This window comes from Saccopteryx bilineata, chromosome 1 (assembly GCF_036850765.1).
Source record: "Saccopteryx bilineata isolate mSacBil1 chromosome 1, mSacBil1_pri_phased_curated, whole genome shotgun sequence".
Lineage (NCBI taxonomy): Eukaryota > Metazoa > Chordata > Mammalia > Chiroptera > Emballonuridae > Saccopteryx > Saccopteryx bilineata.
In genome coordinates, this window is record NC_089490.1 from 396,303,374 (window position 1) to 396,591,731 (window position 288,358).

At 41.1% G+C, this 288,358-nt stretch overlaps 2 protein-coding genes and 1 pseudogene across 2 annotated transcripts; 2 read left to right on the forward strand and 1 right to left on the reverse strand.

The window, feature by feature from the left end:
* Nucleotides 1-43,171: 43,171 nt before the first annotated feature.
* Nucleotides 43,172-43,311, reverse strand: LOC136321464 (U2 spliceosomal RNA; annotated as a pseudogene).
* A 12,910-nt stretch (nucleotides 43,312-56,221) lies between these two features.
* LOC136320896 (secretoglobin family 1D member 2-like) lies at nucleotides 56,222-237,287 on the forward strand. The gene is made up of 3 exons (XM_066254040.1): nucleotides 56,222-56,315; nucleotides 236,132-236,322; nucleotides 237,258-237,287. The coding sequence occupies exons 1-3, from the start codon at nucleotides 56,261-56,263 to the stop codon at nucleotides 237,285-237,287; spliced, it is 276 nt and encodes a 91-aa protein (XP_066110137.1). The 5' UTR covers nucleotides 56,222-56,260.
* Nucleotides 122,087-123,834, forward strand: LOC136320892 (mammaglobin-A-like). The gene is made up of 3 exons (XM_066254036.1): nucleotides 122,087-122,177; nucleotides 122,536-122,723; nucleotides 123,680-123,834. The coding sequence occupies exons 1-3, from the start codon at nucleotides 122,123-122,125 to the stop codon at nucleotides 123,716-123,718; spliced, it is 282 nt and encodes a 93-aa protein (XP_066110133.1). The 5' UTR covers nucleotides 122,087-122,122; the 3' UTR covers nucleotides 123,719-123,834.
* Nucleotides 237,288-288,358: the final 51,071 nt, after the last annotated feature.

Consider the following 288,358-nt stretch of genomic DNA (forward strand, 5'->3'; position numbering starts at 1 on the left):
GAAATAAAATATTTTTAAAAGTCAAAATTTGGGCCACACCTTAATGTTTAAACTAGACAGGATTCAGCCCTGCTTTGTCTGAGTCACCTCTGTCACTGGCTTTGTCCCCTCCCTGCCCCTTTGGTCAGGAATGGAGAGCACCCGGTGAGCAGGGCACGGCGTGGACCTGGGGACAGCAGTGGATCTGGGAACCTGAGTAGCCACTGTCCTCGGACCTGAGAGCCCACAGAGCAGGTGGCTGTAGCCAGTGTATTAGGTGAAAAAGAAGAAGGCACCAAAAGAAAGAATTGAAACTGTATTCAGAGATGGTTGCAGATAATCTGATAGGTGGACAAAGGGTCCCCAAACTCTAGGTTGCATCCCCAATGGCCCCTGGACTGGATTCCCAGCGTTATGAAGGCAGCATGCACGGGGAGAAATGTTATGGGATATTCAGGAGCAAAGGAAGCATCTCTGACATTTTTCTGCCTTCTCCCTCCCAGGCTGTGTCACAGAAAGGAGAAGTAGCCACCATGGTGCCATCACTGGTGAAGGAGAGGAAAAAGACATTCTCTGCTGCCCCATGGCCTGTCCCTGCCGTGGGCTTCCCTTTGCAGCTCACAGCCCGCAGGAGGAGGTCAGAGCCCCATCAGGGGTCCGGGGGCTGCGGGCAGCTGTCTGTGGGAGCAGGAAGGAGAGGTGCAGCCTCTCACACGTTTCCTTCATCAGCCTCAGGGCACGAACCTCACAGGCTCAACCACGCGCAAGGCAAGGGAAGAAGTGAAAAACGGTGTTGAGAAGTTCATAACACAGAGTACATTGCTGTCATGGTACCGGCAGGGATGCTTACGGCATTTGATAAATCTGACAGGAACATTTTTTGTGTGTGTGTTTTTTATAATTTTAATTCATTGTGCGAACATGGATTCCTGTGTCTCAGTCAATATAGCACCTCCTCTTTAACCACATGGTTCCCATTGCATTCCATTGTCTCCCTTCTCCTAACTCCCTCGCTCCCTTCCCTCTGGGACGTGCTGTCCTGTTATCTGTACCCATGTGTTTTGTATATATAATTTCACTAATGCCTTCACCTTCTCTGATCCCATCCCCTTATTCTCCTTCCCTTTGACAGCTCTCCCTCTGCTCTTCATGACCCCGCCTCTGCCTCTATTCTGTCCCTCAGTTCACCTTGTTCATTAGATTCCACATATAAGCCAGATCATATGATATTTTTCTTTCTCTACCTGGCTTATTTCACTCAGCATAATAATCTCCAGGTCCACCCATGCTATTGCAAATGCTAAGATCTCCTTCTTTTTCTCAGACATGTAGTATTCCATTGTGTATAAATACCACTTTTTTTTTATCCATTTGTCCACTGACGGACACTTGGGCTATTTCCAGATCTTGGCTATTGTAAACAATGCTGCAATAAACATGGGGGCACATGTCTTCTTCTGAATCAGTGTTTTGGAATTCCTAGGATATATCCTAAAAGTGGGATAGCTGGGTCAAAAGGCAGTTCCATTTTTAATTTCTTAAGGAAATGCCATACCATTTTCCATAGTGGATGCACAAGTCTGCATTCCTATCAGCCATGCAGGATGGTTCCCTTTTCTCCACACCCTCGCCAGCACTTACTGTGTGTTGATTTGTTAATGAGCACCATCCCACCAGGTGTGAGGTGGTATCTCATTGTGGTTTTAATTTGAATTTTTTTGGATGATTAGTGATGTACATTTTTTTATACCTGTATTTCTACTGGTCATATGTATGCCAATATATCTCATGGGCAAGTGAAATAAAGGAGAAAATAAATAAATGGGTTTATATAAAACTAAAAAGCTTTTTCACAGCAAAAGACATCCCACACTATGGAAGAACATATTCGCCAGTACGTCTAATAATGAGTTAATAACCAAAATATATAAAGAACTTCTAAAACTCGACACTAGGATGGTAAGCAATTTAATTAAAAAATGTGCAGCCTGACCAGGCGGTGGCACAGTGGATAGAGCGTTGGACTGGGATGCGAAGGACCCAGGTCGAGACCCCGAGGTCACCAGCTTCAGCGTGGGCTCATCTGGCTTGAGCAAAAAGCTCACCAGCTTGGACCCAAGGTCGCTGTCTTGAACAAGGGGTTATTCAGTCTGTTGTAGCCACATGGTCAAGGCACATATGAGAAAGCAATCAATGAACAAATAAGGTAGCACAACTATGAGTTGATGCTTCTCATCTCTCTCCCTTCCGGTCTGTCTGTCCCTGTCTATCTGTGTCTCACTCTCTCTCTCTCACTTTCTAACTAAAATAAATAAATAAATAAATAAATAAATAAATAAATAGGTATACTGAAGTGCAAACCATTATCAGGAGCTCCAAAATGGAACCACATATAAAGGAGACTTAATATATAGCATCAACAATGTTACAACTCAGTCATTAAAGGATTAGTTGTCAGAGAAATATACTGCTCACAAAAATTAGGGTATATTTCAAAATGAACATGAAGTGATAAAGTATCCCCAAGTTTTTGTGAGCAGTACAGTAAAATATGGTCAGACATTGCTAATAACCATCAGGAAGAAAAGAAACAAGGCTTCTAATTCTTATAATATATAAAATTTAAAGTGTCTTTAAGATTACTATGGAAGAAATCAGGACTTTCAGTGTAATAGATGGGGTGGAAGTCAGATTGCATGGGGATGAGAGGTGAAAGGAAGGGGACTCGTGGGACCAGTGACTGGGATGCTGTGAAGTAAACACTCCAGGGGCTTGGGAAGTAGCCTGGCTGAGACCCTGCGGACCCATGTGGCACAGCCTGGTTTCATCCACAGAGGCCTGGATTTCTTTCTCAGCCTCATGGAGGCCATTTTTCTGACATATAGAGAAGTTAGCAGCAAGTAAAAGATAATAGCCTACAACATGACAAAGATGACATAGTTAACGTAATAAACACACCCACCAGTGAACGTATAACTTTAATTGGTCAGTACCTGTGTACCAGGAAGTACTGCGTAAGAAACATTCCTTTAAGACCTTAGCCAACAGGTCGGTTGATTAGAACATTATCCTGAAGGACAGAGATTACTGGTTTGATCCACAGTGAGGGCACATACAGGAACAGATCGATGTCTTCTCTCTGTCCCTCCTTTCTCTCTCTCAAAAATCAATAAAATAAATATTTTTTTTAAAAAAACAAGAGAAATATTACTTTAAGGTTTCCTCTCTTATGTCTTACACTTAAGAAGCAGCGTGTCCACCATGTGAGAGAGTTGAAGAAGATGCTAAGGCTATGTGTATGTACACCTTTCATGGTTAGTGATTAATGAGGATTAATATTAACAAGAAACACAAGACTTTAATTGTCCCTTTTACTACAAAACTCTGTTCAAGACGAAAGGTCTTTCTGGAGCAAGAAATCAAGTTAAGAACAGTAAATAATCTTGAGGATCCTGAAGTGAGAATTAGCTGGTAAGTTTCCTGGGCCATCTCAGAAGTCCTGAGGCCTTTTGGCCTCTTTTCCAGGGTGTTCCTCCAGAATACACAGGCTTCCTTCAGCCTGTCCTGGAAGCCACAGTCTTATACCTTTGTGCCCTAGGGTCAACGCATAGAAAATCTGCTTATTTTCATCATTGTAAATGCCAGCTGTGTGTACACAGGACTCAAACTTCCCTGTTGGGGAGGTCATTTAGTGGCATTGTGACTTGTTGTCCTCAGTTTCTTGCTCACAGGAGGGGCTGATGGACAAGGAGGAGCATGTGCCTCAAGCAGGGACCAGCGTACCTACCGACTGTGGGTGGGTCAGGAGGAGCTGTGAGGACGGGGCCTCACTGTTAGAGGCAGTTCTTCTTTAGGATTCTTTATGGAACTTCCTCCCCGTAGAACACATGCACTGTAACAGAGCCTCCCTGGGCCTGCTGACTTCGATCCTGCTGCAAAGGGTCTTAGGCTGGAAGGAGAGACCCTGAGCTCAGTGTCTACTACTAGGGGAAGGAAGTCACTGGGCACCCCTAGGAAATGTCATGGGCCCAGGACAGTGTCATGTCTGCAGAGCCCCAAGCTCCTCTGAATGCAGCCAGCAAGATCACTGTGACTTTAAGAGGGCCTTAAGCCAATTTTGGGTTGTATTTTTGCAACAAAGTCTTGAATTTGCCATGGGATTTGTGTCTGAACTTTCCAGAGCTCTGGGATGGTGTGAAACCAGTTTACACGGCGACTATTGCAGCCGCCTGTCCCATGTAGGTTCTCATTGGATTCGGACAGTCGGTAAAGAAACAATGGAGCCAAAAACTGGTGGGCCATCATCTTTAATCCTAGATTGCACCTGGTGGGCATGTAGAAACCCACAGTGGGCTCCAAAACCTCCTCATGCAGTGCTCACAAAGCTACTGACTTATCTGAGTTTCCTAGAATCAAAAGTTTCTAGCTCACCAGACTTATTCACCTCTGTTCCCATCTCCTTCCTTCTCCCTGCACAAACTCTGCACAAACTGGCTTCTCACTCAACACTCTGCCATCTTGGTTACTTCTCCTGGTCTCCTCCACGTGACCTTTTCTCTGCTCTCTTCTCTAATGCAAATCGCAGGAACTGAGAGAACAAACTCCCGGTCTGCCCCACTTTATAGTGCAGAAATCAAAACCTTTAATCCAATATACAAAATAGGGAATTCTCTAATACAAAGTCATTTATCTGGGGCATGATGGGATTGTACCACCCCATATGAAAAAGGGTAGGAAAGGCTTAGTCCTAAAACCAAGCCCCAGGCTACAAGGATTCTGCCTACCCACAGCCCGCCTCCAACACACATTAATATCACCTGGGCGATGGGCTTCCATGTGGGCAGTGCCATCTTTAACAAAGTGAGCATAATATATTTTATCTGCCCAACAGATGGGGTGGGATGCAGGGCTGTAATTTGATGAGTAAGACTGCACATATCTGCTTGATGATTTGTCTCACAAGTTCTCAGGTTTTTGTTTGTTTTTTTAAATAGAATACCCCCAAAGAGACCTCACACTGGAGCAAAAGCACAACACGTCAATAGTGGGTGGTCTGGGTAATGTGCACAGGCCTTTTTCTTATAGAGATCATTGTAATATCTCTGTCACTTTGATGTTATTTTCAAGTTTGAAGTTAAAAATTGTGTTCTTAAGGCAAAATGCATTGTGTTGAACATGCTCCTGGCCTTCCTGGGAAGAAGGGTCAACCATGCAGCGAAAGCACATGATACAGTGGGTCACGAAGTGACCCCGATGGGGGACAGTGCAGGAGTCCATGTGAACTTGAAAGAAGGGCCCTCCACCTCCAGGTCGTGTCTGCAGTGGCTCCTGGACTGAATACCAGCATCATGAAATGTTCAGGTTAGGCAGTGCGCACAATGAGAATCTAGGGAGAAATTACTGATTTTTCCTATTAATATTATGACCTTTTACCTATATTGAACACAGAGATCCATTAAGTTGTGTTAAGAGCTGGTGGAGAAGAAGGAGACACTCCCCTACCCCAAGGCCTTTTTCCTCCCGAGCTTCCCTTTGCAGCTCTCAGCCCGCAGGAGGAGGTCAGAGCCCCGTCAGGGGTCCAGGGGAGGCAGGCAGGTGTCCCTGGGAGCGGGAAGGAGTGGTGCAGCGGCTCACACATGTCCCCGAACCCTCAGGGCATAAATTTCATGACTCACCAGTGCACAATGGTGAGGGAAGAGGTACTAACATGGCTCATGGAGTTTGTCAGGTGAGGGACATGGTGACTCGGGTACCATCAGAGATCTCACAGCTCTGGATACATAGCAAATATATGATTTGAAATCAGATACTTCTTTAATGTATACAGTTAGATGTTACTGATAAATACAACTGTTAATGAGCTGAGTGTGGCCTGTTTTTAATTCATCTATCCATGGATATTATTATTTTTTGGTAAAAATGAGGTCATTTTAGTCACAGATTTCATCTTTGGAGGTTTTAATTCTGAAAATACTTGTCACATGTCTGCACATATGAAAAGGATAAGTACATGGTAGTGATGTCAACTGATTAAACATAATCCTTTAAAATATTGACCACAAATGTCATTGTGATCTATCACTCTAAATTATTTTCACACTTGATCTTAAGCCTAAGGCTGAGAAGTGATCAAAATAAATTTTTTTTTTGTATTTTTCTGAAGTGAGAAGCGGGGTGGCAGACAGACAGACTCCCACATGTGCCCAACTGGGATCCACCTGGCATGCCCACCAGGGGGCAATGCTCGGCCTCTATGGGGCATTGCCTCTGTTGAAACTGGAGACATTCTAGCGCCCGATGTGGAGCCCATGGAGCTGTCTTCAGCACAAGGGCCACTTTGCTCCAATGGAACCTTGGCTGCAGGAGAGGAAGAGAGATAGAGAGAAAGAAGAGGAAGGAATGGTGGAGTAGCAGATGGGTGCTTCTCTTATGTGCCCTGGCCAGGAATCAAACCTGGGACTTCTACATACCAGGTTAACCCTCTACCACTGAGCAAACTGGCCAGGGCCTCAAAATAATTTTTAAGGACTAACAGTCATGGCTGAATTAAGTCCTTCCTTATGTTATTCAAAACAAAGACACAGAACCAACTCCCTAGGAAAAATTTGGGTGCTAAAAAATATTGATTAGTTATTTATTTGGAGTGTAGAGTTTTACATGCAGTCAGGGTTACGTAGGATCTGAGAAATGATGAGCAGCTGTCTGTCTTTCTCAAATAAAACAAGGATGTTAATGACAGGGAAGGTGGGACATGAGAACCAGTGTCACCAAATGATACATTCTTGTAAATCTATATGAGGTCATCAAGACCCAGGGGTGAGGTATGAAATGTGTCCATCGCCATGTGCCTGCTGACCAGTTAGAGACTGAGCTAGAGGAGCCCTGGGATATCAACAGCAGCCAGGGGACACGTGCCAGCAGCGCATCCTGCTGAGGACAGGAGTTCAGAGACCCTGTGTCTTGGGATGGAGAACATCTATCCCCACCCACTAACTTCATGGACCCTTAGCAGCAATATCCAGTAGTGAGGATAATAAAGTCCCGAGAACAGTCACATCAATGCAATAAAACAGTAAATTAAGTGATTGGAAAGCAATGATCTTATTTTCCCTAGAGAAGCCCCGATGGAACCAGAGCCAATTCAGAAGCAGGCGGTGTTAGCTCCCAGGTAAACAGTTCCCTCCCTGGCAGAGTCGGTGAGATTCAGTCCCATATTTGCCCATAAGAATAAGGTGATCTATCTGTTTGACTTATTACTTATATTTTTCATGTTATTGCATATTTGTAATAACTGAAATTTACTGCCTGATACTGTGCTGAGCATTTCCCTGAATTAATATACTTAACCTTACACAGACTCCTTGATGTCACCCTTGTTTATAGATGATGAAATTGAGGCAGAGAAGGCCAACACATTGCAGAAGACATTACAGGTAGAAAGTTCTAGATCTCAGATTGAATCCAGGTAGTCTGGTCCTAAAATTGGACTTTTCTTCACAACTCAATAAGGTAATATTTAAAATTTGAAAGAACCAAACAGAAGTTCACAGTTCAATACAAAGTGTAAAACTGCCCCGTTGGGATTCTGAAGGGGGGGGATTATAACTGCAGAATATCTGAGAACACATGACTTCCTCACCTTTTCTACTGTTTCTTCAGGAATGAGGTGTGAGCCTTGGTGTTTCTAGATCCCTGTTCTATCTGTGAGTAACTTTTATGATTCTGTCCTTCAAGATGTGCATGTTTCAGTAAGTGTGTGACCTTCAGTACATTTCTGTTGCTGCTAGAGTTCCGGTTGCCATGGTGTCATGGTTTCTGTCCCCCGTGCGGTGGTGCAGGGTTACAGGCAAGGACGGGTGGGAGTTCCCTTTCAATCCTGTGTTCAGCTACATCGTAAACTTTAATTTGTTCTGACAGCTTTTCTCAGTAGATTTTCTAAGATTTCTCTGACAGTATATGTAATTCATGACCAATTCATTGATTGATTTTATACAGTGTGTCCGTAAAGTCATGGTGCACTTTTGACCTGTCACAGGAAAACAACAAAAGAAGATAGAAATGTGAAATCTACACCAAACAAAAGGAAAACTCTCCCAGTGTCATACCTATTCAGTGCAGTTCAATGTGGGCTCACACACAGATTTTTTAGGGCTCCTTAGGTAGCTATCCCGTATAGCCTCTACAGACTTGTCACTGACCGATGGCCTACCAGAAGGGTGTTTCTCCATCAAACTACTGGTTTCCTTCAACTGCTTATCCCACCGAGTAATGTTATTCCTATGTGTTGGCGCTTTGGTATAAACGCGCCGATATTCACGTTGCACTTTGGTCATGGATTCAAATTTAGCGAGCCACAGAGCACACTGAACTTTCCTATGTACCATCCACATCACGACTGGCATGGCCGTGGGCTGCTTCGCTGTATACATGGTGTTACATCATCATCTGTGCAGGCGCACATGCTGCCACATCAGTCTACAGAAACTGGGAGGGTTTTCCTTTTATTTGGTGCAAATTTCACATTTCTATCATATTTTGTTGCTCTCGTGTGACCGGTCAAAAGTGCACCATGACTTTATGAACACACTGTATCTGATGTTTCCCCTTGTTTGAAAAGAATGTTTTCAACAAAATTGTTTTCCCACTTTTTCTTTACTAATCATTATTTTCAGAGTTTTAAGTTCACAGCAATATCGACCAGAAATTACCCAGAGACACCCTGTTCCCTGAATTCCAGACATGCACAGCCTTCCCTAGCTCAGTGTCACACGCTGGGTGGGACCTTTGTTCTCAGAAAGTGCAGTTCCTGGACTGTGTGGTAAGAGGATGTTTGGTTCACAGGAAACGGTCAAGCCATCCCCCAAAGTGGCTGCACCCTCTGCACTCCACCAGCAGTGAAGAAGAGTCTGTGCTCCCGTCCTGGGCAGCGCTCACTGCTGTCAGTCAGTGATCTAATTGAAAAGGAGAAGAAGATAAAAGAGTTGAACAGACAGATGAAGGAACTAGAATGAGCATCAACTAGAGAGTTCGACTGAGGCAGAACCTGAGCTGCGAGCAGCTGAGCTGGGACTTCACTGTCACCACCTCGTCTTCATGTGACCCGTCCCCACTAGCAGACACCCCGACTGGGTAGCACTGGGTACTTTATCCTGCACATCAGTGCCTGAGCGCGACCTAGCGGCCTCCCCACTCTGCCAGTTTGAGCAAGTCTCCTACTTTCTGAAAGTTAGTTCACTAAACTGTTAAGATGGGAAATGTAATAGCTTATTGATTAGTAGTGATGCTTAAATATAATAAATTATGTTTGCACAATGACTTTAGGTAGAAATAAAAATCATTACTATTCTTTTAATTACCGCTGTTATTATCTACAGAGCTTTGCCTCCCAAAGCACCCGTATGCAGGGTGACGATGGTTGTTTGCAGCTCTTATCAGTTCACAGTTACCTTGATGACTTTATTTTACTGAAAATTGTTCCCTCGTCACCAGGCCCCTTGGAAGCACCCTTCTATGTTCTGTTTCCATGACTCTGACTGCTCTAGAGACCTCACGTGTAGGAATCCCACATTACTGTCTTCTTGTGACTGCTTATGTCACATATTGTACTGTCCCCCACGTTCACCCTGATGCAGCATGTGACGGATTTCCTGCCTTACCGTGGGGATAAGGGCAATATCCCATTATCTGTGTGCTCTGACTCTGTTTACCCACTCATCCGTCCATGGACACCTGGGCTGCTTCCAGCTCTTGGCTATTGTAAATTGTGCTGCGATAAATGGGTGTGCAAGTAAGTGTTTGAGACCCTGCACATGTACTCAGAGCTGAACTTGACCCATCACACTGTAATTCTAGTTGTAATTTTTTAGGGAACTCCAGTCCTTTTTATTACTGGCTGTACCAATTATATCTGCACAAAATTTCATCCTTGGAACACTTGTAAATTTTTCCTATTTGTTTAATCCTTTTTATTATTTTTTGGAAATAAATAATTTAAGAAACCCCTGTGACGTTGACCTGAGATGGGAAACAGAGCAGGAAAGCCCCGGGGCACAGTGTCCAGCTGGGTCTCTCCCACCCACCACTCGCCCCCAGGGTTCCCAGAGAAGAATAGGGACCTTCCTGACTCAGCCCTTCCTGCCTCCCCGTCACAAAGCTCCCCTCCTCCACCAGGCATGCCTGTGTTTCAGGGTAACACGAGCCCTGTCCCTATAAGCCACCTGGCTGATGGTGTCTTATCTTCCTCTAGTCTGTTCCCTCAGGACCCCTCCTCCTACCATTTCCTACTGTCACAATTGTCCCCTTCCTGAGTGACTCCCCAGAATGATCCTCTGTGACCACACTGACTCCTAATGTCTTCCTCAGAACTGGCCATGCCTTCCCTGTGTTTCCAGGGAGCGTCTGGTCATGGCTGGGGACACGCAGAGGACAGGCCCTGTGGGCACTTGTTTGTACTGCTGGGACCCTGAGGACTCAGAAGGGGCGATCTTCCTAACTGACAAGTGAATCCACCAATCAGGACAGTTTAGTGTTGGATGTGATTTGAAATAGCTCCATATTATTTAAACAATAGACAAAGAGTAGTAACGTGCTTTGATTTGATATAAAATGTCACTTAATAGTTTGGATATGTTACATTAAATAGAAAGTTAGGAGCTGGGACATAATTTTCCTCTTGTCACAGGTTTCTCTCGGGAACAGAACACCTCTGATTTCTTCACAATTGTCAGCAGCCCAATGACCTTTCTCCCTCCATTGCCAAAGGAGCCCTGGCACAGCAGGCATCATCTCACACTAAAGATGCTCCCTAACCCACCTGAGTAGTTTGTTAATTCATAGTCCTGCACACCCAGCGGTGGTACTTGCTGACTTTCATCCTGTGCCCGGCACCAGGCTGACAGAGATCAGCAAACCAGACACGGCCTGGCATTAAGGAGCCAAATCCCAGGGGCTTCCTGTCAATCACTGAGTATATATTTTTAACTCCAACCTTAGTGTTGCTGCAAACGATTTGTCAGGGTGCCAGCAATGCTGATCGTTGACCAAGTCACCTGAGTCTGTGATATTCAAGCATGGCATCATTCCTCAGAGGAACGGTGGGCTATAACCAGGTCTGGTGACCTTCCACATTTTTTGTAGGAAGGACTCTCAAAGCTTATAACTCCGGGCTCTGCAGGCTACTGTGTCCAGCTCCTAATTTCTCGGTGTTCCTATAGCTGAACACAAAGCAAAGTCCAGGAGAAAGCCAGTCCTGTGTTTGCTGCTGGTCACTGGCCTTTTGCTGCTATGAGAGTATCATTTGTAATTGGAGTACAATTAGCTTGGGTAAGTAACCTTCTCTAAACTGGGGGATATATTAGGAACTGGGAGTGAGCAGAGTAGAATCCACACCTTTCCTGGCACTTGTGGACTAGCCCCAGCAGTCAGGGTTCATTGTACCAATTCCTAAATATCAGGAACTTTCTGAGACATCACTGCAGACTCGTTTTAAGGGTTCTCCATCGAAGGCGCATCCCTGTCTGTGGTCTACGTGTCAGAGCAGCATGATGTAATGGAACTTGGTTATGAATCATGACTCTGCCACTCAGCAGCGCTGTGACCTTGAACAAATGCTTAATCTCTCCAAGTCTCCTCTTGTCCTTGCTTTTCCCAGCTGCCACCCAGAGTGGCTCTGACAGAGCAGTGAGATGCCGGGTATCAGAGGGCAGCTCCAGGTCCCCTCAGACGTTCTGCTTCTGGTTGAGTCCACGGCCTGTGAACTCCAGGATTCAGACTCACACGATGTGCAGGTGGGAAGGGCTGTAGCGGAGTTCTCAGTTCAGGAAGAGCCAGTGTTGTCTGAATCTCTAAATGATCAATCTTCCCGTGGGCTCTGAGAACCAGCAGCCCTCAGCCAGTCAACACGTACTGCTCTTTCTCTAGGCGTCCGGCCAGGAGTTAGAGACTGAGTGCCACCGTTTGGGTGACAGCTGCTACTTTTCTTGGTTTGTTCTAATCATTTGTTGAAGAATATTTTCGTGTGACTTTACACCCTTGATATGGACCCAAGTCCTTTTGAGTCGTTCTCTTTCATCTGCCTTTCTGATGTGTGGCCTCCAATCTGACCCTCTCACCATCTCGGCATAGATGCTGTCTGATCCGGTCTGATCACAGCCTGGTAGGGCACGTTCTGGGCAGCAAGTGGTGACAAAGGCTTGGGGGAGGGGTGAAGAATCTACACCAGAGAACGTGGCTACTTCAGGTCTCAGCACAATCCCAGTGGGGTCAGTAGTAAGCCCCAGTTCTCACCTCCCACCTTCTCTAAGAATTCCGTATATCAGTGCAGAACACAAGAGCCATCATGACATGTGCATAATTCCAGATGTGTGAAACTCAGAGTTCTTTTCTCAGAACCTTTTTGGGAGTCTTCATTTAATGACATAATTTTATATAGCCTAATGTAGTCTCAAAGGAGCATCTTCTAACATTAATAGGTTTCCTCACAGCTCTCCAGATTTAGTCCTTTTTCTCTGACCTGTAGTAAGTCTGACTCTGTAATTCATTGAAAGACTAATTACTAACATCTGCTTTCCTTCCATATCAGGACTAAAGAAGGTGTCACTGTATTGGCAGGCAAACCTTAATTTTTGAAATCTAGAGTGTGAATTTCAGCAAAGCAGGAGAGTCCTGGAAAGTGGCGGGTGTACTTTACAAAGAATGAACCTGAACTAGATGTTGGTCAACCAGCTTTCCAGACAGAGCTCTGCAGCCAGCTCTGGGATCTTGAGCGAGTCATTACTTCCAGGATTTTGCATTGTTCTGGGCACTATTAAGGAAGGGAACTATGAACTCCCAGAAGTTTCTGTCAGATTCTAAGTCAGGCACCATAGGGGAAATATGACTTTATTTGCATCACTTGTTTTTACCTTTCTTCTGCTCAAGCAAATGCAGGAGAGGTCTGTCCAAATATTGTTACTGAGTTAGCAGAACTGTTTTTGCACCCCACCTTCGTGTACAAAGCCAGTCTTCAGAAATACGATGCCCCTGCAGAAGCTGTTGAGGCCAAGGTGACAGTGAAGCAATACACAGATAACATCTTGTTTTGATAAAGAATGAGGGTCCTCGGTGCCTTGTTAATTTCTTTCTCTGTCGGCATAGAGGCTCAGCTCAGCTGTGCAGCCAGGAGGGAGGTCAGGGTGCTGCTCTGGGGACACAGGGTGTGAAGGAAGCAGCCCCACTGCTCACCTCTGATCGAGTGGCCTGTGCAGACCAGGTCCATGTTAACGTGACACCTGCTGAGCTGGACTAAGGCTGCAGACAGCACTGGGCATGTTCGTCCTTCTCAGGTCACCTCCCTGGGCACCAGGTTCCCCACAGTGTCCTGAGGAGAGGGATAGCCAGGCTCACAGGGTGTGAGTGCGCAGGGCCAGACACTGATCCCCCAGCAGGACGTGTCCCCTCACCCAGTGGCACAGTCTCTGGGACTCTCACGGGAGGACCGGGAGGGAGAAGAGGACACAGAGAGAGGGAGAGAGCCGGCCCTGCCCTCTGTCAGGACGAAGGGTCGGCTGCTGGGGGCTCTGCCAGCTCTCACAGAGCCGGGGCCACCCCTGTACCTCACCGCACATTTCCTGGCCAGGGGCCACAACTCTCCCTGTGTCCTCTGCAGCCCCGTGTGGAGCTGAAACTCTTCAATCATGTCCTCATGGAGAGATCACACAGATGTAAAGGTGTCTCTCAGCATGTCCTCCCTGGAATTAAGTCAGGTTTCACATAAATGTCCTCACTAGCTCCATTCTCAGTGTGGGGAAGTCTGTGTGCTGTGTAGGGAATGTCCACTTCTCGAGGTGGGACATCTGCAAGGAGAATGGCCCATGTCCCATCCTGTCCCAAATTAATACCTCAGCCCTGTGTCCCTGTTTAGTGACAACTGGAGTCCTCATCCTGGGACTCAGAGAAAGAACACCGGGCTGCTCTGCCCAACTCCTGAGCCTCCTCCTCGCTCCACTCGAGACCTGTGCCCTTCTCTGGGGACACGCAGGGTTTATCTGCGGGGTGTGGACATGGTTCTCTCCTGACTCGCACGGTCTGTGCAGACTGGACCAGGACTATTGAATTTCCCACACGCACGGCTACCTGCCTGGTGCCTCCACTTCCCTTTGCTGGTTGCAGTTTCTTTCACATCTGGGTTGTGAACAACAGTCTGTGTTAACCTGGCTTCTGCAGGGGCTTCATGACTGATATTTCTTTTCATTCTTTTTTTATTTCAGAGATATATACTAATGGAATGTAACAGATATATATTAACAATCTTCCATGTGAGTTTTTTGTCGTTCAATGATGACCTGATCTTTCCCGGACAACGTGAAGGTTTCAACGTCTTGCTTCAATAAATTTCTTTCTGGCACTTCGCTGCCTTTCTTGTTTTATCCAACAGTCTCTGGCTTGAGTTGGGTGGTTTGATCATGAAACGGCCTGTGGGTGGTGTCTGGAGTAAAGTAGGAAGACCCAGAGTTCAGAGACCAGGGAAGCTTGAGTGCAGAGGTCCCGGTGGGAATATGCGCTCAGGAGCCATCCTGCATAACCCCACAGACTGCCTGGTCACGTGGCCTCGAGGGCGGGATGGTTGAGGGTAAAAGCAGAAGAACGTCCTGCTCGGGGGCGCGGACTGCGGAGACCACAGCCTGATGGCGGTCACATGGTTCCCACCCAGCAACATCGCTGCTACTCTGCCGTCATCATCAGCACAAACCCTGCTCAGTCCTCACCCCGTCCCTGGGGTCAAAGCCCGGATGACCCCGTGTGACATGGTCTCACTCCACTTTTCCACTTGTAGTGAACCGCAGGGTTCAACCTTCGCTTCCTCCCTGCACTCTGCACATGCGCATTGCTCACCTCCACCCCAGTTACCGCTTCCTCCCACAGGGTCTCCTTAAAGCCCTGGACACAGGGTCCATCCCCATGTGGACAGCTCCATGCACACCATCCACACTTACTGCCGGAGGAACACGTCAGATGAGCACAGTGTCTCCCCACCTACTCCTCTTCCATGAGCCCATCCAGGCTAATGGGCCCCCGTCCAATGAGGCAGCTGACTCAGATGATGGATACATCACAGATCGGGATTGGTTTCCAGTGGCTGCTGTGACACACACATGGTGGCTTCAGTTAAGTTCTTTTTTCCATGTGCGGATGACAATAGTCTAAAATCTGTAACCTCTGCTGAAATCTCAGTGTCAGGAGGCCATGCTGGCTCTGGAACGTCGAGGGGAACATCTATCCCTGGTGCCTCCAGCCCAGGGCTGATGACTGTCCTCTGGTACCGACATTCCTCCTATCTCTGCCCCATGAGGGGACATTGCTGTATTGTTTCTGTGCATGTGATAATCTTGTGGTCTTCTTCATATAAAATATGTGGGATGGCATTTAGAGATCACCAGAAAATTCAGGATCATCTCCTTAATTAAAAATATGTAACTTTATCACATCTACAAAGTCCTTTTTCCCATGACAGGGACTTGACAAGCCTGCGTTTTGTGTGTGGATCTGTTTGGGGGCTCTTATGGGCCTACGTTAGCTTCTCTGCCTGCTGACCCTAAGAGCCCACTAGATCCTGCTCTTCCACGGCCAAGCCTCCCTCAAACACACTTTTGCAACTTTGAAACAGTGGAGGTCATGTGTTTCTAAATGTTTTAAGTAAGAGGACTTATTATTTGATCTGCACCCTTTCTCTAATAATACATTATATATTTATACAAAATATGGTGGAGAAAATGGAAGATAAGCGTTTTCTAGTTATCAGTTGTGTCCAAAGCTTTTACAATCTATGTGATCACAGGGGGGAACATGTCGACTTAAATTAGTCTCTATTTTCTGGAACGCCTTCTGTGTTCATTCACATCCTGTGCTGGGCGGACACACAGGGTCACAGAGCTCTTGCAACAGCCTGAGAAACACAGCCTGGAATCATGTGGGGAGGACAAGGCCCTTCACCAGCAGGGCACACAGGCCTGGCCTGACCCTGTCCCGGGTTCCCCTTTAACCCCATGTCCCTGCTCACCCAGACACTCTGCTCAGTCATCCTGCCTACATGTCATTCTCTCATCATGACGGTGGATCACAGCACTGCACGTGGGCTCGTCATGGTCCCTTTTCCTCTATGTTGTTCCTGCACAGGACAGCTGACAGCCTTGTGTGCAAGGTCTGTGTCCCGTCCCCAGATCAGTGAAGCCATCTCTCCCTCTCAGACTCTGAAATATTCCTTTGTATACAGTCACACTGTGTGCATGAAACAACACATACTCACATACACGTTTTAACACACAGCCAGAACCATGCACACCCATACATGCGCAGACACACCCAGAGACACATGCGCACACACACACACACATGTTGACAGACACACTCACCCCTCTGTGGTCACTTTATTGTTCTATGATATAAGAGTCCTATCAAGAGCTGTTTTGGGAACATTTGGAATAAATTATCAATATCAAAACAATCACTATCAATTATTATTAATATTTTTAGAATGCTTAAGAGTTTACAAACATGGAGACCCCTATGGGCAGCCATTGTCCTGGAAGGTTTGTAGGTTCTGTCTCATTTCATCCTGATGGGTCTTCAGGAGGGAATAGACTGTTACTGTCATTGGATGTGTGACAAAGGACCTCCCTCCACTGGCCTCCAGCCTGGCTCTGTGTCTTCTCAGCATCAACGGGGAAGATTTCAAAAGCAAGTGATGCACAGGCCCCAGTCCAGGACCAACGTGAGTACCTCTGCGGGTGGAACCGTGTGGTCCCCATCCCCACCTCCCTTGCTGCGGGTGCAGCACCACGTGACTGTAGAGGCCATGACAGTCCCTGAACTGGGGAGGACAGCAAGACTGTGCATGAGCCAGAGACTCCCAGCATCCCCAGGGAGTCACCTGGAGACCTTTCCTTGGCCACTTCTCTACCTCTGCAAGGTGGGCACGGCAGGGCATTTATCGGTATTACTGTGATAACAGTGACAGATAGGGTCTTGGGCAGGATGTGTCCTTCCTGAACTGGTGACGGTGCAGGAGATGAGGTGATGCACAACCATAAAGGCTGGGCCGGGAGGGGCAGGGCTGGGGAGCGAGGTTAATGGCTAGGGCCTCTGATCGGGATGATTGTGGACATGGATGGTGGAAAAATGGAGACCATGATGTACCCAATGCCAGTGAATTCTGCCCTTAATAAAATCAAAATGGTAAATTTTATTTTCGTATATTTTATGAAAACATAGAAAAATTATCTCAGAATGGAGCTCTCTGAGAGGCAGCCGAAAGAGACCTGCCCATGGGAACAGGGTCTGTATTTCAATCCCCTGGACACTCTGCCTGCGTTGCTGACACCTCCTGTCAGATCACGTCTGCTTTCAACTCTCTGTTTGATTTGCCTCCTGAGATTTTTTTTTTTTTTTTTTTTTGCGTAAGACACCACATATGTTGACAAACTGATTCAAACTCACAAACTGAGTCTAGCTGCTACAAAGGATTGATTTGCAGAGCCTCTTGACTTTATCTTTGAAACCTTGAATTCCTTTTGGGACAAATGTCATCACTCTCTTCCAAGACTCTGTTCCTCAATTGTCTTCTCTCTGCACCATCCTATTCTCTGTGACAAGTTCAATATTCCAAGCCCAAAGCTGTGGTTTCTTGTATGTTTACTTAGAGCAACCTTTCAATGGCTCTCCACTCCTATAATATGACAGTCAGTCTCCATTCAGAAATGAGTGCATTCTTACCTGTAGGGTAACAAAATCTTTACCTTATGTAAATATTAATACTGTTCTTTCTTCCCGTTCTTTAAATTCTACTATGTGTCTCCCAGATGCTAATTTAATTTCAGGCAGACTGAGGGCATTAAAATGGAGAGTGACAGAGAGCAAATAAGTTCTTAAAAGACAGTTATATGAGACAGATCGAAGTTCTCTGGGCCAGTCAAAACTCTCTGTCGTGGGACATGTCACGGTTCTTTAGAAAGTTCAGATTACTACAATCTGTTCTTTGTTATGAGTATTAAGCATTCAAAGTAAAACAAAGAACTTTGGAAATATGATGAATATGACAAGTAGATTAAAGCATAAATAATTTAGAAGACATAATGTGACAAAGTGTGTGTGTGTGTGTGCATGCGTATGAAGATAAAGAACAGAAATAAGAGAGGAAAAATAAGCATGTTCAGACAAGGATTTAATAGGTCCACTTATAAAAAAGTTTTTAAAGAAGGAAGAATGTGCTGAAAGAAAATAACCAAGAAATACATCAAGAAAATGCCCCCACAGCGAAGACTATGAACTGGACCAGCTCACTCATTCCCCACATCAGAACACATTTTGTGACGTTTGAAAACATCACCTTAAAGGAATAAGGTTCTTTCAAAAAGAAACACTAGGTCACCTGCCAGGATGGGGAATAAAAGTAGAATCAGCCCCGACCGGAGGGCACAGAGGAACACTGAAAGTTCAGAGGTCTGGCCTGTACCTGTGCACAGACAGAATTCTGAGGCAGTCAGCTAGCATTTCAGCAGGAACATAAACACATCTCAGAAGAGCAGCCGATCTGCTGAAGTTTTATCTCCCATGAGGTTTTTCTCAGAAGGTAGGGGAGAATTTGCTCTACAGAAAGGACTCAATGAAGAAAGACAAGGCAGGCAGCCCAGTGCACACAGGATATTACACAGGTGTTCGTAGATGAGCCGCAGAGAAGGTGCAAACAGAGAGGTGCCCACGTCCCCAGCAGGAGACGCGGTGAAGGCAGCTGTGGGGAGGAGGCGACAGCGTGGTGTGGATGAGGTCGCAGAGGCTTCTCGGGCTTCTCACTGGAAGTGGTTTTCAGTCTTTCCTTTTTTGAGCAATGTTTCTACATCACTATTTTAATATAAAAAATTTGAAAATTACAGGAAATTGTCAGAGAGGAATGACAAGAAAGACAGCACTGAAATTCGCCAAACTATGGTCGTAATTAGTTAATAAGTGGCAAATCATCTAAGGACCAGGAGGAATCTCAGCTGCACCAAACTTAGGGACACTTGATGTATTTTGTTGAAGGAAGAAATGAATTTTCTTAGGAATTGATTATTGTATTAAATGAAAAGAGATAAGGCCGGGAAGTGAAGAACAGTATGTTATATCATAGAATGAAATTCTACCTTAGAAATTAAATCCTCTTCAACAGTGAACAAAGCCCTTGTGAGCTTGCATTCTCCTAGATGAAGACAGTGATCAGGTGAGAACTGAATGGGTCCTGAAGGACAAAGTCAATGAGGGTGACAGAGAGGAGAAGGTGGGGACCTCCAGGAGGGAGGACAAGCCTGGCAAAGTCCCAACCTTGGAGATGAGCTGCACTCTTTAGACGTCACAGGTGAGCTTTCTAATGCCGCCCTTGGTCTGCACCATGGCTCCTTACTGTTCTCTGGGTGTGAGGCCACCAGTCTGTCCTCATCCTTTGCCACAAGGACGAATGCTGTCAGGCGTGTCTCTATGACTGGGTGTCTCGGCCATGGCTTTAGTGTCATTGGAGGTTGAGGAGTTCATTTTTGAGTTGGTGCCTAGAACAGCAAAGGTTGTTTAACGGCAAACTTGGAGCACACATTTGATGCCAATGGCCACCACCCACCCCAGGGAACACCAAAGTACTTCTGGACATGACAAAGTCTACAACAGTGTGTGGAAGGAGGAAGAGAAATAGCCCAAGCAGAGAATCGCGGTTCAGCACTGGGAATACGTATTAAATCTGCCTTATTTCTTATTTCCTTTTGTCACACTCCTAAGACCACAGATTCACACTCTGGAGGGCAATGGTTAGCAAGAAAACAGATGCGTTAGCTGCAGGGAAACTAGTAACTGAATAGAAAGATTTGCTGTATTAATCTGAGGAAGCACATGGACTGAAATATTTAACCACACATTTTGTAGACATATCAAGTTGTGTAAGTTGAAGGTTTTGGTGAATGAGCCAAAAATAATTGACTGGAGGTGCCACCTGATCCCAACTCAGCTTCCAAATCTGTCTCTCGGTACCCAGTCAGTAGACGGATCAGGGTTAGATGAAATCAAAGTAATGTTTACTTCTAGGGAACAGAAGGACTGCAGTGTCCCCGTCCCTGGCTGTCAAGACTCAACTTCTTTCTCTCCCCACCTAGCTGTGCCAAGTGTGGTTCCACAGCTGTCTCCAAGGACAGAGAAAACATGGTGTTATCACCACGATGTCTGGCTGTGCCTGGGTTTAGGCCTGAGGTGAGCCTTGTCTTTTTACAGTTTTTATTTTAAATGAGTCCCCCTTTTGAAAGAAACCCACCAATGAAACATGTTTTATAATCAGAGAATTCTTTGTAGAATCTCAAAGATTCTACAAAGAGTAGACACCCCAGTCAAACTGTTCCCCAAAAGAGTTATAAAGCAAGTAGACATCCAGTGTGTCACGACTGTCACATGCAGATCAGATAACGCAGGTCATGCTCTCTAGGAGCTGAACAGGGAGGAACGAGTTATGAGATCAAGTCCTCATCACCAGGAGAAAGGTGCACACAAGAGTCACAGGGTCCTGAGTAGGTGACCCCAGAGATTTAAGGCCACAATCCGACAGTGACACTGGGCTGTCATTGGTGTGAATAGGGAATAAATAGTTTCAACCTAAAGGCACCCAGGCAGGGACATTGGAGAAGAAGACTTCATGTGGAGCAAAGGCCATTGAGCAGAACACTGTGGGGCCAGCACAGAAATCTTCCTGGAAGCCACAGATAGGGCAGCTGTGTAGGTCAGCAATCCATTTGACTCATAGAGTGGAGGTCCATAGGGTCAAGCTAAGTTGATGAGCAGTGTTGAGAGCTCTCTGATCCTAGACACCTGCCTCCTTACCTGGCTCTGCCTCCCACTGACTGTGGGCCGTGGTCAACTTACTGAGGTCTCTTTTTCCATTAAGCTGGACAGACGTCCCATACCTCCCTCGTGGGAAGAACATCACACATCAGGTTGCTCAGGGGAATCCTGGTTTGTGCTGCTGTCCTTGTGTTCTGTCCATTTAGTGACCTCTTCTACCTTCTCAAGTGTCCTACGTAGGACAGTAAGTTTCATCATCACTCTACTCATGGTTGTTGTGAAGATTAAGAGAGGTGGTCACAGTGTCCGTATGGAGTCAGTGCTATGGAACTGATTGCCATTCATGTGTTACTGAATCTGGAAGTAAGGAACACTGGTCGGGTTAGACATGGAGAGCTCGATGGGCCAGTGGCAGGTAGAATGTGTTCAGAAGCCAAGTTTTCTCTGTACAACTATATTTAAGAATGAGTCAGAAAGATATCAAGTAACAACAGATTGAAATATAGTGCTTTATGTTAAACTGTGGGCCTCTCTTCTCTCTGAGTATGATTGTCTCTGGATGTCTTAGAGGATGTAGATTAGCAGCATATTTTGAAGGTCTGTTGTGGTCCCAGTTGTCCTCTGAGGTTTATGGAACAACTGTCTCACTGTTACAAATCAATGGCTGCCGGCTGACATGCAGAGAGCTCCTACTCTGTGCCCAGCCCTGTCTGAGGACTTACACGCTGTAGCTCATTCAGCCATGAGAAGCTGAGGACTGTTCCCATTACACACAGAGACCCGGCTATGAAAGCTCCCAGCAGTTCTGGTCCAAGACATGGAAGGTGCCTGGTCTGGGAATGGCCTGAAATCCATAATGAACTAACATCTTTCTGTCACCAAGATGATGCCAAGATCAGGGCCTTTTCCAAAGTTTCTGGTCTGGAAAAGGAGCACTGTTCTGAACTGTTCGATATTGGTGTGACCTTAAAGAAGAAGAAGTTTACCTCCAAAGAACATGCCTGAGGTGATCACACGGCCTGGGAATGAGGGGCAGACTTGATTTACAGACCGAGTGAATGAAGTGCAGGGTTTCTGGTGCCCAGATACTGTGGGGCCGATTTCTATGACTAACTTACAATTAACAAAGGCGTAATAACCATCTAAATGTCAGCACTCACTTTTAAAGGCTTTCTTTTAATACAAGAATCACTAAGAATAAAAATAGCTCTCACTGAATGTTATTACTCTGTTCAGCATGGCAGTCCTCAAATAACCAACATATCAGCGTGAGTTATCTCAGGACTTGTGAGAGCCCGAGGACAGGCCAGCTAGAACTCTCTCTCACCCTCGTGTCTCCCTCAGTGAGGACACAGGAGGTCAGGGAGGAACCTGAGTCATTCTCCTCCACAGTAGGTTGGCCTTAGAAAGGGCACACACACTGAGACCAAAGGCCACTTCCCTCCACTGGTACCGAGCTGAGGATGTGAATATGAGTCAAAGTCCCGTTGGGAGGAGAAAACATCAGGCCAGTAACACAGGCATTCAAACCTCTTGGTTTCTTCAATTTCAGCTTGGGAATGCTTGCTTTTAAATGAATCCTTTGTGAGCGGAAGTGCAGTTCTCTGATGCCTGAGAAAGGTCACCACGGGCTGCGCAGAAAACACGGGGGTTAAGAAACACACACTTGTTGCACGTGATGTTGGAGCATTTTACTGAGGAAGAACCTGTGAAGGGTCCCGTGTCCCGGCAGACAGCAGGGCAGGCAGGGCCATACTCTGGGCTCCAGGCAGGTCCTCACTGAGTCCCGTTCAACGAGACAGTCTTGCCTTCCGTTATGGTGGTCTCGCACTCACCTTAGGATTGAAGACTGCCAACAGTGGTCACCTGGGAGAGGGCACACACATGAGATCACAGCCTTTTCTGCATTTCTAGTCTTTTCCCAAATCAATATTGTTCTCAATATTGCAAATTGGATCCAGCACCCAGCCCACGTGTCTGGTGGATCAGGGGAACAGATATAGGATTTGAGCATTTTGTTCCTTGAAGAAGAAGCAGAGATAAAAAGAGGAGAAGCAGGTTTTGGCGAAGAGGGGGAGGTCAGGGCTGGGGAGGGAGGGAGAGTTGATGAAGATAAAGGAGGAGGTGGATGACAAGCATGACAATAATAACAGAGCAGAATGACACATAGGTCACAATGTGTTCATTTCTTTATTGTTTAGCAAGCATTCCTACATCCATTTCATCTACTGACATGGCCATTGTTACACTTTTATAATTTTCAGGGTTCTTATATCTCTGTCTCCTTTGTTTCTACACACAGAGCACAGGCTGGTGGGTTCTAGTGGATTTCCACGGTCCTTTCCTGGGCTAGTGTCAGGTGTGTCCGGTGACTCGTTCCTTCATTCATTGGAGGAGTCAAGGTGGCTTCCTGGAGAATAAAAGGAGGAGTTTGGGCACTCACCTCCAAAGTGAGATCCTTCTTTCCTGCCACAGCGCAGTGACCAGCCAAAGCCACTGCCGGGACCATGAAGCTGCTCCCAGTCCTCGTGCTCGCTGCCCTCCCCTTTTACTGCTACGCAGGTGAGTCCGCACAGGGTGGGGCTCGGGGGCTTGTTGTCAGGGCCGCTGTGGGAGATCTCTGCTCCCCTCACCCCAGGACAGGGCACCTCCCTTCTCTAGTTTGTAGTTGTGTGTGTGTGTGTGTGTGTGTGTGTGTGAAACAAGGAAGCAGTGTGTGAGGACTTAAAGAATACCCAGATCCTGAGTTACTGTCCGAGAACTCAGACCATTCCCCGTCATCTTTCTGAATGGACGTGCAGCTGGGATGTGGGAGAAGGACAAGCAGCACGGCTGCTCAACAAGGAGTTCACGCCTCTGTGACTGAGCAGCTTTTGCACGCTTTCATCCTAGGTGTTGGCTGTTCAGTTATGGAAGATGCGCTCAGAGATTTAGGTGATATTCAAGTGAGCACGGATGAATACCTAGAAAAATATCAACAATTCCTACGAAATGAACAAAGTTTAAAGATGATGAATAAAGTAAAGAGTTGCTTTGTGGATCTTGGTGAAGAAACTCTGGACAATATCAATGCGATGTTGGTAAGTTTGGTTTCTTTTTATCTGCTTTTAAAGAACTGAACAGGGACAAATGGGAAGTTAGTTATTATTTTTTTCAAAGGGAATGTTTCTTACATTTTATTTTATTTCAGTGAATTTTATTGTTGGTGAGTGGGAGTACTCTGACGCCAGGAAAGCCATCCAAGCTGGTGTTGGGGAGCCTGTGCACTTTGTGGAGTCTCTAGTGAGTGATTACTGGAAAGGCGAGAGGGAAAAGGGTGTTTGGGCGAAGGCTTACCTTCCCCTCTGCTGAAGAGACCCCGAGTCTCAAGAGGACCGTCACTCGTAAGAGTGATCAGCAGAAAAAATCTCTTTTGTTTATCAAAAGAAATAGAATATTTTAAAGAATTTTCAAAAGATTTTAAAAATTTACATTTGAGGATGGTTCCTTACATATATTAATGCTATTCAATGTAGGTGTAAGTGATGAATTTCTTGACTAGTAATTACAGTCCATGAGTGAGAAGTGGAAACCATGGCTGTGACTCCACCACGGGTGATGTCATTGATGAAAACCAAAGCAGTATTTAATCTTGATATTCCTGCTGTTTATAACAGAGACTGTTTAGTTATTTCCAGCAGGCATTCCCTACCCTAATGTTCCATTCACAATGTCCCCGGATAACTATTTGGCAATATTGCCACAGCACAAAGATAACTGTCAATCAAGAAGGGATTTCTGACAACATGGATGAACCTTGGGAAATTTTGATGAAAAAATAAATTAGTCCCAAAGAGAGATATTGCATTTTGCAGAGTATAAAATCTCTAAGAAAACACTGTAAAAATATGTTTTGCAGTGGAGAGTGGTGGGGAAATGGGAGACGGTAATGGTCAAGAGTTGCATGTTAGCGAATGAAAAAGTCCAGGAGATTGTTTGCTCTGCAGAGGGAATGTTTTTAAAACAACAAAACCGCACATTCAAATGCAGACAAGAATAATATATCTTATGTATACTTATCATGATCATATTTTTTAAAAAATAATAACTTCTCAATTAAAGTTGAAGGGAACTTTAAATAAAAACCCTGAATCAGACAAATATGTCAGAGCCCCTATATCCAAAGTTTTGTAGCCTAAAAACTATATGGTACAGGCAACCGTGCATCCGTTTGCTCCAGTTCTAACATGGAACTCAAATTGCATGCCGCTCTGTATTTGGGCTGAGATATTGAACACTGACAAAACAGTGTATTTTTGAATAACTTTTCGAAGAAGAGGAAACATGCAGGGAAAATCAGCAAAGGGATCCCCGCTGGGGAAGTGCTGGAAGCACTGGCCCCTCTGGCATCAGCAGAGGTCTCCTGAGCGGGAGGACACAGAGCAGAATTTTGATGTTACTTCCAGCACCAGCTCTCTGCTGCTGGGTGTGGACCAATCCAGAGAAACAATAGAGGTAATGTTTGTTTTCATGATTGACTTTTGTAAGAAGAAGAAAATGTAAGTGATGACTCTGTTCTTGTTTTCTAGGATTCAATATCCAACAGTGAATGGTGTAGTTCATATTAACTTTCCACCAGACCTTTGGCTCAGACTACAGGGAGTGATCAGAAACAGACTGACGATGAGTAGAAACCACGACTTAGCACCCTCTTCTGTCTTTTGATCTACAGACTGCAAGACAATTGTTGAAACCTCACATACATTTTCCCTTCAATAAAGTATCTGCAAACCAAACGTTCTTCCTCGGTGATTGGGTAAAACTGGGTTTATGGAAAGACGCAATGATACACGCGTGGCTCTCGTGCATGCGTGCGCGTGCACACACACACACACACACGCTGCTTTAGCATCCTTGCCCGCACCCTGGTAGGCCTGGCCCGCTGGCAGTCACTGGTGTTGTCGGCACAATACACATCATTCATACCAGCTCTTCTCAGGAATGCAGACAAATGTCCTCTGACTGACACCTCTAACTGTGTCATCAGATGAGACGTGCACCCGGGACACTCAGGATCACCTAAACGGTGCCCTCCCTCCCCCGAGGCAGCTCAGGGCTGTGCTGACCACTGGGGCCAACGTGGGCAAAGTGCAGTGTCCAAGGAGGCCAGGGAATCCCGGCCGCACAATCAGGCTTCACCTGTGACTCTGCCTCTTGCTCCCGTCCCTCCTCAGAGCTGCCATTGCTCAGAATCCTTAGGCCAGGGGTCGGGAACTTTTTTGGCTGAGAGAGCAATGAACGCCACATATTTTAAAATGTAATTCTGTTAGAGTCATAGAACGACCTGTGTACCTTAGGCATTATCCAATAAAAATTTGGTGTTGTCCCGGAGGACAGTTGTGATTGTCTCCAGCCTCCCGAACCATGAATGTGAGAGGTAGGAAAAGAATGGATTGTAATACATTAGAATGTTTTATATTTTTATCGTTATTTTTTTTTTATTAAAGTTTTGTCTGCGAGCAAGATGCAGCCATCAAAAGAGCCACATCTGGCTCGCGAGCCATAGGTTTCTGACCCCTGCCTTAGGTTTTTCCTCCCTTGCAAGCTGGTGGCCAGACTGACTGGGCAATGGGGATCCAGTGACTACAGCCCTATCTCCCCTTGGGACTCCCCAACAGGGCCTTCTCCTGCTCTGTGGACACGCCCACTGCAGCCTGAGGGGACAGGCTCCTCCCAGATGGCCCAGTGCCCATCTGAGCAAATGCAAACTTCTCCACATGCCTCAGAGAACCCAGACTGAGCATGGTCCATGAGTTTTTAATGTGTGTGTGTTTGTGTGTGTGCGTATGTGTGTGTGTGTGTGTAATAAGTGAAATGTTATGGGTGGATCTGGGTAAAGGGTCCTTTTACCTGGATCTAAAGGCCAGAAGTGTTTTGAAGAAATGGGAGGAGTTCCTCATATGCTTTATTGATTCCTAGGTACTTGTGTCCACTTCTCCGTAAAAACATGATATAAAGATGCATGAACCCCACAGAGGTTCATTGGTGTATATTCATTATTACTAAAGTCACTTCTGTTTAATATTTTTAAAGACAGTGCAACTCTTTTGTGGGGCCAAAAAGTATTATCTGCCTCATTCCCTGTTTGGGTTATGGCTGGTGGAAGTCAGCCCTGGCGGGAGCTGAGTTGTCCTGAGAAGGGGTCAGGGCTCAGGCTGGGTGAGAGGGACCCATGCTGGTGTGAGCAGAGGGTGCTCGTCACCCATCCCTGGTGTCAGGATTGTGGGGACGGGTCAGAGTGAGGAGAGCTGAGTCTGAGTTAAAATCACTCACTTTGCTTCTTTCCCAGGGAATTCCCACGTCACTGCGGGTTGGTCACTATGGGAATGAAAGGGTGGACCACACTGCCCCCTGCAGGGCCATGATCAGAGACAGTCACAGAGTTGAAGAAAGGACCAAAAATATCCATAAATAAATTTGTAATAAAATATTTTTAGAATTTAAAACTGAGGCCACACACCAATTTTTGAAACAAGACAGATTCAGCTCTGCTTTGCCTGAGTCACCTCTATCACTGACTCTGTCCCCTCCCTGCACCTTGGGTCAGGGACAGAGAGCGCCCTAGAGGAGCCTGCCCGTGGTGAACAGGGTGCTGTGTAGACACGGGGACAGCTGTGGATACAGGAATCTGAGCAGTCGCTGCCCCAGGACCTGAGAGCCCACAGAGCAGGTGTTGTAGCCAGTTCATTAGGTGAAAAAGAAAAAGATACCAAAAGGAAGAATTGAATCTGAATTCAAAGATGGTTGTAGATAATCTGATGGTGGATGAAGAGTCCCCAAACTCTAGGTTGCATCTGCAATGGCCCCTGGACTGTATTCCCAGCGTTATGAAGGCACCATGCACAGGGATATTCAGGAGCAAAGGAAGCATCTCTGACATTTTTCAGCCTTCTCCCTCCCAGGCTGTGTCACAGAAAGGAGAAGTAGCCACCACAGTGCCATCACTTCATGGCAAGAGCTGGTGAAGGAGAGGAAGGAGACACTCCCCTGCCCCATGGCCTTTCTCGCCGTGGACTTCCCTTTGCAGCTCACAGCCCACAGGCGGAGGTCAGAGCCGTGTCAGGGGTCCGGGGGCTGCGGGCCGGTGTCTGTGGGAGCAGGAAGGAGTGGTGCAGCCTCTCACAGGTTTCCTTCATCAACTTCAGGGCACGAACCTCGCAGGGTCAACCACGTATCAGGCAAGGGAAGAAGTGACAAAACAGTGTTGAGAAGTTCATAACACAGAGTACATTGCTGTCATGGTACCGGTAGGGATGCTTAGGGCTTTGGATAAAGACCTGACACTTATATTTTTGAAACATCTTAAATACATGATATAAAGTATTATTGATAAATGCATCTCTTAATGCGCAGAAGAGGCCCTGCTTTAATTTTATATAATTGTGCATAATGTCATATTTAGACAAAATGTGGTAATTGTGTTTGTGCTTTTCATCTTCATAGATGTGATTCTGAAAATATTTGTCTCAAGTATGTGCAAAGACAAAAATAATGAGTTTGTGCTAGTGATGTCACCTGAGTCTTTGAATTGTTTGGCTCTTGACTACACATTATGTCACTATAATTTGTCCCTCAAAATTATTTTCAATTATTTACTAGCTATGGCTAAATGTGGTTTTCCTTTTCATTAAAGCACTTCCTATAGTACACAGGGACATTTTATGTCCACAAAATGCTTCAAAACATTTTTTTGAAGCGTTGTATTTCTTACGGGAGAGTCAGTGCTGAGTATGAGGTTCGGATGGGGACAGTCAGTCTGTGTTGTGGGAACGCTGAAGCAGGACCGATTGGGACACTGGAGGCAGAGATAGAGTGGGCACGGCCACACGCGTGTACATGGTAAAGTAGAGTGGATGCCACGATCTAGAAGTGATTCCTTAAATGTTTCCATCCCCCTGGTGTGTGTTTACAGTCCGAAGACCAAAGCCTTAGGAAATTCCTGGGATTTCCTGAGTCAGTAGGGATGCTGTGTGCCCAGCGCATCTCCCTGAAAAGGTGTCCAGAGACCCCGTGTGTCTGCGGTAGGTAATACCTATCCCCACCCGCCATCTGCCTCTACCCTTAGTTTCAATATTCGGTATTCAGAATTGTAAAATCGCAGTAACAGTGACTTAGATGTGATCGTAAAATGGTAAAACGGGTGATTGAAACATAATGACTTTACTTTCACTGATAGAAATCCCAATGGAACCAAAGCCAAATTCAGAAGCACACTGAGTTCACACCCAGGATTGCAAACATTCTTTGCTGGGAGAGTCTATCACCTAACTATGATATTTGACTTTTTGAATCAGGTGATTTATTGTTTGACTTAGTATTTATATTTGTTTCTTTTTATTTATTTTTTAAACAGTATTTACCACCAGCCTCTGTGTTGAGCATTTTCATGGCAGTATGATACCCCCTTATTGTATAGATGAGGAAACTGAGACTGAGAAGTCAGCACTGTGCTGATGACCCCAGTAATAGAAAGCTTTAGAGCTGACCTGAGATCCATTAGTCTGGGCCCAAAGTCAGGCTCCTCCACACTAATCAAGAACTATAAATGGGCTAATTCTGAGGAATCCTGACTTTGTTTTGAAATTCAAAACAGAGTACAAGCTATGCTGTCAGAAGTCAGCGTGGAGTACACAGAACTTGTAGAATTATGTGAGAAGAGTCAACATCTTTAAATTTATAGGAATTTCCTTCAAGTACAAGGTGTGTGTGTCTGTTTTAGATTGCTTTTCCCATCTGTGCGTCGTTTCATGATTTTCCCTGAAAAGAGTGCACATTTTTGAAGATGTAGTGGTATAGTTCAGATTGATTCTGCTCATACTGTGCCTGCTGCCAAATGGCCTCATAGTCTGCATGATGTCATGTGATAGCACAGCTGGTTTATAGAAAAGGTATCGATGTTAGTACGTGGAGCATGTGGCATGTGTTTGGCTAATGCTGTGAATTCTATCAGTTTCAGTATATTATCTTACAGTTTTAATTCATTTAATATATTTTTCCTTGTTTGAAGAGAATATTTTTTACATTATCCTTCTTTCATTAGTAGACTTATTATTTTCTTTTTTATCTTATTTTTATTAATTTTAATGCAGTGACATTGATAAATCAAGGTACATATATTCCGAGAAAACCTCTCCAGATTATATTGACATTTGATTATGCTGCATATCCCTCACCCAAAGTCAAATTGTCTTCTGTCACCTTCTATCTGGTTTTCTTTGTGCCCCTCCCCTCCCCCTTCCCCTCCCTCTACTTCCTCGCCCCCTCCCCACCTCTGTTACCATCACATTCTTGTCCATGTCTCTGAGTCTTATTTTTATGTCCCATCTATGTATGGGTTCATATAGTTCTTAGTTTTTTCTGATTTACTTATTTCACTCCGTATATTGTTATCAAGGTCCATCCATGTTATTGTAAATGATCCAATGTCATCATTTCTTATGGCTGAGTAGTATTCCATAGTATATACGTACCAAAGCTTTTTAATCCACTCATCCTCTGACGGACACTTGGGCTGTTTCCAGATCTTTGCTATTGTGAACAATGCTGCTATAAACATGGAGGTGCATTTCTCCTTCTGGAACCATTCTATGGTGTCCTTGGAGTATATTCCTAAAAGTGGGATAGCTGAGTCAAAAGGCAGTTTGATTTTTAATTTTTTGTGGAATCCTCATATTGTTTTCCACAGAGACTGCACCAGTCTGCATTCCCACCAGCAGTGCAGGAGGGTTCCCTTTTCTCCACATCCTCGCCAGCACTTATTCTGTGTTGTTTTGTTGATGAGTGCCATTCTGACTGGTGTGAGATAATATCTCATTGTGGTTTTAATTTTCATTTCTCTAATGATTAGTGATGTTGAGCATTTTTTATATGCCTATTGGCCATTTGTATGTCCTCTTTGGAGAAGTGTCTATTCATTTCTTTTGCCCATTTTTTGACTGGACTGTTTGTCTTTCTGGTGTTGAGATTTACAAGTTCTTTATAAATTTTGGTTATTAACCCCTCATCAGACACACTGTGAAATATGTTCTCCCATTGTGTGGTTTGTTTTTTTTTCTGTTCTTATTGTGTTTGGCTGTGCAAAAAGCCTTTTAATTTGATATAGTCCTATTTGTTTATCCTGTTTTTTATTTCCCTTGCCCGTGGAGATAAATTAGCAAATATATCGCTGCTAGGGATGTCGGAGAGCTTACTGCCTATGTTTTCTTTTAAGATGCTTATGGTTTCACACCTTACATTTAAGTTTTTTATCCATTTTGAGTTTATTTTTGTGAATGGTGTAAGTTGGTATTCTAGTTTTATTTTTTTGCAGGTAGCTGTCCAATTTTCCCAACACCATTTGTTGAAGAGGCTGTCTTTACTCCAATGTATGCTCTTACCTCCTTTGTCAAATATCAGTTGTCCATAGAGCTGTGGGTTTATTTCGGGGTTTTCTGTTCTGTTCCATTGATCTATGTGCCTGTTCTTATGCCAGTACCAGGCTGTTTTGAGTACAATGGCCTTGTAGTATAGCTTGATATCAGGAAGTGTGATACTTCCCACTTTATTCTTCTTTTTTAAAATTGCTGAGGATATTTGTGTTCTCTTTTGGTTCCATATAAATTTTTGGAATATTTGATATATATCTTTAAAGTATGTCATTGGTATTGTAATTGGTATTGCATTGAATTTATAAATTGCTTTGGGTAATATAGACATTTTAATGATTTTTCCTAACCATGAACATGGTATATGCTTCCACTTGTTTGTATCCTCCTTGATTTCTTTTATCAATATTTTATAATTTTCCAAGTCTTTAGTCTGCTTGGTTAAATTTATTCCTAGGTACTTTATTTTTTGGTTGTAATAGTGAAGGGGATTGTTTCCTTAATTTCTCTTTCTGACTGTTCATTGCTGGTGTATAAAAATGCCTCTGATTTCTGAGTATTAATTTTATATCCTGCCACTTTGATGAATTCATTTATCAGGTCCAATAGTTTTTTGACTGAGACTTTAGGGTTTTCTATATACAATATTATATCATCTGCAAATAATGATAGTTTTACTTCTTCTTTTCCTATTTGAATGTCTTTTATTTCTTCTCCTTGTCTGATTGCTGTGGCTAGGACTTCCAGGACTATGTTGAATAAGAGTGGTGAAAGGGGGCACCCCTGCCTTCTTCCTGATCTTAAGGGGATTGCTTTTAATTTTTACCCATTGAGTATGATATTGGCTATGTGTTTGTCACAGATGGCCTTTATCATGTTAATGTATGTTCCCTGTATTCCCACTTTGTTGAGAGTTTTGATCATGAATGGGTGCTGGATTTTATCAAATGCTTTTTCTTCATCTATTGAAATTATCATGTGGTTTTCCTCCTTCCTTTTTTTTATGTGATGAATCACATTGATTGATTTGCAACTATTGTACAAGCCTTGCCTCCCTAGAATATATCCAACTTGATCATGGTGTATGATTTTTTCCATATATCACTGGATCCAATTTGCTAATATTTTGTTGTGGATTTTAGCATTTATATTCATCAGCGATATAGGCCTATAATTTTCTTTCTTTGTTTTGTCTTTGCCTGGTTTTGGAATCAGAATTTTCCTCAACTCATAAAAGGAGCTTGGAAGTCTTCTTTTTTCTTGAACTTTTTTAAATAGCTTGAGGAGGATAGGAGTTATTTTTGTTCAGTGAATATTTGCTAGAATTCACCTGTGAAGCCATCAGACCCTGGACTTTTCTTTGTTGGGAGTTTTTTGATAACTGTTCTCATTTGGTGTAATCGGTCTGTTTAGGTTTTCTGATTCTTCCAGATTGATTTTTGGAAGATTGTATGTTTCAAGGAATTTGTCCATTTCATCTAGGTTGTCTAGTTTTTTGGCATACAGTTGTTCATAGTATTTTCTTACAATATTTTGTATTTCTGTTGTGTCTGTTGTTATTTCTCCCCTCTCATTTCTAATTTTATTTATTTGAGTTTTCTCTATCTTTTTCTTGGTGAGTCTAGTTAAAGGTTCATCAATCTTGTTTACCTTTTCAAAGAACCAACTCCTAGTTTCATTGATCCTCTGTATTGTTTCTTTAGTCTCTATGTCATTTATTTCTGCTTTGATCTTTATTATTTCCTTCCTTCTACTACATTTGGGTTTTACTTGCTGTTCTTTTTCTAGTTCTTTTAGAGGCAAGGTTAAGTTGTTTATTTGAGTTTTTTCTAGCTTCTTAAAGTGTGCCTGTAGTACTATGTACTGCTTTCACTGTGTCCCATAAATTTTGAGTTGTTGTATGCTCATTATCATTCATTTCTAGGAATTTTTTTATTTCTTCTTTGATCTCATTCTTAATTCATTTGTTATTTAACAACCTGCTATTTAGTTTCCATGTGTTTGAGAATTTTAGAGGTTTTCTCTTGTGGTTGATTTCTAGTTTCATGCCATTGTGTCAGAGAAAATACTTGATATGATTTCAATCTTCTTATATTGGTTGAGAGCACTTTTGTGCCCTAACATGTGGTCTATCCTAGAGAATGTACCATGAACACTTGAAAAGAACGTATATTCTGTTGCTTTAGGGTGAAAGGTTCTGAAGATATCTTAAATCAAATTGATCTAGTGTGTTTTATAAGTCTGCTGTTTCTTTGTTAATTTTCTTTCTTGAAGATCTATCTAGTGATGTTAGTGGGGTATTAAAATCTCCTACTATTATAGTATTGCTGTTGATCTCGCTCTTTATATCCATCAAAGTCAGTTTTATATATTTAGGTGCTCTTATATTAGGTGTGTAGATATTTATAATAGTTATATCTTCCTGTTGGATTGCTTTCTTTATCATTATGTAGTGGCCTTCTTTATCTCTTACTATATTCTTTGTTTTAAAGTCCATTTTGTCTGATATAAGTACTGCTACCCCAGCTTGTTTTTCATTTTCATTTGCATGAAATGGTTTTTCCATCCTTTTACCTTCAGTCTATGTGCATCTTTTGTTTTAAGGTGTGCCTCTTGTAGATAGCATATGTACTGGTCCTGTTTTCTTATCCATGCAGCTACCCTATGTCTTTTGATTGGATCATTTAATCCATTTACATTTAAGGTTATTATTGATATGTAGTCATTTATTGCCATTTTATTCTTTAAAGTTGTATTCCTCTTTTGCTATATTCTTTTTCTACTTTGATCTGTTTATACCATGCCACTTAACATTTTCTGTAGCATTGGTTTGGTTGTATTGAATTCCTTGAGGTTTTTTTGTTTGTTTGTTTGGAAAACTTTTTATTTCTCCTTCAATTTTAAATGATAGCCTTGCTGGGTAAAGTAGTCTTGTTTGTAGGCTCTTGTTCTGCATTACTTTGAATATTTCTTGCCATTCCCTTCTGGCCTCGAGTGTTTCTGTTGAGAAGTCTGATGTCATCCTTATGGGGGGCCCCTTTGTAGGTGATAGCCTTTTTTTTCTCTCGCAGCTTTTAATATTTTCTCTTTATCACTTAGCTTTGATATTTTAATTTTGATGTGTCTTGGTGTAGGTTTCTTTGGGTTTCTCTTTAATGGAGTTCTCTGTGCTTCTTGAACTTGTGAGAGTTTCTTTTGCATTAATTTAGGGAAGTTTTCAGCTATGATATGATTGAACAAAGTCTCTATCCCTTGTTCTTTCTCTTCTTCTTCAGGAACCCCTGAAATGTGGATGTTATTTCTCTTCATGTTGTTACAGAGCTCTGTAAGAGTTTCCTCAGACTTTTTGAGTCTCTTTTTTTTTTCTTCTCTGCTTTCATGCCTTCATTCCAGTTGTCTTCCAACTCGCTGATTCGATCCTCAGCTCTATCCATCCTGTTTTTAATTCCTTCCATTGTGGTCTTCATTTCTGATATTGTATTTGTCATCCCCGACTTATTCTTTTTTAATATTTCAATATCCTTTTTTATACTTGCTATTTATTTAGGTGTTCATAATGACCATCCATTGTTGTTCTAAGATCCCTAAGAATCCTTACAGTCATTATTTTGAACTCCGCATTCAGAAGTTTGGTTATTTCCATATCATTCAGTCATCTTTTAAAGATTTCTCTTGTGGTTTCATTTGAATTGCACTCCTTTGTCTTCTCATTATCTGTGTTTGGGCATTTTGTTTGTAGAGCTGGTTGAGCTAGGCTTAGTGTTGTCTGCCTCCAGTTTTCAATTGTGTTATTTCTAGGTCTTCTTGGTTTGGCATCAGCTATTATTTGTAATCCATTTTCGTATTTGGGCCACTTTGAAGTCTTGGTTTGTTTGTTTTCTTAACAGGTGATTGTCTTGTTTGCTGATCTCAGCAGGGGCCTTATTTGAAACTGTATCCAGGAATGCAGTGGGTGTGACCTGAGGCTCTGAAGTTCTCTTCTGTCAGTTAATCTCTCTGGGGGTGGGTTGCTTTCTCAGCTTCAGTAGGGGGAGGTGTATCTCAGATCTCAATGGAGAACTGAGTTACTGCCCCTCCTCCCCACTTCTTGTTTTCAGTTGTTACTTTTTGCGCTGATTAGAGCTGGAGAGATGTCTGTATCTCTGTGACCTGGAAGTACTTTTATATTTTGCTTTGTGGAAGGATCAGCCCCTACCCCAGTTATGTCTGCCTCCAGCACTGAATCAATCACCTTTTTAAATTGTCTCCCTGCATTCCTCTTCCCCTAACCATCTGTCTCTCTCTCTCTCTTCTTTCTTTTTGGAAGACAAGTGGGCCCATTCAACATACTTCGTTCCTTGGTCACCAGTCAATTGGCTATCAGCAGAATTAATGCTCTGTTCCTTGGAGTGAGAGCCCAGCCTCACTCTCCCCCCATTCCTGTAAGCAGGGGAGATTCAGGTGCTCCCTACCAGGTTTGTTGTGGCTTCTTCTATGCTCCTTGGTTTTTGAGAGCTGTTCTTGTAGTCCAGATTTAGTTTTTCACGCTGATTGTTCATAAATTAGTTTATAATCCAGTTCTGTGGTGTGAGTTGGGAGTCTGAGCGTCTGCCTACTCTGCTGCCATCTTCAGGTCTCGACTTATTGTTTTCTTTAAAGTGGTTTATGACCTGCTGTGGTGCAGTGTATAAAGCGTCGACCTGGAAATGCTGAGGTTGCTGGTTCGAAACCCTGGGCTTGCCTGGTCAAGGCACATATGGGAGTTGATGCTTCCAGCTCCTCTCCCCTGTCTCTCTCTCCTCTCTCTGTATTTCTCTGTCTCCCTCTTTCTCTCCTCTCTAAAATGAGTAAATAAAATAAAAAAAAAATTAAAAGGAAAAAAAATGCTTCCTTTAAAGGCCTGACCTGTGGTGGCACAGTGGATAAAGCATTGACCTGGAAATGCTGAGGTCGCCAGTTCAAAACCCTGGGCTTGCCTGGTCAAGGCACATATGGGAGTTGGTGCTTCCAGCTCCTCCCCCCTGTCTCTCTCTCCTCTCTCTCTCTTTCTCTCTCTCTCTCTCTCCTCTCTAAAATGAATAAATAAAAATTTTAAAAAGTAACATTTTAAAAAAAAATAATAAAGCGGTTTAGATTCACAGAGAAATTGAACAGAAAGTGCAGTTTCCACATACGTCCTACTTACAAACCATCTACACCCCCACCAGCCTGGAACATGTGTTACAGTCGAGGAACCTATCCTGTACTGACACATTATTATCACCTAAGGCCCATAATTTTCATTAGGGTTCACACTTGTGTTGTAGAATTGTGTCTGTGCAACTCACATAATTTTTTAACCAGCATCACCCCAGAAAATTCAATAAAATGGGGTTTTTTTTATTGCATTTTTAAAACATGTAGGCATGTGCAGTGTGCAGCAATTCTTCAATCCTGGTTTATTCTCACTTCAATTTCTGTTACTTCTTTGGTCTTTACTCAAATGTCTGTTCTTAGTGGGTGGAGTATCAGTGTTTGGGTCTTCCCATGTCTCTTAATGTCTGGCTCAGTAGAAGACAGATGCAACACATATTTGCTTCCATCTTAACTCCTTTGCAACATCACATGCCATGTAGTCTTCAGAAAATTCCACTGTCTTGTGAGAGCATGAGAGTGACCTGGGAAAATCAACCTCCACATTATGATTAATGTAGTTTTGTCCTAGACTCCCTGAATCATAGCATCCCATCACCAGTCCCCAAAACTGCTGTGGAATGTCTTTGTTTGTGTGTACTAAAATTTCTCCTCTGTGTACCAATTAGATGAAGGCCATGAGGAGACTTGCCTTCATAACCTAAATAGGAGAATTCAGAAGCAAAGGTCTACTTCATTTACAAACAACTATATCAACATTGTTATCTCAACAGATGTATGTAGTACAATCTGATAAACTTTGTTAGTAAAACTTCTAAGTAAGAGCCTGGGCTGGTTGGCTCAGTGGTAGAGCATCAGCCTGTCATGTGGAAATCCCAGGTTTGATTTCCAGCCAGGGCACACAGGAGAAACTTCCATCTGCTTCTCTACCCCTCCATCTTTCCCTTCTCTTTCTCTTTCTTACACTCCTGAAGTCATGGCTCGAATGCTTAGAGAAAATTGACTCTGGTAGTTGAGGATGGCTCCATGGCCTGCCTCAGGCACTAACATTGCTTGGTTGTAGAGCAGTGGAGCAGCAGCCCCAAATGGACAGAGCATTGCCTGGTAGGAGGTTTGCCAGTTGGATCCCGGTTTGGGTGCATGTAGGAGCCTGTCTGTCCGCCTCCCCACCTCCCACTTAATATAAACAATTCTAAGTAAAGATAGAAGAAAACTATTTAGAACCAAGAAAATCAATTTTCAAAGTCAACTGCAAACATCACTCTAAAAGAGTGAGTGCTAAAGCTAATTATATTAATATATAGGGAAAATGCCTGTTATATCCATTATTTATTATTTGTTAGTATGAATTTGTGAGTTGTAAGTATTACACTAAAATAACAAATTGAAAGAATCTTAACTATTTCCAAAGATATGATGAAAAATCTTTCATTGGCAGACAATATGAATCTTTCATCTGGAGACATGAGATGTACTCACAGAGCACCACTCAGAGAAATAAAATAATAGGATGAGATGCATGTAAGTGGCTGGATATATGCTAAATATATGTGTATATATATATATACTAAATGTATGTGTGTATATATATATATATACACACACACATACACAACGGCTTGTGCATGCTACAAACAACAGTGAGAATTAGAAATGGAATAAAGATGTCTCATTCATAAGTGTGACAAATTATAAAACACATAAAAAGCAATGTAATGAGTGAGGTAGTATATACTATGTTTTTGAAAGACAAATTACAAAAATATCAATATTTCCAAAATTTATACACAAAATCATTATAGTACTTTCATCCTGAATTCCATTGGAGCTTCATCAGAGTCTGGTTAAAATTATTTTAAAATTTCTAGGGAACAATCTGTGTTTGAAAATGGCCAACATATTAGGAAGAACATTGAGTAGATACTTGGCATATCAGATATTAAAAATTACTAAAAAAATAATTCTTCTTGATCCAGATAAGTTGGAGTAGAAATGGACATCAGCTTGACCAGGCAGTAGCTCAATGGATAGAGCATTGTCCTAAGACTATGAGGACCCAGGTTCAAAACCCCGAGGGTGCATGCTTAAGCATGGGCTCATAAACATGACCCCATGGTCGCTGGTTTGAGCTTGAAGGTGACTAGATTGAACCCCAAATCTTCTGGCTTGTAACCAATGTCACTGGCTTGAGCAAAGGGGTCACTGAATCAGCTGGAATCCCCAGTCAAACGTATGAGAAAGCAATCAATGAACAACTAAGGTGCTACAACTATGAGTTGATGCTTCTAATCTCTCTCTCTTCCTGACTGTCTGTCTGTCTCTCTTTCTCACTAAAGAAGAAGAAGAAAAAACACAACCATACTAAGGGCCATTAAAGAGCTCTAAAATGGATCTATATATATATAAGGGACTTAAATTATAGCATCAACGTTACAATTCAGCCATTAAAGGATTATTTATGTTTTGGTCAGATATTGCCAATAACCATTAGGAAAATAAAAAAAGACTTCTACTTCTTACAATATACCAAATTTAAATTGGCTTCAAGATTAATATGGAAGAAATCAGAAATTTCAGTTTAATAGTTGGGGTGGAAGCCAGATTGCATGGGGACGAGAGGTGAAAGGAAGGGGACTCGTGGGACCAGTAACTGGGATGCTGTGAAGTAAACACTCCAGGGGCTTGTGAAGCGACCTGGCTGAGACCCTACGGACCCATGTGGCACACTCTGGTTTCATTCACAGAGGCCTGGATTTCTTTCTCTGCCTCATGGCGGCCATTTTCCTGACCAGTAAAAAACCAATATCAGGAAAAAGATAACTTACAGCATAAAAAATGTAAGTTATGACTTAATTATGACTTAATTACTATAATAAATAGAGATCAACCAATGAATATATAACCTTTATTGGTCAGCACCTGTGTATTAGACAGTGCTGGGCAAGAAATAGTCCTGTAAGGCCCTGGCCAGATAGCTCCTTTGTTTAGAGCAGTGGTAGTCAACCTGGTTCCTACCGCCCACTAGTGGGTGTTCCAGCTTTCATGGTGGGTGGTAGTGGAGCAACTAAAGTATAAATAAAAAGATAAATTTAACTATAATAAGTTGTTTTATAAAGTTTAATTCTTCCCAACTTAGTGAAAATCTGACATAAAGTACTTGGTAAGTAATTATTATTATATGCTTTAACTTGCTGTAAATCTGCTTTATAAATTTTATAAAGTAAAGTTACTTACCTACTTTATAAATCACCATTACTATGAAACCGGTGGGATGTTTTAAAATTTTTCTAGTAACAGAGATACGAAAGTGGGTGGTAGGTATAAAAATGTTTACTACCCTTGGTTTAGAGCATTGACCTGAATCAAAAAGTTGACAAGTTTATCCCCACTCAGCACACATACAGGAACAGATAGATGTCCTGTCTCTCCTGCTCCTGTCCTCCCTCTCTAAAATAAAAAAAAAAAATTAAATACAAGAGAAATATTCCTGTGAGATCTTATGTCGTATGTCTTACATGAAAGAACAGTAGGTCATAAATGATAGAAATTTTGAGAAGATGCTAAGGCTATGTGTCTGTACACCTAGATAGTTAGTGATTACAGAGGACTGATATCAGCATGGAACAAAAGGCTTTGTCACCTTCACTACAAAAGCCTGTTTAAGAAGAAAGGACTTTTCTGATGAACAAGGAATCAAGGTAAGAACAGTAAATAATCTTGAGGATCCTGAAGTGAGAATTAGCTGGTCCGTTTCCTGGGCCATCTCACAAGCCCTGAGGCCTTTTGGCCTCTTTTTCCAGGGTGTTCCTCCAGAATACACAGGCTTCCTTCAGCCTGTCCTGGGAGCCACAGTGTGATGCCTTTGTGCCCTAGGGTCAACACTTAGAAAATCTGCTTATTTTCATCATTGTAAATGACAGCTGTGTGTGCACAGGACTCAGACTTTCCCCTTGGGGAGGTCATTAGTGGCATTGTGACTTTCTGTCCTCAAGTTTTTTGCTCACATGAGGGGCTGACATACAAGGAGGAGCATGTGTCTCAAGCAGGGACCAGCGTACCTATCGACTGTGGGCAGGTCAGGAGGAGCTGTGAGGACGGGGCCTCATTGCTAGAGGCAGTTCTTCCTCGGGATTCTTTATGGAACTTCCTCCCCGTAGAACTCATGCACTGTACAGAGCCTCCCTGGGCCTGCTGACCTCGATCCTGCTGTAAAGGGGCTTAGGCTGGAAGGAGAGACCCCGAGCTCAGTGTCTTCTACTACAGGGGGAATGAAGTCACTGGGTACCCCCTGGAAATGTCATGGGCCCAGGCAGTGTTATGTCTGCAGAGCCCCAAGCTCCTCTGAATGGAGCCTGCAAGACCACTGTGATTTTGAGAGGGTTTTAAGCCACTTTTGTGTTGTATTTTTGTAACTTACTCAGTAGTGAATTTGCCCCTGGACTTGGGTCTGAACTTTCTGGAGATCTGGGATGGGGTGGGATCATGGCTGTAATTTGATGAGTAAGACTTCGTGTATCTCCTGGATGATTTGTCTCACAAGCTGAGGTTCTCAGGTTTTTTTGTTTGTTTGTTTGTTTGTTTTTTTAACTAAAATTCCCCAAAGAGACCTCACACTGGAGCAAAAATACAACACATCAATAGTGGGTGGTCTGGGTAATGTGCACAGGCCTTTTTCTAATAGAGATCATTGCAACATTTCTGTCACTTTTATGTTATTTTCAAGTTTGAAGTTAAAAATTGTTTCTGAAGAAAAATGCATTGTGATGAGCACACTCCTCTCCTTCCTGGGAAGAAGGGTCAGCCCTGCGGGGAGAGCCCGTGATACAGCGGGTCACGGAGTGCCCCCAATGGTGGACGGTGCAGGAGCCCATGTGCACTTGTAGGAAGTGTCTTCCACCTCCAGGTCGTGTCTGCAATGGCTCCTGGACTGAATACCAGCATCATGAAATGTTCAGGTTAGGCAGTGCACACAATGAGAATCTAATAAGAAATTTATGCAAAAACGAAGCATTCCTAATTTTTTTCCATTATGATTATTACTTTTTATCTATATGCTACACAGAGCTCAATTAAGTCATGGCAAGAGCTGGTGTATGAGAGAGAGACACTCTAAGCTGCCCCATGGCCTTTCCGTGCCCCGGGCTTCCCTCTGCAGCTCACAGCCCGCAGGAGAAGCTCAGAGCCCTGTCAGGAGTCCAGGGGCTGCAGGCAGGTGTCTGTGGGAGCAGGAAGGAGCAGTGCACTTGTCACAGGTGGTCCTGATTCCTCAGGGCCAGTGGTGGGATTCAAATAATTTAACAACCGGCTCTCTGTCCTAATGACTATTTTAAGTATAAAAAAGTATATACTGAAAATAGTTTATTATTTCATACATTTAATACTTAATAATAAAACAAGTTCACAAAAGTAGATTATAAGAAAGTATTTTAAAAATTAATAAAAATATTAAATAATATCTGACAAAAACAATAAAACTGTTATTTAAGATATTTTTGTATTGCTTCTTGATTTGCATCAATCAGCACTTGCAATTTTTTAACTTTTAAATGAGCATCATCGGCTGTGTAATTTGTCCTTAACCATATTTTCACTGTACGGGTAGAATCCCATTTCTTTACCTATGGACAGAATGAACATTACTACGGGCACTCAGAATATGCTGTTGTGCAGATGAATGTTAAAAAACAGTAAGGAATGTAAATTTGTGATTTGTACATTGGGCAGCTGCCCAGGTTCCCACCTTAGAGAGAACCCTGATTACAAGTGCCACTTTACCAAGCGGTTCATCAAACTCAACGAAAGATTAGGTATTGGTTCTACTGAACCTGTGAGAGCCAGCTGAATCCCACAACTGCTCAGAGCATAAATTTCATGACTCATCAGTGCACAATGGCGAGGGAAGAGGTACGAACATGGCTTATGGAGTTTGTAAGGTGATGGACATGGTGAGTCGGGCACCAGCTGAAATCTTGCAGCTTTGGGTAAATATCAAATATATTTGGTTCAGTTTATTTATTTTATTTTTTTAATTTTAAATTTTATTTAGAAAATAAACATGGTGACATTGATCAATAAGTACATAGGTTTTACGTAAACATTTGTATAGCATTTGAGCTGTTGATTATGTTGTATCCTCATCTCCCAAAGTGAAATAATTTATTGTCACCTTATATTTGTCTCTCATTATACTCTTTACCCCACTCATCCCTCCTCTAACTCCCTCATATCCCCTTTCTTTTGGTAACCACTTCATTTTTATTTATGTCCATGAGTCTCAGTTTTTGGGTTTTTTTGGGTTTTTTTTTTTTTGTATTTTTTCTTTGTTTTGTTTTTATTTTTTATTCATTTTAGAAAGAAGAGAGAGAGAGAGAAGGGGGGAGGAGCAGGAAGCATCAACTCCCATATGTGCCTTGACCAGGCAAGCCCAGGGTTTCGAACCAGCGACCTCAGAATTTCCAGGTCGACGCTTTATCCACTGCGCCACCACAGGTCAGGCAGTTTTGTTTTGTTTTTATTTTTTATTCATTTTAGAATTTGTATTTTTTCTGAAGCTGGAAATGGGGAAAGACAGTCAGACAGACTCCCACATGCGCCCGACCGAGATCCACCCGGCACGCCCACCAGGGGGTGACGCTCTGCCCACCAGGGGGCGATGCTCTGCCCGTCCAGGGCGTCGCTCTGTTGCAACCAGAGCCACTCTAGCGCCTGGGGCAGAGGCAAAGGAGCCATCCCCAGCGCCCGGGCCATCTTTCCTCCAATGGACCCTCAGCTGCGGGAGGGGAAGAGAGAGACAGAGAGGAAGAAGAGGGGGAGGGGTAGAGAAGCAGATGGGCTCCTCTCCTGTGTGCCCTGGCTGGGAATCGAACCTGGGACTTCTGCATGCCAGGCCGAAGCTCTATCACTGAGCCAACCGGCCAGGGCTTCAGTCTCAGTTTTATTTAACTGATAGGAACAGATACCACACTTGATCTTAGCCAAAAGGCCGAGAAGCGATGATGAGTCTCAGTTTTATATGCCACCTATGTGTGAAATCACACAGTTGTTAGCTTTTTAGATTTACTTATATCACTCAGTATAACATTTTCAAGGTCCATCCATGTTGTCATAAATGTCACTGTCATCGTTTCTTATGGCTGTGTAGTATTCCATTGTATATATGTACCAGTTCTTCTTTCCTGTACCTTCTTTCAATTTTATAATCTTATAGACAATTAATTTTAATGGGGTGACATTGATCAACTAGAGTACATAGATTTAGAGAAAACATCTCCAGATCATGTTGACATTCGATTATGTTGTATACCAATCTCCCAAAATCAAATTGTCCTCTGTCACCTTTTATTAGATGTTTTTTGTGCCCCTCCCCTCCCACATTACATCCCTCTCCTCCCTTCCCCTCCCCGTGTATCCACTGCACTTTTATCTATGTCCATGAGTCTCAATTTTGTGTCCCACCTATGTATGGAATCATACTGTTCTTAGTTTTTTCTGATTTACGTTTTTTACTCAGTATAATGTTATCAAGGTCCATCTGGCCCTATGTCATCATTTCTTATGGCTGAGCAGTATTTCATAGTATATATGTACCACATCTCCCTTTTCCAATATTCTGATGAAGGTCTTCTTGGTTGTTTCTATGTCTTGGCCACTGTGAACAATGCTGCAATGAACATTGGGCTGCATGTATCTTTATGTACCAATGTTTTTGAGTTTTGGTGGTATATACCCAGTAGAGGAATTGCTGGGTCATTTGGTACTTCTATTCTTAATTTTTTGAGGAGCCACCATACTTTCTTCCTTAATGGTTGTACTACTTTACATTCCCAGCAACAGTGAATGAGGATTCCTTTTTCTCCACAGCCTCTCCAGTACTTGTTATTATCTGTCTTGTTGATACAAGTTAATCTAAGAGGTGTGAGGTGATATCTCATTGTAGTCTTGATTTGCATTTCTCTAATAGCTAGTGAAGATGAGCATCTTTTCATATATCTTTTGGCCATTTGTATTTCCTCTTGGGAGAAGTGTTTGTTCATGATCTCTTCCCATTTTTTATTGGATTGTTTGTTTGTTGTAAAGTTTTATGAGTTTATTGTATATTTTGGATATTAGGCCCTTATCTGAGCTGTTGTTTGAAAATATCATCTCACCTTAGTTGACTGTCTGTTTGTTTTGTTGTCAGTTTCTCTTGCTGTGCGAAAGCTTCTTAGTCTGATGTAGTCGCATTTATTTATCTTTGCCTTCACTTCCCTTGTACCTATGTTTTTTTTCTATGTAATTTACTGTTTCAGATCTTACATTGCAGTCTTTGATCCATTTTGAATTAGTTTTGTAAAAGGACACAAACGGTATTCGAATTTCATTCTTTTGCATGTGGCTTTCCAGTTTTTCCAGCACCATTTACTGAAGAGGCTTTCTTTTCTCCATTGTGTGTTTTTGTCTTCTTTTTCAAAGATGATTTGACCATATATATGTGGTTTTATTTCTGGACTCTCTATTCTGTTCCATTGGTCTGAGTGTCTATTTTACTGCCAATACCATGCTGTTTTGATTATCATGGCTCTGCAGTATAATTTGAAGTCAGTTACTGTAATGCCCCCAGCTTCATTTTTTTCTTTTCCCCTTAGGATTACTTTGGCTCCTCAGGGTTTTTTTTTTTTTCCTTCAGGGGTTTTTATGGTTTCATATAAACTTGATGATTTTTTTTTGTTTCATTTCTTTTAAAAATGACATTGGAATTTTGATGGAAATAGCATTAAATTTATATATTGCTTTGGGTAATATGGTCACTTTAACTATTTTTATTCTTCTTATCTAAGAATAGAAAATATTTTTCCATTTTATTGCGTCTTTTTTTTTTTTTTTTTTTTACAGGGACAGAGAGAGAGAGTCAGAGAGAGGGATGGATAGGGACAGACTGAAAGGAACAAAGAGAAATGAGAAACATCAATCACCAGTTCCTTGTTGCAACACCTTAGTTGTTCACCGACTGCCATTTAATATGATGTTAGCTGATGGTTTGTCATAAATGGCCTTTATTATGTTGAGATTTTTTTTTGTATACCTATTTTGTTGAGTATTTTAAAGATAAAATGATGTTGTATTTTATCAAATGCTTTTTCTGCATATATTGACAGGATCCTATGGCTTTTGTTCTTTGTTTTGTATATTGTTAATTGTTTTTTAGGTATGCAGAACCATCCTTGTTATTCTGGGATAAATTTCACTTGATTATGGTGAAATTTTTTTTAATGTTTATTTGACTTGCTAGTATTTTTTTTTAAAGATTTTTGCATCTGTATTTATTAGAGATATTTCTCTGTAGTTTTCTTTTTGTGTGTGTTGTCTTTGCCAGGTTTTGGTATAAGGGTTATGTTGGCCTTATAAAATGTGTTTGGAACTATTGTTTCTTCTCCAATTTTTTGGAAGATTTAAGTAGAATAAGAACTAAATCTTCTTTGAATGTTTGATAGAATTTACTAGTATAGCACTCTAGCCTTGGACTTATTTTTTTGAGGTTTTTGATAGTTATTTTTATTACCTCCTCGCTTATAGGTCTGTTTACTTTAGGCTTTCTACTTCATCATGATTCAGTCTAGGAAAATTGTATTGTTCTAGGAATTTATCCATTTCTTCTATTTGTTAAATTTGGTGGAATATAGTTTTTCATAGTATTCTATGATAATTCTTTGTATATCTATGATATCTGTGGTGATTTCTCCTCTTTCTTTTTGGATTTTGTTTATATGAGTTCTTTCTCTTTTCCTTAGTGAGTCTTGCCAAGGGTTTGTCTATTTTGTTGACTTTTTCAAAGAACCAGCTCCTTTTTTATTGATTTTTTTTATAGTTTTTCTTTTTTCTATTTCATTTATTTCTGCTCTGATTTTTATTATTTCTTTTTTTTCTGTTGGTTTTGGGTTGCCTTTGTTCTTTTTTTTTTTCTAGTTCCTTAAGACATGATGTTAAGTTGTTTACTTGGGCTTTTTTTTGTTTGTACATATAAGCCTATAGTGATACAAACGTACCTCTTATTACTGCTTTTGCTGTATTCCAGAGATTCTGATATATTGTGTTGTCATTTTCATTTGTCTGTATATCTTTTGATCTCTGCTTTTATTTGGCTTTGACCCACTCATTTTTTCAAAGTATAGTATTTAATTTCAATATTTTTGTGGGTTTGTTTACTTCTTTTTTGAAGTTGAGTTCTAGTTTCAAAGTTTAAGGTCAGAGAATTTGCTCCAAAGAATTTCAATTTTTCTGAATTAGTTGATGTTAATTTTGTGGCCCAACACATGGTCAGTTCTTGAGAATGTTCCATGTACACTGAAGAAAAATGTATACTTCAGCGTTTTGGGATGAAATGTCCTGTAGATGTCTGTCATATCCAATTGTTCTAATGTTTTGTTTAAGACCAATATTTCTTTATTGATTTTCTGTTTGTATGAATGATCTAGAGGTGTCAGTGGTGTATTGAGGTTTCCAAGTATGATTGTATTTTTGTCAGTTTTTATTTTTACATCAGTTAGTAGATGTCTTATATACTTTGGTGCTTCTTGGTTTGGTTCATATATGTTAAGAAGTGTTATGTCTTTTTGAATCAATTTCCCCTTTATCATTATGAAATGATCATCTTTGTCTCTGATTACCTTTTTGTCTTATATTCAGCACTGTTAGATATGAATATAGCTACACATGCTTTAGTTTGGATATTGTTTGCTTGGAGAATCGTTTTCCAACCATACAGTTTGAATCATTTTTTATCCTTATAGCTTAGATATGTTTCTTGAAGGCAGCATACAGTTGAATTTTTTTTGATCCACTCTGCTACTCTATCTTTTTATTGGTGAGTTCAATCCATTTACATTTAATGTAATTATTGGCACTTCAGAGTTTCTTATTGTCATATTATATATTGCTTTCTGATAGCTCTGTTTTTCGTTTGATTCTTCTTTTTTGTTCTTCTGTCATTTGCTTTTGTTTGGTTTTTAAACCATGTATTTCAGTAGTGGTATTTTCAGGGGTGGTTACCATTAGGCAATTAAAAGGATATATCTCATATTCATTGTATTCCATTTTCTCATGAGTGCTTCTGGACTCCATCCTCCTTTGCTTCTGCTAATTGTTGCCTTCTCCCCTTTTTTCTTTTTATTGTCACAGATTATTCTTGTTTTTACTGTGATCTCATTGAAGCTTTTACTTGTGACTTTGTTTTGTTTTGTTCTTAGTATCTGGTCAAATAATCCCCTTTAATATTTTCTGAAGTGAGTCTTTCCTGGTGATAAATTCCCTCATTTTCTTTATATCTGTGAATGTTTTTATTTCCCTTTCATATTTAAAAAATAGTTTTGATGAATATAGTATTCTTGGCTGGAAGTTTCTATCTTTCAGTACTTTGAATATTGGGGTCCACTCACTTCTGGCTTTTAGAGTTTCTGCTCAGAAATCTGATGATAGCCTAGTGGGCCATCCTATATATGTTGTACTCTTCTTTTCCTGGCTGCCGTGAGTAATTTTTCTTAGTCATTGATTTGTGAAAATTTCATTACGATGTAGGTTTGTTTGGGTTAAGGTAACTCAGTGTTCTGTTTGATTTTTGAATTCAAGGCTCTAATTTGTTTCACGATCTTGGGAAGTTCTCATCAATTATTTGTTTGAATATGTTCTCCATTCTTTTTCTCTCTCTAGTCTTTCTGATATACCCATTATTCTTATGTTGCTCTTTCTGATAGAGTCAGACAATTCTTGTATGCCTTTCCTTTTTTTTTTAATTTGTGAGTCTCTCTCCTCTTCTCTCTGTAGTATCTGTAGTTTCTGTCTTCTATGTCACTAATACTCTCCTCTATCTGTCCTGTTCTATTAGCTAAGCTTGTTCCCTTGTTCTTAGTTCATGTATTAAGTTTTTCATCTCTGTTTGAGATAGTTTTTAGTTTCAATTTCCTTTGTAATGTATTCTTTTTTTTTTTTTTTAGATTTTATTTATTCATTATAGAGAGGAGAGAGAGAGAGAGAGAGAAGGGGGAGGAGCAGGAAGCATCAACTCCCATATGCGCCTTGACCAGGCAAGCCCAGGGTTTCGAACCGGCAACCTCAGTGTTTCCAGGTTGACGCTTTATCCACTGCGCCACCACAGGTCAGGCTGTAATGTATTCTTTTAGTTCATTACATTGTTTTTTGAGCTCTCTAAATTGCCTTTCAGAGTGTTCTTATATTTTATTGAGTATTTTTAGGACTTCAATTTTAAATTCCCTGTCATTTCACTCCAAGTTTTTCATGTAATTGAAATTTTTTTCTAGACATTTTTTATTATCTATCTGAACTACCTCTCTATCTTTTGTATCCATAATATTTTATTTCTTTTTTCTTAGTGGCATTTGAAAGTGGTATTGTTAATAACACTAGTAGGAGATAATTAAAAAATAAAATAAAAAGGGAAATGATACAGTGATAAAATGAAAATTTTGTAATGATAAGTGGAACAGAAACTATAGAGAACACAGAACAGGAACTGAGGAAAAATGATTAAAAAGTGGAAAAATGAAGTAAAAAAAAGCTGAATGCACACAAAAAATATGAGTACAAAATATAATAATTTGATAGTAAGAAATGATTTGAGGAGAGAAAAAAAAGAGAAAGGAGAATAAGTGAGAAGTGGGAAAAGAGAAAAAATGGAACAACAAAAAAAGAACACCCAAATAATCTCCCAAATAAACAAAAAATATTTCTGAAATGAAACCCTCACAAAAAACAAGAATGGAAAATATAACAACTATGGATAATAAAGTTCAAAATGAAAAAAAAAGGAAAAAGAGAAAAGAAAAAGGAAAGGAGAAGAAAATGACCAAAATGACAAAAAGCCTTATAAAAATGTAATTTTTTCCCGGTTTTGAGAAGTAACTTCTTCATTTTTTTGGGAAGGTGGCACTATACTACAAGTTTTTTTTTTCTGTGGGGTTTTTGGGAAGAAATCTGCTGTTGTTTCTCTGGGGCAAAGATGTAGGCGGGGTCTCAGATTCTTTTGTAGGTAGGGCTTGTTAGGGCTTTGCAATTTTATTACTGTAGCAATGGCAGTCTCAGTTTTCCAGGTGCCGTTCCCCATGTCTCTTACACCAGAGCTAGCAGCCTGGAAACTTAGCTGTGTGGTCTGCCTCAGCCACTGACTGCAGAGCAAGAGTGCCTATGTGCAGCCAGGTCCTTCCTCCAGTACCGCTCAAAGCACAATTCTGGGCATCATTGAGAGCCACTAACAAAAACAAGCAGGGCAGGGTGCAGATCTCTGAGCAAGTGCCTTTCTGCTACCATAGGCAATATTCTATGTGCCGGCAGGCAGGTCCAGCATGCCTCAATGCATCGTGTGTCTAATCTCCACGTTTTTCTTCCTCTTATGCTGTTTGGTAGCTCACAGTCAGCCCTGTGTGTGTCCAGTTCCTACAACTCCAGCAATGCACACGGATGCCTGCATCTGCCCACTCAGGCCCCCAGCGCTTGTAATCTTAGACCCGGGAATGCACAGAGACACTGGTATCAGTCCACAGAGGCACCCAGCATGGGCAGCCTCAGGCTAAAGCTTTTGACCCATGCACATGCCCCATGCTGATGATTGTGGAGCCAGGAATCTTCAAGGATGCTGGCAATGGCCCACAATGGTGCCTAGTGCTGATAATCTCAGACTAAGCACTCTGGCCTGCGTGCCCAGTGACAGTGAAGCTAGGTAGAGCCGCTTGCACAAGGCAGTGATGGTGAATCCAGGAATGCACAAAGATGCATTGGCCCACGTGGGCACCCTCCACTGGTAATTTTAGGTGGAGCCCACTGCCCATGTGTGCCCAGTGTCCATGATTTCAGGCAGAGCTGGTGTGTTCTTTCTTTAGTTTGAGCACCTACCCTAACTCAGCTCCTTCCCCTCTATCTCAGTCTCTCCACTTCCCTCGAATCCAAACAAAAATGCCCCTTCCTCAGGTCAGTGATGAAAGCAAAATGCCCCATTCTCCATCTTATTTCCTTCAGAGTGGATTATATATTCAGCCACATTTTTACCCAATTTTACCTTTGTCTGGTGTGTGTATATTTCAGGTGCTCCAGAGATTTTTTCTCTGTGTTTAGTTGTTGAATGTGTTGACATTTCAAGGGGAGAGATCGGGAGCACCCTTCATGGCACTATTACTCTGACGTCACTCCCAAACACATATTTTGAAATCTCAAGCTTTTTAAATGTATGTAGTAAGATGTTGTGATAAACATATCTCTTAATGAGTTGAATGAGGCCTGATTCTGATTCAATCTATCCATGGATAGTATTTTTTTTTATTAAAATGAGGTTTCATTCTTAGACATTTTAATTCTGAAAACAGTTGTCACATGAATGTGCAGATGCAGAAAAGATAAGTTTGTGATACTGATGTCAATTGATTAAAAGTATTTCTTTAGAGTATTGGCCAAAAATGTCATTGTGATCAATTGTTCCAAATTGTTTTTACACCTAATCTTAACCTAAGGGTGAGAAGTGACCAAAATTATTTTTAGTGACTTATTTGATATGGCTAAATTAGGTCCTTTTTTATGTTGTTTAAGCAAGGACGCCAATAAATAGTATCCATAAAAAAATGTATGTGCCACAAAGTATTGCTTAATTGTGTTTTTTTGAGCCTAGAGTTGTATGTGCAGAGTCAGTGTTATGTAGGATCTGACAGATGATGTGTATAGCATTTCTCTTGATCAATGGAAAAATGATGGTTATGACAGGGAGGTAGGAAATGTAAGGTGTCCAATCATCCTCCTTTAGGGAGGACAGTCCTTCTTTTGTTAGTTGTGTCATCCCTCAAAGAGTGTCCTCCTACATGTTCTCATTTTTTATATTCGAAGACCAATCTGTAAATGTCTGTATTTGATCAATGAATAGTCAATCCTTTGCATGTGATGTGACGTATTTGTATTTGACATGAAAATTCCTGAATGATCAGTTCCGTGCAGCAAGATGAGATTACGAGACACATGTGCTCTGCACAGGAGACCTTGAGAAAGCCTGTGCTATACCAAGGTGCTAGTGGCTTTGAGTACTTCTTATGGAAACACAATACGGCACATACAACATAGTAGACTCACCATTATTTCTTTTTCAGTGAAATATCAATTCTAGGCAAGTAAGCACAAATTATGTTTCATTGATTCATTATTTAATAATTTACAAATACATAAAATTTTATATAAAAGTATTTTCTTGAAATTTGAGTTTTAAAGTGAAAATCTAACACAAATTATACCTATTAATAATGCATTTTGATTAAATAGTTGCATAAAACAAACTTTTTAAGTTAGATAATAATAAATACACATGAATATCACTCCAAATTAGTGGTTTTGTTTGATATTTAGTTTTATTAAATGAGTACTTTTTTCTTACAATTATTAAAAATTAATAAGCATGTAAGCATAATAACAATATAAAATATTAGAAATGTTTTTATTATGCATTTATCATATTATAGTGTATTATTGTTGCAATGAATAAAATGTTTCTTTTATTTATAATATTATTTTCTTCAATTTATTTTTGTTCTCCTTTTCATTGTAAAAAAGTTGGTCACCACAGGGAATGACAACAAGTGTCACCAGAAGACAGAAATTGTGAAAGTATATACGAGGTCATCAACACCCAGAGGTGAGGCCTGAAATGTGTCCATGTAGCAGGAAATGACCTCAAGGGGAGGATAACAGACACCCAGGCACGAATGGGGTTAGTAGCACCAAAGCACAAACTCTTCCAAATTAGTTTTTTCTGAGTCTAATATTCCTTTAAAGCTTTAGTTTTCATGTGACAAGTGCCTGATCTTTGACTTCTTCATCTGCAGACCTACATGACTTTTGTTTCTCCGGGGGTGGGAGGTGAGGAGAGAGGGTAGGAGAGGAGGTTAGCCTGTCGGTCCTTGACTATTCACATATCCCATTCATCTTGCTGGTGCTGCAAGTTTGTTTCAGGGAACTGATAAAAGGGGCTACATTTATGATTTGTCTAAGTCAACACTTCCTTCCTCATTACGAAACCCAGAGGTCAGTGACTTGAGTGTAAGATCGCAGACATTACAGGCCGCCCTCTCCTGCATTCTTCTGGTTTCTCCCCTGTCATCCATCGCCACGTACCTGCTAACCAGTTAGAGACTGAGCTAGAGGAGCCTTGGGATTTCATCAGTAGCCAAAACACATGTGTCAGCAGTGCATCCCGCTGAGGACAGGAGTTCAGAGATCCTGTGTTTTGGGATGGAAGATATCTATCCCCACCCACTAACTTCATGGATTCCGAGTTCCAATATCCAGAGGTTAGCATAATAAAGTCCCAAGAGCAGTCACATCAATGTAATCATAAATCAGTTAATTAAGTGACTGAAAGGCAATGATCTTATTTTACCTAAGAGAAGCTCCAGTGGAACCAGAGCCAATTCAGAAGCAGGCGGTGTTAGCTCCCAGGTAAACTGTTCCCTCCCTGGCAGAATTGGTGAGATTCAGTCTCATATTTGCCCTTAAGGATAAGGTGATTTATCTGTTTGACTTATTACTTATAGTTTCATATTGTTGCATAATTTTAATAGCTGACATTTACTGCCAGATAAGTTGCTGAGCATTTCCCTAAATTAATATATTTATCCTAACACAGAATCCATGATATCACCTTTGTTTACAGATGATGAAATTCAGGCAGAGAGAGTCAGCACGTTTTTGAAGACTCTACAGGTAGAAAGGTCCAGAGCTCAGCTTTAATCCAGGTAGTCTGGTCCTAAAATTGGACTCTTCTTCACAACTCAATAAGGTAATGTTCTAAATTTGAAAGAACCAAACAGCAGTTCACAATTCAATACAAAGTGTAAAACTGACCCATTGGGATTCTGAAGGGGGGGGGATTGAAACTGCAGAATATCTGAGAACACAGGACTCTTCACCTTTTCTACTGTTTCTTCAGGAACAAGGTGTGAGCCTTGGTGTTTCTAGATCCCTTGTTCTATCTGTGAGTAAGTTTTATGGTTCTGTCCTTCAAGGTGTGCATGTTTCAGTAAGTGTGTGACCTTCAGTACATTTCTGTTGCTGCTAGAGTTCCGGTTGCCATGGTGTCATGGTTTCTGTCCGCCACGCAGTGGTGCAGGGTTACAGGCAAGGATGGGTGGGTGTTCCCCGCTGATCCTGTGTTCAGTTATATCGTGAACTTTCATCTGTTGTGACAGTTTTTCTCAGTACATTATCTAAGATTTCTCTGACGGTAGATTGACTATATCTGTATCATGATAAATTCATGGATTGATTTTATATTTGACGTTCCCTCTTGTTTGAAGAGAATGTTTTCAACAAAATGTTTGCCATCTTTTTTTTATTAGTTTTTATTTTCAGAGTAGTTTTAAGTTCACAGCAACATTGAGCAGAAAGTACCCAGACATCCCATGTACCCTTATGTCCAGACACACACAACCTTCCCCAGCTCAGCCTCACATGCCGGGTGGGACCTTTGCTCTCAGAAAATGCAGTTGCTGGGCTGTGTGGTACGAGGACGTTTGTTCTCAGGGAACAGCCAAGCTGTCTCCAAAGTGTCTGCACCCTCTGCACTCCACCAGCAGTGAAGAAGAGTCTGTGCTCCCGTCCTGGGCAGCGCTCACTGCTGTCAGTCAATGATCTAATTGAAAAGGAGAAGAAGATAAATGAGTTAAACAGACAGATGAAGGAACTAGAATGAGCATCGACTAGAGAGTTCGACTGAGGCAGAACCTGAGCTGTGAGCAGCTGAGCTGGGACTTCACTGTCCTCACCTCGTCTGCATGTGACCCGTCCCCACTAGCAGACACCCCGACTGGGTAGCACTGGGTACTTTATCCTGCACATCAGTGCCTGAGCGCGACCTAGCGGCCTCCCCACTCTGCCAGTTTGAGCAAGTCTCCTACTTTCTAAAAGTTAGTACACTCAACAGTTAAGATGGGAAGTGTAATAGCTTATTGATTAGTAGAAATGCTGAAATATGCTAAATTATGTTTGCACATTATCTGACCATACTTAGCATTAAAAGTCATTACTATTCTATTAATTACTGCTGTTATTATCTATAGAGCTTTGCCTCCCAAAGTCCCATATGCAGGGTGATGATGGTTCATTGCAGCTCTAATCAGTTCACAGTTACCTTGATGACTTTATTTTACTGAAAATTGTTTCCTCAGCACCAGGCCCCTTGGAACCACGTTTCTATGTTCTGTTTCTGTGAATCTGACTGCTCTAGGAACCTCATGAGTAGGAATCCCACATTACTGTCTTCTTGTGAGTGGCTTATGTCATGCAGTGTACTGTCCCCCACGTTCACCCCGATGCAGCAAGTGATGGATTTCCTGCCTTACTGTGGGGATAAGGGCAATATCCCATTATCTGTGTGCTCTGACTCTGTTTACCCACTGATCAGTCCATGAACACCTGGGCTGCTTCGAGCTCTTGGCCATTGTGAATTGTGCTGCAATAAATGGGTGTGCAAGTAAGGGTTTGAGACCCGGCACGTGTACTCAGAGCTGAACTTGACTCATCACTTTGTAATTCTATTATTATTTTTTTAGGAACTCCAGGCCCTTTCTTTATTGGTTGTACCAATTACATCTGCACAAAATACATCCTTGCCAACACTTGTAATATTTTCTTATTTAATAATTTTTACTAATTTTTGGAAATAAATAATTTTAAAAGCCCGTGTTACATTGACCTGAGATCTGAAACAGAGAAGGAAAGCCCAAGGGCACAGTGTTTACTGGGGTCTCACTGACCCACCTGCCTGCCCCCAGGGCTCCCAGAGAAGAATGGGGACCTCCTGACTCGGCCTGTCCTGTATCCCCAGTCACAAAGCTCCCTTCCGGCACCAGGCACTCCTGTGTTTCAGGGTGACATGGGCTCCTGTCCCTACAGGCCTCCTGGCTGATGGTGTCTTGTCTTTACCCAGGCTGTACCCTCAGGACCCCTTATCCTAACTTTTCCTACTGTCACAATTGTCCCCTTCCTGAGTGGCTCCCAGAATGCTCCTCTGTGACCCATTACATCTTAACGTCTTCCTCAGAACTGGCCGTGCCTTCCTGGTGTTTGCATGGAGCATTTGGTCATGGCTGGGGACAGACAGAGGACAGGCCCTGTGGGCACTGGTACTGCTGGGATTATTAGGACTCAGAATGTGGAATCTCCCTAACTGACCAGTGGATCCATCAATTAGGACAGTTTAGCATTGGAATTGATTTGAAATCTCTCAATATTTTTTAAACAATAGATAAGAGTAGGAACTTTCTTTGATTTGATATAAAATGTCACTTGATAGTCTCGATACGTTAGATTAAGTAGAAGTTAGGAGTGGGGTCCTAATCTTCCTCTTGTCACAGGTTTCTCTCGGGAACCAAACACCTCTGATTTCTTCACAATTGTCTCCAGCCCACTGACTTTTCTCCCTCCACTGCCAAAGGAGCCCTGGCACAGCAGGCATCATCTCACACTAAAGATGCTCCCTAACCCACCTGAGTAGTTTGTTAATTCATAGTCCTGCACACCCAGGGTTACTTGCTGACCCTTGTCTCTGTGCTCAGAACCGGGCTGACAGAGATCAGCAAACCAGACATGGCCTGGAATTAAGGAGCCAAATCCCAGGTGGCTTCCCATCAATCACTGAGTATACATTTCTATCCCCAACCTTGGTGTTGCTGCAAAGGAGATGTCAGAGTGCTAGCAATGCCGATCGTTGAGCAAGTCCCTTGAGTCTGTAACATTGAAGCATGGCTTCATTCTTCAGAGTGGATGTTAGGGCAGGAAGCTGGCCCGGCCTGGTGACTTGCCATATCCTTTGTGGGCAGGACCAGCGAGGCTCACTGGGTATAAATAACCCCGGGCTCTGCAGGCCGCTGAGTCCAGCTCCTAATTGCTCAGTGTTTTCTGAAGCTGAATGCAAAGCAAAGTCCACCATGAAGCCAGTCCTGTCTGTCCTGCTGGTCACTCTGGCCTTTTGCTGCTATGAGGGTGAGTATCATATGTAATTAAAGTACAAGTAGCTCTGGTAAGTAACCTTCTCTAAAGTAGGTGACTTATTAAGGGCAGTGCATGAGTAGATCAGAATCCACACCTTCCACACCACTGGTGGACTAGTCCCCAGCCGTCAGGGCTCATTGCATCAATTCCTAATGATCTGGAACTTTCTTAGTCATCATGGCAGGCTAGTTTTAAGGGTTCTTCATTGGAAGCCTCATCCCTGTCTGTGTTCTACGTGTCAGAGCAGCATGATGTAATGGAACTTGGTTGTGAGTCATGACTCTGCCACTCAGCAGCGCTGTGACCTTGAACAAATGCTTAATCTCTCCAAGTCCCCTGTTGTCCTTGCTTTTCACAGCTGCCGCCCAGAGTGGCTCTGACAGAGCAGTGAGATGCCGGGTGTCAGAGGGCAGCTCCAGGTCCCGTCTAACGTTCTGCTTCCCTGGGTCTTTTAGGTGCCGGTTGAGTCCACAGCCTGTGAACTCCTGGATTCAAACTCATACGATGTGCAGGCTGGAGGGGCTGTTGCAGAGTTCTCAGTTCAGGAAGAGCCGATGTTCTCTGAGTCTCCGAATGATCAATCTTCCTGTGGGCTCTGAGAACCGGCAGCCCTCAGTCAACCAACACATTGTGCTTCTTCTCTAGGCATCTGGCCAGGATTTGAGACCCCAGTGCCATCCTTAAGGTGGCAACTGCTACATTTCTGGGCTCATTCTGAGCATTTATTCAGCAATATTTTGGTGTGACTTCACTTCCTTGGCACTGGCCCAAGTCCTTTTTGAGTCATTCTCTTTCATCTGCCTTTCTGAACCTCCTGCTGTTTCTCCGTGTGGCCTCCAATCTGACGCTCTCACCATCTCCGTGTAGCTGCTCTCTGGTCCGTTCCGATCACAGCCTGGTAGGGCACGTTCTGTGCAGCAGGTGGTGACAAAGGCTTGGTGGAGGGGTGGAGGACCTAGACCAGAGAACGTGGTCACTTCAGGTCTCAATACAATCCCAGTGGGGTTGGTAGTAAGCTCCAATTCCCATCTCCCACCTTCTCTAAGAATTCCATACATCAGTGCAGAACACAAGAGCCATCATGACATGTGCATAATTTCAGATGTGTGAAACTCAGAGTCTTTTTCTCAGAACCTCTTTGGCAGTCTTCATCCAATGACATAATCCTATAGTCTAATTTAGTCTCAAAAGAGCCTCTTCTAACATTAATAGATTTCCTCACTCCTTTCCAGATTTAGTCTCCTTTCCTTACCTCTGGTAAGTTTTGACTGCCATTCACTTGAAAGACTCATTACTAACACCTCCTTTCTTTTCATATCCGGGCTAAAGAAGGTGTCACTGTATTGGCATGCAAAACTTAATTTTTGAAATCTAGAGAGTTGAATTTTAGTAAAGCAATAGAGTCTTGGGAGTGGCAGGTGTAATTCACAAAGGATAAACCTGAACTAGGGTTCGGTCAACTAGCTTTCCAGACAGAGCTCTGCGGCTTGCTCTGGGATCTTGAGTGAGTCATTACTTCCAGGATTTTGCATTGTTCTGGGCACTATTAAGGGATGTGACCATAGACTCCCAGGTGTTTCTGTCTGGTTCCAAGATCCAGCACCACAGGGAAAATGTAAATTTTTTTACATGACTTGTTATTTTTTTCCATCTGCTCTAGCAAATGCAGGAGACGTCTGCCCAAATGTGGTTACCGAGGTAGGAGGACTGTTTTTTATCCCCACCTCCATCTACAAAAGCAGTCTTCAGAAATACGATGCCCCTGAAGAAGCTGTTGAGGCCAAGTTGACAGTGAAGAAATGCATAGATAACATCTCACTTTGGAACAGACTAAGGGTTCTTGGCGCTTTGGTAATTTCTATCTTCATTGTCATAGAGGCTGCCACTCAGCAGCACAGCCAGGAGGGAGGTTAGGGTGCTGCTCTGGGGACACAGGGTGTGAATTCAGCTACCTCTCTGTTCACCTCAAATCGAGTGGCCCATGCCCATCAGCTCCATGATAAGGTGGCACATGCTGAGCTGGACTAAGGCTGCACACAGCGCTGGGCATGTTCGTCCTTCTCAGGTCACCTCGCTGGGCACCAGGTTCTCCATGGTGTCCTGAAGAGAGGAATAGCGAGGCTCACAGGGTGTGATGGGGCAGGGCCAGAGATTCTAGCCCCCAGCAGGACAGACCCCTCACTCAGTGGCATAGTCCTTGGGACTCTCACGGGAGGACTGGGAGGGAGAAGAGGACACAGCGAGAGGGAGAGAGCCGGCCCCGACCTCTGTCAGGATGGAGGGGCAGCTGCTGGGGGCTCTGCCAGCTCTCACAGAGCTGAGGTCACCCCTATACCTCACCCCACGGTTCCCAGCCCGGGGACCGCATCCCTCCCTGTGTCCTCTGCAGCCCCGTGTGGAGCTGAAACACTTCAATCATGTCCTCATGGAGAGATCACACAGATGTAAAGGTGTCTCTCAGCATGTCTTCCCTAGAATTAAGTCAGGTTTCACATAAATGTCCTCACTAGCTGGATTCTCAGTGTGGGAAGTCCATGTGCCATGTGGGGAATGTCCACCCCTGGAGGTGGGACATCTGTAGGCAGAAAAACCCACATCCCTTCCCACCCCATCCTGGTCCCTCAGTCCCGTATTCCTGTTCAGTGACAAGTGGAGTCCTCGTCTTGTGACTCAGAGAAAGGACACCGGGCTGCTCTGCCCAACTCCTGAGCCTCCTCCTTGCTCCACTAGAGACCTGAGCCCTTCTCTGGGGTCACACAGGGTTTATCTGCAGAGTGTGGACATGGTTCTCTCCTGACTCCCATGGTCTGTGCAGACTGGACCAGGACTATTGAATTCCCCACACGCACGGCTACCTGCCTGGTGCTTCCTTTTCCCTTTGCTGATTGCAGTTCCTTCCACATCTGGGTTGTGAAGTATAGTCTGTGTTAATATGTCATCTCCACGGAAGCATGACTTACATCCCTTTATCTTTTTTCTATTTCAGACTAGAATATTAAAGGAATGTAACAGTTAGATGTAACTATCTTCCATGTGAGGTTCCTGATGTTCAATGATGACCTGATCTTTCCAGGACAATGTGAAGGTTTCAACGTCTTGCTTCAATAAATTTTTTTCTTGCGCTTCGCTGCCTGTCTTGTTTTATCCAACAGTCTCTGGCTTGAGTTGGGTGGTTTCATCATGAAGCGGTCTGTGGGTGGTTTCAGGAGTAAAGTAGGGAGACCAGCGTCCAGGTACCATGGCGACTTGAGTGCAGGGGTCCCGGCAAGAACACGGGCTCAGGTGCCTTCCTGCGTGACCCCACAGACTACCCGGTCACGTGGCCCCGAGGGCGGGGCAGTTGAGGGTAAAGCATGAGAAGGCCTGCTCTGGGGCGCGGACTGCGGAGAGCACAGTCTGACGGCAGTTACATGGTTCCCACCTAGCAGCATCGCTGCTACTGTGCCTCATTGTCAGCACAAGCCTTGCTCCATCCTCACCGCATCCCTGGGGTCAATGTCCTGATGTCCTTGTGTGACATGATCTCTGTCCACTTCTCCACTTGTAGTGAATCCGCAGGGTCAACCTTCGCTTACTTCCTGCTCTCTGCACATGCGCATTACTCACCTCCACCCTGGCTACTGCTTCTACCCTTAGGGTCTCCCTATAGCCCCAGACACGGGGTCCATCCACATGCGGACAGCTCCATGCACACCATCCACACTCACTGCAGGAGGAACATGTTAGATGAGCAGAGTGGCTCCCCACCTACTCCTCTTCCATGAGCCCATGCAGGCTAATGGGCCCCCGTCCAATGAGGCAGCTGACTCAGATGATGGTTACATCACAGATCAGGATTGGTTTCCAGTGGTTGCTGTGACACACAGCCACACACTTGGTGGCTACAAATAAGTTTTTTATTACAGGTGTGGAAAATAAAATATAAATCTGTAACCTCTGCTGAAATCACAGTGTCAGGAGGCCATGCTGGCTCTGGAACGTCGAGGGGAACTTCTATCCCTGGTGCCTCCAGCTGAGGGCTGATGGCTGTCCTTGTCTGATACCCATATCCCTCCTATCTCTGCCCCTTGAGGTGACATTGCTGTATTGCTTCTATGTGTTTGAAAATCTGTTTGTCTCCTTCATATAGAATATATGAGATAGCATTTAAAGGTCACCAGAAAATTCAAGATCATCTTGCTAACTCAAAATCTAAATTCATCACATCTACAAAGTCTTTTCCCTGTGGCAGAGACATGACAAGTTCGCGTTAGGGTCTGGGTCTGATTGGGATCTTTATGAACCTACTTTAGCTCCTCTGCCTGCTGACTCTAAGAGTTCACTGAGTCCTGCCCCTCCACGGCCAAGCTTCCCTCCAACATCCTTTTGCAACATTGAAACAGTAAAGATCATGTGTTTCTAAATGTTTTAAGAAGACTTATTATTAGACCTACACCCTTTCTCTAATAATAAACTATATATTTATAGAAAATATGGTGGAGAAAATAGAAAATAAGTGTTATCTTCTATTAGCTATTGTATTTAAAGCTTTTATAGTAAATGTGATTACAGGGGAACAGTCCTCTTAAATTAGTCTCTATTTTCTGGAATGCCTTCTGTGTTCACCCACATCCTGTGCTCAGTGGACACAGGGTCACATAGCTTTTGCCCAGCCTGAGAAATGCAGCCTGGAATCGTGTGGGAAGGACAAGGTCCCCCACTGACATGGCACACAGGTTTGGACTGACTCTGTCCCCAGCTCCCCTCCATCTCATGTCCCTGCTCACCCAGACGCTGTGCTCAGCCATCCTATTTACATGCTATTCACTCATGCATGACTTTGGGTCACAACACTGCTCGTGGGCTCATCGTGGTCCCTTCCTTCTATGTTATCCATGCACAGGAGAGCTGACAGCCTTGTCTGCAAGGTCTGTGTAATCCCCTGCTCGGTGAAGCAATCTCTGCCTCTCACACCCTAAAATAAACCTTCATACACAGTCACACTGTACACTAAACACACCCTCACAAACATATTTTAACACATACCCAGACCATGAACAATTATACATGCACAGACACACCTAGAGACACAAACAAGGAGAAAACGCACACACGCACACACAATCACAGGCAGGCATACTCATCTCTCTGTTGTCACTGTATTGTTTTGTGATATAAGAGTCTTATGACAAAGCTCTTTTGGGAACATTAGCATAAATTAACAATATCAATAACAAACACTATCAATCATTGTTAATATTTTTTAAATGCTTAAGAGTTTACAATCATGGAGACCCCTATGGGCAGCCATTGTCCTGGAAGCTTACAAGTCATGTCTCACTTTGTCCTGATGGGTCTCCACAAGCCAAAAGACTGTTACTGCCATTGGATGTGTGACCAAGGATGTCCCTCCACTGGCCTTCAGCCTGGCTGTGTGTCTTCTCAGCATCAACTGGGAAGATTTCAAAAACAAGTGATACACAGGCCTTAGTCCAGGACCAATGTGAGTATTTCTGCGAGGAAACCCATGAGGTCCCCATCCCCACCTCCCCTGCTGCGGGTGCAGCACCACGTGACTGTAGAGGCCATGACAGCCATGAACTGGGGAGGACAGCAAGACTGTGCATGAGCCAGAGACTCCCAGCATCCCCAGGGGGTCACCTGGAGACCTTTCCTTGGCCACTTCTCTAGCTCTGCAAGGTGGGCACGGCAGGGCATTTATTGGTATTAATGTGGTAACAGTGACAGATAGAGTCTCAGGCAGGAATGTGTCCTTTCAGAGCTGCTGATGGGGTGGAAGATGAAGTGACACACAACCACAAATGCTTGGTTGGAAAGGATGGGGCAGGGGAGTGAGGTAATGGTTAGGGCCTCTGATCGAGACGATTGTGAACATGGATGGTGGTAAAATAGAGACTGTGCTGTAACCCATGTCAGTGAATGTGCACTTAACAAGATAAAATGGTAAATTTCATTTTGTATATTTTACGAAAAAATAGAAAACTATTCTTAGAAAGCAGCTTTTTGAGAGACGGCCGAAAGAGACCTGCCCATGGGAACAAGTTCTGTATTTCAACCCCCTGAACACTCTCGGTGTGTTGCAGACACCTCCTGTCAGATCACGTCTGGTGTCAACTTTCTGTTTGATTTGCCTCCTGAGATTTTTTTTGCGGAAGACAGCGCCTGTGTTTAGAAACTCTGATTCAAACTCAAAGACTGAGTTTAGCAGCGACAAAGGATGCATCTGCAGAGCCTCCCTCTTTCTCTCTCTTTTTTAAATAGGCCTATATTTATTTTAAAAATTGAATTTTTAATTAATAACCTTTCAAACCTCAAAGCAGCAGTCTCACATAGGTTCAGCGATTCTTCCAAACATTTGAGGAATGAATATCAATTTTCCACAATCTCTATTAGACAATAGAAGAGAAAATACTTTCAAAATCATTCTATGAAGCATAATTACCCTAATACTAAAGCCAGACAATGATTCTAAAAGAAAACTACAAACCAATATTTCTCTTAAACAAAGATACAAAAAAATCCATAACAAAATATTAGCAAATCCAATTTGACAAAGTATGAAAAGAAGTACACATCACAACCAAGTGGGATTTATCCTAGGTGAGCGCACCTTGCTCAGCATTAAAGAATGGACCCATTTCAACAGGTTAACGAAGAAATATCATATGATAAGTCAATAGACGCAGAAAAGCACTTGACAAAATCTAGCCCCATCCATGATAAACACTCTAAACAAACAGGAACAGGAGGAATTTTCCTGAACTTGATAAAGACACTTATAGAACAACCTACAGCTAACACCTAACCATTATTTATTTATTTATTTAAATTAATTTTAATGAGGTAACATTGATAAATCAGGTTACGTATGTTCAGAGAAAACATGTCTAGGTTATTTTGACATTTGATTATGCTGCATTCGCATCACCCAAATTCCAATTGTATTCTGTCACCTTCTAAATGGTTTTCTTTGTGCCCCTTCCCTCCCCCAAGCCCCTCTCTCTTTTCCCCCCACCCATCACCCCCACACTCTTGTCCATGTCTCTGAGTCTCATTTTTATGTCCCACCTCTGTATGGAATCATATAGTTCTTAGTTTTTTCTGATTTTCTTATTTCACTCAGTATAATGTTATCAAGATCCATTCATGTTGTTGTAAATGATCCGATGTCATCATTACTTATGGCTGAGTAGTATTCTATAGTATATATGTACCAAAACTTTTTAATCCTTGTGTCCACTGACGATCACTTGGGCTGTTTCCAGATCTTCGCTATTGAGAACAATGCTGCTATAAACATGGAAGTGCATTTCTTCTTTTAAAACAGTGCTATAATGTTCTTGGGGTATATTCCTAAGTGTGATATAGCTGGTCAAAGAAAGTTCGATTTTTAATTTCTTGAGGAATCTCCATACTGTTTTCCACAGAGGCTGCACCAGTCTGCATTCCCACCAGCAGTGCAGGAGGGTTCCCTTTTCTCCACATCCTCGCCAGCACTTATTCTGTGTTGTTTTGTTGATGAGCGCCATTCTGACCGGTGTGAGGTGATATGTCATTGTGGTTTTAATTTGCATTTCTCTAATGATTAGTGATGTTGAGCATTTTTTCATATGCCTACTGGCCATCTGTATGTCCTTTTTGGAGAAGTGTCCATTCATTTCTTTCTCCCATTTTTTTGATTGGATTGTTTGTCTTCCTGGTATTGAGTTTTACAAGTTCTTTATAAATTTTGGTTATTAACCTCTTTTCAGATGTATTGTCAAATATGTTCTCCCGTTGTGTAGTTTCTCTCTTTATTCTGTTCTTATTGTCTTTAGCTGCGCAAAAGCTTTTTTGTTTGATACAGTCCCATTTGTTAATCCTGTCTTTTATTTCACTTCCCCGTGGAGATAAATCAGCAAATATATTGCTCCTATAGATGTCGGAGAGCTTACTGCCTATGTTTTCTTCTAAGATGCTTATGGTTTCACTGCCTACATTTAAGTCTTTTATCCATTTTGGGTTTATTTTTGTGAGTGGTGTAAGCTGGTGATCTAGTTTCATTTTTTTTGCAGGTAGCTGTCCAATTTTTCCAACACCATTTGTTGAAGAGGCTGTCTTTACTCCATTGTATTTCCTTACCTCCTTTGTCAAATATTAGTTTTCCATAGAGCTGTGGGTTTATTTCTGGGTTCTCTGTTCTGTTCCATTGATCTATATGCCTGTTCTTATGCCAGTGCCAGGCTGTTTTGGGTACAATGGCCTTGTAGTATAACATGATATCAGAAAGTGTGATACCTTTCACTTTATTTTTCTTTTTCAAGATGGCTGAGGCTATTCGTGTTTTTCTTTGGTTCCATATAAATTTTTGGAATATTTGATCTATATCTTTGAAGTATGTCATTGGTATTTTAATTGGTATTGCATTGAATTTCTAGATTGTTTTGGGTAATATAGACATTTTAATAATGTTTATTCTTCCTAACCATGAGCACAGTATATGCTTCCACTTGTTTGTATCTTCCTTGATTTCTTTTATCAATGCTTTATAATTTTCCGAGTACAAGTCTTTAGTCTCCTTGGTTAAGTTTACTCCTAGGTACTTTATTTTTTTGGTTGTAATAGTGAAGAGGATTGTTTCCTTAATATCTCTTTCTGACTGTTCATTGTTGGCGTACAAAAATGCCTCTGATTTCGGAGTATAGATTTTATATCCTGCCACTTTGCTGAATTCATTTATCAGTTCCAGTAGTTTTTTGACTGAGACTTTAGGGTTTTCTGTATACAATATCATATAATCTGCAAATAATGATAGTTTTACTTCTTTTCAACTTGAATGCCTTTTATTTCTTCTTCTTGTCTGATTGCTGTGGCTAGGACTTCCAGGACTATGTTAAATAAGAGTGGTGAAAGGGGACACCCCTACCTTGTTCCTGAACTTAAGCATATTGCTTTTAATTTTTGTCCGTTGAATATGAGGTTGGCTGTGGGTTTCTCATAGGTGGCTTTTATCATGTTGAGGTATGTTTTCTGTATTCCCACTTTGCTGAGAGTTTTGATCATGAATTGGTGCTGGATTTCATCAAATGCTTTTTCTACATCTATTGAAATTATCATATGGTTTTTCTCCTTCTTTTTGTTTATGTGATAAATCACAGTGATTGATTTATGAATATTGTACCAGCCTTGTCTCCCCAGAGTAAATCCCACTTGATTATGGTGTATGATTTTTTTCTATCTATTGTTGGATCCGGTTTGCTAATATTTTGTTGAGGATTTTAGCATCTATATTCATTAGAAATATTGGCCTATAATTTTCTTTGTTTGTGTTTTCTTTGCCTGGTTTTGGAATCAGAATTATGCTTGCCTCATAAAAGGAGCTTGGAAGTCTTCCTTCCTCTTGAATTTTTTGAAATAGTTTGAGAAGGATAGGAGTTAGCTCTTCTTTGAATATTTGCTAGAATTCAGTTGTGAAGCCATCAGGCCCCGGACTTTTCTTTGTTGGTAGTTTTTTTGATAACTGTTTCAATCTCATTAGGTGTAATGGGTCTGTTTAGGTTTTATTTTTCTTCCAGATTTTTTTTTTGGAAGATTGTATGTTTCAAGGAATTTGTCTATTTCATCTAGGTTGTCTAGTTTTTTGGCATACAGTTCTTCATAGTATTTTCTTACAATATTTTGTATTTCTGTTATGTCAGTTGTTATTTCTCAACTCTCATTTTTAATTTTATTTATTTGAGTCCTCTCTCTCTTTTTCTTGGTGAGTTTAGGTTTATTAATCTTGTTTACCTTTTCAAAGAACCAGCTCCAAGTTTCATTGATCCTCTGTATTGTTTCTTTAGCCTCTATATCATTTATTTCTTCTCTGATCTTTATTATTTCCTTCCTTCTACTACATTTGGGTTTTACTTGTTGTTCTTTTTCTAGTTCTTTTAGATGCAGGGTTAAGTTGTTTATTTGAGCTTTTTCTAGCTTCTTAAAGTGTTCCTGTAGTGCTATGTACTTCCCTCTCGGTACTGCTTTTGCTGTGTCCCATAAATTTTAATTTGTTGTATGCTCATTGTCATTCATTTCTAGGAATTTTTTAAATTTCTTCTTTGTTCTCATTCTTAATTCATTCGTTATTTAACAACCTGCTATTTAGTTTCCATGTGTTTGAGAACTTTGAGCTTTTCTATTGTGGTTCATTTCTAGTTTCATGCCATTGTGATCGGAGAAAGTGCTTGATATGATTTCAATCTTCTTAAATATGTTGAGACCACTTTTGTGCCCTAATATGTGGTCTATCCTAGAGAATGTACTATGAGCATTTGAAAAGAATGTATATTCTGCTTCTTTAGGGTGAAATGTTCTGAATATACCCATTGAATTAAGTTGATCTAGTGTGTCCAATAAGTATGCTCTTTCTTTGTTAATTTTTTTTCTTGAGGATCTATCTAGTTATGTTAGTGGGGTATTAAAATCCCCTTCTCTTATAGTATTGCTGTTGATCTCGCCTTTTAAATTCATCAAAGTTTGCTTTATATATATAGGTGCTCCTATATTAGGTGCATAGATATTTATAATAGTTATATCTTCCTGTTGGATTACTCCCTTCATCATTATATAGTGGCCTTCTTTATCTCTTACTGTATCCTTTGTTTGAAAGTCCAATTTTTCTGATATAAGTATTGCTATTCCTGCTTTTTTTTCATTTCTATTTGCATGAAATGTTTTTTTCATCCTTTTACCTTCAATCTATGTGTATCTTTTGTTTTAAGGTGTGTCTCTTGTAGACAGCATATGTACGGGTCCTGTTTTCTTATCCACGCAGCTACCCTATGTCTTTTGATTGGATCATTTAATCCATTTACATTTATGGTTATTATTGATATGTAGTTGTTTATTGACATTCTATTCTTTAAAGCTGTATTCCTCTTTTGCTATATTCTTTTCCCACTTTGATCTGTTTACAACAGGGCCCTTAACATTTCCTGCAGCTTTGGTTTGGTTGTAATGAATTCTTTGAGTTGTTTTTTGTCTGGGAAGTTTTTTATTTCTCCTTCGATTTTAAATGATAACCTTTCTGGATAAAGTAGTCTTGGTTGTAGTTTCTTGTTCTGCATTACTTTGAATATTTTTTGCCATTCCCTTCTGGCCTCAAGTGTTTTTGTTGAGAAGTTGGATGTCATCCTTATGGGGGCTCCTTTTAGGTGATAGCTTTTTTTGCTTACAGCTTTTAATATTTTTTCTTTATTGCTTAGCTTTGGTATTTTAACTATGATGTGTCTTGGTGTAGGTTTCTTTGGGTTTCTCTTTAATGGAGTCCTCTGTGATTCTTGAACTTGTGAGAGTTTCTTCTGCATTAATTTAGGGAAGTTTTCAGCTATGATATGATTGAACAAAGTCTCTATCCCTTGTTCTTTTTCTTCTTCTTCAGGAACTTCTATGATGTGGATGTTATTTCTCTTCATGTTGTCACAGAGCACTGTAAGAGTTTCCTCAGACTTTTTGAGTCTTTTCTTTTTTCTTCTCTGCTTTTATGCCTTCATTCCAGTTGTCCTCCTACTCGCTGATTCAATCCTCAGCTCTATCTATCCTGTTTTTAATTCTTTCTATTGTGGTCTTTATTTCTGATATTGTATTTTATTGTATTTGTCATCTCCGACTGATTCTTTTTTATACTTGCTATTTTTTTATTTAGGTGTTCATAATGACCATACATTGTTGTTCTAAGATCCTTAAGCATCCCTACAATCATTATTTTGAACTCCGCATCTGGAAGTTTGATTATTTCCATATCACTCATTTCATCTCCTGAAGCTTTCTCTTGTGGTTTCATTTGGATTGCACTTTTTTGTCTTCTCATTGTCTGTGTTTGGGTGTTTTGTTTGTAGAGTTGGTTGAGTCTAGGCTTGGTGTTGTCTGCCTCCAGTTTTCAGTTGTGTTATTTCTAAGTCTTCTTGGGTTGGTATCAGCTATTATTTGTAATCCACTTTCAGATTTGGGCAGCTTTGAAATCTTGATTTGTTTGTTTTCTTAACCGGTAATAGTCTTGTTTACTGATCTCAACAGGGGGCTTCCTTGAAACTATATCCAGGAATGCGATGGGTATAACCTGAGACTCTGAAGGCCTCTTCTACCAACTAATCTTTCTGGCGATAGGGTGTTTTCTCAGCTTCAGTAGGGGGAGGTGTATCTCAGATCTCCATGGAGACCTGAGTTACTGCCCCTCCTCCCCACTTCTTGTTTTCAGCTGTGTCTTTTTGTGCTGATTGGACCTGGAAAGATGTCTGGAGATCTCTGATCTGGAAGCAATTCAGTACAGTTTTGTGGAAGAATCAGTCCCTCCCCCAGCTATGGCCACCTCCAGCACAGATGAGTCAGCTTTTTTAGTTCGTCTCCTGCATTTCTTAGCCCCTCACAGTCTGTCCCTGTCTCTCTTCTTTCCATTTGGGAGATAAGCTGGTCTTTTCAACACACCTTGCTTCCTGGTAGCCAGGCAAGTGGCTGTGAGTAGTATTTTCTTCTCTTTTTCCTGGAGTGAGATCCCCTCTGGGCTCTCAGCCTCACCGCCCCCCTCCGTTCCTGTAAGCAGGGGAGATTCAGGTGCTCTCTACCAGGTTTGTTGTGGCTTCTTCTTTGCTCCTTGGTTTTTGAGAGCTGTTCTTGTAGGCCAGAGTTGGTTTTTTATGCTGATTTTTCCTAAATTGATTTGTATTCCAGTTTGGTGGTGAGAGCTGGGCATCTGTGCGTCTGCCTACTTTGCTGCCATCTTCAGGTCTCCTCTTTTCCCCATTTTTTGATTGGATTGTTTATCTTCCTGGTGTAGAGTTTTACAAGTTCTTTATAAATTTTAGTTATTAACCCCTTATCAGATATATTGGTGAATATATTCTCCCATTGTGTGGGTTGTCTTTTTATTTTGTTAATGGTGTCTTTTGCTGTGAAAAGCTTTTTAGTTTGATATAGTCCTATTTGTTCATCCTGTCCTTTATTTCACTTGCCTTTGGAGAAAAATCAGCGAAAATATTGTTACAAGAGATATTGGTGAGTTTACTACCTTTGTTTTCTTCTAAGATATTTATGGTTTTGTGACTTACATTTAAGTCTTTTATCCATTTTGAGTTTACTTTTGTGAATGGTGTAAGTTGGTGATCTAGTTTGATTTTTTTGCAAATACCTTTCCAAGTTTCCCAACATTATTTGTTAAATAGACTGTCTTTATTCCATTGTATACTATTACCTTGTTAATCAAATATCAATTGTCCATATAGGCGTGGGTTTATTTCTGGGTCCTCTGTTCTGTTCCATTGTTCTGTGTGCCTGTTCTTATGCCAGTACCAGGCTGTTTTGAGTACAATGGCTTTGTAGTATAACTTGATATCAAGAAGTGTGATACTACTTTATTCTTTTTCAGGATTACTGAGGCTGTTTGTGTTTTTTTGTTTGTTTGTTTGTTTCATATAAATTTTTGTAATATTTGTTCTATATTTTTGAAGTATACCATTGGTATTTTAATAGAAATTGCATTGAATTTATAGATTGTTTTGGCTAATATAGACATTTTAACGATGTTTATTCTTCCTATCCATGAGCATGGTATATGCTTCTACTTGTTTGTATCTCCTTTGATTTCCTTTAACAATGCGTTGTAATTTTATGGTACAATTCTTTAACTTCTTTGGTTAAATTTACTTCTAGGTACTTTATTTTTATTATTTTTTGCAATAGTGAAGTGGATTGTTTTCTTAACTTTTATTTCAGATAGTTCATTGTTGGTGTATAAAAATGCCACTGATTTCTGAATATTGGTTTTATATTGTGCCAGTTTCATGAATTCATTTATCAGGTCCAGTAGTTTTTTGACTGAGACTTTAGGGTTTTCTATGTACAGTATCATATCATTGGCAAATAATGATAGTTTTACTTCTTCTTTTTCAATTTGGATGCCTTTTATCCCTTCTCTTGTCTGATTGCTGTGGCTAGGACTTCCAGGACTATGTTGAATAAAAGTGGTGAAAGGGGGCACCTCTGACTTGTTCCTGAGCCTAAGGGGTTGGCTTTTAACTTTTGCCCATTGAATATGATGTTGGCTGTGGGTTTGTCATAGATGACCTTTATCGTGTTAAGTTATGATCTTTGTATCCCCACTTTGCTGAGAGTTTTGATCAGAAATGGGTGCTGGATTTTATCAAATGACTTTTCTGCATCTATTGATATTATATAGTGATTTTTTTATTTTTTCTTTTGTTTATGTGTTGATTCAGATTGACTGATTTGCAGATATTGTACCATCCTTGTCTCCTTAGAATAAATCCCACCTTATCATGCTGTATAATTTTTTCATGTATTGCTGGATCCAGTTTGCTAGTATTTTGTTGAGAATTTTAGCATCTAAGTTCATCAGGGATATTGGTCTATAGTTTTCTTTCTTTGTGTTGTCTTTGCTTGGTTTTAAAATCAGTATTATGCTTGCCTCATAAAAGCAGTTTGGAAGTCTTTCCTCCTCTTGATATTTTTGAAATAGCTTGAGAAGGATAGTTCTTTGAATATTTGGTAAAATTCCCCTATGAAGCCATATGGCCCAGGACTTTTGTTTGTTGGGAGTTTTTTGATAACTCTTTCAATCTCATTTGATGAAATCGGTCTGTTCAGGTTTTCTGATTCTTCTATATGGATTTTTGAAAAATTACATGTTTCGAGAAATTTGTCCATTTCACCTAGGTTGTCTAATTTTATGGCATACAGTTCTTCATAGTATTTTCTTACAATCCTTTGTATTTCTGCTGTGTCAGTTGTTACTTCTCCTCTTTCATTTCTAATTTTATTCATGAGTCATCTCTCTCTCTTTTTTTTAGTAAGTCTGGTTAAAGGTTCATCAATTTTGTATACCATTTCAAAGAATCAGCTCTTGGTTTCATTGATCCTCTATATTGTTTTTTTATCTTCTATGTCATTTATTTAAACTCTGATCTTTATTATTTCCTTCCTTCTACTTCCTCTGGGTTTTATTTGCTGTTCTTTTTCTAGCTTTTTTATTTTTTTATATTTTTTAAATTTATTTTTATTACAGAGAGAAAGAGAGAGAGAGAGAGAGAGAGAGAGAGGAAAGAGACAGATTGAACAGGGGGATTAGTAGGAAGAATCAACTCCCATATTTGCCTTGACCAGGCAAGCCTGGGGTTTCAAACCAGCGACCTCAGCATTTCACGTAGATGCTTTATCCACTGCGCCAGACAGGTTAGCCTTTCTAGTTTTTTTAGATGCAGGGTTAAATTGTTTATTTGAGCTTTTTGTAGCTTCTTAGCATATGCCTGTAGTGCTATGATCTTCCCTCTCAGGACTGCTTTTGCAGTGTCCCATAAATTTTAACTTGTTGTTTTTTCATTTTCATTTATTTCAAGGAAATTTTTGATTTCTTTCTTGATCTCATTGTTAACCCATTTATTATTTAGTACCATGTTACTTAGTTTCCAAGTGTTTGAGTGTTTTTCAGTTTTTCTAATGTAGTTGATTTTTAGTTTTATGCCATCATTATCCAAGAAGGTGCTTGATATAATTTCAATCTTCTTAAATGTGTTGAGACTCATTTTGTGTCCCAGCATGTGGTTTAGCCTAGAGAATGTACCAGGAGCACTTGAAAAGAATGTATATTCTGTGCTTTAGAGTGAAAAGTTCGGAAGATATGTATTAAATCCAGTTGATCTAGTGTGTCCTTTAAGTTTTCTGTTTCTTTGTCCATTTTCTTTCTTGAGGATTGATCCAGTGATGTTAATGGGGTATTAAAATCCCCTACTATTACAGTATTGCTGTTGATCTTGTCCTTTATGCCAATCAAAATCTGCTTTATATATTTAGGTGCTCCTATATTAGGTGCATAGATATTTATAATGTTTATATCTCTCATTTGGATTGCTCCCTTTATCATTATGTAGTGCCCTTCTTTATCTCTTACTATAGTCTTTGTTTTAAAGTCTATTTTGTCTGATATAAGTGTTACTTCCTCAGCTTGTTTTTCATTTCGATTTGCATGAAATATTTTTTCCATTGCTTTGCTTTCAGTCTATGTGTATCTTTTGTTTTAAGGGGTGTTTCTTGTAGATGGCATATGTATGGGTCCTGTTTTCTTATCTACGCAGCTACCCTATTTCTTTTGATTGGAGCATTTAATCCATTTACATTTAAGATTATTATTGATATGTAGTTGTTTATTGCCAATTTATTCTTTATATCTACATTCCTTTTTTACTAGATATTTTTGTTCTTTGTTTTGTTTACATCAGACCCCTTAATAGTTTTGTAGTATTGGTTTGGTTGTAATGAATTCCTTGAGGATTTTTTATTTTTTGGGTTTTTTTTTTTGCCTGGGAAGCACTTTATTTCTTCTTCAAGTTTAAATGATAGCCTTGCTGTATAGAGAAGTCCAGATTTTAGGCTCTTGTTTTGCATTACTTTGAATATTTCTTCCATTCCCTTCTGGCCTCTAATGTTTCTGTTGAGAAGGCAGATATCATCCTTATGGGAGTTCCTCTGTTGGTAATAAATTGCTTTTTCCTTACAGCTTTTAGTATTCTTTCTTTATTTCTTAATTTTTGTATTTTAATTATGATGTGCCTTGGTGTTTGTTTTGAGTTCATCCTGAATGGAACCCTCTGTGCTGCTTGAACATGTGTGACTTTTTCTTTCATCAATTTAGGGTAATTTTCAGCTATGATTTCTTCAATCAGATTCTCTATTCCTTGTTCATTCTCTTCTTCAGGAACCTTATGATGCTGATTTTATTTTTCTTCATGTTGTCACAGTTTTAGAAACTCTAAAAACTCTTTTAGAGTTTCCTCAGACTTTTGAGCCTTTTTTTTTTTTTTGCTGCTCTGCTTCTGTGCTTTTTTTTTTTTTATCTTGTCCTCTAACTCACTGACTTAATCCTCAGCTTTATTCATCCTGCTTTTAATTTCTTCCAGTGTGGACTTCATTTCTGATATTTTATTTGTCATTTCTGACTTATTTTTTTTATTATTTCAATGTCCTTTTTAATACTTGCTATCTCTTTATTTAGGTGCTCATTACGTCCATCATTGTTGCTCTAAGATCTTTGAGCATCCTAACAATCATGATTTGAAACTCTGCATCCCATTATTTCTGTCTCATTTAAATCTTTTTCTGGGGATTTCTCTTAATAAATTTGTGTTGCATTTCTCTGCCTTCCCATTTTGTCTGTGTATGAGAAGGATGTGGTCACAGGAGTCCAATGGGTGTGGACTCTGTGTTCCCTAGGTATGGTTTGTCCACAGGCACACCACCCCCTCTGCCACAGCCTCTGGTATTCAGGCACAAGCATTGCTGGTGTAGGCCCACTGCGGCAGTTGCTGCAGTTTTCACCTCACCTCCATGGGTTGGACTGTGTTTGTGTGCCTTGGCTTCAAGCCATAGCTGGCCTCCTGCCTCTGATCTGCTCCCACCAGTGAAATTGAGTTCCTGCATCCAAGCTACAAGCCTTGGCCAGCCCTTGACCTTCACCTTGCCCCCACAGGCAGCACTGTGCTTGTGCCCCGGGGCCACAAGTCTTGTCCCCATGGGCAGGACTCCGTTCCTGTGCCCAGCTGCAAGTTTTAGCTGGTTCCTTGGCTTTCACTTTTCCCATGCAGGCGTGACTGCAAGTGGGACAGCTCTCAGTTGCCCCACCTGCAGCTGTGGGTTGGACCGCTTCTGTGCGCTACTTTTGCCTCTCTGGTCTCCTTCATTCTCCACCCTGCCAGGCAGGACCTTGCTTGTGCCAGGCCTCAGTTGTAGCCAACATTAGCTTCTGCCCCTGTGGGCAGGACAGCACTCACACTCGGGCTGCAGACACAGACAGCACCCAGTTTCTACCCCCGACAATGAGACCGCACTTCTCTGTCCGACTGTCACCTGCCCTTTGGTGAACATTCAGCAGTGTACGGGTGGCGATGCAGCTCAGACCTTCACACTCAATACTGTATCCCTGATGGTTCTCTCCTTCTAAGGGATTCTTTGCTCTGACTACAGAAGAAGAGCTTCTGTTTCGCTGGTGACCTGCTTCCCTTTTCTGGTGTTGCTTGTTCCAGGAAAAATATTCACTTTAGATTTGGGGAGTGCCTCAGCCCAGCGGTTAGGGTGGCTGTCCCTCAAAGTGTTTCTCCCTGTGCCTCCTGGATAACACTCTCTTTTTTCTACTCTGGTCCTCTCAGCTCTCCCCGTCCCCCAGAATCCAGGTGAGTGGTTGTGAAAGACGTTTATCGAGTGGACACTTTAAGATGAATCTTGGGTCTGAGAAATTTGTCTCTTTCTTGCAAACAGTATCCTGGCTTGTTTCACAGATAAATACTGTCTGTACATCTCTTCTAGGATCTGGGGCTGCAGGCTGGGGCATTGTTACTGGACCATCCCCTCTCTGCTAAATTCACATCTCGCCATGCGAGTCTCTCCAGGCTGCAGGTCACTATGGGTAATGGGCAGCCCTCTCTGCATTTCCACTTTTCCTACCAGTCTCAGTGTGGCTTCTTCAGTGATCCTTGATAAAGCGTCCTCTCAGTTTAGTCTAAAGTTGATTTTTTCAGATGATTGTTCTCAAATTAAGTTTTAATCATTTTGGTTCTGGAAAGTGGAAGTTGGTACACCCACCTACTCTATCGTCATCTTGCCCAGAATTGAGAGATACCGCATTTTGAAGAGTAAAAAACCTCTAAGAAACTTAGTAAAAAAAGTGATTTGTAGTGGAGGGTGGTTGGAAATGGGAGATGTTAAGGGTTGAGAGTTGCACATATGTGAATAAAAAAGTCCAGGAGATAGGTTGCTCTGCAGAGTGAATGTTCTTAACATGATTAAATGTACATTCAAATTCAGACAGAAATAATATTTTTATGTATACTTACCATGATCATATTTTTCAAAAATTAATAACTTCTCAATTAAAGATGAAGGAAACTTTAAATAAAACCCCTAGATCAGACAAATATTGTTGGAATGCCCATATCTAAAGTTTTGTAATCTCAAAAAAATACGGTATGAGCATCCATCTATTTGCCCATGTTCTAACATGCAGGCCATGCAGGAACTCAAATTGCATGTTGCCCCATATTTGGTCTGAGGTATTGAAATCTGAAAACACAGTGTATTTTTGGAGTAAGTTTTCAATGAAGAGGAAACATGCAGAGAAAATCAGCAAGGGATCCCTGCTGGGGAAGTGCTAGAAGCACCGGCCCCTCTGGCATCAGCAGAGGTCTCCTGAGCGGTAGGACACAGCACAGAATTCTGATGTTACTTCCACCACCAGCTCTCTGCTGCTGGTGTTGACCATTCTGGGGATAAGATAGAGGAAATGTTTGTTTTCCAAGATTGTCCTCTGTAAGAAGAACAAAATGTAAGTGATGAGTCTGTTTCTGTTTTCCAGGATTCAATATACAACAGTGAATGGTGTAGTTCATATTAACTTTCCACTAGACCTCTGGGTCAGACTATGGAGAATGATCCGAAACCGACTGACCATGAGTGAAAACCACGACTTAGCACCCTTTACTGTCTTTTGATCTGCAAACTGCAAGACACTTGTTGAAACCTCACATACATTTTCCCTTCAATAAAGCATTTGCAAACCTAACGTTTTTTCTTGGTGACTGACTAACATGGGGGTTTTAGAGAGACCAAATCACACACATGTTGCTCTTCCACACACAGGCTGCTGGGGACCTTACCCTGCCCCTTGGCACCAGCTCTCTGGAGCTGGCTCTTTTCTGCCCCCTCTCCCGCATCTCAACCCACACCTTGGTGGGCTTGGGCCTCTGGCAGTCACTGGTGTTGTGGGCACAATCCGCATCATTCTTACCAGATGTTCTTAGCAACACAGACAAATGTCCTCTGACTGACACCTCCAATCGTGTCATCATATGAGAGGTGCACCCGGGACACACAGGAGCACATAAACGGTGCCCTCCCTCTCCTGAGGCAGCTCAGGGCTGGTGCTGAGGCCGCTGGGGCCAAAGTGGTTAAAGTGCAGAGTCCGAGGAGGCGGGGGCATCTGGGCCACCCAATCAGGCTTCACCTGTGATTCTACCTCCTGCTTCTGTCCTTTCTCGGAGCTGCTATTGCTCAGAATCCTGAGGACTTTCCTCCCTTTCAAGCTGGTGGCTGGTTTAACTGGGTAATCGGGATCCAGCGACTACAGCCCTATCTCCCCTTGGGACTCCGCAACAGGGCCTTTTCCTGCTCTGTGGACACGCCCACGGCATTCGGAAGGGACAGGCTCCTCCCAGATGGCCCAGTGCCCACCTGAGTAAATGAAAACTACTTTTTTGTTTGTTTGTTTGTTTTTGTTTTTTTTTTGTTTTTTTTGTTTTTTTTTTTAGAGAGGAGAGGGAGAGAGAGAGAGGAGAGACAGAGAGAGAGAAGGGGGGGAGGAGCTGGAAGCATCAACTCCCATATGTGCCTTGACCAGGCAAGCCCAGGGTTTCGAACCGGCGACCTCAGCATTTCCAGGTCGACGCTTTATTCCACTGCGCCACCACAGGTCAGGCAAATGAAAACTTCTACACTTGTGTCAGATAACCAAAACTGAGCATGGCCCATGAGTTCTTAATAAGTGTGTGTGTGTGTGTGTGTGTGTGCACGCGTGCGCCTGCACATGTGTGCATGCATGCATAATAAGTGAAATGTTATGGGTGGAATTCGAGCAAGGGTCCTTTTCCCTGGACTAATGGCCAGAGGAATTTTGAAGAAATGGAAGGAGTTCCTCATATGACCTATTAAGTTTAGGTACATGAGGCCAGATCTTTCAAAAGCATGATATAAAGATGCATAAACACCACAGAGGTTCAATGGTGCATATTCATTATTACTATAGTCACTTCTGTTTAATATATATATATATATACATATATATATATATATTTTTACATTTTTCTGAAGCTGGAAACAGGGAGAGACAGTCAGACAGACTCCCGCATGCGCCCGACCGGGATCCACCCAGCACACCCACCAGGGGCGACACTCTGCCCACCAGGGGGCGATGCTCTGCCCACCCTGGGCGTCGCCATGTCACGACTAGAGCCACTCTAGCACCTGAGGCAGAGGCCACAGAGCCATCCCCAGCGCCCGGGCCATCCTTGCTCCAATGGAGCCTTGGCTGCGGGAGGGGAAGAGAGAGACAGAGAGGAAGGCGCGGCGGATGGGTGGAGAAGCAAATGGGCACTTCTCCTGTGTGCCCTGGCCGGGAATCGAACCCGGGACTCCTGCACGCCAGGCCGACGCTCTACCGCTGAACCAACCGGCCAGGGCCTGTTTAATATTTTTAAAGACATTGCAACTCTTTTGTGGGACTAAAAGTATTGTCTGCCTCATTTCCTGTCTGGGTTATGGCTAGTGGAAGTCAGCCCTGGCAGGAGCTGAGTTGTCCTGAGAAGGGTATCAGGTTCAGGCTCGGTGAGAGGGACCCATACTGCTGTGAGCAGAGGGAACTCGTCACCCACCCCTGGTGTCAGGATAGTGGGGACGGGTCACAGTGAGGAGAGCTGAGTCCGAGTTAAAATCACTCTCTTTGCTTCTTTCCCAGGGAATACTATTGTCACTGCTGGTTGTCACTGTGGGAATGAAAGGATGGACCACACTGCCACCTGCAGGACCATGACCAGGGAGAGACACAGAGTTGAAGGAAGGACCCAAAATATCCATAATTAAAGTAAATCAATTTGTAATACAGTATTTTTAGAGTTCAATACTGAGGCCAAACACCAGTGTTTGAATCAAGGCAGTATTCAGCCCTGCTTTGCCGGAGTCACCTCTGTCACTGGCTCTGTCCCCTCAGTGTTCCTCTGGTCAGGGACAGAGAGCGCTCAGAGAGTAGCCTGGCCATGGTGAGCAGTGAGCGGCGTGGATACGGGGACAACAGTTGATCCGGGAACCTGAGCAGCTACTTCCTCTTAACCTGAGAGCCCACAGTGCAGGTGGCCATAGCCAGTGCATTATGTGAAAAAGAAAAATGTGCTCAAAAAGAAGAATTAATATTATATTCAGAAATGGTTGTAGATAATCTGATAGGTGGACAAAGGGTCCCCAAACTCTAGGTTGCATCCCCAATAGCCTCTGGACTGTGTCCCCAGTGTTATGAAGGCACCATTCACAGGGATATTCAGGAGCAAAGGAAGCATCTCTTTAATTTTTTTTGCCTTCTCCCTCCCAGGCTGTGTCACAGAAAGGAGAAGTAGCCACCACAGTGCCATCGCTTCATGGCAAGAACTGGTGAACGAGAGGAAAAAGACACTCTCCAATGCCCCATGGCCTTTCCTCACCCAGGGCTTCCCTTTGCAGCTCACAGCCCACAGGAGGAGGTCAGAGCGCTGTCAGGGGTCCGGGGGCTGTGGGCAGGTGTCTGTGGGATCAGGAACCAGGCAAGGGAAGGAGAAAATGGCGTTGAGAAGTTCATAATGCAGATTACATTGATGTCATGGTACCGGTCAGGATGCTTACGGCTTAGATAAAGGCCTGACAGGAACATTTTTGATATATTGTTAAATACATGGTGTGAGATGCTATTGATAAATTCATCCCCTAATGAGCAGAAGGAGGCCATGCTTAATTATATATACTTGTGCATAATATTATTTTTAGACAAAATATGGTAATTTTCTTTATATTTTTCATCTTCATAGATGTGATTCTGAAAAGATTTGTTGCAGGTAAGTGCAGATGCAAAAATAATGAGTTTGTGCTAGTGATGTCACAAGAATCTTTGAATTGTTTTGGCTATTAACTTAAATATTGTGTCACTATAATTTGTCACTGAAAATTATTTTCAGTTATTTATTAATCATGGCTAAACGTGCTTCTTCTTTTTATTAAAGCACTTCCTATAGGAAACACTTTATGTTCACAAAATGCTTCAAAACACTTTTTTGAAGCCTAATGGTTCTTATGGGAGTGTCAGTGCTGAGTATGTGGTTTGGATGAGGGATGGTCAGTCTGTGTTGTGAAAATGCTGAAGCAGGACTGATTGGGACAATGGAGGCAGAGACAGAGTGGGCACGGCCACATGCGTGTACATGGTAAAGTAGACTGAACGCTACATGTAGAAGTGATCCCTTAAATGTTTCCAACATCTGGTGTGTGTTTACTGTCCGAAGACCAAAGCAATAGGAAATTCCTGAGATTTCCCCCTGAGTCATGAGAGACACTGCGTGCCCAGCGCATCTCCCTGAGGAAGGAGTCCAGAGACCCCGTGTGTCTGTGGTAGGTAATGGCTATCCCCACCTGCCACTCACCTCTGTCCTTAGTTTCAATATCTGGTATTCAGGATTGTAAAATCGCAGTAACAGTGATTCAGATGTGATTATAAAATCGTGAATTGAGAGATCGAAAGTAATGAACTTAATTTTCACTGATAGAGATCCCATTGGAACCAGGGCCAAATTCGGAGCACACTGTGTTAGCACCCAGGGTAGTAACATTCCTTGTTGGCAGAGTCTGTTTGTTTAAATCTGATATTTGACTTTGTGAATCAGGTGATTCTTCTGTTTGACTTAGTATTTATATTTGTTTCTTTTCATTTATTTTTTTAATGGTATTTACCACCAGACACTACATTGAGCATTCTTCCTATATTGATCCATTTATCCTCACACAAATCCTTTGAGGACGGCACTATGATACACCCTTACTGTGCAGATGAGACAACTGAGACTGAGAGGTCAGCACTGTGCTGAAGACCCCACAGGTAGAAAGCTTTAGAGCTGACCTGGGACCCATTAGTCTGGGCCCAAAGTCAGGCTCCTCCACACTAATCAAGAAATAAAAATGGGCTAATTCTGAGGCATGTAGAGTTTATTTTTAAATTCAAAACAGAGTATAAGCTATGCTGTCAGAAGTCTTGTCGGGAGTACACGGAATTTATAGATTTATGTGAGAATAGTCGACATCTTTAAATTTATAGGAATTTCCTTAAAGAACAAGATGTGTACCTCTGTTTATTTAGACTGCCCTTCCCATCTGTGAGTAAAGTTTCATGATTTTTCCTGAAAACAGTGCACATTTATGAAAGTATTGTTCAGAATGCTCCTTCTCATACTGTGCCCGTTGCCAAATGACCTCATAGTCCCCACAATGTCATGTGATGGCCGCAGCTGGTTTATATGAAAGGAATCGATGTTTGTACACTGAGACTGTGTTTGGCTGATGCTGTGAATTCTATCAGTTTCAGTAGTGTTTTAGTATATTATATTATAGTTTTAATTTATTTTATATATCTTTTCCTTGTTTGAAGAGAATAGTTTTTACATTATACTTCTTTCATTAATAGACATATTTTTTTTTTAGAGTAGTTTAGGTTCACAGAGAAATTGAGGCGAAAATGCAGACTTTGCACATATGTCCTACTCACAAACCATGTGCTAAGGTGACCAATTGTCCTCTTTTAGGAAAGACAGTCCTTCTTTTGTAAGTTCTGTCCTCCCTTGAAAAGTGTCCTTCTACATGTCCTCCTTTTTGATATTGGAAGACTAATCTGTAAACGTCCGTATTTGATAGATGCAGAGTCGATCCATTACGTGTGATGTGACGTATTTGTATTTGACATGGCGATTTGTCAAGGATCAGTACAGTGTGTTGAGACACGATTATGAGATGGAAGCGAGACATGATTATGAGACGTGTGCGCTCTGCATGGGAGAATTTGAGAGATTGCAATGTACCGAGCGTGCAAGTGGCTTTGTGTACTTCTTACTGAAACACAACATGGCACAAATGACATTGTAGACTCATAATAATTTCTTTCTCAGTGAATATTCAATCATAGACAGGTAAGCACAATTCATGTTTTATTAATTCATTATCTATTTAATAAATTCCAAATACATATAATTTTATAACAAGTAGTTTCCCAAAATTCAAGTTTTAATGTGGAAATCTAACCTCAACCATATCTATTAGTAACACATTTTGATTAAATAGTTGCATAAAACATGTTTTTTAATTAGAAAATGATAAATAAACCCTAATATCACTCCAAATTAGTGGTTTTGTTTGATGTTTAGTTTTACTAAATGAGTACTTTTTTAACAATTTTTATTAAATATTAATAGGCATCTAAGCATAATTATAATATAAAATATTACAAATGTTTTTATTATGTATTTGTCATATTATAATGTATTATTGTTGAAATGAATAAAATGTTTTTTATTTATGATATTATTTTTTTGAATTTATTTTTGTCCTCCTTTTCACTGTAACAAAGTTGGTCACCTTACATCTACAGCCCCCACCAGCCTGGGACATATGTTACAGTCGATGAACCTATACTGACACATCATCATCACCCAAGGCCCATAGTTTATATCAGGCTTCACACTTGTTTTATACAATTGTGTTGTGAAACCTGCATATGTTGTTAACCAGCTTTACTCCAGTAAATTCAATAAAAAGTGGTTTTTTAAATTCTATTTTTAAAACATGTAAACATGTGAAGTGTGCAGCAATTCTTCAAACTTGTTTTACTCTCTCTTCCATTTCTCTTACTTCTTTGGTCTTTACTCCAATGTTATTAGTTTTATTAGTGGGAGGAGTATCAGTGTTAGAGTCTTCCCAAGTCTCTTAATGTCTGGCTCAGTAGAAGTCAGATGAAACACGTATTTGCTTCCATCTTAACTCCTTTGCAACATCACATGCCACGTAGTCTTCAGAAAATTCCACTGTCTTATGAGAGCATGACAGTGACCTGGGAAAATAAACCTCCACATTATGATTAATGTAGTTTTTTCCTAGACTCCCTGAATCATAGCGTCCCATCAGCAGTCCTTGGATCAGCTGTGGAATGTCAGTTGTGTGTGCGTAGTGAGATTTCTTCTCTCTGAACCAATTAGATGAAGGCCATGAGGAGACTTGCCTTTATAACTTAAATAGTGGATTCCAGAAGCAAGTGTCTACTTCAACTACAAAAACTATCTCAACTTTATAATCTTAACAAGTGTATTTAGTACAATCTGATAATATTTCTTACTAAAAATTCTAAGTCAGAGCCTGGGCTGGTTGGTTCAGTTGGTAGACTGTCAGCTTGTCATGTGGAAATCCCATATTTGGTTCTTTGTCAAAGCACACAGGAGAAGTTTCCATCTGCTTCTCTACCGCTCCACTTCTCACTTCTCTCTCTCCCTCTTACACTCCTGAATTCATGGTTCAAATGCTTAGAGCAAGTTGACTCTGGTAGCTGAGGATGGCTCCATGGCCTGCCTCAGGCACTAATATTGCTTGGTTGTAGAGCAGTGGAGCAGCAGCCCCAGATGGACAGAGCACTGCCTGTAGGGGGTTTGCCAGATCGAACCTGGTTTGGGTACATGCAGGAGCCTGTCTGTCCGCATCCCTACCTCCCACTTAATATAAAAAATTTTAAGCAAGGATAGAAGAAAACTGTTTAGAACCAAGAAAATCAATTTTCAAAGTCAACTGCAAACATCACTCTAAAAGAGTGAGTGCTAAAACTAATTATATTAAAATATGGGGGAAATGCCTGATAAGTCCATTGTTTGTCAGCATGGATCTGTGAGTTTTAAGTGTCACACTTAAATAAAATGAAAGAATCTTAACTATTTCCAAAGATTAGGTGAAAAAACTTTTAATTGCAGACAATATGAATCTCTCATCAGGAGATATGAGATGTGCTCACAGAGCACCACCAAGAGAAATAAAGTACTAGGATGAGATGAATGTAAGTGGCTGGATATATGTTAAATACATAAAAATACAAAAGCTTGAGCATGCCACAAATAATAGTGAGAATAAAAAATGGAATAAAGATGTCTCATTTATAAGTGTGACAAATTATAAAACATATAAAAACAAATCTAATGAGTGAGGTAGTATATACCATGTTTTTGAAAGACAACTTACAAAAACATAAATATTTTCAAAATTTATACACAAAATCATTACAGTATTTTCATCCTGAATCCCATTGGAGCTTTATCAGAAATTGGATAAAATTATTTTAAAATTCCTAGGGAACAAACTATGTTTGAAAATGGCCAAGATATTTGAAAGAACACAGAGTAGTTACTTGCTGTAACTGATATTAAAACTTACTAAAAAAAAAAGGTTGTCTTTGATCCAGATGAATAAGAGTAGAAATGGACAACAGCCTGACCAGGCAGCTGTGCAGTGGATAGAGCATTGGACTAAGAAGATGAGGAACCAGGTTCAAAACCCTGAGGGTACCTGCTTGAGCACAGGCTCCTGACATGACCCCATGGTTGCTAGCTTGAGCCCAAGGTCACTGGCTTGAACCAGAGAGTTGCTGGATTAAAGCCAAAGTCACTGGTTTGAGCAAGAGGTTACTGAATCAGCTGGAGCCCCCTGGTCAAAGCACATATGAGAAAGCAATCAATGAACAACTAAGCTGCCACAACTATAAGTTGATGCTTCTCATCTCTCTTCCTTCCTGTCTGTCTGTGTCTCTCCCTAAACAAACAAACAAAAATAGTCAACTGTACTGTGGAACATTAGAAAGCTCTAAAATGAATACATAGGAATCTTAATATATAGCATCAACATTACAATTCAGTCATTAAAGAACTATTTATGTTTTGGTCAGACATGGCTAATAAACATTGGGAAAATAAAAAGTTTTCTACCTCTTACAATATATAAAATTTAAAGTGTCTTCAAGATTAATATGGAAGAAATCAGAAATTTCAGTATAATAGTTGGAGTGGAATCCAGATTGCATAGAAATGAGAGGTGAAAAAAGGGGGACTTGTGGGACCAGTAACTGGGATGCTGTGAAGTAAACACTCCAGGGACTTGTGAAGCACCTGGCTGAGACCCTGCGGACCCATGTGGCACACCCTGGTTTCATCCACAGAGGCCTGGATTTCTTTTTTTTTTTTATTGTATTTATTTTTAATGGGGTGACATCAGTAAATCAAGATACATATATTCAAAGATAACATGTCCAGGTCATCTTAAAGTTCAATTATGTTGCATACCCATCACCCAAAGTCAGATTGTCCTGTCACCCTCTATCTAGTTCTCTTTGTGCCCCTCCCCCTCCCCCTTCCCTCTCCCTCTCCCCCCTCCCCCCATAACCACCACACTCTTATCAATGTCTCTTGGTCTCACTTTTATGTCCCATCTATGTATGGAAAAATGCAGTTCCTGGTTTTTTCTGATTTACTTATTTCACTCCGTATAATGTTGTCAAGATCCCACCATTTTGCTATAAATGATCCGATGTCATCATTTCTTATGGCTGAGTAGTATTCCATAGTGTATATGTGCCACATCTTCTTTATCCAGTCATCTATTGATGGGCTTTTTGGTTGTTTCCATGTCCTGGAGAGGCTTGGATTTCTTTCTCAGCCTCATGGAGGACATTTTCCTGACCTATACAATAGTTAATAACAAGTAAATGATAATAGCCTACAACATTATAAAATGAATTAATTCACATAAATAAACACATGTATCAAGGAATATATAAACTTCATTGGTTAGTGCCTGTGTACTACGCAGTTCTGAGTAAGAAATATTTCTGTAAGGCCCTGACCAGACAGATCAATTGACTAAAGCATTCTCCTGAAGCACAGAGGTTGCTGGTTCTATTCTCGGTCAGGGCACAGAACAGAAACAAGCTGATGTCCTGTCTCTCTCTCTCCCCCCTTTCCTTTCTGTGTAAAATCAATAAAATAAACATTTCTTTAAAAACAAGAGTTATAGTCTTGTAAGATCTTATGTCTTATGTTAAAACCTATGGAACAGTAGGTTCAAAATGATAGAAATTTGGAGACAATGTGTTAAGGTTATGTGTATATACACCTAGATGATTAGTGATTACAGAAGACTTATATCAGCATGGAACAATAGACTTTAATTGTCCCTTTCACTACAAAAGTTCGTTCAAGAAGAAAGGTCTTTCTGATGAGCTAGGAGTCAAGTTAAGAACAGTAAATAATCTTGAGGATCTTAAGTGAGAATTAGCTGGTCAATTTCCTGGGGCATCTCACACGCCCTGAGGCATTTTGGCCTCTTTTTCCAGGGTGTTCCTCCAGAATACACAGGCTTCCTTCAGCCGGTCCTGGGAGCCACAGTGTGTTGCCTTTGTGCCCTAGGGTCAACGCATAGAAAATTCGCTTATTTTTTTTTAATGACAGCTATGTGTGCACAGAACTCAGATTTCCCTTTTGGGGAGGTCATTAGTGGCATTGTGACTTGCTGTCCTCAGTTTCTTGCTCACATGAGGGGCTGACATACAAGGAGGAGCATGAGCCTCAAGCAGGGTCCAGCGCACCTACCACTGTGGGCGGGTCAGGAGGAGCTGTGAGGACAGGGCCTCACTGCTAGAGGCAGTTCTTCCTCGGGATTCTTTATGGAACTTCCTCCCCCGTAGAACACATGCACTGTAACAGAGCCTCCCTGGGCCTGCTGACCTCGATCCCGCTGCAAAGGGGCTTAGGCTGAAGGAGAGACCCTGAGCTAATTGTCTTCTACTGCTAGGGGAAGGAAGTCACTGGGCACAACCTGGAAATCTCATGTGCCCAGGACAGTGTCATGTCTGCAGAGCCCCAAGCTCCTCTGAATGCAGCTTGCACGATCACTGTGACTTTGAGAGGGCGTTAAACCACACTGCTGTTGTATTTTTGTAACTTTGCCCTGAGTTTGCCTCTGGACTTATGTCTGAACTTTCTGGAGCTCTGGGATGGGGTGGTATCATAGTTGTAATTTGATGAATAAGACTTCACATATCTGCTGGATGATTTGTCTCATAAGCTGAGGTTCTCAGTATTTTTTTCTTTTTACTAGAATACCTCAAAGAGACCTCACATTGGAGCAAAGGAGTAACACGTCAATGGTTGGTGGTTGAGGTAATGAGCACAGGTGTTTTTTTAATACAGGCCATTGCAACATTTCTGTCACTTTGATGCTATTTTCAAGTTCAAAGTTAAATGTTGCATTTCTGAAGCAAAATGTATTGTGATGAACAGGCTCCTGACCTTCCTGGGTAGAAAACTTAGCTCTGCCGGGAGAGCATGTGATACAGAGGGTCATGGGAGTGGCCTTTATGGGGGACAGTGCAGGAGTCCATGTGCACTTGAAAGAAGTGTCCTCCCCCTCCAGGTCATGTCTGCAATGGCTCCCGGACTGATATCAGCATGATGAAATGCACAAGTTAGGCAGTGTGCACAATGAGAATCTGGGGAGAAATCTGGGCAAAACTGCAGCATTCTTAACACTGGGGAACAAAATTTTTGTTGCATCCACAAAAACACTTGTTCTTACCTAATTCCAGTGTGCTGATTAAATCTGACATGAGTTTTTCTCTGTAAGCTACAATTTTTTGCAATTTAAGGTTTTAGGTTTTAATCTTATAAAATTTTCAACATTTAGTTTAACATCATGGAGTAGACTATGTTCTTGGGCATCATCTTTGTGAAAATATAATAATTTATATAATGCAGTAAATACACTAAAAGATATGATTACATCAGAATTCATTCTCAATTTCAAAATAGAACCTATTAAAACACTTATTTTAATCATAAAATTTGCGCAAAACTTATTTAAATTCTATTCAGGCAAATATTTGCGTTTGTAACTCTTGGGTTGGTGTACTTGTTGAAGACAATCTCATTTGATGCTCCAGCAGTAGTCTGCTCATCACTAACAGCTGCAAAATTTTAGGGAAACTTATCAATGTGACTGTTCAGGAAGTGATTCTTATTGCTCATGTTACATCAAATGTCACAGAAAGCCAACAGCATCCTTTGTACCAGAAGTTCATAATTTTCTGCTTTTTTGTTGCCAAGAAAGTTCTTTGCAACTACCAGAAAACTCTGCCATGCTGCTTTCTCCTCCTTATTCATCTTCCTGGCAAATTCTTCGTCACATATAAGCGTTCAAATTTTAGGTCCATCGAATACAACTGCTTTCATCTTGTCAAAAGACAAGGCAGGAAAAGGAGAAATAATATGTGGAAAGCTTTCACTTTCTTTCTTCAAAGCCTGAACAAACTGCTTCATTAAGCCAAGTTTTATATGAAGTGGGGGAAAAATGATCATGTCTCAATTAACTACATGTTTATTCACAATATTTTGCATCCCTAATTCCAGAGCTTCATGTTTCAGCCACTCCTTCTGTGTCGAGAGTTTCTCTCGAGATCGGCTGTCCCACAGACACAGAAAGCAAGGATACTTTGTGAAACCTCTCTGTTGTCCTAGCAGGAAATTTACTATTTTAAGATCCACACAAAAGATCCAGTTATGCTCCTCATACTTCATAAGGTCAAGGATAATTTTTATGTCATTATAATCTCCTTGCAGATGTGTTGAATAATTAATTGGAACTGCTGCATAAATATTACTGTTGTGTAAGAGAAACATTTCAGACTCCATTTAGAGCTGTCAAGAAATAGCCGCCATTCTGTTGGACTGTAAGTTGTAACACGTAGCTGGCTGAGAAGACTACTGATATCATGACAGTAAACAAAGTGTTTGTCTTTGGAAAAAAGATCACAAAAATTTGTTCACTCTTCCTGAAATGGGATACTTTAGCTGACTGGTGAAGTACATTCTTTTCTTGAAGGCTGATAGGCCTAAATCTCTTACTAAGTCATTCAATTCGGGTTGGCTAAACTGTTGAGGGGTTAATGACTGCTTGGCATCAGAGGAAGACCCTTCAGAATCTACAACCATTTCCTCATGCATCTTATCAAAATATACTTGATAACCATGTTCACATTCTTTATTCTTAGAAGAAATAAAACCTTTAAAAACTAGAACAGGGGGTGTCTCAGAGTGTGGGATAGGTCATATTACTGAAGGAATATTAGGACATGTGATCATATGCCATTTTTTCTTGCCAATGCCCTTTGAATGCATCAGACATAAATAACAGTTACTGCTGTGGTCCTTAGGATCATGCCAAACCATGGGAATACCAAAAGGCATTCCTTTGCACTTTTCTTTTGTCCAGTCATGAAGCATTTCCTCACAATTATGACACACAATATGAGGAGCCCAATTCTTATCTTGATTGCCAAGAAGAACTTGAAAATAGGCAATATATGCACATGTTACAAATGATGAAATATTGCACCTTTGACATTGAAGTGTGAAACAGCCACATATATAACAGAAGGTGTCAGGACTATTCTTACATTTACGCCTATTCAAGGAATCCATGATTAAATCTTTTTTTAAATTAATTTTACTAGGGTGACATCAATAAATCAGGTTACATATGTTCAAAGAAAACATGTCCAGGTTATCTTGTCAATTAATTATGTTGCATACTCATCACCCAAATTCAGATTGTCCTCTGTCACCTTTTATCTTGTTTTCTTTGTGCCCTTCCTCCTCCCCCTTTTCCTCTCCCTCACCCCCCCCCCGTAACCACCACACTCTTGTCCATGTCTCTTAGTCTCTTTTTTATGTCCCACGTACATATGGAATAATACAGTTCTTGGTTTTTTCTGATTTACTTATTTTACTTCATACAATGTTATCAAGATCCCACCATTTTGTTGTAAATGATCCGTTGTCATCATTCTTATGGCTGACTAGTATTCCATAGTGTATATGTGCCACATCTTCTTTATCCAGTCTTCTATTGAAGGGCTTTTTGGTTGTTTCCATGCCTTGGCCACTGTGAACAATGCTGCAATGAACATGGGGCTGCAAGTGTCTTTCCATATCAATGTTTCTGAGTTTTTGGGGTATATACCCAGTAGAGGGATTGCTGAGTCATAAGGTCGTTCTATTTTCAGTTTTTTGAGGAATCACCATACTTTCTTCCATAATGGTTGTACTACTTTACATTCCCACCAACAGTGAATGAGGGTTCCTTTTTCTCCACAGCCTCTCCAATATTTGCGATTACCTGTTTTGTTAATAATAGCTAATCTAACAGGTGTGAGGTGGTATCTCATTGCAGTTTTGATTTGCATTTCTTTAATAACTAATGAAAATGAACATCTTTTCATATATCTGTTGGCCATTTGTATTTCTTCCTGAGAGAAGTGTCGGTTCCTGTCCTCTTCCCATTTTTTTTATTGGATTGTTTGTATGTTTGTTGTTGAGTTTTATGAGTTCTTTGTAAATTTTGGATATTAGGCCCTTATCTGAGCTGTTATTTGAAAATATCATTTCCCATTTAGTTGGCTGTCTGTTTATTTTGTTGTCAGTTTCTCTTGCTGAGCAAAAACTTCTTAGTCTGATGTAGTCCCATTCATTTATTTTTGCCTTCACTTCCCTTGCCTTTGGAGTCAAATTCATAAAATGCTCTTTAAAACCAAGGTCCATGCGTTTAGAATCTATGTCTTCTTTTATGTACTTTATTGTTTCACGTCTTATATTTAGGTCTTTGATCCGTTTTGAATTAATTTTGGTACAAGGGGACAAACTGTAGTCAAGTTTCATTCTTTTGCATGTGGCTTTCCAGTTTTCCCAGCACCATTCGTTGAAGAGGCTTTCTTTTCTCCATGTGCATTTTTGGCCCCTTTATCAAAAATTATTTGATCATATATATAAGTGGTTTTATTTCTGGACTTTCTATTCTGTTCCATTGGTCTGAGTGTCTATTTTTCTGCCAATACCATGCTGTTTTGATTGTCATGGCTCTATAATATAGTTTGAAGTCAGGTATTGTAATGCCCCCAACTTTATTCTTTTTCTTTAGGATTGCTTTGGCTATTCAGGGATTTTTATAGTTCCATATAAATCTGATGATTTTTTGTTCCATTTCTTTAAAAAATGTCATTGGAATTTTGATAGAAATTGCATTAAATTTTATATTGCTTTGGGTAGTATTGCTATCTTGATTATATTTATTCTTCGTATCCAAGAGCAAGGAATATTCTTCAATCTCATTGTATCTTTTTTGATTTCCCTTAACAATGGTTTGTAGTTTTCATTATATAAGTCCTTTACCTTTTTTGTTATGTTTATTTCTAGGTATTTTATTTTTTTTGTTGCAATCGTAACGGTGATTATTTTTTTGAGTTTGTTCTCAAATGTTTCATTTTTGGCATATAGAAGGGCTATGGACTTTTGTATGTTAATTTTGTATCCTGTGACCTTAGTGTATTGGCTTATTGTTTCTAGTAGTCTTTTTGTAGATTCTTTGGGGTTTTCAATGTATAGGATCATATCATCTGCAAAAAGTGATATCTTTACTTCTTCTTTTCCGATATGGATGCCTTTTATTTCTTTGTCTTGTCTGATTGCTCTGGCTAGAACCTCTAGTACCACATTAAATAGGAGTGGAGAGAGTGGACAACCCTGTCCTGTTTCTGATTTAAGGGGGAAAGCCTTCAGTTTTGTACCATTTATTATTATGTTAGCTGATGGTTTATCATATATAGCCTTTATCATATTCAGATATTTTCCTTCTATACCCATTTTGTTGAGAGTCTTAAACATAAAATTGTGTTGTATTTTATCGAATGCCTTTTTTGCATCTACTGATAAGATCATGTGGTTTTTGTTTTTTGTTTTGTTGATATGGTATATTATGTTAATCGTTTTACATATGTTGAAACATCCTTGAGTTTCTGGGATGAATTATTACTTTTTTAATATGTTGTTGTATTCGATTTGCTAGTATTTTGTCTAGTATTTTAGCATCTGTATTCATTAGAGATATTGGTCTGTAGTTTATTTTCTTTGTGCCATTCTTGCCTGGTTTTGGTATGAGGGTTATGTTGGCCTCATAAAATGTGTTTGGAAGTATTGTTTTTTCTTCAATTTTTTGGAAGACTTTCAGTAGAATAGGAACCAAGTCTTCTTTGAATGCTTGATAAAATTCGCTGGTATAGCCGTCAGGGCCTGGACTTTTATTTTTGGGGAGGTTTTTAATGTTTTTTTCTATTTCTTCTCTACTAATAGGTCTGTTTAGGCTTTCTGCTTCTTCTTGACTCAGTCTAGGAAGGTTGTATTTTTCTAGGAATTTTTTCATTTCTTTTAGGTTGTTGAATTTAGTGGCATAAACTTTTTCATAGTATTCTACAATAATTCTTTGTATATCTATGGTGTCTGTGGTGATTTCTCCTCTTTCATTTTCGATTTTGTTTATATGAGTTCTTTCTCTTTTTCCCTTGGTAAGTCTTGCCAAAGGGTTGTCAATTTTGTTGATCTTTTCAAAGAACCAGCTCCTTGTTCTATTGATTTTTTCTATAGTTTTTCTGTTCTTTATTTCATTTATTTCTGCTCTGATTTTTATTATCTTCTTTCTTCACCTGGTTTTGGGTTGTCTTTGTTCTTCTTTTTCCAGTTCCTTAAGGTATGAAGTTAAGAGGTTCACTTGCTCTCTCTCTTGTTTGTTCATATATTCTTGAAGTGATATGAACTTCCCTCTTATCACTGCTTTTGCTGGATCCCATAGATTCTGATATGATGTATTGTCATTTTCATTTTCTTTATATATCTTTTGATCTCTGTGCTTATTTCTTCTTTGACCCATTCATGTTTTAAAAGTATGTTGTTTAGTTTCCACATTTTTGTGGGGTTTTTTTCTCATTTTTGCAGCTGAATTTTAGTTTCAATGTTTTATATGTGACGTCACGGAAATGGCACCATGAGCAGCGTGTATGACAGATCTCCCCAAAATCTCAACAAATTTATCAACTAGAAACAGAAAAATTTATCCTCGGAGCATTCCAGAGTTCCACACACACTGAAGGTGAAAGGGCTGTTATCACTTGAATCTGAGAGACAGGACGGTGCTGAGGGTATGGAGGAAGCTAACTACTGCACAGACATTCATTCAAGCTGAAGAGGGAGTGCGCCTGTGGTGAGTCAACCCACGCATGCAACTGCCCACCCACACTTGGGGAGCAACAGCCTGCGCTGCGAACAGCCGCCCGCATGCTGTGAGAAACCGCACCAGCATCCTGCGCACTGCAAGCAAGCGTCCCCAGCCACTGGCGTGCCCAGAGCACCCCATTCGCTCGCATGCCCAGAGCGTCCCACTCGCCCACGTGCCCAGAGCACCCCACTCGCCCACACACCCAGAGTGCCCCATTCTCCCACGTGCCCAGGGCACCCCAGCCACCAGCGGCAAGGCAAGCGGGAAGGGTGCCAAAGCCACCTTCCCTAAGTGGGAGCTTCTCTCCGTGGGCAGGGAACCTCACCCAGCCATTCAAACTAACAATCAAGCATTGGGGGAGGGGCGAGCAGGCAGCTTGCAATCCTTTCTAGAGCACATCTGCGGATCCAATCACTGAATTTAGCTTAACCCACAGTCTGCGCACCTCCCAACTGACCCATGGGGCTCTAATTGATAAGATCTCTCTCAGTTCAGTGATCCAAGACAAGAGGCGTGATATTTTTTAGTGCCTGTTGCTAAAGGGGTGGGGGCAACTTCTGATTGACAGAGCCTTCATACTCAGGGATACACTCTAACAAGAGGGACTTGGCAGATGTTAAGATCTATACAGCAAGCAGCGACTAGTGCCTCTTCTTCCCAGTCAAAACAGGCTACAAAATGTGGAAAGCCTGGGTTGCGTGGTCCAACTGAATGCTAGACGCTGAACAGGCCTAGAGGCTTATTGAAAGTCACCTTGAGAACAATTGGCTCCCAGCCCCGCCTGATTATGCTGGAGGTTGTTACTGCCAGAGCCTTACCCAGAGCCTTGCGCTGAGTGGGGATAGAGTGGGAATTTCCCAGCTCTTTGAGCCTCTTAATCCCCAGGTAGAAGCAGTAGCAGCCTCTAGCTGGATTACCAGGCTGCTAATTCAGGAAGGGGAGGCTAGGAGAGAGGCTCTGGGAAAGCAAACACTCTCATTGTTGGACCCTGCAAATGTCAACAAGCCTTGACTACCAACGAGACTAAAGCCAATTATATGACATTGTTATAGAATCCCATCAACTACAAATCCCTACCTAAGCGTGACACAGGGGCAGAGCCTGGGGTACAGAGTCACCGACCAGGAAGAGGGAGAGAAAAGAAAAAGGAAGAAGTTTACCTCTGAAAATCAAGAAAAATCCACAGACTTTATAACTTGTTCTACTATTTTTTTTTGTTGTTTGTTTCTTTTATCTTCTTGCCTTTATTATTATTATTTCTATTTCCTCCACCTCAGTCCTTTTATTCTCTGCCCACCTTATTCTTCCCTTTTCTTGAACTACACTACCCATGAGTGTTACATTTTATTTCTTTTCTTCGTCCTTACTCTCCTTTAGGGTTACACTCCAAAACCCTTAACTCTCACCCTCTTCCCTTTTGTCTTTTTTCTTTTCCTTTTTTTCTTCCTTTGTTTTTCCCTTTTTTCTTATTTCTCCCTTTCTATTCATTTCTTCTTTTCTCCTTTTACTTTTCCTCCCATTCAATCCTCAATCACAAACAAATTATTTAATTTGGAACTCAAGTTTTTTTTGTTTTTTTTGGGGGGGGGTTGTTTGTTTTTGTGGCATTTTTGTGCTTTTTACTTTGCTTTTTAACTCATTAACATTCCTCCCAACCCAAGGTCTCCATTTTATTTAGTCTTTGCTCCATTTTATACAATAGATTTTTACTTCTTTTTTTTAATTTTTATTTTTTTCTCCTTTTTTCTGTTTCCCTCTTATCCTTCTCATTATATCTTTTAGTCAACCATCACTTACAAGCAAATAATTTTATACTTTTCCAAGGTATTCTCCTTTTTTGGCATTTTGTAGGTCCCTACTCCTTTTTTTGCCCCTTGAACTCTTCACCCCAAATAAGGCCCTCTGTTATAGGCAGTTTTTGTTCCATTTAGCATAATATAATTCACAGGTCATCACAATATTTCCCTAAGGAGGAGGAGAGAAGAGGAGAAGAGAAGAAAGGAAAGAGGGGGAAATAATAACTTATTACTGTTTTTATTTTGTGGGCTGTTTTTCTTTTTTCCTTTTCCCCCACAATTTTTTTTACTTTTTATTCTTTATTAATTCTAATTAGTGCTATCAACAAGACCACCCTCAGATGCCAATAAGAAAAAGGAAATCAAATATTATGGATATAAAAGATAATGAGGTAATACAAATAGATGTGGAAAAATATATGGAGAAAAAATTTAACATATTGGAAACCTTGGAGCTAAATGACAGAGAATTTAAAATAGAAATCCTAAAAATACTCATAGATATACAAGAAAACACAGAAAGGCAATTTAAGGAGCTCAGAAAACAACTCAACGATCACAAAGAATATATTACCAAGGCAATTGAAACTATAAAAACAAATCAAACAGAAATGAACAACTCAATTCATGAGCTGAAAAACGAGGTAACAAGCTTAGCTAGTAGAACAGGCCAGATAGAAAGTAGGATTAGTGAAATAGAAGACAAGCAACTTGAGGGACAACAGAGAGAAGAAAGAGACTCAAAAATAATAAAAAACAAGAAAGCCCTAAAGGAATTGTCTGACTTCATCAGAAAGAATAACATAAGAATAATAGGTATATCAGAGGGAGAAGAGAGAGAAAATGGAATGGAGAATATACTCAAACAAATAATAGATGAGAACTTCCCAAGCGTGTGGAAAGAACTAAAGCCTCAAATTCAAAAAGAAAACAGAACACCGAGTTTTCTTAACCCCAACAAACCTACTCCAAGGCACATCATAATGAAGATGGCACAAACCAATGTCAAAGAAAAAATTCTCAAGGCAGCCAGGAAAAAGAAGAGTACAACATATAAAGGAAGGCCTATTAGATTATCATCAGATTTCTCAGCAGAAACTCTACAAGTTAGAAGAGAGTAGACCCCAATATTTAAAGTCCTGAAAGAGAGGAATAGCCAAGAATACTATACCCATCAAAGCTATCCTTGAAGTATGAAAGGAGATATAAAACATTCACAAATACAGAAAAGATGAGGAAATTTATCATCAGAAAGCCCCCACTCCAGGAAATAATAAAGGGGGTTTTCCAACCAGATTCAAAGAACAAAACAAAACAAAACCACAAGTAACAGCTCCACCAAGAACAAAATAAAACCAAATTTATACTGTGACAACAAAAGAAAAAAAAGGGGGGGAGGATGGAGATTAACAGTAGCAAAAGATGATGAAGCACAGAAATACTCATAAGATAGGGTACTACAATGAATATGGTAGGTACCCTTTTCATTACTTAATGGTAAACACCCTTGAAAAAACCACCTCAAAAACACTTGACTTAAAAAAGGAAGCAACAGAGGAAAGAAGTATGGAATACAAACAAACAAAAACAAATGATAGAAAAACAAGAGAGAAGAATCAAACAAGATACAAAACTAACAGAAAGCAAGATATAAAATGGCAGTAGGGAACCCACAAGTGTCAATAATTACACTAAATGTAAATGGATTAAACTTACCAATAAAAAGACACAGAGTAGCAGAATGGATTAAAAAAGAAATTCCAACTGTATGCTGCCTACAAGAAACACATATAAGCAGCAAGGATAAAAACAAATTCAAAGTGAAAAAATAGAAAACAATACTCCAAGCAAACAACACCAAAAAAAAAGCAGGTGTAGCAATATTCATAGCTAATAATGCTGACTACAAGACAGAAAAAGTACTTAGAGACAAAAATGGTCATTTCATAATGATTAAGGGGAAGTTGAATCAAGAAGACATAACAATCCTTAATATATATGCACCAAAGCAAGGAGCACCAAAATATATAAGACAGCTACTTATTGAACTTAAAACAAAAACTGACAAAAATGCGATCATACTCGGAGACCTCAATACACCGCTGATGGCTCTAGATCAGTCATTCAAACAGAGAATCAATAAAGATATATTGGCCTTAAACGAAACACTAGAACACCTGGTTCTAGCGACAGAGTATACATTTTTCTCAGGTGTACATGGAACATTCTCAAGAATTGACCATATGGTGGGCCACAAAGACAATATCAGCAAATTTAGAAAAATTGAAATTGTACCAAACATATTTTCTGATCATAAAGCCTTAAAACTAAAATTCAACTGCAAAAAAGAGGGGGAAAAACCACAAAAATGTGGAAACTAAACAACATACTTCTAAAAAATGAATGGGTCAAAGAAGAAATAAGCGCAGAGATCAAAAGATATATACAGACTAATGAAAATGAAAATACGACATATCAGAATCTCTGGGATGCAGCAAAAGCAGTAATAAGAGGAAAGTTCATATCACTTCAGGCCTATATGAACAAACAAAAGAGAGCCCAAGTAAACCACTTAACTTCACACCTTAAGGAACTAGAAAAAGAAGAACAAAGATAACCCAAAACCAGCCGAAGAAAGGAGATAATAAAAATCAGAGCAGAAATAAATGAAATAGAGAACAGAAAAACTATAGAAAAAAAATCAATAAAACAAGGAGCTGGTTCTTTGAAAAGATCAACAAAATTGACAAACCCTTGGCAAGACTCACCAAGGAAAAAAGACACAGGACTCAAATAAATAAATCCAAAATGAAAGAGGAGAAATCATCACAGATATCATAGATATACAAAGAATCATTGTAGAATACTATGAAAAACTATATGGCTCCAAATTCAACAATCTAGAAGAAATGGATAAATTCCTAGAAAAATACAACCTTCCTAGACTGAATCATGAAGAAACAGAAAGCCTAAACAGACCAATTATCAGGGAGGAAATAGAAAAAACTATTGAAAACCTCCCCAAAAATAAAATTCCAGGCCCAGATGGTTATACTAGTGAATTCTATCAAACATTCAAAGAAGACATGGTTCCTATTCTACTGAAAGTCTTCCAAAAAATTGAAGAAGAAGCAATACTTCCAAACACATTTTATAAGGCCAACATAACCCTCATACCAAAACCAGGCAAGGATGGCACAAAGAAAATAAACTACAGACCAATATCTCTAATGAATACAGATGCTAAAATACTTAACAAAATACTGGCAAATCGAATACAACAACATATTCAAAAAATAATACATCATGATCAAGTGAGATTCATCCCAGAATCTCAAGGATGGTTCAACATATGTAAAACGGTTAATGTAATACACCATATTAACAATACAAAGAACAAAAACCACATGATCTTATCAATAGATGCAAAAAAGGCTTTTGATAAAAACAACAGAATTTTATGTTTAAGACTCTTGACAAAATAGGTATAGAAGGAAAATATCTCAACATGATAAAGGTCATCTATAATAAACCATCAGCCAACATCATATTAAATGGCATAAAACTGAGGACATTCCACCTTAATCAGGAACAAGACAAGGTTGTCCACTCTCTCCACTCTTATTTAATGTGGTTCTAGAAGTTCTGGCCAGAGCCATCAGACAAGACAAAGAAATAAAAGGCATCCATATCAGAAAAGAAGAAGTAAAGGTATCATTTTTTGCTGATGATATGATCCTATACATTGAAAACCCGAAGGACTCCACAAAAAGATTACTAGAAACAATAAACCAATACAGTAAGGTCGCAGGATACAAAATTAACATACAAAAGTCCATAGCCTTTCTATATGCCAACAATGAAATATTAGAAAACGAACTCAAAAAAAATAATCCCCTTCACGATTGCAACAAAAAAAATAAAATACCTAGAAATAAACATAACAAAGAATGTAAAGGACCTATATAACAAAAACTACAAAGAATTGTTAAGAGAAATAGAAAAAGACACAATGAGATGGAAAAATATTCCTTGTTCTTGGATACGAAGAATAAATATAATTAAAATGGCCATATTACCCAAAGCAATATATAAATTTAATGCAATTCCCATCAAAATTTCTATGACATTTTTTTGAAGAAATGGAACAAAAAATGATCAGATTTATATGGAACTATAAAAATCCCTGAATAGCCAAAGCAATCCTAAGGAAAAAGAATGAAGCTGGGGGCATTACAATACCTGTCTTCAAACTATATTATAGGGCCATGATAATCAAAACAGCATGGTACTGGCAGAAAAATAGACACTCAGACCAATGGAACAGAATAGAAAGCCCAGAAATAAAACCACATATATACGGTCAAATAATCTTTGATAAAGGGGCAACAACACACAATGGAGAAAAGAAAGCCTCTTCAACAAATGGTGTTGGGAAAACTGGAAAGCCACATGCAAAAGAATGAAACTCGACTACAGCTTTTCCCCGTGTACTAAAATTAATTCGAAATGGATCAAAGACCTAAATATAAGACCTGAAACAATAAACTATATAGAAGATGACATAGGTACTAAACTCATGGACCTGAGTTTTAAAGAACATTTTATGAACTTGACTTCAATGGCAAGAGAAGTGAAGGCAAAGATAAATGAATGGGACTACATCAGAATAAAAAGTTTTTACTCAGCAAGAGAAACTGACATCAAAATAAACAGACAGCCAACTAAATGGGAAATATTTTTTTCAAACAACAGCTCAGATAAGGGCCTAATATCAAAAATTTACAAAGAACTCATAAAACTCAACAACAAACAATCTAATAAAAAAATGGGAAGAGGACATGAACAGACACTTCTCTCAGGAAGAAATACAAATGGCCAACAGATATATGAAAAGATGCTCATCTTCATTAGTTATTAGAGAAATGCAAATCAAAACTACAATGAAATACCTCCTCACACCTGTTAGATTAGCTATTATCAACAAGACAGGTAATAGCAAATGTTGGAGAGGCTGCAGAGAAAAGGGAACTCTCATCCACTTTTGGCGGGACTGTAAAGTAGTACAACCATTATGGAGGAAAGTATGGTGATTCCTCAAAAAACTGCAAATAGAACGACCTTATGACCCAGCAATCCCTGTACTGGGTATATACCCCAAAACCTCAGAAACATTGATATGTAAAGACACATGTAGCTCCATGTTTATTGCAGCACTGTTCACAGTAGCCAAGACATGGAAACAACCAAAATGCCCTTCAATAGAAGACTGGATAAAGAAGATGTGGCACATATACACTATGGAATACTACTCAGCCATAAGAAATGATGACATCAGATCATTTACAACAAAATGGTGGGATCTTGATAACATTATATGGAGTGAAATAAGTAAATCAGAAAAAAACAAGAACTACATGATTCCATACATTGGTGGAACATAAAAATGAGACTAAGAGACATGGACAAGAATGTTGTGGTTACCAGGGGTGGGGGGAGGGAGGACGCGAGAAGGATGGAGGGAGAGGGTTAGGGGGAGGGGGAGGGGCACAAAGAAATCTAGATAGAGGGTGTCGAAGGATAATCTGACTCTTGGCGATGGGTATGCAACATAATTTAATGACAAGATAACCTAGACATGTTTTTTTTTAATATGTACCCTGATTTATTAATGTCACCCCATTAACATTAATAAAAATTTATTTTAAAAAAAGGCTTTATGATCAGAAAATATGCTTGGTACAACTTCAATTTTTCTGAATTTGCTGATGTTGTTTTTGTGGCCCAACATATGGTCAATTCTTGAGAATGATCCATGTACACTGGAGAAAAATGTATACTCTGTCACTTTGGAATGAAATGTCCTGTAGATGTCTATCATATCCAGGTGCTCTAGTGTTTTGTTTAAGGCCAAGATATCTTTATTGATTCTCTGTTTGGATGACTGATCTAGAGCTGTCAGCAGTGTATTGAGGTCTCCAAGTATGACTGTATTTATGTCAGTTTTTGTTTTAAGTTCAATAAGTAGCTGTCTTATATATTTTGGTGCTCCTTGGTTTGGTGTATACATACTAAGAATTGTTATGTCTTCTTCATTCAGCATCCCCTTAATCATTATGAAATGACCATTTTGTCTCTGAGTACTTTTGCTGTCTTATAGTATTATCAAATATGATTATTGCTATGCCTGCCTTTTTGTGATGTTATTTCCTTGGAATATTGTTTTTATCCTTGTTGCTTAGATGAATTTCTTGCACTCTATCATCCTTTGCTACTGTTAATCTCTGTCCTCTCTCCCCCCCCCTTTTTTTTGTTGTAATAGTTTAAATTTGGTTTTATTGTGTTCTTGGTGGAGCTTTTACTTGTGGTTTTGTTTTGTTTTGTTCTTTGTATCTGGTTGGAAAACCCCCTTTAGTAATTCCTGGAGTGGGAGTTTTCTGATGATAAATTCCCTCATCTTTTCTGTATCTGTGAGTGTTTTTATTTCTTCTTTGTATTTGAAGGATAGCTTTGATGGGTATAGTATTCATGGCTGAAAGTTCCTCTCTTTCAGGACTTAAAATATGGGGGTCCACTTCCTTCTAATTTGTAGAGTTTCTGTTAAGAAATCCGATGATAATCTAATAGGCCTTCTTTTATATGTTGTATTTTTCTTTTTTTTTGGCTGCCTTGAGAATTTTTTCTTTGTTGTTGGTTTGTGCCAATTTCATTATGATGTGCCTTGTAGTAGGTTTGTTTGGGTTAAGAATACTTGAAGTTTGTTTGCTTTTTGTATTTGAGGCTTTAGTTCTTTCCACAGGCTTGGTAAGTTCTCATCTATTATTTGTTTGAATATGTTCTCCATTCCATTTTCCCTCTCTTCTCCCTCTGATATACCTATTATTCTTATGTTATTTTTTTTGATGGAGTCAGAAAATTCATTTAGGGTTTTCTCATTTTTTAAAATTTTTGAGTCTCTTTCTTCTCTTTGTTGTGCCTCAAGTTGCTTGTCTTCTATTTCACTAATCCTACCTTCTATCCGGCCTGTTCTATTAGCTCAGCTTGTTACCTTGTTTTTCAGCTTGTGAATTGAGTTTTTCATCTCTGTTTGATGTGTTTTTATAGTTTCAATTTCCTTGGTAATATATTCTTTGTTTTCATTGAGTTGTTTTTTGAGCTCACTAAATTGCTTTTCTGTGTTTTCTTGTATATCTCTGAGTATTTTTAAAATTTCTATTTTAAATTCTCTGTCATTTAGCTTCAAGATTTCCAATATATTAAATTTTTTCTCCATACATTTTTCCTTATCTATCTGTGCTACCTCTCTGTCTTTTGTATCCATGATATTCCATTTCTTTTTTCTTAATGGCACCTGAGGGTGGTTTTGTTGATAGTATTAATGAGAATTATTAAAGTATAAAATTAATAAAATTAAAAAAAGAATAAATATAAAAAATTATTATCCTCCCCCTTTTTTTCTCTCCTCTCTTCTCCCCTACTTCTTAAGAAAATCTTGTGGTGAACTGTGAATTACATTGTGCTAAATAGAACAAAAACTACCTATAATGGAGGGCCTGAGTTGGGGAGAAGTGATAAAGGGGCAAAAAAGGTGGTATGGACCCACAAAATGCAAGAAAGGAAAAAATTTGAGTCAAGAATAAAATGATTTGCTCTTAGGTGATGGTTGACTAAGAGATAGATTGAGAGGAATAAGAGGAAAACAAAGAAAAGGTGGAAAAATTAAAAAATTACTATTGTATTTAGTGGAGCAAGAACTAGATAAAATGGAGAGCCAGGGTTGGGAGCACTGCTAGTTAGTTAAAACAGAAAAGTAAAAAACCCCAAAATGCCACACAAAATTTTGAATTTCAGATAAAGTAATTTGTTTGTGATGGACGATTGAGTGAGAGGAAAAGTAAAGGAGAAAAGAAGAAAGTATTATAGAGGGAGAAAAAAAAGGAAAGAGGAAAACACAAAAAGAAGAAAAAAGAATAAAAGGAGAGAGAGAGAGAGAGAATTAAGACTTTTGGAGTGCAACCCTCATAGAGAGAAAGGAAGAAGAAAGAAAAGATAATGGGAGATGTAACACTTATGGGTATTGTATTTCAAGGAGAGGAGAGAGTAAGACCAGCAGAGAATTAAACGACCAAATTGGAAGAGGAAGAAAATAATCAAGACAAGAAGATAAGAGAAACTAATGAACAAATATAATAAAATGGGATAGGTTATAAAGTCTGTGGATTATTCTTGATTTTGAGAGATTATCTTCTTGCTTTTTCTTTTCTCTCCCTCTTCGTGGTCGGTGACTCTCTACCCTAGGTTCTGCCCCTGTGGCACGCTTACGTAGAGGTTTGCAGTTGGTAAGTCTCTATGGCGATGTCATATATTGGGCTTCAGTCTCATTGGCAGTCGAGGCTCATTAGCATTTGCAGGCTCCACCAATGAGAGAGTCCATATTCCCAGATCCTCTCTCCTAGTCTTTCCTTCCTGAATTAGTAGCCTGATGATCCAGCTATGGGGCTGCTGCTGCCGCTGCCTGGAGAGTAAGAGGCTCAAAGAGCTGGCAAATCCCCACTCTATTCCCACTTAGTGCAGGGCTCAGGGTAAGGCTCAATCAGTCAGAGCCACTAGTATAATCAGGCGGGGCTTTGGCCCACACAAAGACCTCTGACTCTGAACCTCTGTCCGGGAATCTCTCGCCCACTATGTGCGCTCGCAAACCAGGATATCCAGCGAGCTGCCTCTCACTACTGGTGAGACGCCCCGCCCGCACGGAAAAGTTTGAGCATAGGGAATTTCGCTTCCGCTCACTCCCTGCGTGGTGCTTTTTGGGTTGCAAGGATTACCATAACACTCCGGTTTCGGCCCACAGAAAGGCCTCTGACTCTGCCCCTCTGTCCATGAACATGGTCGCCCACTCCTGGGGGAATCTCTCGCCCACTCTCTGTGCTTGCTGACCAGAATATCAGGCTGACTGCCTCTCACTCCGAGTGAGGCATCCCGCCCGCACAAAAAAGTTTGAGCGAAGGAAATTTTACTCCTGCTTTCTCCCCACGTGCTGCTTTTTGGGGCTCAGGGCTGACCCCGAGATTCCGGTTTTGGCCCACAGAAAGGCCTCTGACTCTGCCCCTCTGTTCGGTAACACGGGCGCCCACCCCCAGGGTTCTAGGAGGAATCTCTTGCCCACTATCTGCACGCACCGACCATGAGATCAGGGGCGGATGGATGTCCCAAGTGCTTTTCTTTTTTTTTGAAACGTTATACTCATTTCACTTTATTTTTTTGTTTTTTTTTAATAAATAAATTTTTATTTTAATGGGGTGACATCAATAAATCAGGGTACATATATTTAAAGAAAACATGTCTAGCTTATCTTCTCATTCCATTTTGTTGCATACCCATCACCCAAAGTCAGATTGTCCTCCATCACCTTCTATCTAGTTTATTTTTTGCCCCTCCTCCACCTCCTCCCTTTCTCCCTCCTTCCCTCCCTCCACCTGCTGTAACCACTACACTCTTGTCCATGTCTCTTAGTCTCGTTTTTATGTCCCACCAATGTATGGAATACTGCAGTTCTTGTTTTTTTCTGATTTACTTATTTCACTCTCCATAATGTTATCAGGATCCCGCCATTTTGTTGTAAGTAATCTTAAATCATCATTTCTTATGGCTGAAGAGTATACCATGGTGTACATGTGCCACATGTTCATTATCCAGTCTTCTATTTATTTTTTACAGTGATTTAGCCTTTAAGCAAACTCTTGGCCAATATAGCAAGAATCCATAAAAGAGTAGTGTCCTTAACATGTTCGCCAAGTCCAAGTTGGCCCCAACACCATGCCAAATCCCTGAAAAATGCAACCAAACCCCAGTCCAGTCTGTTTTGAGCTGTCATGAGGAGCAGGAGTCCAGGAAATGTCCACATCCAGGAAAAGTCCGCATGGCACTGGAATTGTTGTCACAATTCTATACTTTGCAGCTCATGTCCAAGTCCCAATGACCACTGCTTCTAACTGGTAATAATTCAGGTAGCATGTGTGGAGATGGAGCTTCTGTTCTCCTCTGCCTGAAGAGATGAGACCATGTTGCTTTTCCCTGTAGCTCTGTGACTGTGGCTTGGTAAAGAGAACCTTGGGATACACTAAGCTGGGTGGCAAAAGTAGATTCATGATAAAAGTTGGCAAAAGGGAGAAAGAGAGCTCTAAATTAGGAGTAGGTCCCAGCTTGAAATATGAGTGGGGCATTGAGGTAGGAGGAATAAAGGAAACACTATATATTAAACAAAGCAGCAGAAAAAAGGACTATGAACATCCACAACAGAGATCTTTGAGGGAAGAATAAAAAACCTGAGTATTCAGGCAAGACATAGTTAAGTGGCCCTTGTGCAAGTGAGATCAGTTTACCTGCTTCTTGGAAGAAATACCCTAGGCTTGTCCACAGTGTCATAGATGGGGCTGACAGCCCTGGGCACCTTCAGCCTTCAGTGGCAAACCCCAGCTTTCTGGGCAAGGTTAGGTCCTGGTGGCTGGAGCAGGGCTGGAAGAGACTGAACCTTCCCTTAGAGGAGTGAAGAGGAAGCCTATTTTCCAGTGTCCCTGTTTCCTCACAGCAGAGGCATGTAAGTCTGACAGGCTTTAGCTCAATGACCTTCCTTTCTACTATTGAAGCAAGCCCCAGATGGCATCCTATGAAACCCATTTGGGGTGGTGGAGCCTTTAAGGGCATGTCCTAAAAGCTGGTAGTTCCCCTGATCTCTATTGGGCCTATTCTGCCTCTTGGTATCTTAAAGGCCATGCTCAGAAGATCTCGCTGAGGGGTTTGAGGATCCCCATCCACCTATATAAATCTATTCCATAAATCTGGCTTGACCTGTGGTGGATAAAGCGTCAACCTGGAAATGCTGAGGTCGCTGGTTCGAAACCCTGGGCTTGCCTGGTCAAGGCACATATGGGAGTTGATGCTTCCAGCTCCTCCCCCCCTTCTCTGTCTCTGTCTATCCGTCTCTCCTTCTCCTCTCTAAAAAAATGAATACATAAAAAAATTTAAAAAAATCTGGAGCTATTTGGAAAAAGACAAAACAGTGTTATTAGCTGGATCAAATAAAGAAGGTAGTAGTTTGCAGGAGAAAAAGATTTGGCATCTCCTGTTCATCAGCATTCAAAAGAAATTTAAAAACTTTTTAAGTAAAAAGCATGATATGGTAGACCCATAGGAGTTCCAGGATATGACTCCCCCCTTTTAAATTTTTTTAAATTTACCTAAAAATATTTTCTGGGTACACTTTAATAATACCTTGACTTTAAAGATTGTAAGAATGACAAAATACAGTAAATGCTTTTGCTCCATATGCAAGAGCATTGTCAGTTTAACCAGTTTAGGAAATCCAATAATAAAACAGTGCATACAGACAATGAGCTATAACATGCTTAGCAGCCTCTCCTGTTCTGACAGAGGTTACTATAAATCCAGAATATGTATCCACTGTAACGTGGACATAGGACTGTTTGCCAAATGAAGGTATATGAGTAACATCCATTTGCCAAAGTTGTCCTGGTAGGGGTCATTGAGGGTTATCTCCAAATGAAGGGGCAGATTGTAGTATAGGACCCCTTGGACAGAATTTGTTCCCAATCTGCCATGCTGCTTCCTGAGAAATTTGAAACTGTTTACACAGGGCTGCAGCGTTCTGGTGATGAAAAGTATGAGACTCAATTGCTCGATCTGTCATGGTTGCTCCAAATAATTTTTTTTGGGGTAACTTGATCAACAAGGGCATTTTTACACCCTGGCCAGTTTGCTTAGTGGTAGAGCGTCGGCCTGGTGTGCAGGAGTCCCGGGTTCAATTCCCAGGCAGGGCACATAGGAGAAGTGCCCATCTGCTTCTCCAACTCTCTCCCTCTTCCTCCCCTCTGTCTCCTCCCCTCCCACAGCCAAGGCTCCACTGGAGCAAAGTTGGCCTGGGCACTGAGGATGGCTCTGCAGCCTCTGCCTCAGGTGCTAGAATGGCCCTGGCCATAACATCAATATCCCAGATGGGAGAGCATCACCCCCTGGTAAGCGTGCCGGGTGGATCCCAGTCTGGCGCATGCGGGGAGTCTGTCTGACTGCCTCTCTGTTTCCAATTTCAGAAAAATACAAAAAAAAGGGGGGGGGGCATTCCCTTGTGCTAAAGCTCCAGGGAGCATGGAGTGAGCTTGAGTATGTCCTATAAAACCTGGACCTCTATGTTGACATACAAGTCTTTGAAGAAGCAGAAACTGCTGGAATAGTGCATCAGCATTTGTCCCTAAGACAGCAGTCTTTATAGTGGAAACACCATAAGTAAATATTTGCTGTCTGTATATAGATTAAAGGGAGAATATAGCAAATGCTGAAAAGCCATGATCATGGCATATAATTTTAGACTTTGAGCTGATTTTAAGTTGACAGTTTCAGTATAAAGTTGTCCGTTGATTTGAAAGAGCGATTTGCCATTTAGTGGAAGTTTCCCAGAGCCATTGTTGTTGATCCTTTGAAAAAAAGAACAACAATAATTTTGAGGCTCAAAACCTAGAAGCTGTAAGGGTCGCCTATGCCCCTTGATAATCCAGGAGGCAACAAGATCAAAATATGGAAGTGTATTCCATGGGCTATTAGATGGTTCAATGTGCCCGAGCTTTAGCTGCTCTTGTACCCATTGAGCAGCTGCCCTAAGTTTCTCCTGAGAAAGGGGCCATTGGTCTACACATACAGGATTATCTGATTTCCAAGTAATTGGGTCTGAACAATGCATTATTGAGGTAGCAGGAGCTACCAAGGCCCCTATGCTAAATTTTGATATCCTAATCCTCACCGTCTGGTATTGGTTGCCATTTCTATGGGGGCGAGAATTCCTTGCTGTTCTTTCCCTAGTCCCTTGGTGGGCAAAAATCCCCAATCAAGCATCTGAGTACTGAGTAAACCATTAGGGCTGACAAGCAACGCTCCCCTATTTTTCAAAACATCTCCACCCCACAAATTAACTGGCCATCCAGGGAGCACATAAGGCTTAAAACATCCAGAATGGCCTTCTTAGTCTTCCCAATGTAAAAAACTAGAACTTTGTTGAGGGGATTTACTCTTCCCTATACCTTGTAATTCTGTGGCTGCTGCATGAGTAGGCCAGGAAGGAGGTCAATGTAGCTTAGCAATAACAGATACATCAGCTCCAGTATCTAAAAGTTTTTTAAAATTATGCTCATGTATAGTTAATTTTATTTCACGGCTTTCCTGACCTATTTTTTTAAAATCCAATTGGCAAAATCAGAGGAGCAAAATCACCAATTTGCTTGGGTCCCCTTTTGCAGGATGTGGCCTGAGAAGCAGAATTAGCATCCTTATACTATTCTTCCAACTGCGTGAATTAACTGTCAGACCTTGAGACACATTCTTCTTCTTTTTTTTTTTATTAATTTTGATGGGGTGACAATGATAAAATTGTCTTCCATTACATTCTAACTGGTTTTCTTTATGCCCCTCTCTTCCCCCAACCCTCTCCCTCTCTTCCCCCCCCCACCCTGTAACCCCAACACTGTTGTCCATGTCTCTGAGTCTCATTTTTATGTCCCACCTATGTATGGAAACATATAGTTCTTATTTTTTATGATTTACTTATTTTGCTCAGTATAATGTTATCAAGTTCCATCCATGTTGTTGTAAAAGATCCGTTGTCCTCATTTCTTATGGCTGAGTAGTATTCCATAGTATATATATATACCAAAACTTTTTAATCCACTCATCCTCTGATGGACACTTGGGCTGTTTTCAGATCTTTGCTATTGTGAACAATGCTGCCATAAACATGGGGGTGCATTTTATCTTTTCAAACAGTGCTATGGTGTTCTTGGAGTATATTCCTAACAGTGGTATACCTGAGTCAAAAGGCAGTTTGATTATTTAATTTTTTGAGGAATTTCCATACTGTTTTCCACAATGGCTGAACCAGTCTGCATTCCCACCAGCAGTGCAGGAGGGTTCCCTTTTCTCCACATCCTCGCCAGCACTTATTCTGTGTTGTTTTATTGATGAGCGTTATTCTGACTTGTGTGAGGTGATATCTCATTGTGGTTTTAACTTGCATTTCTCTAATAATTAGTGATGTTGAGCATTTTTTTATATGCCTATTAGCCATCTGTGTGTCCTCTTTGGAGAAGTGTCTATTCATTTCTTTTGCCATTTTTGGATTGGATGGTTTGTCTTCCTGGTGTTGAGATTTACAAGTTCTTTATAAATTTTGGTTATTAACCTCTTGTCAGATATATATTGGTGAATATATTATCCCATTGTGTAGTTTGTCTTTTTATTCTGTTCTTGTTGTCTTTAGCTGTGCAGACTCTTTTTAGTTTGATAAAGTCTCATTTGTTTATCCTGTCTTTTATTTAACTTGCTTGTGGAGACAAATCAGCAGATTTATTGCTGCGAGAGGTATCAAAGTGCTTACTGCCTTTGTTTTATTCTAAAATGCTTATGGTTTTATGGCTTACATTTAAGTCTTTTATCCATTTTGAGTTTATTTTTGTGAATGCTGTAAGTTGGGGTCTAGTTTCATTTTTTTGCAGGTAGCTGTCCAATTTTCCCAACACCATTTGTTGAAGAAGCTATCCTTACTCCAATGTATGCTCTTACCTCCTTTGTCAAATATCAGTTGTCCATAAAAGTGTGGGTTTATTTCTGGGTTCTCAGTTCTGTTCCATTGATCTATATGCCTGTTCATATGCCGGTACCAGGCTGAGTACAATGGCCTTATAATATAACTTGATATCAGGAAGTGTGATACCTCCCTCTTTATTCTTCCTTTTCAAGATTGCTGAGGCTGTTCGTGTTCTCTTTTGGTTCCATATAAATTTTTGGAATATGTGTTCTATATCTTTGAAGTAAGTCATTGGTATTTTAATCGGTATTGCATTGAATTTATAAATTGCTTTGGGTAATATAGACATTTTAATGATGTTTATTCTTCCAAACCATCAGCACAGAATATGCCTCCACTTGTTTGTATCTTCCCTGATTTTTTTTTATCAATGTTTTATAATTTTCTGAGTGCAAGTCTTTAATCTCCCTGGTTAAACTTATTCCTAGGTACTTAATTTTTTTAGTTGCAATGGTGAACGGGATTTATTCCTTAATTTCTCTTTCGGACAGTTCATTGTTAGTGTATAAAAATGCCTCTGATTTCTGAGTATTGATTTTATATCCTGCCACCTTGCTGAATTCATTTATCAGGTTTAGTAGTTTTTTGACTGCGACTTTAGAGTTTTCTATATACAATATCATATCATCTGCAAATAATGATAGTTTTACTTATTTCTTTTTCTTGTCTGATTGCTGCGGTTAGGACTTTCAGAACTATGTTGAATAAGAGTGGTGAAAGGGGGCACCCCTGCCTTGTTTCTATCTTAAGGGGATTGCTTTTATTTTTTGCCCATTGTGTATGATATTGGCTGTGGGTTTATCATAGATGGCCTTTATCATGTTGAGGTATGTTCCCTGCATTCCCACTATGCTGAGAGTTTTGATCATGAATGGGTGCTGGATTTCATCAAATGTTTTTCTGCATCTATTGAAATTATCATGTGTTTTTTCACCTTCCTTTTGTTTATTTGATGAATCACATTGATTGATTTGCGAATATTGTACCAGGCTTGCCTCCCAAGAATAAATCGCATTTGATCATGGTGTATGATTTTTTTCATATATTGTTGGATCCGGTTTGCTAATATTTTGTTGAGAATATTTGCATCTAAATTTATCAGGAATATTGGCCTATAATTTTCTTTGTGTTTTCTTTGCATGGTTTTGGAATCAGAATTATGCTCACCTCATAAAAGAAGCTTGGCAGTCTTCCTTTGTCTTGATTTTTTGAAATAGCTTGAGAAGAATAGGAGTTAGTTCTTCTTTGAATATTTGGTAGAATTCACTTGTGAAGCCATTAGGCCCCAGACTTTTGTTTTTTTAGAGTTTTTTATTTACTGTTTCAATCTCAGTTGTTTAATTGGTCTGTTTAGGTTTTCTGATTTTTCCAGGTAATTTTCCGAAGATTATGTTTCAAGGAAATTGTCCATTTCTTCTAGGTTTTCTAGTTTTTTTGGCATACAGTTCTTCATAGTATTTTCTTTTTTTTAAATTTATTTATTAAATTTAATGCAGTGACATTGATAAATCAGGGAACATATGTTGAGATAAAACATCTCTAGATTATTTTGACATTTGATTGTGCTGTATACCCCTCCCCCAAAGTTAAATTGTCTTCTGTCACCTTCTATCTTGTTTTCTTTGTGCCCCTCCCCTTCCCCAACCCCTCTCTCTTTCTTCACACCTCTCCCCTCCCCCACCCCCACCCCCCACCCCTGTTGCCATCATATTCTTGTTCATGACTCTGAGTCTCATTTTTATGTCCCTTCTATGTATGGATTCATGTAGTTCTTAGTTTTTTTTTTCTGATTTACTTATTTCACTCTGTATAATGTTATCAAGGTCCATCCATGTTATTGTAAAGGATCCGATGTTATCATTTCTTATGGCTGAGTAGTACTCCATAGTATATATGTACCAAAGCTTTTTAATCCACTTGTCCTCTGACGGACACTTGGGTTGTTTCCAGATCTTCGCTGTTGTGAACAATGCTGCCTCAAACATGGGGGTGCATTTCTCCTTTTGAAGCCGTTTTATGGTGTCCTTGGGGTATACTCCTAAAAGTGGGATAGCTGGGTCAAATGGCAGTTCCATTTTCAGTTTTTTGAGGAATCTCCATACTGTTTTTCACAGAGTCTGCACCAGTCTGTATTCCCACCAGCAGTGCAGGAGGGTTCCCTTTTCTCCACATCCTCGCCAGCACTTATTCTGTGTTGTTTTGTTGATGAGCGCCATTCTGACTGGTGTAAGGTGATATCTCATTGTGGTTTTAATTTGCATTTCTCTAATGATTAGTGATGTTGAGCATTTTTTCATATGCCTATTGGCCATCTGTATGTCCTCTTTGGAGAAGTATCTCTTCATCTCTTTTGCCCATTTTTGGATTGGATTGTTTTTCTTCCTGGTGTTCAGATTTACGAGTTCTTTATAAATTTTGGTTACTAACCCCTTATCAGACGTATTGTCAAATATGTTCTCCCATTGTGTAGTTTGTCTTTTTATTCTGTTCTTGTTGTCTTTAGCTGTGCAAAAGCTTTTTAGTTTGATATAGTCCAATTTGTTTATCCTGTCTTTTATTTCACTCCCCATGGAGATAAATTATCAAATATATTGCTCCGAGAGATGTCGGAGAGCTTACTGCCTATGTTTTCTTCTAAGATGCTTATGGTTTCACGGCCGACATTTAAGTCTTTTATCCATTTTCAGTTTATTTTTGTGAGTGGTGTAAGCTGGTGATCTAGTTTCATTTTTTTGCAGGTAGCTGTCCAATTTTCTCAACACCATTTGTTAAAGAGGCTGTCTTTACTACATTGTATTTCCTAGCCTCCTTTGTCAAATATCAGTTGTCCATAGAACTGTGGGTTTATTTCTGGGTTCTCTGATCTGTTCCATTGATCTATATGCCTGTTCTTATGCCAGTACCAGGCTGTTTTGAGTACAATGGCCTTGTAGTATAACTTGATATCAGGAAGTGTGATACCTCCCACTTTATTCTTCTTTTTTAAGATTGCTGAGGCTATTTGTGTTCTCTTTTGGTTCCATATAAATTTTTGGAATATGTGGTCTATATCTTTGAAGTATGTCATTGGTATTTTAATTGGTATTGCATTGAATTTCTAGATTGCTTTGGGTAATATAGACATTTTAATGATGTTTATTCTTCCTAACCATGAGCACGGTATATGCTTCCACTTGTTTGTATCTTCCTTGATTTCTTTTATCAATGCTTTGTAATTTTTCGAGTACAAGTCTTTAGTCTCCTTGGTTAAGTTTATTCCTAGGTACTTTATTTTTTTGATTGTAATTGTGAAGGGGATTGTTTCCTTAATTTCTCTTTCTGACTGTTCATTGTTGATGTATAAAAATGCCTCTGATTCCTGAGTATTGATTTTATATCCTGCCACTTTGCTGAATTCATTTATCAGGTCCAGTAGCTCTTTGACTGAGACTTTAGGGTTTTGTATATACAATATCATATCATCTGCAAATAATGATAGTTTTACTTCTTCTTTTCCCACTTGAATTCCTTTTATTCCTTCTTCTTGTCTGATAGCTGTGGCTAGAACTTCCAGGACCATGTTAAATAAGAGTGGTGAAAGGGGGCACCCCTGCCTTGTTCCTGATCTTAAGGGTATTGCTTTTAATTTTAGCCCATTCAGTATGATGTTGGCTGTGGGTTTCTCATAGATGGTTTTTATCATGTTGAGGTATGTTCCCTGTATTCCCACTTTGCTGAGAGTTTTGATCATGAATGGGTGCTGGATTTTATCAAATGCTTTTTCTGCATCTATTGAAATTATCATATGGTTTTTCTCCTTTTTCTTTATGTGATGAATCACATTGATTGATTTACGAATATTGTACCATCCTTGCCTCCCCAGAATAAATCCCACTGGATCATGGTGTATGATTTTTCCATATATTGTTGAATCCGGTTTGCTAATATTTTGTTGAAGATTTTAGCATCTATATTCATTAGAGATATTGGCCTATAATTTTCTTTCTTTGTGTTGTCTTTGCCTTGTTTTGGAATCAGAATTATGCTCACCTCATAAAAGGAGCTTGGAAGACTTCCTTCCTCTTGAATTTTTTGAAATAGTTTGAGAAGGATAGGAGTTAGTTCTTCTTTGAATATTTGGTAGAATTCTGTTGTGAAGCCATCGGGCCCTGGACTATTCTTTGTTGGGAGTTTTTTGATAACTGTTTCGATCTCCTTTGTTGCAATCGGTGTGTTTAGGTTTTCTGATTCTTCCAGATTAATTTTTGGAAGATTGTATGTTTCAAGGAATTTGTCCACTTCATCTAGGTTGTCTAGTTTTTTGGCATACAGTTCTTCATAGTATTTTCTAATAATATTTTGTATTTCTGTTATGTCAGTTGTTATTTCTCCTCTCTCATTTCTAATTTTATTTATTTGAGTCCTCTCTCTCTTTTTCTTGGTGAGTCTAGTTAAAGGTTCATCAATCTTGTTTACCTTTTCAAAGAACCAGCTCCTAGTTTCATTGATCTTCTGTATTGTTTCTTTATCCTCTATGTCATTTATTTCTGCTCTGATCTTTATTATTTCCTTCCTTCTACTACATTTGGGCTTTACTTACTGTTACTTTTTTCTAATTGTTTTAGATGCAGGGTTAAGTTGTTTATTTGAGCTTTTTCTAGCTTCTTAAAGTGTTCTTGTAGTGCTATGAACTTCCCTCTCAGCACTGCTTTCGCTGTGTCCCATAAATTTTGAGTTGTTGCATGCTCATTTTCATTTGTTTCTAGGATTTTTTTAAATTCTTTTTTGATCTCATTCTTAATCCATTCATTATTTAACAACCTGCTACTTAGTTTCCATGTGTTTGAGAATTTTTTAGCTTTTCTGTTGTGATTCATTTCTAGTTTCATGCCATTGTGATTGGAGAAAGTGCTTGATACGATTTTAGTCTTCTAAAATTTGTTGAGAGCACTTTTGTGCCCTAACATGTGGTCTATCCTAGAGAATGTACCATGAGCACTTGAAAAGAATGTATATTCTGCTGCTTTAGGGTGAAAGGTTCTGAAGATATCTATTAAATCGAGTTGATCTAGTGTTTCCAATAAGTCTGCTGTTTCTTTGTTAATTTTCTTTCTTGAGGATCTATCTAATGATGTTAGTGAGGTATTGAAATCCCCTACTATTATAATATTGCTGTTGATCTCACCCTTTAAATCCATCAAAGTCTGCTTTATATATTTGGGTGCTCCTATATTAGGTGCATAGATATTTATAATAGTTATATCTTCCTGTTGGATTACTCCCTTTATCATTATGTAGTGGCCTTCTTTATCTCTTATTATATCCTTTGTTTTAAAGTCCAATTTGTCTGATATAAGTATTGCTACCCCAGCTTTTTTTTCATTTTTGTTTGCATGAAACACTTTTTTCCATCCTTTTACCTTCAATCTATGTGTGTCTTTTGTTCTAAGGTGTATCTCTTGTAGACAACATATGTATGGGTCCTGTTTTCTTATCCATTCAGCTACCCTATGTCTTTTGATTGGATCATTTAATCCATTTACATTTATGGTTATTATTGATATGTAGTTGTCTATTGCCATTTTCTTCTTTAAAGGTGTATTCCTTTTTTTTTTTTTTTTGCTGTATTCTTTTCCCACTTTGATCTGTTTACACCAGGCCCCTTAATATTTCCTGCCGCATTGGTTTGGTTGTAATGAATTCCTTGAGTTGTTTTTTGTCTGGGAAGCTTTTTATTTCTCCTTTGATATTAAACGATAGCTTTGCTGGATAAAGTAGTCTTGGTTGTAGGTTCTTGTTCTGCATTACTTTGAATATTTCTTGCCATTCCCTTCTGGCCTCAAGTGTTTCTGTTGAGAAGTCAGATGTCATCCTTATGGGGGCTCCTTTTTAGGTGATAACTTTTTCTCTTTCAGCTTTTAATATTTTCTCTTTATCACTTAGCTTTTGTATTTTAATTATGATGTGTCTTGGTGTAGGTTTCTTTGGGTTTCTCTTTAATGGAGTCCTCTGTGCTTCTTGGATTTGTGAGAGTTTCTCTCGCATTAATTTAGGGAAGTTTTCAGCTATGATATGATTGAACAAAGTCTCTATCCCTTGTCCTTTTTCTTCTTCTTCAGGAACCCCTATGATGAGGATGCTATTTTTCTTCATGTTGTCACAGAGCTCTCTAAGGGTTTTCTCTGATTTTTGAGTCTTTTTTCTCTTTTCTTCTCTGCTTTCATGCCTTCATTCCAGTTGTCCTCTAACTCGCTGATTCGATCCTCTGCTCTATCTATCCTGTTTTTAATTCCTTCCATTGTGGTCTTTATTTCTGATATTGTATTTGTCGTCTCCAACTGATTCTTTTTTATACTTGCTATTTCTTTATTTAGGTTATCAAACTGCCTCTCCATTGTTGTTCTAAGATCCCTAAACATCCTTACAATCATTATTTTGAACTCTGCATCTGAAAGTTTGATTATTTCCATATCACTCAGTTCATCTCTCGAAGGTGTCTCTTGTGGTTTCATTTGGATTGCACTCCTTTGTCTTCTCATCCTCTTTTTTTTGTTTTGTTTTATTTGTAGAGTTGGTTGAGTCTAGTCTTGGTGTTGTCTGCCTCCAGTTTTCAGTTGTGTTATATCTAGGTCTTCTTGGGTTGGTATCAGCTGTTATCTGTAATCCACTTTCAGTTTTGGTCAGCTTTGAAGTCTTGATTTGTTTGTTTTCTTAACAGGTGATAGTCTTGTTTACTGATCTCAGCAGGGGGCTTCCTTGAAACTGTATCCAGGAATGCGGTGGGTGTAACCTGAGACTCTGAAGGCCTCTTTATCCAGCGAGACTCACTGGGGGCAGGGTGTTTTCTCAGTTTCAGTAGGCGGAGGTCTATCTCAGATCTCCATGGAGACCTGAGTTACTGCCCCTCCTCCCCACTTCTTGTTTTCAGCTGTGTCTTATTGCACTGATTGGAGCTGGAGAGATGTCCGGAGGTCTCTGATCCAGAAGCACTTCAGCTCTGTTTTGTGAAAGGTTCAGTCCCTTCCCCGGCTATGGCCGCCTCCAGCATGATGAGTCAGCCCTTTTAGCTCCTCTCCTGCATTACTTATCCCCTCACAGTCTGTCTTTCTCCCTGTTCTTTCCACCTGGGAGATAAGCTGGTCCTTTCAACGCGCCTCTCTCCCTGGTTGCCAGGCAAGTGTTCATAGTATTTTCTTACAATATTTTGTATTTCTGTTGTGTCAGTTGTTACTTCTCCACTCTCGTTTCTAATTTTATTTATTTGAGTCCTCTCTCTTTGTTTCTTGGTGAGTCCAGTTAAAGGTTCATCAACTTGTTTACCTTTTCAAAGAACCAGCTCCTAGTTTCATTGATCCTCTGTATTGTTTCTTTATCCTCTATGTCATTTATTTCTGCTCTGATCTTTATCATTTCGTTCCTTCTACTGGCTCTGGGCTTTACTTGCTGTTCTTTTTCTTGTTCTTTTAGATGTAGAGTCAAGTTGTTTATTTGAGCTTTTTCTAGTTTCTTGAGGTATGTCTGCAATGCTATGAACTTCCCTCTCAGGACTGCTTTTGCTGTGTCCCATAAATTTTGAGTTGTTATATGCTCATTATCTTTTGTTTCTAAGAATTTTTAAATTTCTTCTTTGATCTCATTGTTTACCCATTTGTTATTTAATAACATGCTATTTAGTTTCCAAGTGTTTGAGTATTTTTCAGTTTTTCTGTTATGTTTAATTTCTTGTTTCATGCCATTGTGATCAGAGAAAGTGCTCGATATGATTTCAATCTTCTTAAATTTGTTAAGGCCACTTTTGTGCCCTAACATGTGGTCTATTCTAGAGAATGTACCATGGGTGCTTGAAAAGAATGTATATTCTGCTGTTTTAGGATGAAAGGTTCTGAAGATATCTATTAAATCGAGTTGATCTAATATGTCCTTTAAGTCTGCTGTTTCTTTGTTAATTTTCTTTCTTGGGGATCTATCTAATGATGTTAATGGGGTATTGAAATCCCCAACTATTATAGTATTGCTGTTTATCTTGCCCTTTAAATCCATCAAAGTCTTCTTTATATATTTAGGTGCTCCTATATTAGTTGTGTAGGTATTTATAACGGTTATATCTTCCTTGTTGGATTCTCCTTTTATCATTATGTAGTGACCTTTTTTATCTCTTACTATAGCCTTTGTTTTAAAGTCCATTTTGTTTGATATACGTATTGCTACCCCAGCTTATTTTTCATTTCCATTTCTGTGAAATATTTCTTTTCATCCTTTTATATTTAGTCTATATGCATCTTTTGTTTTAAAATATGTCTCTTTTAGACAGCATATGTATGGTTCCTGTTTTCTTATCCACGCAGCTACCCTGTGTCTTTTGATCAGATCATTTAATCCATTTACATTTAAGGTTATTATTGATATGTAATTGTTTATTGCCATTTTTTTAAAAAAACTGTATTCCTGTTTTGCTAAATTTTTTTCTTTTTTGATCTGTTTACAACAGGTCCCTTAGTATTTCTTTCAGCCTTGGTATTATATTTTGGTTGTAGTGAATTTCTCGAGTTTATTTTTGTGTAGAAAGCTTTTTATTTCTCCTTCAATTTTAAATGATAGCCTTGCTGGATGAAGTAGTCTTGGTTTTAGGCTCTTGTTTTGCATTACTTTGAATATTTCTTGCCATTCCTTTCTGGTCTCAAGTGTTTTTGTTGAGAAATCAGAAGTCATCCTAATGAGGGCTCCTTCGTAAGTGATAGTTTTTTTTTCTTTAGCAGCTTTTAATATTTTCTCTTTATCACTTAGCTTTTGTATTTTAATTATGATGTGTGTTCGTGTTAATTTCTTTGGATTTCTCCTTAATGGAGTTCTCTGTGCTTCCTGAACATGTGAGATGTTTTCCTGCCTTAATTTTCAGCTATGATATGCTTGAACAAAGTTTCTATCCCTTGTTCTTTCTGTTCTTTCTCAGGAACCCTATAATGTGGTGTTATTTCTGTTCATGTTGTCACAGAGTTCTCTTAGAATTTCAGCAGACTTTTTGAGTTTCTTTTCTTTTTTCTGCTCTGCTTCCATGCCTTTATTTATCATGTCCAGTAACTCGCTGATTTGATTCTCAGCTTCATCCATGCTGCTTTTAATTCCTTCCATTGTGTTCTTCGTTTCTGATACTGTATTTGTCATTTTTTACTGTTTCTTTTTTATTATTTCAATGTCCTTTTTTATATTTGCTATCTCTTTATTTAGGTTTTTGTAATGACCATCTATTGTTGTTCTAATATCTTTGAGCATCCTAACAATCATTATTTTAAACTCTGCATCTGGTAATTTGGTTATAACTGATTGATTTTGGTCTTTTTCTGGGGATTTCTCTTGGTTCATTTCTGTTGCATTTCTCTGCCTTCTCATTTTCTCTGTGTAAGGGAAGCTTTTGGACCCTGGATTCCACTGGGTATGGCCTCTGTTCCCTAGGTATGGTCTGTTTGCAGGCCCGCCATCCCCTCTTCTGGTGCTGCCCAGGGCTTTTGGGTTTGGGTGTTGCTGGTGACTTCCCACTGGGGCTGTTGCTGTGGTTTTCACCTCTCCTTCACGGGAGTGGCTGTGCTCACTTGCTCAGGTCCACAAGCCTTCGTGGCCTTGGCCTTTGCCCCGCCCTCGTGGGTGGCATTATGCTCGGTCCTGAGGGCACTGGCGAGCACCTTTGCTCAGCGGCGGGTCTCCGCCTGTTTCCCGGCTTTCGCCCCACCCTTTCAGGAGGAGTCCGCTCATGGAATGGCTCCTAGCATTGGCTCCACTGGCTGGGCAGAACTGCATGCCCATGCTTAGGTAAGTAGCAGAACTTCGCCTGTTCCAGGATTTGGTTCCACCCTCATGGGAGGAGCCGGCTCCCAAGTCAGGCCACAAGCCTCGGTTCCATGGGTGGGGCAAGGCTGTGCTCCTGTGCCCTTGCTCAAGGGCTGGACTCCACCTCTTCCGGGGTTCCCGCCCTTCTTCCGCAGGTTGGATTACAGGCTGCGGCAGCTGGGCTTGCTTTTGTGCACCTACTCCTCCCCAGCCTGGCAAGATTGAGCTCACACATGAGCCCAGTAGTGGCCAGCAGGCTTCCGCTCCTGCTGACAGAACCGTCCCCCTGTGTCCCACTGCCACCCGCCCTCCAGCGAGCCCTCAGCCGTGTGGGGTGCAGATGCTGCAGCTCAGACCCTAACACGCACTACTGTAGCCACAAAAGCTTCCTCCTTCTAAGCAACTCTGCTCTCAGTGCCATGGGAGAGCTTGTTTGGCTGCTCTCCTGCTTCCCTTTGCTGGTATTTCTGTTTCCGGGGGGGGGATATTCACTTCAGATTTGGAGAGTGACTCGACCCGGGGGTTAGGTTGGCTGTCTCCCAAAATGTTTCTCCCTGTGCCTCCTAGATTACACTCTCTTCCTGCTACTCTGGTATTCTTTTCTCTCCCCATTCTCTGGAGCCCCGAGTGAGTGGTTGTGAGAGAGTTGTTCTGCGCGGTCCCTTTAAGAAGAATCCTGGGTCTGAGAAATCAGACTCTTTCTCACAAACAGTATCCTGTCTTGTTTCCAGCTAAATACTGTCCTTATGTCTCTTCTGGGCTCTGGGGCTGCAGGCTGGGGTTTTGTTCCTGGGGCTCAGGACCCTCCCCTCTCTGCTAAACTCACTTCCCGCCACATGAGTCTCTCCTGGCTGCTGTTCACTTTGGGGAGCCCTCTTTACATTTCTGCCTTTCCTACCAGTCTTGGTGTTGCTTCTTCAACTGTTCCTTGGTTGAAGAGTCCTCTTAGTTTGGTCCAAAGTTGGATTTTCTAGATGATAGTTCTTAAATTGAGTTTGTAATCCACTTTGGTTCTGGGAGGTGGAAGTGGTTTGTCTGCCTACTTCATCGCCATCTTGTCCCTCCTTCAAGGACACTACTCTTCTATGGATTCTTGCTGTATTGGCCAATAGTCTGCTTAAAGGCTTTAATCACTGTAAAAAAATAGAAGACTGGATAAAGACCATGTGGCACATATACACTATGGTAAACTACTCAGTTATAAGAAATGATGACATCGGACCATATACAACAAAATGGTGGGATCTTCATAACATTATATGGAGTGAAATAAGTAAATCAGAAAAAACCAAGAACTGCATGATTTCATACATTGGTGGGATATAAAAATGAGACTAAGATACATGGACAAGAGTGTGGTGGTTACAAGAGGGATGGAAGGAGGGAGAGAGGGAGGGGCAGGGGGATGGGGAGGGGCACAAAGAAATCTATATAGAAGGTGATGGAGGACATTCTGATTTTGGGTGATGGGTATGCAACATAATTGAATGACAGGATAACCTGGACATGTTTTCTTTGAAAATATGTACCCTGATTTATTGATGTTACCCCATTAAAATTAATAAAAACTTATTTATAAAAAAATGAGATTCTAAATTAGAAAATAAAGGCCTATAGATATTCTACAGAGAACAAACCCCCTGTGAGATTGCATTCTTCTTGATGAAGACTGTGAGCAGGGGAGGAGTGAATAGATCCTGAAGGACAAAATCAACGAGGGTGATAGAGAGGAGAAGGTGGGGACCTGCAGGTGGGAGGACAAGCCTGGCAAAGTCATGACCTTGGAGATGAGCTCCATTCACTAGAGGTCACACGTGACTTCTCTACTGCCATCATTAGTCAGCGCGGCGGCTCCTCAGTGTCCTCTTGGTGTGAAAGGACAGGGCAGTCCTTATCTTTTGCTACAAGGACAAATGCAATCATGAATGCCTCTATGATTGGTTGTCTTGGCCGTGGCTTTATTGCCTTTGCAGTTTGAGGAGTCTTTTCTGAGTGGGTGCCCTGAGCAGCCAAGGTTGTTTAGCAGCAAACATGGTTTTATCCATTTGATGCCAATGGCCACCACCCACCCCAGGGACAGAAAAATATCCTGGGAATGGACAAATGCCCACAATGGTGGGTGCAAGGAGGGAGAAAATCAGCCATAGTAGAGAATTGTGTTTCTAGCACTGGAAATATGTATTAGATCTCCCTTATTCCCCTTGTAACACTCCTATGATCACAGATTCAAGCTCTGGAGTCCAATGGTTAATATGAAAACATGGGCATTAGCTGGAGGGAAATTAGTAACTAATAGAGAAGATTTGGTATATTTATCTAAAAAGCCATATGGACTGTCACATGTGTGTGCAGATTAAATACTTAACCACACATTTTGTAGAAATATCAAGCTGTGTAAGTTTTGGTGAATGAGCCAAAGAGAAATACTGGGAGGTGACAAGTGATATTGACTCAGCTTCCAAATCCGGCTCCCTGTCCCAAGTCATTAGATGGATCCGGGTGAGATTGAATTAGCTAATATTTATTTCCAGGGAACAGAGGGCTGAGGTGGCCCCATGCCTGGATGTCAAGGCTCCCACTTCTTGTTTTCCTACCCTGGCTCTACTGGTGGGTGATACCCCAGTTATCTCTAAGAAAACTATGTATATGATATTAGCACCATGATGTCAGCTTGATCTGGGTTTAGAGTTGGGGATGAGCCTTGCCTTTTAGAGTCCCTATTTTAAAATGATTTAACTCCTTTTAAATAAATTTACTAATAAAACATGCTATAGACTCAGAGAATTCTTAGTAGAATTGCAAACTGTCTCCAAAAACAGTAATAAAACACCTAATTAGACACCCACTGTATCACAATTCACACCCACTCTATCACAATTCTCACCCACAGTCCAGAAGAGTGCAGGTCATGCTCTCTAGAAGATGATCAGGGAGGAACGAGCCATGAGGTCAGGTCCTCGTCACCAGGACACAGGTGAACACTGGAGCCATTAGGTCCTGGGAAGGTGAACCCAAAGATTCAAGGCCATGATCTGACACCAGCAGTGGGTTCTCTCTTTGGTGTGTTATTGGGAGTAAATAGTTTCAACTAAAAGGTGCCCAGGCAGGGCAGTGGAGAAGACTTCACATGGAGCAAAGGCCTTGAGTAGAACACTGTGAGGCCTGCACAGAAATCTACCTGGAGGTCACATAGAGCTGCTGTGCAGATCAAGGTTACAGGAATCCACTTGACTCATAAACTGAAGGTCCATAAGTGTTAAACTAAGGAGATCAGTAGAGTTGAGAGCTCTCTGATCCCATAACACCTACCTCAACACCCATCTCTGCTACCCACTAGCTGTGTGGCTATGATCAAGTCACTTGAATTCTTCTGTCGCATTGCCTATAGCTGGACAGAGATGATATGTCTACCTCATGGGAGGGAGACCACACATCAGTTTGCTCAGAGGAATCAGTCTGTGCTGCTGCCTCTGCATTCTGTCCATTTAGTGACGGACCTTCTACATTAATTTCATCTAATGACATCTCCATTGCTACAGATAGAAAAAATTTGAGGGTTTCTACAGCTCTGACTCTTTGGTTTCTACACACAGAGCACAGACTAGCTGGGTTCTGGTGGATTTCCACGGTCCTTTCCTGGGCCAGTGCCAGGTGTGTCTGGTGACTTGTTCCTTCATCCATGGGAGGAGTCAAGGTGGCCTCCTGGAGAATAAAAGGAGGAGGTCTGGGCACTCAACTCCAAAGTGAGATCCTTCTTTCCTGCCACACCACAGTGACCAGCCAGAGCCGCTGCCGGGACCATGAAGCTGCTCCCAGTCCTCGTGCTCGCTGCCCTCCCCTTTTACTGCTACGCAGGTGAGTCCGCATGGGGCAGAGCTCTGGGATTTGTTGTCAGGGTCGCTGTGGGAGATCTCTGCTCCCCACACCCCAGGACAGGGCACTTCACTTCTCTAGTTTATAGTTGTGTGTGTGTGTGCCTGTGTGTGTGTGTGTTTGTGTGTGTGTGTGTGTGTGTATGTGAAACAAGGAAGCAGTGTGTGAGGGCTTAAAGAATACCCAGATCCTGAGTTACTGTCCGAGGACTCAGATCGTTCCCCGTCATCTTTCTGAATGGACGTGCAGCTGGGATGTGGGAGAAGGACAAGCATCACGGCTGCCCAACACGGAGTTCATGCCTCTGTGACTGAGTCGCTTTTGCACACTTTTATCCCAGGTTCTGGCTGCACACTTGTGAGCCAGGTGATCAATCAGGCAATTTCCCCTGATGTGAGCGAGGATCAATACGTAGAAAATTTCAAACAATTTATACCGGATGCAGAAGCAGAAGATGCCATAAGACAAGCGAAGCAGTGCTTTCTCCAGCAGAGTGAAGAAACTTTGACAAATGCCCAAGTGATGGTGGTAAGTTGTTTTCTTCTTAACTGCTTTTAACCACTAGTCAGAAATAGACAATGTCAAAGGTAGATACTAATTTCTTCAAAGCTACAGTTGTTCACAGTTTATATTATTTCAGTGAATATAATTGTTAGCGAGTTTTAGTACTTTGACACCCAGAAAGCCATCCAAGCTGGTGTTGCTGAGCCTGTGCACTTTGTGGAATCTCCAGTGAGTGAATACTGGATATGCGAGAGGGAAAAGGGTGTTTGGATAAAGGCTTCCCTTCCCCTCAGTACAGCGGTGTGCAGGGAGGGCGGTGAGGAAATGGGAGATATTAGGCCTGGAGAGTTGCACATTAGCTGATCACTGGTCTAGGAGATTGGTTGCTCTGCTGGTGAATATTCTTACCAATTAGTCTGTATATTTAGAGTGCAGAGATAGGTGTTACGTGTAGTTATCATGATTAAAACTTAAAAAAATATTAACAACCTCTCCAATCAAAGATGAGGGGAACTATTTAAAAAGAAAACACTAAATCATACAAATCTGTAAGAGTGAACATCTAGAAAGTTTAGTAGCCTAAAAAAGGATAGGGTGCAGGCATCTGTCCGTTTGCCCTAGTTCTTAACATGCAGGCCATGCAGGAACTCAAACTGCTGCCGCGTATTGGGGCTGAGGTACTGAAAACTGACAACACAGTGTATTTATTGGGTATATTCTTGAAGAAGAGGAAACATGCAGGGAAAATCAGCAAAGGGATCCCTGCTGGGGAAGTGCTGGGAGCACCGGCCCCTCTGGCATCAGCAGAGGTCTCCTGAGCGGGAAGACACAGCACAGAATTCTGATGTTACCTCCACCACCAGCTCTCTGCCGCTGGGTGTGGACCAATCTGGGGATAAGATAGAGGAAATGCTTGTTTCTCAGGATTGTCCTTTGTTAGAAGAACTGACATGTAAGCGATGACTGTTTTTGTTTTCCAGGATGCAATATACAATAGTGTTTGGTGTAAGGCATATTAACTTTGCCCCAGACCTTTGGCTCAGACTACAGGGAATGATCAGAAACCGACTGACGATGAGTAGAAACCACGACTTAGCACCCTCTTCTGTCTTTTGATCTACAGACTGCAAGACAATTGTTGAAACCTCACATACATTGTCCCTTCAATAAAGCATCTATAAATCTAACATTCTTCCTTGGTGATTGACTAACACGGGGGTTTTAGAGACACAATCACACACATGTTGCTCATGTGCGCACACGCCTGTACACAATCCTCATCACAGAACTCATGAATGGAGGGTTGAGAATCAGAAAGGCACTCTGCCCCTCAGCATCTCCTGCCTGTCATGGACCCAGTGCATTGAAAAGTGATGCTCTCTCCTCATCATCCCACCTTCCTGGGTCCATCTGAGCACTGTGGGCTCCAAGGTCTTGTTGCTGCATCTGCTCAGCTTCCTGTCCCGGATCCACTGCTGTCCCCGTGTTAACGCTGTGCCCTGCTGACCACTCAGACTCCTCTCTGGGTGCTCTCTGTCCCTGACCAGAGGTGCAGGGAGGGGACAGAGCTAGTGACAGAGGTGACTCAGGCAAAGCAGGGCTGAATCCTGTCTTGATCGGAAAATTAATGTGTGACCTCAATTTTGAATTTTAAAAATATTTCATTACAATTTATTTACCCTATTATGGATATCTTTGGTCCCTCCTTCAACTGTGTGACTGTCCCTGGTCATGGCCTGCAGGGGGCAGTGTGATCCACTCTTTCATCCCACAGTGACCAACCAGCAGTAAGATTGGAATTCCCTGGGAAAGAAGCAAAGTGAGTGATTTTTACTCGGACTCAGCTCTCCTCACTGTGGCCCGTCCTCACTATCCTGACACCAGGGGTGGGGGACGAGCGCCCTCTGCTCACACCAGCACGGGTCCCTCTCACCCAGCCTGAGCCCTGACCCCTTCTCAGGCTGACTTCCACCAGCCATAACCCAAACAGGGAACAAGGCAGACAATACCTTTTGGTCCCAAAAAAGTGTTACAATGTCTTTTAAAATGTTAACCAAAAGCAAATATAGTAATAATCAATATGCACTAATGAACCTCTGAGGGTATATGCATCATTATTTTAATGTCATTATAAGATATGTTATTTAATATGTTTTTACGAAGAAGTGGCCACAAGTACCAAAGACTCAATAAGTCATATGAGGAAATACCTCTCATTTCTTCAAAACACCTCCAGCCTGTGACACCATTAGGTCCTGGCTAAAGGACCCTTTACCTGGACATACCCTTTACATCTTATTTGTTATATACATATGTACATGTGCAAACACACATAAACACACTTATTAAGAATTTATGGGCCATGCTCAGTTCTGGTTCTCTGATGCATTTACAGAGGTTTGCATTTGCTCAGATGAGCCCTGGGCCACCTGGGAGGAGCCTGTCCTTTTCAGGCTGCAGTGGGCGTGTCCACAGAGAAGGAGAAGGTCCTGTTGGGGAGACCCAAGGGGAAATAGGGCTGTAGTTGCTGGATCCCCATTACCCAGTCAGATCGGCCAGGGGCTTGCAAGGGAGGAAAGGCCTAAAGATTCTGAGCAATGGCAGCTCTGAAGAGGGATGGGAGCAGGAGTCAGGGTCACAGGTGAAGAGTGAATGGGCAGCCGGGATGCCCTCGCCTCCTCTGACTTTGCACTTTGCCCACTTTGGCCTCATCCATCCTCAGCACATCCCTGAGCTGCCTCGGGGGAGGCAGGGCTCGTTTACATGCTCCTGTGTGTCCCAGGTGCACTTCTTATCTGATGACACAGTTAGAGGTGTCAGTCAGAGGACGTTAGTCTGTGTTCCTAATAAGAGTTGGTATGAACGATGTGGATTGTGCCAAGAACACCAGTGAGTGCCAGCAGTCCAGGCCCAGTAGAGTGCGGGCTGGGATGCTGGTGATGGAGGGTGGCAGTGCTGGGTCCAGAGAGCCAGTGCCAAGGGGTAGGGTGACATCCCCAGCTGCATGTGTGTGTGTGTGTGTGTGTGTGTGTGTGCGCGCGCGCGCGAGAACCACGCTTGTGTCGTTGTGTCTCTAAAACCCCTGTGTTAGTCAATCACCAAGGAAGAATGTTAGGATTACAGATGGTTTATTGAAGGAACTAAAATATTTTTTGTATCATGGTTGTTTTTATTTTGTTTTCCTCATTCTTAATTGAGAGGCTGTTAATTAAAAGAAAATTTAATCATAGTAAATGCACATAACATAAATGTTACACTTCTCTGCACTTTAAATGTACAGTTTCTTTGAGTTAGGAACATTCACTCTGCAGAGCAACCAATCTGGACCTTCTCGTCACCTAATGTGCAGGTCTGTACCCTTAGCATCTCCCATTTTCTCACCACTCACCACCACAAGCTACATTTCTACCTTCTGTTCTTAGAGATGTTTTACTCTACAAAATGCAACAATTGTCTTTTTTATGACTGGCTTATTTCTTTTATCATACTTCCTCAAGGTTTATCCATGTGGTCAGAAACCCCGGGTCTGAAGAATATAGTGATGGACACTTATCTTTGTGCTGTGGCAATATTGTCAAATCGTTAATCAGGGATGTTGTGAATGGAACATTAGGGTAGGGAATGACTGCTGGAAATAACTACACAGTCTCTGTTATAAACAGCAGGACTAGCTCATTGTTTAACTACTGATGTGGTTTTCATCAATGACATCACCCATGGTGGAGTCACAGCCATGGTTTCCACTTCCCACTCATGGACAGTAATAAATTAATGGTCAAGAAGTTCAGGAACTACAGGTTCTACACATATTAGGAACAACTTATGGTAATAAATTTGAAAATTTAAATGAAATGAGCACAAATTTCTTGGGAGATATAAAATATCTTAGATTTACTTAAGAAGAAGAAGAAAACCTGCAAGCTGTAGATATATAAAAATATGGATTTGTAATTTAAAACCTCACAAAGCATATTGTAGGCTACTTTAAACAATTTTGATAAGAAGTAAATATTGAATACAAAAAACTTTTAGGATATTCAAAAGTTTGATGGCTTGCTCTAATACCTGCTATAAAATGTGTTCTATAATTATTTGGGCCTCTTCGTTCATATTTTTCAAGTTTAGACAGATGTCCCAAAATCCTGGAATCATTTTTCAATAATAAAATATCTGAGATATTAATGTATTTTGTACATAATCAAGCATTTGTTTTTCACAAAATGATTCAAAAGATTGAAGATGAACACATTTCATCTATGGAAATTAGTCTTATTGTGAATGACTCTATCCTCCAATATAAATTTTGTTTATCAAAGAAGTACAGAATTTTTACCAGACATGTTTTCAATATATTGAAGAATGGTCTGAAACAAACATCACAGGAAATAACAGTTTTCAAATGGTGTTTTTTTACTTCATCGCAAGTATATTGGACAGATATTGAATCTTGTCTTGAGTTTTTATCTAAAGAAATGCAAACATCAAAATAGATGACAGTTGTATCTTTGAAGAAATTAGGAGACTGAATGTATATTTAAATTCTGAAAAATTAATACAATGGGAAAATGAACACATCAAAATTGATAAAAGATGGGTGGAAATATCCAGCAATTTCAAAAATGAACATATTTCATGTGTGAATTTACTTATTCTTGTTCAATTTACATTGTGCTGCCCTGGAACTAATGCAGTAATTGAAAGAGTGTTTTCAATTGCTAATGATTTTTGGACAAGTGAGAAATCAAGATTGAATATTGATACTCTAGCTGCAGCACTTGCTGTAAAATTCAGTATGAAGGATATTTCTTGTTCAGATATTTCCAATATATTGTTACAGGATGATACATTGACAAAATATATTCATTCAGTGGAAAAGTACTCATGTAGATAATATTATTTTTTCTTACAATTATTATTAAAACTCAATAGCATAATGACATATAAAATATTATATGTAAGCAATATATTGAAAGCATAATTACAACATAAAGTATTACAAATGTTTTTTATCAATATTATGCATTTTCATATAATAGTGTATTATCATTGCAATTAATAAAATGTTTCCTTTATTTACCATATTGTTTTCTTCAATTTATGTTTGTCCTCCCTTTTATTGTAAAAAGGTTGGTCACCTTACCGAAGGGTAAGGTGGCTCCCAGCCCTGCACTCACTTCTCTGTAGCCGCCCTTCTCCTAGAACTCCGCCCACTCACATCCACCCTGCTTTGGTTGCTCAGCAACACTGGCAGACACCTGGTTTTCATACTTCAGCTTAGATTTTCCACCTGCTCTTGGAGGCAGTGTCGGTCTCATACAAGCTGTGCCGTCATCAGCCATAGGGGACGTTTGCACGGCTTCTTTATCTGGCACTTGATGTTTTTCATAACTTTGGAATTTTCTCATGAATTATTTCTTCAAATATTTATTATCCGCTAAGTTATTTCCTTTAGGCTTTCTAATTATTCATAGGACCTTTGAAACTGATCATGGGGAAGGTGTGGCACAATCAGGTCCACCGTGGGACTGCACACAGGAAGAAACATCCAGGGAGATTTTCTCAGACTGAACACTCTGTAATGTCTGCACCCCCAGGTGGCACCATTTCAGGTAGAATCTGGGGTCGCCCTGAATGAGTGCAATCTACCCTTTGTCGCTAGGGGGCACCTGAAGCTGTGTTTTGCAACAGGTTCACTGGCATTGGTCCTAGTTCAGAAGAACTGACCAGCTCTGCTTTTCTTGACAAAAGAGGGCTCTTCCCAGTCACTCCGGGTGTGTTTAATGGCTGTCTCTTCCGAATTTACTCCCACGGAGCAGCAGAAGAGATTTAGAGCAACATAGGCAGATGAAGCGAAACAGAAACGACTTCGAGCCCACGGAGGGCACAGGTAACAGAGTGGCGGATAGAGGGAGCATTGGTGCTGGGGAAGGACGAGGGAGGAAAATGTGGAGCACGGAGCTGGGAGGAGTGAGGATGACCCCAAAGTGCCTTCTTTGCAGAGGAATGCCGTCCCTGGATTTAGCGTTCCTGTTCCGGAGAGAATCTGATAGGACACCTTGTTCAGTGTCTCAAAGACATGCGAACAGTTAATTCCTGTTATTCTCTTGTAAATAAAGAAGAGTTTCCATTTACTGACACTTAGAAAAACTCAATGACTCTCTTAAGTGGACCTAGTTTATAAACACCCCCCCCCCAGTTGGAAAATTGGACCCACATTCCCAATCCAGATGTTCCTGAACAGTCTGCCTGCCTCTTCCCTGTCTGTCTTGGGAAGGCGTCAGGAAACCAGTCGTGGTGTGCTATCCACAGACCGAGTCCAACCTGGTTTTCTCCCTTAAATGGTATTGAAACCATTTCCCTGCTACAGAGATCTTTATCTCTGTCATTATATCCAATATAGGAAATTCAGGTTTCTCAGTAAAGAAACAAATTTCAAAAGGAGATGTATTAGCTTAAAAAGTAACTCATAAGAATCTTCCATTTGCCACCACAAGGTCATGACCAGCCAAAGCCCCTGACTGCAGTGACAATCAGCACACTGCCGAAGACGGAATTGGCAGAACAGACTGACCATGAGTGTAGTCTCTGCCCATCCTCCTTTGAAGTCCCCACTGCCACAAAAAAAACTCCACAGAACGATGTTCATACAACAAAAGAAAAAAGCTCTAAACTCAGCAGTGTGGGGTGGGGGGAAATAAAGTGATGAGAAGTGTTTTCCCACAGAGAGCGGGCTGATGGGATAAAACCTACTGAGAACTGAATCCAGAGGAAGTGAGGTACAAGTGCGGGCTGGAACAAAGCCCTTCAGAGAGGGCAGATTTCTGGGCAAAGGGGGAATGAAGGTTAGGGGAGGACTTGAATAATTGTTGGAGAAGCGAGTGGCATGGGCTGTGAGTAGAAGTACTCCAGGAGCACCAGGCAGCTACGTCACCCCGATTCTCTCTGTTCCCTTAACAGGGGTCGGCAAACTCACTAGTGAACAGAGCCAAATATCAACAGTACAATGACTGAAACTTCTTTTGAGAGCCAAATTTTTTAAACTTAAACTATTTAGATAGGTATATTCCTTATCGAGGTAGCACCAGCACGTGGTATTTTGTGGAAGAGCCACACTCAAGGGGCCAAAGAGACCTATGTGGCTCCCGAGCTGCGGTTTGCCGACCAGAGCTTTAAGACATGGTGTTTCACCACAGAAGACAGAAGTAAAACGTTGTACAACCTACTTCTTTTAGGTAAAATAAGTTACAGGTCAGCTGGTGACAGCAAAATTATACCACATCTAAAAACATTATTTAATGCCAATTATCAAATGAGCTGCTCTTTGGAAATGTTTCTGAAGTTTGGGTCATAGTGTCGATCACGTGCATTTGAAGATGCCAGTGTATTTGTTCAGAGAATGTAAAACATTGGACCGTGTGTTGATATTAAATTTTTCTCTAACTGACCTTCAGTGTGTCCCATAGTCCTGACCATGATGGGGCCTCTCTATTCCCTTTGTGATTCTGCAGGTTATGCGTTTTCATGCATGCAATCGAGTTAGCTGTACATAGTGTTTTCTAGTGTTTATCAGTTTGTGTCCAGTAAGGAAAGAGAAAACTGCCTAGGTCTGTTGAGCAGGTAGAATTTCATCCAGAAATTGGTGATAAAGGTGTTTGCAGGGCTGGAGAAGCAAGAAAGAGAATCCAAAGGCTGTCCATTGATTGCAGAGGCCGGCAGACTGTTCCTAGAAGTGGAAGAGAAAAACGGCGGCTGGAGTTGCTGAGTGCGCACAACTGCAGGTGAAGCTTAGGCTGCGCTGTTGGGAATGAACTGGTTGAGCAAGAACCAGGAGCCCATACATGGCAGCCACCCCTGTGGACACAGCCTTCCTGGGCTGTGGTGAGTGTCATACACACTGCTCCTGCAACCACTGCAAGAGGTGAGGACAAGGCTGAGAATCATCGCAGCTGTCTCTTCCCACCTTTTATTTCCATCAGGGCCTTCCACTAGAGAAGCTAACACAGAGCAGCTGAAAGGGAGTCTGAATGTGTAACTTGCAGGCCTTCAGCTGTAATGACAGAGAGATGAGTATGACAAACAGCTCTGAGACTCAGACAGTAAAGTCCCAGCCTGGCCCTGTCATTGTGATTCTTTTTTTTTTTTGTACTTTTCTGATGTGAGAAGCAGTAAGGCAGAAAGACAGACTCCCACATGTTCCCGACTGGGATCCACCCAGCATGCCCACTGGGGTGTGATGCTTTGCCCATCTGGGGTGTTGTGCTACAACTGGAGCCATTCTAGTGCCTGAGGCGGAGGCCATGGAGGCATCCTCAGTGCCCGGGCCAAGTTTGCTTCAATGGAGCCTTGGCTGTTGGAAGGGAATAGAGAGATAGAAAGAAAAGAGTGGCGGAAGGGGTGGAGAAGCAGAAGGGTGCTTCTACTGTGTGCTCTGACCGGGAATTGAACCCAGGACTTCCACATGCCGGGCCAATGCTCTACTGCTGAGTCAGCTGGCCAGGGCTTTTTTTTTTTTTTAATTAAATGAGAAGCTGGGAGGCTGAGACAGACTCCCACATGTGCCCTGACTGGGACCCACCTGGCAAGCCTACTAGGGGGCAATGCTCTGTCTACCTGCGCTGCTCCTTCATTGCTAGGCAACCAAACTAGTTCAGTGCCTAAAACAAAGCCATGGAGCCATCCTCAGCACCTGGAGCTAACATTGCTCGAACCACTCAAGCCATGGATGCACGAAGGGATGAGAGAGAGAGATGGAGGGAGAGCAGTGGAAAAGCAGATGGTTGCTTCTCCTGTGTGCCCCGACTGAGAATCAAACGCGGGACTTCCACATGACAGGCTGATGCTGTACCACTGAGCCAACTGGCCAGGACAGGTCATTGTATTTTAGTCTTCTTACTCTCTCTCTTTCTTCCTCTTCTGTCTCCTTTTTCTTTTTCTTCTTAACTTTTATGAGGTTGAGTCAAAATAACAACATATGCCTACAAGCAGGATCTTAAATGCTTCCTATAAAGACTATTCTTGTTCGTGGCCACTTGGAGGCCATTTATCAGATCCTTACAAGAGTTATAGCAGGTAGTTTGTGGCCCACAACCTGATAAACAAGTTACATTAACTTGAAAATAAATATTTTTATTTATTAGCTCACCCCTATCCCTGTCAATCTCAGAAATCCTGAGGTTATTTGACATCTTTTGCCAGGGAGTTCTTCCAAAATTTATAAAACAACTCTCTTCAACCCGGTGTGGATGCCACAGGGCGACTGCCTCCAACCCCAGGCTAACAACCAGAACAATCCTCTTGTTTCTATTTGTCATCAGTGGCACATAAATGCCACTTACCTAGATGTTTGCAGTGGACTCAACTCCCTTGCCTGGGAGGTTCCTTATATGGGTTGTGAGTTGTTGGCCTCAGGTTTCTTGTTCACTTGCCCGGCTGACTTACAATGAGGACCACGTACCTCAAGGATAAACCAGCGCAGCTACTGACTGTGGGGAGGATCAGGAAGGGTTGTTAGTGCCTGGCCGTCACAGCTGTGAGGCAGTTCTCTCTGGGGATTTATGTAATGACAGTTCCTCAGTAAAAACAGATGTGTTGAAAAAGGCCTCACCTTGATCTGGTGCTTGACTCCTGCTGAACAGGAACTTAGGATGCAGAGAATCACTGACCCTCAAGTGTCTTCTTCCTGTGGATGACAATCCCTGGGGTACCACCTGGAAATCTCATGGGCTCATGACACTGTCATCCGTGCTGAGACCCCACAGTTATGCGAATGCAGCCGGCATGTTCACTGGGACAGTGAGAAGGCTTCCGTGAACACTAATTCTGCTCATTGTAGTTTTCTTAGTTTTGTTTTTGTGCTGCATTTATTCATGACTATGCCAGAGCTCTGGACTTGGGAACGGATATAAAGTTGTAATTTGATGACTAAGGCTTGGCATACTAATTGGAAATTTTGTCCCATGGTTGAAAATATTGTCCAGTTATTCTTGAGCAGAATTCCGCAGAAGAGACTGCATAACAAAGTAAATGGAGATTCTGGAAAAGGTTTACAGGTGTTCTTCTAGTGTATACATTATTGCAACATTTCTATAAGTTTGAAGTTTTTCTATGCACAAAGTTAAAAACTGTTCTCAATGCCAAATGTATGGTGATGAACACAGCTCCTGTCTTCCTGGGAGAAGAAGGCTTGTGGACTTCCAGAGGTCATGAGCGTATTCATGGGAGGTGGAATATAAAGTCCATATACAGGTGGACGAAGGGTCATGAAACTCCAGGTTGCATCCCGAATGGCCCCTAGACTGGGTCCCCAGCATTATGAAGGCACCACACATGAGGAGAAATGTTATGGGATATTCAGGAGCAAAGGAAGCATCTCTGACATTATCCTGCCTTCTCCCTCCCAGGCTGTGTCACAGAAAGGAGAAGTAGCCACCACAGTGCCATCGCTTCATGACAAGAGCTGGTGAAGGAGAGGAAGCAGACACTTTGCTGCCTCATGGCCTGTCCCCACCGCAGTCTTCCCTTTGCAGCTCACACCCCGCAGGAGGAGGTCAGAGCCCCGTCAGGGCTGGGGTGGGGCACTGTGGGCAGGTGTCTGGGGGAGCAGGAAAGTGTGGTACAGCCTCTCACACATTTCCTTCATCAGCCTCAGGGCACAAATCATGCAGGCTGAACCATTCACCAGGCAAGGGAAGTAGTAAGAAAACGATGTTGAGAAGTTCATTACAGAGTGCATTACTGTCATGGTACCGGTAGGGATGCTTAGGGATTTGGATAAAGACCTGACACTTATATTTTTGATACATCTTAAATACATGATGTAAAGTGTTATTGATAAAGCATCTCTTAATGAGCAGAAGGAGGCTCTGCTTTAGTTATATATCTGTGCATCATATCATTTTTGGACAGAATGTGGTAACTTTATGTTTTTTATACTTATAGGTATAATTCTGAAAAGATTTGTCACATGAATATGCAGATGCAAAAAAATGAGTTTGTGGTAGGGATGTCACCTTAATCTTTGAATTGTTTGGGCTTTTGACTAAATACTGTGTCACTGTAATGTCTCACTCAAAACTTTTCAATTATTTATCAGCCATGGCTAAAGGAGTGTCTCCTTTGATTTATAAAAGCAAGGGATTAGAAGGACTTCCTATAAAAAACATTTTAGTAACTCACAACGTTTCAATACCTTTTTTTTGAAACCTGGTGTTTCACATGTGAGAGTCAGTGCTGAGTACGTAGTTCGGATGGGGGATGGTCAGTGTGTGTCCTGGGAATGTTGGAGCTAAAGTGATTGGGAAAATGGAGGCAGAGATGGCCGTGGGCATGGCCACACGGGTGTAAATGGTAAAGTAGAGTGGATACTACAATCTAGAAATGATCCCTTAAAAGTTTCCATCCCTCTGGTGTGTTTACCAGTCTGATACCAAAGCCCCAGGGATTCCTGGGATTTCGCTTTGAACCACGAGGGATGCTGCGTGCCCAGCGCTTCTCCCTGCAGAAAAAGTCCAGAGACCCCGTGTGTCTGCGGTGAGTAATACCTATTTCCACCTGCCACTCACCTCTACCCTTAACTTCCATATCTGAAACCCAGGATTTTAAAATCACAATAACAGTGATTCAGATGTGATCATAAAACAGTAAATTGTGTGATTGGGAAGCAATGATCTTATTTTACCTAAGAAGCCCCGATGGAACCAGAGCCAATTCCGAAGCATGCAGTGTTAGCTCCCAGGATAGCAAACATTCCTTGTTGGCAGAGTCTGTCTCTTTAATGTGATGTTTGACTTTGCGAATCAGGTGATTTATTCTTTTTGTCTTAGTATTTATATTTGTCTTTTTAAAAATGACATTTATCACCAGACACTGCGTTGAGCATAATCCATTCTCCTCACACAAACCCTCGAGGATGGCACTATGATATCACCCTTGTTGTACAGATGAGGAAACACAGAATGAGAGGTCAGCACTGTGCTGAAGACCCCATAGGTAGAAAGCTTTAAAGCCGACCTGGGACCCATTTTCTGGGCTCCAAATCAGGCTCTTCTTCAGAAGAACTTGCACAACCAAACTGAATAGAGTAACCCCTTGTTCCTGTGTCTCAGCAGCGTGTTTCCAAAACTATGCAGAGCAACAGCTGAATAGCATATTTTAAGTAGTTATTTTGGAGGGGGGTGGGAAGGAAGGTTTCAGGGGATAAATGGTGATTAATGAAGACTTGACTTGGGGTGGTAAATGAAACAATATGGTGTACTGGATGATATGTTGTAGAATTGTGTCCCTGAAACCTGTATAATTTTGTTAATCAGTGTCAGCCCAATAGATTCAATAAAAAAGTATCATTTTTAATTACATTTTTAAAACACGTAGGAATATGCAGTTGCAATAATTCCTCAATAATGTTTTACTCTTTCTTCCATTTCTCTTACTTCTTTGGTCTTGACTTGAATGTCTGTTCTTAATGGGTAAAATATCAGTGTTTAGATTTTCCCAAGTCTCTTAATGTCTGGCTCAGTAGAACTCGCATAGAACACATATTTGCTTTCATCTTAACTTTTTTCCAACATCACATGTCATGTAATCTTCAGAAAATTTCACTGCACACTTGTGAGAGCATGAGAGTGACCTGGGAAAATAAACCTTCACGTTATTATTAATGTAGTTTTGTCCTAGACTCCCTGAGTCATAGCGTCCATCACCAGTGCCTGGAATAGCTGTAGCAGGTCCATTGTTTGTGTGTGTACTGAAATCTCTCCTCTGTGTACCTATTAGATGAAGGCCAGAGAGGAGACTTGCCTTAAAAACTTAAACAGAAGTAGTGGATTCCAGAAGCAAATTTCCACCTCAAATACAAGACACTATAATCAACATTATTACTTTAACAAATGTATGTAGTACAATCTGATGAACTTTCTTAGTAAAAATTATAAGTAAAGTAAGGATAGAAGAAAACTAATCATAACCAATAAAATCAAATTTTAGAGTCAACAGCTTATATTACTCTCAAACAATGAGTGCTGAAGGGTTTCTATTAAAACAGGTGGAGAGTCCTGATATATCCATTAGTCAGTATGGATCTGTGAGTTCTGTCACACTAAAATAAGAAAATGAAAAAATTGTAATTATTTCCAAAGATGAGATGAAGAATCTTCCATTTGCAGACAGTATGATTCTTTCACCAGGAGACATGAGACATGTCCACATAGCAGCACTAAGAGTATTAAAATAATAAGATGTGGTTCTGATAGGTGGCTCAGCACATAGAGCATCCGCCTGGCTTGTGGACATTCCCAAATTGATTCCATGTCAGAGCACAAAGTGGAAGCAGTCATCTGCCTCTCTCTCCCTCCTTCTCCCCCTTCTCTACCTCTTCCCCTCCGGCAGCCAGTGGCTGCATTGGCTCCTGCATGGCCCTGGGCACTGAAGATAGCTCTGTCAGACTACAGTAGCCTCAGGTGCTAAAGGTTGCTCAGTACTAGCATCAACCCAAGATACGGTTGCTGGGTAGATCCTGTTTGGGGTGCATTCAGGAGTCTGTCTCACTATCTCCTCTCCTCTCAGCTATAAAAGAAAATAAAATAAGATAAAATAAACTAAACTAAAATAAAAAAACATTGTAAGTGACTGGATACATACTAAATATATAAAACAGAACAGCGTGATTATGCGGCAAATTAAAAATGGAAAAAAGATATCTTATTTGCAAATGTGACAAATTATAAAACTCTTGAGAACAAATCTAATGAGTAAAATAGTATACACAATGTCATTGATAGACTAATAAAAAATGTCAATATTTCCAAAATTTATATACTAATTCAGTGTACTTTCAGTTTCAATCCCAGTGGAGTTTTAATAGGAACTAGATTAAAATTATTTCAAATTCATATGGAACAATAATCTATGTCTGAAAATGGCCAAGAACAGTAGGAAGAACACTGAGTGGTTACTGGCCATATCAGATATTGTATCTTACTAACTATATAATTCTCCTTGATCCAGTTTAGAGTTGAATTAAAAGTAGACAACTTTACTAAAGATCAAAAAAGGGAGTTCCAAAATGGATCCATATATAAATATTGGCGATCTAATCTATAGCCTCATTGATGTTACAACTCAGTAGTTAAAGGAATATTTATCATTTGATCAGACATCGCCAATAACAAACAAGAAGGAAAAGAAACAAGACTTTATCTCTTATAATATACAAACTTAAAGTGTCTTCAAGATTCATATGTAAGAAGTCAGGACTTTCAGTATAATAGTTGGGGTGGAAGCCAGATTGCATGGGGACGAGAGGTGAAAGGAAGGGGACTCGTGGGACCAGTGACTGGGATGCTGTGAAGTAAACACTCCAGGGGCTTGGGAAGCGGCCTGGCTGAGACCCTGCGGAACCATGTGGCACACCCTGGTTTCATCCACAGAGGCCTGGATTTCTTTCTCAGCCTTATGGAGGCCATTTTACTCACCTATAGAAAAGTTAATAGCAGGTAAAAGATAATAGCCTACCAAATGACAAAGATGACATAGTTAACATAATAAACACGTCGGCTAATGAACACTTTACCTCCCTTGGTCAATACCTGTGTACTAGGCAGTGCTGGGTAAGAATATTCCTGTAAGATCTTATGTCTTACACCCAAAGAGTAGCAGGACCACAGTGAGAGAGAGCTGGAGAAGATGCCAAAGCTACGTGTATATACACCTTACATGGTTAGCGATTAGTAGAGGCCCATGTCTGCACAGAACAGAAGACTGGAATTGTCCCTTCAATACAATGGTTTGTTCAAGAAGCAAGTTCTTTCCGGTGAGCAAGAAATTAAGTTAAGAACAGTAAATAATCTTGAGGATCCTGAAGTGAGAATTAGCTGGTCAGTTTCCTGGGCCATCTCACAAGCCCTGAGGCCTTTTGGCCTCTGTTTCGAGGGTCTTCCTCCAGAATACACAGGCTTCCTTCAGCCTGTCCTAGGAGCCACAGTGTGATGCCTTTGTGCCCTAGGGTCAAAGCGTAGAAAATCTGCTTATTTTCATCATTGTAAATGCCAGCTCTGTGTGCATAAGACTCAGACTTCCCTGTTGGGGAGGTCTTTAGTGGCATTGTGACGTGCTGTCCTCACTTTCTTGCTCACAGGACAAGCTAACCTACAAGGAGGAACATGTGCTTTAAACAGGGACCAGCACACCTACCAACTGTGGGCGGGTCAGGAGGAGCTGTGAGGACAGGGCCTCACTGTTAGAGGCAGTTCTTCCTCGGGATTCTTCATGGAACTTCCTCCCCGTAGAACACGTGCACTGTAACAGAGCCTCCCTGGGCCTGCTGACCTTGATCCCGCTGCAAAGGGGCTTAGGCTGGAAGGAGAGTCCCTGAGCTCAGTGTCTTCTACTACTGGGGGAAGGAAGTCACTGGGCATCAGTGTCACGTCTGCAGAGACCCAAGCTCCTTCGAATGCAGCCTGCATGATCACTGTGACTTTGAGAGGGCCTTAAGCCACTCTTGGGTTGTATTTTTGTAACTTACTTAGCCTCAAATTTGCCACAGGACTTGTGTTTGAACTTTCCAGAGCTCTGGGATGGGGTGGGATCATGGCTCTAATTTCATGAGTAAGACTTCGCATATCTGCTGGATGATTTTTCTCACAAACTGAGGTTCTCAGGTTTTATGTTTTTTTTTTGTTTGTTTGTGTGTGTTTTTTTTTTTTTACTAGAATACCCCTCGGAGACCTCAGACCAGAACCAAAAATAACATGTGAACAGTTGGTTGTCTGGGTAATGTGTACAGGTATTTTTCTAATACAAATCATTGCAACATTTCTGTCACTTTGATGTTATTTTCAAGTTTGAAGTTAAAAGTGCGTATCTGAGGCAAAATGCATTGTAATGAACATGCTCCTGGGCTTCCTGGGAAGAAGGGTCAGCCATGTGGGGACAGCACGTGATACAGTGCATCACGGAGTGCCCCCGATGGGGGACGGTGCAGGAGTCCATGTGCACTTGAAAGAAGGGTCCTCCACCCTCAGGTCGTGTCTGCAATGGCTCCTGGACTGATTTCAGCATTACGAAATGCACTAGTGAGACAGTGCACACAATGAGAATCTAGTAAGAAATCTGGGCAAAAACCCAGCATTACTAACTTTATCCCATTATTAATTATTATTATAATTATCATTTTACCTATTTACAACACAAAAGAAAGATTAACACATTATAAATAAACAATTAATTATGGCAAGAGTTAGTGCACAAGAGAAGGAGACACTCTCCGCTGCCCCATAGCCTTTCCCCACCCAGGGCTTCCCTTTGCAGCTCGCAGCCCGCAGGGGGAGGTCAGAGCCCCGTCATGGATCCAGGGGAGGCAGGCAGGTGTCCCTGGGAGCAGGAAGGAGCAGTGCAGTAGCTCACACGTGTCCTCGAACCCTCAGGGCATAAATTTCATGACTCACCAGTGCACAATGGTGAGGGAAGAGGTACTAACATGGCTCATGGAGTTTGTAAGGTGAGGAACATGGTGACTCGGGTACCATCAGAGATCTTGCAGCTCTGGATAAAGAGCAAACATATACTTTGAAATCAGATACTTCCTAAATGCATGAAGTAAAATATTATTGATAAATTTTTCTCTTAATGAACTAAATGAGGTTTTTTAAAAATTTAATCCATTCATAGATAATACTATTTTTCTTGTGTGTGTGTGTGTGTAAAAATGAGGATGTCTAGTCACAAATTTTATCCTTCGAGGGCTTAATTCTGAAAACATTTGTCACATGAATGTGCAGATGCAGAAAGTATAAGTTCATGGTAGCGATGTAAATCGATTAAGCATATTTTTTGGACTGTGGTCCAAAAATGTCATTGTGATCTATCACTTCAAATTATTATTATACTTAATATTAGGCCTAAAGTGAAGAAGGGATCAAAATTACATTTAAGGACTTACAGCCATGGCTGAATTAGGTCCTTCTTATTTTATTTAGAGCAAGAACAGAGAAACCGCTCTCTGTAAGGAAAATGGGTGTGCCACGAAATATTGCTTATGTTTTTTATTTTGGACAGTAAAGTTTTCCATGCAGAGTCAATGTTATATAGGGTCTGACAGATGTTGTGTAGCCAACGGTCTTTATCAAATGGAACCAAGATGTTTATGATGAGGAGGTGGGACATGACAACCAGTGTCCCCAGATGATCTATACACTGTAAAACTATATGAGGTTATCACGATCCAGAGGTGAGGTCTGAAATGTGTCCATCCCCCTGCTGGTCAGTTAGAGACTGAACTAGAGGAGCCCTGGGATTTCAACAGCAGCCAAAGGACACGGGTCACCAGCGCATCCTGCTGCGGACAGGAGTTCAGAGACCCTATGTCTTGGGATGGAGAACACCTGTCCCCACCCAACACCCTCCCGTACCCTTAGCTCCAATATCCAGTAGTTAGGATAATAAAGTCCCGAGAACAGTCACATGAATGTAATCATAAAACTACATTAAGTGATTGGAAATCAATTATCTTATTTTACCTAAAAGAAGCCCCGATGTATCCAGAGCCAATTCAGAAGCAGGCGGTGTTAGCTCCCAGGTAAACAGTTCCCTCCCCGGCAGAGTCGGTGAGAGTCAGTCTCATATTTGCCCTTAAGGATAAGGTGACTTATTCTGTTGGACTTCCTACTTATAGTTTCATAGTGTTGCATAACTGTAATAGCTGACATTTACTGCCAGATATGGTCTGAGCATTTCCCTGAATTAATATATTTATCCTAACATGGACTCTATGATATCACCCTTGTTTATAGATGGTGACATTCAGGCAGAGAGGGTCAGCATTTTGCTGATGGCAATACAGGTAGAAAGTTCTAGAGGTCAGCTTTAGTCCAGGTAGTCTGGTCCTAAAAGTGGACTGTTCCTCACAACTCAATAAATGAACACATTCTAAATTTGAAAGAACCAAACAGCACCTCAGATTCAAAACAAAGTGTAAAACTTCCCGGTTGGGATTCTGATGGGGGAGGGACTGAAACTGCAGAGAGTCTGGGAACACAGGACTTTTTTCCCTTTTCTACTGTTTCTTCAGGAACAAGGTTGGGCCATGGTGATTTTAGATCCCTTGTCATATCTGTAATTTTTATGATATTATTCTTCAAGGTGCACACTTTTCAAGTAAGTGTGTGACCTTCAGTATATTTCTGTTGTTGCTAGAGTTCCGGTTGCCATGGTGTCATGGTTTCTGTTTGGTGTCACCCCTTGTTACCACCATTCTATTTTCTGTTTCTATGAATTTGACTGCTCTGATCCCACATTTATAAGAATCACACATTAATGTCTTCTTGTGACTGGCTTATGTCACGTAGTGTACTGTCCCCCACGTTCACCTTGATGTAGCTTGTGATGAATTTTCTACCTTAACGTGGGGATAAGGGCAATATCCCATTATCTGTGAGCTCTGACTGTATACCCACTCTTCCATCCTTGGACATTTGGGCTGGTTCCAGCCCTTGGCCATTGTGAATTGTGCGGCGATAAAATAGGTGTGCAAGTAAGTGTTTGAGACCCTGCACGTGTACGCAGAGCTGAACTTGACCCATCACACTGTAATTCTAGTTTTAATTTTTTTTATAATAATTTTATTTTTTTAATGGGGTGACATCAATAAATCAGGATACATATATTCAAAGATAACAAGTCCAGGTTATTTTGTCGTTCAATTATGTTGCATACCCATCACCCAAAGTCAGATTGTCCTCTGTCACCTTCTATCCAGTTTTCTTTGTGCTCCTCCCCCCCTGCCCCCCTCCCCCCTAACCACCACACTCTTATCAATGTCTCTTAGTTTCACTTTTATGTCCCACCTACGTATGGAATAATGCAGTTCCTGGTTTTTTCTGATTTACTTATTTCGCTTCGTATCATGTTATCAAGATCCCACCATTTTGCTGTAAATGTTCCGATGTCATCATTTCTTATGGCTGAGTAGTATTCCATAGTGTATATGTGCCACATCTTCTTTATCCAGTCATCTATTGACGGGCTTTTTGGTTGTTTCCATGTCCTGGCCACTGTGAGCAATGCTGCAATAAACATGGGGCTGCATGTGTCTTTATGTAACAATGTTTCTGAGTTTTTGGGGTATATACCCAGTAGAGTGATTGCTGGGTCATAAGGTAGTTCTATTTTCAGTTTTTTGAGGAACCACCATACTTTCTTCCATAATGGTTGTACTACTTTACATACCCACCAACAGTGGATGAGGGTTCCTTTTTCTCCACAGCCTCTCCAACATTTGCTATTACCTGTCTTGCTAATAATAGCTAATCGAACAGGTGTGAGGTGGTATCTCATTACAGTTTTGATTTGCATTTCTCTAATAGCTAAAGAAGATGAGCATCTTTTCGTATATCTGTTGGCCATTTGTATTTCTTCCTGGGAGAAGTGTCTGTTCATATCCTCTTCCCATTTTTTTTTATTGGATTGTTTGTTTGTTTTTGAGTTTTATGAGTTCTTTGTATATTTTGGATATTAGGCCCTTATCTTAGCTGTTGTTTGAAAATATCATTTCCCATTTAGTTGGCTTTCTGCTTATTTTGTTATCAGTTTCTCTTGCTGAGCAAAAACTTCTTAGTCTGATGTAGTCCCACTCATTAATTTTTGCCTTCACTTCTCTTGCCTGTGGAGTCAAATTCATAAAATGCTCTTTAAAAGCCAGGTCCATGAGTTGAGAACATATGTCTTCTTCTATGTACTTAATTGTTTCAGGTCTTATGTTTAGATCTTTGATCCATTTTGAGTTAATTTTTGTACAGGGGGACAAACTGTAGTCCAGTTTCATTCTTTTGCATGTGGCTTTCCAGTTTTCCCAGCACGATTTATTGAAGAGGTTTTCTTTTCTCCATTGTGTGTTGTTGGCCCCTTTATCAAAAATTATTTGACTATATATATGTGGTTTTATTTCTGGACTTTCTATTCTGTTCCATTGGTCTGAGTGTCTATTTTTCTGCCAATACCATGCTGTTTTGATTGTCGTGGCCCTATAATAGAGTTTGAAGTCAGGTATTGTAATGCCCCAAGCTTCATTCGTTTTCTTTAGGATTACTTTGGCTATTCGGGGTTTTTTATAGTTCCATATAAATCTGATGATTTTTTTGCTCCATTTCTTTAAAAAATGTCATTGGAATTTTGATGGGAATTGCATTAAATTTGCATATTGCTTTGGGTAATATAGCCATCTTGATTATATTTATTCTTCCTAGCCAAGAACAAGGTATATTCTTCCATCTCATTATATCTTTTTCGATTTCCCTTAACAATGGTTTATAGTTTTTGTTATGTAAGTCCTTTACATTCTTTGTTATGTTTATTCCGAAGTATTTTATTTTATTTTTTGCAATCGTGAAGGGGATTATTCTTTTGAGTTCGTTCTCAATTGTTTCATTGTTGGCATATAGAAAGGCTATTGACTTCTGTATGTTAATTTTGTATCCTGCGACCTTACTGTATTGGCTTATTGTTTCTAGTAGTCTTTTTGTGGGTTCTTTGGGGTTTTCGATGTATAGGATCATGTCATCTGCAAAAAGTGATACCTTTACTTCTTCTTTTCCAATATGGATGCCTTTTATTTCTTTGTCTTGTCTGATTGCTCTGGCTAGAACCTCTAGTACCACATTAAATAAGAGTGGAGAGAGTGGACAACCCTGTCTTGTTCCTGATTTAAGGGGGAAAGCCTTCAGTTTAGTGCCATTTAATATGATGTTAGCTGATGGTTTATCATATATGGCCTTTATCATGTTGAAATATTTTCCTTCTATTCCCATTTTGTTGAGAGTCTTAAACATAAAATTGTGATGTATTTTATCAAAAGCCTTTTCTGCGTCTATTGATAAGATCATGTGGTTTTTGTTCTTTGTTTTGTTGATATGGTGTATTACGTTAACCATTTTACGTATGTTGAACCATCCTTGAGATTCTGGGATGAATCCCACTTGATCATGATGTATTATTTTTTTAATATGTTGTTGTATTCGATCTGCTAGTATTTTGGTTTGTATTTTAGCATCTGTATTCATTAGAGATATTGGTCTGTAGTTTTCTTTTTTTGTGCCATCCTTGCCAGGTTTTGGTATGAGGGTTATGTTGGCCTCATAAAATGTGTTTGGAAGTATTGCTTCTTCTTCAATTTTTTGGAAGACTTTGAGTAGAATAGGAACCAAGTCTTTGAATGTTTGATAAAATTTGCTGGTATAGCCGTCAGGGCTTGGACTTTTATTTTGGGGGAGGTTTTTAATGTTTTTTTCTGTTTCTTCTTTACTAATAGGTCTGTTTAGGCTTTCTGCTTCTTCTTGACTCAGTCTAGGAAGGTTGTATTGTTCTAGGAATTTATCCATTTCTTCTAGGTTGTTGAATTTAGTAGCATAAAGTTTTTCATAGTGTTCTACAATAATTCTTTGTATATCTACGGTGTTCGTGGTGACTTCTCCTCTTTCATTTTGGATTTTGTTTATATGAGTTCTTTCTCGTTTTTCCTTGGTAAGTCTTGCCAAGGGTTTGTCAATTTTGTTGATCTTTTCAAAGAACCAGCTCCTTGTTCTATTAATTTTTTCTATAGTTTTTCTGTTCTCTATTTCGTTTATTTCTGCTCTGATTTTTATTATCTCCTTTCTTCGGCTGGTTTTGGGTTTTCTTTGTTCTTCTTTTTCTAGTTCCTTAATGTGTGAAGTTAAGTGGTTCACTTGGGCTCTCTCTTGTTTGTTCATATATGCCTGAAGTGATATGAACTTCCCTCTTATCACTGCTTTTGCTGCATCCCATAGATTCTGATATGTCGTATTGTCATTTTCATTAGTCTGTATATATCTTTTGATCTCTGCACTTATTTCTTTTTTTTTTTTTTTTTAAATCTTTTTTTATTTTTTTTTATTTTTTATTTTATTTATTCATTTTAGAGAGGAGAGAGAAAGGAAGAGAGAGAGAGGAGAGACAGACAGACAGAGAAGGTGGGGAGGAGCTAGAAGCATCAACTCCCATATGTGCCTTGACCAGGCAAGCCCAGGGTTTCGAACCAGCGACCTCAGCATTTCCAGGTCGACGCTTTATCCACTGCGCCACCACAGGTCAGGCTCTGCACTTATTTCTTCTTTGATCCATTCATGTTTTAAAAGTATGTTGTTTAGTTTCCACATTTTTGTGGGATTTTTTTCCTCTTTTTTGCAGTTGAATTCCAGTTTCAAGGCTTTATGATCAGAAAATATATTTGGTACACCTTTGATTTTTCTGAATTTGATGTTGTTGTTTTTTCTGGCCCAACATATGGTCAATTCTTGAGAATGATCCATGTACACTGGAGAAAAATGTATGCTCAGTCACTTTGGGATGAAATGTCCTGTAGATGTGTATCATATCCAGGTGCTCTAGTGTTTTGTTTAAGGCCACTATGTCTTTGTTGATTCTCTGTTTTGAATGACCGATCTAGAGCTGTCAGCGGTGTATTGGGGTCTCCAAGTATGATTGTATTTTTGTCAGTTTTTGTTTTAAGATCAATAAGTAGCTGTCTTATATATTTTGGTGCTCCTTGGTTTGGTGCATATATATTAAGAATTGTTATGTCTTCTTGATTCAGTGTCCCCTTAGCCATTATGAAATGGCCATTTTTGTCTCTGAGTACTTTTCCTGTCTTGTAGTCAGCATTATCAGATATAAGTATTGCTACACCTGCTTTTTTTTGGATGTTATTTGCTTGGAGTATTGTTTTCCAGCCTTTCACTTTGAATTTGTTTTTATCCTTGTTACTTAGATGAGTTTCCTGTAGGCAGTATACAGTTGGATTTTCTTTTTTAATCCATTCTGCTACTCTGTGCCTTTTTATTGGTGAGTTTAATCCGTTTACATTTAGTGTAATTATTGACACTTGTGAGTTTCCTATTGCCATTTTATAGATTGCCTTCTGTTAGTTTTGTATCTTGTTTGATCCTTCTCTTTCGTTTTTTCTATCTTTTGTTTTTATTTGGTTGTATTCCATACATCTTTCCTCTGTTGCTATCTTTTTTATCTCATGTGCTTCTGTGGTGGTTTTTTCAATTGTGGTTACCTTTGAGTAATGAAAAGGGACCCTACCCTGTTCATTGTAGCGAACTATTTTGTGAGTACTTTTGCACTCCATCATCCTTTACTACTGTTAATCTCCATCTTCTCCCCCCCTTTCTTTTTGTTGTTGTCACAGTTTAATTTGGTTTTATTGTGTTCTTCTTGGAGCTTTTACTTGTGGCTCTGTTTTTTTTTTTTTTGTTCTTTGTATCTGATTGGAGAACCCCCTTTAGTAATTCCTGGAGTGGGGGTTTTCTGATGATAAATTCCCTCATCTTTTCTGTATCTGTGAATGTTTTTATTTCTTCTTCATATTTGAAGGATAGCTTTGATGGGTATAGTATTCATGGCTGAAAGTTCCTCTCTTTCAGGACTTTAAATATTGGGGTCCACTCTCTTCTAGTTTGTAGAGATTCTGCTGAGAAATCTGATGATAATCTAATGAGCCTTCCTTTATATGTTGGATTCTTCTTTTCCCTGGCTGCCTTGAGAATTTTTTCTTTGCTGTTGGTTTGTGTCAATTTCATTATGATATGCCTTGGAGTAGGTTTGTTGGGGTTAAGAAAACTCGGAGTTCTGTTTGCTTCTTGAACTTGAGGCTTTAGTTCTTTCCACAGGCTTGGGAAGTTCTTATCTATTATTTGTTTGAGTATGTTCTCCATTCCATTTTCTCTCTTCTGCCTCTGATATACCCATTATTCTTATGTTATTCTTTTTGATGGAGTCAGATAATTCTTGTAGGGCTATTTCATTTTTTTTTTTTAATTTTTGAGTCTCTTTCTTCTTCTCTCTGTTGTGCCTCAAGTTGCTTGTCTTCTATTTCACTAATCCTCTCTTCTATCTGACCTGTTCTATTAGCTAAGCTTGTTATTTTGTTTTTCAGCTCGTGAATTGAGTTTTTCATCTCTGTTTGATTTGTTTTTATAGTTTCAATTTCCTTGGACATATATTCTTTGTGTTCATTGAGTTGTTTTCTGAGCTCCCTAAATTGCCTTTCTGTGTTTTCTTGTATATCTCGGAGGATTTTTAGGATTTCTATCTTGAATTCTCTGTCATTTAGCTCGAAGGTTTCCAACATATTAAATTTTTTCTCCATAGATTTTTCCTCATCTAGCTGTGTTACCTCTCTTTCTTTTGTATCCATGATATTCAATTTTCTCTTCCTTAATGGTATCTGAGGGTGGTTTTGTTGATAGTATTAATGAGATTTAATAAAGAATAAAAAGTTAAAAAAATAAAAAATCGAAGAGTTGTTTTTTTAAAAAAAATTAATAATGAAATAAAGAAAAATAAAATTAAATTAAAATTAAAAAAAGGAAATTATTTTCCCCCTCCTTTTTTCCTCTCCTCTCCTCTCCCCTCTTTCTTGAGAAAATCTTGTGGTAAACTGTGAATTATAACAAACAATGCCTGTAATGGAGGGCCTGAATTGGGGAAAAGTAATAAAGGGGCAAAAAAAAAAAAAAAGAAAAAAAAGAAAAAAAATAGAAAAAAGAAGGGGTATGAGGGGTATGGACGCACAAAAAGCAAATAAGAAAAAAATTTGGGTCAAGAATAAAATGATTTGCTTTTAGGTGTTGGTTGACTAAGAGTTATGATGAGAGGAATAAGAGGAAAACAGAAAAATGTGGGGACAAATTAAAAAATTACTATTGTATTTAGTGGAACAAGAACTTGATAAAATGGAGATCCAGGGATGGGAGCACTGCTAGTGAGTTAAAAAGGTGAAGTAAAAACCCCCCAAAATGCCTCAAAGATAAGTTTGAGTCCCAGATAAGATAATTTGTTTGTTATTGAGGTTTGAATGAGAGGAGATGTAAAGGAGAAAGGAAGAAACTAATATAGACAGAGAAAAGAAAGAGAGAGAGAGAAATAAAGAGGGAACCACTAAAAGAAGAAAAAAGAGAAAAGAGGAGAGAGAGAGAGAGAGAGAGAGAGAGAGTTAAGGGTTTTTGGAGTGCAACCCTCATAGAGAGAAAGGAAGAGGAGAGAAAAGATAATGGGAGATGTAACACTTATGGGTAGTGTAGTTCAAGGCTAGGAGAGAGTAAGACTGGCAGAGAGTTAATTGGCCAAATTGGAGGAGGAAAAAAAATATCAAGGATGAAGATAAGAGAAACAAATATATTAAAATGGGATAGGTTATAAAGTCTGCAGATTATTCTTGATTTTGAGAGGTTATCTTCTTGCTTTTTCTTTTCTCTCCCTCTTCCTGGTCGGTGACTCTGTACCCCGGGTTCTGCCCCTTTGGCACGCTCAGGTAGAGGTTTGCAGTTGATAAGTCTCTATGGCGATGTCATGTATTGTGCTTTAGTCTCGTTGGCAGTTGAGGTTCATTAGCATTTATAGGCTCCAACAGTGAGAGAGTCTGTGTTCCTGGAGCCTTTCTCCTAGTCTTTCCTTCCTTAATTAGTAGCCTGATAATCCAGCTATGGGGTTGCTGCTGCCTCTGCCTGGAGAGTAAGAGGCTCAAAGAGCTGGCAACTCCCCACTCTATTTCCACTCAGCACAGGGTTCTGGGTAAGGCTCAGTCAGTCAGAACTGCTAGCATAATCAGGTGGGGTTTCCGCCCACTCAAAGACCTCTGGCTCTGCCACTCAGTCCGGTAACACAGGCGGGAGCCCACTTCTGGGGCGCTTGGAGGAAACTCTCACTCACTATCTGCACGCAGACCAGGATATCCGGCCAGCAGTCTCACGCTCTGAGTGAAACCCCCCAACCGCATGGAAAAGTTCCTGCGTTGGAATTGGCTCTCACTCCATCCCCGTGCGCAGCTTTTGCAAGATGCTGGGGCGGCCTGAGATTCCGCTTTGGCCCACACAAAGGCCCGTGACTCTGCCCCTCTGTGCAATAACACGGGCACTCACTGCTGAGGCACTCGGAGGAATCTCTCTCTCACTATCTGTGCACGCAGACCAGGATATGAGGTTGGCCGCGTTTCCCTCTGAGTGAATCCCCTACCAGCACGGAAAAGTTCCACCATTGGAATTAGTTCTCGCTCCCTCCGTGCGTGGCTTTCCCAGGGTACTAGGGCTGCCCAGAGATTCTGCTTTCGGCCCACCCAAAGGCCTCTGACTCTGTCTCTCTGTGGGGTAACACGGGCACCCACTCCCGGGTCTTAGGAAGAAATCTCTCTCCCACTATTTCCACGCGCCGACCAGGAGATCCGGTAAAATGGCTGCCCCTCTTGTCTTTCTTTGTTTGGGTTTGGCGCGAGTGTTAGCTTGTATTGCCCGGGTTGCCACAAGATCAGTTTTTCCTCGGCTTGGATCTCCATGCCACAGCCTGGTTCGGCCATTTGTGCCGCAGCCTGGATCTATTCACCCCCTTTGCCCGCCTCAGTTTCTATATTCATGGATCCCAGAGAAAGCCTCCCTGTTTAGGTTAGTGAGGAAGGCAGAGCATTTCTTACTCCCTATTTCCTTCAGGGTTTGGTTATATATTTAGCCAATTTTTTGCTCGACCATACTTTCGGGTGTATTGCGAAACATCTGGAGGCTCCAAGGATAGGTTTTTCTGTTTCTGGTTGAAGATCTTGTTGAGTTTTGGGGGAGATTTATCGGTATCGCTTCCTACCCCGCCATTACTCTGATGCCATCTGCCTTGAATTTGTTTTTATCCTTGTTACTTAGATGAGTTTCCTGTAGGCAGTATACAGTTGGATTTTCTTTTTTAATCCATTCTGCTACTCTGTGCCTTTTTATTGGTGAGTTTAATCCGTTTACATTTAGTGTAATTATTGACACTTGTGAGTTCCCTATTGCCATTTTATACATTGCTTTCTGTTAGTTTTGCATCTTGTTTGATTCTTCTCTTTTGTTTTTGTATCTTTTTTTTGTTGTTTGGCTGTATTCCATACATCTTTTCTCTGTTGCTATCTTTTTAAAATCATGTGCTTCTGTGGTGGTTTTTTTCAATGGTTGTTACCATTAACTAATGAAAAGGGTTCCTACCCTGTTCATTGTAGTGCACTATTTTGTGAATACTTTTGCACTCCATCATCCTTTGCTACTGTTAATCTCAATCCTCTCCCTCCCTTTTTTTTGTTGTAGTCAAAGTTTAAATTTGGTTTTATTGTGTTTTTTGTGGAGCTTTTACTTGCGGTTTTGTTTTGTTTTTTATATCTGGTTGGAAAACCCCCTTTAGTAATTTCTGGAGTGGGGGTTTTCTGATGATAAATTCTATCATCTTTTCTGTATCTGTGAATGTTTTTATTTCTCCTTCATATTTGAAGGATAGCTTTGATGGGTATAGTATTCATGGCTGAAAGTTTCTCTTTTTCAGGACTTTAGATACGAGGGCCACTCTCTTCTAGCTTGTAGAGTTTCTGTTGAGTAATCTGATGATAATCTAATAGGCCTTCCTTTATATGTTGTATTCTTCTTTTCCCTGGCTGCCTTGAGAATTTTTTCTTTGTTGTTGGTTTGTGCCAATTTTGTTATAATGTGCTTTGGAGTAGGTTTGTTTGGGTTAAGAGAACTCAAAGTTTTGTTTGCTTTTTGAATTAGAGGCTTTAGTTCTTTCCACAAGCTTGGGAAGTTCTCATCTATTATTTGTTTGAATATGTTCTCCATTCCATTTTCTCTCTCTTTTCCCTCTGATATACCTATTATTCTTATGTTATTCTTTTTGATGGAGTCAGACAATTCATGTAGGGTTTTCTCATTTTTTTAAATTTTTGAGTCTCTTTCTTCTCTCTGTTGTGCCTCAAGTTGCTTGTCTTCTATGTCACTAATCCTACCTTCTATCTGGTCTGTTCTATTAGCTAAGCCTGTTACCTCATTTTTCAGCTCGTGAATTGAGTTTTTTATCTTTGTTTGATTTGTTTTTATAGTACAATTTCCTTTGTAATATGTTCTTTGTGTTCATTGAGTTGTTTTCTGAGCTCCCTAAATTGCCTTTCTGTGTTTTCTTGTATATCTCTGAGTATTTTTAAGATTTCTATTTTAAATTCTCTGTCTTTTAGCTCCAAGGTTTCCAATATATTAAATTTTTTCTTCATAGATTTTTTCCTCATCTATCTGTGCTACCTCTCTGTCTTTTGTATCCATTATATTCCATTTCTTTTTCCTTAATGGCATCTGAAGGTGGTTTTGTGGATAGTATTAAGGAGAATTAATAAAGAATAAAAAGTTAAAAAAATAAAAATAAAAAGAATTATTATTCTCCCCCCTCTTTCCCCTCTTCTCTCCTCTCCCCTCCTTCTTGAGAAAATCTTGTGGTAAACTGTGAATTATATTTTGCTAAATAGAACAAAAACTACCTATAATGGAGGGCCTGCATTGGGGAGAAGTGATAAAGGGGCAAAAAAGGGGGTATGGATCCACAAAATGCAAAAAAGGAATAAAAATTTGGTCAAGAATAAAATGATTTGCTTTTAGGGGATGGTTGACTAAGAGATATGATGAGAGAAATAAGAGGGGAACAGGAAAAAGGGGAAAAATTTAAAAATTACTATTGTATTTAGTGGAGCAAGAATTAGATGAAATGGAAAGCCAGGGTTGGGAGCACTGCTAGTGAGTTAAAAAAAGTGAAGTAAAAAACCCTCAAAATGCCACAAAGAAAAATTTGAGTCCCAGATAAAGTAATTTGTTTGTGATTGAGGATTGAGTGAGAGGAAAAGTATAGGAGAAAAGAAGAAACTAATATAGAGGAAGAAAAAAAAAGTAAGAGGAAAACACAAAAAGAAGAAAAAACAATAAAAGGAGAGAGAGAGAGAGAGAGTTAAGTGTTTTAGAGTGCAACCCTCATAGAGAGAAAGGAAGAAGAAAGAAAAGATAATGGGAGATGTAAAACTTATGGGTAGTGCAGTTCAAGGAGAAGAAAGAGTAAGAGTAGCAGAGAATTAAATGACCAAATTGGAAGAGGAAGAAAATAATCAAGACAAGAAAATAAGAGAAACAAATGAACAAATATAATAAAATGGGATTATAAAGTCTGTGGATTATTATTGATTTTGAGAGGTTATCTTCTTGCTTTTTCTTTTCTCTCCCTTTTCTTGGTCGGTGACTCTGTACCCTGGGTTCTGCCCCTGTGGCATGCTAGGTAGAGGTTTGCAGTTGATAAGTTTCTACGGCAATGTCATATTTTGGGCTTCAGTCTCATTGGCAGTTGAGGCTCATTAGCATTTGAAGGCTATGCCAATGAGAGAATCCGTGTTCCTGGAGCCTCTCTCCTAGTCTTTCCTTCCTCAACTAGTAACCTGATAATCCAGCTATGAGGTTGCTGCTGCCTCTGCCTGGAGAGTAAGAGGCTCAAAGAGCTGGCAAATCCTCACTCAGCGCAGAGCTCTGGGTAAGGCTCAATCAGTCAGAGCCGCTAGTATAATCAGGTGGGGCTTCAGCCCACACAAAGACCTCTGACTCTGCCCCCCTGTCTGGAAACACGAGCGCCCACTCCTGGGGCACTCTGAGGAATATTTTGCCCACTATCTGTGTTCTCCTACCGGGATATCTGGCCAGCTGCCTCTCACTCTGAGTGAGGTGCCCTGCCTGCACAGAAAAGTTTGAGCATAGGGAATTTTGCTCCCACTCACTCCCCATGCGCTGCTTTTCAGGGCACAGGGGTGACCCCGAGACTCTGGTTTTGGCCCACAGAAAGGCCTCTGACCCAGCACCTCTGTCCGGGAACACGGGCACCCACTCCCGAGGGAATCTCTTGCCCACTCTCTGTGCTTGCTGACCTGGAGATCAGGCCAGCTGCCTCTCACTCCGGGTGAGGCACCCCGCCTGCATGGAAAAGTTCCAGTGTAGAAAATTTCACACCTGCTCCCTCCCGTGCTCTGCCTTTTGGGGCACAGGGGCAACCCCGAGATTCTGGTTTTGGCCCACACAAAGGCCTCTGACTCTGCCCCTCTGTTTGGTAACATGGGCACTCACTCCCAGGGCTTTAGGAGGAATCTCTCACCCACTATCTGTGCGCGCCAACCAGGAGATCCGGGCGGATGGCTGTCCCAAGTGCCTTTCTTTGTCTGAGTTTGGCTTGAGCATTAGCTTGTGTGGACTGAGTTGCCACAAGCACAGTTTTTCCTTGACTTGAATGTCCATGCCATAGCCTGGTTCAGACGTTTGTTCCACAGTCTGGTTCTATTCACATCCTATGCCTGCCTTAGTTCCTATACTCTCAATTCCCAGTGAAAGCAGCCCTTATTTAGGTTAGTGAGGAAGGCAGAGTGTTTCTTCCTCCATATTTCCTTCAGGGTTGATTATATATTTAGTCAATATTTCACTCAATCATACCTTCGTGTTTAGTGTGGAACTTCTGGAGGCTCCAAGGATAGATTTTTCTGTATCTGGTTGAAGATCTTGTTGAATTTTTGGGGAGATTTATCACTATCACTACTTATAGCGACATTTCTCTGATGTCATCTCATGATTCAATCTTAAAAAAAAATAAGAGGGTGTTTTTATCAGATAATAATTTTGTACTTTTAAAAACAACTACAATTATGTAAAAGTGATGTTTGTAAAACACTAATTGCCTTGTGGTTATATTCAACCCAAGAGTTGTTGCCCTTTAACTCCAATTTAAAAATTAATGCATGCCATTAACTATAACAAAATGAAATTAAAATTCATAAAAACTAGAGCATGCATCAAAAAACGAATTTCAGATTTGGAATCAGCAATGCAGAAGTATATGGAAATAGTTCTAAAACCTCATGCAATATAAAATGAAAAAATATTTGTTCCACAGTGTAATTTTTTTCACTGTTATTAATGTCTTTTATCTATGTACAACTCAGAGCACAATTAAGTCATGGCAAGAGTTAGTGAACAAGAAGAAAAAAATCTTCGCTGGCCCACAGTCCTCTCCCCTCTGCAGGCTTCCCTCTGCAGCTCACAGCCCACAGGAGGAGGTCAGAGCTTCATCAGGGGTCCAAGGGAGGCAGGCAGGTGTCTGTGGGAATAGGAAGGAGGGGTACAGCTGCTCACATGTGTCCCTGATGCATCAGGGCCAGTGGTGGGATGCAAATAATTTAACAACTGGTTCTCAGTCCTAATGACTGTTTTAAGTACAAAAAAGGATATACTGAAAGTAGTTTATTATTTTATGCATTTGATGCTTAAATAAGAATAAAAAAGGACCAAAAAACTAGATTATAAGAAAATGTTTGAAAATATTAATGAGAAAATATTAAATAACATCTAACCAAAAACAATAAAACTGTTATTTAAGATAATATTGTATTGCTTCTTGATTGGCATCCGCACTTGCAATTTTTTAACTTTTAATTGAGCATCATTGGCTGTGTGATTTTTCCTTAACCATCTTCTCACTGTACGGGTAGAATCCCATTTCTTTACTTATGGATGGAATGAACATTACTACGGGCGCTTAGAATATGCTGTTGTGCAGATGAATGTTAAAAAACAGTAAGGAATGTAAATTTGTTATTTGCACATTAGGCAGTTGCCCAGGTTTGCACGTTAGGGAGAAACCTGATTACAAGTGTCATTTTAATAACTGGTTAGCCAAACTCAAGGAAAGATTAGGTATTGGTTCTACTGAACCTGTGAATGCCAGCTGAATCGCACAACTGCTCAGGGCATAAATTTTATGACTCTTCAGTGCACAATAGTGAGGGAAGAGGTACAAACATGGTTCATGGAGTTTGTAAGGTGATGGACATGGTGACTTGGACACCATCTGAGACCTTGCAGCTTTGGATAAATATCAAACATAAAATTTAAAATCTTATGTTTCTTAAATGTATGTAGTAAGATGTGATAAACATATCTCTTAATGAGCTGAATGAGGCCTGATGCTGACTTAATCTATCCATGGATAGTATTATTTTTTGATTAAAATGTGGTATTTTAGTCAGAAGTTTTATCCTTAGATGTCTTAATTCTGAAAACAGTTGTCACATGAATGTGCAGATGCAGAAAGGATAAGGTCGTGGTAGTGACGTCAAGTGATTAAAAGTATTCCTTTGGAGTATTGGCCAAAAATGTAATTGTATTCAATCATTCCAAATTGTTTTTATACTTGATCTTAGCCTATGGGTGAAAAGTGATGAAAACCATCTTTAGTGACTTATTAGACATGGTGAATTAGGTCCTTTCTTATGTTGTTCAAGCAAGGACACCAGGAACCAGTCCCCATAGAAAAAATTTGTGTGCCACAAAATATTGCTTAGTTGTGTTTTTTTTTTTTGGAGGCTAGAGTTGTATGTGCAGAGTCAATGTTAACTAGGAATGGACAGATGACATGTACAGCATCTCTCTTGATCAAAAGGAACAAGGATGTTTATGACAGGGAGGTAGGACATGACAACAAGTGTCACCAGAAGACAGAAATTATAAAAGTATATACAAGGTCATCACGACCCAGAGGTGAGGCCTGAAATGTGTCCATGTAGCAGGAAATGGCTGCAAGTGTAGGATAAAAACCACTCAGATAACTTGATAGAGGAAGAAAAATTTATTAGTAGCTGGCGGAGCACAGGAGGTTAGTAGCACCAAAGCATGAACTCCCCAAAATTAGTTTTTTAGAGTCTAATATCCCTTTACAACTTTAGTTTTCATGTGACAAGTGCCTGATTTCTTTGACTTCTTTGTTTGCAGACCTACATGATTTTTGTGTCTCTGGGAGGGGAGAGGGTAAGCGAGGAGGTTAGCCTGTCTGTCCTTGACTATTCACATATTCCATTGCTCTTGCTGGTGCTCCAAATTCATTTCAGGGAACTGATAAAAAAACAAAAAAGGTTATAGCTATGAGTTGTTACTTTTCAGACTTTCTCAGTCAACCTTTCCTCCCTCAGTCTGAAACCCAGAGGTCACTGACTTGAGCATAAGATCACAGGTATTGCAGGACCCCTCTCCTGCATTCTTCTGGTTTCCCCCCTCTCAACCAATGCTACGTACCTGCTAACCAGTTAGAGACTGAGCTAGAGGAGCCCTGCGATTGCAACAGCAGCCAAAGGACATGTGTCACCAGCACATTCTGCAAAGGACAGGAGTTCAGAGACTCTGTGTTTTGGGATGGAGAATATCTATCCCCACCCACTTACTTCATGGACCCTGAGCTCCGATATCCAGTAGTGAGGATAATAAAGTCCCAAGAACCTTCACATCGATGTGATCATAAAACAGTAAATTAAGTGATTAGAAAGCAATGATCTTATTTTCCCTAGAGAAGCCCCGATGGAACCAGAGCCAACTCAGAAGCAGGCAGTGTTAGCTCCCAGGTAAACAGTTACCTCCCTGGCAGAGTCGGTGAGATTCAGTCTGATATTTGCCCTTAAGGATAAGGTGATCTATCTCTTTGACTTATTACTTATAGTTTCATATTGTTGCATAATTGTAATAGCTGACATTTACTGCCAGATACGGTGCAGAGCATTTCCCTGAATTATTATATTTATCTTAACACAGACTCCTTGTTTATAGATGATGAAATTGAGGCAGAGAGGGTCAGCATCTTGCTGATGACAATACAGGTAGAAAGTTCCAGAGCTCAGCTTGGATCTAGGTAGTCTGGTCCTAAAATTAGAGTCTTCTTCACAACTCAATAAGGTAACACATTCTATATTTAAAAAAGCCAAAGAGTTGTTCACAATTCAAAGCCAGGTGTAAAAGTGCCCGGTTGGGATTCTGATAGGGGAGGGATTGAAACTGTAGAAAGTCTGAGATTACAGGACTTCTTTACATTTTCTACCATTTCTTCAGGAACACTGAGTGAGCCTTGGTGTTTTTAGATCCCTTTTGGTATCTGTAAATTTTATGATTTTATCCTTCAAGTGTGTGGCCTTCAGTACATTTCTGTTGTTGCTAGAGTTCCGGTTGCCATGGTGTCATGGTTTCTGTCCTCCACGCGGTGGTGCAGGTTACAGGCAAGGACGGGTGTTCCCAGCCAATCCTGTGTTCGGCTATATCGTGAACTTTCATTCATTCTGACAGTTTTTTCTGAGGATTATCTAAGATTTCTCTGGTAGTTAATCACCTATCCATGTATCGTGACAATTCATCAATTCATTCTTTATCTTATGTTTCCATTTATTTGATAAGAATGTTTTCAACAAAATGTTTGCCCTCTTTTTTTTGCTAGTCTTTATTTTCAAGTAGTTTTAAGTTCACAGCAAAATCGAGCAGAGAGTACCGAAAAATCCCATTTACCTTTATATCCAGACACGCACAGCCTTCCCCAGCTCAGCGTCACACACCTGGTGGGACCTTTGTTCTCAGAAAGTGCAGTTGCTGGACTGTGTGCTAAGAGGACGTTTAGTTCTCAGGGAAAAAGCACCCCCAAAGTGGCTGCACCCTCTGCGTTCCACCAGCAGTGAAGAAGAGTCTGTGCTCCTGGCCTGGGCAGCGCTCACTGCTGTCAGTCAGTGATCTAATTGAAAAGGAGAAGAAGATAAAAGAGTTGAACAGACAGATGAAGGAATTAGAATGAACATCAACTAGAGGGTTCAACTGAAGCAGAACCTGAGCTGTGAGCAGCTGAGCTGGGACTTCACTGTCACCACCTCATCTGTATGTGACCCGTCCTCACTAGCAGACACCCCGACTGGGTAGCACTGGGTACTTTATCCTGCACATCAGTGCCTGAGCGCGACCTAGCAGTCCCCAAACTCTGCTAGTTTGAGCAAGTTTCCTACTTTCTGAAAGTTACCTGACTCAACTGTTAACATGGGAAATATAATAGCTTATTGATTAGTAGCGATGCTTAAATATGATAAATTATGTTCACACATTGACTTTAGGTAGAAATAAAAAACATTACTATTCTTTTAATTACTGCAGTTATTATCAACAAAGCTTTGTCTCCCAAAGCACCCGTATGCAGGGTGACGATGGTTGTTTGCAGCTCTAATCAGTTCACAGTTACCTTGATGACTTTATTTTACTGAAAATTGTTCCCTCAGCACCAGGCCCCTTGGAACCACCTTCTATGTTCTGTTTCCATGAATCTGACTGTTCTAGAAACCTCATGAGTAGAAATCACACATTACTGTCTTCTTGTGACTGGCTTATGTCACATATTGTACTGTCCCCCACATTCACCCTGGATGCAGCATGTGACGGATTTCCTGCCTTACTGTGGGGATAAGGATAATATCCCATTATCTGTGTGCTCTGACTCTGTTAACCCATTCATCCATCCATGGACACCTGGGCTGCTTCCAGCTCTTGGCCTTTGTGAAATGTGCTGCGATAAATGGGTGTGCAAGTAAGTGTTTGTATTCAGAGCTGAACTTGACCCTTCACACTGTATTTCTAGTTTTAATTTTTTGAGGGAATTTTAGACCATTTCTTTAGTGGGTGTCCCATAATGTATTCATGTCAATATTCATATATTTGTTTGTTTATGCCTTTTATTATTTTTTAGAAATAAATAATTTTACAAATTATAACTGACATTGACCTGAGATCTGAAACAAAGCAGGAAAGCCCGGAGGGGCACAGTGTCAGCTGGGTCTCTCCCACCTACCACCTGCCTCCACGGAGAAAAATGGGGACTCCCCTGACTCAGCCCGTCCTGCATCCCCAGTCACAAAGCCTCCCCTCCTCCACCAGGCCCTCCTGTGTTTCAGGGTGACACGAGCTTCTGGCTAACGGTGTCTTATCTTCCTCCAGGCTGTTCCCTTGGGACCCCTCCTCCTAACATTTCCTACTGTCACAATTGTCCCCTTCCTGAGTGGCTCCCCAGAATGCCTCTCTGTAACCTGCTGCATCCTAATATGTTCTTCAGAATTGGCCATGCCTCCCCCATGTTTCTATGGAGCATCTAGTCATGGCTGGGGACAGGCAGAGGACGGGCGCTGTGGGCACTTGTACTACTGGGATTCTGATGACCCAGAAGGTGCGATCCCCCTAACTGACAAGTGAAACCGTCAATTAGAAGAGTATAGCATGTGAGTTGAATTGGGATCAGTTTTGATATTTTTTGAAACAGTAGATTAGAGTGAGATGCTGTTCTAAATTGGTTTGAAATGTCACGTGATAGTTTCGATATGTTAGATTAAGTAGAAGTTAGGAGTAGTGATGTAATCTTCCTCTTTTCATAGGTTTCTCTCAGGAACCAAACACCTCTGATTTCTTCACAATTGTCTCCATCCCACTGACCTTTCTCCCTCAACTGTCAAAGGAGCCCTGGCAGAGTAGGCACCATCTCACACTAAAGATGCTCCCTAACCCACCTGAGTAGTTTGTTAATTCATAGTCCTGCACACCCAGGGGTACTTCCTGACCCTCATCTTTATGCCTGGCACCAGGCTGAGAGTGATCAGCAAACCGACATGGCCTGGAATTAAGAAACCAAATCTCAGGGACCTCCTGTCAATCACTGAGTATACATGTCTAACCTCACCCTCGCTTGCTGCAAAGATGGCAGGGTACCAGCAATGCTTAACATTTTAAGTCATTTGATTCTGTGACACAGAAGCATGGCATCATTCCTCAGAGAAGAAGTTAGTGCTAGAAGCCAGGCCTTGTGACCTGCCATATCCTTTGTGGAGAGGACTAGGGAGGCTCACTGGGTGCAAAAAACCTCAGGCTCTGCAGGCTGCTGAGTCCAGCTCTAAGTTGCTTGTTCTTGTTAAAGCTGAACTCAAAGCAAAGTCCACCATGAAGCCAGTGTTGTGTGTCCTGCTTGTCACTCTGATGTATTCCTGTTATGAGGGTGAGTATCATGTCTAATGTGAGTACCATCTGCCTGGTTAAGTAACCTTCTTTATACGAGGTGACTTATTATGGGTGGGAGGTGAGCAGATCAGAATCCAAACCCTTTCTGCCTCCTCTTATGGACTAGCTCTCTACAGCCAGGGCTCATTGTTTCAATTCCTAATGATCTGGAACTTTCTCAGACATCATGGCAGGCTCATTTTAAGGGTTCTCCATTGGAATCCTCATCCCTGTCTGTGGTCTACCTGTCAGAGCAGCATGATGTAATGTAACTTGGTTGTGAGTCATGGCTCTGTCACTCAGCAGCGCTGTGACCTTGAATAAATGCATAATCTCTCCAAGTCCCCTCTTGTCCTTGCTTTTCACAGCTGCCGCTCAGAGTGGCTCTGACAGAGCAGTGAGATGCCGTGTGTCAGAGGGCAGCTCCAGGTCCCATCAGGCATTCTGCTTCCCAGGGTCTTTTAGGTGCTAGTTGAGTCCACAGCCTGTGAACTCCTGGATTCAGACTCATATGATGTTCAGGCTGGAAGAGCTTTAGCAGAGCTCCCAGTTCAGGAAGAGCCAGTGTTATCTGAATATTTGAATGATCGATCTTCCCGTGGGCTCTGAGAACTGGCAGCCTTCAGCCTGTTGATATGTGCTTCTCATTCTCTAGGCGTCCGGACAGAATTTGGAGATCTTGTGCCATCGTTAGGGTGGAAACTGCTAATTTTCTGGGCTCATTCTGGCCATTCATCAAAAAAAAAAAAAAAAAAAAAAAAAAAAAGGGCCCGGGCCGGTTGGCTCAGCGGTAGAGCGTCGGCCTGGCATGCGGGGGACCCGGGTTCGATTCCCAGCCAGGGCACATAGGAGAAGCGCCCATTTGCTTCTCCACCCCCCTCCTTCCTCTCTGTCTCTCTCTTCCCCTCCCACAGTCAAGGCTCCATTGGAGCAAAGATAGCCCGGGCGCTGGGGATGGCTCCTTGGCCTCTGCCCCAGGCGCTAGAGTGGCTCTGGTTGTGGCAGAACGACGCCCCGGAGGGGCAGAGCATCACCCCCTGGTGGGCAGAGCGTCGCCCCTGGTGGGCGTGCCGGGTGGATCCCGGTCGGGCGCATGCGGGAGGCTGTCTGACTGTCTCTCCCCGTTTCCAGCTTCAGAAAAATACAAAAAAAACCAAACAAACAAAAAAAAAAACTTTGTGAATGAGTTGGCGATCCTTCATGCCCTCAATACTGACTCAAGCCTTTGTGTCTTTTCTTTTCTTTCTGCATTTTTTTTTTCTTTTCATTTTTCTGAAGCTGGAAACAGGGAGAGACAGTCAGACAGACTCCCGCATGCGCCCGACCGGGATCCACCCGGCACGCCCACCAGGGGCGAAGCTCTGCCCACCAGGGGGCGATGCTCTGCCCATCCTGGGCGTCGCCATGTTGCGACCAGAGCCACTCCAGCGCCTGGGGCAGAGGCCACAGAGCCATCCCCAGCGCCCGGGCCATCTTTGCTCCAATGGAGCCTTGGCTGCGGGAGGGGACGAGAGAGACAGAGAGGAAAGCGCGGCGGAGGGGTGGAGAAGCAAATGGGCGCTTCTCCTGTGTGCCCTGGCCGGGAATCGAACCCGGGTCCTCCGCACGCTAGGCCGACGCTCTACTGCTGAGCCAACCGGCCAGGGCCTTCTTTCTGCATTTTTTTGAAGTGAAAAGTGGGGATGCAGAGAGACAGACTCCCACATGTAGCGGACCTGGATCCACCTGGTATGTCCACCAGGTGGCAATGCTCAGCCCCTGTGGGGCATTGCCCTCTTTGCAACCAGAGCCATTCTAGTGCCTGAGGCAGAGGCCATGGAGCCGTCCTCAGCACCTGGGCAAACTTTGCTCCAATGGAGCCTTGGCTGTGGGAGAAGAAGAAAGAGATAGAGAGAAAGGAAAGAAGAGGGGTGGAGAAGCAGATGGGAACTTCTGATTGCCTGTGCCTGGGCCCGGGATCAAACCTGTGATTTCTGCATGCCCACCAATGCTCTACCACTAAGCCAAATGGCCTCAAGTCCTTTTGAGTCATTGTCTTTCATCTGACTTTCTGAACCCCCTCCTGTTTTTCCATGTGGCCTCTGATCTGACCCTCTCACCATCTCCGCGTAGCTGCTGTCTGATCAGGTCTGATCAGAGCCTGGTAGGGCACATTCTGGGTAGCAGGTGGTTGCAAAGACTTGGGGAACGGTAAATAATCCAGATCAGCAAAAGTGGTTACTTCAGGTCTCAGCACAATCCCAGTGTTGTGGGTAGTAAGCCCCAGTTCCCACCTCCAACCTTCTCTAAGGAATTCTGTACATCAGTGTAGAACACAAGAGTCATCATGACATGTTTATAATTTCAGAAGTGTGAATCGTTTCAGCGGTTTTCATCCAATGACATAAACCTATAGCCTAATTTAGTCTTAAAGGAGCATCTTCTAACATTAGTAGACTTCCTCCCTCCTCTGCAGATTTAGTCTCCTTTCTCTGGCCTCTAGTGAGTTCTTACTGCCATTCAGTTGAAAGACTGACTGATAACTTCTCCTTTCTCCCCATATCAAGACTAAAGAAGGTTTCACCATACGGACAGGCAAACTTTAAGTTTTGAAATCTGGAAAGTGTAAATTTCAACAAAGCAGGAATTCTGGAAAGTCGCAGGTGTGCTTTACAAAGGATAAACCTGAACTAGGGATCTGCCAACCAGCTTTCCAGACTGAGCTCTGTGAAGTGCTCTGTGATCTTGACAAGGTCACAACGTCCAGGATTTTGCATTGTCATTGCCAGTTAGGAGGTGTGCCCATAAACCCTGCGAGGCTCTTGTACACTGTAAGGTACGGAGCCATAGGAAAAAAGTCAGTTTTTTATATCGATTGTTTGTTTTTCTTCTACTCTAGCAAATGTAATAGTCTGCCCAGCAGTTCTTTCCCAAGTGATGAGCTTTTGCATTCTGTCAGCGCTTACCGTGAGGAACTTCAGAGATACGATGCACCTCGAGAAGCTGTTGAGGGCAACGTGGAAGTGAAGAAGTGTTTGGATAAGATTTCTTCTGAAGACACTGTGAAAATTCACAGATATGTGGTAATTTATTCTCCATTACATAGAGGCTAATGCTCAGCAGCACAGGGTCCTGCTCTGGGGTCACGGGGTGTGAAGGCAGCTTACCGTCTGCTCACGTCTGATCGAGTGGCCCGTGTACACAAGCTCCATGATAACGTGACACCTGCTGAGCTAGACAAAGGATGCACATAGCGCAGGGCATGTCCGTCCTTCTCAGATAACCTCTCTGGGCACCAGGTTCCCCACAGTGTCCTGAGTAGAGGGACAGCCAGGCCCACAGGGTGTGATGGGGCAGGGCCAGAGACTGTTCCCCCAGCAGGACGGGCCCCTCAGCCAGTGACACAGTCCCTGGGACTCTCACGGGAGGATTGAGAGGGAAAAGGAGACACAGCGAGAGGGACAGAGCCGGTCCTGCCCTCTGTGAGTACAGAGGGGCGGCTGCTGGGGGCTCTTCCTGCTCTCACAGAGCCTAGGCCACTCGTGTACTTCAACCCACGTCTCACAGCCAGGGGGCCGCGACCCTCCCTGTGTCCTCTGCAGCCCCATGTGGAGCTGAAACACTTCAATCATGTCCTCATGCAGAGATCACACTGATGTAAAGGTGTCTCTCAGCATGTCTGCCCTGGAATTAATTCAGGTTTCACACAAATGTCTTCACTAGCTGGATTAGCAGTGTGGGGAAGTCCGTGTGCCATGTGGGAAATTTCCTCTCCTGGAGGCGGGGCATCTGCAAGGAGAACAGCCCATGTTCCTTTTCATCCTGTCCTGGTCCCTCAGCCCTGTGTTCCCGTTTAGTGACAAGTGGAGTCCTCGTCCTGGGACTCAGAGAAAGGACCCCGGGCTGCTCCACCCAACTAATGAGCCTTCTCCTCGCTCCACTAGAGACCTGCGGGGTGTGGACATGGTTCTCTCCTGACTCGCACGGTCTGTGCAGACTGGACCAGGACTTTTGAATTCCCCACACGCACGGCTACCTGCCTGGTGCCTCCACTTCCCTTTGCTGGTTGCAGTTTCTTCCACATCTGGGTTGTGAACAACAGTCTGTGTTAACCTGGCTTCTGCAGGAGCTTCATGACTGATGTCTCTTTTCTTTCTTTTTCTATTTTAAATCCACCCGGAAGATGCATGTAACAGACAGATATAACAATCTACCATGCCAGTTCTTTGTCCTTCAATGATGACCTGATGGTTCTTGGACAATGTGAAGGTTTCAACGTCTTGCTTCAATAAATTTCTTTCCTGCACTTTGCTGCCTGTCTTGTTTTATCCAACAGTCTCTGACCTTGAGTTGGGGTGGATTTCATCACGCAGGAGCCTGGGGGTGGTGTCACTGGTAATGTAGGGAAACCCTGTGTCCAGGTGTCATGGTGGCCCGAGTACCATGTACAAAAGTGTTAACTCGTAACCTCTGCTGAAATCACAGTGTCAGGAGGCCATGCTGGCTCTGGAACATCGAAGGGAACATCTATCCCTGGTGCCTCCAGCTGAAGGCTGGTGGCTGTCCTCGTCTAGTATCAACATCCCTCCTTTCTCTGCCCCATGAGGGGACATTGCTGTATTTTTTCTCTGTGTATGAAAATCTTCTGATCTCTTTCATGGACAATGTGTGGGATGATATTTAGAGATCACCAGAAAATTCAGTATCATCTCCTTAAGAAAAATCTGTAACTTTATCACATCTACAGAGTCCTTTTTCCCACGGCACAGACATGACAGTCCCAGTCTCAGGTGTGGATCTGTTTGGGGACGGAATGAGCCTACTTGAGCTTCTCTGCCTGCTGACCCTAAGAGTCCACTGAGTGTTCCCCCTCCACAGTCTAGCCTCTCTTCAAACATCCTTTCGTACTCTGAAACACTAGAGCTCATGTGTTTCTAAATGTTTGAAGGAAGAGGATTTGTTATTAGACATACACACATTCTTTAAATATAATTGGTATATTGTACATACTATTCTTTCTTTTGCACCCCTGCCTGGCCCGGCTTCTATAAACATTCCTGAGAAAATAGAAAATAAAATGTAAGTGGTACCTACAATTATCAACTTTGTTCAAAACCTTTTGAATAAATGTGATCACAGGGGGATCATGTCCATGTAAATTAGTCTCTATTTTCTGGAACATCTTCTTGTTCATCCACATTCTGTGCTCTGTGGACACAGGGTCATGGAGCTCTTGCCACAGCCTGAGAAATGCAGCCTGGAATCGTGCAGGGAAACAAGACCCCCCATTGGCGGGTCATACAGGCCTGGCCTGACCCCTTCTTGGGCTCCTTTCTGTCCCCATGTCCCTGCTCACCCATATGCTGTGCTCAGCCATCTTGTCTACGTGCCATTCACTTGTCATGACGTTGGGTCACAGCAATGCCTGTGGGTTTGTCGTGGTCCCTTTCCCTCTAAGTTGTCCCAGCACAGGACAGCGAACAGCCTAGTCTGCAAAGCCTGTGTCCCTTCCCCTGCTCTGTGAAGCCTTTTCGGCCTCTCAGACCCTAAAATAAACCTTCATAAACAATCACAGTATCTGCATTAAACCACATACACTCATATACACATATTTGCGCACATCGGAAACATGCCCAATTAGTGATGCACAGACACACCAGAGACACGCACAAGGAGACATGCACACACACACACAGACACAGACACACAAGCACGAACTATACCTCTGTTGTCACGTTATTCCTTTGTGATATAAGAGTCCTGTCATTGAGTGGTTTGAGTGTACATTTGGGAAAAAGTAACAATACAAAGAACAAATACTATCAATCAATGTTAATGTTGCTAAAATGCTTAAGTGTTTACAAACATGGGGACCCTAATGGGCAGCCATTGTTCTGGAGGTTACAGGTTCTGCCTCACTTTGTGTTGATGTGTCTTCATTAAAGGAATAGATTGTTACCACTGTCAGACGTGGGATGAAGAATATCTCATCACTGGCCTCCAGCCTGGCTCTGTGTCTTTTCAGCAACAACTTGGAAGATTTTAAAAGCAAGTGTTGCGCAGGCCCCAGTCCAGGACCAACGTGAGTACCTCTGTGGGTAGAACCGTGTGGTAGTCCCCATCCCCCACCTCCCCTGCTGCGGGTGAAGCACCATGTGACTGTGGAGGCCATGACAGCCCCTGAAATGTGGAGGACAGCAAAACTGTGCATGAGCCAGAGACTCCCAGCATCCCCACGGGGTTACCTGGAGACCTTTCCTTGGCCATTTCTCTAGCTCTGCAATGTGGGCATGGCAGGGCATCGATCAGTATTACTGTGATAACAGTGACAGACTAGGGTCTTAGGCAGGAATGTGTCTTCCCTGAGCTGCTGAGGGGTGGGAGGTGAGATACTTCATGATCACAAAGGCTGGGCCAGAGAGAAAAAGGGAGTGAGATTGATGGCTATGCCCTCGATCTGGATAACTCTGGACATGGGTGGTGGTAAACGGAGACTGAATATAACACATGCCGGTAAATTCTGCACATAATATGATTAAAAATATAAATTTTATGTTTGTAATTTATTTTCTTCTTTTCCACACAAAAGAAGGGCAGTTAGAAAGACAGACTCCTGCATGTGCCCCATCCAGGATACACAGAGCATCCCAAAAGGGGTTGATGCTCTGTTCATTTTGGCCATGCTCAGAACTGAGCTACTTTTAGTGCCTGAGGTAGAAGCTCTATGGAACCATCCTCCGAACCCAGGGCCAATGCACTCAAACCAATCAAGCCATGGCTGTGAGATAGGAAGAGAGAGAGAGAAAGAAAAAGAGGGGGAGGGGTGGTGAAGCAGATGGTTGCTTCTCCTGTGTGTTCTAAAAATCAAACCCGGGACATCCACAAGCCAAGTGCATGCTCTACCACTGAGCAAACCAGCAAGGGCCTATGTTTGTATATTTCACCAAAACACAGAAGAAGATTCCACAGAATCTCACTCTCTGAGAGGCAGACAAAAGAGACCTGCCCATGGGAACAGGTTCTGTATTTTAACCCTCAGGATACTTTCTGCATTGCACACACCTCCTGTCAGTTCAAGTCTGGTGTCAACTGTCTGTTTGTTGCCTCCCAGGATTTTCTTTCTTGAGGACCCCCCCCCCATGTTTAGAAACTCTGCTTCAAACTCACAAACTGAGTTTACCAGCTACAAAGGATTGATCTGCAGAGTCTCTTGACTTTATCATTGCACCTCGAATCCTCCCCGGGACACATGTTATCACTCTATGCCTAGACTCTGCCCCTCAAATGTCTTTTTTCTGCACCCCCTACTCTCTCTGACAAGCCGAAGTCACTGGTTTTTCATATGTTTACTTAGAGCATACTTTCAGTGGCTCTCCACTCCTATAGTATGGCAGTCAATGTCTCCAATCAGTATAGAGGTTATTCTTGAATGTAGGACAACAAAAACTTCATCTTAAGTCAAAATTAACAGTCTTCATTCCTCCCGTCCTTTTAATTCTACTCTGTGTCTCCCAGGTGCTAACCATTGATTTTGACAGATTGAGGGCATGAAAATGAAGAGAGACAGAGAGATAACAAGTTCTTAAAAGACACATAATCTTATGAAGAGATCAAAGTTCTCTGGGTCAGACAGAACTCTCTCGTGTGGGACATGTCATGGGTCTTTAGAAAGTGCAGATTACTACAATATGTTCTTCCTTGTGGGTAACAGACATTTAAACTAAAACAAGAACTTTGTGGAAATAATAAATATGACAGCTAGACAACACCATAAAGGATTTAGAATACAAACTCTGCATGTGTGTGTGTGTGTGTGTGTGTGAGAGAGAGAGAGAGAGAGAGAGAGAGAGAGATGGAGAGAGAGGGGGGGGAGAGGGAGAGAGAGAGAACAGAAATAAGAGAGAAAAGATGAGCATGTACAAACATCATCCAAAACTTCTAACTAATAAAAAATTTTAAATGAGAGAGACTGTGCTGAAAGAAAACTACCAAGAAATACATCAAGAAAATGCCCCCACAGCAAAGACTATGAACTGAAACAGCTCACTCATTCCCCACATCAGATCACATTTTGTGATGTTTGGAAACATCAGCCTAAAGAAAAAGTTTCCTTCAAAAAGAAACACTAGGCCACCTGCCAGGATGAGGGTTAAAATTACAATCTGCACTGACTGGAGGGCACAGAGGAACACTGAAAGTTCAGAGGTCTGGCCTGTACCTGTGTACAAACAGAATTCTGAGGCAGTCAGCTAGCATTTCAGCATGCACATAAACACATCTTGGAAGAGCAGCAGATCTGCTGAAGTTTTATCTCCCATGAGGTATTTCTCAGAAGATAGGGGAGAATTTGCTCTACAGAAAGGACTGAATGAAAAAGACAAGGGAGGCAGCCCAGTGCACACAGGATATAACACAGGAGTTTATAGATGAGCCTCACAGAGGGTAAAATAATATAATTTCACACATCAACACCATGAGATGCAGTGATCCCATTTGTGGGGAGGTGGAGATAGCATGGTGTATATAAGACTGGTGAGTCATCTACTGCTTCTCATTGGAAGTTGTTTTTCCATTTTTTACCAATTTTCTGACATCACTATTTTAAAATAAAAATTTGAAAATACAGAAACTGTTAGACAGAAATGACAATGAAGAACGACTGAAATTTGCAAGAACAAAATAGTGTAAAAATGAGTTAAGATGTGGCACATCACTGAAGGTCATGTAGAGATCTATGTGGCACCAAACATAGGAGATTCTTGATGTATGTTGTTGAAAGAACTAATGAATTTTCTTAAGGAATTGATTGTCATATTAAATGACAAGAGATAAGGCAGAGAAGTGAAGAATAATATGTTATATCAAGGATGAGATTCTAGGAATACAATATGGCGCTGGAATAGGTGGACGTACCAACACCTACCTCCCAGAACCAAAGTGAATTACAAACTAATTTTAAAAACTCTCATCTTGAAAAACCAACTTTGGACTAAACTAAAAGGACTCCTTAACCAAGGAACACTGAAGAAGCCACATCAAGACTGGTAGAAAAAGCAGAAACGCGGAGAGGGCTGCCCAGCTCCCAGAGCAAACGGCCGGTGGCAGAGACTCGCATGGCTGGAAGTGATTTTAGCAGAGAGGGGAGGGTCCTGAATCCCAGGTACAAAGCCCCATATTGCATCCCCAGAGCCTAGAAGAGTCGTATGGACAGTATTTAGCTGGAAACAAGTCAAGATACTGTTTGTGAGAAAGACACCTCTCTCACAACCACTCACCTGGGACTCCGGGGGATGGGGAGAGAGGAGATGACCAGAGTAGCAGGAAGGGATTGTAATTTAGGAGGCACAGGGAGAAACGTTTTGGGAGACAGCCACCCTAACCCCTGGGACAAGTCTCTCCCCAAATCTGAAGTGAATATTTCCCCTGGAAACAGCAATACCAGCAAAGGGAAGCAGGACACCAGCCAAACAAGCTCTCCCGCAGCACTCAGAGATCCTGCCCTTTTCCCATAGGCTAGATTACAGGCTGTAATCCCCAGAAAAGGACCTGAATGAATCAGATATAACAAAATGACCAGATGCAGAGTTCAAAATAACGATTGTTAGGATGCTCAACGATATCAGAACAACAATAGATGGTCATTATGAACACCTAAATAAAGAGATAGCAAATATAAAAAAGGACATTAAAATAATAAAAAAGAATCAGTCAGAAATGACAAATACAATATCAGAAATGGAGAACTTAATGGAAAGAATTGAAAACAGGATGGACAAAGCTGAGAATCGAATAAGCGATTTAGAGGACAAGATAAATAAAGGCACAGAAGCAGAGCAGAAAAAAAAAGAAACTCAAAAAGTCTGAGGAAACTCTAAGAGAGCTCTATGACAACATGAAGAGAAATAACATCTGCATCATAGGGATTCCTGAAGAAGAAGAGAAAGAACAAGGGATAGAGACTTTGTACAAGCATATCATAGCTGAAAACTTCCCTCAATTAAGGCAGGAAAACATCTCACATTCAAGAAGCATAGAGAACTCCATTAAAGAGGAACCCAAACAAATCCACACCAAGACACATCATAATTAAAATACCAAAGCTAAGTGATAAAGAGAAAATATTAAAAGCTGCTAGAGAATAAAAGACTATCACCAACAAAAAAGCCCCCATAAGGATTACTTCCGACTACTCAACAGAAACACTTGAGGCCAGAAGGGAATGGCAATAAATATTCAAAGTAATGCAGAACAAGAGCCTACAACCAAGACTACTTTATCCAGCAAGGCTATCATTTAAAATTGAAGGAGAAATAAAAAGCTTTCCAGATTAAAAAAAAAATCAAGGAATTCACTACAACCATACCGAGGCTGGAAGAAATGCTAAGGAGCCTGTTGTAAAAAGATCAAAGGAGAAAAAGAATATAGCAAAAGAGAAATACAGTTTTAAGGAATAAAATGGCAATAAATAATTACATATCAATAATAACCTTAAATGTAAATGGGTTAAATGATACGATAAAAAAACATAGGGTAGCTTCATGGATAAGAAAACAGGACCCATATATATGCTGTCTACAAGAGACATTTCTTAAAACAAAAGATGCACATAGACTGAAGATAAAAGGATGAAAAAAATATTTCACGCAAATGGAATGAAAAAAAAAAGCTGGAGTAGCAATACTTATACCAGACAAAATGGACTTTAACACAAAGACTATAGTTAGAGATAAAGAAAGTCAGTACATAATGAAAAAGAGAGCAATCCAACAAGGAAGATATAACAGTTATAAATATCTACGCACCTAATATAGGAGCACCTACATATATAAAGCAGACTTTGATGGATATAAAGAGTGAGATCAACAGCAATACTATAATAGTAGGAGATTTCAATACCCCACTAAAATCACTAGATAGATTCTCAAGAATGAAAATTAACAAAGAAACAGCAGACTTAAAGGACATAGTGGATCAACTAGATTTTATAGATATCTTCAGAATTTTTTCCCCTAAAACAACAGAATATAAATTCTTTTCAATTGCTCATGGTACATTCTCTAGAATAGACTACATGTTAGGGCATAAAAGCGGTCTCAACAAAAACAAATTTAAGAAGATTGAAATCATACCGAGCACATTCTCTGATCACAATGGCATGAAACTAGAAATCAACCACAACAGAAAGACTGAAAAATACTCAAACACTTGGAAACTAAATAGAATATTATTAAATAACAAGTGGATAAACAATGCGATCAAAGAAAAAATTTTAAAAATTCATAGAAAGAAACGATAATGAGAATACATCAACTCAAAATTTATGGGAAACAGCAAAAGCAGTCCTAAGAGGTAAGTTCATAGCATTACAGGTATACCTCAAGAAGCTAGAAAAAAAGCTTAAATAAACAACTTGACCCTACATCTAAAAGAACTAGAAAAAAAAATCAGCAACAAAGCCCAGAGCTTGTAGAAGAAAGGAAATAATAAAGATCAGAGTAGAAATAAATGTCATAGAGGCTAAAGAAACAATACAGAGGATCAATGAAACCAGGAGCTAGTTCTTTGAAAAGGTAAACAAGATCAATGAACCTTTAACCAGACACACCAAAAAAAAAAGAGAGAGGATTCAAATAAATAAAATTAGAAATGAGAGGAGAAATAACAACTGACACAACAGAAATACAAAATATTGTAAGAAAATACTATGAAGAACTGTATGCCAAAAAACTAGACAACCTAGATGAAATAAACAAATTTCTTGAAACATATAATCTTCCAAAAATTAACCTGGAAGATTCAGAAAACATAAAAAGACCAATTACAGCAAATGAGATAGAAATAGTAATCAAAACTCCCAAAAAACAAAAGTCCTGGGCCTGATGGCTTCACAAGTGAATTCTACCAAATATTCAAAGAAGAACTAACTCCTATCCTTCTCAAGCTATTTCAAAAAATTCAAGAGGAAGGAAGACTTCCAAGTTCCTTTTATGAGGAGAGGAAAATTCTGATTCCAAAACCAGACAAAGAAAACACAAAGAAAGGAAATTATAGGCCAGTATCCCTGATGAATTTAGATGCTAAAATCCTCAACAAAATATTAGCAAACCAGATCCAGCAATATATTAAAAAAAGATTGCACACCATGATCAAGTGGGATTTATTCTTGGGAGGCAAGGCTGGTACAATATTTGTAAATCAATCAATGTGATTCATCACATAAACAAAAGAAAGGAGAAAAACCACATGATAATTTTGATAGATTCAGGAAAAATATTTGATAAAATCCAGCACCCATTCATTATCAAAACTCTCAACAAAGTGGGAATACAGGGAACATACCTCAACATGATAAAGGCTATCTATGACAGGCCCACAGCCAACATCATACACAATGGGCAAAAATGAAAAGCAATCCCCTTAAGATCAGGAACAAGGCTAGGGTGCCCCCTCTCACCACTATTATTCAACATAGTTCTGGAAGTCCTAGCCACAGCAATCAGACAAGAAAAAGAAAAAAAGGCATCCACATTGGAAAAGAAGAAGTAAAGTTATCATTATTTGCAGATGATATGACATTGTATATAGAAAACCTGAAAGTCTCAGTCAAAAACTACTAGACCTGATAAATGAATTCAGCAAGCTGGCAGGATATAAAATTTATACTCAGAAATCAGAGGCATTTTTATACACTAACAATGAACTATCAGAGAAATTAAGGAATCAATCCCCTTTAGCATTGCAACCAAAAAAATAAAGTACTTAAGAATAAATTTAACCAGAGAGAGTAAAGACTTGTACTTGGAAAATTATAAAACATTGATAAAAGAAATCAGGGAAGATAAAAACAAATGGAAGAATATACCAGGCTAATGGTTAGGAAGAATAAACATCATTAAAATGTCTGTATTACCCAAAGCAATTTATAAGTTCAATGCTATTCCAATTAAAATAACAATGACTTACTTCAAAGATTTAGAAGACATATTCCAAAAATTTATATGGAACCAAAAGAGAACTTTTATAGCCTCAGCAATCTTGAAAGGGAACAATAAAGTAGGAGGTATCACACTTCTGGATATCAAGTTATAAGGCCATTGTACTCAAAACAGCCTGTTACTGGCATAAGAACAGGCATATAAATCAATGGAACAGAACTGAGAACCCAGAAATAAACCCACACTTTTATGGACAACTGATATTTGACAAAGGAGGTAAGAATATACATTGGAGTAAAGACAACCTTTTCAAGAAATGGTGTTGGAAAAATTGGATAGCTACCTGGAAAAAATGAAACTAGACCAACAAATTACACCATCCACAAAAATAAACTCAAAATGGATAAAAGACTTAAATGTAAGCCATAAAACCATAAGCATCTTAGAAGAAAACATAGGCAGTATGCTCTCTGATATCTGTTGCAGCAATATACTTGCCAATTTGTCTCCACAGGCAAGTGAAATAAAAGACAGGATAAACAAATGGGACTATATCAAACTAAAAAGCTTCTGCACAGCTAAAGACAATAAGAACAGAATAAAAAGACAAACTACACAATGGGAGAATATATTTGACAATGCATCTGATAAGGGCTTAATATCCAAAATTTATAAAGAACTTGTAAAACTCAATACCAGAAAGACAAACAATCCAATCCAAAAATGGCAAAAGAAATGAATAGACACTTCTCCAAAGAAGACATACAGATGGCCAGCAGGCATATGAAAAAATGCTCAACATCACTAATCATTAGAGAAATGCAAATTAAAACCACAATGAGATATCACCTCACACCAGCCAGAATGGCACTCATCAACAAAACATCACAGAATAAGTGCTGACGAGGATGTGGAGAAAAGGGAACCCTCCTGCACTGCTGGTGGGATTGTAGACTGGTGTAGCCACTGTGGAAAACAGTATGGAGATTCCTCAAAAAATTAAAAATTGAACTGACTTTTGACCAAGCAAACCACTTTTAGGAATATACCCCAAGAACACCATAGCACTGTTTGAAAGAAGAAATGCACCCCCATGTTTATGGCAGCATTGTTCTCAATAGCAAGGATCTGGAAACAGCCCAAGTGTCCATCAGTGGATGAATGGATTAAAAAGCTTTGGTACATATATACTATGGAATACTACTCAGCCATAAGAAATGATTACTTTGGATCATTTACAACAACATGGATGGACCTTGATAACATTATACTGAGCAAAATAAGTAAGTCAGAAAAAACTAAGAACTATATGATTCCATACAAATGTGGGACATAAAAATGAGAGTCAGAGACATTGACAAGAGTGTGGGGGTTACAGGGTGGGGGGGAGGAGAGAGAGGTGGTTGGGGGAAGTATTGGGCACTAAGAAAACCATTTAGAATGTGATTGAAAACAGTTGGACTTTGGGTGATGGGAATGCAGAATAATGAAATGTAAAAATAACCTAGAGATGTTTTTTCTGAACATATGTACCCTGATTTATCAATGTCACCCCTTTAAACTTAATAAAAAATAAAGAATTTGCCTCATGGCTAATTCAGACAGTTGGAAGAATAGTATAAGGATGCTAATTCTTCTTCTCAGACCACATCCTGCAAAAAGGGCCCCAAGAATATTGGTTATTTTGCTCCTCTGCTTTTGCCAATTGGATTTAAAAAAATAGGTCAGGAAAGCCCTGAAATGGAACTAACAATACAATGGGCATAAATTTAAAGGACTTTTAGATATTGGAGCTGATGTATCTGTTATTGCTATGCTACATTGGCCTCCTTCCTGGCCCATTCATGCAGCAGCCACAGAATAACAAGGTATAGGGCAGAGTAAATCCCCTCAACAAAGTTCAAGTTTTTTACATTGGGAAGATTAAGAAGGTCATTCTGGATTTTTAAAGCCTTTTGCGCTCCCTGGATGGCCAGTTAATTTGAGGGGTAGAGATGTTTTGAAAAAAATGGGAACGTTGCTTGTCAGTGCTAATGGTGTAGTCAGTACTTAGATACTTAGGGATTTTTGCCCACTTAGGGACTATGGAAAGAACAGTGAGGAATTCTCATCCCCATAGAAGTGGCATCCAATATCAGAAGGTGTGGATTAGGATATCAAAATTTAGCAGAGGGGCCTTGGTAGCTCCTGCTACCCCAATAATGCATTGTGAAGACCCAATTACTTGGAAATCAGATAATCATGTATGGGTAGACCAAGGGCCCCTTTCTCAGGAGAAACTTAGGGCAGCTGCTCAATTAGTACAAGAGCAGCTACAGCTTGGGCACAGTGAGCCATCTAATAGCCCATGGAATACACTTCCATATTTTGATTCTGTCGCCTCCTGGATTATCAAAGGGTGTAGGCGACCCTTAAAGTTTATAGGTTTTGAGCCTCAAAATTATTGTTGTTCCTTTTTTCAAAGGATCAACAACAATGGCTCTGCAAAAGTTCCACTAAATGGCAAATCGCTCTTGCAAATCAATGGACAACTTTATACTGAAACAGTCAACTTAAAATCAGCTCAAAGACTAGAATTATATGCCATTATCATGACTTTTCAGCCTTTGCCATATTCCTCCTTCAATCTATATACTGAGAGCAAATATTTACTTATGGTTGTTTCCACTATAACGACTGCTGTCTTAGGGACAACTGCTGATGAACTCTTTCAGCAGTTCCAAATGCTTTTTCTGCATCTATCGAAATTATCATGTGGTTTTTCTCCTTCCTTTTGTTTATGTGATGAATCACATTGATTGATTTACGAATATTGTACCAGCCTTGCCTCCCAAGAATAAATCCCACTTGATCATGGTGTATGATTGTTTTCATATATTGCTGGATCTGGTTTGCTAATATTTGTTGAGGATTTTAGCATCTAAATTCATCAGGGATACTGGCCTAAAATTTTCTTTGTTCGTGTTGTCTTTGCCTGGTTTTGGAATCAGAATTATGCTTGTCTCAATAAAAGAACTTGGAAGTCCTCCTTCCTCTTGAATTTTTTGAAAAAGCTTGAGAAGGATAGGAGTTAGTTCTTCTTTGAATAATTGGTAGACTTCACTTGTGAAACCATCAGGCCCAGGACTTTTGTTTTTTGGGAGTTTTTAGATAACTGTTTCAATCTCATTTTTTGTAATTGGTCTGTTTAGGTTTTCTGATTCTTCCAGATTAATTTTTGGAAGATTATATGTTTCAAGGAATTTGTTTATTTCATCTAGGTTGTCTAGTTTTTTAGCATACAATTTTTCATAGTATTTTCTTACAATATTTTGTATTTCTGTTGTGTCAGTTGTTATTTCTCCACTCTCATTTCTAATTTTATTTATTTGAGTTCTCTGTCTTTTTTTCTTGGTGAGTCTGGGTTCATCAATCTTGTTTACCTTTTCAAAGAACTAGCTCCTGGTTTCATTGATTCTCTGTATTGTTTCTTTAGCTTTTATGTCATTTATTTCTGCTCTGATCTTTATTATTGCCTTCCTTCTACTAGCTCTGGGCTTTACTTGCTGTTCTTTTTCTAGTTCTTTTAGATACAGGGTCAAGTTGTTTATTTAAGCTTTTTCTAGCTTCTTGAGGTATGCCTGTAATGCTATGTACTTCCCTCTCAGGACTGCTATTGCTGTGTCCCATAAATTTTGAGTTAATGTATGTTCATTGTCATTCGTTTCTAGAAATTTTTTTATTTCTTCTTTGTTTTCATTTTTAATTCATTCATTATTTAACAACCTGCTATTTAGTTTCCCTGTGATTGAGTATTTTTCAGTTTCTCTGTTGTGGTTGATTTCTAGTTTCATGCCATTGTGATCAGAGAAAGTGCTTGATATGATTTCAATCTTCTTAAATTTGTTGAGACCACTTTTGTGCCCTAACATGTGATCTGTCCTAGATAATGTAACATGAGCCCTTGAAAAGAATATGTACTCTGCTGCTTTAGGGTAAAAGGTTCTGTATATATATATTAAATCGAGTTGATCTAGTGTGTTATATAAGTCTTCTGTTTCTTTGTTAATTTTTTTCTTGACGATCTATCTAGTGATGTTAGTGGGGTATTAAAATCCCCTACTATTATAGTGTTGCTGTTGATCTCACTCTTTATATCCATCAAAGTCTGCTTTATATATTTAGGTGCTTCGATATTAGGTGTGTAGATATTTATAATAGTTATATCTTCCTGTTGGATTGCTCCCTTTATCATTATTAGTGGCCTTCTTTATCTCTTACTATATTCTTTGTTTTAAAGTCCATTTTGTCTGATATACGTATTCCTACCTCAGCTTCTTTTTCATTCCCATTTGCATAAAATGTTTTTTTTTCATTCTTTTACATTCAACCTATGTGCATCTTTTGTTTTTTTGTGTGTTTTTTTTTAATTTTTTTAAAATTTTATTTATTCATTTTTTTTTAGAGAGGAGAGAGAGAGGGAGAAAGAGAGACAGAGAGGGAGAGAGAGACAGAGAGAGAGGAGGGGGGAGGAGCTGGAAGCATCAACTCCCATATATGCCTTGACCAGGCAAGCCCAGGGTTTCGAACCGGCGACCTCAGCATTTCCAGGTCGACGCTTTATCCACTGCACCACCACAGGTCAGGCGCATCTTTTGTTTTAAGGTGCGTCTCCTGTAGACAGCATATGTATGGGTCCTGTTTTCTTATCCATGCAGCCACCCTATGTTTTTTGATTGGATCATTTAATCCATTTATATTTTTTATTATTGATATGTAGTTGTTTATTGTCATTTTATTCTTTAAAGCTGTATTCCTCTTTTGCTATATTCTTTTCCTACTTTGATCTGTTTACACCATGCCCCTTAACATTTCCTGTAGCATTGGTTTGGTTGTAATGAATTCCTTGCATTGTTTTTTGTCTGGGAAACTTTTTATTTCTCCTTCAATTTTAAACGATAGCCTTGGTGGATAAAGTAGTCTTGGTTGTAGGTTCTTGTTCTGCATTACTTTGAATATTTCTTGCCATTCCCTTCTGACTTCAATTGTTTCTGTTGAGAAGTCTGATGTCATTCTTATGGGGGCTCCTTTGTAGGTGATAGCCTTTTTTTCTCTGGCAGCTTTTAATATTTGCTGTTTATCACTTAGCTTTGGTATTTTAATTTGATGTGTCTTGGTGTACGTTTCTTTTTAGTGGAGTTCTCTGTGCTTCTTGAATTTGTGAGAGTTTCTCCTGAATTAATTTAGAGAAGTTTTCAGCTATGCTATGATTGAACAAAGCCTCTACCCCTTGCTCTTTCTCTTCTTCTTCAGGAACCCCTATGATATGAATGTTATTTCTTTTTATGTTGTCACAGAGCTCTCTAAGAGTTTCCTCAGATTTTTTGAGTCTCTTTTCTTTTTTCTTCTCTGCTTTCATGCCTTCATTTCAGTTGTGCTCCCACTCGCTGATTCAATCCTCAGCTCTATCTATTCTCTTTTTAATTCCTTCCATTGTGGTCTTCATTTCGATATTGTATTTGTCATCTCTGACTGATTCTTTTTTAATATTTCAATATCCTTTTTTATACTTGCTATTTCTTTATTTAGGTGTTTGTGATGACCACCTATTGTTGTTCTAAGATCCCTAAGCATCCTTACAATCATTATTTTAAACTCTGCATTTGGATGTTTGTTTATTTCCATATCACTTCAGTTCATCTCCTGAAGGTTTCTCTTGTGGTTTCATTTGAAATGCACTTCTTTGTCTTCTCATTGTGTCTGGGTGTTTGGATGTTTTCTTTGTAGAGCTGGTTGAGTCTAGGCTTGGTGTTGTCTGCCTCCAGTTTTTACTTGTGTTGTTTCTAGGTCTTCTTGGGTTGGCATCAGCTATTATTTGTAATCCACTTTAGGATTTTGGCCACTTTGAAGTCTTGATTTGTTTGTTTTCTTAACAGGTGATTGTCTTGTTTGCTGATCTCAGCAGGGGGCTTATTTGAAACTGTATCCGGGAATGTGGTGGCTGTGACCTGAGGCTCTGAAGTCCTCTTCTGCCAGTTAATCTGTCTGGGGGCAGGTTGCTTTCTCAACTTCAGTAGGGGAGGTGTATCCCAGATCTCCATGGAGATGTGAATTACTGCCCCTCCTCCCCACTTCTTGTTTTCAGCTGTGTCTTTTTGGGCTGATTAGAGCTGGAGAGATGTTAGTATCTCTGTGACCTGAAAGTACTTTTGTATTTTGCTTTGTGGAAAGATCAGCCCCTCCCCCAGTTATGGCTGCCTCCAGCACTGAATGAGTCAGCTTTTCATGTCATCACCTATATTCTTCTCCCCATCACCATCTGTCTCTCTCTCTTTCCTTTCTTTTTGAAAGTCAAGCAGGCCCTTTCAACACACCTCGTTCCCTGGTCACCAGGCAAGTGGCTGTGAGCAGTATTTACTGCTTTTTTCCTTGGAGTGAGAGCCCAGCCTCACCCCCCCCACCCCGTTCCTTTAAGCAGGGGAGATTCAGGACCTCCTTACCAGGTTCGTTGTGGCTTCTTCTTTGCTCCTTGGTTTTTGAAAGCTGTTTTTGTAGTCCAGATTTTGTTTTTCATGCTGATTATTCATAAATTAGTTTATAATTCAGTTTGGTGGTTTGAGTTGGGAGTCTGTGCGTCTGCCTACTCCGCTGACATCTTCAGGTCTCACAACACTTTTTTTTTTAAGTGAAATGACAGAGAGACAAATAGACAAAAAGACAGGAAGAAAGAACCTGACCAGGTGGTAGTGCAGTGGATGGAGCATTGAATTAGGATGTGGAGGATCCAGATTTGAGACCCCGAGGTCACCAGCTTGAGCACGGGTTTATCTGGCTTGAGCAAACAGGCTCACCAGCTTGAACCTGGGGTTGCTGGCTTGAGCAAGGGGTTACTCGATTTGCTGAAGGCCTTGTTATCTGTAGCCCAAGAGGAAAGTCTCCCCCTTAGTATTTCTTGCAGCCTTGGTTTGGTTTTAGTGAATTCCTTGATTTTTTTCTTTGGTCTGGAAAGCCTTTTTTCTCCTTCAATTTTAAATGATAGCCTTGCTGGATAAAGTAGTCTTTGTTGTAGGCTCTTGGTTTGCATTACTTTGAATATTTCTTGCCATTCCCTCTGGCCTCAAGTGTTTTTGTTGAGAAGTCAGAAGTCGTCCTTATGGGGGCTCCTTTGTAGGTGATAGTCTTTTGTTCTTTAGCAGCTTTTAATGTTTTCATTTTATCACTTAGCTTTGGTATTTATTTATGCTGTGTCTTGGTGTAGATTTCTTTGGGTTTCTCCTTAATGGAGTTCTCTGTGCTTCTTGAACTTGTGAGATGTTTTTCTGCCTTAACTGAAGGAGGTTTTCAGCTATGATATGCTTGAACAAAGTCTTTATACCATGTTCTTTCTCTTCTTCTTCGGGAACCCTTATGATGCGGTTGTTATTTCTCTTCATGTTGTCAGAGAGCTCTCTTAGAGTTTCCTCAGACTTTTTGAGTCTCTTTTTTTTTTTTCTGCTCTCCTTTTGTGCCTTTGTTTATATTGTCCTCTAACTTGTTGATTCGATTCTCAGCTTCATCCATCATGCTTTTAATTCCTTCCATTGTGTTCTTCATTTCTGATATTGTATTTGTCATTTCTGATCGATTCTTTTTTATTATTTTAATGTCCTTTTTTATATTTGCTATCTCTTTATTTAGGTGTTTGTAATGACTATCTATTGTTCTAATATCTTTGAGCATCCTAACAATCGTTATTTTAAACTCTGCATCTGGTAATTTGGTTATATCTGACTCATTCAGGTCCTTTTCTGGTGATTTCTCTTGATTCATTTGTGTTTTATTTCTCTGCTTTCTCATTTTTTCTGTGTAGGGGAAGGTTTTGGCCACTGTAGTCCACTGCATGTGTCCTCTGTGTTTCTTAGGTGTGGTCTGTCTACAGGCCCACCACCCCGTCTGCTGTTACTGTCTAGCACATTTGGGTATGGGCATTGCCAGTGCCAGCCCACTGGGGCTGTTGCTGTGGTTTCCGCCTCTCCTTCACAGAAGTGGCTGTGACCATGTGCTCGGGTATATAAGCCTCGGTGGATTGGCCTTTGCGCTGCCATTGCCGGTGGCGTTATGCTTGGCCCTGAGGGCAGGTGTGAGCATCTTTGCTCTGCTGCGGGTGTCCACCTGATTCCGGGCTTTCGCCCTTCCCTTGCAGTAGTCCACTCATGGTATGGCTGCAAGCCTTGGCTCCACAGGCTGGGTGTGACAGCATGCCCACGCTCAGTAGCAGGGCTCTGCCTGTCTGGGCTTTTGGCTCCACCCCTGCAGAAAGAGCTGGCTCCCAAGTCAGGCCACAAGCCTCGGTTCTGCAGTTGGGGCAGGGCTGTGCTCCTGTGCCCTTGCTCAAGGTTAGGTCTCCGCCCCTTCTGGGGCTCCTGCCCTTCCCCTGCAGGATGGATTGCAGGCTGTCCTTAGCTGGGCTTGACCAATTTTGCACGTCCACTGCTTTCCAGCTGGGCAAGACTGAGCTCACACCTGGGCCTCAGTGGTGGCCAGCTGGCTTCTGCCCTTGCCAACAGAACCCAGAACTGCACTTCCGTGTTTTGCCACCATCCACCTTCGTACGAGCCCTCAACTGTGTGGGTGGGGGTGCTGCAGCTCAAACCCTAAGACTCACTACTGTAGTCTTGAAAACTCCCTCCTTCTCAGTGACTCTGCTCTGAGTGCCATGGGAGAGCTTGTTTGGCTGGTGTCCTGCTTCCCTTTGCTGGTATTGCTGTTTCCAGGGGAAATATTAACTTCAGATTTGGGGAGTGACTCAGCCCAGGGGTTAGGGTTGCTATCTCTCAAAACGTTTCTCCCTGTGCTTCCTAAATTACACTGTCTTCCCGTTGCTCCAGTCCTCTCCTCTCTCCCTGTCAACTGGAGCTCCAGGTGAGTGGTTGTGAGAGAGGTATTCTGTGCAGTCCCTTTATGAAGAATCCTGAGTCCGAGAAATCAGTCTCTTTTTCACAAACAGTATCCTGACTTTTTTCCAGCTAAATACTGTCCATATGCATCTTCTAGGCTCTGGAGCTTCAGGCTGGGGCTTTGTTTCTGAAACTCAGGACCCTCCCCTCTCTGCTAAACTCACTTCCGACCACACTAGTCTCTTCTGGCTTCCGTTTGCTCTGGGGAGCTTGGCAGCCCTCTTTGTGTTTCTGCTTTTCCTACCTGTCTCACTGTGCCTTCTTCAGTGTTCCTTGGTTGAAGAGTCCTCTTAGTTTAGTCCAAAGTTGGTTTTTCCAGATCATGGTTCTTAAAATTAGTTTGTAATTCACTTTGGTTCTGGGAAGTGGAAGTTGGTATGTCCGCCTACTCTATCGCTATCTTACCTCTCCCTCAAGGTCACTACTCTTTTATGGATTCTTGCTGTATTGGCCAAGAGTCTGCTTAAAGGCTTTAATCACTGTAAAAAAAAATAGAAGACTGGATAAAAAAGATGTGGCACATATACACTATGGTAAACTACTCAGCCATAAGAAATGATAATATTGGATCATATACAACAAAATGGTAGGATCTTGATAACATTATATGGAGTGAAATAAGTAAATCAGAAAAAAACAAGGACTGCATGTTTCCATACATTGGTGGGACATAAAAATGAGAGTAAGAGACATGGACAAGAGTGTGGTGGGTATGGGGGGGGGAGCAAAGAAGGGAGAGGGGGAGGGGAGTGGGAGGGGCACAAAGAAAACTAAATAGAACAGTGTTTCCCAACCTTTTTTGTGCCATGCCCCACCTTAACTTTTCTAAAATTTTTATGTCCCCCCCTATATAACATACATAATTTTTAACATTAAAAAATTGACTTGTTCACTTAATAAACAATTGATAGGTTCTAGGAAGAAATCACTATGAAATTGTTAACAAAACACAGTAAGTAAAATTTCAAAACATATAATGAAAAACAGAAATTTAAATTCCAAATAATTTTAATACAGATTTTTTATATTAATTTATTATTTTAATTTAGTGTGATCCTTGTGCTTGATGCTTGCTGCACAGAGATTTTATATTAGGTTCCAATTTGGTTAGCTTTAGTCTCAAGTCTCCACATTGTGTTATATCCAGCTGATTTCTTTCTTTTTTTTTTTTTTTACCAGTAAATCATTTACAGCACTAAATCCACATTCAGCTAAAAATGAAGATGGAAATGGTAGCAATAGTTTTCTTGCACATTTGGTTGAATTTGGTTGGGTATTTGATTTCTGTTTCCTCACAAAGCCATGCCATCGCTCCTTTGATATTAAATAAAGCTTTAACTGAGTCATCATTTTGCAATTCTGCGAGTTCTTCTTGATACTGCATAGTTGATATATCAGACAAATCCACTAACATTGGATGCATCATCCATGTTGGGAAATCAATTTGTTTTAAATCAGAAAATCTTTCTTTTAAATCAGCCGATAGAATATTCAAATGATTGACAATAACAAGTAAAGCGGTATCAGTTACTTCACATTTTTGGAGCCAATGAAACTGTTTAAAGTTTTTGTTGTTAATATGTTTCTGACATAACTCAATATTGGTAATGAAACCAAATATCTTTGCTTTTGCATCGACAAGAGTTTTATTTGTTCCTTGAAGTTGCTTATTTAATATATTTAGTTTTTCAAAGATATCGGCTAAATAACTCACAAATGCTTTACCATCTATTGTTAACAGATACTTCATTTCAGGTTTGTCGCTTAAAAAATCACTAAGCATATCAAACAGTTCCATAAATCTTTTCAAACAGTTTCCTTTAGATAGCCATCTTACTTCAGTATGAAGTAAAAGTCTCACATGGTCTTCATTTTGTTCTTCACAAAATAGCTTGAAAAGAAGCTCACATTTGGCACTAGCTTTAATAGCATTAACACACTTTATTACTGTATTTGATACTTCATTCAGAACAGGCGAGATGTTTTTAGCTACAAAGTTTTCCCTATGAATAACACAATGCACAAGAATCATTTCTGGATTCGCATCTTTCATCAATTTTAAGCAGCCATTTTTCTTGCCCATCATATTGGGAGCATCATCTGCAGCACAAGATGTTATATTTTTCATTGGTATATCATTGACATCTAAGTAGTTTTTTAGTTTATTATATATATCTTTGGAGGTAGTGGTGCTTTCTAATCTTTTACAGAACAACATTTCTTCAGCAAAATGCCCTTTATCAATATATCTTACATAAGTTATCAATACTGCCTCACTGTCTCTCAAAGTTGATTTATCCATTTTCTTTTTCTTTTTTTTTTATAAATTTTTATTAATGTTAATGGGATGACATTAATAATTCAGGGTACATATATTCAAAGAAAACATGTCTAGGTTATCTTGTCATTAAATTATGTTGCATACCCCTCGCTCAGAGTCAGATTGTCCTCTGTCACCCTCTATCTAGTTTTCTCTGTGCCCCTCCCCCTCCCCCTAAATCTCTCCCTCCCTCCCTCCTGCGTCCTCCCTCCCCCCACCCCTGGTAACCACCACACTCTTGTCCATGTCTCTTAGTCTCGTTTTTATGTTCCACCAATGTATGGAATCATGTAGTTCTTGTTTTTTTCTGATTTACTTATTTCACTCAGTATAATGTTATCAAGATCCCACCATTTTGCTATAAATGATCTATTGTCATCATTTCTTATAGCTGAGCAGTATTCCATAGGGTATATGTGCCACATCTTCTTTATCCAGTCTTCTATTGAAGGGCTTTTTGGTTGTTTCCATGTCTTGGCCACTGTGAACAGTGCTGCTATGAACATGGGGCTACATGTGTCTTTACGTATCAATGATTCTGAGGTTTTGGGGTATATACCCAGTAGAGGGATTGCTGGGTCATAAGGTAGTTCTATTTGCAGTTTTTTGAGGAACCACCATAATTTCCTCCATAGTGGTTGTATTATTTTACAGTCCCACCAACAGTGTATGAGTGTTCCTTTTTCTCCACAGCCTCTCCAACATTTGTTATTACCTGTCTTGTTGATAATAGCTAATCTAGCAGGGGTGAGGTGGTATCTCATTGTAGTTTTGATTTGCATTTCTCTAATAACTAATGAAGCTGAGCATCTTTTCATATATCTGTTGGCCATTTGTATTTCTTCCTGGGAGAAGTGTCTGTTCATGTCCTCTTCCCATTTTTTTATTGGATTGTTTGTTTGTTTGTTGTTGAGTTTTATGAGTTCTTTGTAAATTTTGGATATTAGGCCCTTATCTGATCTGTCGTTTGAAAATATCATTTCCCATTTAGTTGGCTGTCTGTTTATTTTGATATCAGTTTCTCTTGCTGAGCAAAAACTTCTTAGTCTGATGTAGTCCCATTCATTTATCTTTGCCTTCACTTCTCTTGCCATTGGAGTCAAGTTCATAAAATGTTCTTTAAAACCCAGACCCATGAGTTTAGTACCTATGTCTCCTTCTATGTACTTTATTGTTTCAGATCTTATATTTAGGTCTTTGATCCATTTTGAATTAATTTTAGTACATGGGGACAGGCTGTAGTCGAGTTTCATTCTTTTGCATGTGGCTTTCCAGTTTTCCCAACACCATTTGTTGAAGAGGCTTTCTTTTCTCCATTTTGTGTTGTTGGCCCCTTTATCAAAGATTATTTGACCATATATATGTGGTTTTATTTCTGGGCTTTCTATTCTGTTCCATTGGTCTGAGTGTCTATTTTTCTGCCAATACCATGTGTTAGATTCAGGGAGTACTGACATGCTGGGGCTGCCAAGAGTGTACAAGGTCCCTGTGACGCTGAGAACAAAGAGTTCAGCAACATCCTGCATTGAGTCAGAAACCCTTATCAGAAGTTTATGTTTGAAATTCTCCACTGAGTAATACCCCCCCCCCGTAACTGCGCACGACCTCCCTAGCCAATGACTAACAGCCACATCAGCTTCTGTATGATGTTTGCTCATCCTAGATAGCCATCCTATAAAAAGGAGCCATTTTAGAATCTCGTGGCTGCAGTCCCTGTGCAGGTTTGGGGGGCTGCAGTCCCTGCACAGGTTTGGGGGGCTGCAGTCCCTGTGAAGGTTTGGGGGGCTGCAGTCCCTGTGCAGGTTTGGGGGGCTGCAGTCCCTGCGCAGTTTGTTGGCTGTGCAGGTTTGGTTGACTGCAGTGCTCCAGTCTCTTCGGAGGCGTGGGTTGCCTGCAGTCCCTGTGCAGGTTTAGGGGGCTGCAATGTTCCCCTGTGTGGGTTACCTGCATCCCTGCGCAGGTTTGGGGGGCTGCAGTGTTCCACTGTGTGGGTTACCTGCAGTCCCTGCGCAGGTTTGGGGGGGCTGCAGTGCTCCCTTGCATGGGTTGCCTGCAGTCCCTGCCCAGGTCTGCAATAAAACTTATAAAATTCACTTTGGGTCTGCTGTGGCCTATCTCGCTGGGATGTAACACCATGCAGTTTTGATTATTGTGGCCCTATAATATAGTTTAAAGTCAGGTATTGTAATGCCCCCAGCTTCAATCTTTTTCCTTAGGATTGCTTTGGCTATTTGGGGTTTTTTATAGTTCCATATAAATCTTATGATTTTTTGTTCCATTTCTTTAAAAAATGTCATAGGAATTTTGATGGGAATTGCATTAAATTTATATATTACTTTGGGTAATATGGCCATTTTAATTATATTTATTCTTCCTATCCAAGAACAAGGAATATTTTCCATCTCATTGTGTCTTTTTCTATTTCTCTTAGCAATGCCTTGTAGTTTTCTTTATATAGGTCCTTTACATTCTTTGTTATGTTTATTCCTAGGTATTTTATTTTTTTTGTTGCAATCGTGAAGGGGATTATTTTTTTGAGTTCGTTTTCTAATATTTCATTGTTGGCATATAGAAAGGCTATGGACTTCTGTATGTTAATTTTGTATCCTGCGACCTTACTGTATTGGTTTATTGTTTCTAGTAATCTTTTTGTGGAGTCCTTTGGGTTTTCGATGTATAGGATCATATCATCAGCAAAAAGTGATAGCTTTACTACTTCTTTTTCGATATGGATGCCTTTTATTTCTTTGTCTTGTCTGATTGCTCTGGCCAGAACTTCTAGCACTACAATAAATAAGAGTGGAGAGAGTGGACACCCCTGTCGTGTTCCTGATTTAAGGTGGAAAGTCCTCAGTTTTACGCCATTTAATATGATGTTGGCTGATGGTTTATCATATATGGCCTTTATTATGTTGAGATATTTTCCTTCTATACCCATTTTGTTGAGAGTCTTAAACATAAAATTGTGTTGTATTTTATCGAAAGCCTTTTCTGCATCTATTGATAAGATCATGTGGTTTTTGTTCTTTGTTTTGTTGATATGGTGTATTACGTTAACTGTTTTATGTATGTTGAACCATCCTTGAGATTCTGGGATGAATCCCACTTGATCATGATGTATTATCTTTTTAATATATTGTTGTATTTGATTTGCCAGTATTTTGTTTAATATTTTAGCATCTGTATTCATTAGAGATATTGGTCTGTAGTTTTCTTTCTTTGTGCCATCCTTGCGAGGTTTTGGTATGAGGGTTATGTTGGCCTCATAAAATGTGTTTGGAAGTATTGCTTCTTCTTCAATTTTTTGGAAGACTTTGAGTAGAATAGGAACCAAGTCTTCTTTGAATGTTTGATAGAATTCACTAGTATAACTGTCTGGGCCTGGACTTTTATTTTTGGGGAGGTTTTTAATAGTTTTTTCTATTTCCTCCCTGCTGATTGGTCTGTTTAGGCTTTCTGCTTCTTAATGACTCAGTTTAGGATGGTTGTATTGTTCTAGGAATTTATCCATTTCTTCTAGATTGTTGTATTTGGAGGCATATAGTTTTTCATAGTATTCTACAATAATTCTTTGTATATCTATGATGTCTGTGGTGATCTCTCCTCTTTCATTTTGGATTTTATTTATTTGAGTCCTGTGTCTTTTTTCCTCAGTGAGTCTTGCCAAGGGTTTGTCGATTTTGTTGATCTTTTCAAAGAGCCAGCTCCTTGTTTTATTGATTTTTTCTATAGTTTTTCTGTTCTCTATTTCATTTATTTCTGCTCTGATTTTTATTTTCTCCTTTCTTCGGCGGGTTTTAGGTTGTGTTTGTTCTTCTTTTTCTAGTTCCTTAAGGTGTGAAGTTAAGTGGTTTACTTCGGCTCTCTCTTGTTTGTTCATATAGGCCTGAAGTTATATGAACTTTCCTCTTATTACTGCTTTTGCTGCATCCCAGAGATTCTGATATGTCGTATTTTCATTTTCATTTGTCTGTATACATCTTTTGATCTCTGCACTTATTTCTTCTTTGACCCATTCATTTTTTAGAAGTATGTTGTTTAGTTTCCACAATTTTGTGGGTTTCCCCCCTCTCTTCTACAGTTGAATTCTAGTTTCAAGGCTTTATGATCAGAGAATATGCTTGGCACAATTTCAATTTTTCTAAATTTGCTGATATTGTCTTTGTGGCCCAACATATGGTCAATTCTTGAGAATGTTCCATGTACACTAGAGAAAAATGTATACTCTGTCGCTTTGGGATGAACTGTCCTGTAGATGTTTATCATATCCAGTTGTTCTAGTATTGCAGTTAAGGCCACTATATCTTTATTGATTCTCTGTTTGGATGACCGATCTAGAGCCATCAGCAGTGTATTGAGGTCTCTAAGTATGACTGTATTTTTGTCAGTTTTTGTTTTAAGGTCAATAAGTAGCTGTCTTATATATTTTGGTGCTCCTTGGTTTGGTGCATATATATTAAAAATTGTTATGTCTTCTTGATTCAATTTCCCCTTAATCATTATGAAATGACCATTTTTGTCTCTGAGTACTTTTTTGTCTTGTAGTCAACATTATTAGATATGAGTATTGCTACACCTGCTTTTTTTTGGGTGTTGTTTGCTTGAAGTATTGTTTTCCAGCCTTTCACTTTGAATTTGTTTTTATCCTTGTTGCTTAGATGAGGTTCTTGTAGGCAGCATATAGTTGGATTTTCTTTTTTAATCCATTCTGCTACTCTGTGTCTTTTTATTGGTATGTTTAATCCATTTACATTTAGTGTAATTATTGACACTTGTGGGTTCCCTATTGCCATTTTATAAATTGCTTTCTGTTAGTTTTGTATCTTGTTTGATTCTTCTCTTTTGTTTTTCTATCGTTTGTTTTTGTTTTTTGTATTCCATACTTCTTTCCTCTGTTGCTACCTTTTTTAAGTCAAGTGTTTTTGTGGTGGTTTTTTCAAGGGTGGTTACCATTAAGTAATGAAAAGGGTACCTACCATATTCATTGTAGTACCCTTTCTTGTGAGTATTCCTGCGCTTTATCGTCCTTTGCTACTGTTAATCTTCATCCTTTCTCCCCTTTTTTTTTCTTTTGTTGTCACAGTTTAAGTTTGGTTTTATTGTTTTCTTGGTGGAGCTGTTACTTGTGGTTATGTTTTCTTTTGTTCTTTGAATCTGGTTGGAAAACCCCCTTTAGTATTTCCTGGAATGGGGGCTTTCTGATGATAAATTCTCTCATCTTTTCTGTATTTGTGAATATTTTTATATCTCCTTCGTACTTGAAGGATAGCTTTGATGGGTATAGTATTCTTGGCTGAAAGTTCCTCTCTTTCAGGGCTTTAAATATTGGGGTCCACTCTCTTCTAACTTGTAGAGTTTCTGCTGAGAAATCTGATGATAATCTAATAGGCCTTCCTTTATATGTTGTATTCTTCTTTTCCCTGGCTGCCTTGAGAATTTTTTCTTTGACATTGGTTTGTGTCATCTTCATTATGATGTGCCTTGTAGTGGGTTTGTTGTGGTTAAGAAAACTCGGTGTTCTGTTTGCTTCCTGAATTTGAGGCTTTAGTTCTTTCCACAGGCTTGGGAAGTTCTCATCTATTATTTGTTTGAGTATATTCTCCATTCCATTTTCTTTCTCTTCTCCCTCTGATATACCTATTATTCTTATGTTATTCTTTCTGATGGAGTCAGACAATTCCTGTAGGGCTTTCTCGTTTTTTATTATTTTTGAGTCTCTTTCTTCTTCTCTCTGTTGTGCCTCAAGTTGCTTGTCTTCTATTTCACTGATCCTGTCTTCTATCTGGGCTGTTCTATTAGCTAAGCTTGTTACCTCGTTTTTTAGCTCTTGAATTGAGTGTTTCATTTATGTTTGATTTGTCTTTATAGTTTCAATTTCCTTGGTAATATATTCTTTGTGATCATTGAGTTGCTTTCTGATTTCCCTAAATTGCCTTTCTGTGTTTTCTTGTATATCTCTGAGTATTTTTAAGATTTCTATTTTAAATTCTCTGTCATTTGGCTCCAAGGCTTCCAATATGTTAAATCTTTTCTCCATAGATTTTTCCACATCTATTTGTGTTACCTCTCTGTCTTTTGTATCCATAATGTTCGATTTCCTTTTTCTTATTGGCATCTGAAGGTGTTCTTGATGATAGTGTTAATTAGAATTAATAAAAAATAAAAAGGAAAAAAAAAGAAAAAAAAGAAAAAAAAGAAAAAAGGAAAACACTCCACAAAAAAAAGTAATAATTTATTATTTCCCCCTTTTTTCTTTCTTCTCTTCCCCTCCTCTCACCTCCTTAGGGAAATATCGTGATGACCTGTGAATTATATTATGCTAAATAGAAGAAAAACTGCCTATAATGAAGGGCCTGATTTGGGGTGAAGAGTTCAAGGGGTAAAAAAGGTAGTAGGGACCTACTAAATACAAAAAAAAAAGGGAGAAAATCTTAGACAAGCATAAAATGATTTGCTTGTAAGTGATGGTCGACTAAGAGATATAATGAGAGGGATGAGAGGGAAACAGAAAAAAAGAGAGAAAAAACAATAATTAAAGAAGAAAAAAATAAAAATATAAATAATAAGTAAAAATCTGTTGTATTAAGTGGAGCAAAGACTAAATACAATGGAGACTTTGGGTTGGGAGGAATGCTAGTGAGTTTAAAAGCAATGTAAAAAGTGCCCAAAATGCCACAAAAACAAACAAATAAAGGAAAACCAAGATCAAAACAGAAGAAGAAAAAAAAAAGGAACAAAAAAAACCCCCACAAAAACTTGAGTCCCAAATTAAATAATTTGTTCATGATTGAGGCTTAAATGGGAGGAAAAATAAAAGGAGAAAAGAAGAAATGAATGGAAAGGAAAAAATAAGAGTAAGAGAGAAACGAAGGAAGAAAAAAAGGAAAGAAAAAAAAACAAAAGGGGAGAGAGTGAGAGGCATTGAAAAATATCACGCCTCTTGTCTTGGATCGCTGAACTGGGAGAGATCTTATCAATTAGAGCCCTGTGGGTGCATAGATTTCGTGGGTTAAGCTAATTTCAGTAATTGGATCCGCAGCTGTGCTCCAGAAAGTATTTCAGGCTGCCTTCGCCCCTCCCCCCAACGCTTGATTGTTAGCTTGAATGGCTGGGTGAGGTGCCCCGCACGGAGAGAATCTCCTGACTAGGAAAGACAGCCTTGGCGTCCCTCCCGGACTGCGGCTTGGGGCGCGCGCACAGTTTCTCAGCACGCCAGTGGTCGGGGACTCTCCGGACCGCGGCACGGGGGTGGGGGGGTGGGGGGGGCAGCCTGCGGTTTCTCAGGGCATGCAGGGGCGGCCGCCAGTGCCCAGGCTGCCGTCCCCAAGTGTGGGCGGGCAGCTGCACGTGTGGGTTGACTCACCACAGGTGTACTCCCTCCTCGGCAACAGTCCTTTTGCTTTCAGTGTGTGTGTGGAACTCCGGAATGCTCCGAGGATAAAATTTTCTGTTTCTAGTTGATAAATTTGTTGAGATTTTGGGGAGATCTGTTGGATGTGCTGCTCATGGCACCATTTCCGTGACGTCCGATTTATCCATTTTCAAGGAGAATTTTCTTGTTTTCAGCTTTTCAATAAGTTGTTTTTCAATATCCTCATTCATTTCATCTATTCTTCTGCTAACAGAATTGTTACTGAGTGGCATAGCTTTTACATCTTTGTCATCTTTTTCAAGAACCGTTTTAAGAAATGCTGATATTGACAGTTTTATTAAATTCTCTCCTACAGTGTGATTTTCTCCAGTTTTAGCGATGAATAAAGAAATTTGATAACTAGCCTCAAGAACACGATTATTAGTTGAAGTATGAGCAGTAAATAGAGACTTTAATGTTGTTCTTTTTTCAAAATTTTTCTTTCAAGTTTTAAAGTAACTCAAATCTGAATTAATATGAGCTCTATGTTTCGCCTTCAAATGCGCCTCAAGACGACCTCGTTTCATTGATTCGTTGGTCAAGCATTGCTGGCATAAAAGACAAAAAGGAATCCGCTCATCGTGAACAGCGGGTATGAACTCAAATTTTAAATATTCCTCCGAATATTGACGAGTTTTTTTCTTGCTTGCACCACTCATTTTACTATGGGCTATAATAAAAATAAGATCAATTAAAAACTAATGTTAAAGTATGTGTTAAAATATATTCAATGTGACATAGAGTAAACGTATACTAAAAATTCATATTTATTTAAATGTATATAACACATTTACTACACTACCACCGCAAATCAAAAGGTATCTATATTTTTCCACTTGACAAAATTTTCTGGAAAGTTATGCTTCTAAAATTAAAATTGTTGTGCATGCACTATTATAGCCCCAATAATATTTATAAAATATTATTGCTTTCTAGCCCCGATGCAAGAAGTACTTAATAAAGATATTGATAAAAATAAAATAAAATACTTACCAATTATATCTATGCAATATATATATATGAATATTTATTAAATCAACAAGCTTTTACAACAGTTTTGACTGACACTTATTTCAAATTAACACCAACTGAATGATGTGAAATACTACAGAAGTTGCGATGGGCCAATTAGGTGAGAATAATTGCGTTGTTTGGTGAGTTTTTAAAATGTCCAGGGTTCCTCGTGGCAGATGGCACGCTCCACGGTGAACCCAGGATGAAGTTTACTTGACGACGCCAATCACCCAGTTGATATTTTGGTCTCGTCAAACAAAATTATACGTAATAATTATTTACCGCAATTATTTAAGAATTGCATTTTTTGTTAAATTTGGCACCGATATCTAGCATTGCATTTAAATGGCCCAGGGCGAAAGAGTTAAAGTCGTGTTGAGTCTATTTTCAAATTGCCCCCCTTAACTATCGAATTGCCCCCCTGTGGGGTGTGGGCCCCACGTTGGGAAACACCAAAATAAAAGGTGACGGGGGACAATCTGACTTTGGGTGATGGGTATGCAACATAATTGAATGACAAGATAACCTGGATATATTTTCTTATAATATATGTACCCTGATTTATTGATATCACCTCATTAAAATTAATAAAAATTATTTATATAAAAAGAATGAGATTCTACCTTAGAAATTAAAGGCCTATAGACATTCAACAGAAAACAAAACACTTGTGAGCTTGCATTCTTCTTCTTGATGAAGACTGTTAGCAGGGGAGGACTGAATGGATCCTGAAGGATAAAGTCAATGAGGGTGACAGAGAGGAGAAGGTGGAAACCTGCAGGTGGGAGGACAAGTCTGGTAAAGTCTTGAACTTGGAGATGAGCACCATTCACTAGAGGTCACATGCGACTCCTCTACTGCCGCCATCGATAAGCACGGCAGCTCCTCACTGTCCTCTTGGTGTGAAAACACAGGGCGGTCCTCATCTTTTACTACAAGTACAAATGCAGTCACGGATGTCTCTATGACTGGGTGTCTTGGCAGTGGCTTTAGTGCCATTGGAGGTTCAAGAGTTCTTTTCTGAGTGGGTGCACTGAATAGCACAGGTTGTTTAGCAGCAAATATGGTCTTATCCGTTTGATGCCAATGGCTACCATCCACCCCAGGGGACAGCGAAATATATCTGGGCATGGACCAATGCCCACAATGGTGGATGCAAGGAGGGAGAAAATCAGCCATAGTAGAGAATCATGGTTCTAGCACTGGAAATATGTATTTGATCTCCCTTATTCCCCTTGTAACACCCTTATGATCACAGATTCAAGCTCTGGAGTCCAATGGTTAATAAAAAACATGGGCATTAGCTGGAGGGAAATTAGTAACTGAATGTAGAAGATTTGGTATATTAATCTAACAAGCCATACGGACTGTCACATGTTTGTGCGGATTAAATATTTAGCCACACATCTTATAAAAATATCAAGCTGTGTAAGTTTTGGTGAATGAGCCAAAGAGGAATACCGGGAGGTGACAAGTGATATTGACTCAGCTTCCAAATCCGGCTCACTGTCCCAAGTCATTAGATGGATCCGGGATAGATTGAATCAAGCTAATATTTATTTCCAGGGAACAGAGGGCTGAGGTGGCTCCGCCCTGGATGTCAAGGCTCCCACTTCTTGTTTTCTTACCCTGGCCCTGCTGATGGGTGATCCCCCAGTTATCTCTAAGAAAATAAAGTGCGTGGTGTTAGTATCATGATATCAGCTTGATGTCTGGGTTTAGAGTAGTGGATTAGCCTTGCCTTTTAGATTCCCTATTTTAAATGACTAACTCCTTTTAAATAAACCCAGTAATAAAACATGTTATATACTCAGAGAATTCTTAGTAGAATCACAAACTGTTTCCAAAAACAGTAATAAAACAACTAATTAGACACCCACTGTGTCACCCACAGTCCAGAAGAGCACAGGTAATGCTCTCCAGAAGATGAACAGGGAGGAAAGAGCCATGAGATCAGGTCCTCGTCACCAGGACACAGGTGAACACTGGAGCCATTGGGTCCCGGGAAGGTGAACCCAAAGATTCAAGGCCATGATCTGACACCAGCAGTGAGTTCTCTCTTTGGTGTGTTATTGGGAGTTAATAGTTTCGACTAAAAGGCACCCAGGCAGGGACAGTGGAGAAGACTTCACATGGAGCAAAGGCCTTGTATGGAACACCAATGGGCCTGCACAGAAATCTATCCAGAGGTCCCATAGAGCTGCTTTGGAGATCAAGATTACAGAAATCCACTTGACTCATAAACTGAATTTCCATAAGGGTTAAACTAAGGAGGTCAGTAGAGTTGACAGCTCTCTGATCCCACAACACCTACCTCCCCACCCATCTCTACTACCCACTAGCTGTGTGGCTATGATCAAGTCACTTGAGTTCTTCTGTCGCATTGCCTATAGCTGGACAGAGATGATATGTCTACCTCATGGGAGGGAGAGCACACATCAGTTTGCTCAGGGGAATCAGTCTGTGCTGCTGCATTGGCATTCTGTCCATTTAGTGACGGACCTTCTACATCAATTTCATCTACTGACATGGCCATTGCTACAGATAGAAAAAAATTGAGGGTTTCTACAGCTCTGTCTCATTGGTTTCTATACACAGAGCACAGGCTGGTGGGTTCTGGTGGATTTCCACGTCCTTTCCTGGCCCAGTGCCAGGTGTGTCAGGTGACTTGTTCCTTCATCCATGGGAGGGGTCAAGGTGGCCTCCTGGAGAATAAAAGGAGGAGTTCTGGGCACTCACCTCCAAAGTGAGATGCTTCTTTTCTGTCACACTGCAGTGACCAGCCAGACCACTGTCAGGACCATGAAGCTGCTCCCAGTTCTCCTCCTCGCCGCCCTCCCCTTTTACTGCTACGCAGGTGAGTCCGCACAGGGCGGGGCTCGGGGGCTTGTTGGCAGGGCCACTGTGGGAAATCTCTGCTCCCCTCACCCCAGGACATCTTACTTCTCTAGGTTGTAGTTGTGTGTGTGTCTGTGTCTGTGTGTGTAACAAGGAAGCAGTGTGTGAGGGCTTAAAGAATACCCAGATCCTGAGTTACTGTCCGAGGACTCAGACCACTCCCTGCCATCTTTCTGAATGGACGTGCAGCTGGGATGTGGGGGAAGGACAAGCATCACGGCTGCCCAACAAGGAGTTCATGCCTCTGTGACTGAGCAGCTTTTGCACGCTTTCATCCCAGGTTCTGGCTGCAAACTCGTGAGCCAGGTGATCAATCAGGCAATTGCCCCTGATGTGAGCGAGGATCAATACATAGAAAATTTCAGAGAGTTCATACCAGATGCAGAAGCAGAAAAGGCCATAAGACAAGCAAAGCAGTGCTTTCTCCAGCAGAGTGAAGAAACTCTGAGAAATGCCCAAGTGATGGTGGTAAGTTTGGTTTCTTCTTACTGCTTTTAACTACTGGACAGAAATAGACAATGCAAAGGTAGTTACTAATTTTTTCAAAGCTAGAGTTAACTGTTTTTTTTTCAGTGAATTTAATTGTTAGCGAGTTTTAGTACTTTGACATTTGGAAAGCCATCCAAGCTGGTGTTGGTGTGGCTGTGCCCCTTTTGAAATCTCTAGTGAGTGATTACTGGAAATGCGAGAGGGAAAAGGGTATTTGAATAAATGCTTACGTACCCATCAGTACAGCGGTGTGCAGGGGAAGGCGGTGAGGAAATGGGAGATGTTAGGCGTGAAGAGTTACACATTAGCTGATCACAAGGTCTAGGAGATTGGTTGCTCTGCTGGGTGAATACTCTTACCACAACTAGTCTGTATATTTAAAGTGCAGAGACGGGTGTTATGTGTATTTATCATGATTAAAACTTAAAAAATATTAACAAGCCTGACCTGTGGTGGCGCAGTGGATAAAGCGTCGACCTGGAAATGCTGAGGTTGCCGGTTCGAAACCCTGGGCTTGCCTGGTCAAGGCACATATGGGAGTTGATGCTTCCTGCTCCTCCCCCACTTCTCTCTCTCTGTCTCTCCTCTCTCTCTCTCTCCCTCCACTCTAAAATGAAATAAAAAATAAATAAAAATTAAAAAAAAAAAAAGATTAAAAAATATTAACAACCTCTTCAATCGAAGATGAGGGGAACTATTTAAAAAGAAAACAGTAAATCAGACAAATCTGTAAGATTGAACATCTGGAAAGTTTAGTAGCCTAAAAAAGGATAGGGTGTGGGCATCTGTCCATTTGCCCTAGTTTTTAACATGCAGGCCATGCAGGAACTCAAACTGCATGCTGCCTCGTATTTGGGCTGAGGTACTGAAAACTGACAACACAGTGTATTCATTGGGTAAGTTCTTGAAGAAGAGGAAACATGCAGAGAAAATCAGCAAAGAGATTCCGCGTGAGAAGTGCTGGAAGCAACGGCCCCTCTGGCATCAGCAGAGGTCTCCTGAGCAGGAGGACACAGCACAGAATTCCGATGTTACCTCCACCACCAGCTCTCTGCCGCTGGGTGTGGACCAATCTGGGGATAAGATAGAGGAAATGTTTGTTTCTCAGGATTGTCCTTTGTTAGAGGAACTGACATGTAAGCGATGACTGTGTTTGTTTTCCAGGATGCAATATACAATAGTGTTTGGTGTAAGGCATATTAACTTTGCACCAGACCTTTGGCTCAGACTACAGGGAATGATCAGAAACCGACTGACGATGAGTAGAAACCACGACTTAGCACCCTCTTCTGTCTTTTGATCTACAGACTGCAAGACAATTGTTGAAACCTCACATACATTTTCCCTTCAATAAAGCATCTACAAACCTAACATTCTTCCTTGGTGATTGACTTACATGGGGTTTTTAGAGACAAAATCACACACATGTTGCTCATGTGCGCACACGCCTGTACACAGTTCTCATCACAGAACTCATGAATGGAGGGTTGAGAATCAGAAAGGCACTCTGTCCCTCAGCATCTGCTGCCTGTCATGGACCCGGTGCATTGAAAAGCGATGCTCTCTCCTCATCAACCCACCTTCCTGGTCCATCTGAGCACTGTGGGCTCTCAGGTCTTGTGACTGCGTCTGCTCAGCTTCCTGTCCCGAATACACTGCTGTCCCCATGTGCATGTGTGCCTTGCTGACCACTCAGACTCCTCTCTGGGTGCTCTCTGTCCCTGTCCAGATGTGCAGGGAGGTGACCGAGCCAGTGACAGAGGTGACTCAGGCAAGGCCGGGCTGAATCCTGTCTTGATTGGAAAATTAATGTGTGATCTCAATTTTGAATTTTAAAAATAAGTACAAAAGACTCAATAAGTCATATGAGGAAGTTCCTCCCATTTCTTCAAAACACCTCTAGCCCATGACACAATTAAGTCCGGCAAAAGGACCCTTTACCTGGACCTACCCTTTACATCTTATTTGTTATATACATATGTGCATACATATGCACACACACACATAAACACACTTATTAAGAACTCATGGGCCATGCTCAGTTCTGGTTCTCTGACACATGTGCAGAAGATTACATTTGCTCAGATGAGCCCTGGGCCATCTGGGAGGAGCCTGTCCTCTTCAGGCTGCAGTGGGCGAGTCCACAGAGAAGAAGAAGGTCCTGTTGGGGAGTCCCAAGGGGAGATAGGGCTGTAGTCCCTGGATCCCTATTACCCAGTCTGATCGGCCAGGGGCTTGCAAGGGAGGAAAGGCCTAAGGATTCTGAGCTATGGCAGCTCCGAGGAGGGACAGGAGCAGGAGGCAGGGTCACAGGTGAAGCCTGATTGGGCGGCCGGGATGCCCCTGCCTCCTCTCACTCTGCAGTTTGCTCACTTTGGCCTTATCCAGCCTCAGCACAATCCCTGAGCTGCCTCGGTGGAGGGAGGACACCATTTACGTGCTCCTGTGTGTCCCGGGTGCACTTCTCATCTGATGACAGAGTTGGAGGTGTCAGTCAGAGGACGTTATTCTTTGTTCCTAAGAAGAGTTGGTATGAACCATGGGGATTGTGCGGAGAACACTAGTGAGTGCCAGCAGTCCAGGGTGCGGGCAGGGATGCTGATGATGGGGCGGGGCAGAGCTGGCTCCAGAGAGCCCATGCCAAGGGGCAGGGTGAGGTCCCCAGCAGCGTGTGTGCGCGAGAGCAACACATGTGTCATTACATGTCTCTAAAACCCCCGTGTTAGTCAATCACCAAGGAAGCATGTTAGGTTTGCACATGGTTTATTGAAGGAATTGAAATATTTCTTTTATCATGGTTGTTTTTATTTTGTTTCCCTCATTCATAATTGAGAGGCTGTTAATTAAAACATTTAATTATGGTAAATGCATATAACATAAATGTTAACCCTTCTCTGCACTTTAAATGTACCCTTTAGTCAAGTTAGGAACATTCACTCTGCAGAGTAAGCAATCTGGACCTTCTCATCACCTAATGTGCAAGTCTATATCCTTAGCATCTCCCATTTTCTTACCACCCTCCACCACAAGCTACATTTCTACCTTCTGTTCTTAGAGCTGTTTTACTCTACAAAATACAACAACTGTCTTTTTATGACTGGCTTATTTCTTTTATCATACTTCCTCAAGGTTTATCCATGTGGTCAGAAACCCCGGGTCTGAAGAATTTAGTGATGGACACTTATCTTTGTGCTGTGGAAATATTGCCAAATCATTACCCAGGGACGTTGTGAATGGAACATTAGGGTAGAGAATGACTGCTGGAAATAACTACACAGTCTCTGTTATAAACAGCAGGAATAGCTCATTGTTTAACTACTGATGTGGTTTTCATCAATGACATAACCCGTGGTGGAATCACAGCCATGGTTTCCACTTCCCACTCACGGACAGTAATTCATTAATGGTCTCAAAGTTCAGGAACTACAGGCTCTACACATATTAGGAACAACTTATGGTAATAAATTTAAAAATTTAAATGAAATGAGCACAAATTTCTTGGGAGATATAAAATATCTTAGATTTACTTAAGAAGAAGAAGAAAACCTGCAAGCTGTAGATATATAAAAATATGGATTTGTAATTTAAAACCTCACAAAGCATATTGTAGGCTACTTTAAACAATTTTGATAAGAAGTAAATATTAAATACAAAAAACTTTTAGGATATTCCAAAGTTTGATTGCCTGTTCTAACACCTGCTATAAAACATGTTCTATAATTATTTGAGCCTCTCTGTCAATATTTTTCAAGTTTAGACAGATGTCCCAAAATCCTGGAATCATTTTTCAATAATAAAATATCTGAAATATTAATGTATTTTGTACATAATCAAGCATCTGTTTTTCACAAAATGATTCAAAAGCTTGAAGGTGAACATATTTCATCTACGGAAGTTAGTCTTATTGTGAATGACTCTATCCTCCAATATAAATTTTTTTTATCAAAGAAGTGCATAATTTTTACCAGACATGTTTTCAATATATCAAAGAATGGTCTGAAACAAACATCACAGGAAATAACAGTTTTCAATGGTCTTTTTTAACTTCATCGCAAGTATATTGGACAGATATTGAATCTTGTCTTGAGTTTTTTTGTTTTGTTCTTTTTTTTTTAAAGCTGGAAATGGGGAGAGACAGTCAGACAAACTCCCGCATTTGCCTGACCAGGATCCACCCGGCACGCCCACCAGTGGTGACGCTCTGCCCACCAGGGGGCAATGCTCTGCCCCTCCGGGGTGTTGCTCTGCTGCAACCAGATCCACTCTGGTGCCTGAGGCAGAGGCCAAGGAGCCATCCCCAGCACCCAGGCCATCTTTGCTCCAATGGAGCCTTGACTGCGGGAGGGGAAGAGAGAGACAGAGAGGAAGAAGAGGGGGGTGGAGAAACAGATGGGTGCTTCTCCTATGTGCCCTGGCCGGGAATCGAACCTGGGTCCCCCGCACGCCAGGCCGATGCTCTACCACTGAGCCAACCGGCCAGGGCCTTATCTTGAGTTTTTATCTAAAGAAACGCAAAGATCAAAATAGATGACAGGCCCTGGCCGGTTGGCTCAGTGGTAGAGCATCAGCCTGGCGTGAAGAAGTCCCGGGTTCGATTCCCGGTCAGGGCACACAGAAGAAGTGCCCATCTGCTTCTCCACCCCTCCCCCTCTCCTCCCTCTCTGTCTCTCTCTTCCCCTCCTGCAGCCAAGGCTCCATTGGAGCAAAGATGGCCTAGGCGCTGGGGATGGCTCCTTGGCCTCTGCCCTAGGCGCTAGAGTGGCTGTGGTCGCAACCGAGTGACGCCCCGGAGGGGCAGAGCATTGCCCCCTGGTGGGCAGAGCATCGCCCCCTGGTGGGCAGAGCATCACCCCCTGGTGGGCATGCCGGGTGGTTCCTGGTCGGGCACATGCGGGAGTCTGTCTGACTGTCTCTCCCCATTTCCAGCTTCAGAGAAATACAAAAAAAAAAAAAAAAAAAGAAAAAAAATAGATGACAATTGTCTCTGAAGAAATTAGAAGACTGAATGTATATTTAAATTCTAAAAAATTAATACAATGGGAAAATGAACACATCAAAATTGATAAAGCTGACTTTGATGCATATTAAGGGCAAGATCAACAGCAATACTATAATAGTAGGGGATTTCAATCCCCCACTAACATCACTAGATAGATTCTTAAGAAAAAATATTAATAAAGAAACAGCAGACATAAAGAACACAGTAGATCAAATGGATTTAATAGATATCTTTAGAACCTTTCACTCTCAAGCAGCAGAATACACATTCTTTTCAAGTGCTCACGGTCCATTCTCTAGGATAGACTGCATGTTATGGCACAAAGCAATCTCAACAAATTTAAAAAGATTGAAAACATATCAAGGATATGCTCTGATCACAATGGCATGAAACTAGAAATCAACCACAACAGAGAAAGTGAAAAATACTCAAACACTTGGAAACCAAATAGCAAATTATTAAATAACAAATGTTAAGTATGAGATCAAAGAAGAAATTAAAAACTTCCTAGAAAAGAATGATAATGAGCATACAACAACTCAAAATTTATGGGACACAGCAAAAGCAGTAGTGAGAGGGAAGTTCATAGCTTTACAGGCATACCATTTTTTTTTTTTTGTATTTTTCTGAAGCTGGAAACGGGGAGAGACAGTCAGACAAACTCCCACATGTGCCTGACCGGGATCCACCTGGCACGCCCACCAGGGGCGACGCTCTGCCCACCAGGGGGCGATGCTCTGCCCCTCCGGGGCGTCCCTCTGCCGTGACCAGAGCCACTCTAGCGCCTGGGGCAGAGGCCAAGGAGCCATCCCCAGTGCCCGGGCCATCTTTGCTCCAATGGAGCCTTGGCTGCGGGAGGGGAAGAGAGAGACAGAGAGGAAGGAGAGGGAGGGGTGGAGAGGCAGATGGGCGCCTCTTCTGTGTGCCCTGGCTGGGAATCGAACCCGGGTCCCCTGCAGGCCAGGCCGACGCTCTACCGCTGAGCCAACTGGTCAGGGCTACAGGCGTAACTTAAGAAGCTAAAAAAGCTCAAATAAACAACCCTACATCTAAATGAACTAGAAAAAGAAAAGCAAGTAAAGTCCAGATGTAGTAGAAGGTAGGAAATAATAAAGATCAGAGTGGAAATAAATGATGTAGAGGCTAAAGAAACAATACAGAGGATCAATAAAACCAGGAGCTGGTTCTTTGAAAAGGTGAACAAGATCGATGACTTTTAGCAAGACTCACCAAGAAAAAAAGAGAGAGGACTCAAATAAATAAAATTAGAAATGAGAGTGGAGAAATAATAACTGACACAACAGGAATACAAAAAAGTGTAAGAAAATACTATGAAGAACTGTTGCCAAAATATTAGACAACCTAGATGAAATAAACAAATTTCTTGAAACATACAATCTTCTAAAAATCAATCTGGAAGAATCAGAATACCTAAACAGACCAATTACAACAATAAAATTGAAACAGATATAAAAAAGCTCCCAACAAACAAAAGTCCTGGGCCTAATGGCTTCACACGTGAATTCTACCAAATATTCAAAGAACTAACTTCTATCCTTCTCAAGCTATTTCAAAAAATTCAAGAGGAAGGAAGACTTTCAAGCTCCTTTTATGAGGTGAGCATAATTCTGATTCAAAAATCAGGCAAAGACAACACAAACGAAGAAAATTATAGGCCAATATCCCTGATGAATTTAGATGCTAAAATTCTCAACAAAATGTTGCCAAACCGGATCCAGCAATATATGAAAAAAATTATACACCATGATCAAGTAGAATTTATTCTGGGGAGGCAAGGCTGGTACAATATTTGCAAATCAATCAATGTGATTCATCACATAAACAAAAAGAAGAAGTTCTAGCCACAGCAATCATACAAGAGAAAAAAAAAAGGCATTCAAATTGATAAAAATGAAGTAAAACTATCATTATTTGCAGACGATATAATATTGTATATGGAAAACCGTAAAATCCCAATCAAAAAACTACTGGACCTGATAAATGAAGTCAGCAAGGTGGCAGGATACAATATTAGTACTCAGAAATCAGAAGTATATTTATACATCCAACAATGATCTGTCAGGAAGAGAAATTAAGGAAACAATCCTCTTCACTACTGCAAATAAAAAATAAAGTACCTAGGAGTAAATTTAACCAAGGAGATTAAAGACATGTATTTCGAAAATGATAAAACACTGATAAAAGCAATCAAGGAAAATACAAACAAGGTGAAGCATATACCCTGCTCATGGTTAGGAAGAATAAACATCACTAATATGTCTATATTACCCAAAGCAATCTATAAATTCAATGCAATACCAATTAAAATACCAATGACATATTTCAAAGATACAGAACACATATTCCAAAAATTTATATAAAACCAAGAAAGAACACATAGAGCCTCAGCAATCTTGAAAAGGAATAATAAAGTGGGAGGTATCACACTTCTTGATATCAAGTTATACTACAAGTCTACTGTACTCAAAACAGCTTAGTACTGGTATAAGAACAGGCATATAGGCCCTGGCCGGTTGGCTCAGCGGTAGAGTGTCAGCCTGGCGAGCAGGGGACCCGGGTTTAATTCCCGGCCAGGGCACATAGGAGAAGCGCCCATTTGCTTCTCCACCCCCCCTCCTTCCTCTCTGTCTCTCTCTTCCCCTCCCGCAGCCAAGGCTCCATTGGAGCAAAGATGGCCCGGGAGCTGGGAATGGCTCCTTGGCCTCTGCCCCTGGCTCTGGTCGCGGCAGAGCGATGCCCCGGAGGGGCAGAGCACCGCCCCCTGGTGGGCAGAGCGTTGCCCCTGGTGAGCGTGCTGGGTGGATCCTGGTCGGGCGAATGCGGGAGTCTGTCTGACTGTCTCTCTCCATTTCCAGCTTCAGAAATATATATATATATATATATATATATATGAACAGGAATATAGATCAATGGAGCAGAACAGAGAATCCAGAAATAAACCCACACCTTTATGGACAACTGATATTTGACAAAGGAGGTAAGAGCATACAATGGCGTAAAGACAGCCTCTTCAAAAAATGGTTTTGTGAAAATTGGACAGCTACCTGAAAAAAAATTAAACTAGACCACCAATTTACACCATTCACAAACATAAACTCAAAATGAAGAAATGACTTCAATGTAAGCCGAAAAACCATAAGCATCTTAGAAGAAAATATAGGCACTAATTTCTCAGACATCTTTCGCAGCAATATATTTGCTAATTTATCTCCACGAGCAAGTGAAATAAAAGACAGGATCAACAAATGAAACTATATCAAACTAAAAAGCTTTTGCACAGCTAAAGACAATAAGAACAGAATAAAAAGACAACTGCACAATGAGAGAACATATTTGACAATACATCTGATAAGGGGTTAATAACCAAAATTTTTAAAGAACTGGTAAAACTCAACACGAGGAAGATAAACAATCATATCAAAATATGGGCAAAAGAAATGAATAGACACTGCTCCAAAGAGGACATACACATGGCCAATGGACAGGTGAAAAAATGTTCAACATCACTAATCATTAGAGAAATGCAAATTAAACCACAATGATATATCACCTCACACCAGTCAGAATGGCGCTCCTCAACAAAACAACACAGAATAAGTGCTGGCGAGTATGTGGAGTAAAGGGAACCCTCCTGCACTGCTGGTGGGAATGCAGAGTGGTGCAGCCACTGTGGAAAATAGTATGGAGATTCCTCAAAAAATTAGAAATGGAAATGCCTTTTGACTCAGCTATCCCACTTTTAAGAATATACCCCAAGAACATCAAAGCACTGTTTCAAAAGGAGAAATGCACCCCCATGTTTATGGCAGCATTGTTCACAATAGCGAAGATCTAGAAACAGCCCAAATATCCGTCAGTGGATGAGTGGATTAAAAAGCAGTGGTACATATATACAATGGAGTACCATGGGGCCACAAAAAAGAAGGAAATCTTACCTTTTGTGAAAACATGGATGAACCTGGAAACTATTTTGTTAAGTGAAATAAGCCAGGCAGAAAAAGAAAAATATCATATGACCTCAATTGAGGATTCCAATGAACAATGTGAACTGAGGGACGGAATTGAGACAGAGAAGGGATGAAAGGGAGCAGAGGAAAAGAGGACAGAGGGAAAGGGGATGATAGGATGGGATAAAGCTGAAGGGAAGGGGGAGGGCGCTATTGGAAGGAGGATAAGGGAGATGTTAAGGGGAATATGGGGGAGGGAGGATGCATTTGGGGCAACATTAGAATCTATGTAAACACAATAAATTAAAATCAATACAGAAAAGATTGGGAAGTCATCTAGTGCTTCTCATTGGAAGTTGTTTTTTTATTCTGAACAATTTTCTGACATTATTATTTTAAAATAAAATATTTGAAAATATAGGAAACTGTCAGAAACGACAAGGAATAACAGGAATAAAATTCACAAGGACAAAATATGGCAAAAAATGAGTTAAGACGTGGCAGAGCATTGAAGGCCACATTGGGATCTATGTGGCACCAAACATAGGAGATTCTTTATGTATTTCATTGAAAGAATTAATGAATATTCATAGGGAATCGATTATCATATTAAATGACAAGAGATAAGATAGGAAAGTGAAGAACACTATATTATATCACAGGATGGGATTCTATGGTAGAAATTAGAGACCTACAGACATTCAACAGAGAACAAAGCCCTTGTGAGCTTGCATTCTCCTAGATTAGACTGTGAGCAGGGGAGGACTGAGTGGGTCCTGAAGGACAAAGTCAATGAGGGTGACAGAGAGCACAGGGTGGGGACCTCTAAGAGTGAGAACAAGCCTGGCAAGGTCCCAAACATGGAGATGAGCTCCATGCATTACAGGTCACACGTAACCACTTTACTGCCACCATCAATCAACACAGCGGCCCCTCATTGTTTTCAGTGTGAGGTCACTGGGCTGTCCTCATCTTTTGCTACAAGGATGGCTCTATGACTGGGTGTCTCAACTGTGACTTTAGTGCCATGGAAGTTGAAGATTTTTTTTGTTAGTGGTTGCTCTGAGCACCGCAGGTTTTTTAGCTTCAAAACTGGTCTCACACATGTGATGCCAATGGCCACCACGCACACCAGGGGACAGAATAATATCTCTGGACTTGACAAATTATTGTAGAACAACTGGTGCAAAAAAAGGAGGAAATCAGCCCCACTACAGAATCGCAGTTCTAATATTGAAAATAAGTATTATTATATCTCTCATATTTCCATTGTAACACCCCTAAGATCACAGATTCAAACTTTAGAGGACAATGGTTAGCAAGAAAACATGGGCACTAGCTGGAGGGAAAATTAAAACTGAATAAAGATTTGGTGTTGAAATCTGATGAACTATATAAACCATCACATGTGTGTGTTAAATATTTAACTACACATTGTGTAGAAATATGAAGTTGTGTAAGTTCAAGGTTTTGATGAATAAGCCAAGATGAATTAATTGGAGGTGACATTTGATTCTGACTCAGCTTCCAAATCTGGTTCTCAGTCCCAAGTCATTAGATAGATCCAGGTGAGATTAAATCAAGATAATGTTTATCTTCAGGGAACAGAGGACTGAGGTGTCTCTGTCCCTGGATGTCAAGGTTCCAGCTCTCACCAGGTACATAAAGAAAGTGGTAGTGGCATCATATTGGCATTCTGATGTCTGGGTTTACTATTGAGGGTGAAACTTGACTTTTTGGAGTTTCCATTTTAAATGAGGTCCTCCTTCTAAATAGAGCTGCTAATAAAACATGTTATATAATCAGGGAATTCTTTATAGAATCTTAAACTTTTCCGAAACAGCAGTTATACAACAGGTAATTAGACTCCCACTGTTTCACTATTGTCACACACAGACCAGAAGAGCTCAGGTCATGCTCGCTAGGACCTGAGGAGGGAGGAAAAGCCATGGAGTCAGGTCCTGGTCACCAGAAGAATGGTACACACAAGGGCCATGCGGTCTTAAGAAGTTGACCCCAGAGATTGAAGGACACAATCTGACACGAGCATTGGCTGTCTTTGGTGTGGCATTGGGAATAGATTAAGAGTTTCCACCTAAAGGCACCCAGGCAGGGACAGTGGAAAAAAAGATTTTACATGGAGCAAAGGCGTCGAGTAGAACAACGTGGGGGGTGCACAGAAATCTGCCTGGAGGCCACATAGGGCAGTTGTGCAGGTCAAGGGCACAGGCATTAATCTGAGTTATGAAGTGGAGGTCTACAGGGTCAAACTAAGGAGATCAGTAGAATTGAGAGCTCTGATCCTAGACACTAGCCTTCTTACTTGGCTCTGCTTCCCACTAGCTGTGTGTCTTGGTCAGGTTACTGAGATGCACGTTCATCGATAGGAAGAATCAACAGTTAAAATGGCCTTATTACCCAAAGCAATATACAAACTTAATGAAATCCCTATCAAAATTCCAATGTCATTTTTTAAAGAAAAAGAACAAAAAACCACCAGGTTGGTATGGAGTCAGAAAACAACACGAAGAGGGAAACCAATTCTGAGAAAAAGGAATGAAGGCAGAGGTATGACACTGTCTACTTCAAATTATTTAAAGAGCCATGATCATCAAAACAGCATGGTATTGGAAGAAAAACAGACAAGCAGACCAAGGAAACGGGATCCAGAGCCCAGAAATGAAACCACATATATATGGACAAATAATCTTTTACCAAAGAGCCAGAAGCACACAACGAAGAAAAAAAAGCCTCTTCAATAAATGGTGCTGGGAAAATTGGAAAACCACCTGCAAAGAATAAAACTTGACTTGATTTTCCCCTTGCTCAAAAATTAATGCAAAATGTAACAAAGACTTAACTTTAAGATCTGCAACTAAATTACACAGAAGAAACCATAGGTACTAAACTTATGAGCTTTGGCTATAGAGAACAATTTATGAATTTGACTCCAAATGCAAGGAAAATAAAGGCAACAATTACTGAATGTGACTATATCAAACTAAAAAGCCTCTACACAGCAAAAGAATCTGACAATAAAACAAAAAGGCAGCCAATCAAATGGAAGATAATATTTACAAACAACAGCTCTGATAAAAAGTTAATATCCAAAATATATAAGGGACTCACATTTGTCAGCAACATATAAGCAAATAAGCCAATTAATAATGGGGAGAGGCCCTGGCCAGTTGGCTCAGCGGGAGAGCGTCGGCCTGGCGTGCGGGGGACCCAGGTTCGATTCCCGGCCAGGGCACATAGGAGAAGCGCCCATTTGCTTCTCCACCTCCCCTTCTTCCTCTCTGTATCTCTCTTCCCCTCCCGCAGCCAAGGCTCCATTGGAGCAAAGATGGCCCGGGTGCTGGGGATGGCTCCTTGGCCTCTGCCCCAGGCGCTGGAGTGGCTCTGGTCGCGGCAGAGCGACACCCCGGAGGGGCAGAGCATCGCCCCCTGGTGGGCAGAGCATCGCCCCTGGTGGGCGTGCTGGGTGGATCCCGGTCGGGCGCATGCGGGAGTCTGTCTGACTGTCTCTCCCCGTTATCAGCTTCAGAAAAATACAAAAAAAAAAAATAATAATGGGGAGAAGTGCTGAACAGACACTTCTCCCAAGAAGACATTCAAATGGCCAGCTGATATATGAAAAACTGCTCATCTATACTAGCTATTAGTGAAATGCAAATCAGAACTACAATAAGAAACCACTTCACACCTGTTAGATTGGCTATTATCGACAAGTCAGATAATAACAAGTGTTAGAGAGGCTGTGGAGAAAAAGAGACCCTCAATCACTGATGCTGGAAATGCAAATTTGTACAACCATTATAGAAGAAAGTATGATATTTCCAGAAAGTATTAAGACTAGAACTACCATATGACTGAGCAATCACTTTACAGCATATCTTCAAAAAAACATAGGTACGAAAAGACATGTGCACCCCCATGTTCATCACAGCATTATTCACAGTTGCCAAGACATAGAAGCAAACAAAGTGTCCCTCAATAGAAGATTGAATAAAGATGTGGGGCATATATACAATGAAATACTACTCAGCCATAGAAAATGATGACATAGTGACATTTACAACAACATGAGTGGACCTTTAGAACATTATACTTAGTGAAATAAATAAATCAGAAAAAGCTAAGAGCTATATGATTTCACCCATAGGTGGAGTATAAAACTGAATCTTATGAACATAGATAAAGTGAAGTGGCTAATGGGCTGAGGGAGTTGTGGAGGAGGGGACAAAGAGACAAATTCATGATGACAAAATGATTTGACTTTGAATAATGGGTATACAACATAATCAACAGAAAATGCTGTAGAAATGTTTACATAAAACCTAGGTAGTCTTATTGATTAGTGTCACCCCATTAAATTTATTTGAGAAAACTCAATGATTAGCTAAATTTAAGAAACTCATTATTATAGGCTTTCTTTCAATACAAACATCACTAAGAATAAAAGTAGCTCTCACTGAATGTTACTATTTTGTTCAGTATGTCAGTGCTCTAATAACCAACATATCTGCGTGAGTTATCTCAGGACTTGTGAGAGCCCAAGGACAGACCAGCTAGAACTCTTTCTCACCCCGTGTCTCCCTCAGTGAGGACACAGGAGGTCAGCGAGAAACCTGATTAATTCCTCCACAGCAGGTTGGCCTTAGAAAGGGCACTGAGACCAAAGGCCAATTCCTTCTGCTGGTAACAAGCTGAAGATTCAGATGTGAGTCAAAGTCCATATTGGGGAGAAGAAACCTGAGACCAGTAATACAGGCATTCAAACCTCTGGATTCCTCAATTTCTGCTTAGAAAAGGTAACATTTAAATGAGTCTTTTGTGAGCGGAGCTGTAGTGTCTGATACCTGAAAAAAGTCACCGTGGGCTCCGGAGAAAGCACGGCAGTAAAGAAGCACACACTTGTTGCACGTGACATGGGAGCATTTTGCTGAGAAAGAACCTGTGAAGGGTCCCGTGTCCCAGCAGACAGCAGGGCAGGCAGGGCCATACTCTGGGCTCCAGGCAGGTCCTCACTGAGTCGCGTTCAACGAGACAGTCTTCCTTCTGTTACAGTGTTCTTGCACTCACCTTAGGATTGAAGACTGCCAACAGTGGTCACCTGGGAGAGGGCACACACCTGAGTTCATAGCCTTTTCTGCATTTCTGACCTCTTCCCAAATCAATATTGTTCTTGGCATCTTATGATCCAGCACCTGGCCCAGGTGTGTGGTGGATCAGGGGAAAAGAAACAGATTTTGAGCTTTTTGTATGTTGATGAAGAAGAAGAAGATAAAAAGAGGAGAAGCAGGGTTGGGAAGAGGGAGGAGAACAAAAAAGGAGGGAGTTAGAGTTAACTGTGCTGGAGGAGGTGGAGGGATGACAAAGATAACAGTAAGAACACAGCAGGACGACACACAGGTCACAGTGTTGTCATTTCTTTATTGTCTAGCAAGCACTTCTACATCCATTTCATCTACTGACATGGCCATTGCTACAATTCCAAAAATTTTTAGTTTTCTTATTTTCCTTTGTTTTTACACACAGAGCACAGGCTGGTGGGTTCTTTCCTGGCCCAGTGCCAGGTGTGTCCAGTGACTGGTTCCTTCATCCATGGGAGTAGTCAAGGTGGCCTCCTAGAAAAGAAAAGGAGGAGTTCTGGGCACTACCTCCAAAGTGAGATACTTCTTTACTGCCACACCACAGTGACCAGCCAGAGCCGCTGTCAGGACCATGAAGCTGCTCTCAGTCCTCATGCTCGCTGTCCTCCTCTTTTACTGCTATGCAGGTGATTCTGCACATGGTGGGGGTTGGGGGAGCTTGTTGTCAGGGCCACTGTGGCAGATATCTGCTCCTCACACCACAGGACAGGGCACTTTACTTCTCTAGTTTATAGTTTTGTGTGTGTGTGTGTGTGTGTGTGTGTGTGTGTGTGTGTGAAACAAGGAAGCAGTGTGTGAGAGCTTAAAGAATTCCCAGATCCTGAGTTGCTGTCTGAGGACTCAGACCATTCCCCGTCATCTTTCTGAATGGATGTGCAGCTGGGATGTGGGAGAAGGACAAGCATCATGGCTGCCCAACAAGGAGTCATGACTCTGTGACTGAGCAGCTTTTGCACGCTTTCATCCTAGGTTCCGGATGCACACTTGTGATCCAAGTGAACAATCAGGCAATTGACTCTCAAGTGAGCAAATAACAATACATAGAAAATTTCAGAGAGGTCGTACAGGATGCAGAAGCAGAAAGTTTATAAGACAAGTGAAGCAGTGCTTTCTCCAGCAGAGTGAAGAAACTCTGAGAAATGCCCAAGTGATGGTGGTAAGTTTGGTTTCTTCTTAACTTTTTTTAAACCACTAGACAATAACAGGCAGGATGAAAGATGGTTATTAATTTTTTCAAAGAATGTGCTGGTCATGCTTTACTTTATTCCAGTGAATTTAATTGTTGGTGAGTGTAAATACTTCGACACCACGTAAGCCTACCTATCTTGTGTTGGTTTGCCTGTGCACTTTTTGGAATCTTTAGTGAGTGATTACTGGAAAGGGTGAGAAGAAAAAGGGTGTTTGGGCAAAGGATTACCTACCCTCTCAGCTGAACAGACCACCAAGTCTCAAAAGGACCCTCACTCATAAGAGTGATGAGCAAAAGAATTCCTCTTATTCATCAAAACATATAGAACATGTTAAAGAATTTTCAAAAGATTCTGGAAAAGTAAAATTGAGCATGATTTCTTACATCTTATTAACACAATCTTCAATGCACTGTAAGGAACGGAAGATTGCTAGTGTAAGGGATTGAATTTCCTGAGCATTAATTACAGTTCTGTGAGTGAGAAGCGGAAACCATGGCTGTGAGTCAGCCACGGGTGATGTCATTGAGGAAAACCAAATTAAACAATGAGATATTTCTGCTGCTTATAACAGAGACTTTTTAGTTATTTCCAGCAGTCATACCCAACCCTAATGTTTCATTCACACTGCTCCTGGATAACTATTTATTTGGATAACCAATATTGCCACAGCACAAAAAGAAGTGTCCATCACTAAGGGGTTTCTGACAACATAGATGAAACTTGAAGAACTATGAAAAAAAGAAAGCCAGGACATACTAGATCAACTCAACTTAGTAAATATCTTCAGAACCTTCCACCCTAAAACAGCAGAATACACATTCTTTTCAAGTGCTCATGGTACATTCTCTAGAATAGACCACATGTTAGAGCACAAAAGCGGTCTCAACAAATTTAAGAAGATTGAAAACATATCGATCATTTTCTCTGATCACAGTGGCATGAAACTAGAAATGAACCACAACAGAAAAACTGAAAAATACTCAAACACTTGGAAACTAAATTGCATGTTAGTACATAACTAATAGGTAAACAATGAGATCAAAGAAGAAATTAAAAAATTTTTAGAAATGAATGATAACGAGCATACATCAACTCAAAATTTATGGGACACAGCAAAAACAGTCCTGAGACGGAAGTTCATAGCATTACAGGCATACCTCAAGAAGCTAGAAAATGCTCAAATAATCAACTTGACCCTACATCTAAAAGAACTAGAAAAATAACAGCAAGTAAAGCCTGGAGCTAGTAGAAGGAAGGAAATAATAAAGATCAGAGCCGAAATAAATGACATAGAGCCTAAAGAAACAATACAGAGGATCAATAAAACCAGGAGCTGGTTCTTTGAAAAGGTATACAAGATCGATGAACCTTTAACCAGACTCACCAAGAAAAAAAGAGAGAGGATTCAAATAAATAAAATTAAAATGAGAGTGGAGAAGTAACAACTGACACAACAGAAATACAAAATACTGTAAGAAGATACTATGAAGAACTGTACGCCAAAAAACTAGACAACCTAGATGAAATGGACAATTTCCTTGAATCATATAATCTTCCAAAAATTCATCTGGAAGAATCAGAAAACCTAAACAGACCAATTACAACAAATGAGATTAAAAGAGCTAAAAATAATTCCCAAAAAAGAAAAGTCCTGGGCCTGATGGATTTACAAGTGAATTCTACCAAATATTCAAAGAAGAACTAACTCCTGTCCTTCTCAAGCTATTTCAAAACATTCAAGAGGAAGGAAGACTTCCAAGCTCCTTCTATGAGGCAAGCATAATTCTGATTCCAAAACCAGGCAAAGACAACACAAAGAAAGAAAATTATAGGTAAATATCCTTGATGAATTTAGATGCTAAAATTCTCAACAAAATATTAGCAAACCAGATCCAGCAATATATAAAAAAAATCATACACCATGATCAAGTGGAATTTATTCTTGGGAGGCAAGGCTGGTACAATATTTGCAAATCAACCAATGTGATTCATCACATAAACAAAAGAAAGGAGAAAAACCACATGATAATTTCAATAGATGTAGAAAATGCATTTGATAAAATTCAGCACCCATTTATGATCACAACTCTCAGCAAAGTGGGAATACAGGAAACATACCTCAACATGATAAAGACCATCTATGACAAACCCACAGCCAACATCATACTCCATGGGCAAAATTTAAAAGCAATCTCCTTAAGTTCAGGAACAAGGCAGAGGCACCTCCTTTCACCACTCTTATTCACCATAGTTCTGGAAGTTCTAGCCACAGCAATCAGACAAGAAAAAGAAATAAAAGGCATCCAAATTGGAAAAGAAGAAGAAAAACTATCATTATTTGCAGATGATATAATATTGTATATAGAAAACCCTAAGGTTGCAGTAAAAAAACTACTAGACCCGATAAATGAATTCAGCAAGGTGGCAGGTATAAAATTAATACTCAGAAATCAGAGGCATTTTTATACACTAACAATGAACTGTCTGAAAAAGAAATTAAGGAATCAATCCCCTTTACCATTCCAACCAAAAAAATAAAGTATCTAGAAATAAATTTAATGAATGAGATTAAAGACTTATTCTCAGAAAATTATAAAACATTGATAAAAGAAATCAGGGAAGATACAAACAAGTGGAAGCATATACCGTGCTCATGGTTAAGAAGAATAAACATCATTAAAATGTCTACATTACCCAAAGCAATTTATAAATTCAATGCAATACTGATTAAAATACCAATGACTTACTTAAAAGACATAGAACACATATTCCAAAAATTTATATGGAAACAAAAGAAAACAAGAATAGCCTCAGCAATATTGAAAAGGAAGAATAAAGTGGGAGGTATCACACTTTCGGATATCAAGTTATATTATGAGGCCAATGTACTCAAAACAGCCTGGTACTGGCATAGGAACAGGCATATACATCAATGGAACAGAACTGAGAACCCAGAAGTAAACCCACACTTTTATGGACAACTGATATTTGACAAAGGAGATAAGAGCATACATTGTAGTAAAGACAACCTCTTCAAGAAATGGTGTTGGGAAAATTGAACAGCTATCTGGAAAAAATGAAACTAGACCACCAACTTACACCATCCACAAAAATAAACTCAAAATGGAGAAATGACTTAAATGTAAGCCATGAAACCATAAGCATCTTAGAAGAAAACATAAGCAGTATAATCTCTGACACCTGCCGCAGCAATATATTTGCCAATTTGTCTCCACAGGCAAGTGAAATAAAAGACAGGATAAACAAATGAGACTTTATCAAACTAAAAAGCTTCTGTACAGCTAAAGACAATAGGAACAGAATAAAAAAACAAACTACACAATGGGAGAATATATTTGACAATGCATCTGATAAGGGTTAATAACCAAAATTTATAAAGAACTTGTAAAACTTAATATCAGGAAGACAAACAATCTAATCCAAAAATGGGCAAAAGAAATGCATAGACACTTCTCCAAAGAGGACATACACATGGCCAATAGGCATATGAAAAAATGCTCAAAATCACTCCTTATTAGCAAAATGCAAATTAAAACCACAATGAGTTATAACCTCACTCCAGTCAGAATGGCGCTCATCAACAAAACAACACAGAATAAGTGCTGGCGAGGATGTGGAGAAAAGGGAACCCTCCTGCACTGCTGGTGGGAATGCAGACTGGTGCAGCCACTGTGGAAAACAGTATGGAGATTCCTCAAGAAATTAAAAATCGAACTGTCTCTTGACCCAGCTATACCCCTGTTAGGAATATACCCCAAGAACACCATAGCACTGTTTGAAAAGAAGAAATGCACCCCCATGTTTATAGCAGCATTATTCACAATAGCAAAGATCTGAAAACAGCCCAAGTGTCCGTCAGTGGACGAGTGGTTTAAAAAGCTTTGGTACATATATACTATGGAATTCTACTCAGCCATAAGAAATGGTAACATCGGATCATTTACAACAACATGGATGGAACTTTATAACATTATACTGAGCGAAATAAGTAAATCAGAAAAAACTAAGAACTATATGATTCCATACATAGGTGGGACATAAAAATGAGACTCAGAGACATGGACAAGAGTGTGGGGGTTGCAGGGTGGAGGGAGGAGATGGAGGGGTTTAGGGGAGGGGAGGGACACAAAGAAAATCAGTTAGAAGGTGACAGAAGACAATTCAACTTTGGGTGATTGGAATGCAGCATAATCAAATGTCAAAATAGCCTAGAGATGTTTTCTCTGAACATATGTACCCTGATTTATCAATGTCACCCCTTTAAAATTAATAAAAAAAAAGAATTTGTCTCACAGCTAATTCAGGGAGTTAGAAGAATAGTATAAAGACGCTAATTCTGCTTCGCAGGCCACATCCTGCAAAAGGGGCCCTAAGAAAATTGGTGATTTGGCTCCTCTGATTTTGCCAATTGGATTTTAAAAAATAGGCCAGGAATGCCCTGAAATGGAACTAAAAATACATGGACATAAATTTAAAGGACTTTTAGATACAGGAGCTGATGTATCTGTTATTGCTAAGCTACATTGGCCTCCTTCCTGGCCCACTCATGCAGCAGCCACAGAATTACAAGGTATAGGGCAGAGTAAATCCCCTCAACAAAGTTCTAGTTTTTTTACAATGGGAAGATTAAGGTCATTCTGAATTTTTTAAGCTTTATGTGTTCCCTGGATGGCCAGTTAATTTATGGGGTAGAGATGTTTTGAAAAATACGGGATCATTGCTTGTAAGTCCTTATGGTTTAATCAGTACTCAGATGCTTTAGTTGGGATTTTTGCCCACTAAGGGACTAGGGAAAGAACAGTGAGGAATTCTCACCCCCATAGAAGTGCCACCCTATACCAGAAGGTGTGGATTAGGATATCAAAATTTAGCATAGGGGCCTTGGTAGCTCCTGCTACCCCAATAATGCATTGTGCAGACCCAATTACTTGGAAATCAGATAATCATGTATGGGTAGACCAAGGGCCCCTTTCTCAGGAGAAACTTAGAGCAACTGCTCAATTGGTACAAGAGCAGCTACAGCTTGGGCACATTGAACCATCTAATAGCCCATGGAATACACTTCCATATTTTGATCTTGTTGCCTCCTGGATTATCAAGGGGCATAGGCGACCCTTACAGCTTATAGGTTTTGAGCTTCAAAATTATTATCGTTCCTTTTTTCAAATGATCAACAACAATGGCTCTGGGAAACTTCCACTAAATGACAAATTGCTTTTGCAGATCAATGGACAACTTTATACTGAAGCAGTCAACTTAAAATCAGCTCAAAGACTAGAATTATATGCCATTATCATGGCTTTTCAGCATTTGCCATATTCCTCTTTTAATCTATATACAGAAAGCAAATATCTACTTATGGTTGTTTCCACTATAAAGACTGCTGTCTTAGGGACAACTGCTGATGAACGATTTCAAGAGTTCCTCCTTCTTCGAAGACTTGTATGTCAACATAGAGCTCAATTTTTTATAGGACATAATTGAGCTCACTCCATGCTCCCTGGAGCTATAGTAAAAGGGAATGCTCTTATTGATCAAGCTACCCCAAATAAAATTATTTGGAGCAACCATGATAGATTGAGCAATTCAGTCACATACTATTCAAAACCAGAATGCTGCAGCCCTGTGTAAACAGTTTCAACTTTCTCGGGAAAGACCATGGCAGATTGGAAAATCCTGTCCAAGGGGTTCTATACTAAAATCTGTCTCTTCATTCGGCATTAACCCTCAAGGACTTCTACCAGGACAACTTTGGCAAATGGATGTTACTCATATACCTTCATTTGGCAAACAGTCCTATGTCTACGTTACAGTGGATACATATTCTGGATTTATAGTAACCTCTGTCAGAACAGGAGAGGCTGCTAAACATGTTATAGCTCATTGTCTGTATGCATTTTTCTATTATTGGATTTCCCAAACTGGTTAAACTGACAATGCTTCTGCTTATGTAGCAAAATCATTTACTGTATTTTGTCAAAAGTTTCAAATTATGGGTATTTCTTACAATCTTTAAAGTCAAGGTATCATTAAAGTGTACCCAGCAAATATTTTAAGGTCAGTTTAAAAAAATTTAAAAGGGGGGAGTCATATCCTGGAACTCCTAAGGGTCTACCATACCATGCTTTTTACTTAAAAATTTTAAATTTCTTTTGAATGCTGATAAGCAGGAGAAAACAAATCTTTTTCTCCTGCAAACTTCTACCTTCTTTTATTTGATCCAGCTAATAACACTGTTTTGTCTTTTTCTAAATTGCTCCAGATATATGGAAACGGTTTATATAGGTGGATGGGGATCCTCAAACCCCTCAGCGAGATCTTCTGAGCATGGCTTTTAAGGTACCAAAAGGCAGAAAAAGCCCAATAGAGATCAGGTGAACTACCAGCTTTTAGGATATGCCCTCAAAGGCTCTAATGCCCCAAAGGGGTCTCATAAGATTCCATTTGGGTCCTGCTTCAATAGTGAATAGGAAGGTCATTGAGCTAAAACCTGCCAGACTTACATGCCTTTGCTATGAGGAAAAAGGGACACTGGAAGGTAGGCTTCCCCCTCGCTCCTCTAAGGGTGGGTTCAGCCTCTTCCAGCCCTGCTGCAGCCACCTATGACCTAACCTTGCCCAGAATGCTGGGGTGTGTCACTGAAGGCTGAAGGTGCCCAGGGTCATTGGCCCCATCTATGACAGTGTGGACGAGCCTAGGGTATTTCTTCCAAGAAGCAGGTAAACTGATCTCACTTGCACAAGTGCCACTTAACTATGTCTGGCCTGAATAGTCAGGTTTTTTATTCTTCCCTCAAAGATCCCTGTTGTGGGTGTTGATAGTCCTATTTTCTGCTGCTTTGTTTAATATATAGTGTTTCCTTTATTCCTCCTACCTCAATGCCCCACTCATATTTTAGGCTGGGACCTACTCCTAATTTAGAGCTCTCTTTCCCACTTTGCCAACTTCTATTATGAATTTAGCTTTGCCACTCAGCTTAGTGTATCCCAAGGTTCTCTTTACCAAGCCACAGTAGCAGAGCTCCAGGGAAAAGCAACCTGGTCTCATCTCTCCAGGCAGAGGAGAACAGAGGCTCCATCTCCACACATGCTGCAGATGGCTTTTCCAGTCTACCTGAATCATTACCAGGTAGAAGCAGTGGTCATTGGGACTTGGACATGAGCTGCAAAGTATAGAATTGTGAAAACAATTTCAGTGCCATGCAGACTTTTTCTGGATGTGTTCTTTTCCTGGACTCCTGCTTCTTGTGACAGCTCCTAATGGACTGAACCGGGGTTGGATTGCATATGCAGGGATTTGGCGTGGTGTTGGTGCCAACTTGGACTTGGTGAATATGTTAAGAACAGTACTCTTTTATGGATTGTTGCTGTATTGGCCAAGAGCTTGATTAAAGACCTTAATACCTGTAAAAAAAATAGAAGGCTGGATAAAGAAGATGTGGCACATATACACTATGGTATACTACTCAGCCATAAGAAATGATGACATTGGATTATTTACAACAAAATGGTGGGATCTCGATAACATTATACTGAGTGAAATAAGTAAATCAGAAAAAAAAAACTGCATGATTCCATACATTGGTGGGACATAAAAACGAGGCCAAGATACATGGACATGGTGTGGTGGTAATGGGGGGGAGGGAAGGATGGAGAGGGGGTGGAGGAGGGGGAAGGGCACAAAGAAAACTAGATAGAAGGTGACAGAGGACAATCTGACTTTGGGTGATGGGTATGCAACATAATTGAATGACAAGATAACCTGGACATGTTTTCTTTGAATATATGTACCCTGATTTATTGATGTAACCTCATTAAAAATAATAAAAATTAAAAAAAAGGTAGCATGTCACAAAGGACAGGTATTGCATTTCGTAGACTAAAAAATCTTTAGGAAATGAGGATGAAAATGGATTACAGGGGAGGGTGTGAGGAAAGGGGAGATGTTAAGGGTCTAGAGTTGCATGTTAGCAGATGACAAGGTCCTAGAGATTGGTTGCTCTGGAGAGTGAATATTCTTTTTTTTTTTTATTTTTCCGAAGCTGGAAACGAGGAGGCAGTAAGATGGACTCCTGCATGTGCCCGACCGGGATCCACCCGGCATGCCTACCAGGGGGCGATGCTCTGTCCCTGTGGGGTGTCGCTCTGTTGCATCCAGAGCCATCCTCAATGCCCGGGCCATCTTTGCTCCAATGGAGCCTTGGCTGCGGGAGGGGAAGAGAGATGCAGAGAGGAAGGAGAGGGGGAGGGGTGGAAAAGCAGATGGACTCCTCTCCTGTGTGCCCTGGCCAGGAATCGAACCGGGGACTCCTGCATGCCAGGCCAACGATCTACCACTGAGCCAACCGGCCAGGGCCGAGAGTGAATATTCTTAACACTACTAAAGTGTACACTCAAATACAGACAATGATAATATTTCTGTCATATATAGTTACCATTATTAAAATTTTTTAAAAGTAACAACCACTCAAGTAAAGATGAGGGGACTTTAATAAAACCTTTAGACCAGACAAGTCTATAAGAGTGAGCATGTCCAAAGTTTTGTAGTCTCAAAAGGATAGGGTGCCGTCATCCGTCCATTAGCCCAAGTTCTAACATGCAGGCCATGCAGAAACGCAAATTGTGCATTGCCTGAATTTGGGCTGAGGAACTGAAAACTGACAACACAGAGTATTTATTAAGTTCTTGAAGAAAAAGAAACATGCAGGGAAAGTCAGCAAAGGGATCCCTGCTCGAGAAAGTTCTATAAGCACAGGCCCCTCTGGCATCAGCAGAGGTCTCCTGAGCGGGAGGACACAGCACAGAATTCCAATAGTACTTCCAGCACCAGCTCTCTGCCGCTGGTGTGGACCAATCCAGGGAAACAATAGAGAACATGTTTGTTTTGCAGGATTGTCCTTTGTAAGAACAATAAAATATAAGTGATGACTCAGTTTTTGTTTTCCAGGATGCAATATACAATAGTGTTTGGTGTAAGGCATATTAACTTTGCACCAGACCTTTGGCCCAGACTACAGGGAATGATCAGAAACCGACTGACGATGAGTAGAAATCACGACTTAGCACCCTCTTCTGTCTTTTGATCTACAGACTGCAAGACAATTGTTGAAACCTCACATACATTTTCCCTTCAATAAAGCATCTGCAAACCTAAAGTTCTTCCTTAGTAACTAACACGGGGGTTTTAGAGAGACGCAATGACACACGTGTTGCTCTCCCACACACAGGCTGCTGGGGACCACAGCCTGGCCCGCTGGCAGTCACTGGTGTTCTTGGCACAATCCACATCGTTCATACCAGCTCTTCTTAGGAACACAGACAAATGTCCTCTGACTGACACCTCCAACCGTGTCATCAGATGAGAGGTGCACCTGGGACACACAGGAGCACGTAAACAGTGCCCTCCCTCCCCCGAGGCAGCTCAGGGATGTGCTGAGGCCACTGGGGCCAGAGTGGGTAAAGTGCAGACTCTGAGGAGGCGGGGGATCCTGGCCGCCCAATCAGGACCCTGCACTCCTGCTCCTGTCCGTCCTTGGAGCTGCTATTGCTCAAAATCCTAAGGTTTTTCCTCCCTTGCAAGCTGGTGGCCAGTCTGACTGGTCAAAGTTGATCCAGCGACTACAGCCCTATCTCCCCTTGGGACTCCCCAACAGGGCCTTCTCCTGCTTTGTGGACATGCCCACTGCATCCTGAGGGGACAGGCTCCTCCCAGAAGGTCCATTGCCCATCTGAGCAAATGCAAAATTCTCCACATGCGACAGAGAACCAAAACTGAGCATGGCTCATGACTTAACGTGTGTGTGTGTGTGTGTGTGTGTGTGTGTGTGTGTGTTCTGTGTAATATAATATAAGGAGTGGGTCTGGGAAAGTGTCCTTTTGCCTGGACTTAATGGTGTCACTGGCTGAAAGTGTTTTGAAGAAGTGGGAGGGAGTTTCTCATATGATTTATTGAGTCTTTGGTATTTGTAGCCACTTCTCCATAAAAATATGTTAAATAATATATCTTATAAAGACATTGATGTAAAGATGCATGTACCCAAAGAGGTTCATTGGTGCATATTCATTATTACTATAGTCACTTTTGGTTAATATTTATAAAGACATTGTAACACCTTTATGGAAACGACAGTATTGTCTGCCTCATTCCATGTTTGGGTTATGGCTGATGGAACTCAGCACTGGTGGGATCTGAATTGTCCTGAGAAGGGGTCAGGGCTCATGCTGGGTGAGAGGGACCCGTGCTGGTGTGAGCAGAGGGTGCTCGTCACCCACCCCTGGTGTCAGGATAGTGGGGACGGGCCACAGTGAGGAGAGCTGAGTCTGAGTTAAAATTACTCGCTTTGCTTCTTTCCCAGGGAATTGCAACCTCACTGCTGGCTGGTCACTGTGGGAATGAAATGGTAGACCACACTGCCCCCTGCAGGCCATGACCAGGCACAGTCACACAGTTGAAGGTGGGAACAAAGATATCTGTAATTAGGGTAAAAATTAGGAAATGAAATGTTTTTAAAGGTTAAATTTGGGCCACACCTCAATGTTTAAACTATACAGGATTCAGCCCTGCTTTGCCTGAGTCACCTCTGTCACTGGCTCTGTCCCCTCCCTGCCCCTTTGGTCAGGAATTGAGAGTGCCCAGTGAGCTAGGCACAGCGTGGACGTGGGGGCAGCAGTGGATCTGGGAACCTGAGTAGCCACTGCCCTCAGACCTGAGAGCCCACAGAGCAGGTGGCTGTAGCCAGTGCATTAGGTGAAAAAGAAAAAGGCACCAAAAGGAAAAATTGAAACTGTATTCAGAGATGGTTGTAGAAAATCTGATAGGTGGACAAAGGGTCCCCAAACTCTAGGTTGCATCTACAATGGTCTCTGGACTTGGTCCCCAGTGTTATGAAGACATCGTGCACAGGAATATTCAGGAGGAAAGGAAGCATCTCTGACATTTTTCTGCCTTCTCCCTCCCAGGCTGTGTCACAGAAAGGAGAAGTAGCCACCACGGTGCCATCGCTTCATGGCAAGAGCTGGTGAAGGAGAGGAAGGAGACACTCTCCGCTGCCCCATGGCCTTTCCCTTCCACGGGCTTCCTTTTGCAGCTCACAGCCCGCAGGAGGAGGTCAGAGCCCCATCAGGAGTCCGGGAGCTGTGGGCAGGTGTCTGTGGGAGCAGGAAGGAGCTGTGCAGCCGCTCACACGTTTCCTTCATCTGTCTCAGGGCCTGAACCTCGCAGGTTCAACCACACACCAGGCAAGAAAAGAAGGGAGAAAATGGTGTTGAGACGTTCATAACACAGAGTACATTGCTGTCATGGTACCGGTAGGGATGCTTACGACATTGGATAAATCTGACAGGAACATTTTTTTTGTTTTGTTTTGTGTTTTTTTATAATTTTATTAATTTTAATTCATTGTGTGAACATGGATCCCTGTGTCTCAATCAATATAGCACCTCCTCTTTAACCACATGGCCCCCATTGCATTTTTTTGTCTCCCTTCTCCTAACTCCCTCGCTCCCTTCCCTCTGGGACATGCTGTCCTGTTATCTGTACCCATGTGTTTTGTATATATAATTCCACTAATGCCTTCACCTTCTCTGATCCCATCCCCTTATTCTCCTTCTCTCTGACAGCTGTCCCTCTGCTCTTCATGACCCCACCTCTGCCTCTATTCCATTCCTCAGTTCACCTTGTTCATTAGATTTCACATATAAGCCAGATCATATGATATTTTTCTTTCTCTGCCTGGCTTATTTTACTTAGCATAATAATCTCCAGGTCCACCCATGCCCACACAAATGGTAAGATCTCCTTCTTTTTCACAGCCATGTAGTATTCCATTGTGTATAAATACCACTGCTTTTTTATCCATTTGTCCACTGACAGATACTTGGGCTATTTCCAGATCTTGACGATTATAAACAATGCTGCAATAAACATGGGGGTGCATACCTTCTTTTGAATCAGTGTTTTGGAATTCCTAGGATATATCCTAGAAGTGGGATAGCTGAGTCAAAAGGCAGTTCCATTTTTAATTTCTTAAGAAAATGCCATACCATTTTCCACAGTGGCTGCACCAGTCTGCATTCCCACTAGCTGTGTAGGAGGGTTCCCTTTTCTCCACACCCTCGCTAGCACTTACTATGTGTTGATTTGTTAATGAGCACCATTTGACAGGTGTGAGTTGGTATTTCATGTGGTTTTAATTTGCACTTTTTCTGATGATTAATGATGTACATTTTTTTATCCTGTATCCCTATTGGCCATATGTATGCAAATATATCTCCATGGGCAAGTAAAATAAAGGAGAAAATAAACAGATGGGTCTATATCAAATTAAAAATCTTTTTCACAGCAAAAGACATCCCACACGATGGAAGAACATATTCGCCAATATGTCTAATAATGGGTTAATAACCAAAATATATAAAGAACTTCTAAAACTTGATACTAGGATGGTAAGCAATTTAATTAAAAAATGTGCCCTGCCCGGTTGGCTCAGTGGTAGAGCGTCGGCCTGGCGTGCAGAAGTCCCAGGTTCGATTCCCGGCAAGGGCACACAGGAGAAGTGCCCATCTGCTTCTCCACCCCTCCCCCTCTCCTTCCTCTCTGTCTCTCTCTTTCCCTCCCGCAGCGAGGTTCCATTGGAGCAAAGATAGCCTGGGCGCTGGGGATGGCTCTTTGGCCTCTGCCCCAGGCGCTAGAGTGGCTCTGGTCACAACAGAGCAACGCACTGGAGGGCCAGAGCATCGCCCCCTGGTGGGCAGAGCGTTGCCCCCTGGTGGGCGTGCCAGGTGGATCCCGGTCGGGTGCATGTGGGAGTCTGTCTGACTGTCTCTCCCCGTTTCCAGCTTCATAAAAATACAAAAAAAAAAAAAAAATGTGCAGCCTGACCAGGTGGTGGCGCAGTGGGTAGAGCGTTGGACTGGGATGCAGAGGACCCAGGTTCGAGACCCTAAGGTCACCATCTTCAGTGTGGGCTCATCTGGCTTGAGTAAAAAGCTCACCAGCTTGGACCCAAGGTCACTGGCTTGAGCAAGGGTTTACTCGGTCTGCTGTAGCCCCACAGTCAAGGCACATATGAGAAAGCAATTAATGAACAAATAAGGTGGCACAATTATGAGTTGATGCTTCTCATATATCTTCCTTTCTGTCTGTCTTTCCCTGTCTGTCTATGTCTCACTCTCTCTCCCTCCCTCTCTAACTAAAAAACAAACAAACAAACAAACAAAAAAAAAACCAAACAGCTATACTGTGAACCATTATTGGGAACTCCAAAATGGATCTACATATAAAGGAGACTTAATATATAGCATCAACAATGTTACAACTCAGTCTTTAAAGGATTAGTTGTCAGAGAAATATACTCCCCACAAAAATTAGGGTATATTTCAAAATGAATATGAAGGGATAAAATATCCCCAAGTTTTAGTGAGCAGTATAGTAAAATATGGTCAGGCATTGCCAATAGCCATCAGGAGGAAAAGAAACAAGGCTTCTAATTCTTACAATATATCAAATTTAAAGTGTCTTTAAGATTACTATGGAAGAAATCAGGACTTTCAGTATAATAGTTGGGGTGGAAGCCAGATTGCATGGGGATGAGAGGTGAAAGGAAGGGGACTCGTGGGACCAGTGACTGGGATGCTGTGAAGTAAACACTCCAGGGGCTTGTGAAGCGGTCTGGCTGAGACCCTGCAGACCCATGTGGCACACCCTGGTTTCATCCACAGAGGCCTGGATTTCTTTCTCAGCCTCATGGAGCCCATTTTTCTCACGTATGGAAAAGTTAATAGCAAGTAAAGGATAATAACCTACCACATGACAAAGATGACATAGATAACATAATAAACACATCCACCAGTGAACATATAACTTTCATTGGTCAGTACCTGTGTGCCAGGCAGTATTGGGTAAGAAACATTCCTGTAAGGCCTTAGCCAATATGTCGGTTGAATAGAACATTTTCCTGAAGGACAGAGATTGCTGGTTCGATGCACAGTGAGGGCACATACAGGAAGAGATCGATGTCTTCTCTCTGTCCCTTCTTTCTCTCTCTGAAAAATCAGTAAAATAAACATTTTTTAAAAAAACAAGAGAAATATTACCGTTTGGTTTTCTCTCTTATGTCTTACACCTAAAAATCAGCATGTCCACCGTGTAGTGAGTTGGAGAAGATGCTAAGGCTGTGTGTATGTACACCTTTCATGGTTAGTGACTAATGAGGATTAATATTAACAAGAAACAAAAGACTTTAATTGTCCCCTTCACTACAAAGATCTGTTCAAGAAGAAACATCTTTCTGGTGAGCAAGGAATCAAGTTAAGAACAGTAAATAATCTTGAGGATGCTGAAGTGTGAATTAGCTGGTCAGTTTCCTGGGCCATCTCACAAGCCCTGAGGCCTTTTGGCCTCTTTTTCCAGGGTGTTCCTCCAGAATACACAAGCATCCTTCAGCCTGTCCTGGGAGCCCCAGTGTGATGCCTTTGTGCCCTAGGGTCAATGCATAGAAAATCTGCTTATTTTCATCATTGTAAATGCCAGCTGTGTGTACACAGGACTCAGACTTCCCTGTGAGGGAGTTCATTAGTGGCATTGTGACTTGCTGTCCTCAGTTTTTTGCTCACATGAGGGGCTGATGTACAAGGAGGAGCATGCGCCTCAAGCAGGGACCAGCGCACCTACCGACTGTGGGCGGGTCAGGAGGAGCTGTGAGGACGGGGCCTCACTGCTAGAGGCAGTTCTTCCTCGGGATTCTTTATGGAACTTCCTCCCCGTAGAACACATGCACTGTAACAGAGCCTCCCTGGGCCTGCTGACCTCGATCCTGCTGCAAACGGGCTTAGGCTGGAAGGAGAGACCCTGAGCTCAGTGTCTTCTATTACTGGGGGAAGGAAGTCACTGGGCACCCCCTGGAAATGTCATGGGCCCAGGACAGTGTCATGTATGCAGAGCCCCAGGCTCCTCTGAATGCAGCCTGCAAGATCACTGTGACTTTGAGAGGGCCTTAAGCCACTTTTGGGTTATATTTTTGTAACTAAGTTTTGTATTTGCCACAGGACTTGTGTCTGAACTTTCCAGAGCTCTGGGATGGTGAGAAACCAGTATCCACAGCCACTACCACAGCCGCCTGGACCATGTAGGTTCTCATTGAATTCTGACAGTCAGTAAAGAAACAACAGAGCCAAAAACTGATGGGCCATCATCTTTAATTGTAGCTTGCACCTGGATGGCAAGTAAAAACACACACTGGGCTCCAAAACCCAATCACATTCAGTGCTCACAAAGCCACTGACTTATCCGAGTTTCCTAGAATCAAAAGTTTCTAGCTCACCAGACTTATTCACCTGTGTTCCCCATCTCCTTCCTTCTCCCTGCACAAACTCTGCACAAACTGGCTTCTCACTCAGCACTCCACCATCTTGGCTTCTTCTCCTGGTCTCCTCCATGTGGCCTTTCTCTGTTCTCTTCTCTAATGCTAATCCCAGGAACTGAGAGAGCAAGCTCTGGGTCTGCCCCACTTTATAGTGCAGAAATCAAAACCTTTAATCCAATATACAAAATAGGGAAGTCTCTAATACAAAGTCATTTTTTTGAGGCATGATGGGATTGTACCACCCCACATCAAAAAGGGTGGGAAAGGCTTATTCCTAAAACCAAACCCCAGGCTACAAGGATCCTGCCTGCCCACAGCCTGCCCCCAACACACATTAATATCACCTGAGTGACGGGCTTCCACGTGGGCAGTGCCATCTTTAACAAACTTAGTATAATATATTTTATCTGCCCAACAATCCACCCCTATGCTCACTTTACTACTTACAATCTACATCACCAGTTTCCCTGTGCAAGAAAATTAGGCACATTACACAAATTACAACATGGCAAATCATACAATTTCAACAATACAATGGTACATTTCACCAGTCTCTGAGCACTTTGCCTAAAGTGCAAAATGTCCTTGGCCTTATTTCTAGCCATGGGAAAAGCTTCCCAGGGCAGGGGAAGGGCCTCCAGCAAAGTTGCCCTCATCCCCATTAGGGTATTTCACATTCTCCAAAATCCGTAAGTCCATCCAACAAAGGAGCCAGTGCCCACTCCGGTCGTAGTCCAGGAAATCAGTCTGCACACATGGGGCCTCAGCCACCCCTCTCATCCCTACCATTCTGGCAGGTCTTACACTGTTCCAAAGAGGAGCACGTGGCAATGGCAGTCAGCATTTCCATCTCTGCTCCGGAGAGCCTGATGGCAATCACCCCTATGTCCCAAAATCGCAGACCTATCAGGGGTATAGTAGATACTCCTTGCTGCTGGGCTCTCACCTTCTGGAAAATACAGATCGCAACTCAAGCCCGATTCTCCTCATCCTCCAAAGAGGAACTGAAAACACCAGCTCCTGCTGCCGGGCTCCAGCCCCAGGCCGCTGCTGCCTTCTGCTCAGCAGGTCTTGCAGCCCCAGCTCTGGCCTTAGCCCCAGCTTCCTGCTGCTGCTGGCTCTCCACAATGTCCAGGGCAATCTGCAACTCACAAACCTGTGAATCCTCCTCCAGCAGCTGCTCCATTTCCAAGTGAATCTCACAAACCTGGTCAGCCTACTTTTCTGTGCTTGCTCCAGCTCCAGGGCCACCATCTCTTTCTCCCGTGTTTGCTCCATCTCCTTCCACTGTTCAGTTTGCAGGTCCCAGGCAGCCTCTTCCACAGAGCTCTCGGTTTCCTCATGCATGGCTGTAAAATTCAGCCAACCTACGGCCTCCAAAAGAACAGCCATGGGGAACCCTAACACTAGCCAGTCCTCTACTCCACCGCTCAAAGGTGGTGGTGGCTCCATACTCATCTGTATGGAATCCTGCCACAGACTACGCCAAATGTAGAGCCAGTAGCTGCGGCCACCCTCACAGCCGCCTGGCCCATGCAGGTTCGCATTGAATTCAGACAGTCAGTAAAGAAACAATGGAGCCAAAAACTGGTGGGCCATCATCTTTAATCCTAGCTTGCACCGGGCAGGCAAGTAAAAACATACAGTGGGCCCAAAACCCCCTCATTCACTGCTCACAAAGCTATTGCCTTATCCAAGTTTCCTAGAATCAAAGGTTTCTAGCTCACCAGACTTATTCACCTCTGTTTCCCATCTCCTTCCTTCACCCTGCACAAACTCTGCACAAACTGGTTTCTCACTCATCACTCCGCCATCTTGGCTTCTCCTGGTCTCCTCCACGTGGCCTTTCTCTGCTCTCCTCTCTAATGTTAAACCGAGGAACTGAGAGAGCAAGCTCCCGGTCTGCCCCACTTTATAGTGTAGAAATCAAAACCTTTAATCCAATATATGAAATAGGGAATGTGGTCAGTGCCATCTTTAACAAAGTGAGCATAATATATTTTATCTGCCCAACAGATGGGGTGGAATCATGGCTGTAATTTGATGAGTAAGACTTCACATATCTGCTGGATTATTTGTCTCACAAGCTGAGGTTCTCAGGTTTTATTTTTTTAACTAGAATACCCCAAAGAGACCTCACACTGGAGCATAAGCAGCAACACGTCAATAGTAGGTGGTCTGGGTGATGTGCACAGGCCTTTTTCTAATAGAGATCATTGCAACATCTCTGTCACTTTGAAGTTATTTTCAAGTTTGAAGTTAAAAATTGATTCCTAAGGCAAAATGTATTGTGATGAACACGTTCCTGGCCTTTCTGGGAAGAAGGGTCAGCCCTGTGGAGAGAGCACGTGATACAGCATGTCACGGGAGTGCCCCCGATGTGGGTCGGTGCACTTGAAAGAAGGGTCCTCCACCTCCAGGTCGTGTCTGCAATGGCTCCTGAACTGATTTCAGCATTACAAAATGCACAAGATAAGTAGTGCACACAATGAGAATCTAGGGAGAAATTACTGATTTTTTTCTATTAATATTATATTATGACCTTTTACCTATATTCAACACAGAGATCCATTAAGTTGTGTTAAGAGCTGGTGAAGAAGAAGGAGACACTCCCCTGCCCCATGGCCTTTCCCCACCGTGGGCTTTCCTAAGCAGCTGTCAGCTGGTAGGAGGAGGTCAGAGCCCCGTCGGGGGTCCAGATGCTGTGGGCAGGAGTCTGTGGGAGAGGAAGGAGTGGTGCAGCCACTCACACGTGTCCCCAAACCCTCAAGGCATAAATTTCATGACTCACCAGTGCACAATGGTGAGGGAGGAGGTACTAACATGGCTCATGGAGTTTGTAAGGTGAGGGACATGGTGACTCGGGAACCATCAGAGATCTCACAGCTCTGGATAACGAGCAAAGATATACTGTGAAGTCAGATACTTCTTAAGTGTATACAGTTAGATGTTACTGATAAATACAACTGTTAATGAGCTGAGTGAGGCCTGTTTTTAATTCATCTATCCATGGATATTATTTTTTGGTAAAAATGAGATCATTTTAGTCACAGATTTCATCCTTGGAGGATTTAATTCTGAAAATACTTGTCCCATGACTGCACATGTGAAAAAAATAAGTATATGGTAGTGATGTTAATTAATTAAATATAATCCTTTAAAATATTGACCACAAATGTCATTGTGATCTATCACTCTAAATTATTTTCACATTTGATCTGAAGCCTAAGGCTGAGAAGTGATCAAAATAAGTTTTTATTTTTATTTTTCTGAAGTGAGAAGCGGGGTGGCTGACAGACTCCCACATGTGCCCGACTGGGATTCACCTGGCATGCCCACCAGGGGGCAATGCTCGGCCTCTATGGGGCGTTGCCTCTGTTGAAACTGGAGACATTCTAGAGCCTGATGTGGAGCCCATGGAGCCATCCTCAGCACCAGGGCCACTTTGCTCCAATGGAACCTTGGCTGCAGGAGAGGAAGAGAGATAGAGAGAAAGAAAAGGAAGAGAGGGTGGAGAAGCAGGTGGGCGCTTCTCCTATGTGCCCTGGCCAGGAATCAAACCTGGGACTTCTACACACCAGCTCAACCCTCTACCACTGAGCAAACTGGCCAGGGCTTCAAAATAATTTTTAAGGACTAATCATTCATGGCTGAAGTAAGTCCTTCCTTATGTTATTCAAAACAAAGACACAGAACCAACTCCCTAGGAAAAATTTGGGTGCTAAAAAATATTGATTAGTTATTTATTTGGAGTTCAGAGTTTTACATGCAGTCAGGGTTACGTAGCATCTGAGAAATGATGGGCAGCTGTCTGTCTTTCTCAAATGGAACAAGGATGTTAATGACAGGGAAGGTGGGACGTGAGAACCAGTGTCACCAAATGATACATTCCTGTAAATCTATATGAGGTCATCAAGACCCAGGGGTGAGGTCTAAAATGTGTCCATTGCCACATAGCTGCAGACCAGTTAGAGACTTGGCTAGAGGAGCCCTGGGATCTCAACAGCAGCCAGAGGACACGTGTCAGCAGCACATCCTGCTGAGGACAGGAGTTCAGAGACCCTGTGTCTTGGGGTGGAGAACATCTATCCCCACCCACTAACATCATGGACCCTTAGCTCCAATATCCAGTAGTGAGGATAATAAAGTCCCGAGAACAGTCACATCAATGCAATAAAACAGTAAATTACGTGATTGGAAAGCAATGATCTTATTTTCCCTAGAGAAGCCCTGATAGAACCAGAGCCAATTCAGAAGCAGGCAGTGTTAGCTCCCAGGTAAACAGTTCCCACCCTGGCAGAGTCTGTGAAATTCAATCTGATAATTGGCTTAAGAATAAGGTGATCTATCTGTTTGACTTATTACTTATATTTTTCATGTTATTGCGTATTTGTAATAACTGAAATTTACTGCCTAATACTGTGCTGAGCATTTTCCTGAATTAATATACTTAACCTAAGACAGACTCCTGGATGTCACCCTTGTTTACAGATGATGAAATTGAGGCAGAGAAGGCCAGAACATTGAAGAAGACATTACAGGTAGAAAGTTCTAGAGCTCAGATTGAATCCAGGTAGTCTGGTCCTAAAATTGGACTATTCCTCACAACTCAATAAATGAACATGTTCTTAATTTGAAAGAACCAAACAGCACCTCAGAATTCAATACAAAGTGTAAAACTGCCCCGTTGGGATTCTGAAGGGGGGGGGATTGAAACTGCAGAATATCTGAGAACACATGACTTCCTCACCTTTTCTACTGTTTCTTCAGGAAGGAGGTTGGGCCATGGTGTTTCTAGATCCCTGTTCTATCTGTGAGTAACTTTTATGATTCTGTCCCTCAAGGTGTGCATGTTTCAAATAAGTGTGTGGTCTTCAGTACATTTCTGTTGCTGCTAGAGTTCCGGTTGCCATGGTGTCGTGGTTTCTGTCCCCCGTGCGGTGGTGCAGGGTTACAGGCAAGGACGGGTGGGTGTTCCCTGCTGATCCTGTGTTCAGCTACATCGTGAACTTTAATTTGTTTTGACAGTTTTTTTCAGTATATTTTCTAAGATTTCTCTGACAGTAGATTTACTATATGTAATTCATAACCAATTCATTGATTGATTTTATACGGTGTCCCCTAAAGTCATGGTGCACATTTGACCGGTCACAGGAAAACAACAAAAGACGATAGAAATGTGAAATCTCCACAAAATAAAAGGAAAACTCTCCCAGTGTCATACCTATTCAGTGCAGTTCGATGTGGGCTCACGCACAGATTTTTTAGGGCTCCTTAGGTAGCTATCTCGTATAGCCTCTACAGACTCGTCACTGACTGATGGCCTACCAGAATGGGGTTTCTCCACCAAACTGCCGGTTTCCTTCAACTGCTTATCCCACAGAGTAATGTTATTCCTATGTGATGGTGCTTCATTATAAATGTGCAGATATTCACGTTGCACTTTGGTCATGGATTCGAATTTAGCGAGCCACAGAGCACACTGAACTTTCCTCTGTACTGTCCACATCATGACTGGCACGGCCGTGGGCTGCTTTGCTGTATACACGGTGTTATATCATCATCTGTGCATGCATACATGCTGCCACATCATGCTATAGAACTAGGAGGGTTTTCCTTTTATTTGGTGCAGATTTCACAAATCTATCGTCTTTTGTTGCTCCTCTGTGACCGATGAAAAGTGCACCATAACTTTACGGACACACTGTATTTGATGTTTTCCCTTGTTTGAAGAGAATGTTTTCAACAAAATGTTTTCCCTCTTTTTCTTTACTAATCATTATTTTCAGAGTTTTAAGTTCACAGCAATATCAACCAGAAAGTACCCAGAGACACCCTGTTCCCTGAATTCCAGACACGCATAGCCTTCCCTAGCTCAGCGTCACACTCCGGGTGAGACCTTTGTTCTCAGATAGTACAGTTGCTGACCCTCACCTTTTCTACTGTTTCTTCAGGAATGAGGTGAGAGCCTTGGTTCTCAGGGATGTTTGGTTGTCAGGGAATGGGCAAGCCATCCCCAAAGTGGCTGCACCCTCTGCACTCCACCAGCAGTGAAGAAGAGTCTGTGCTTCCGTCCTGGGCAGCGCTCACTGCTGTCAGTCAGTGATCTAATTGAAAAGGAGAAGAAGATAAAAGAGTTGAACAGACAGATGAAGGAACTAGAATGAGCATCAACTAGAGAGTTCGACTGAGGCAGAACCTGAGCTGCGAGCAGCTGAGCTGGGACTTCACTGTCACCACCTCATCTGCATGTGACCCGTCCCCACTAGCAGACACCCCGACTGGGTAACACTGGGTACTTTATCCTGCACATCATTGTCTGAGTGCGATCTAGTGGTCTCCTAACTCTGCTAGTTTGAGCAAGTCTCCTACTTTCTGAAAGTTACCTGACTCAACTTTGTAGATGGGAAATGTAATAGCTTATTGATCAGTAGCGATGCTTAAATATGGTAAATTATGTTTGCACAATGACTTTAGGTAGAAATAAAAATCATTACTATTCTTTTAATTACTGCTGTTATTATCTACAGAGCTTTGCCTCCCAAAGCACCCGTATGCAGGGTGACGATGGTTGTTTGCAGCTCTAATCAGTTCACAGTTACCTTGATGACTTTATCTTACTGAAAATTGTTCCCTCAGCACCAGGCTCCTTGGAACCACCCTTCTATGTTCTGTTTCCATGACTCTGACTGCTCTAGAGACCTCACGTGTAGGAATCACACATTATTGTCTTGTGACTGGCTTGTCATGCAGTGTACTGTCCCCCACGTTCACCCCGATGCAACATGTGATGGATTTCCTGCCTTACCATGGGGATAAGGGCAATATCCCATTATCTGTGTGCTCTGACTCTGTTTACCCATTCATCCATCCATGGACACCTGGGTTGCTTCTAGCTCTTGGCTATTGTGAATTGTGCTGCGATAAATGGGTGTGCAAGTATGTGTTTGAGACACTGCACGTGTCCACGGAGCTGAACTTGACCCATCACACGGTAATTCTAGTTATAATGTTTTAGGGAACTCTGGTTTTTTTATTACTGGCTGTACCAATTACATCTGCACAAAATGCATCCTTGCCAACACTTTTAATTTTTTCCTATTTATTTAATACCTTTTATTATTTTTTGGAAATAAATAATTTTAAAAACCCCTGTGACGTTGACCTGAGATCTGAAACAGAGCAGGAAAGCACGGGGGGCACAGTGTCCAGCTGGGTCTCCCCCACCCACCACCCGCCCCCAGGGCTCCCAGAGAGGAATAGGGACCTTCCTGACTCAGCCCTTCCTGCCTCCCCAGTCGCAAACCTCCCCTCCTCCACCAGGCATTCCTATGTTTCAGGGTAACAGGAGCCCTGTCCCTACAGGCCACCGGGCTGACGGTGTCTTGTCTTCCTCCAGGCTGTTCCCTCAGGACCCCTCCTCCTACCATTTCCTACTGTCACAATTGTCCCCTTCCTGAGTGACTCACCAGAATGATCCTCTGTGACCACATTGCCTCCTAATGTCTTCCTCAGAACTGACCATGCCTCCCCCGTGTTTCCATGGAGGAGCATCTGGTCATGGCTGGGGACACGCAGAGGACAGGCCCTGTGGGCACTTGTTTGTAATGCTGGGACCCTGAGGACTCAGAAGGGGCGATCCTCCTAATTGACAGGTGAATCCATCAATCAGGACAGTTTAGTGTTGGATGTAATTTGAAATATCTCCATATTATTTAAACAATAGACAAAGAGTAGGAACTTGCTTTGATTTGATATAAAATGTCACTTGATAGTTTGGATATGTTAGATTAAGTAGAAAGTTAGGAGTTGGGATGTAATTTTTCTCTTGTCACAGGTTTCTCTTAGGAACCGAACACCTCTGATTTCTTCTCAATTGTCAGCAGCCCACTGACCTTTCTCCCTCCACTGCCAAAGGAGCCCTGGCACAGCAGGCATCATCTCACACTAAAGAGACTCCCTAATCCACCTGAGTAGTTTGTTAATTCATAGTCCTGCACACACAGGGGTACTTGCTGACCCTTGTCTCTGTGCCTGGCACCAGGCTGACAGAGATCAGCAAACAAGACACGGCCTGGAATTAAGGAGCCAAATCCCAGGGGCTTCCTGTCAGTCACTGAGTATACATTTCTAACCCCAACCTGAATGTTGCTGCAAAGGATTTGTCAGCAATACAGATCCTTGACCAAGTCGCCTGAGTCTGTGACACTCAAGCATGGCATCATTCCTCAGAGGAACGGTGGGCTATAACCAGGTCTAGTGACCTGCCACATTCTTTGTGGGAAGGAATCTCAAAGCTTATAACCCCGGGCTCTGCAGGCTGCTGTGTCCAGCTCCTAATTCCTCCGTGTTTCTATAGCTGAACGCAAAGCAAAGTCCAGGAGAAAGCCAGTCCTGTGTTGCTGCTGGTCACTGGCCTTTTGCTGCTATGAGAGTATCATTTGTAATTGGAGTACAATTAGCTTGGGTAAGTAACTTTCTCTAAACTGGGTGATGAATTAGGAACTGGGAGTGAGCAGATTAGAATCCACACCTTTCCTGGCACTTGTGGACTAGCCTCCAGCAGTCAGGGCTCATTGTACCAATTCCTAAATATCAGGAACTTTCTGAGACATCACTGTAGGCTCGTTTTAAGGGTTTTCCATCGGAATCCTCATCCCTGTCTGTGGTCTACGTGTCAGAGCAGCATGATGTAATGGAACCTGGTTGTGAGTCATGTCTCTGCCACTCAGCAGCGCTATGACCTTGAACAAATGCTTAATCTCTCCAAGTCCCCTCTCTGTCCTTGCTTTTCACAGCTGCCGCCCAGAGTGGCTCTGACAGAGCAGTGAGATGCCGTGTGTCAGAGGGCAGCTCCAGGTCCCCTCAGACGTTCTGCTTCCGGTTGAGTCCACGGCCTGTGAACTCCTAGATTCAGACTCACACGATGTGCAGGCAGGAAGGGCTTTAGCAGAGTTCTCCGTTCAGGAAGAGCCAGTGTTGTCTGAGTCTCCGAAGGATCAATCTTCCCGTGGGCTCTGAGAACCGGCAGCCCTCAGCCAGTCAACACGTACTGCTCGTTCTCTAGGCGTCCGGCCAGGACTTGGAGACTGAGTGCCATCGTTTGGGTGACAGCTGCTACTTTTCTTGGTTTGTTCTAAGCATTTGTTGAAGAATATTTTGGTTTGACTTCATACCCTTGATATGGACCCAAGTTCTTTTGAGTCGATCTCTTTCATCTGCCTTTCTGATTCTCCTCCTGTTTCCCCCTGTGGCCTCCAATCTGACCCTCTCACCATCTCTGCATAGCTGCTGTCTGGTCCGGTCTGATCACAGCCTGGTAGGGCACGTTCTGGGCTGCAAGTGGTGACAAAGGCTTGGGGGAGGGGTGGAGAATCTAGACCAGAGAACGTGGTTACTTCAGGTCTCAGTACAATTGCAGTGGGGTAGGTAGTAAACCCCAGTTCTCACCTTCCAATTTCTCTAAGGAATTCTGTACTTCAGTGCAGGACACAAGAGCCATCATGACATGTGCATAATTTCAGATGTGTGAAACTCAGTGTACTTTTCTCAGAACATTTTAGGCAGTCTTTATTTAATGACATAATCCTATAGCCTAATGTAGTCTCAAAGGAGCATCTTCTAACATTAATAGGTTTCCTCACTGCTCTCCAGATTTAGTCCTTTTACTCTGACCTCTAGTAGCTGTGACTCTGCCACTCATTGACAGACTGAGTACTAACATCTGCTTTCCCCCCATATCAGGACTAAAGAAGGTCTCACTTTATTGGCAGGGAAACCTTAATTTTTGAAATCTAGAGACTTGAATTTCAGTAAAGCAGGAGAGTCTTGGAAAGTGGCGGGTGTGATTCACAAAGGATAAACCTGAACTAGGGATTGGTCAACCAGCTTTCCAGACTGAGCTCTGCGGCTTGCTCTGGGATCTTGAGCGAGTCATTACTTGCAGGATTTTGCGTTGTTCTGGGCACTATTAAGGAATGTGACCATAGACTCCCAGGAGTTTCTGTCTCGTTCCAAGATCCGGCACCACAGGGAAAATGTGAGTTTTTTTACATGACTTGTTATTTTTTTCCTTCTGCTCCAGAAAATGCAGGAGACGTCTGTCCAAATGTTGTTCATGAGGTAGTAGAACTGTTTTTGCACCCCGCCTTCATCTACAAACAAAGTTTTCAGAAATACGATGCCCCTGCAGAAGCTGTTGAGGCCAAGTTGACAGTGAAGAAATGCACAGATAACGTCTCATTTTGGAACAGACTGAGGGTTATTGGCACTTTGGTCATTTCTATCTTCACTGTCATAGAGGCTGCCACTCAGCAGCGCAGCCAGGAGGGAGGTCAAGGTCCTGCTCTAGGGACACGGGGTGTGAAGGCGCAGGCCAGAGGCTGTTCCACCAGCAGGACGGGTCCTCACCCAGAGGCACAGTCCCTGGGACTCTCACGGGAGTGAGAGAAGTGGACACAGCGAGAGGGAGAGAGCCGGCCTCGCCCTCTGTCAGGACGGAGGAGGGGGCGGCTGCTGAGGGCTCTGCCAGCTCACACAGAGCAGAGGTCACCCCTGTACGTCACTCCATGTTTCCCAGCCAGGGGGCCGCGACCCTCCCTGTGTCCTCTGCAGCCCCGTGTAAAGCTGAAATACTTCAATCATGTCCTCATGGAGAGATCACACAGATGTAAAGGTGTCTCTCAGCACGTCCGCGCCTGGAATTAAGTCAGGTTTCACATAAATGTCCTCACTAGCTGGATTCTCAGTGTGGGGAAGTCCATGTGCCGTGTGGGGAAAGTCCACTCCTGGAGGTGGGACATCTGCAGGCAAAACAGACCATGTCCCCTCCCACCTCATCCAGGTCCCTCAGCCCTGTGTCTCTGTTTAGTGACAAGTGGAGTCCTCATCTTGGAACTCACAGAAAGGACACCGGGCTGCTCTGCCCAACTCCTGAGCCTCCTCCTCGCTCCACTAGAGACCTGTGCCCTTCTCTGGGGACACGCAGGGTTTATCTGCGGGGTGTGGCCATGGTTCTCTCCTGACTCGCACAGTCTGTGCAGACTGGACCAGGACTATTGAATTCCTCCCCCACACGGCTACCTGCCTGGTGCCTCCACTTCCCTTTGCTGGTTGCAGTTTCTTCCACATCTGGGTTGTGAACAACAGTCTGTGTTAACATGACTCCATGGCAGCATGACTTACGTCCCTTTTTCTTTTCTCTATTTCAGAGTAGAGTAGTAAAGAAATGTAACAGATAGATGTAACAATCTTCCATGCGAAGTCCCTGTCGTTCAACCATGACCTGATCTTTCCCGGACAATGTGAAGGTTTCAACGTCTTGCTTCAATAAATTTCTTTCTTGCACTTCGCTGCCTGTCTTGTTTTATCCAACAGTCTCTGGCTTGAGTTGGGTGGTTTCATCATGAAGCGGTCTGTGGGTGGTGTCAGGAGTAAAGTAGGGAGACCAGCGTCCAGGGACCATGGTGATCTGAGTGCAGGGGTCCCGGCGGGAACACGGGCTCAGGATCCATCCTGCATGATCCCCACAGACTGCCAGGTCACATGGCCCCGAGGGCGGGGCGGTTGAGGGTTAAAGCACGAGAACGTCCTGCTCTGGGGCCCGGACTGCGGAGCCTAACAGCAGTCACATGGGTCCCACTCAGCTGCATCGCTGCTCCTGCGTCCTCATCGTCAGCACAAACCCTGCTCAGTCCTCACCGCATCTCTGGGGTCAATGTCCGGATGTCCCTGTGTGACATGATCTCTGTCCACTTCTCCACTTGTAGTGAATCTGCAGGTTTCAACCTTTGCTTACTGCCTGCACTCTGCACATGCGCATTGCTCACCTCAACCCCGGCTACCGCTTCCTCCCTCAGGGTCTCCCTAAAGCCCCGGACACGGGCCTCTATCTCCCATGTGGAGAGCTCCATGCACACCATCCACACTTACTGCAGGAGGAACACGTCAGATGAGCACAGTGTCTCCCCACCTACTCCTCTTCCATGAGCCCATCCAGGCTAATGGGCCCCCGTCCAATGAGGCAGCTGACTCAGATGATGGTTACATCACAGATCATAGTTGGTTTCCAGTGGCTGCTGTGACACAGCCACACACTTGGTGGCTTCAAACAAGTTTTTTATTACAGGTGTGGAAAACAAAATCTGAAATCTGTAACCTCTGCTGAAATCACAGTGTCAGGAGGCCATGCTGGCTCTGGAACGTCGAGGGGAACTTCTATCCCTGGTGCCTCCAGCTGAGGGCTGATGACTGTCCTTGTCTGGTACCCATATCCCTCCCATCTCTGCCCCTTGAGGTGACATTGCCATATTGTTTCTCTGTGTTTGAAAATCTCTGTCTCATTCATATAGAATATGTGAGATAGCATTTAAAGGTCACCAGAAAATTCAAGATCATCTCCCTAACTCAAAATCTAAATTTATCCCATCTACAAAGTCTTTTCCCTGTGGCAGAGACATGACAAGTTCGTGTTAGGGTCTGGGTCTGATTGGGATCTTTATGAACCTACTTTAGCTCCTCTGCCTGCTGACTCTAAGAGTTTACTGAGTCCTGCCCCTCCACGGCCAAGCTTCCCTCCAACATCCTTTTGCAACATTGAAACAGCAGAGATCATGTGTTTCTAAATGTTTTAAATAAGAAGACTTATTATTAGACCTACACTTACCTTTCTCTAATAGTAAACTATATACTTATACAAAATATGGTGGAGAAAATAGAAAATAAGTGTTATCTTCTATTAGCTATTGTATCTAAAGCTTTTATAGTAAATGTGATTACAGGGGAACAGTGCACTTAAATTAGTCTCTATTTTCTGGAATGCCTTCTGTGTTCACCCACATCCTGTGCTCAGTGGACACAGGGTCACATAGCTTTTGCCACAGCCTGAGAAATGCAGCCTGGAATCGTGTGGGGAGGACACGGTCCCCCACTGACATGGCACACAGGCCTGGACTGACCCTGTCCCCAGCTCCCCTCCATCTCATGTCCCTGCTCACCCAGACGCTGTGCTCAGCCATCCTGTCTACATGCCATTCTCTCCTGCATGGTGTTGGGTCACAGCACTGCTCGTGGTCTTGTCGTGGTCCCTTCCTTCTATGTTGTCCGTGCACAGGACAGCTGACAGCCTTGTCTGCAAGGGCTGTGTCCCATCCCCTGCTCGGTGAAGCAATCTCTGCCTCTCACACCATAAAATAAACCTTCACACACAGTCAAACTGTGTACACTAAACACACACTCGCAAACATATTTTAACACATACCCAGACACGCACAATTATACATGCACAGACACACCTAAAGACACAAACAAGGAGAAACACACACACACACACACAAACACAGGCAGGCATACTCATTCTCTGTTGTCACTATATTTTTTTGTGATATAATATTCCTATGACAAAGCTCTTTTGGGAACATTTAGAATAAATCAACAATATCAATAACAAACACTATCAATCATTGTTAATATTTCTAGAATGCTTAAGAGTTTACAAGCCTGGAGACCCCTATGGGCAGCCATTGTCCTAGAATTTAAAAGTTCTATCTCACTTTGTCCTGATGGGTCCCCACAAGCTGAAAGACTGTTACTGCCATTGGATGTGTGACCAAGGATGTCCCACCACTGGCCTCCAGCCTGGCTCTGTGTCTTCTCAGCATCAACAGGGAAGATTTCAAAAGCAAGTGATGCACAGGCCCCAGTCCAGGACCAACGTGAGTACCTCTGTGGGTGGAACCATGTGGTCCCCATCCCCACCTCCCCTGCTGCGGGTGCAGCATCACGTGACTGCAGAGGCCATGACAGCCCTGAACTGGGGAGGACAGCAAGACTGTGCATGAGCCAGAGACTCCCAGCATCCCCAGGGGGTCACCTGGAGACCTTTCCTTGGCCACTTCTCTAGCTCTGCAAGGTGGGCACGGCAGGACCTTAATCGGTATTACTGTGATAACAGTGACAGATAGGGTGTCGGGGAGGAACATGTCTTCCCAGAGCTGCTGACGGGGTGGGAGATGAGGTGACACACAATCACAAATGCTTGGTTGGAAAGGACGGAGCAGGGGAGTGAGGTAATGGCTAGGGCCTCTGATCGGGACGATTGTGGACATGGATGGTGGTAAAATAGAGACTGTGCTGTAACCCATGTCAGTGAATGTGCACTTAACAAGATAAAATGGTAAATTTCATTTTGTATATTTTACAAAAACATAGAAAACTATTCTTAGAAAGCAGCTTTCTGAGAGGCGGCCGAAAGAGACCTGCCCATCGGAACACGTTCTGTATTTCAATCCCTTGAACACTCTCCGCGTGTTGCAGACACCTCCTGTCAGATCACGTCTGGTGTCAACTCTCTGTTTGATTTGCCTCCTGAGATTTTTTTTGCGGAAGACAGCGCCTGTGTTTAGAAACTCTGATTCAAACTCACAGACTGAGTTACCAGCTACAAAGGATGCATCTGCAGAGCCTCCCCCCCCTCTTTTTTTTAAATAGGCCTATATTTATTTTAAAAATTGAATTATTAGTTAATAACCCTCCTAAACTCAAAGCAGCAGGCTCACATAGATTCACCGATTCTTCCAAACATTTGAGGAAGGAATAATATCAATTCTCCACCCTCTCTATTAGACAATAGAAGAGAAAATACTTTCTAAATCATTCTATGAGGCATAATTACTCTAATACTAAAGCCAGACAATGATTCTAAAAGAAAACTACAAACCAATATTTCTCTTAAACAAAGATACAAAAAAATCTATAACAAAATATTAGCAAATCCAATTTGACAAAGTATGAAAAGAATTACACATCACAGCCAAGTGGGATTTATCCTAGGTGTGCGCACCTTGCTCAGCATTAAAGAATGGACTCATTGCAACAGGTTAACGAAGAAACATCATATGATAAGTCAATAGATGCAGAAAAGCACTTGACAAAATCTAGCCCCCATCCATGATAAACACTCTAAACAAACAGGAAGAGGAGGAATATTCCTGAACTTGATAAAGACACTTATAGAACAACCTACAGCTAACACCTCACCATCATTATTTATTTATTTATTTAAATTAATTTTAATGGGGTGACATTGATAAATCAGGGTATATATGTTCAGGGAAAACATCTCTAGGTTATTTTGACATTTGATTATGCTGCATTCCCATCACACAAATTCCAATTGTCTTCAGTCACCTTCTAAATGATTTTCTTTGTGCCCCTCCCCTCTCCCAACCCACTCCATGTCCTCTACCCCTCACCCTGTAACCCCCATCCTCTTGTCCATGTCTCTGAGTCTCACTTTTATGTCCCACCGATGTATGGAATCATATAGTTCTTAGTTTTTTCTGATTTACTTATTTTGCTCAGTATAATGTTATCAAGATCCATCCATGTTGTTGTAAATGATCCAATGTCATCATTTGTTATGGCTGAGTAGTATTCCATAGTATATATGTACCAAAGCTTTTTAATCCACTTGTCCTCTGATGGACACTTGGGCTGCTTTCAGATCTTCGCTATTGAGAGCAATGTTGCCATAAACATGGGGGTGCATTTCTTCTTTTCAAACAGTGCTGTGGTGTTCTTGGGCTATATTCCTAAAAGTGGTATAGCTTGGTCAAAAGGCAGTTTGATTTTTATTTTCTTGAGGAATCTCCATACTGTTTTCCACAGTGGCTGCACCAGTCTGCATTTCCACCAGCAGTGCAGGAGGGTTCCCTTTTCTCCACATCCTCGCCAGCACTTATTCTGTGTTGTTTTATTGATGAGCGCTATTCTGACTGGTGTGAGGTGATATCTCATTGTGATTTTAATTTGCATTTCTCTAATGATTAGTGATGTTGAGCATTTTTTCATATGCCTATTGGCCATCTGTATGTCCTCTTTGGAGAAGTGTCTATTCATTTCTTTCACACATTTTTTTAAATTATCTAATGTGTTCCTTTCTGGGTCATTTTCTCTTTTTTTTAATTTATTTATTAAATTTAATGCAGTGACATTGATAAATCAGGATACATATGTTGAAAGAAAACATCTCTAGATTATTTTGACATTTGATTGTGCTGTGTGCCCCTCTCCCAAAGTTAAATTGTCTTCTGTCACCTTCTATCTGGTTTTCTTGTGCCCCTCCCCTCCCCCAACCCCTCTCTCCTTCTTCGCCCCCTCCCCCCTCCCACCACCCCACCTCCGTTGCCATCACATTCTTGTTCATATCTCTGAGTCTCATTTTTATGTCCCTTCTATGTATGGATTCATATAGTTCTTATTTTTTTCTGATTTACTTATTTCACTCCATATAATGTTATCAAGGTCCATCCATGTTATTGTAAATGATCCGATGTCATCATTTCTTATGGCTGATTAGTATTCCATAGTATATATGTACCAAAGTTGTTGTTTTTTTTAATGTTTTATTTTTATTGATTTTTTTAGAGAGAGAGGAGAGAGAGAGAGAGAGAGAGAGAGAGAGAGAGAGAGAAGGGGGAGGAGCAGGAAGCATCAACTTCCATATGTGCCTTGACCAGGCAAGCCCAAGGTTTCAAACCAGCGACCTCAGTGTTCCAGGTCGATGCTTTATCCCACTGCGCCACCACAGGTCAGGCCTGTACCAAAGCTTTTTAATCCACTCGTCCTCTGAGGGACACTTGGGCTGTTTCCAGATCTTTGCTATTGTGAACAATGCTGCCACAATCATGGGGGTGCATTTCTCCTTTGTAGCCGTTCTATGGTGTCCTTGGGGTATATTCCTAAAAGTGGGATAGTTGGGTCAATAGGCAGTTCGATTTTCAGTTTTTTGAGGAATCTCCATACTGTTTTCCACAGTGGCTGTACCAGTCTTCATTCCCACCAGCAGTGCAGGAGGGTTCCCTTTTCTCCACATCCTAGCCAGCACTTATTCTGTGTTGTTTTGCTGATGAGCGCCATTCTGGCTGGTGTAAGGTGATAGATATCTCATTGTGGTTTTAATTTGCATTTCTCTAATAATTAGTGATGTTGAGCATTTTTTTATATGCCTATTGGCCATCTGTATGTCCTCTTTGGAGAAGTGTCTATTCATCTCTTTTGCCCATTTTTTGATTGAATTGTCTTCCTGGTATTGAGTTTTACAAGTTTTTTAATAAATTTTGGTTATTAACCCCTTATCAGACGTATTGTCAAATATATTCTCCCATTGTTTAGTTTGTCTTTTCATTCTGTTCTTATTGTCTTTAGCTGTGCAGAAGCTTTTTAGTTTGATATAGTGTAGTCCCATTTGTTTATCCTGTCTTTTATTTCACTTGCCCGTGGAGACAAATCGGCAAATATATTGCTGCCAGAGATGTCAGAGAGCTTACTGACTATGTTTTTTCCTAAAAAGCTTATGGTTTTATGGCTTACATTTAAGCCTTTTATCCATTTTGAGTTTATTTTTGTTCATGATGTAAGTTGGTGGTCTAGTTTCATTATTTTGCAGGTTGCTTTTTAATTTTCCCAACACTTTGTTGAATAGACTGTCTTTACCCCACTGTATGCTCTTACCTGCTTTGTCAAATATCAGTTGATTGTAAAAGTGTGGGTTTATTTCTAGGTTCTCAGTACTGTTCATTGATCTATATGCCTGTTCTTATGCCAGTAGCAGGCTGTTTTGAGTACAATGGCCTTGTATTATAACTTGATATCCGGAAGTGTGATACCTCCCACTTTATTTTTTCTTTTCAAGATTGCTGAGGCTATTTGTGTTCGCTTTTGTTTCCATATAAATATTTGTATATGTGTTCTATATTTTTGAAGTAAGTCATTGGTATTTTAATTGGTATTGCATTGAATTTAAAATTGCTTTGGGTTATATAGACATTTTAATGAGGTTTATACTTTCTATCCATGAGCACGGTATATGCTTCCACTTGTTTGTATCTTCCCTGATTTCTTTTATCAATGTTTTATAATTTTTTGAGTACAAGTCTGTAATCTCCCTAGTTAAAATTATTCCTAGGTATTTTTGTTTTTGGTTGCAATGGTGAAGGGGATTGGTTCTTTAATTTCTCTTTCTGACAGTTCATTGTTAGTGTATAAAAATGCATCTGATTTCTGAGTATTAATTTTATATCTTGCCACCTTGCTGAATTCATTTATCATGTCCAGTAGTTTTTTGACTGAGACTTTAGGGTTTTCTATGTACAGTATTACATCATTGGCAAATAATGATGCTTTTACTTCTTTTTCAATTTGGATGCCTTTTATCCCTTCTCTTGTCTAATTGCTGTGACTAGGACTTCCAGAACTATGTTGAGTAAGAGTGGTGAAAGGTTGGCACCTCTGCCTTGTTCTTGAGCTTAACGGGATTGCTTTTAACTTTTGCCCATTGAATATGATGTTGGCTGTGGGTTTGTCATAGATGGACTTTATCATGTTAAGGTATGATCCCTGTATCCCCACTTTGCTGAGAGATTTGATCATAAATGAGTGCTGGATTTTATCAAATGCTTATTCTGCATTTATTGATACTATCATGTGATTTTTTTATCCTTTCTTTTGTTTATGTGTTGACTCAGATTGATTGATTTGCAGATATTGTACCAAACTTGTCTCCTTAGAATAAATCCCACCTGATCATGATGTATGATTTTTTTCATGTATTGCTGGATCCAGTTTGCTAATATTTTGTTGAGAATTTTAGCATCTAAATTCATCGGGGATATTGGTCTACAGTTTTCTCTCTTTGTGTTGTCTTTGCCTGTTTTGGAATCAGTATTATGCTTGCCTCATAAAAAGAGTTTGGAAGTCTTCCTTCCTCTTGAAATTTTTCAAATAGCTTGAGAAGGATAGTTCTTTGAATATTTGGTAAAATTCCTCTGTGAAGCCATCTGGTCCAGGACGTTTGTTAGTTGGGAGTTTTTTGATAACTGTTTCAATCTCATTTGATGAAATCAATCTGTTTAGGGTTTCTGATTCTTCTATATGGATTTTTGAAAGATTACATGTTTCAAGGAATTTCTCCATTTCATCTAGGTGTCTAATTTAAAGGGTACAGTTCTTCATAGTATTTTCTTACAAACCTTTGTATTTCTGCTGTGTCAGTTGTTACTTCTCCTCTTTCATTTCTAATTTTATTCATTAATCCTCTCTCTTTTTCTTTTTGGTGAGTCTGGTTAAATGTTCATCAATTTTGTTTACCTTTTCAAAGAACCAGCTCTTATTTTCTTTGATCCTCTGTATTGTTTTTTATCTTCTATGTCATTTATTTACACTCTGATCTTTATTATTTCTTTTATTCTACTTCCTCTGGGTTTTATTTGCTGTTCTTTTTCTAGTTTTTTTATTTTTAAATTTTTTAAATTTTAAAATTTATTTTTATTAGAAAGAGAGAAGAGAGAGAGAGAAGAAAGAGATAGAGAGAACAGAGGGAGGAGGAGGAAGAATCAACTCCCATATGTGCCTTGACCAGGCAAGCCTGGGGTTTCAAACCGGCGACTTCAGGATTCCAGGTAGATGCTTAATCCACTGCGCCACCACAGGTTATGCTTTCTAGTTTTTTTGATGCAAGGTTAAATTGTTTATTTAAGCTTTTTGTAGCTTCTTAATGTATGACTGTTGTGCTCTGAACTTCTGTCTCAGGACTGCTTTAGCTGTGTCCCATAAATTTTGAGTTGTTGTATGTTCATTTTCATTTGTTTCAAGGAAATTTTTTATTTCTTTTTTGGTCTCATTGTTAACCCATTCATTATTTAGTAACATATTACTTAGTTTCCAAGTGTTTGAGTGTTTTTCAGTTTTTCTATTGTAGTTCATTTTTAGTTTTACACCATTGTTATCCGAGAAGATGCTTGATATAATTTCAATCTTCTTAAATGTGTTGAGACTCATTTTGTGTCCTAGCATGTGGTTTACCCTAGAGAATGTACCATGAGCACTTGAAAAGAATGTATATTCTGCACTTTAGAGTGAAAGGTTCTGAAGATATGTATTAAATCCAGTTGATCTAGTGTGTCCTTTAAGTCTGCTGTTTCTTTCTTCATTTTCTTTGTTGAGGATCTATCCAGTGATGTTAGTAGGGTATTAAAATCTCCTAGTATTATAGTATTGCTGTTGATCTTGTCCTTTATGCCAATCAAAATCTGCTTTATATATTTAGGTGCTCCTATATTAGGTGCATAGATATTTATAATGTTTATATCTTCCATTTGGATTGTTCCCTTCATCATTACGTAGTGACCTTCTTTATCCCTTACTATAGTCTTTGTTTTAAAGTCTATTTTGTCAGATATAAGTATTGCTACCCCAGCTTGTTTTTCATTTCCATTTGCATGAAATATTTTTTTCATTGCTTTGCTTTCAGTCTATGTATATCTTTTGTTTTAAGGTGTGTCTCTTGTAAATTGTCTCTTGTAAACAGCATATGTATGGGTCCTGTTTTCTTATCCATGCAGCTACCCTATGTCTTTCAATTGGAGCATTTAATTCATTTACATTGAAGGTTATTAATGATATGTAGTTGTTTATTGCCAATTTATTCTTTATATCTACATTTCTCTTTTACTAGATATTTTCGTTCTTTGTTCTGTTTACATCAGGCCCCTTAATATTTTTTTGTAGTATTGGTTTGGTTGTAATGGATTCTTTCAGTTTTTTTTTTCTGGGAAGCATTTTATTTCTTCTTCAAGTTTAAATGATAGCCTTGCTATATAGAAAAGTCTTGGTTTTAGGCTCTTGTTTTGCATTACTTTACATATTTCTTGCCATTCCCTTCTGGCCTCTAATGTTTCTGTGGAGAAGGCAGATGTCATCTTTATGGGATGTCCTCTGTTGGTAATAGATTGCTTTTCCCTTACAGCTTTTAGTATTCTTTATTTCTTAATGTTTGTATTTTAATTATGATGTGCCTTAGTGTTGGCCTTTTTGGATTCATCCTGAATGGAACTCTTTGTGCTGCTTGAAATTGTGTGACTTTTTTCTTCATCAATTTAGGGTATTTTTCAGCTATGATTTCTTCAATCAGATTTTCTATTCCTTCTTCATTCTCTTCTTCAGGAACCCCTATGATGCTGATGTTATTTTTCTTCATGTTGTCACAGAGCTCTTGTAGAGCTTCCTCAGACTTTTCGAGCCTTTTTTTTTTTTTTTGCTGCTCTGTTTATGTGCTTTTGTTTATCTTGTCCTCTAACTCACACATTTAATCACCAGCTTTATTCATTCTGCTTTTAATTCCTTCCATTGTGGTCTTCATTTCTGATATTGTATTTGTCATTTCTGACTAATTCTTTTTTATTATTTCAATGTCCTTTTTAATACTTGCTATCTCTTTATTTAGGTGATGTTATGTCCATCCATTGTTGCTCTAAGATTTTTGAGCATCCTAACCATCATTATTTTAATCTGTGCATCCCATTATTTCTGCCTCATTCAAGTATTTTTTCTGGGGATTTCTCTTGATATATTTGGGTTGCATTTCTCTGCCTTATAATTTTGTCTGTGTATGAGAAGGGTGTGGTCACAGGAGTCCAATGGTTGTGGCCTGTGTGTTCCCTAGATGTGGTCTGTCCACAGGCACACCACCCCCTCTGCAACAGTCTCTGGTATTCAGGCAGGAGCATTGCTGGTGTAGGCCCACTGTGGCAGTTGCTGCAGTTTTCACCTCACCTCCATGGGTGGGACTGTGTTTACGTACCTGGGCTGCAAGCCATAGCTGGCCTTCTTCCTCTGATCTGCTCCCTCCAGTAAAACTGTGTTCCTGCATCCAGGCCACAAGCCTTGGCCATCCCCTGACCTTTGCCCTGCCCCCACAGCAGGACTGCGCTTGTGCTCTGGGGCCACTAGTCTCATCCCCATGGGCAGGACTCCATTCCTGTACCCAGCTGCAAGTTTTAGCTGGTTCCCCAGCTTTTTCCTTGCCCATGCAGGCGGGACTGCAACGGGACAGCTCTCAGTTGCCCCACCTGTAGCTGCGGGTTGAACGGCTTCTGTGTGCCTCTTTTGCCTCTGCGGTCCCCTTCAGTCTCCGCCCTGCCAGGCAGGACTTTGCTTGTGCTGGGCCTCAGTTGTAGCCAACATTAGCTTCTGCCCCTGTTGGCTGGATTGCCCTCACACTTGGGCCGCAGACACAGACAGCACCCGGCTTCCACCCCCGACAATGAGACCACACTTCTGTGTCCGACCGTCACCCGCCCTTTGGTGAAAACTCAGCAGTGTAGGGGTGGCAATGCAGCTCAGACCTTAGCATTAATACTGTATCCCTGATGGCTCCCTGCTTCTAAGTGATTCTTTGCTCTGACTGCAGAAGAAGAGCTTCTGTTTCTCTGGTGACCTGCTTCCCTTTGCTGGTGTTGCTGGTTCCAGGAAAAATATTCACTTTAGATTTGGGGAGTGCCTCACTTTAGGGTGGCTCTCCCTCAAAGTGTTTCTCCCTGTGCCTCCTAGATTACACTCTCTTTTTTCTACTCTGGTCCTCTCAGCTCTCCCCATCCCCCAGAATCCAGGTGAGTGGTTGTGAAAGAGGTTTACAGTGCAGACCCTTTAAGATGAATCCTGGGTCTGATAAATCTGTCTCTTTCTTGCTTCACAGCTAAATACTGTCTATATACCTCTTCTAGGACCTGGAGCTGCAGGCTGGGGAACTGTTACTGGACCATCCCCTCTCTGCCAAACTCACATGTTGCCATACAAGTCTCTCCAGGCTGCTGGTCACTACCAGGAGCTGGGCAGCCCTCTCTGCATTTCCGCTTTTCTTACCAGTATCAGTGTGGCTTCTTCAGTGATCCTTGATAAAGCGTCCTCTCAGTTTATTCTAAAGTTGATTTTTTCAGATGATTGTTCTCAAATGAACTTTTAATCTTCTTTGGTTCTGGAAGGTGGAAGTTGGTACGCCCACCAACTCCATCGCCACCTTGCCCAGAATTGAGAGATACCACATTTTGAAGAGTAAAAAACCTCTAAGAAACACAGTAAAAAAAGGTGATTTGTAGTGGAGGGTTGTGGGAAATAGAAGATGTTAAGGGTTGAGAGTTGCACATATGTGAATGAAAAAGTCCAGGAGATAGGTTGCTCAGCAGAATGAATGTTCTTAACATGATTAAATGTACATTCAAATGTAGACAGGAATAATATTTTTTATGTATACTTATCATGATCATATTTTTAAAAAATTAATAAGTTCTCAATTAAAGATGAAGGGAACTTTAAATAAAAACCCTACATCAGACAAATAATGTTGGAGTGCCCGTATCCAAAATTTTGTAATCTCAAAAGTATACGGTGTGGGCATCCGTTCATTTGCCCGTGTTCTAACATGCAGGCTGTGGTGGAACTCAAATTGCATGTTGCCCCATATTTGGGCTGAGGTATTGAAATCTGCAACACAGTGTATTTTTGGGATAAGTTTACAATGAAGAGGACACATGCAGAAAAAATCAGCAAAGGGATCCCCGCTGGGGAAGTTCCAGAAGCACCGGCCTCTCTGGCATCAGCAGAGGTCTCCTGAGCGGTAGGACACAGCACAGAATTCCGATGTTACTTCCACCACCAGCTTTCTGTTGCTGGGTGTGGACCAATCTGGGGATAAGATAGAGGAAATGTTTGTTTTTCAGGATTGTCCTCTGTAAGAAGAACAAAATGTAAGTGATGAGTCTGTTTTCCAGGATTCAATATACAACAGTGAATGGTGTAGTTCATATTAACTTTCCACCAGACCTTTGGCTCACACTATGGAGAATGATCAGAAACTGACTTACGATTGGTGGAAACCACGACTTAGCACCTTTTTCTGTCTTTTGATCTACAAACTGCAAGACAATTGTTGAAACCTCACATACATTTTTCCTTTAATAAAGCATCTGCAAACCTAACGGTTTTTCTTGGTGACTGACTAACACGGGGGTTTTAGAGAAATGGAATCAGACACATGTTGCTCTCCCACACAGAGGCTGCTGGGGACCTCACCCTGCCCCTTGGCACAGGCTTTCTGGAGCTGGCTCTGTCCCGCCCTGTCTCCAGCATCCCAGCCCGCACCCTGGTGGGCTTGGGTCTCTGGCAGTCACTGGTGCTGTCGGCACAATCCACATTGTTCGTACCAGCTGTTCTTAGGAACACAGATAAATGTCCTCTGACTGATACCCCCAACCATGTCATCAGCTGATAGGTGCTCCCAGCACACACAGGAGCACATAAACGGTGCCCTCCCTCCCCCGAGGCATCTCAGGGCTGTGCTGAGGCCACTGGGGCCAAAGTGGGCAAAGTGCAGTGTCCAAGGAGGCAGCGGCATCCTGGCTGCCCAATCAGGCTTCACCTGTGACCCTGCCTCCTGCTCCCGTCCTTCCTCGGAGCTGCCATTGTTCATAATCCTGAGGCCTTTCCCCCCTTGTAAGCCAGTGACTGGTCTACCTGGGTAATCGGGATACAGAACTACAGCCCTATCTCCCCTTTGTACTTCCAACAAGGCCTTCTCCTTCTCTGTGAACACGCCAAAGGCATTCGGAGGGGACAGGCTCCTCCCAGATAACCCAGTGCCCATCTGAGCAAATGAAAAATTATACACTTGTGTCAGAGAACCAAAACTGAGCATGGCCCATGAGTTCTTAATAAGTGTGTGTGTGTGTGTGTGTGCGTGCGCGCGCGCGCATGCGTGCGTGTGTGCGCATGCATAATAACTGAAATGTTATGGGTGGAATTCGGGAAAGGGTCCTTTTTTTCTGGATCTAATGGCCAGAGGTGTTTTGAAGAAATGGGAGGAGTTCTTCATATGACCAATTGAGTTTAGGTACTTGTGGCCAGATCTTTCAAAAGCATGATATAAAGATGCATAAACCCCACAGAGGTTCAATGGTGTATATTCATTATTACTATAGTCACTTCTATTTAATATTTTTGAAAACATTGCAACTCTTTTCTGGGGCCAAAAAGTATTGTCTGCCTCATATCCTGTTTGGGTTATGGCTGGTGGAAGTCAGCCCTGGCGGGAGCTGAATTTCCTGAGAAGGGATCAGGGCTCAGGCTCGGTGAGAGGGACCCATACTGCTGTGAGCACAGGGAACTCATCACCCACCCCTGGTGTCAGGACGGTGGAGACGGGCCACAGTGAGGAGAGCTGAGTCCGAGTTAAAATCACTGTCTTTGCTTCTTTCCCAGGGAATACCATCGTCACTGCTGGTTGGTCACTGTGGGAATGAAAGGGTGCACCACACTGCCACCTGCAGGACCATGACCAGGGAGAGACACAGAGTTGAAGGAATAACCCAAAATATCCATAATTAAAGTAAATCAATTTGTAATACAGTATTTTTAGAGTTCAAAACTGAGGCCAGACACCAATCTTTGAATCAAGACAGGATTCAGCCCTGCTTTGCCAGAGTCACCTCTGTCACTGGCTCTGTCCCCCTCAGTGCTCCTCTGGTCAGGGACAGAGAGCGCTCAGAGAGGAGCCTGGCCATGGTGAGCAGTGTGTGGTGTGGATACAGGGACAGCAGTGGATCCGGGAACCTCAGAAGCTACTTCCTCTGAACCTGAGAGCCCACAGTGCAGGTGGCTGTAGACAGTGCATTATGTGAAAAAGAAAAATGTGCTCAAAAAAAGAATTAAAATTGTATTCAGAGATGGCTGTGTAACATCTTAGGACAAGTGGTGCAGGCCACCAGCCATGAAAACTGAGTACATTCAGTACATGGCTGGAGGAAAAAAAAAAAGATAAACAACCGTTAGAAATGTAGACCCAACATCCTGCATTCTATGAGTCAGGGACCCTTATCAGAAGTTTATGTTTGAAATTCTCCACTGAGCTATACCACCCCTGTTCTATGCTGCATGTGACCTCCCTAGCGAATAGCTAACTGCCACATCTGCTTCTGTTTAATGCTTGCTCAGCCTAGATAGCCACCCTATGAAAAGGAGCCATTTTAGAAGCTCAGGGCTGCAGTGCTCCCTTGCGTGGGTTGCCTGCAGTCCCTGCGCAGGTTTGCAATAAAACTTATAAAATTCACTTTGGGTTTGCTGTGGTCTGTCTCCTGGGATGTAACACATGGAGGCCCCAGCGAGATAGGCCATGTAAGACCCCTCCTCACGGAGTGGGCTGCAACAGACACTGTTGGTAACTGCCCAGCCTCCGGCAGTTGCCGTTTGAAAACTGAATTTGGCTAATTCAAAACATTTGGAGTCTCGAGACTGTTTGGTAAGGAAGCTTCCTCTTTGAATATTTGGAAACAGAGCTCTGGTTAGAAAAGGGTGTAGTGGAGCAGGCTGGACGCCACCTGATTTCTTCCCACCCAGTCAGTCAGGGAACGCAGGACGCTGCCTTCTCCCCTTGGTTTTGGTTTAGAAGTTTTGTTTGTTTTGTGTGCATATTTGGTTTGTTTGTCTGCTTCACCCATTGCTTCCTCACAGGATTCCTTCAAGAGTCAAGGGCCATGGGTCAGGGGCAAGCTGCTGCCCTCTTCAGTGCTTGCTTGATAACTTTTCTGATTTCTGTCGCAGGGCACGAGACTATGGGACTCCTGTTTATTCTGCCACGTTGTGGACTCTTTGGGAACTAGAATGTCCAAATTAAGAGCATACTGGCCAAACCAAGGATTGCTAGACCCATAGAAAACATAGAGAGTTTAGCGTACTATCACCAGCACCCACCTGCAGGCAGGTGGCACGGTCAGTATGCAGCCCAGTATGGCAGCAGTGGTAGAGAAAGAAAAGGCAGCCAGGTTGCAGCTGGCTGCAGGAGAAGCGTCAGGCTCCCCTCACAGTTTCAGGCACTTGCCCCTCCCCTTTGGGCACTGGCATAAGGGCTGAGCCACTGCTTGGTCAGGCAAAAGATAACAGCACAGTAAGCTAGAGGCTATCATCACCTTGCTACAGCCCTCTGCCCTCCTCTGCTTTGGCTCCGGGGAATCCCCACCTCCTATCTGGAGCCAGACCTGAGGAGAAGATTTAAGGAATATGGCTCCTTATAAACCCACTGCTTTAGCCATAATGGAATTGTATAGTCTGTCAAATACAAAGACTTCCTTTTTGTACCAAGGATCTGTTGTTGTAAAAAAAACAAAAACAAAAACATTTTCTATGTTAGAAATGTATATGTTATTTCAACAGTCTGTTAATTCTCCTTTTCATTTGCTATTTCATAGCCTGTGATGTTAAAATTTTAGTTTAAATATTAGGGGATATATAATAATTCAGTAATTGTTAATTGTTCAATGTTAGGTCACAAAACCCAGAGTAACAAATATTACTATTGATTGGCTTAATAGAAGAATTCTTAACATAATAGGTAGAAAGGAGAACTCTAAAGACATAATCCTGAACCTCCACCTGATTTACCACCCTAGATCAAACTCAGACCCTCCATAATCTCCAACCACCTACCACCACAGATCAAATCTTTTCTTTCCTCAGTCTAATAGGCTTCTTTAAATACAGGATTCTCAATTTTGCTCTCTTAGTCAAGCCCCTCAGTGAGATTTTCTGAGCATGGCTTTTAAGGTCTATAATGACCAAGGAAGTAACAGAAAAGGCAAATAAGGCCCAAAAGAAGTCAGGAAATATCAACTTTTGGCTCCAGCGCCCTAAGGGGCTTCATAGCATTTCCATCAAGGCCCTGCTCCAGAGTGGAAAGAAAGGTCATTGAACTGAAGCCTGCCAGGCTTCCCAGTCCCACTGGTTGACACGTCTGTGCTGTGAAAAGGGGGGCATGAGAAGGTAAGCTGCCCCCTTGCTCCATGGAGGGAGGGTTCAGTCTCTTCTAGCCCTGCTCCAGCTACCTGTGACCTGACCTTGCCCAGCATGCTGGGAATTGCCACTGAAGGCCCAAGGACATCGTTCATGAGCCTAAGGTATTTCTTCCAAGTAGAAGATAAGCTAATCTCATTTCTTGTAAACACAAGGGCCATCTACTATGCCTTGCTTGAATGTTTAAGTTTTATTTATCCCTCAAAGATCTCTACTGTGGGTATTGACAGCCTGATTTTATTGCTTTATTTAATGTTTAGTATCTCCTTTATTTCTCTTATCTCAATGCTCCATGCCTAATATAGGCTGGGACCTGCTGTTAATTCCAGCTAGAAGCAGTGGTCACTAGGACTTAAACTCTAACTGCAAAGTTTAGAAATGTAACATCCTTTCCCTAAGTACTTACAGGTTTTATAGGTTACTCAGCAAACTGTTCAAAGACTGTCCAAGAGGCAATTCTAGCAATACACCACCCAAGGTAGACGAGTCCACACACCATGATACTGACCACTCCCACTACTGCCAAGGTAGAAGGCATACCACCTGGGTCCACCACAGCCAGCTGAAGCTTGCAGCCCCAGCAGAGACACCTTTGTGGACAGTGAAGACTGACCCCGCCAACCCTTGTAAGCTGACCCTAAGAAGTACAGCATGCCCTGTTTCAGCCACAAACCAGAAGTTAACTGGTCCACGCATGGCTAATGCCTAGAGAAACTCACTAAGGACCTCCTTTTAATTAGACTTTGGGAGGGAGGGAAACTAAGGTAAAGGAAAGCCAAGTAAGTCATCTTAAGGTTTGATGCATGTACTGCTATGAGTCATACAGAAAGGGGGTGTAGGTCCCTTGGCTGAGAGAGAAGCTACAAGGTAAATGAAAATTATATATGTACTCATAGCTACCACTATAGAATAACCTATGAATATTGGTCATGTGTCCAATAGGCTACTTAGGAAAAGGACACCTCCAAAAAGCAATCTTTAAAAGAGGATTACTTATTACTGATTTAGTCTTCACTGAAGATTGAGGTTTTTAGAAATCAGGAGTTCTGACTAGAAAGGAATTGTATAGTTTTGATAATAGAAGGTATAAGGTATAGAAATACTTTTGAAAGAAAAGGAAAAAGTAAGTTGTGAAAGCTGGTTATATATGAATAGTAAAGAAAGTTCATAAAAGTTGAAGGTTTATGTAAGTTGCAGAAGGTTTGTGCAAGTTGTAAGAAGTTAGTACAGAGAAGAAAAATGCAAGGAAGAAGGAAATTAGTCCATAAAGCTTGTAGTACTAAGGGCACACTATCAGCGTGCCAACACATACTAGGGAGGACCCCTGACCTAATTAGTTTATAGCTACAGCTAAAGTAGAAAATTCTCATGAGCCTCAGCTAATCTAATCTTGCTAGCAAAGGCCGGACACGTTCCTTGTGTATCAGCCCTGCAGATATTGCAGGAAAGTAGTTTATTATCTTAAAACAGTGTGTGCTTGTGTACTTTTGCAAAGATATTGTACAAACATGCTGAAAACATTGTAACCTTGTAGGTTTCGCCTATAAATACCCCTCTCCCCCTGAGCTCATCACTGACCCTTGTGAGAGGCGTAGTAGGCTAATCACTGGTCAGTGTATAAAACCCAATTGATTACATCAGTTTGGGTCCAGTTCCAGTTTGTTGCAGTTACACCACAACATTTGTTATTATACCCAGTTCGAATGAGCAATACCAAAGTTCAATGATTTGAACTAGTAAGAAGAAAATGGGGGAATGAGACATCTTAGGAAAAGTGGTGCAGGCCACCAGCCATGAAAACTGAGTACGTCCAGTACATGGCTGGAGGAAAAAAAAAAAAAAGATAAACAACCATTAGAAATGTAGACCCAACATCCTGCATTCTATGAGTCAGGGACCCTTATCAGAAGTTTATGTTTGAAATTCTCCACTGAGCTATACCCCCCCCCCATTGCTATGCTGCGCACAACCTCCCCAGTGAATAGCTAACTGCCACATCTGCTTCTGTTTAATGCTTGCTCAGCCTAGATAGCCACCCTATAAAAAGGAGCCATTTTAGAAGCTCGGGGCTGCAGTGCTCCCTTGTGTGGGTTGCCTGCAGTCTCTGTGCAGGTTTGCAATAAAACTTATAAAATTCACTTTGGGTTTGCTGTGATCTGTCTCCTGGGATGTAACAGTTGTAGATAATCTGATAGGTGGATGAAGGGTCCCCAAACTCTAGGTTGCATTCCCAATAGCCCATCGACTGTGTCCCCAGTGTTATGAAGGCACCGTGCACAGGAATATTCAGGAGCAAAGGAAGCATCTCTTTAATTTCTCTGCCTTCTTCCTTTCAGGCTGTGTCACAGAAAGGAGAAGTAGCCACCGATTCATGACAAGAGCTGGTGAATGAGAGGAAAGAGACACTCTGCTGCCCCATGGCCTTTCCCCGCCGTGGGCTTCCCTTTGCAGCTCACAGCCCACAGGAGGAGGTCAGAGCTGTGTCAAGGGTCTGGGGGTTGTGGGCAGGTGTCCGTGGGATCAGGCACCAGGCAAGGGAAGGAGACAATGGCGTTGAGAAGTTCATAATGCAGAATACATTGCTGACATGGTACCGCTCGGGATGCTTACGGCTTAGATAAAGGCCTGACAGGAACATTTTTGATATATTGTTAAATACATGGTGTGAGATGCTATTGATAAATGCATCCCTTAATGAGCAGAAGGAGGCCCTGCTTTAATTTTATATACTTGTGCATAATATTATTTTTAGACAAAATATGGTAATTTCTTTGTTTTTCATCTTCATAGATTTGATTCTGAAAAGATTTGTTGCAGGTATGTGCAGATGCAAAAATAAAGTATTTGTACTAGTGATATCACCTGAGTCTTTGAATTGTTTTGGATATTACTAAATATTGTGTGACTATAATTTTTCACTGAAAATTATTTTCAGTTACTTACTAGTTATGGCTAAACGTGTTTCTCCTTTTTATTAAAGTACTTCCTATAGGAAACACTTTTTGTCCACAAAATGCTTCAAAACATTTTTTTGAAGCCTGATGGTTCTTAGGGGAGAGTCAGTGCTGAGTATGTGGTTCGGATGGGGAACAGTTTGTTCATGTCATGGAAATGCTGAAGCAGGAATGATTGGGACACTGGAGGCAGAGACGGAGTGGGCACGGCCACACGCGTGTACATGGTAAAGTAGACTGGATGCTACATCTAGAAGTGATCCCTTAAACGTTTCCAACCCCTGGTGTGTGTTTACTGTCTGAAGACCAAAGCAATAGGAAATTCCTGAGATTTCCCCCTGAGTCATGAGAGACACTGCCTGCCCAGTGCATCTCCCTGAGGAAGGCATCCAGAGACCCCGTGTGTCTGCGGTAGGTAATACCTATCCCCACCTGCCACCCACCTCTGTCCTTCGTTTCAATATCTGGTATTCAGGATTTTAAAATCACAGTAAAAGTGATTCAGATATGATTATAAAATCGTGAATTGAGAGATTGCAAAGTAATGACCTTAATTTTCACTGATAGAAATCTCTATGGAACTAGGGCCAAATTCGGAAGCACACTGTGTTAGCACCCAGGGTAGTAACATTCCTTGTTGGCAGAGTCTGTTTGTTTAATCTGATATTTTACTTTGTGAATCAGGTGATTTCTTCTGTTTGATTTAGTATTTATATTTGTTTCTTTTCATTTATTTTTTAATGGTATTTACCACCAGACACTATGTTGAGCATTCTTCCTATATTGATCTGTTTATTCACACAAATCCTTTGAGGACGGCACTATGATACACCCTTACTGTGCAGATGAGAAAACTGAGACTGAGAGGTCAGCACTGTGTTGAAGACCCCACAGGTGGAAGGTTTTAGAGCTGACCTGGGACCCATTAGTCTGGGCCCAAAGTCAGGCTCCTCCACACTAATCAAGAAATAGAAATGGGCTAATTCTGAGGCATCTAAAGTTTATTTTTAAATTCAAAATTGAGTACAGAGTGAAATTAGTAAATCAGAAAAAGCCAGGAACTACATGATTCCATACATTGGTGGGACATAAAAATGAGACTAAGAGTCATGGACAAGAGTGTGGTGGTTACCAGGGGTGGGGGGGGGGGAGAGGGGAGGCGCTGGAGATAAAGAGGAGAGGGGTAGGGGGGAGGGGCACAAAGAAAACTAGATAAAAGGTGACGGAGGACAATCTGACTTTGGGTGATGGGTATGCAACATAAGTGAATGACAAGATAATCTGGACAAATTTTCTTTGAATATATGTACCCTGATTTATTGATGTCACCCCATTGACATTAATAAAAATTTATAAAAAAAAAAAACAGAGTACAAGCTATGCTGTCAGAAGTCCTGTTGGGAGTACACATAACTTCTAGAATTATGTGAGAATAGTGGACATCTTTAAATTTATAGCAATTTCCTTAAACAACAAAATGTGTACCTCTGTTTATTTAGACTGCCCTTCCCATCTGTGAGTAAAGTTACATGATTTTTCCTGAAAACAGTGCACATATATGAAGGTATTATTCAGAATGTTCCTGCTTGTACTGTGCCTGATGCCAAATGACCTCATAGTCCCCACGATGTCATGTGATGGCCACAGTTGGTTTATATGAAAGGAATCGATGTTTGTACACTGAGCATGTGTTTGGCTAATGCTGTGAATTCTATCAGTTTCAGTAGTGTTTTAGTATATTATATTATAGTTTTAATTTATTTTATATATCTTTCCTTGTTTGAAGAGAATATTTTTTATATTATACTTCTTTCAGTAATAGACTTATTATTATTTTTAGAGTAGTTTAGGTTCACAGAGAAATTGAAGAGAAAATGCAGACTTTGCACATATGTCCTACTCACTAACCATCTACTAAGTCAATTGTCCTCCTTTAGGGAGGACAGTCCTTCTTTTATAAGTTCCGTCCTCCCTTGAAAAGTGTCCTCGTACATGTCCTCCTTTTTGATATTGGAAGACTAATCTGTAAATGTCCTTATTTGGTGGATGCAGAGTCGATCCATTGCATGTGATTTGACGTATTTGTATTTGACATGACGATTCATCAAGGATCAGTACAGTGTGGTGAGACACGATTATGAGATGGAAGCGAGACATGATTATGAGACGTGTGTGCTCTGCATGGGAGAACTTGAGAGAGCACCATGTACCGAGCATGCAAGTGGCTCTGTGTACTTCTTACTGAAACACAACATGGCACATATGACATTGTAGACTCATAATAATTTCTTTCTCAGTGAATATTCAATCATAGACAGGTAAGCACAATTTATGTTTTATTAATTCATTATCTATGTAATAAATTCCAAATACATATAATATTATAACAAGTATTTTCCCAAAATTCAAGTTTTAATGTGGAAATGTAACCTCAACCATATCTATTAGTAACACATTTTGATTAAATAGTTGCATAAAACATGTTTTTTAATTAGAAAATGATAAATACACTCTAATATCACTCCAAATTAGTGGTTTTGTTTGATGTTTAGTTTTACTAAATGAGTACATTTTTAAACAATTATTATTAAATATTAATAGGCATATGCCTATTAATTACATATAAAATATTTACAATATAATTACAGCATAATTACAATATAAAATATTACAAATGTTTTATTATGTATTTGTCATATTACAATGTATTATTGTTGAAATGAATAAAATGTTTTTTAGTTTATGATATTATTTTCTTCAATTTATTTTTGTTCTCCTTTTCATTGTAAAGAAGTTGGTCACCTTACATCTACAGTCCCTACCAGCCTGGGACATATGTTACAGTGGATGAACCTTTACTGACACATCATCATCACCCAAGGCCCATAGTTTACATTAGGTCTCACACTTGTGTTTTAGAATTGTGTTGTGAAACCTGCATAATTTGTTAACCAGTGTCACTCCAGTATATTCAATAAAAAATGATTGTTTCTAATTCCATTTTTAAATCACATAAGCATGTGCAGTACGCAGCAATTCTTCAAACTGGATTTACTCTCTCCCATTTCTCTTACTCCTTTGGTTTTTACTCCAATGTCTGTTCTTAGTGGGTGGAGTATCAGTGTTTGGGTCTTCCCAAGTCTCTTAATGTCTGGCTCAGTAGAAGTTGGATGGAACACACATTTGCTTCCATCTTAACTCCTTTGCAACATCACATGCCATGTAGTCTTCAGAAAATTCCACTGTCTTGTGAGAGCATGAGAGTGACCTGGGAAAATAAAGCTCCACATTATGATTAATGTAGTTTTGTCCTAGACTCCCTGAATCAAAATGTCCCATCAGCAGTCCTCAGAATGGCTGTGGAATGTCAGTTGTGTGTGTGTAGTGAGATTTCTTCTTTGTGAACCAATTAGATGAAGGCCATGAGGAGACTTGCCTTTATAACTTAAACAGTGGATTCCAGAAGAAAGTGTTTACTTCAACTACAAAAACTATCTCACCTTTATTATCTTAACAATTGTATTTAGTACAATCTGATAAAATTTCATACTAAAAATTCTAATTAAGAGCCTGGGCGGGTTGGCTCAGTTTGTAGAGCCTCAGCTTGTCATGTGGAAATCATAGAGTTGGTTCTTTGTCAAAGCACACAGGAGAAGCTTCCATCTGCTTCTCTACCACTCCACCTCTCCCTTCTCTGTTTCCCACTTACACTTCTGAATTCATGGTTTAAATGCCTAGAGCAAGTTGACTCTGGGAGTTGAGGATGGCTCCATGGCCTGCCTCAGGCACTAAAACTGCTTGGTTGCAGAGCAGTGGAGCAGCAGCCCCAAATGGACAGAGCATTGCCTGGTAGGAGGTTTGCCAGGTGGATCCTGGTTTGGGTGCATGCAGGAGCCTGTCTGTCTGCTTCTCCACCTCACACTTAATATAAAAAAATTCTAAGTAAGGATAGAAGAAAACTGTTTAGAACCAAGAAAATCAATTTTCAAAGTCAACTGCAAACATCATTCTAAAAGAATGAGTTCTAAAGCTAATTATATTAAAATATGGGGAAATGCCTGATAAGTCCACTGTTTGTCAGTATGGATCTGTAAGTTTTAAGTATCACACTAAAATAAGAAATTTAAAGAATCTTAACTATTTCCAAATATAAGGTGAAAAACTTTTAATTGCAGACAATATGAATGTTTCATCAGGAGATATGAAATGTGCTCACAGAGCACCACCAAGAGAAATAAAATACTAAGATGAGTTGCATGTAAGTGGCTGGATATATGCTAAGTACATAAATATACAAAAGCTTGTGCATGCTAAAAACAATAATGAGAATTAAAAATAGAATAAAGATGCCTAATTTATAAGTGTGACAAATTATAAAACACAAAAACAAATCTAATGAATGAGGTAGTATATACCATGTTTTTGGAAGACAACTTACAAAAACATAAATATTTCCAAAATTTATACACAAAATCATTGTAGTATTTTCATCCTGAATCCCATTTGAGCTTCATCAGTGACTGGATAAAATTATTTAAAAATTTTTAGGGAACAATCTATGTTTGAAATGGCCAAGATATTTGAAAGAACACTGAGTAGTTACTTGCTGTAACAGATATTAAAACTTACTAAAAAAAAATTTTCCTTGATCCAGATGAATATAAGTAGAAATGGACAACAGCCTGACCAGGCAGCTGTGCAGTGGATAGAGCATTGGACTAAGAAGATGAGGAACCAGGTTCAGAACCCTGAGGGCGCCTGCTTGGCATAGGCTCTTGACATGACCCCATGGTTGCTGGCTTGAGCCCAAGATCACTGGCTTGAACCCGTAGCCAGTTTCTGGCTTGAAGACAAAGTCACTGGTTTAAGCAAGAGGTTACTGAATCAGCTGGAGTCTCCTGGTCAAAGCATATATGAGAAAGCAATCAATGAACAACTAAGCTGCCACAACTATGAGTTGATGCTTTTCAACTCTCTCCCTTCCTGACTATCTGCCTGCGTCTCTTCTTAAATAAACAAACAAAAAATAGACAAGTATAGTGTGGACCATTAGAGAGCTCTAAAATGAATCTATATATGTAGGGGTCTTAATATATAGCATCAACATTACAATTCAGTCATTAAAGAACTAATTATGTTTTGGTCAGACATCGCTAATAACCATATAGAAAATAAAAGGATTTCTACCTCTTACAATATACAAAATTTAAAGTGTCTTCAACATTACTATGGAAGAGATCAGGAATTTCAGTGTAATAGTTAAGGTGGAAGCCAGATTGCATGGGGACGAGAGGTAAAAGGAAGGGGACTTGTGGGACCAGTGACTGGGATGCTTTGAAGTAAACACTCCAGTGGCTTGTGAAGCAGCCTAGCTGAGACCCTGCGGACCCATGTGGCACACCCTGGTTTCATCCATAGAGGCCTGGATTTCTTTCTCAGCCTCATGGAGGCCATTTTCCTGACCTATACAATAGTTAATAACAAGTAAAAGATAGTAGCGTACAACATGACAAAGATGACTTCATTTGTATAATAAACATGTCTATCAAGGAATATATAAACTTCATTGGTTAGTGCCTGTGTACTAGGCAGTTCTGGGTAAGAAATATTTCTGTAAGGTTCTGACCAGACAAGTCGGTTGACTAAAGCATCATCCCGAAGCACAGAGGTTGCTGGTTCTATTCCCGGTCAGGGCACAGAACAGAAACAGGCTGATGTCCTGTCTCTCTCTCTCCCCCCTTTCCTTTCTGTGTAAAATCAATAAAATAAACATTTCTTTAAAAACAAGAGTTATAGTCCTATAAAGTCTTATGTCTTATGTTAAAACCTAAGGAACAGCAGGTTCAAAATGATAGAAATTTGGAGACACTGTTAAGGTTACGTGTGTGTACACCTACATGGTCAGTGATTACATACGACTGATATCAGCATGGAACAAAAGACTTTAATTGTTCCTTTCACTACAAAAGTCTGTTCAAGAAGAAAGGTCTTTCTTGTGAGCAAGGTATCAAGTTAAGAACAGTAAGTAATCTTGAGGATCCTGAAGTGAGTAATTAGCTGGTCAGTTTCCTGGGCCATCTCACAAGCCCTGAGGCTTTTTGGACTCTTTTTCCAGGGTGTTCCTCCAGAATACACAGGCTTCCTTCAGCCAGTCCGGGGAGCCACAGTGTGATGCCTTTGTGCCCTAGGGTCAACACTTAGAAAATTTGCTTATTTTTTTTTAATGCCAGCTGTGTATACACAGAACTCAGATTTCCCTGTTGGGGAGGTCATTAGTGGCATTGTGACTTGCTGTCCTCAGTTTCTTGCTCACCAGAGGGCTGACATACAAGGAAGAGCATTGCCTCAAGCAGGGACCAGCACTCCTACTGACTGTGGGCAGGTCAGGTGGAGCTGTGAGGACAGGGCCTAACTGCTAGAGGAAGTTCTTCCTTGGGATTCTTTATGGAACTTCCTCCCCCGTAGAACACATGCACTGTTACACAGCCTCCCCTGGGTCTGCTGACCTTGATCTCGCTGCAAAGGGGCTTAGGTTGGAAGGAGAGTCCCTGAGCTCAGTGTCTTCTACTACTGGGGGAATGAAGTCACTGGGCACCTCCTGGAAATTTCATGGGCCCAGGACAGTGTCAAGACTACAGAGCCCCAAGCTCCTTCTAATGCAGCCTGCAAAAAGACTGTGACTTTGAGAGGGACTTAAGCCACTTTGCTGTTGTATTTTTGTAACTTAGCCCTGAATTTGCCTCTGGACTTGGTCTGAACTCTCTGGACCTCTGGATGGGGTAGGATCATGGCTGTAATTAGATGAATATGACTTCACATATCTGCTGGATGATTTGTCTCACAAGCTGAAGTTCTCCTGTTTTGGTGTTTCTTTCTTTCTTTCTTTCTTTTTTTTTTTTTTTACTAGAATACGTCAAAGAGACCTCACATTGGAGCAAAGGAGTAACACGTCAATGGTTGGTGGTTGAGGTAATGTGCACAGGTGTTTTTCTAATAGAGATCATTGCAACATTTCTGTCACTTTAGTGTTATTTTAAAGTTTGAAGTTAAATGATGCGTTTCTGAGGCAAAATGTATTGTGATGAACAGGCTCCTGACCTTTCTGGGAAGAAAAGTCAGCCCTGTAGGGAGAGCACATGATACAGCGGGTCATGGGAGTGGCCTTTATGGAGATGGTGCAGGAGTCCATGTGCACTTGAAAGAAGGGTCCTCCACCTCCAGGTCTTGTCTGCAATGGCTCCTGGACTGATATCAGCATGATGAAATGCAGAAGTTATGCAGTGCACACAATGAGAATCTAGGGAGAAATCTGGGCAAAACTGAAGCATTCTTAACACTGGGGAACAAAATTTTTGTTGCATCCACAAAAACACTTGTTCTTACCTAATCCCAGTGTGCTGATTAAATCTGACATGAGTTTTTCTCTGTAAGCTACAATTTTTTTGCAATTTAAGATTTTAGGTTTTCATCTTATTGTAAAATTTTCAACATTTAGTTTAACATCATGAAGTAGAATGTCTTTTTGGGTATCATCTTTGTGAAACTATAATAATTTATATAATGCAGTAAATACACTAGTGCACTAAAAGATATGATTGCATCAGAATTCATTCACAATTTCAAAATAGATCCTACTAAAGCACTTATTTTAATCATAAAATTTGCGCAAAACTTATTTAAATTCTATTCAGGCAAACATTTGCATTTGTAGCACTTGCGTTTTTGTATTTGTTGAGGACAATCTCATTTGATGCTCCAGCAGTAGTCTGCTTATCACATACAGCTCCAAATTTTTCAGGAAACTCATCAATGTGACTGTTCAGGAAGTGAATCTTAATGCACATGCTACATCAAATGTTGCAGAAAGCCAAAAGCATCCTTTGAACCAGAAGTTCATAGTTTTCTGCTTTTTTGTTTCCAAGAAAGTTCTTTGCAACTACCACAAAACCCTGCCATGTTGCTTTCTCCTCCTTATTCATCTTCTTGGCAAATTCTTCATCACGTGTGACCATTCAAATTTGAGGTCCATCAAATATACCTGCTTTAATTTTGTCAAAAGACAAGGCAGGAAAAGAGCCAATAATATGTTGAAAGCATTCACTTTCTCTATTGATAGTCAGAACAAATTGCTTCATTAAGCCAAGTGTGATGTGAAGTGGGGGAAAAATGATCATATTTTAATTAACTACAGGTTCATTCACAATATTTTGCATCCCTACTTCCAGAGCTTCACATTTCGGCCACTCCTTCTGTGTCCAGTATTTTTCCTGAGCTCGACTGTCCCACAGACACAGAAAGGAAGGATAATTTGTGAAATCTCTCTGTTGTCCTAGCAGGAAATTTACCATTTTAACATCCACACAAATGATCCAGTTATGCTCCTCATACTTCAGAAGGTCGAGGATAATTTTTATGTCATTATTATCTCCTTGCAGATGAGTTGAATAATTAATTGGAACCGCTGCATAAATATTACTGTTGTGTAGGAGAACACATTTCAGACTCCATTTAGAGCTATAAAGAAATAGCCGCCATTCTGTTGGACTGTCAGTGGTAACACCTAGCTGGCTGAGAAGACTACTGATATCATGACAGTAAACAAAGTGTTTGTCTTTGGAAAAAAAGACCACAAAAATTTGTTCACGCTTCCTGAAATGAAATACTTTAGCTGACTAGATAAGTACATTCTTTTCTTGAAACCTGGCGGCTAATAACTCACCTGCTTTCTTTGATAGACCCAAATCTCTTACTAAGTCATTCAATTTGGGTTAGCTAAACTGCTAAGGGGTTAATGACTGCTTGGCTTCATAAGAAGACCCTTCAGATTCTACAACCATTTCCTCATGCATCTTATCAAAATATACTTGATAATCTTGTTCACTTGTTTTTATTCTTAAAAGAAATAAAACCTTTGAAAAGTGGGACAAGGAGTGTCTCAGAATGCGGATAGGTCATATTACTGAAGGAATATTAGGATATGTGATCATATGCCATTTTTTCTTGCCGATGCCCTTTGTATGGATCAGACAGAAATAACAGTCACTGCTGTGGTCCTAAGGTTCACACCAAACCATGGGAATACCAAAAGTCATTCCTTTGCACTTTTCTTTTGTCCAGTCATGAAGCATTTCCTCACAATATGAGGAGCCCAATTCTTGTCTAGATTGCCAAGGAGAACTTGAAAATAGGCAATATATGCATATGTCACAAATGATGAAATATTGTGCCTTTGACATTGAAGTGTGTAACAGCCACATATATAACAGAAAGTGTCAAGACTATTCTTATATTTATGCCTACTCGAGGAATCCATGATTCAATACTAAAACAAAATAAGAGGGTAATTATTTATCAGATAATTTTTTACATTTAAAAACAACTACAATTATGTAAAAGTGATGTCTATAAAACATTAATTGCATTGTGGTTATGTTCAATCCAAGAGTTGTTGCCTTTTAACTCTGATTTAAAAATTAATGCATGCCATTAACTATAACAAAAAGAAATTAAAAATCATAAAAACTAGAGCATGCACCAAAAAATGAATTTCAGATTTGGAATAAGCAATGCAGAAATATATGGAAATAGTTCTAAAACCTCACGCAACAGATAATAATAAAAAATTTGTTCCCCAGTGTAATTTTTTTCACTATTACTATTACCTCCTATCTATGTACAACTCAGAGCACAATTAAGTCATGGCACGAGTTAGTGAACAAGAAGAAAAAAATATTTGATGGCCCACAATTCTCTCCCCACCACAGGCTTCCCTCTGCAGCCCACAGGAGGAGGTCAGAGCCCCATCAATGGTCCTGGGCCTGCGGGCAGGTGTCTGTGGGAGTGGGAAGGAAGGGTGTAGCTGCTCACAGGTGTCCCTGATGCCTCAGGGCCAGTGGTGGGATTCAAATAATTTAACAACTGGCTCTCTGTCCTAATGACTGTTTTAAGTACAAAAAAGGATATACTGAAAGTAGTTTATTATTTTATGCATTTAATGCTTAAATAAGAATTAAAAAAAGACCAAAAAACTAGACTATAAGAAAGTGTTTTAAAATACTAATGAGAGAGGAGATGACATCAGCGTAATGGCACGGTAGGAAGCGATACCGATAAATCTCCCCCAAAACTCAACAAGATCTTCAACCAGAAACAGAAAAACCTATCCTTGGAGCCTCCAGATGTTTCGCAATACACTCAAAGGTATGGTTGAGCGACAAATTGGCTAAATATATAATCAAACCCCGAAGGAAATAGGGAGTAAGAAATGCTCCGCCTTCCTCATTAACCTAAACAGGGTGGCTTTCACTGGGAACTGAGAATATAGAAACTGAGGCGGGCAAAGGGGGTGAATGTATCCAGGCCACACACAAATGGCCGAACCAGGCTGTGGCACAGAGATCCAAGCCAAGGAAAAACTGTTCCTGTGGCAACCCGGGCAATACAAGCTAACACTTGCGCCAAACCCAGACAAAGAAAGACAAGTGGGGTAGCCATTTTCCCCGATCCCCGGGTCGGGGCGCGCAGAGAGTGGGCGAGAGATTCCTTCCAAAGCCCCGGGAGTGTGCACCCATATTGTCCCACAGAGAAGCAGAGTCAGAGGCCTTTGTGTGGGCTGAAAGCGGAATCTCCGGGCCACCCTAGTGCCCTGAGGAAGCCGCACACGGGAAGGGAGTGAGAGCCAATTCCAATGATGGAACTTCTCTGTGTGGGTGGGGGATTCACTCAGAGGGTGAGGCGGGCCTGATATCCTGGCCGGTGCTCCCGGAGAGTGATCGAGAGATTCCTCCGAGCACCTCAGGAGTGGGTGCCCATGTTAACCCACAGAGGGACAGAGTCAGAGGCCTCTGTGTGGGCAAAAAGTGGAATCTCCAGACTGCCCCAGCTCCCTGAGGGAGCCGTGCATGGAGACAGAGTGAGAGCCAATTCAAACGCTGCAACTTTTCCGTGCGGGTAGGGTTTCACTCAGAAGGTGAGGCGGCCGGCCTGATATCCTGGTCTGTGTGCACAAATAGTGAGCAAGAGATTCCTCCGAGTGCCTCAGCAGTGCCTGCCCATGTTATCCCACAGAGTGGCAGAGCCAGAGGTCTTTGAGTAGGTGGAAGCCCTGCCTGATTATGCTAGCAGCTCTGACTGACTGAGCTTTACCCAGAGCCCTGTGCTGAGTGGGAATAGAGTGGGCAGTTGCCAGCTCTTTGAGCCTCTTACTATCCAGGCAGAGGCAGCAGCAACCCCATAGCTGGATTATCAGGCTACTACAATAATTGAGGAAGGAAAGACTAGGAGAAAGGCTCCAGGAACACAGACTCTCTCACTGGCGGAGCCTATAAATGCTAATGAGCCTCGACTGCCAACGAGACTGAAGCACAATACACGACATCGCCATAGAGACTTATCAACTGCAAACCTCTACTGAAGCGTGCCAAAGGGGCAGAACCCGAGGTACAGAGTAACCGACCAGGAAGAGGGAGAGAAAAGAAAAAGCAAGAAGATAACCTCTCAAAATCATGAATAATACGCAGACTTTATAGCCTATCCCATTTTATTATATTTGTTCGTTTGTTTCTCTTATTTCATTCTTGATATTTTTTTATTCCTTCTCCAATTAGGTCGTTTAACTCTCTGCCGGTCTTACTCTCTGCTCTCCTTGAACTACACTACCCATAAGTGTTACATCTCTCATTATCTTTTCTTTTTTTTTTTTTTTAAATAATTTTATTTTTTTAATAGGGTGACATCAATAAATCAGGATACATATATTCAAAGATAACAAGACCAGGGTATCTTGTCGTTCAATTATGATGCATACCCGTCACCCAAAGTCAGATTGTCCTCTGTCACCTTCTATCTTGTTTTCCTTGTGCCCCTCCCCCTCCCCCTTTCCCTCTCCCATTCCCCCCTCCCCCCCGTAACCACCACACTCTTATCAATGTTTCTTAGTTTCACTTTTATGTCCCACCTATGTATGGAATAATGCAGTTCCTGGTTTTTTCTGATTTACTTATTTCGCTTCGTATCATGTTATCTAGATCCCACCATTTTACTGTAAATGTTCTGATGTCATCATTTCTTATGGCTGAGTAGTATTCCATAGTGTATATGTGCCACATCTTCTTTATCCAGTCATGTATTGACGGGCTTTTTGGTTGTTTCCATGTCCTGGCCACTGTGAACAATGCTGCAATAAACATGGGGCTGCATGTGTCTTTACGTATCAATGTTTCTGAGTTTTTCGGGTATATACCAAGTAGAGGGATTGCTGGGTCATAAGGTAATTCTATTTTCAGTTTTTTGAGGAACCACCATACTTTCTTCCATAATGGTTGTACTACTTTACATTCCCACCAACAGTGGATGAGGGTTCCTTTTTCTCCACAGCCTCTCCAACATTTGCTATTACCTGTCTTGCTAATAATAGCTAATCGAACAGGTGTGAGGTGGTATCTCATTGCTGTTTTGATTTACATTTCTCTAATAGCTAAAGAAGATGAGCATCTTTTCATATATCTGTTGGCCATTTGTATTTCTTCCTGGGAGAAGTGTCTGTTCATATCCTCTTCCCATTTTTTTATTGGATTGTTTGTTTGTTTGTTGTTGAGTTTTATGAGTTCTTTGTATATTTTGGATATTAGGCCCTTATCTGAGCTGTTGTTTGAAAATATCATTTCCCATTTAGTTGGCTTTCTGTTTATTTTGTTATCAGTTTCTCTTGCTGAGCAAAAACTTCTTAGTCTGATGTAGTCCCATTCATTAATTTTTGCCTTCACTTCTCTTGCCATTGGAGTCAAATTCATAAAATGCTCTTTAAAACCCAGGTCCATGAGTTGAGTACCTATGTCTTCTTCTATGTACTTAATTGTTTCAGGTCTTATGTTTAGATCTTTGATCCATTTTGAGTTAATTTTTGTACAGGGGGAGAGACTGTAGTCCAGTTTCATTCTTTTGCATGTGGCTTTCCAGTTTTCCCAGCACCATTTATTGAAGAGGCTTTCTTTTCTCCATTGTGTGTTGTTGGCCCCTTTATAAAAATTATTTGACTATATATATGTGGTTTTATTTCTGGACTTTCTATTCTGTTCCATTGGTCTGAGTGTCTATTTTTCTGCCAATACCATGCTGTTTTGATTGTCGTGGCCCTATAATAGAGTTTGAAGTCAGGTATTGTAATGCCCCCAGCTTCATTCTTTTTCTTTAGGATTGCTTTGGCTATTCGGGGTTTTTTATAGTTCCATATAAATCTGATGATTTTTTGCTCTATTTCTTTAAAAAACGTCATTGGAAGTTTGATGGGAATTGCATTGAATATGTATACTGCTTTGGGTAATATAGCCATCTTGATTATATTTATTCTTCCTAGCCAAGAACAAGGTATATTCTTCCATCTCATTATATCTTTTTCAATTTCCCTTAAGAATGGTTTATAGTTTTCATTATATAAGTCCTTTACATTCTTTGTTATGTTTATTCCTAAGTATTTTATTTTTTTTGTTGCAATCGTGAAGGGGATTATTCTTTTGAGTTCCTTCTCAGTTGTTTCATTGTTGGCATATAGAAAGGCTATTGACTTCTGAATGTTAATTTTGTATCCTGCGACCTTACTGTATTGGCTTATTGTTTCTAGTAGTCTTTTTGTGGATTCTTTGGGGTTTTCAATGTATAGGATCATATCATCTGCAAAAAGTGATACCTTTACTTCTTCTTTTCCGATATGGATGCCTTTTATTTCTTTGTCTTGTCTGATTGCTGTGGCGAGAACCTCTAGTACCACATTAAATAAGAGGGGAGAGAGTGGACAACCCTGTCTTGTTCCTGATTTAAGGGGGAAAGCCTTCAGTTTAGTGCCATTTAATATGATGTTAGCTGATGGTTTATCATATATGGCCTTTATCATGTTGAGATATTTTCCTTCTATACCCATTTTGTGGAGAGTCTTAAACATAAAATTGTGTTGTATTTTATCAAAAGCCTTTTCTGCATCTATTGATAAGATCATGTGGTTTTTGTTCTTTGTTTTGTTGATATGGTGTATTATGTTAACCGTTTTACGTATGTTGAACCATCCTTGAGATTCTGGGATGAATCCCACTTGATCATGATGTATTATTTTTTTAATATGTTGTTGTATTCGATTTGCTAGTATTTTGTTTAGTATTTTAGGATCTGTATTCATTAGAGATATTGGTCTGTAGTTTTCTTTTTTTGTGCCATCCTTGCCTGGTTTTGGTATGAGGGTTATGTTGGCCTCATAAAATGTGTTTGGAAGTATTGCTTCTTCTTCAATTTTTTGGAAGACTTTGAGTAGAATAGGAACCAAGTCTTCTTTGAATGTTTGATAAAATTCGCTGGTATAGCCGTCAGGGCCTGGACTTTTATTTTTGGGGAGGTTTTTAATGGTTTTTTCTATTTCTTCTCTACTGATAGGTCTGTTTAGGCTTTCTGCTTCTTCTTGACTCAGTCTAGGAAGGTTGTATTGTTCTAGGAATTTATCCATTTCTTCTAGGTTGTTGAATTTAGTGGCATAAAGTTTTTCATAGTATTCTACAATAATTCTTTGTATACCTACGGTGTCCGTGGTGATTTCCCCTCTTTCATTTTGGATTTTGTTTATATGAGTTCTTTCTCTTTTTTCCTTGGTAAGTCTTGCCAAGGGTTTGTCAATTTTATTGATCTTTTCAAAGAACCAGCTCCTTGTTCTATTAATTTTTTCTATAGTTTTTCTGTTCTCTAATTCATTTATTTCTGCTCTGATTTTTATTATCTCCTTTCTTCGGCTGCTTTTGGGTTGTCTTTGTTCTTCTTTTTCTAGTTCCTTAAGGTGGGAAGTTAAGTGGTTCACTTGGGCTCTCTCTTGTTTGTTCATATATGCCTGAAGTGATATGAACTTCCCTCTTATCACTGCTTTTGCTGCATCCCATAGATTCTGATATGTCGTATTGTCATTTTCATTAGTCTGTATATATCTTTTGATCTCTGCACTTATTTCTTCTTTGACCCATTCATTTTTTAAAAGTATGTTGTTTAGTTTCCACATTTTTGTGGGATTTTTTTCCTCTTTTTTGCAGTTCAATTCTAGTTTCAAGGCTTTATGATCAGAAAATATGCTTGGTACAACTTCAATTTTTCTGAATTTGCTGATGTTGTTTCTGTGGCCCAACATATGGTCAATTCTTGAGAATGATCCATGTACACTGGAGAAAAATGTATACTCAGTCACTTTGGGATGAAATGTCCTGTAGATGTCTATCATATCCAGGTGCTCTAGTGTTTTGTTTAAGGCCACTATGTCTTTGTTGATTCTCTGTTTGGATCACCGATCTAGAGCCGTCAGCGGTGTATTGAGGTCTCCAAGTATGATTGTATTTTTGTCAGTTTTTGTTTTAAGGTCAATAAGTAGCTGTCTTATATATTTTGGTGCTCCTTGGTTTGGTGCATATATATTAAGAATTGTTATGTCTTCTTGATTCAGTGTCCCCTTAGCCATTATGAAATGGCCATTTTTATCTCTGAGTACTTTTCCTGTCTTGTAGTCAGCATTATTTGATATGAGTATTGCTACACCTGCTTTTTTTGGATGTTATTTGCTTGGAGTATTGTTTTCCAGCCTTTCACTTTGAATTTGTTTTTATCCTTGTTACTTAGATGAGTTTCCTGTAGGCAGCATATAGTTGAATTTTCTTTTTTAATCCATTCTGCTACTCTGTGCCTTTTTATTGGTGAGTTTAATCCGTTTACATTTAGTGTAATTATTCATACTTGTGAGTTCCCTATTGCCATTTTATATCTTGCTTTCTGTTAGTTTTGTGTCTTGTTTGATCCTTCTCTTTCGTTTTTCTATCTTTTGTTTTTATTTGGTTGTATTCCATACATCTTTCCTCTGTTGCTATCTTTTTTATCTCATGTGCTTCTGTGGTGGTTTTTTCAATGGTGGTTACCTTTGAGTAATGAAAAGGGTCCCTACCCTGTTCATTGTAGCAAACTCTTTTGTGAGTACTTTTGCACTCCATCGTCCTTTGCTACTGTTAATCTCCATCTTCTCCCCCTCTTTCTTTTTGTTGTTGTCACAGTTTAAATTTGGTTTTATTGTGTTCTTCTTGGAGCTTTTACTTGTGGCTCTGTTTTTTTTTTTGTTCTTTGTATCTGATTGGAGAACCCCCTTTAGTAATTCCTGGAGTGGGGGTTTTCTGATGATAAATTCCCTCATCTTTTCTGTATCTGTGAATGTTTTTATTTCTCCTTCATATTTGAAGGATAGCTTTGATGGGTATAGTATTCGTGGCTGAAAGTTCCTCTCTTTCAGGACTTCAAATATTGGGGTCCACTTTCTTCTAGCTTGTAGAGTTTCTGCTGAGAAATCTGATGATAACCTAATGGGCCTTCCTTTATATGTTGTATTCTTCTTTTCCCTGGCTGCCTTGAGAATTTTTTCTTTGCCGTTGGTTTGTGGCATCTTCATTATGATGTGCCTTGGAGTGGGTTTGTTGGGATTAAGAAAACTCAAAGTTCTGTTTGCTTCTTGAATTTGAGGCTTTAGTTCTTTCCACAGGCTTGGAAGTTCTCATATTATTTGACTGAGTATATTCTCCATTCCATTTTCTTTCTCTTCTCCCTCTGATATACCTATTATTCTTACGTTATTCTTTCTGATGAAGTCAGACAATTCCTGTAGGGCTATCTCATTTTTTTTAATTTTTGAGTCTCTTTCTTCTTCTCTCTGTTGTGCCTCAAGTTGCTTGTCTTCTATTTCACTAATCCTTTGTTCTATCTGACCTGTTCTATTAGCTAAGCTTGTTACTTCGTTTTTCAGCTCATGAATTGAGTTTTTCATCTGTTTGATTTGTTTCTATAGTTTCAATTTCTTTGGACATATATTCTTTGTGTTCATTGAGTTGTTTTCTGAGCTCCCTAAATTGCCTTTCTGTGTTTTCTTGTATATCTCGGAGGATTTTTAGGATTTCTATCTTGAATTCTCTGTCATTTAGCTCCAAGGTTTCCAATATATTAAATTTTTTCTCCATAGATTTTTCCTCATCTAGCTGTGTTACCTCTCTTTCTTTTGTATCCATGATATTCGATTTTCTCTTCCTTAATGGCATCTGAGGGTGGTTTTGTTGATAGTATTAATGAGATGTAATAAAGAATAAAAAGTTAAAAAAAAATAAAAAATCAAAAAGAGTTGTTTTTTTTTAAAAAAATTAATAATGAAATAAAGAAAAATAAAATAATTTTTAAAAAAAGGAAATTTTTCCCCCCCTTCTTTTTTCCTCTCCTCTCCCCTTTTTCTTGAGAAAATCTTGTGGTGAACTGTGAATTATAACAAACAATGCCTGTGATGGAGGTCCTGAATTGGGGAAAAGTAATAAAGGGGCAAAAAAAAAAAAAAAAAAAAAGAAAAAAAAAATGGGGGCGGTATGGACCCACAGAAAGCAAATAAGGAAAAAATTTGGGTCAAGAATAAAATGATTTGCTTTTAGGTGTTGGTGTTGTCTAAGAGTTATGATGAGAGGAATAAGAGGAAAATGGAAAAATGGGGGGACAAATTAAAAAATTACTATTGTATTTAGTGGAACAAGAACTAGATAATATGGAGAGCCACGCATGGGAGCACTGCTAGTGAGTTAAAAAGGTGAAGTAAAAAACCCCCAAAATGCCACAAACATAAGTTTGAGTCCCAGATAAGATAATTTGTTTGTTATTGAGGTTTGAATGAGAGGAGATGTAAAGGAGAAAGGAAGAAACTAATAGAGGGAGAAAAGAAAGAGAGAGAGAGAAAAAAAGAGGGAACCAGTAAAAGAAGAAAAAAGAAAGGAGAGAGAGAGTTAAGGGTTTTGGAGTGCAACCCTCATAGAGAGAAAGGAAGAGGAGAAAAAAGATAATGGGAGATGTAACACTTATGGGTAGTGTAGTTCAAGGAGAGGAGAGAGTAAGACCGGCAGAGAGTTAATCGGCCAAATTGGAGGAGGAAAAAAAGTATCAAGAATGAAGATAAGAGAAACAAACGAACAAATATAATAAAATGGGATAGGTTATAAAGTCTGCAGATTATTCTTGATTTTGAGAGGTTATCTTCTTGTTTTTTCTTTTCTCTCCCTCTTCCTGGTTGGTGACCCTGTACCCCAGGTTCTGCCCCTTTGGCACGCTCAGGTAGAGGTTTGCAGTTGATAAGTCTCTATGGCAATGTCATGTATTGTGCTTTAGTCTCGTTGGGAGTCAAGGCTCATTAGCTTTCATAGGCTCCGACAGTGAGAGAGTCCGTGTTCCTGGAGCCTTTCTCCTAGTCTTTCCTTCCTCAATTAGTAGCCTGATAATCCAGCTGTGGGGTTGTTGCTGCCTCTGCCTGGATAGTAAGAGGTTCAAAGAGCTGGCAACTCCCCACTCTATTTCCACTCAGCACAGGGCTCTGGGTAAGGCTCAGTCAGTCAGAGCTGCTAGCATAATCAGGCGGGCTTTCCGCCCACTCAAAGACCTCTGGCTCTGCCACTCTGTCCGGTAACACAGGCGGGCACCCACTTCCGGGGTGCTTGGAGGAAACTCTCATTCACTATCTGCGGGCGCAGACCAGGATATCCGGCCAGTAGTCTCACGCTCTGAGTGAAACCCCCAACCGCATGGAAATTTACAGCGCTGGAATTCGCTCTCGCTCCGTCCCCGTGCGCGGCTTTTGCAAGGCGCTGGGGCGGCCCGAGATTCCGCTTTTGCCCACACAAAGGCCCATGACTCTGCCCCTCTGTGCGATAACATGGGCGTGCCCTGCCGAGGCACTCGGAGGAATCGCTCACTACCTATCTGCGCGCGCACACCAGGATATTAGGCCGGCCGCGTTTCCCTGAGTGAAACCCTCACCAGCAAGGAAAATTTTCACCGTTGGAATTAGTTCTCGCTCCCTCCCGTGCGCGGCTTTCCCATGGCGCTGGGGCTGCCCAGAGATTCTGCTTTCGGCCCACAGAAAGGCCTCTGACCCTGCCTCTCTGTGGGGCAACATGGACACCCACTTCTGGGGCTTAGGAAGAGATCTCTCACCCACTAACTGCGCACCAACCAGGAGAACGGGTAAAATGGCTGCCCCGCTTGTCTTTCTTTGTTTGGGTTTGGCGCAAGTGTTAGCTTGTATTGCCCGGCTTGCCACAGGAACAGTTTTTCCTCCGCTAGGATCTCCGTGCCACAGCCTGGTTCAGCCTTTTGTGTGCGGCCTGGATGTATTCACTCCCTTTGCCCGCCTCAGTTTCTATATTCACAGTTACCAGAGAAAGCCGCCCTGTTTAGGTTAGTGAGGAAGGCGGAGCATTTCTTACTCCCTATTTCCTTCAGGATTTGGTTATATATTTAGCCAATTTTTCACTCGACCATACCTTCGGGTGTATTGTGAAGCATCTGGAGGCTCCAAGTATAGGTTTTTCTGTTTCTGGTTGAAGATCTTGTTGAGTTTTGGGGGAGATTTATCGGTATCGCTTCCTACTCCGCCATTACTCTGACGTCATCTCCCTCATTATCTTTTCTTTCCTCTTCCTTTCTCTCTATGAGTGTTGCACTCAAAAACCCTTAACTCTCTCTCTCTCTCATTCCTCTTTTATCTTTTTTCTTCTTTTAGTGGTTCCCTCTTTTTTGTCTATCTCTCTCTTTCTTTTCTCCCTCTATATTAGTTTCTTCCTTTCTCCTTTATGTCTCCTCTCATTCAAACCTCAATAACGAATAATATCTGGGACTCAAACTTATGTTTGTGGCATTTTGGGGGGGCGTTTACTTCACCTTTTTAACACACTAGCAGTGCTCCCATCCCAGGCTCTCCATTTTATCTAGTTCTTGTTCCACTAAATACAATAGTAATTTTTTAATTTGTTCCCCATTTTCCTGTTTCCCTCTTATTCCTCTCATCATAACTCTTAGTCAACCAACACCTAAAAGCAAATCATTTTATTCTTGACCCAATTTTTTCTCTTATTTGCTTTTTGTGGGTCCATATGCCCTTTTTTTTTTCTTTTTTTTGCCCCTTTATTACTTCTCCTCAATTCAGGCCCTCCATTACAGGCATTGTTTGTTCTATTTAGTACAATATAATTCACAGTTCACCACAAGATTTTCTCAAGAAAGAGGGGAGAGGAGAGGAGAGGAAAAAAGGAGGGGGGGGAAATAATTTCCTTTTTTTAATTTTAATTTTATTTTATTTTTCTTTATTTCATTATTAATTCTTTTAAAAAAACAACTCTTCTTGATTTTTTATTTTATTTAACTTTTTATTCTTTATAAAATCTCATTAATACTAACAACATAACCACTCTCAGATGCCATTAAGGAAGAGAAAATCGAATATCATAGATACAAAAGAAAGGGAGGTAACACAGCTAGATGAGAAAAAAATCTATGGAGAAAAAATTTAATATATTGGAAACGTTGGAGCTAAATGACAGAGAATTCAAGATAAAAATCCTAAAAATCCTCCGCGATATACAAGAAAACACAGAAAGGCAATTTAGGGTGCTCAGAAAACAACTCAACGAACACAAAGAATATATTTCCAAGGAAACTGAAACTATAAAAACAAATCAAACAGAGATGAAAAACTCAATTCATGAGCTGAAAAACGAGGTAACAAGTTTAGCTAATAGAACAGGCCAGATAGAAGAGAGGATTAGTGAAATAGAAGACAAGCAACTTGAAGCACAACAGAGAGAAGAAGAAAGAGACTCAAAAATAAAAAAAATGAGATAGCCCTACAAGAATTAGCTGACTCCATCAAAAAAGAATAACATAAGAATAATAGGTATATCAGAGGGAGAAGAGAGAGAAAATGGAATGGAGAACATACTCAAACAAATAATAGATGAGAACTTCCCAAGCCTGTGGAAAGAACTAAAGCCTCAAATTCAAGAAGCAAACAGAACTTTGAGTTTTCTTAACCCCAACAAACCTACTCCAAGGCATATCATAATGAAATTGGCACAAACCAACGGCAAAGAAAAAATTCTCAAGGCAGCCAGGGAAAAGAAGAATACAACATATAAAGGAAGGCCCATTAGGTTATCATCAGATTTCTCAGCAGAAACTCTACAAGCTAGAAGAGAGTGGACCCCAATATTTAAAGTCCTGAAAGAGAGGAACTTTCAGCCATGAATACTATACTCATCAAAGCTATCCTTCAAATATGAAGGAGAAATAAAAACATTCACAGATACAGAAAAGATGAGGGAATTTATCATCAGAAAACCCCCACTCCAGGAATTACTAAAGGGGGTTCTCCAATCAGATACAAAGAACAAAAAAAAAAACAGAGCCACAAGTAAAAGCTCCAAGAAGAACACAATAAAACCAAATTTAAACTGTGACAACAACAAAAAAAGGGAGGGGGTGGAGATTAACAATAGCAAAAGACGATGGAGTGCAAAAGTACTCACAAAATAGTGCGCTACAATGAACAGGGTAGGAACCCTTTGCACTACTTAAAGGTAACCACAATTGAAAAAACCACCACAAAAACACTTGACTTAAAAAAGGTAGCAACAGAGGAAAGAAGTATGGAACACAAACAAACAAAAACAAATGATAGAAAAACAAAAGAGAAGAATCAAACTAGATACAAAACTAACAGAAGGCAATCTATAAAATAGCAATAGGGAACTCACAAGTGTCAATAATTACACTAAATGTAAACTGATTAAACTCACCAATAAAAAGGCACAGAATAGCAGAATGGATTAAAAAAGAAAATCCAACTGTATGCTGCCTACAGGAAACTCATCTAAGTAACAAGGATAAAACAAATTCAAAGTGAAAGGCTGGAAAACAATACTCCAAGCAAATAACATCCAAAAAAAAGCAGGTGTAGCAATACTCATATCTGATAATGCTGACTACAAGACAGCAAAAGTAATCAGAGACAAAAATGGCCATTTCATAATGGCTAAGGGGACACTGAATCAAGAAGACATAACAATTCTTAAAATATATGCACCAAACCAGGGAGCACCAAAATATATAAGACAGCTACTTCTTGACCTTAAAACAAAAACTGACAAAAATACAATCATACTTGGAGACCTCAATACACCACTGATGGCTTTAGATCGGTCATCTAAACAGAGAATCAACAAAGATATAATGGCCTTAAACAAAACACTAGAGCACCTGGATATGATAGACATCTACAGGACATTTCATCCCAAAGTGACTGAGTATACATTTTTCTCCAGTGCACATGGATCATTCTGAAGAATTGACCATATGTTGGGCCACAAAAACAACATCAGCAAATTCAGAAAAATTGAAGTTGTACCAAGCATATTTTCTGATCATAAAGTCTTGAAACTAGAATTGAACTGCAAAAAAGAGGAAAAAAATCCCACAAAAATGTGAAAACTAAAAAACATACTTTTAAAAAATGAATGGGTCAAAGAAGAAATAGTGCAGAGATCAAAAGATATATACAAACTAATGAAAATGACAATACGACATATCAGAATCTATGGGATGCAGCAAAAGCAGTGATAAGAGGGAAGTTCATATCACTTCAGGCATATATGAACAAACAAGATAGAGCCCAAGTGAATCACTTAACACCACACGTTAAGGAACTAGAAAAAGAAGAACAAAGACAACCCAAAACCAGCCGAAGAAAGGAGATAATAAAAATCAGAGCAGAAATAAATGAAATAGAGAACAGAAAAACTATAGAAAAAATTAATAGAAAAAAGAGCTGGTTCTTTGAAAAGATCAACAAAATTGAAAAACCCTTGGCAAGACTTACCAAGGAAAAAAGAGAAAGAACTCATATAAACAAAATCCAAAATGAAAGAGGAGAAATCACCACAGACATCATAGATATACAAAGAATTATTGTAGAATACTATGAAAAACTTTATGCCACTAAATTCAACAACCTAGAAGAAATGTATAAATTACTAGAACAATACAACCTTCCTAGACTGAGTCAAGAAGAAGCAGAAAGCCTAAAGAGGCCTATTAGTAGAGAAGAAATAGAAAAAAACATTAAAAACCTCCTCAAAGATAAAAGTCCAGGCCCTGATGGCTATACCAGTGAATTTTATCAAATATTCAAAGAAGACTTGGTTCCTATTCTACTGAAAGTCTTCAAAAAAATTGAAGAAGAAGCAATACTTCCAAACACATTTTATGAGGCCAACATAACCCTCATACCAAAACCAGGCAAGGATGGCACAAAAAAAGAAAACTACAGACCAATATCTCTAATGAATACAGATGCTAAAATACTAAACAAAATACTAGCAAAAAATACATCATGATCAAGTGGGATTCATCCCAGAATCTCAAGGATGGTTCAACATACGTAAAACGGTTAATGTAATACACCATATCAACAAAACAAAGAACAAAAACCACATGATCTTATCAAATAGATGCAGAAAATGCTTTCAATAAAATACAACACAATTTTATGTTTAAGACTCTCCACAAAATGGGTATAGAAGGAAAATATCTCAACATGATAAAGGCCATATATGATAAACCATCAGCTAATATCATATTAAATGGCACTAAACTTAAGGCTTTCCCCCTTAAATCAGGAACAAGACACGGTTTTCCACTCTCTCCACTCTTTTTTTTTTTTTTTTCATTTTTCTGAAGCTGGAAACAGGGAGAGACAGTCAGACAAACTCCCGCATGCGCCCAACCGGGATCCACCCGGCACGCCCACCAGTGGCGACGCTCTGCCCACCAGGGGGCGATGATCTGCCCATCCTGGGTGTCACCATGTTGCGACCAGAGCCATTCTAGCGCCTGGGGCAGAGGCCACAGAGCCATCCCCAGCGCCCGGGCCATCTTTGCTCCAATAGAGCCTTGGCTGCGGGAGGGGAAGAGAGAGACAGAGAGGGAAAGCGCAGCGGAGGGGTGGAGAAGCATATGGGCACTTCCCCTGTGTGCCCTGGCCGGGAATCGAACCCGGGTCCTCCACACGCTAGGCCGACGCTCTACCGCTGAGCCAACCGGCCAGGACTCTCTCCACTCTTATTTAATGTGGTACCAGAGGTTCTAGCCAGAGCAATCAGACAAAACAAAGAAATAAAAGGCATCCATATCGGAAAAGAAGAAGTAAAGGTATCACTTTTTGCAGATGATATGATCCTATACATTGAAAACCCAAAGAATCCGCAAAAAGACTACTAGAAACAATAAGCCAATACAGTAAGGTCGCAGGATACAAAATTAACATACAGAAGTCAATAGCCTTTCTATATGCCAACAATTAAACATTTGAGAATAAACTCAAAAGAACAATCCCCTTCACGATTGCAAAAAAAAAAATACTTAGGAATAAACATAACAAAGAATGTAAAGGACTTATATACTGAAAACTATAAACCATTGTTAAGGGAAATCAAAAAAGATATAACGAGGAAGAATATACCTTGTTCTTGGTTAGGAAGAATAAATATAATCAAGATGGCCATATTACCCAAAACAATATACAAATTTAATGCAATTCCCATCAAAATTCCAATAACATTTTTTTAAAGAAATAGAGCAAAAAAATCATCTGATTTATATGGAAGTATAAAACACCCTGAATAGCCAAAGCAATCCTAAAGAAAAAGAATGAAGCTGGAAGCATTACAATATCTGACTTCAAACTATATTATAGGGGCACGACAATCAAAACAGTGTGGTATTGGCAGAAAAAATAGACACTGAGACCAATGGAACAGAATAGAAAGTCCAGAAATAAAAACCACATAATTTTTGATAAAGGGCCAAGAACACACAATGGAGAAAAGAAAGCCTCTTCAATAAATGGTGCTGGGAAAACTGGAAAGCCACATGCAAAAGAATGAAAGTGGACTACAGTCTGTCCCCCTGTACTAAAATTACCTCAAAATGAATCAAAGATCTAAACATAAGACCTGAAACAATTAAGTACATAGAAGAAGACCTAGGTACTAAATTCATGGACCTGGGTTTTAAAGAACATTTTATGAATTTGACTCCAATAGCAAGAAAAGTGAAGGCAAAAATTAATGAATTGGACTACATCAGACTGAGAAGTTTTTGCTCAGCAAGAGAAACTGATAACAAAATAAACAGACAGCCAACTAAATGGGAAATGATATTTTCAAACAACAGCTCAGATAAGGGCCTAATATCCAAAATATACAAAGAACTCATAAAATTCAACAACAAACAATCAACCCAATAAAAAAAATGGGAAGAGGACATGAACAGACACTTCTCCCAGGAAGAAATACAAATGGCCAACAGATATGTGAAAAGATACTCATCTTCATTAGTTATTAGAGAAATGCAAATCAAAACTGCAATGAGATATCACCTCACACCTGTTAGATTAGCTATTATTAACAAGACAGGTAATAGCAAATGTTGGAGAGGCTGTGGAGAAAAAGGAACCCTCATACACTGTTGGTGGGAATGTAAAGTAGTACAACCATTATGGAAGAAAGTATGATTGTTCCTCAAAAAACTGAAAATAGAATTACCTTATGACCCAGCAATCCCTCTCCTGGGTATATACCCCCAAAACTCAGAAACATTGATACGTAAAGACACATGCAGCCCCATGTTCATTGCAGCATTGTTCACAGTGGCCAGGACATGGAAACAACCAAGAAGCCTGTCAATTGATGACTGGATAAAGAAGATGTGGCACATATACACTATGGAATACTACTCAGCCATAAGAAATGATGACATTGGATCATTTACAGCAAAATGATGGGATCTTGATAACATTATACAGAGGGAAATAAGTAAATCAGAAAAAACCAAGAACTGTATTATTCCATACATAGGTGGGACATAAAAATGAGACTAAAAGACATTGTTAAGAATGTGGTGGGCGTCGGCCTAGCGTGCGGAGGACCTGGGTTTGATTCCCGGCCAAGGCACACAGGAGAAGCGCCCATTTGCTTCTCTACCCCTCTGCAGTGCTTTCCTCTCTGTCTCTCTCTTCCCCTCCCGCAGCGATGCTCCATTGGAGCAAAGATGGCCCGGGTGCTGGGGATGGCTCTGTGGCCTCTGCCTCAGGCGCTAGAGTGGCTCTGGTCGCAACATGGCGATGCCCAGGATGGGCAGAGCATCGCCCCCTGGTGGGCAGAGCGTCGCCCCTGGTGGGCGTGCTGGGTGGATCCCGGTCGGGCGCATGCAGGAGTCTATCTGACTGTCTCTCCCTGTTTCCAGCTTCAGAAAAAAGAAAAAAAGAAAAAGAATGTGGTGGTTATGGGGGGGAGAGGAAAAAAAGAAAGGGGGAGGGAGAGGGGAAAGGGGAGGGGGAGGAGCACAAAGAAAACTAAATAGAAGGTGATAGAGGACATTCTGACTTTGGGTGATGGGTATGCAACATAAGTGAACGACAAGATAACCTGGAGTTGTTATATTTGAATATATGTATCCTGATTTATTGATGTCGCCCCATTAAAAATAAAATTATTAAAAAAATACTAATGAGAAAATATTAAATAACATTTGACAAAAAAATGAAACTATTATTAAGATATTTTTGTATTGCTTCTTGATTGGCATCCACACTTGCAATTTTTTAACTTTTAAATGACCATCATTGGCTGTGTGAAATATCCTTAACCATCTTCTCACTGTAAGAGTAGAATCCCATTTCTTTACCTATGGACGGAATGAACATTACTATGGGTGCTTAGAATATGCTGTTGTGAGATGAATGTTAAAAAACAGTAAGGAATGTAAATTTGTTATTTGCACATTGGGCAGCTGCCCAGGTGCCCACCTTAGAGAGAACCATGATTACAAGTGTCATTTTGACAACCGGTTTGCCAAACTCAACGAAAGATTAGGCATTGGCTCTGCTGAATCTGTGAATGCTGGTTGAATCCCACAACTGCTCGGGGCATAAATTTCATGACTCATCAGTGCACAATGGCGAGGGAAGAGACACTAACATGGCTTATGGAGTTTGTAAGGTGACGGACATGGTGACTAGGGCACCATCTGAGACCTTGCAGCTTTGGATAAATATCAAACATAAATTTTGAAATCTCATGCTTCTTAATAGAACTACCTTATGACCCAGCAATCCCTCTACTGGGTATATACCCCAAAACCTCAGAAACATTGATACGTGAAGACATGTGTAGCCCCATGTTCATTGCAGCACTGTTCACAGTGGCCAAGACATGGAAACAACCAAAATGCCCTTCAATAGAAGACTGGATAAAGAAGATGTGGCACATATACACTATGGAATACTACTCAGCCATAAGAAATGATGACATCAGATCATTTACAGCAAAATGGTGGGATCTTGATAACATTATAAGGAGTGAAATAAGTAAATCAGAAAAAAACAAGAACTACATGATTCCATACATTGGTGGAACATAAAAATGAGACTAAGAGACATGGACAAGAGTGTGGTGGTTACCAAGGGTGGGGGGAGGGAGGACATGGGAGGGAGGGAGGGAGAGAGTTAGGGGGAGGGGGAGGGGCACAGAGAACTAGATAGAGGGTGACGGAGGACAATCTGACTTTGGGCGAGGGGTTTGCAACATAATTTAATGACAAAATAACCTAGACATGTTTTCTTTGAATATATGTACCCTGATTTATTAATGTCATCCCATTACCATTAATAAAAATTTATTATAAAAAAAAAAAGAAATCTCATGCTTCTTAAATATATGTAGTAAGATGTTGTGATAAATATATTTCTTAATGAGCTGAATGAGGCCTGATTATGATTTAATTTATCCATGGATAGTATTATTTTTTTGATTAAAATGTGGCATTTTAGTCAGAAGTTTTATCCTTAGATGTCTTAATTCTGAAAACAGTTGTCACATGAATGTACAGATGCAGAAAGGATAAGGTCTTGGTAGTGACGTCAAGCGATTAAAAGTATTCTTTTGGAGTATTGGCCAAAAATGTAATTATATTCAATCATTCCAAATTGTTTTTACACTTGATCTTAGCCTAAGGGTGAAAATTGATCAAAATCATTTTTAGTGACTTATTAGACGTGGTGAATTAGATCCTTCCTTATGTGTTCAAGCAAGGACACCAGGAACCAGTCTCCATAGGAAAAATGTGTGGGCCACAAAATATTGCTTAGTTGTTTTTTATTGGAGGCTAGAGTTGTATGTGCAGAGTCACTGTTAACTATGAACTGACAGATGACATGTACAGCATCTCTCTTGATCAAAAGGTACAAGATGTTTATGACAGGGAGGTAGGACATGACAACAAGTGTCACCAGAATATACAGAAATTGTGAAACTATATACAAGGTCAACACGACCCAGTGGTGAGGCCTGAAATGTGTCCATGTAGCAGGAAATGGCCAAAAGTGGAGGATAACAAACACCCAGACAACTTGAAAGAGGAAGAAAAATTTATTAGTAGCTGGTGGAACATGGGGGTTAATAGCACTAAAGCGTGAACTCCCCAAAATTAGTTTTTTAGAGTCTAATATCCTTTACAACTTTAGTTTTCATGTGACAAGTGCCTCATTTCTTTGACTTCTTTGTTTGCAGACCTACATGATTTTTGTGTTTCTGGGAGGGGAGAGGGTAAGCGAGGAGGTTAGCCTGTCTGTCCTTGACTACTCACATATCCCATTCCTCTTGCTGGTGCTCCAGATTCATTTCAGGGAACTAATAAAAAAAAGATTATAGATATGAGTTGTTACTTTTCAGACTTTCTCAGTCGATCCTTCCTCCCTCAGTCTGAAACCCAGAGGTCACTGACTTGAGCATAAGATCACAGGTATTGCAGGACCCCTCTTCTGCATTCTTCTGGTTTCTCCCCTCTCAACCAACACCATGTACCTGCTAACCAGTTAGAGACTGAGCTAGAGGAGTCCTGCGATTGCAACAGCAGCCAAAGGACATGTGTCACCAGCGCATTCTGCTGAGGACAGGAGTTCAGAGACCCTGTGTGTTTGGGATGGAGAACATCTATCCCCACCCACTAACTTCATGGACCCTGAGCTCCAATATCCAGTAGTGAGGAAAATAAAGTCCTGAGAACCTTCACATCTATTTGATCATAAAACAGTAAATTAAGTGATTGGAAAGCAATGACCTTATTTTCCCTAGAGAAGCCCTGATGGAACCAGAGCCAATTCAGAAGCAGGCGGTGTTAGCTCCCAGGTAAACAGTTCCCTCCCTGGCAGAGTCGGTGAGATTCAGTCTCATATTTGCCCTTAAGGATAAGGTGATCTATCTCTTTGACTTATTACTTATAGTTTCATATTGTTGCATAATTGTAATAGCTGACATTTACTGCCAGATACGGTGCAGAGCATTTCCGTGAATTAATGTATTTGTCCTAACACTGACTCCATGATGTCCCCCTTGTTTACAGATGATGAAATTGAGGCAGAGAGGGTCAGCACTTTGCTGATGGCAATACAGGTAGAAAGTTCCAGAGCTCAGCTTGAATCCAGGTAGTCTGGTCCTAAAATTAGAGTCTTCTTCACAACTCAATAAGGTAACACGTTCTAAATTTGAAAGAACCAAACAGCTGTTCACAATTCAAAGCAAGTGTAAAACTTCCCGGTTGGGATTCTGAAGGGGGAGGGATTGTACCTGCAGAGTGTCTGAGAACACAGGACTTCTTTACATTTTCTAAGGTTTCTTCAGGAACACTGTGTGAGCCTTGGTGTTTTTAGATCCCTTTTTGTATCTGTAAATTTTATGATTTTATCCTTCAAGGTTTGCATGTTCAAGTGTGTGGCCTTCAGTACTTTTCTGTTGTTGCTAGAGTTCCGGTTGCCATGGTGTCATGGTTTCTGTCCGCCACGCGGTGGTGCAGGTTACAGGCAAGGACGGGTGTTCCGCAGCCGATCCTGTGTTCAGCTATATCGTGAACTTTCATTCGTTCTGACAGCTTTTTCTGAGGATTATCTAAGATTTCTCTGGTAGTTAATCACCTATCCATGTATCGTGACCAATTCATCAATTCATTCTTTACCTTATGTTTCCATTTATTTGAAAAGAATGTTTTCAACAAAATGTTTGCCTTCTTTTTTTTTTTTTACTAGTCTTTATTTTCAAGCAGTTTTAAGTTCACAGCAATATTGAGCAGAAAGTACCCAGACATCCCATGTACCCTTATGTCCAGAAGCGCACAGCCTTCCCCAGCTCAGCGTCATCACATACGTGGTGGGACCTTTGTTCTCAGAAAGTGCCATTGCTGGACTGTGTGGTAAGGGGACATTTAGTTCTTAGAAAAAAACACCCCCAAAGTGGCTGCACCCTCTGCACTCCACCAGCAGTGAAGAAGAGTCTGTGCTCCCGTCCTGGGCAGCGCTCACTGCTGTCAGTCAGTGATCTAATTGAAAAGGAGAAGAAGATAAATGAGTTGAACAGACAGATGAAGGAACTAGAATCAACTAGAGAGTTCAACTGAGGCAGAACCTGAGCTGAGAGCAGCTGAGCTGGGACTTCACTGTCACCACCTCGTCGGCATGTGACCCGTCCCCACTAGCAGACACCCCGACTGGGTAGCACTGGGTACTTTATCCTGCACATCAGTGCCTGAGCGCGACCTAGCGGCCTCCCAACTCTGCCAGTTTGAGCAAGTCTCCTACTTTCTGAAAGGTACCTGAGTCAACTGTTAAGGTGGGAAATGTAATAGCTTATTGGTTTGTAGCAATGCTTAAATATGATAAATTATGTTTGCATAATAACTTTAGGTAGAAATAAAAAAACATTACTATCCTTTTAATGACTACATTTATTATCAACAAAGCTTTGTCTCCCAAAGGACCTGTATGCAGGGTGACGATGGTTATTTGCAGCTCTAATCAGTTCACAGTTACCTTGATGACTTTATTTTACTGAAAATTGTTCCCTCACCACCAGGCCCCTTGAAACCACCCTTCTATGTTCTGTTTCCATGAATCAGACTGTTCTAGAAACCTCATAAGTAGGAATCCCACATTACTGTCTTCTTGTGATTGACTTATGTCATGCAATTTACTGTCACCCACGTTCACCCCGATGCAGCATGTGATGGATTTCCTGCCTTACCGTGGGGATAAGGACAATATCCCATCATCTGTGTGCTCTGACTCTGTTTACCCACTCATCCATCCACGAACACTTGGGCTACTTGCAGCTCTTGGCCATTGTGAATTGTGCTGCGATAAATGGGTGTGCAAGTAAGTGTTTGAGATCCTGCTCATGTACTCAGAGCTGAACTTGACCCATCACACTGTAATTCTAGTTTTAATTTTTTGAGGAAATTCTAGACCCTTTCTTTAGTGGCTGCACCATAATATATTCATGTCAATATTCATATTTTTTGTTTGTTTATTCCTTTTCTTAATTTTTGGAAATAAATAATTTTGAAAATTCTAACTGACCTTGACCTGAGATCTGAAACAGAGCAGGAAAGCCCGGGGGGCACAGTGTCCAGCTGGGTCTCTCCCACCCACCACCCGCCTCCAGGGCTCCCGGAGAAGAATGGGGACCCCCCTGAATCAGCTCGTCCTGCCTCCCCAGTCACAAAGCCTCCCCTCCTCCACCAGGCCCTCCTGTGTTTCAGGGTGACACGAGCTCCTGGCTGACAGTGTCTTGTCTTCCTCCAGGCTGTTCCCTTGGGACCCGTCCTCCTAACATTTCCTACTGTCACAATTGTCCCCTTCCTGAGTGGCTCCCAGAATGCTCCTCTGTAAACTACCACGTCCTAATGTCTTCTTCAGAATTGGCCATGCCTCCGCCATGTTTCTA

Coding starts and splice junctions, on each gene's coding strand:
- LOC136320896 (XM_066254040.1), top strand. CDS start 56,261: ATGAAGCCAGTCCTGTCTGTCCTGCTGGTCACTCTGGCCTTTTGCTGC. Junction 56,316..236,131: donor GGCCTTTTGCTGCTATGAGG/GTGAGTATCATA, acceptor CTTCTGCTCCAG/AAAATGCAGGAGACGTCTGT. Junction 236,323..237,257: donor TGAGGGTTATTGGCACTTTG/GTCATTTCTATC, acceptor TCTCTATTTCAG/AGTAGAGTAGTAAAGAAATG.
- LOC136320892 (XM_066254036.1), top strand. CDS start 122,123: ATGAAGCTGCTCCCAGTCCTCGTGCTCGCTGCCCTCCCCTTTTACTGC. Junction 122,178..122,535: donor CCCCTTTTACTGCTACGCAG/GTGAGTCCGCAT, acceptor CTTTTATCCCAG/GTTCTGGCTGCACACTTGTG. Junction 122,724..123,679: donor CAAATGCCCAAGTGATGGTG/GTAAGTTGTTTT, acceptor TTTGTTTTCCAG/GATGCAATATACAATAGTGT.